The following is a 288,358-nucleotide window of genomic DNA, read 5'->3' as shown; positions in this document are numbered from 1 at the left end:
TCTAATTTTGCCTAAGTAGAACTTTGTAAGTATATTATTATTGATTATGGTGGAGGTTAGAAGTGGACTTAAGTCCCATGGGGTTTCTCACATTGTTAGATTTCTACGTAAATTACTTTTCTTTGATTGCGGCTCTTACTGCTTTTGATTACGGTAAATTCATTCTATTTTGCACAAAGGTAAGAAAAGTTGGTATATTAATTTAGACTCTTAATTCCCTAACAAGTGGTATTAGAGCAAAGTTTGAACCTATAAGGTGTTCAACAAAAGTCCTGCATGATTATAATATATGATTCAGCAAGCTTGATCAAATTAAATAACATCATAACATCACATTACGTTGTTTAGAAGTCTAGGATGGAGGAAATCATTTATTGCAAGGATTTGTATGAACCTATCCATAGTGATGAGGCTAGGCTTGAAAAGAAGACCAACGAAAAATGAAGATAATAAATTGAAAAAACAGTTGCTCAAATAAAACAATGGATTCATCAAACTTTCATCTTATTGTTAAATAAGTTAATACTTTCTCTTCGTGAATGAAATTAATGGTCATGTATAAGGGGAAGACTACACTGAACAAAGCTTTTTTATTTTATTAAGAGGCTTGTGAACTAAAAAAATATAAAGATGGAAGACGTGTCGATGAGCACTTGAGTGACTTCCAAGATTTTTTATTGTGCTAGATGAAGAGTTGCAAGCACTAGTAATGCTATATGAAGAGTTGGAGACACTAATACTTCTTGGTTCTTTGTTGGAAAACTTTCGTGGTATCCTTAAGCAATTCTGCTCCAAATGGCAAGGTCACCTTGGACAATATGAAGGACAACATACTGAATAATAAGATTAGGAGAAAGGAATATGGAATATCTTCTAAAACTGATGTTCTTAAGATAGACAAAAGAGGTAGAAGAAAAAAATATATATCCAAACAATAGAGTAAATCAAAGGGGCAAGTTAAGTCAACAAGAGGAATAAAATGTTATCACGGTGGCAAGCTAGGGCATATAAAAATATAGTGCTGAATACTGAAAATAGAGCAAAGCACTAAGATGAATGAAAGAAAGAAGATAAGGATGCCAATGATAAAGTTGTTGTTATCAACAATGAAGGTCGTGTCAATATGACATGTGAGAATAGTAGTTAGGTAATTGACTCTGGCGCGTCTTTCCATGTTACTCTGCGTAATGATTTTTTCACATCCTATATTTTAGTGATTTTGGTGTAGTTAGAATGTAGAATGATGTCTTTTCAAAATTAGTGCCACGAGAGATGTATGTTTAAAGACAAGGTGTTATAAATTTTTTGATGTAAGAAAATTATGGGATTAAATTTTTTGGGTAGTAGTCTGATGAGTTATAGATCTAGTGGCTTTCGTTTCTCATTAATTTAAGAGCAGAAGAAAAGATAAAAATAAAACAAAGATAAAAGATAAAAAAAATGACAATAAAATATCTGACATTGTAGCGGTCATCGGAGGGTAGCGGACAGTTAAGGGTTGTGGTAGACGGTCGTAAGGTAGAGTAGTTTGTGGAGAAAGATAATGACTCGGGTATGAAAATTGAAATGGTTCTACAGTTACGATCTACTCCTACAAAAATAAGGACAATCTAACAATTATGATAAAAAAAGTAAGACAAGATAATAAAAATAACTAAACTCAATATCATTTCACACATGATAATTATCCCATGATCACTCATATTTGTAAGTGTAGAATCATGTTGCAATCCATGATTATGATACAGATTGGACCTAACCATCCCACCTCGATCTAGATCTTTCTTGTATTTTGAAGAATAAGGATCTCTGGCTAGAGCGTTTGAACACTAAGAAGGGCTGTTCGAATGCCTGCATCATATTCGTGCATATAGAGGCACTGTTTTGACCGTTTGAACAGCTTCATGAGGCCGTTCGAATGCCTAACAGTTGGATTATTTCGTATTAATTTGTAGTTTTTGGACGTTGATTAGCCTCTAAATATATGGAATGCAGTCACTTTAGTATTATTAATTATGTGGGTATTTGTTTTGCATCTAAGCTTGAGTCAACTTTCTTCTTCATCCTCTCTCCCTCTTAGTACCCTCTCCGAGATCCAACCCACCACTAAGGTTACACCTTCATCGCTTCACCCATTTCACTCCAGCAACCAAATATTTGGAAGCCCCCTCCTCCCCCTCGGCTTGTTCAAGGTACTATTCCATCCACAAAAGCCACTTTCCACTTCCATAACCATATCACCAATTTCCATCATCAACGTTCATCCCACCACTCCTATTTATTAGTTAGTATTTTTACCATCTTCTAATCTACCAATTTGGTCAATGAGATTCCAGTGGTGTTGGATTCCTGACTTCGAAAGGAATAACATATCTGAATCTCAGATCATTTCAATGATTAGATCGTTTCCTATTGCCTTTAAAAGTTTCAGGTTAATTTTTGTTTAGAGCTACAATTTCGATCGCAATTATTTTCCTCGAGGGCGATTGTAACAAGTGGTATCAAGGCTAGCCTTCCTTGGCGCACCACTGCGATGACACCAACTACTAAATCCATGGCAGCAAGGAGAGAAAAAGGAGAGCCTTCCATGCACGGAGGAGAGATCATCCACCTCTCCACCTGTGGGCGCCGCTTTCAGGCAAGATGGCTGACCTTCTTCCATGCTATCAACTTCTACCCCTAGTGGGATCCAAATATTGAGGTGTTGTCAAGGTCCATTGATGCTTTGTATTGGACCTTCTCCACCGTCGTACTCCATACTATCGGATCTTTGAGCCAAACGATCACACAACAAAATGTTAGGTTGTTGTGGACGATTTGAGAAGGTCCAAACTGAGGACAAAAGCAATGCCATCGCCCCATATGACCACCACATAGGGGGGTTGAAGCACCACCAGAACAAAGGCCCTTGGTGATACCACAAGAAACCCATGGTTTGGAAGGAGAAGCCACACCCGAGCTGGAGATAGGTCGGGGGCTTCACCGATAGTTGCAATTTGAAGATGATGTTGATGCTGACCCTTGGGTTGATATGGTCGAGGAGAATGCTCGAGGAGTTGATAGGGGACATCGGAGAAACCATGCATGTCTAGAAAAGCATTCACTCCCCAATCAAGGCTGAGAGGAGATTCAACCCCAGTCGAGATAATTGCATCTGTGAGCACACTATTTGATTGGAGTTTCTAATGTTTCAAGGCGGAGACCCAATTGATTGGCTTTACCGTCTTGAACAATTCTTAAATCTTTCAAGGCACAATTGAGGACCAAAAAGTTCTCATACCCTTCCACCTCGAGAATGTGGCGTTACAATGGTTTCGATCGACTGCCAGACATAAGTCGATTGAAATGTGGACAGAGTTTCACCATTTCCTTTATAAATGGTTTGAGTTGGCAGGCTACAAAGATTCCATGCTATATTAGCAAAGTTGTTCAAAAGATGATAGTTAGAGCCTACCCAAAAGAATTTCAATGAGTGTTTAGTCGATGCACACCACCATGGTCAGATATTCTACTCAAATTCACCTTTATAGTTGGCTTGCGGGAGGACATTCAAGCTGATGTGCAAGCACTGTGACCTATAGATCTAGAGCAGGTTGTAAATGATGCTCTATGATAGGTTCTTGTACCAAATGATGAGATCTGGAACCAAAAGATTAGCTACGGAACAATTCCTTAAGATTTGAATTTATTGCAGAAAACAGTCTGCGCAACCGAGAGAAAAGTACGAAACCAATTGGGTTGGATCTGTAACTTCTTGATCTACAATTTTCATATTTGCGCCCTTTGTAGATATGAACTAAAAAAGGGACAAAAATACGGAATAACATAGGTGATGGTGGTGGTGACCGGTGAAGTGGATGTTAGGGTTATTGATGGGTATGGAGATGAAGGTGGATTACGGAAGTGATTAAGGGAAGTAGACGAAGGGAACGAAGTGGTCAAGATTCCAAAGAAGAGGAGTGGCTCGATAGTCGAGGGAGATTAGAAGTTAGGAGAAATCATTTGGTATCAGAGCAGACGAACCTCAAACCTCCATTAATGGTTGAAACAAGGAAGATGACATCAACAAGGAGGCCTATGGAGAGCACACCGACAAGGGAGTTGACAACATACAAAATGATCACAATGAATTCAAGGAATATATCCTGAATCGATTGGGTTCGTCATCTCCTCGACGATAAACAAAGTTTCAAGAAGGACCAACGGTGGGACCCCATAGAACTGATACCCCACAGATCTAGGTGCGTCATATGAGTGTCAATAATCCCCTCCTACCTATGCCTTCACATCATCCCCCACCTCCGTTACAAAATCGACGGTGGTAAAACCCGAGAGACGTCCGGCACCAGTGCGCTTCGTCAATGAGGAGGATTGACACTTTAAGGATGAGCTTAATCCCTATGGAGATGGTGATGGACATGCTCGAGGATTTAGAGAAGGTGATCAACATGCACAAAGGTTTAGACCTAAACTAAGGATCTTTCGCGAACTTGACAATGCTATTCGAGGAAGAACTGCACGTTTGGACTTTTCAAAATTCTAAGATGGTGATCCAACGGATTCGGTATTTCAAGTTGAATAATATTTTGATTTTCAAGGTACAACGGAAGATGCAAAAGTCTAGATGGCAAGCTTTCACCTCCAAGGAATGGCATTGCATTGGTATAGATCGATAATTCATGGTGGTGGATTTATCAGATGGGCTGATTTTTATAGGAGGATTACATGCAGATTTGAGACAGCGACATATAAAGATTTTGTTGCCACATTAAGCAAGATGGTCCAAAGGACTACCGTATTGGAGTACCAAGTTGAGTTTGAAAGAGTTAGTAGTCGTTGTGAGTCATCGTGGCCCGAATGTACATTGATGAGTACATTTATTTCAGGACTGCGAGAGGAGATACAAGCGGATGTTCGTGCTCTATGTCCTACTTCTCTTGAGGAGGCCTTTGAGAAGGCCGTGAGGATGGAACAAAAGCATATGGCTCTAAAGATGACAGGGAAAACTAATTGGGGCAACCGAGATGGGCGATTTGCACCTAGAACGTCGGTTGGAAATTCTGCAAGTTCAAAAATAGCGGCTGCGACTATTAGACCACGACCACCTTGGAGACTTTCTTCCGACATTAAAGGAGGCACTAGACCCCCCATTCAAAGTCTCACACCTGCCCAGGTGGAGGAGCGAAGATCGAAGGGCCTTTTCTTTTGATGTGATGAGCGTTTCAACCCTGGTCATTAGTGTTCTAAACCGATCGGGAGCGCGATGCTTATTGATGGTCCTGAGGATGATGATGAGGTAGTTGATGATGGAGAGTGTCCAGAGGAGATCTATGAGGAGACCGTTGATGAGGGCATTGAGGAAGATATCCAAGCTGAAATACTAATGCATGCATATTCGGGTACTTCCGCGCTGAGGACGTTACGGGTAGACGGACTCGTTAAAAAGCATTATGTGCACATCGTCATCGATTTGGGGAGTACACACAACTTTCTAGACGAGAGGCTAGTGAGGAGATTGGGTTTGGATGCCGAACCGACTACGGGGTTTGACGTTGCTATTGGAGACGGCAGGAAGCTTAGGGCAGAGAGCTTGCGTTGCTAGGTCGGTATACAGGTGCAAGGACACGACATCATTGTGGACTTGTATCCATTGGCGCTGTGAGGAGTGAACATTATCCTTGGTGCTCACTAGTTGTAGAGTTTGGGACCCGTCACATTTGATTTTCGGAGCATGTGGATGAAATATAAATAAGAAAACAAAGATGTTCGGCTTGATAGTGTTGGGTCTTCGCCGATTCCTACTATGGTGGGGCTGCCTTGTGCGTATGATTTGGTCTATCTTCTTCAGTTAGGTCCAGTAAGAGATGAGCCTCAAACGAGTTCAGGTATTACCATTAAATTGTCTAATTTATTAGATAATTTTTCTGAACTGTTTGAGAAGCTGTAGGAGTTACCACCAAGGACAGCAGTGGACCATCGCATAGAGATTGTAGCCGGAGTTGCACCGGCGAACGTGAGGCCATATTGGTATCCACATGTGCAAAACGAAGTTATCTCAAAGATGTTACAGACTAGATCTGGAACGATTCATCCATAGGATGATTATGAAAATTTAGGTGGAGGTAGCCTCGTGAGTTAGGGTTTTAATGGCTCTGTTTCACCTAAATCGAAGGTTGAGATAAAAAGATAAAAATAAAATAGTGGAGATACGTCAGGGAGGGTATCCGAAGTTGCGGCGATCGTCGGAGGTTTGTGGACGGCCGTGTAGTAGGGTGGCTGCTAGAGGTAGGAGGTGGCTAGGGTTTGGATGCTTGATGGGGATCTACGGTTATGATCTACTCCTATGAAGATAAAGATAATCCAACGGTTAATGCAAAAAGATAAGGATGAGAATAACTAGCTAAACTCAGATTTCTCTCAATTCAATTTCATTCATAAAATTATCAATACATGTCCACTCCTATTTATAGAAGTAAAATTCCATAGCGGATCGGATCCACATGCAGATTATCCGATTTATTTGAAATTTAAACAACAAGATAAAGCTAGCTAACTAATTAAATCAGCCTTTATTTTTCTTTCACGGATTAATCCTTCGTTTCTAAGTAGATAGATTCTGAATCTGGAGAAGTTATGAATACAAAATTTGTATATCTAGAGGTTGTCAATCTTATCCCACTAGTTTGATATTATTCGGACATCTGTAGAATATTCTGAGAATATTTTTCTGAAACTGAGCAGAGCTAGATTTATCTAATTAAATAAAATCCTAACCTTCTAATTAAATCAAATAAGCAAATAAGATAACTAGACTCAATCCATTGAGTCTAATCTCCTCTTGATGTGATCCGATCTGACCTGGTTCGCATCAGGATGGTGTAGCGGCAGATCCTCAAAAGGTTGCATGTATGACTGCTTGGCCTATTCCTACTACTACCACCAGATTGAGAGGATTTTTTGGTCTGACTAGTTATTATCATCGATTCATCGTTGGATATGTTAAGATTGATGCTCCTCTCACTTCTTTGTTGAATGACTCTTTTAGATGGACGGATGATGCCACTTTAGTCTTTGAAAAATTAAAAACAGCAATGACGACGGCACCCGTTCTAGCGCTATTAGACTTCGCCAAGGAATTTATTGTTGAATGTGATGCATCGGGTTTTGGCATAGGAGTTGTACTAATGCAATAAAGATGTCCCATTGCCTATCTTAGCAAAGCTTTATCGCAAAAATCTCAGCAATTATCAACTTATGAGAGAGAGATGTTGACAGTTCTACATACAGTGACAAAGTGGAGGCCTTATTTGATCGGTAGATGATTCATTATCCGAACCGATCAAAGGAGCCTTCTATACTTTATGGGACAGCGCATACACACTCTGGCATAGCAGTGATGGATCACAAAATTGCTGGGGTATGATTATGAAATTCAGTACAAGAAGGGAACGAAAAATAAAGCGGCGGATGCACTATTGCGCCAACCCGATATCGCCGAGCTTGCAGCCTATTCATCTTCTACATTTCCCTTCCTTGACAAGCTGAGGTATGCATGTACATCTGACCCATATATTTTGAGATTGTTGCAGGAGGTGATGGATGATTCAGAGCGCCATCTCGAGTTGGAGAATCGAGGTGTTTTGCTGTTAGATCGTGGATGCATTTGAGTGCCCGCAAATGACGGATTGCGGTAGAAATTATTGGAGCACTTTTACCAAACTCTAGAGGCTTGAGGACTTATAGGAGGATATCTTAGAGTTGCACGTGTCTAGGATTCAGATAGAATGTGAGGAGTTTTGTCCGTGCTTGCGAAGTCTGTCAAAGGGCTAAAGCAACCACATTGAAACCGGCCGGATAACAACAGCCTTTACCTATACTGAAACATATTTGGGAGGACATTTCTATGGATTTCATAGAGGGTCTTCCACTAGTGCGTGGTTATTCTGTTATCTTTGTGGTGGTTGACAGATTGAGCAAGTATGTGCACTTTTCGATATTGTCACATCCGTTTACAGCCAAGACGGTGGCTGAAATTTTTGTTAGAGATATGACTTGATTACATGGCATGCCATGCACGATTGTCTCGGATCATAATTGTGTATTTATGAGCGACTTTTGGGCTGAGTTTTTAAGATTGCAGGGGACTCTATTAAACTTCAGTTCGGCCTACCATCTGCAGACGGCCGGCCAAACCAAGGTGATTAATTGAGGGATTGAGCAGTATTTGAGGTATTTTGTTGGAGAGATATCGAGATGATGGTTGGAGTTCTTACTGTGGGCGGAGTGGTCTTATAACACTGCCTACCATAGTAGCATTGGCATGTGGTGTATGGATGCACGACTCCGACGTTACACGCTTATGATATAGTGGCATCTGTAGATCGAACAGAGGTGGACTTAGCATTGATGGATAGAGACGCCACAATGAGGAGGTTGCGTGCTCATCTTAAACTTGCTCAAAACCACATAAAGTAAGTTTATGATCATAGTCATAGGGAGCAGCAGTTCAACATCGACAGTTGGGTGTTTGTGAGCATTCAATCGTATCGACAGGTGACTTTACGTCTGATGCGAAATAAAAAGTTAGCACATCACTTTGGTCCATTTCGGGTGTTGGAGTGTATTAGTCTGGTTGCATATCATTTGGAGTTGCTGGAAGGGTCAAGAGTGCACCCTGTCTTTCATGTTTCATTGTTGAGAGAGCGCATTGGAGATCATGAGATTGTTGGATCGGTTCTACTAGAGCCATTGGAGGAGATAGAGATCGTAGAGCCAGTTTGAGTACCTGCTAGACGCCGACGCCGATATGGTACCAGATTGGAGATGGAGATTCTAGTTGAGTGGCTTGGCAAGCCATTTGATATCTTGAAGCATTTCCCTAACTTTTCACCTTGAGAGCAAGGTAGGGGAAGTGTGATGGGCTGATACACTTAGTTAAGATGTTTTATTATTGTGAACGCCCTTGTGAACGCCTTGTGAATGCCTTGTGAACGCAAATCTAGAGAAGGGGCTTTTTGAGTCCGTTCGAACGCGATCGGGCGCGTTCAAACGCGCTCGAGCGCGTTCGAACACGATCGACGGGAATCCTCGAGAATTTGGGTTTCATGTTATTTTAGGACTTGTTGGCTAGCCTCTATAAATATTTGGATGGCAACCAACTTTATTATACAATTGGATTATTGATTTCTTGCCTCTTATCTTCTCTCTAGACTTTTCTCTCCTCCCTGTTCCCTATCCTTCCATATCTACCGTTGGCAAGGTTTCTCCTAACTTATTATCTCTATCGACTGTCGAGCAACCCCCTCTTCTTTGGGATCTCGACCACTTTGTTCTCTTCGTCTATATCCCTAAATCACATTCGCAATCCAACTTCATCTCCATATCACTCCATAACCCTAACATCCACTCCACTCATCACCACCACAATCACCCACGCTATTCCGTGTTTTCGTCCCTTCTACAGTTCGAATATGTGAAAGACATAAATAAAAAAGTTGTTGATTAGGAAGTTAGGATCTAATTCAATTGGTTTCGTAATTTTATGAATACCGGATAATATCTGAAGAATATTTTCCCATTATTGCGCAGACTGCTTCCTATAATAAATTCAGATCTTAAGAAATTGTTCTGTAGCCGATCTTTTGGTTCCAGATCTCATCATTTGGTACAAGAACCTATCATTTGGTATTAGAGCTTATCACTCTACTCATGGAGGATAAACATCAAGCACTTAGAGGGCACTCGAGGCTACCATGGAGCAGTAGGCCACAACTGAAGTTGTCACACAATGACGATGGCTCAGATTACCTACAACGGGGTCTTGTACGTGTAGCTGGACAATGTCAACCTTTTCGCATTCACATTTCTACTAATGTGAAAATAACCCCTAGGACCTCTATGCAAACTCTAACATTTGCCCAAGTGAACGAGCGAAAGGCCAAAGGACATTGTCTTGCATGATCAACTGGTACAATGATGCTGATCGACGGTGAGGCCAAAGAGGACGTGCATGAGGATGCTATTGGCAATTAGCACAAGGATGAGCAGCAGCTAATGGCCAAGATGGAGATAGACTCGGAGGAGACACAAGCAGTCATCTCATTACATGCATACTTAGGAGCCACAACACCGTTGAGGACCTTATAGGTGGACGACAATATTAGGAAGCATACCGTGTGTATCCTTGTTGACATGGGGAGAACTAAAGATCGTGACATGGATGAGCCAATGCAAGTCCTAGCTAAGCGGCGGTGTCGACAAGACCAGCATGAAGATGGAGGTTCCAGTGGAGTGGCTAAGATGGTTCACCAATGAGGCAACATGGGAGATAAAAGATGACTTGATGGACCGTTTTCCCCACTTTGCACCTTGAAGACAAGGTGAGGAAAGCATGGTAGGTTATTGCAGTTCATGATTAAGATATGGATTTGACCTCACCATCCCATCTCAATTTAGATCATTTTTATTTTCCAAAAATAAGGATCTTTAGGTGGAGCATTTGAACGTCTGCATCACATTTACACATATAGAGAGTCATTGTTTTGGCCGTTCGAATGTCGAGGCCATTTGAACTCCCAACGACTGTATTAGTTTATATTAGGATTTATTTATTATTTTTTGTCGTATGGCTAGCCTCTAAATATCTGTAATGGCTTTCGCTTCGGTATTATTGATTATTTGTGCATTTGTTATGTATCTAGGCTTGAGCCAACCTTCTCACGCCTCCTCTCTCCCCTTCGATACTCACTTCGAGATTCAACCCAGGATCGTGGTTACATGTTCGTCGCTTCTCCCACCTCACTCTGGTGACCAAGTCCACTTGGAAGCCCTCTTCCCCCTCTCAACTTAAGTTACTATCTTATCCATCAAAGCCACTTCCCACTTTCATAACCCTAACCCTAACCATATCATCAATTTTCATCATCCACGTCCATCGCGTCGCTCATGATCATTGATCAGTTTTTTTACTATATATTTTGATTTGCTAATATGATCGATGAGATTTTGTTGGCATTGGATTCCTGACTTCTAAAGGAACAATCCAAATCTTAGACAATTTCAACGGTTAGATCCATATTGCCTTCGAAAGTTTCATATTAATTTTTGTCCCGAGCTACAACATGCATCACAATCATCTTCCTCGATGGCGATATAATAAACCATCGTAGATGGGGTCCAATTCACCATATTTGACTTACATCCACTTTAATTAAAATTTATAGTAATAAGCAATTTTTACTAACTAATTAGTTCGATTTTGACTTGACTCAACCAACTCTACTGACTTAATCCACGTGGTCGGATTGTATCAATCCACAACACTTCTAACACCTTGTCCTTAAGGTGACTAATAACAATCCACCCACTGGCCTAGGTTGCGTCGTGCTCGGGCTACATCCAAGTTTAGCTCAATTAGTTGATGGAGGCCTATCGAGTCATTCCACTAGTCATCTTCGGGCTCGTACTTGGACCCCAAGTTGCGCTCATGGATTCCCTACCGATTCACGCTAGGTGATTGAGTCAGATCACAAAAATTTAGCATGCCTCGAGATACGTCACTTTATCTCTCACATCCAATAGTTCGAACGCTATTAGCTTTTTTATGATTGACAAACTTGTGAGAAAGTAAAGTCTTTCGTAATGTAAATTTTTTTGATTTATTGTAAAGATCAATAGAACTACTTTCTATTTGGCAATCCAAATTATAGCTGTTTTAGTTTGAAGAATAGTATGTAAGAATTGTGTTAAAAATCCATTCAAATGAGATTTAAATCTATTCGAACAACGTTTTCTAAAGCCTCACTGTATCCAAAGTGGGAAAGGCGTTCGAACAAGATTTTTCGGAAAGCTCATTTTATCTAATGAGTAGAAGGCATTCAAACAAGATTTAACCCGTTCAAACAAAGTGCAAAAGTTTCACCTTTTTTAGCCTGAGCTGTCACCAAATTAGGGCTTTTTGAAAGCCTATATTTTAGGACTATTAAAGAAAGTCTTGAAGAAAATATCACAGAGATTCTAAAGGGTATTGAAAATATTTTGGTAGAGCAAAACGAGGAGTTGAAATAGTTGAACAGTGAGATTTTTCTTTCATATTTTGATGGAGCCCTAATAGATTCAAGATTGCATTTGCCATTGCTTCAAGAGTCAACAAGGTAGGTCTTCAACATTTAGGGTCACTAAGGTTAGGCATCAAGCACGGAAAGTAGTGTATTGAGAGGGAGTCAAGCAAATCACTTCACAGATGGTTGTGGATAACAACGAATAATTTGTAAGTATTTTATAACCATTGATAATTATGGTGCTTAGTTTGATCCTGAAGAAGAGGTTCATGGTTTTTTACCCTTGTTTGATATGGGGTTTTTCCATATTCATTACCCTCGTCCATCCTACCATCCCCTAACCTTTGGTTAGTATATCCACCATAAATTTTGATCTACCAATTGGATTGACAAGATTCCAATTGCATTGGATTCTTGACTTTTGAAAAGTATATTTGAATATCAAGTAATTCCAATGGTTAGATCTATCTCTATTGCCTTTGAAAATTCCATGTTCAGCACTGCGACTTAGATCACAATCGTTTTCATTGAGGGTAATTGCAACAAACTAGTACTAGAGTCAACCTTCCTTGGTGGCATGAAAGAGAAGAAGAAAGGTACACATCCATGCGGTGCAGGGAAGAGAAACTTTACACTTCCACTCGCGGATACCCAAGGGCAAGAGGACCGTGCGCACACAACGTTGCCGCCTTCACCCTCTATTATCGACCCAAATATGGAGAAACTATCAAGATCCATTGATACTTAGGGACATACCTTCCTACCATCCTTTCCCAAACCATTAGAATCTCGAGTTAAACGATCTCACAACAAAATGCCAGTTTATTATGGGCAATCTGAGAATGGCTAATTCGAGGACATGAGATATATAGATCTTTCACATCTAGGTCATATGTGGCGAGTTATCCTCATATAATTTATATCATCTAGTTGGGTACCCAGATCTGGATGATGACGATACCCTTAACAGTTGGTAGGGTATGATTACATGATTAAGATACTCTTAACGGTTGGCAGGGTATGCTTTGAGCCTTTGTACTAGATTATGAGACCTGATACTGAATGTTAACTTTGCAAAGTGGTCTAGTATGATGATATTATTTAGAGTCGATATTAATGACTGAGATGTTAAGAAATATATAATAATTTTTTTTATCATCTGATATACCTTATTATAGAGTGGTCATTATGAATTATATATAGTTGTATTTGATATCATAGCATGGTCATGGTCGGCATGCATCATTTCGTTCATACTTGAGAGAGTTATGATGATGGTATGACATGAAGATTTATTTATACATTGTCGATAATTATATATTTGATTAGTTATGGCATGATATCTATCATGCATTTATATATTATTAATGATACATCTGTATACTTATTCCTAACATGATGCTCATTTCTAATTCATATTATTCAATACATAGTTTACTCTCTCTTTGGCATCACTAATTTGGGATAAGTTCTATTCATTGAGCCTTTAGCTTATGACTCTCTTTATATTTTTTCTAACCCTTTTAGATATGTAATACGTGATAACGACTTGAGTTATCTTAAGAAGATATTTTAGAGCAAAAATGAGGTGAACTATAGATGTAAGATTGTTACGCCCACGCCCAGCACGGGCACATGCACGCCCTCGGGCCTACACGGTACGCGCGGCCCAAGGGCATGCACGTATAATTATGACATATAATTATGACATTATCAAATAATACCTACTAACATATTCATACTCACATAATCCAACACCAAATAAATCACATTATCAACCAAATAAATTTGTTAACATATGAATATCCAAGTCCACAATAATATACACTATACCACTACCTAATTTGGTAGGACCCGCACAGGCCATAACAAACCATCAAGATACAACTAAACAACTGATATCTGAGTGCACTATAATTTCACATGTACTATGCAAATCATCGTTTGATACAATAAAGTACAAATATAATAAACAATGATACAACTCAATTTCTATACAAACTATCATCTATACTGTCTCGCACCTATAGCTCACTTCATCAATCTAAAATATCTTCTCGAGATATCTCAAATTGCTATCACGTACACATATCTGAGAATGTGCTCCTATGTGCTTTTTTGTTTTGTTCTATTGCATGGTTTTGTAGGTCTATACATATCAGGTCTTCAATAGGTCTTGACGTAGCCACTGGACTCCGTTCTTGCGAGCTTGTATTCCTACCAAGTCTAACATTGTAGAGCTTTCAATATTCCAAAGCTCTTATTGTTCTTATCTGTAGTGTTGTCGCAATTGGCCAAAAGAGGTTTGCTTTCAGGATTGTGCATTACTCCCATCGTTTGTTGTTATGCATGAGTTTTTATTATACCTGACATTTTAGTTTATTATCGTGAGGTCTATTTTTAAACCAAATGTAGGAATTGTGTTTAGGGCCGACACCCTATCTCCCCTATCCTTCTTATAGGATTTGTTTATGGACTTTCATTTTTTTTAAACTGTAAATTCATAAATGCAAACTAGCAAATTCTAAAACATTATGAACTATTTTTGGGTGTGCATGTCAAGGAAGAAAAATGTAACGCCCCTGCCCAGTACGGGCACGTGCACGCCCACACGCCCACACGGCATGTGCGACGCATGTGATAGGTCGGACGGGGCCGGTCACGCACAGATATACTCCTGTGCAGAAATAATCATGACATCAAATAATAAAATTTTCTAACATATCCATGCTCACGTAATCCATCGCTAAATAACTCATACTATTAACCAAATAAACTTGTTAACACATGAATATCCAAGTTTACAACAATATACACTAGATCACTTTATTATCTGGCAGGGCCCACATAGGCCACGACAAAACATCAAGATACAACTAAAACGACTAATACATGAGTACACTACAATCTAACCTGTATTATACGAATTATCGTCTATATAATGGAATATAAATATCAAATAATAGTACAACTTAATATCTGGATAAATTATCTTTTATACCATCTCACGTCTATAGCTCACCTCATCTTTGCTCTAAAATATCTCCTCAGGATATCTCAAGTCGCTATCACATACCATAATATTTAAGGGGATTAGAAAAGAAATAAAGAGAGTCATAAGTAAAAGGCTTAGTGAATAGACTTTACCCCGAATCAGTGATGCCAAAGAAAGAGTAAATCATGTATTGAATAATATGAATCACATAGGAGCATCATGCTATGAATGAGTAGATGAATATATCCTCAATAATATATAAAATGAAAAGTAGATATCATGTCATAACTGATAAAAGTATATAATTCTCGACAATGTATAAAAAAATCTCTATGTCATACTATCATCTTGATTTTCTCTTAAATATAACACATATGATGCATGTCGACTATAACCATGCTATAATATCAAATGCAACCACATATTACATAAATTGACTACTTGATAATTAGGTACATTAGATGATAATGAAATCATATGCATTTCTCAACATCTCAATCATTAATGTCATCAACATACTAGACCAATGTGCACAGTCCAACATCCGGTACTGATTTCGTAATCCACCTAAAAGGCTTAGAGCATATCCTGCCAATCATTAAGGGTGCTTCAATCATATAATCATACCCTACCACCGTTAATGGTATCATCATTATCCAAACCTGGGTACCCAACTAACTAATAGAAACCATATGAGGATAACTCACCATATATGTCCTGGCGAACAACATGTGTCCGAATGTCTACTGCGCACATAGACTATTAATCTCAGATGTAAGGCCAACAGGATTGTAACTATATCGAGCGATCAATCATCTCCAAGCATGCCCTAACCCTCGCACCCAATCGATTATCCTTATGCTTTCTACCAACTATCCTATCAATTAGATTTCATGTTTCCTTCTAAATGATAGATCATATACATTTTATCCGATACTATAACAAGTCATGCATATTAAGAATTTAAGTGGTAAGAAAGTCAAGAGGAAAGTAATGCAATACAATCTCGAATCATACATAATTATATAATATATTCTAATTTGAGAAAGGCGTCTAGAGATAAGATTACTCACATTTGATTAGAAGACAACACCACATATCTCTCACATCCGTCAAACGAGAGTCAACTCATCGCTAACAGGGTCCACAAGGTCTCACATATGGGGTTCGGGATCTGAAAATGTTTAGGTAATATAAAGTTAATCGTTTATCCGATTGTAATTCGTTCGAGTAAAATATGAGAGTTTATTAGGTCTAAAATTAATTAGATTCATAGGATACATTTAATTATATTAATATATTATTACCATAATTTATATTATTTAATAAAAATTCTGGTTTGCTAATAAAAATCCTGTATATTAGACCACGTATATGCTGGGCCCGAAAATCCGAGATCAATCAAGCCGACACTATAAATCCATTAAGCAAAAGCCTGGTAACATGGCTAATTTGGTGGGGGCTTCCTTGATTTTTAGCTGAGCACGTCACTTCATTAAAGTCACCAATGCAAACCACTTGTAAGATAGAATTGGATGTCATCAGTTGAGAAATTTGAGACCAAATGTAATGAGTTTTTTGGTGGGTCGGATCACCACAAATACCAATCATAAGCTATGAGAAAGAAGTAGAAATATTAGTAATTTGAGCTGCAAAAATTGGGTGAAGAGCCAAGGATAATAACAAAAATCGAATCATCCCATAGCAGCCAAAGTCCACCTGCACTGTTAGTAGTCGGAACAATGTAGTTGTTCTTAATTTTGTTTCTAGAGATAAATTCTAGAAGCTTTTCGCATCCTACAATGTGTCTTAGATAAGAAAGCAATGGAAGATCTCGTACCATGGAGGATTTGTTTCAGGTTTTGTGAATTTTAGGAGCATCACCACATCCTCTACAATTCCAAGCTAAGGTTTTCATTGTGCCTCGTAGGGCAGGCTTTTCCTGACAACACACTTAGCTCGGTTGTGTTTTGCAATAGTCTTCACTGGTATGATGGATGATGAAGCAAGTGGAGGAGAGGGGTTGACCTGAACTGGAACCTGATTAGGTTGCTGGAGGCCATCCTTAGGAAGCGTCATTGCAGTAGATGAAGTAATAGGCAGCATCATAACCTCCTTAATAGGAGAAATAATGTCGTTCTAATGTTGTTGTACTATAAGAACCGATGCAGAAGTGATCGGTACAGCAACCAAAAGGTTGGAAGAAGAAGCCATTTGGCGTGGTAAAGATTTGAACCTTGGAATGCTGATTATTATGAGAAGATTGATCAGATCGGATGGTTGGAGCCGTCGAGGATGACACAGAGAATGTAGAGCTTGCTGACTTGCGCCTGCTAGGAGAAGAACCACCTAGTTCAGAGTTAGATAGTTTTGAGGTGTATCTAGTACTGCCAGCAGTCAGATCTGTATACCTTGGGTGCAAGAGGGATAGCAATTGATCATGTAAAGGTGGCGGATATTCCAGTCTTACTTTTGTAGTAAGAGAGCGCCACTGTCCACATTCCATGAACTCGTGCCTTAAGAGTCCACAGAAGGTACACAATCTTGGCAAGTGTTCATATCGGATGGAGATAGTTGCATTCGCCCCATTGAAGAGCTTGGTATTAATCTTGCCGATGAGAGGTTTTGTTTGGTTTACAGCAACTTTGACCTATATAAACTTGGCCCACGCAGTCATATCTTCTGAATTATCCATACATCAAGTTCCAATTTGTCTCGCAATGAGCTTTGCCGAGGCGATGGACATGAAATCCGGCAGCAATGCATGTATTTGGATCCAAAAATTACAAGAAGAGAAGTCCCAAGATGATATTGTCGTACCCAGAGTAAATGGAGCTAAAATAAATAAATCTCCCGAGAAGCACCATGGGTCTCCTGCCCATATTCTTCATTTGTCTTCCTTAGTTGGAAAGGTTATGAGGTAGTGCTCACCGCCGTTTCGATGGAAATTTTTCAGAGCTGATTATGGAGGATGCGAATATCGAGGAGTAGTAGATTTATTTTCCTATTTTAGTATTGTTTATTCTGTTATTTCTAGTTAGTTTTAGCCCCTGCGAGAGTATTTATGTTTAAAATTTGTATTTGGACTTGTATTCTTAGAGGCTTGTTGAGGCATGTGATATTGTAACTTTAAATTATTTGTTGAATTATTATGATATTTTTAGACTTATCCAGATACTTTGTGAGATTATTTCACTAACAGGTCACGTGAGAATCGCGTGGAAATTCTCCACGTGAGGAACACATGATTTTTGGAAGTGAGTGTTTCATCTAGTATGATGATGATATTCAAATATGGTATTGATGACTGAGATGTTGAGAAATGCATATGATTTTATTATTATTTGATTACCTAATTATCGAGTGGTCAATATACATCATATGCGGTTGCATTTGATATCATAGCATGGTCAAGGTCGGCATGCGTCATATGTGTCATATTTGATCATGATGATGATGGTATGATATGGAGATTTTTTTAAACATTATCAATAATTATATACTTTTATTAGTTTTAACATAATAGTTACCTTTCATTTATATATTATTAAAGATATATTCATATACTCATTCATGGCATGATGTTCTTATGTGATTCATATTATCTAGTACATAATTTACTCTCTGTTTGGTATCACTGATTTAGGGTCAGGTCTATTCACTGAGCCTTTTGCTTATGACTCTCTTTATTTCTTTTCTACCATTCTTAGATATGTAGCACGTGATAGTGGCTTGAGATATCTTGAAAAGATATTTTAGAATGATGAAGTGAGCTATACGTATGAGATGGTATAGATAATAATTTATATAGAAATTGAGTTGTATTATCATTTGTTATATTTATACTTTATTGTATCAGACGATGATTTGTATAATACATGTCAGATTATAGTGTACTTATGTATCAGTTGTTTTAGTTGTATCATAATGGTTTGTTGTGGCCTATGCGGGTCCTGGGTCCTGCCAGATTATGTAGTGGTCTAGTGTATATTGTTGTAGACTTAGATATTCATATGTTAAAAACTTTATTTGATTAATAGTATGATTTATTTGGTGATAGATTATGTGAGTATAGATATGTTAGCATGTTTTATTTGATGATGTCATGATCATATGTGCATAGGGTGTATCTATGCGTGACGGGCCCCGCCCGACCTGTCTTGTGCGTCGCGCGTGCCGTGTGGGCGCGTGGGCGTGCACGTGCTTGTGCCTGGCGGGGGCGTTACAATAGTTGTAGCCACCTTCCTTCAACTCTCAATCACCAAACCTAACACCAATTTTGCGTTAGTGTGCACAGGCTACCTTTGAGACCAACCCAAGCCGCGAGCCAGCCTTAGTGCACACCCATTGAACCTCGGTGTGCATTGCTTCTAGTCAAACCCAGCCCCCTATAGTGCACACCCGCCAAGTCTTGGTCCACACCATTTCTAATCCATATCTAAGGTATCTATGCTTTTAGCCTTTGGTTCATATTACACCGGAGCTACTGAATCGAGTTGTCTATATAGACATCAATAGTAACATGGTGAATTCAAGAGTGATCTATGTAGACTTAAGGATGATCAAATGAGGATTCAAACTACATTCACTAAGTAGTTCATCAATGTAAAATTCAAACAAAAGGACTTCAATCAGCAACCATTCGAAATATGATAAAATTTTCTGTTTAGAAACTTGTATCTATGTTTGATGGTGAAATAGATTGATCCAAAAGGTTGATTAGATTCGTGATTTTTTTTTTCTCTTCGATTGAAGTTTTTCATGTTAAAGAAATCTTATAATTGAATTTGTCATGTTTTTATTTTTCCTATTTGGTATCAAAATTTTCATCTCCTATTTTACTTGATTTTTATTTTCAACTTGAATTTAGTCTGTTTTCATAGTTTGAGTTAGTCCTATAAGGTGTCAAAATCTTTGATCCGTCTGGGATTTGAGTTTTCTTTTCTTACTTAGTTTTAGTTTTTCAAAATACGATTCAGAATTGGTTTTTTAAAGCTAATAGGATATGCTTCATAGTTTGATTCAAATTTGACTACTTGTAACTAGGATTTCACTTTTCATATCTCTAAACCTAATTAAGCTAGGATTCCTATATCTCCTCAAAAATCTCATGCTGAGACAAATCTATCGTCCATCCAGTCCCAATGGCATGAATTAAATACATCCACTTAGTGCCAAGAGAACTCGTCCTCTGCTTCGGCCAAACATTGTGAAAAAATCAAGCTTAGAATCTAATAAGGATCTTTGAGATCAGCCTGAAGAGTCATTGTCTGCCCTAGTATAAGGACTATTGAATCACTACATATAATTACTCAATTCAAGTCAAGTAGAATTAAGTTAGTTATATTTGATTATTTCTTTAAATTTCAAATAAATGGAAGCCGAATAGGGTGAATTAGAACTGATCCGCTAATATGATTCTACTCGTATAAATAGGAGCGATCATGGGACAATTATTATGAGTGAAATGATATTGAGTTTAGTTATTTTATTATTGTGCATTGATCATTTTACTATAACACCCTCGCTCGGCACAAGCACGTGCACGCCCATGCGCTCACATAGCACGCCTAACGCATGTGACATGACGGGAGAGGCCCATCCCGCATAGATATACTAGTACTCAACATAATTTATCTTAGAGATAAATTAAACTATCAACCAAATAAACCTGTTAATATATAAATATCTTAGTCCACATTAATATATACATTAGACCACTACATAATTTGGCAGGACTCACATAGGCCATAATAAACTATTAAGATACAACTAATACAACTAATACAAAATTGTCCAATCCGTATAATATTTTTGAATTATACAACTCACAATTTAACATAGTAGAATACAAATATATATAACACGATGCAACTCAATTTCGATACAAGCTATCTTTAATATCATCTCACATATATAGTTCACCTTATCTTTACTATAAAATAGTTTCTCAAGATATTTCAAGTCACTATCACATACCACATATCTTGGGGTGAGAAGGGTTAGGAAAGAAAAATAAAATAAGTCATAAGCTAAACGCTCAATGAATAGACCTTACCCTGAATTAGTGATGAAAAACAAAGAGTAAATCATGTGCTTGTTATTATAAATCAGAAAGGAGCATCATATCATGAATAATTATAAATACATATTCATAATAATATATTAACATATGGTAGATATTATGTCATGACTGATCAAGTATATAATTCATGCTTATGTAAGCTCTTAAGGAAAGTCTAGTTAAGTCATGTAAGTCACTAAGGCAAGTTTAATTAAGTCATGTAAGTCACTAAGACAAGTTTAATTAACTCATGTAAACCTCTAAGGCAAGTCCTAGTTCGAGTCGTATAAACATTTAGGGCTAAATCCAAATAGAACTTATTGTACTCGAATTCTCTATATATATAGGGGTTAGGCTTATTTGTTTAAAAATCTAAGTATATCTAAGCATTGAGAATTGACTAAGTTTAGTTATTTTCTTATTATCACATTTATCATTTTTATCGTAGCTATTAGATCGTCTTTATTTTCATAGAAGTATATCATAACCGCTGAACCCTTCCATGCACCCAAACTTAGCCACCACCTTCCTCCAGCAACCACCCTACTATACAGCTGTCCACAACCACTCTTGGCCGTCCGTCACCCTTCAACGTCTGCCGCAACTCGAATATATACTATTTTGCCCCGTTTTAACCTTACTCCACTATTTTAATTATATCATTTCATCCAAACATCAGATTAACGTAACCCATGAGAACCCTATCTCATGAGGGTACCACTACCAAAATTTTTATAATTTTTTTACATCTGGATCAGTCTAGATCTGGTTTGTAACAGTTCTACCTTCACAAACAATTTTGTGGTAACCCAAGTTAGGGAAAAAAGAGATGAAATAGTTGGGCATGATGTGACCAACCACGCTGTGGCTAGCCTCATGTCTAGCATGCATTGCATGCTATGGCCATGGTGGAGATGCCACACACCTCCATCGAGCCTCCCTATTTGCATAGCAACGAAGCATGGAGGTGGGACCAGCCCACCGACCACTCCACCGCAGCCACACAACCACTCCAGTCTCTCTCTCTCTCTCTCTCTCTCTCTTCCTCTCTCTCTAATTTCCTCTTCCTCTTTCTCTCATTCTCTCGGTCTTTTCCCCTCTCTAGCTCTCTCTCTCTCTCTCCTTCTAGCTCCATAGCAACCTTCGACCGTTGGGAAGAGCCGTCGTCGACCCTTCTACCCACCGATGAGCCTATCTCTCTGCTTCCTTCTCTCTTTAGCTCTCTTCCTCTCTCATGGTTGACTCTCAAGGCCACCGAAGGACTGAGTCGCCAACGAGAGGTTGGCCGCTAAGTGGCACCAATAATCATTCCCCTCCCCTATGGCCTGGCTCCCCCTCCCTCTTTCTTCTTCCTTCCTCTTCCTCTTCTTCTCATTCTTCCTTCCTCTCCCTCTTCTTCTCCTTCTTCCTTTCTCTCCTTCTTCTCCTTCTTCTTCTTCTCCTCCTTCTCTTCTCTCCTCGGGCAGACTATTCTTGGCTGTAGTGGTGCCAAGCTTGGCCCAGCATCCTAAAGCATTAAGATGCTAGGTTAAGCTCAACACTATATATAATAGATCTCTTTAAAAAATATTTAAATTTTGTCATTAGTTATTTAATTATTGTAGTTAATCTTAAAGTATTAATTTCTATGAATTAAATCTAATTATGCCATGATTAGCAAATAAATCTAATTATACTATGATTAGCAAAATACATGCAATATAATTATTATTTTAATCCTAGCTGGGTATAATAATTATTATAGTTAAGTACATAGACTCATATGTAGGTACTTGCATTAATTTATTTTTATTTTCTTAATTATCAAAGAGAATAATAGGTAGATGATTATGTCTTAAATAAATTATTATATAATATAATTATGGTTAATAAGTAACAAAATAAATATAAGAATTAATAGTATATGATTACAACGAGAAATTATCTTTTAGTCAGTTTAATTTTAATTAGAGGAAATATTTACATTATATGTTATAAATAATTTCAGACACTAACCCCTTGCTTAAGACCCTGTGAACCTTTCGAACAAGGACTGATCATTGTTGTAGCAAACGTGAAAGAGTGGTTGCTTAGTAATTGTAGTTCTGTGAGTAGTCTACTCCCTTAGACGCTTTTCTCAAATTAGGATATATTATATAATTATATATATGCATTTTTGGGCCTCTAGCATGATTATATGATCTTATTTAGAGATAATTTCAGTTGAGCATATTTTATCATTTATTTGATTAAATTGATCTGGGATATGAGTATGCTAGTGATATATGGAGATAATTGGAGATGACTATAATGTTATGACTTTATGTCGAGATGATCTCTAGCATGAGTATGTATATAATAGACTAGTTTGAATTTGCATGTGTTAGATACATAGTTGGAGACTGCATTGCATCATTTTTCACTTAGCCTCTTTATTACATAAATTCCTGATATGTATGACTTGTTGTAGTACTGGATATATGTATATGATCTATTATATATAAAAAAATTATGAAAATACATGTATATGTGATGTGACAAAGTATAGTGATGGTCCAAACTGGTACTAGACATACTCTTAGTGTATGGCAGAGTATAGTGATGGATGATGGTTGAACTCTTAGCGTATGAAAGAGTATAACTATTATTAATATACCCTTAACATATGGCAGGGTATGATTATTCAGTGGTACCCTTAGCATATGGCAATGTATGATTATATTAAAGATACCCTTAGTGTATGGCAGGGTACGCTTTGAGCTTGTGGCATGATGGTAGAATAATATCGAGTTTGGGGCCGAGTACCATGCTCGAGCCTGGTTGAATGATATTCGAGTTAAAACGGATGACTGTGATTGTGAGAGATATGTGGATTGTATATAACACGGGAATGATTAGCATGCATCATGCATCATTACTTATGTGACTATTATAACTGAATTATAATTGTTATACATCATCTATTGTTATATCAGGCGATGTTATATTATAATTTTAACATGAGATATATTTTTGGTTGAGGATATAATATGCTCATTCATGAGATAATATTGATTATATTTATATATATGTTATCGATGATACATATATATACATGCTCATACATGACATCATGCTTATTTCTGATTCATATTATTCAGTACATGATTTACTTTCTGTTTGGCGTCACTAATTCGGGGTAATGTCTATTTAGTGAGCTTTTAGCTCATAACTCTCATTATTTCTCCTCTCCAAAAACCTAGGTGAACAAGTAGAGTAGGATACTCCCTTAGAGGTCTAGCCAATGATGGAAGAGTATGATGTGATCTTGGTTTCAATAGGGAATATTTGGATGTAAGGGAGAGTTAAAGATGAGAAAGAAGAGGGCCTTCGCTAAGGGTCTAGGGGGATAAGCCAGTTGTGAAGGTTAGAGGCAGCGTAGCCATGGTAGGAGAGAACAAGAGTGAAGGAGAGAAAAAGATTTAGGAAAAAAACTCAATTCATTTAATAGTGATCATAATGTTACCTTCCACATATTTAGAGGCTAACCTAATAAGCAAAACAGTCAAAGACAGCCCTAGAAATAGTGCAGTTTTGTCAATCATATTTGAATGCTCTATATACGTTATCTGTCTTTGCAAACTTATGCAGGCATTCGAATGAGGCCATTCAAACGTGCTAAACACATTCTCTTTATTTATGAATGTGTGCAGGTGTTCGAACATGACTTCCCTGTGTTTGAACGTGACAGTTAGAAAAAAAAATTATTCCTTAAAAAAACAAAAGACATTTAGCTCGAGATATCTAAGTCTAATTCCAGTCATATTAGAGTAAAGTATGGTTAGTGTTGTACGTTAGATGAGTCATGTTATATGATGTATCAAATGACTTTCAGAGTGATATTTTTATCCTTGTTGTTAATATAAACATGTGACTATGTACTTGTTGTATTATGTATAAATTATTGTTGTGTATAATAGTGGGATCCTCTTGATGATATGTTGTAGCCTGTGTGGGGCCCTATTAGGATTATTAGTATGTTGTTGATATTCAAACATGAGTTATTCTTGGTTTAGATATTCTGGATAAATTATGGTATTAATACAAGTTTATTTGATTGTCGACAACTAACCAAGTTGCCAAGTGCCTTGCACGTGCCATGTGGGCTCATGCCATACACGTGTTTAGAGTTGGTTGTTATAAATATTTTCTACTTCTCCATAATTATCTATTTCCTCATCTACAAGGACATACACATTTGTAAAAAATAATTCAATATCTCTTGTTACCTCTAAACTTTATTTCCCATTTGCAAGAATAATTCAACATCTCTTGTTTTCTCTAAACTTTGTTTCAAGATATCATACCTGAAATAGAATAATATGCATCATTACTTACTTAAAACAGAATGTCTTAGCACTAATGACAAAATGTCAAAATTAAGATTAGACTTTTGAATCTAAATGCATTCAACTATTATATTAATACACACCTTTTTATGAGAAAATGTATACTGCTTATATAAAAGATGTGCACAAAGTTTCATAAATTGTGTGTATTTAATTATAGAAAATTTTACAAATCACACCCTACATAAATCACATGAAAATCAATGCAGGGGTAAAAATATAAGAACATGAAAATCTACATAAAATCCTCAAAGCAACCTAAGAGGAGGGTGAATTAGGTTTATAAACTAAATGTCAAGATAAAAATCAAATATATAAGTATAAACACAAACTGTAATAATAATTTGAAATACAAAGCTTCATGTAAATTAAGAGAATGCAAATAAATAACTTTATACTTATGTGTATGATTATGCTATTAAAATTTAAATAAAATAAATAAAGAAATGAGAGAGAATATGACACTAGAATATATAGTGGTTTTGCCAATGCTTACGTCCACTCCTCAAGGTTTATTCTATTAGAATTCGCTAAAAATTTAAAGACATACATCACTAGCTTATCATGGTGCTAGCAACCTTTACACAAGAGATTTATCCCCCAAAATCCCTTTTCTCAAAATAATATTTGCTTTGAGTCGAGAAATCCACCATCCAAGAGATCTACGTGATCTCTCATCCATAAAATACAGAAAGCTTTTCACCTTCTTCATAAAGTAAATCAAAAACACAAACTACCTAAGGTGTTTAACAACTCCCAAAAAGTTTAATTTATAAATAATCTCACTAAAAAAAGATAAAAAGAAAAATTTGTCAAGTGAGAAGTTCTCTTCTTCTCCAATATGGGCTGAACTAGATTCCACCCTTTTGTATCCTTTGATTTATTTTTCAAACTTTTGCTTCAACATAAGGTAGTGACCTTCTTTTATAGGCTTGAGAATGTTCTTCCGTATTTGAAATAATTTGAAACAATAAAGACCATGGCTGTTTGATTTCTTGTATTTAGAAATGCATATGTATTAAGAAATACATGTTTGTCTAGATGTTACATTTAGAGAAACAAATGGATTATTTGGTTGATCGTATTTTATAATACTGCATTTGTTAAACACATGTTTGGTTTATTGTATTTTATAATAATGTATTTGGTAAATAAGTGTTTGGTTGGTTGTATTTCATAATACTATTTTAATATTATAAAAATAAAATAGCTATGAATTCTTTTGGAGATTTAAAACTCTACTAGTGTAAGTCATTACAAACATAGCAAAACACTGAAATTCAAATAAAAATGTCATTACGAACATAGCAAAACATTGAAATTCAAATAAAACTATGTCATTACGAACATAGCAAAACGCTGAATTCAAATAAAACTATCTTAAAATAAGCAATGTCCTAATAAAAAAAAGAAGAAAATCTCGACATAGTTGAACAAAAAAAGATTCTTACAACTCATGCCTTGTGCTGAATAAAGTACATTACATACTAATATAGTATGATAAGTATTAAAATAAAATTGTATAGTCTGAAGAACAAAGTCTAACACTTGAAAATAACTCAAAAGTCTATTTTAGTTAAAGCGATCAGCTTTAGTACCCTTAATATGTAAAAGATACTTATCGAGCCATAACTTCTTATGTTTCACTGACTTGGCTATAAAACCTCTAGCTTGTGTATCCTTTTCAAGTAAATAGTCATAGACAGATGCCAAATCTTCATGGTTATATCATTTTTGTTCTAGCTTCATTACTTCAGTGTAGAGTTCATCAACAAAATGCTTTGATTTTGAGCTATCAAGAGCCATAGCAACTTTTGCAATTCTTGCCCTTTCCGAAGGAGTTGGATTGTATTGGTTCATTTTCCATGTTAGATGATCTTCATCATAATCTTCACTAGGCCTTGAACGACATCTAGTAGGTTCGTCATTAATTGGAATACTATTGCACCTTAATCCTCCACCATGTGGATCTGTTAGTTGCTTAACAAAATAGCCAGTGGCATAATTATTGTCACAAACAATAGCTAACAAATCATAATCTTCAATAGGCTTGTTGATAAAAGGCTCATCTTTACTATTTGCCTGCACATTAAGATATTACATAAACATAAGCATCACGAAGAAATAAGTAAATTTTAAAGCTGATAATTTATATAAATACCTGTATATATGTTTCATACTCCTCTTTTTCCATTACTATTTTTTTTTCTCCTTCTCATCCCATCCTACACTACTTAACTCCTTAAGTTTCTTGATACGTTTCCACATATTCTCCAAATGCCTTAAATGGTATCGAATGTTGCTTTCTGTCATAGGCTTATCAAATTTCTGGTGTATTTCTCTTGCTGTAGCTATAATTGCAGTAGTTTTAAATCCAATCTTATGTTTCAGGCGATCTTTAGCTTGACTAGCCATGAAGTCAAGAAAAAAATGATTCATACTAGAAGTCCAATGAAGATTGTGTGAGACTTTCTTAGAACCATCACTTGTCGGCATATCAAAATTCATGATAAATAAAAAATTAAAGGATTGCAAGATGCCAATCATTTACATTAGTGGATAAATCACATTTACACAAAGAAAGAAACAAATAAATAATCATTTACACAAAGAAAGAAACAAATAAATAATCATTTACACAAAGAAAGAAAGAAAGAAATAAATAATCACAATTGAATCTACATTAGTGGAGAAATGGGCTAGCTAAACTTAGAAGGATAACCGTAAGAGATTAATAAGAACAAAGTTTACTCACAGATAGATGTGATAAAAAAAAGACTAATAAACAACATAAACATGAGAATTGTAAATTAAAAATTCACATGAAAGAAAAAAAAAATATTACAATTGTTCCAAATCATAAAAACGCAAACAATCACATGATAGAAATAAAAAAGTACAAACAACTTAGTTCAAAATAAATCAAAGATGTTCAAAAATACAATCTATATATTTGTATCTCTTCTATTTGCTCTATTCACCACATCTCTTGAGCCATTTTATATAGGAACCCATTGTTCTTCATTAGAAATTAAATAGTCAACACCATCCATCATTATGAAATTATGAAGAATACAATATGCTAATACAGTATCAACTTGATCTCGAAATGGGTAAAATGGTCTAGATGTCAAAATCTTGAAACGATTCTTCAAAGACCTGAATGCACACTCAATTGATGTGCAGGCAGATGAATGCAAAAATTAAATAGTTCTCTAGGATTGGAAGGTGTTCGAGAACCCCAGTCTTTTAGATGATATCGTATACCAAGGTATGGAGCAAGGAATCCATATTTAGTTGGCGTAGCCAACATCACACAAGTAATATTTTCTTATATTAGAATAAAAATATAAATTAATTATATATAACATATAATATAAATGGTAAGTTGCTTTGCTCGAAAAGTACCTCAAGATACTTTCAAGCCATTTGGCCTGCCTAATGCATCATGAGCTGATCCTTCCCACTCGGCAAGAACATAAGTGAAATTTAAACTAAAGTCTACTGCCGCAAGAATATATTATGTTGGGAAACCCTTTCTTCCTCAAAATTGTTCAACCATGCTCGTAGGTGCAAATACATGTATATGTGTTTCATCTATTGCTCCTATGCAATCCTGGTACATACATGGCATCATGATTAAATGGTCCATTAGTATTATATCTATATAAATGTGTACTCAAATATTTGATATACATTAAACAATGACATATATTTTGGTCGATCGGCAATATATGACTGAACTGTGAGAAGTGGAGGTGTCACATAATCCTGACAAAGCTCACCAATGGCAACTAAAATTGCTTACAGTTTCACCAGATCAAATAAAATTGTATCTAATAACCCTATTATGAACATTATGCCCAATAATATGTAGGAACATAAACACCCGCTCCTCAATCAAGATATTGTTGGAATCTCTCAAGAGACATAGATCCTTCTTAAAATTGTGCACAAGTTAAAGAAGGTAGACCTCTTTAATCGAATCATATATATGCTTACCTCATATGTACTATCTAATAGTCTATTGATACAATTTTCTCTCTCTACTTATCAATATATAATAGGTTTCTTATTCAATCGAAGCCTTTTTTTAAACCACAAAAAAAAAACAAATTCAATAGTCATCACACTAAATGTTGTAGCTTGCATCTGCTCAATAGCATCTTATATTTCAATATCTATCTACTCCAAGAAATTCTTTTTAACTCTATGCAAAGAGTTATGCCAGAGACGATAAAAGTATGCATAATGTGAAGTTCACTATACAAGCTAATAAATCCATCAATCTATGAAACATGCATGATGTATTACAATAGTTTCAAAGGTATTACAAAAGTTGGCGCTAATCTATTTTCGATAGATAACTCAAATCAAGTAAATAAGAAGTCAGCACTGAGGAAGTATCTTCACCATTTATATCAACACTAGCTGATAGAAAAGTATGCCATGTCCTTAGATAAGCAAATTTTATATGGAGAAATAAAAATTGAGAAACTGGAAATGCTATAGATACACAAAAGAAGGAAGTTTTTTTATCTTCGTTGTTAATTTATTCTGAAACATATGAAACCTCAAGTAAAATTACTCTGCAAAACTTCTAATGCATATAAAATTGCAAATGTCTATAAGATTTATGTTTTGCTCATCTATGTTATCATCTAAAAGAATTTTAGATGAAATAGAAAATAAGTTATCGAAGACTATTGATCAACTAGTAATAATAAATTTAATATGTCTCCCTTCAATCAATAGGACCAGTTCTCCACTTCTATTCCTACATAATTTATTATATTATCCTACATAGCTATGTAATGTAACATCAATATCAAGTGTATTTTAATACTCTCTCTCTCTCTCTCTTGTTTCAATTTTAAATGGACTAGGTGTGAAGTGACTTGGTTGGACAAGTCCTTTCTACAGATCTAAACTATGGCTCTAGCTATGGCAGCCTTGTTCTTCCATTCTAACAAACATCTAGCTATAGCAAAGAGGAAAGTTATCATCTATCCTCTTCAAAGCCATCCTCGCCATTAACTCTCAGTCTTTTGTCCAATTTTCCTTCTGCGTAATAAGCAAACAAATAGTCTATTGAGGGTGTAATATACAGTCTTGGCAATGATCCTTCAATCTTCATCATTAATTTTTCCTTCTTGGTAAGGCAAAGATCCATTATGGGTTCAATATATGGTCTTAGCTATGATCCTTCTTAGCCAAAATTTTAAGCAGAATTTAAGGTCTTAATAAAGGCTGCGAAGTGGGGCAGGAAAGAAAAGCTACAATTTGTTTTGTTGCTCCTCTGTTGCTTTACGACAATGGGGGAGCTAAAATGCAAGGATTCTAAGCAAGGGGGAGAAAAACACTTCGACGATGTGGCGACAAAGAAACCTTTGGACGATGCACCGATAATAGAGGAGTCAAAGAGGAGAATAGAAAATGAGATGAGAAATGAGTTAGGGTTGGAGAAGAAAATAAGAAATGAAAAAAAGATGGGTTATGTTAGACCAGATGTCTTTCGGATGTCGAAAGACTGCATCTGAGTCTTAACTAGTTTTTCAAAATACATTTGTTTAGATTTAGTGCACCAAACCAAATAATGAGTTTAGAGTTAGACACTGAATCTATTAATGTAGCATCTAGAAAAACACCCAACCAAACAACCCCTTAATGTATGTAGATTTTAGGCAAATTTTTTCTATGTTTTGTAGCACTTTGTTGACAGCCAAAACGGTTGAATTAGAATTTGTGACTAGAAAAAAATTTGAAGATCTTTGAGTTGTCTTTCCAACCTGACAAGAATTATATCAAAAGGGCATTTTTCTTAAAAGTTAAGGCTAAAAGAGTAAATTATATCGAGAAAATGTCAATCTAAAAAATACTATGAATAATATCTTGTAGGCCTAGTTGCACATAGGTAACATCTAATTTCAAATATATTTGTATAGAAAATTTATCGAATATCAAGTTTACTTTCACACCTAAAATATCATATTTATTAGATCACTATAAAGAAAGTTATAAATAAAAAATTGGACAAGTGTCAAGAATATATTTGCGAGAAATAGATGCATTTAAGGAGCTAAATGCAGAAGCTTATACTTGGTTGATGAAAGAGAATCATGTTTGTTAGGCTAGGAGTAGACAAAATCCTATAACTAAGTGTGATAGGATTGTAAACAACATGAGTGAAGCATTTAATATATACTAAAAGGATTGTAGGGATAAATCAATCATTACAATAGTAGAGTAAATAAGAAGATAGTTGACAATTAGGTACAATGAAAGAATGCAACTTAGTGCTAGTTTCAAATATAAAGTTTGTCCTAAGATTCAAAGAAAGCTAGAAAAGAGAAAATAGAGGCTAGAGAGTGTGAGACTATATATGCAGCAAGTTCAATTTTTGAAGTCAAACCACATTCAGATCTTATATTGTTGACCTACAATTCAAAACATAATATTGTAATTTTCTCATATATTTGTCATGTAGCTATTGTGATATTTGTTGACCAAAAACAACCAAAAGATTTTGTTGCTGAATATTTTTATACTAACACTTTTGTCAACACTTACAACTATATGATTTATCTTATATGTGATAAGTCAGAATGGGTTCATACATCTTTTGATTCTATCATGCCTCCACATTGTAGAAAAGCTCCTAGTAGACCTAAGAAAAAAAGAAGAAAAGTTGAAGATGAACCTAGAAATCATTCTCTTGTAAGGAGACATATTTCCTCAAGGTGTAGATATTGTAAATAATATAGTAACAATGTTAAGTTTTGCAGAACAATAGGATCAGTTGGAAGTTTTAAAATAGCTGCAAGTTCCAGATTAGCATGATCAATAGAAACATCTAGAGACATGAGCAAATTCAAGGTGAAGGTATCCAAACTATATCCTAACGATCAATATTTTCATAACTAATTATTTTCTAACTATTAGCATTTGTCTTTCAACAGCAATCTTCTTTAAAGGGCAAAAAGTGTGCAAGGAAGTGGAAGAGGTGAAGAAACTAGAAAAGTTGAAGGAACTGGAAGACCTGAAGGAACTAGAAGACCTGAAGGAAGTGGAAGTAGAAGAGGAAGAGGAAGCGAAAGAGGAAGAGATCAAAGAAGAGACTGCAACATCTTAGGAACTCAAGAATCAATAGACAACTGATTTGTTCAAATCAGTACTCACTATGGACAATGTAAACTTAAAGTGTTGTTATAAATGTTGGTAGTTTGATGATATTAAACTTGTTGCTATTTTTGGTGATGTTAAACTATTGGTCTTTTGTTGATGTTAAATTTGTCGGTGTTTTGGTTGTGTTAATATTTATTGTAACATGTCGTAGACATATTTAATATTTAGATTGTGATGTGAAACAATTTTTGGATATGGTGCTCATGTTTGTTTCAAATGTATTAATTGTATGGTATGATACGGTGATATGAAACAATGTTTGTAATTGATGAAACGTTTAACTGTGTATCTTAATACAACATAATTTTAGAATTTTATGAAACAATATTTGTAACTAATGAAATGTTTAGTTGTGTATCTTAATGCACAATAATTTTATAATCATCCCTTCATTCATTGTCAGCTAGTAATAAGTTCAGAGTAAATACTTGTTCGATGGATTCCTGATTCATTGTCAATATAAACTAATACAACTACACTTGCTGCTTTCCCTTTTTTTAAAGGATGTAATATGCTTCTCCAACTCTTCACCTCTTTAGCAATTTTGTATTAACTTCTTTTAATTTTTCATTTGCTTTCGAAGAAGAACGGAGAGAAATGAAGCTTTCGAAGAAGAAGAGAAAAGGGGGAGTAGCTAAGCTTCTGATGAGAAGGAAAGAGGGGAGAGAGCTAGGAAGATGGTAGAGAGATAGGAAGAGGAAGAGAAGATAGGGATCAAAGCTTTTAGATGAGAGTTTATTAGAAGGAAAAAGAGGGCATTTTAGTCAATTATTTATTAAAATAAGGAATGAGAGCACTTGTGTCATGAAATACAATATAAATGGCCATGTGCTAAGAACATGACTGGTTTCTGTCAAAAAACCTCACGACGTACTAATAGAATGTCATTTTTTATTATTTTCATTTATTTATGACGTGTTAGTGTCAAGTTTTTTACATTAGTGTTTTATTAGGCTATTAATCAAGGGGTGTGAGTGTAATTTAAGCAAAACATAAATTTGATTAAAATAACTAATAAATTCCAAATTAATAATCTATAAGAGATTGAGCTTAAATACTTATATGATGGACAGTCTATAAATTGTAAGTACTTCTTTTATCTACAAACTATATGATATAGCTTGATCCGGTTTGATTGGATTTGCGGTTTTTTCTCTTGAGAGACCGAAAGGTTTTTAATGTTACAAAAAAATATCTTAGTTGTTTATTTGCCATGTATTTACTTTTTCTATTATTACTCAATATTTTTTCTCTTATATGGTTTTGGTTTTTAAAGTATGATTCATAATCTATTTTTCTATTCCAACTAAACTTCAACTTTTCTAGTTTTTAAACTAAAAATCCCATATGTATTGAAATTCTAATTAGTATCAAAGCGAAGTACTCTTATTTTAGAGCAATCATTTAGATATGGATAATTGTGGTGATCTACTATTAAGTGGACTCAATCATTCAGCCCACATGCGTTGTGCTTCGCTGAAGTGAACTGCTGTTTAACGAACTCAATTGCATGAAAGTAACCTCAAACTAAGAAATAAAAGTATATCTCAATTGCATGAGGTTACTTTCATGCAATCTTTTGACAGTGGACACGATCGACAACATCCCAATCAAGTAATTAGAAAATTGTATGATATTCATATTTGATCATATTAGATTGACTTTTATCGTTGTTGCAATTGCATATTAGATCAAATCTTCAAAATTACATTAAAAAAGGCTACTTTGAAGGATAAATGTGAAAACACCTTGACATGAATACTCAAGTAAAAATGAGTCATTGTGGTTTCACAAATTAAAAAAATTGGAAATCCTCTGAGTTAAATTTGTCAAAAAGATAATGGATGAAATTATTTTGAAAATTTTTAACAAAATGACTACCTTACATTCCTAAATAAAATCCTTCGTTGCAAATCTTGAGTATTTTATGCTTATAGTTGGTTTCACTTTTAAATTTATTATATGTTGACCTATGTTTACACATTAGTGTATGATTAGATTTTTCATTGAATTTATTACTTAAAATCATACATAATAGAAAAGTGCTTGATCTCTAGATGCTTTGTTCATGGAAAAACTATTATGTAGATTTTTGTATTTTGGATTGAAGTTGATTTTTTTTTATTAAATTCAATTATGAATTTAGCATCTGTGGCCCATGCAGAGGACACTTGATATTGCTTTTGTATCCGGACATTAACCACACCCTTTTGGATGTCATTATTGGGCTGAGGCTTATATGGCTTTATTTGGATTTAATTAAATATTTTTAGAAAAACACAATTTCATGTTTATAGATTGCTTCGAGATCATCTTCTCTACTAATATTAATGTTGTATATTAATATTTTACCCTTGTAAATTTATGATAATGGGGAGAATGGTTTTTATAGTTGTGTTTTAATGTTTCTCTCAAAGCTTGACATACTTAATATTGCTTATCATGGCTTGATATTTGGCATGTACATATATTTGCTCTTGTTTGCTTATGAAAATTATATTTGTTATAACTTGCTTGATCAAGTACGAAATTATTTGAATATTTTTCATAACTTGATTCTATGCTAGAAGAGTATTGGATATGTTTACTTAGCATCACTGAAATTATCATATTGAAATTGATTTGAAAATTATGTATCAAAAATTATGTATCAAATCATTTTCGTATTATACTCTGCTTTTCACGGGGCTTTTTGAGTGTTTTTAATCTTACAAGAATTAATTTCAAACATAAGTTTTTGTGTGCCTTGACATTATAAAATTTTGTAAATTCTAGGTTTGTTTAAGATTTGTGTTTTATCACGAAATTGCCAAGAAAAAAATCGTAAGCGTAATACTTTCATAATGGGAAATTCGTGAACAAATCCACATGCATTAGAGTTGTACAAGTTAGATTCAAGTATACAACCAAATCACATAGCTTATGAAAGAATAAGTCGTATGAAAAAAAATTAAGACAGGACAAGCAAAATTTAAATTCAGCATACAATTTTCAAGACCCGTATGGACGCTAGAATGCATTTACTTAAGAAAACTTAAGTGGCATCCAGACGAAATTTATGGTGTTCGAACAATTGCATGTAGGACAACAAGGAGAATTAAGATTCTGAAATAAACTTTGAGTTTTCTTTGGTGATTTGTCCTAGCACAAATAGTTGATACATCACCTCTATTTCAGGGAGCCAAAGGCAAATGGTGAGACATCTAAGAAAGAACTCAAGAAATTTTTTATATCAGCTTAGATTAGTTATCTAGTTCTCTCATAGAGTAAAATTCTAATTTAGTGTGAGGAGAGCTTTATCATATGTTAAGTCTTAATTAAAGATAATCTAAAAGCATTAGAGGAGCTGAATTGAGTCATCTATATCAACTACCACCACCAACCACTAAGGAGTTTGAGAAGAGCTATGTAAAGTTGTACAACAAATCATATTGGAGGCAATTAATTATGTAGTTAATCAAGACAGACTTTGAATAAGAGACGTGAATTTCAACACTTGGATGATGGATTGTCTAAAGGGGTTGTAAGTACTTATTTCTATGAACAATATAATTTTCGTGGTTTTTCTTTCTCGATTGGCCGTGAGGTTTCCACGTTAAAATATTATGATCATGCATTTGCCATATTTTTGTTTTTTACCCTTGGATTTTCTGTCACCGACTTAAGCTTGATTTTCATAATTAGAAATGGTATTCGAAATTTCATTTCTCGCTCAATTTTGGTTTTCAAACTTCATTTCTTAATTGATTTTCTAAACCTAGCTAATAGGACACAGATTCCTAAACTAATTCGAATTTGGTATATTTTAGACTTTCATTATTGTATGTCTAAAATCTAATCAAACTAGGAATTCCCCTCCCTCAAAAATTTTAGAATCTATTTTCTTGTAAATGTATCTCTATAATGAACTTTATCAATTTCTTTTAGTTTATTTTTGTATTTTGAGAAAAGTGGGCTTAAGGCAGCAATAGTTTTATTTGTTATTTACGAAGAAAATGAGATCACAAAAGTGATGTAAATTAATTACAACTTAAATACCCCAGAAAAAGGGCAAAAGCTCAAAATTAATGAGAAGATGTTGGGCTTAAGGCAGCTACTTTAAAATCTTTAATTTGCACGCATATCATGATATCACTACGTTTTTTTATTATTAAAAATTATTTTATTTATCTAAGACACTTAAAACTTAAATACGAGATTACGCGTTTTAAAGTCGCTAGTCCAATCAGCAATTTTAAAGATAAGTCACTGATTTAGGCGACTTATATCGAATTTTCAATCCGCCAAAAAATTTGCTAATTTTTAAAAAGAAATCATATGTAAGTTATTTGTCAGTTCGGCGACTTATAAGCTTGGTACAACAATTTCTATAGACATTTGTCTCTCAGATTTAATAATTGTTTTAAAGGATTTAAAGTTTCTACATAAATCGTTAATCTAATCAGTAACTTATAATTGAAAATCTTTGACTAAGTAAGCATAAAATTAAATCTAATCTTGTATTTAAATTTCAAACTGAATTAAACATGTAAAAAAATTAGGTGCATATTTAAAATAGTCAAAAACTATGCCTACCACTCCAAATTTGTTCTTTTCTTGTAATCCTCTCTCACCTTCGAAGATTTGGGGATACTCATGTAAACAAAAGAATAGATATCCATAGCAACAAGAATTAATAGGGGTGTAAATGAGCCGCGCCTGAGCGAGCTAACTCCAGCTCAGGCTCGGCTCAGCTCAACTCGAGCTGAGCTAGGTCAGATCGAGCTCGAGCTTGAAATGAGCCTATCATCAAGTCGAGTCGGATCAAGCCCAGGGGGAGGAGGAGGAGGAGGAGGAGGCGAGGCACTACGACTACTTGCCGCTGCCGAAGGAGGAGGAGGCGACACCGCGATGACTTGCCGCTGCTGAAGGGGGAGGTGGCACCGCAACTACAGTAGAAGAAGAAGAAGAGGAAGAGGAGGTGCGCCGCGAGAGAGGACGAGGCAACACCCTTTTATATCGAGTCTATCGAGCCTAGCCTAGGTGAGCCGGCTCCAACTCAAGCTTGCCTAGATATTAATTTCGAGCTAGTTTTCGCAACTCTAGCTCGGCTTAGCTCTAACAGAGCTGGACTCAAGCTTCAGCCGAGCCCTAGCCCGAGCTTGACAGCCCTAACAGGAAAGACTGTTTGTAAGAAAAGAAAAGCATTTTGAAAGGTAGATATAGGTATGCAAAAGAGGTGTTTTTAGTTGGATATACCTAACGAAAAAAAAGTAAGGGTTGAAACAAAATTAAAACATGCAAATCACACAGGAGTCATTAAATTATAGAGTAGATAATTGAGACAGACTTTGAGCAAGAGCTGAGGACTTCAACACTTAAATAACGTATTGTCTAAAAGGGGTAAGTACTTCTTGTTTCTTTAAACCGTGGTTTTTTCCTTTTTCGACTGACAGGAAAGTATTAATTAGATAGTTAAAATTTTTTGCCATTCGATGTTTAATTGCCAAATTTATAACAAGAAAAAAAAAGAAGAATGCAAAAAAGGAATACTTCACAATCATTAGGCAATAAATCACTAGCGATGGAATACAATATTACTGGACTCTGAAAAGAACATGATCTTTGCATACAACTAGCTGTTAAATGATCAATAATCCTGATTACTTTAATGAGTTTTTACAATGAAAAGACAATGCATGAGATAAACGGATGTAGATATCATAGACATTGCAACTTTGCAATCATAATGCTACCACCCTGTAACACTTCTCATGCAAATTCAAGCTCACTAAACTCAGTACAGAATAAACAAGCACAGCCAATGAAAAAGACAACATAAAATGCTCATCCATACAATTAATTTAGCTGTAGGACTATCCTTATCACAACCACATTTTACCCAATAGAAAATTACTTTGCAAGAATCAGGGTTTTCATCTTGCAATCAGCAGAATAAAATTTTGATTCAGTAACTGTGACGCAAGTGTTGTAGCTCCAATTACGGTAACATACACATCATCATCCAAATATTTTCATCTTCAAATCAACAAACTAAAGATATGATTCAGTAATTTGTGAAGCAAGCAAGGCAGCTCTAATTACACCCAGCAATATGATGTTCGCTAGGGCATGAGCCAAGTACAACAGCACGAGAAAAATGACAGGTTCTTACAACAGATTGTAATCCTGACATCAAGACATTTGCGCCAAGTTCCCAGCGAAAAACCTTCTTTTGCGACCATGTTGGCTATTTAGTGTGCATTGGGAGTGGTCATAAATCTATGTAGCAGCTAATCCATTGATGGATTTAGGAGATCCGCTGTCAGGTTCCACTCAAAAGTATGAAAAAAAGATGATAGAGAAGGTAGAGAAAAGAAATAAAGCTATTGGTGAAAAAAGAACAAGAAGATAAGAATAAAAAAATTCAAGTAGATTCAACCTTTATACCATTCAACAAAATCATAAATCATAAAGGGTGACCTTATTGGAAAATAGAGTGACCAATATGGTAGAAAGTACAAGATAAAACAGAGGAGATATTATGGTCAGGTCAATAGGTGGGATGTTACGAGCTTTAGTGATCATGGTAATATGGTTACTGTGAGAAGCACAATGTCCAAGATCAATCTAGGGCATAAAATAGTAGTACATGCAATGCATGCTTACAGTAAGTCAGTAGGATGATGATATCTTTAAATTCATGTCCAGATTAAAATAATTGAACTGCTAAAAAAAAAAACAATTTATCATCAATACGATAATAAATAAACCTACAACATATTAGAGAACAGCATGCACATCAAAAACATCTCAAAAATATCTAACAAAAAATTAATTACCTTCAGTACTCTTGATTGTAAATTAAATTAATTTCTTGAACTTAAAAGTAATAATCAGAGCATTCAAGCATAGGCCAGTAATAAGGTGTCTGAATTAGTGCAAGGATGAATCTATGGAATAGGAGGTGTCCCTCCGCACAAGCCTCCCACCTACACAAATGTCAGCAGCCTTACCCTCATTTTTGAAGAAATTATTTTCAATGCTCAACAGAGTAAGTTTGAAGCCCTCTAAAACAGCCATCGCAATGCTTGAGACTAGCTTATGCAGGGTCTACGGAGGGAAAATACATGCAGCTTTACTCTCATTACTGAAGAGGCTGGTTTGAGGCATGAAACCCATAACCTCTTTAGACAAGAGACAAGCCTTATCGTCACACCAAGTAATACATTCAATCTACATAAAAGAGGAACAACAATTATAGAATAAAAACATTTCACACATGTAAATGAACCTAAATTACAATATATTTACATTCCCAAAATGCTAATCACATTTCAGTTTGCTCAATCTAGAAGTCCAAAATGAGTACATTTGACAAGATAGATATCAAAGAGCATAAGAAAAGCAATTTTCCTTGCGAAACACTAATTCTGGAGCACATTGAAACCCTGTGGTCATAATCCTCCATTGTAGAGGATTTCAAGAATTTCCCATGATAATGAAGAAAAAAATACAGTGGAAGCAGAACTTACATTGCATGTGGATCTACGTCTATATGAATATGTGCTCCAGCACGATAAAGCTCGAGATGGTAGATGGCTCTCGGAAGCAGATCCTTCAGGGAAGGATGCTGCGCCACCACACTGCGGCTTACAGATTCTAGAGTCCCCAACGCCTTTGCTCGTTCTAGTGCTTCATTGCTTGGTACGTGCAGCGACAGGTAACAGAGAAGAACCAGCGCAGGCAATTGGGTCTTCTCTCCCGGCCTCAGCAATCTCATCAATGAGGGGATGCCACCAAACTCTATGATAGCCTTGCAATGCTCCACATGGAGGAAATTCTCTGGGTTTGCAAACTTTCCTAATGCTACAGTGGCCTCTGCAGCAACATCTGGGTTCCAATGCGATAGTTGAGCTACCAACGGCCTCAGGATGCGAGATTCCCGAGCCGGGAACGTCCTTGCCAAGAACCCGATTGACTTAATGGCCGGAATCTGGAGTGATGAGCTGGCCCCTTTCTGCACCAATCTTAGGAGCTGATCCACCACTGCCTTTGCTGCCGGAGAGTTCAATTTGAATGCCGAGCGGCGGAGGTCAGCATCAGCCTCTGCGACGGCTGTGATCTCCATGATGGTCATAAGGCAGTTGAGCTGGAGCTCACCTTTCTCCTTCTCAATCAACTTGGCAAGGCAAAGCAGACCTTTGGTCTCTGTTATTTTGCGGCTATTCGAGATGCAATCGCGAGATAGCATCCATAGGGCCTCGGCGCACGCCACCTTGAGCACTAGCTTCACCTCGTCGCTCTCGTCCTCCCTCTCCTTGCGGTGGTGCACGTGGTGGTAGTAATGGTGGTCGCGAGCTGATGACGAGCCCTCCCCCTTGCTATCTCGATTAATTCTCACCAAGGAATGGATGCTGGTGGGCTTCTTGCTGCCGGACGGAGCGGAGTCATCAAGGGAGACCTCAAACGAGAGCAAGGAGACGAGGGGCCGCACGGCGTTCTCCCTCGCGAACTCCTCTTGCGCGCCCGGGTCGTGGTCGGCCATCCGCGCGACGAGCTCGGCGACGCGCGTTTGCAGCGTCATAGGCGAGTCGGCGAGCACCTGGACGACGACAGAGACGGCGAATTCGGCGAGGAGGGACTCAACAAGGTCGTGGTCGGTGGCGAGGTTAGCGAGTGCCATGGCGGCGGCAATCTGGGCGTCGAGGGAGGAGGAGGAGGAGGATGAAGAATTGGAGTCGACGCCGCGGAGGAGGGTGAGGAGCGGCGGCACGCCGCCCTCTTCGACGATGATCTTTCGATTGCGGTGGCTGTCCAGGGCGTGGTTGGCGAGGGAGACGGCGGCCTCGGCACGGTCGGATGGGTTGGGGGACATCTGAGCGGCTGCGATGTAAGACCAGACCCAGGCGAGTATGGGGTCGGTGCTTGCGATTGGGGGAAGGCTAAGGGCGTCGAAGGAGGAGTAGATGGAGAGAAGCCATTTCAAGTCGGCGAGAGAAGCGTCGAGGACGGAAAAGGCTCTACGGAAGTCGGCAGAACCAGTGGCGATAGCGGCCACTCGGCGGAGGAGGGAAGACCGCCGACGGCATCGGCGGGCGAGGGACAGGGCGCGGTCGAGGGCCTTCGAGGCCTCAGCGGCGACGCGGCGGGCGGGTCGCTCGTAAACGGGGGAAGGGGAAGCGGAGAGGCAACGGACGAGAGCGCGGAGGGACTCGGCGATGGGGTCCGCGAGGCGGCCGAGCTCGCAGCACTCGGACTTGAAGTAGTCGGCATCGGCTACGGCCTTGCGGAGGCGCTCCGCGAGGATGATCGGCAAGGACAGCTCCTCCTCGAGGGCAGAGGAAGCAGCGGATGTTGACGAGACAGCGCCAATTCCAACGCCAGTTACGCGATCCGCCATCGTCATCGTCATCATCCGGGTTCCGATGAGTGTTCTGGAGCTGCGCTGGGGTGTTTGGTTCCGGGGTGGATGAGGCGTGACGACAAGAGAGCCGCCTGCTATGGCAGAGGAAAGGGAATGTTGGTCCCCACTTGTCACTCGCCTCTCTTACCTACCGGTGAGCGGACCGGGGATTATTACTCCTTTGCTCCACGACGTGTCTATTAAACTGCCTTAGCTTAATACAGGAGGCAGTGATTAGCACGGAGAAAAAAGGTGTTTGGATTCCGTCCGTCCAGGTGGCGGATGGATGCACATCGATGGCTCCTATACATTTATCACATTCCACAGGACCACAGCCCTTGGATTCATATTCGGGTGGAAAAATGTCGGATACGCGCGACTTATGCTTGAGGTCGGCTTGGACGAAAACCGACGTCAAGAAAAGAAGATCTATAGTGCAACCTCACCAGTATATATCAGAATCGAATCAGCCTTTGACCCGATTGGAGATCGAATCACTGATTCGACTAGTGGGTCACTCAGTCATATTAGTATTTTATTTAGAACTATTTTAGATATTAAGAAATTTGCATCAGAAACACATTTAGTTTTTATTTTTGTAAATTAGAACCGTCTTCAGTTTTCTTTGCACTTGAGACTTAAATCCTCTTTTTTTCCAACTTTGTCATTTTTGTACTCTGAGTATAGCTGGCCAGTTAAAAAAATAGCAATTAATGAGTTTGAATAAAAAAAATATTTGTTCCTTCAACGAAATAGGGTTTTGCTAAGGGATATCCGTCTTAGCTATCACTTTGTTGTACTATATAATTTTCGCTTTATCAATCATACGTTTTCCCAAAATCTCGTCAACAATTTTATCAAAAGCTATTCTAATCATCGGTAAGCAAGCTAGATATTTCGCTCTATTTTTTTGACTAGTTATTTTGTATTCTCACTATATGTATTGTTCAGTTACTTGAGCATTGATAATATATATACATATAAGGATGTTAATGTTAACATTTAGCAACATTGTTCAGTTATTTTGCAATATTTTGAGGTTCTTATTTTTTTTTCTCTTAAATTTTTGTCGGAGTTCATTATTTTTGTCTATATTCTGCGGTGAAGATTTACCCAATTTGTAAGAATTTATAGGATCATTTATTGAGAAAGTCATTTTCATTTTAGCGTAGTAATTATGATTGCCTCTCGAAGCTTATTCCCTATATTAAAAATATTTAATATATTTGTAAATATAATTGGGGATTGGCTTCATGAGTTCCTCTTCAACTCTTTCTAATAGACTGTTGAGATGGTCAACTCTATGAAGGCAACGGGGAGGATAACAATAAAGTATACATAAGTGGATATATTATTATATTGACGGTAATCATAATTATGTCGATAATTATAATTTTTTTACTTTAGATTATTTTAACTATTTTTACTTTTCTTATCATAGGTTTGGTTCCTAGAGCATTGTCAAATTTTACATGACTCCTATAATATTTCAATAGACTAGTGTTATGGAGTTCTAGAAAGGTACTCTCGCAACTCTTGCACGATATGCTTATATAAACTGTGTCTTTTCTAAATCATTCTTCACATTTAGCTTACTCAAGAGGAAAAATAAATGGTAAAAGAATTGGATTATGGTTCAGATGAAATTTTACTAAGAATAAAATATATATGTGTTGAGAAAAGAAAAAGACTCATCCAAGTATAGATTGAGTTGTACACTAAATTATTTGTATTAAATTATCCATAAGTTTATATAAATGCAAAATTTATTTTCTTCAAGAGGAATGCAACTTAGAAGTCTTTGGTGAGCAAGAATCATCCATCCACAATTTATTAAAAGTTGTGGATGATCTGAATAGACAAATGGGCCAAATGGAACAAGAAATCCTAGAATTAAAGGCCAAAAACATCCAATTGAGGAGACGTTTTGAGGAAACAAAAAATGAGAAAGCAATTGAGACGGCTCAATAGACTGATTCATCTAGTAGGATAGTTGGGTGGACCTAAAGTATGTTTTATGTTCAGACTTTGAAAAAGTCCATACATGCTTCGTAGTAGATCCACCATTATTGAGATGCTTGATGATCAATATATATTGGTAGAAGATGAAGGACAGGAGGAAGAGAATGATAGTGAACAGCACGAGAAAGAAAAAAAGGAAGAAAAAAAAGGAGAAATATAAGAAAAATAATGGAGGGGAAGAGGAGATCTAGCTGTCTGATCAATCTTTCGTGGAATTAGAATATGGTTTTATAGTGAGGAAAGTCAATATGTTTGCAAATTGAATCTATTACTTATTACCAAACTAACTGAATCGCTGGAGAACATTTTCTCCAACAAATAGAAAATTTCATTGGGAGACGAACATGGCAATAAAATAAAAGTTTATTCTAAAAGAAAAAAAAAGTGTCACATTTAATTATCCCAGAACATAATTTCTAATAAAATATGACAAATATTTAATTAAATGGATATTTGATAGGTTCTAGGGTACCAAATTGATAGGCTCTGATTCCATTGATAAATCATGGAACAATTCCTTCAAGATCTAACTTTATTGTAGGAAGCAGTCCGCGCAACTGAGGGAAAATATTCACTAAATATTTTTCCATAGTCATAAACTTACAAATCTATATGGAATCGATCTGTAACTCCCTAAGCTACGTTTTTTGTATTTACGCCCTTCGTAGATTTCAACTAAAACTAGGACGAAAATACAATAAAATGCGGATAAAGGTGATGGTGACGGGTGGAGTGGAAGTTAGGGTTATGGATGATAATGGAGATGAGGGTGGATGGGTGATATTGTTTAAGGGATAAAGATGAAAGAGAAAAGTGGTCGAGATCCCAAAGAAGAGGGAGGACTCGACAGATGAGGGAGATTAGAAGTTAGGAGAGACCTTGCCAACGGTAAAGGTGGTAGGTTAGTGAAGAGGGAGGAGGGAGATTATGGTAGATAGAAGATAGAGAGGCTATGATCATAAACTTGCTTCATTTGGTTTTGAGTAAGTTTAAGATGGGCACGCAACCTCCTCAATGTGGCATCTCTATCTATCAATGCTAAGTCCACCTTCGTCCGATCTGTAGATGCCACTAGATCATAAGTGCGTTAGTTTAACGTTCTCCGATCCTGGTTTGAAAGGTCGGAGCCGTGCGCCCATACACCACCTCAAATGGAGTCATGCCAATACTACTATGGTAGACGGTGTTGTCCCACGATAAGAACTCCAGTCATCGTCTCGGCATCTCTCCAACAAAGCACCTCAAGTATTGCTCAATGCTTCGATTGAACACCTCGGTTTAGCCGTCCGTCTATGGATGGTAGGCCGAACTGAAGTTCAATCGAGTCCTCTGCAATCTGAAAAACTCCGTACAAAAGTCGCTCATAAATACACGATCACGATTTAAGACAATCGTGCGTGGCATGCCATGTAACCGAGCAACATCTCTCACAAAAATTTTAGTCACTAACTTGGCTGAAAATGAATGCAACAATACCAAAAAGCGCGCATTTATCTCAACCTATCAACGACCAGAAAAATAACTGAATAATCACGTACCAACAGAAGACCCTCTATGAAGTCCATATAAATATCTTCCCAAACACGATCCGGTATAGGTAAAGGCTGTAGTAATCCGGCCGATTTTAATGTGGTTGTCTTAGCCCTTTGACAGACTTCACAAGCACAGACAAAACTTTTCACATCTCACTTCAATCCTGGCTACATGCAACTCTGTGATATCCTCTTATAAGTCCTCAAGACACCCTCATGACCAGCCTCTGGAGTTTGGTGGAAGTGCTCCAATAATTTATGCCGCAATCCATCATTTGAGGGCACCCGAATGCACCCGCGGTCCAGCAGCAAATTGCCTTGATTCTCCATCTTTGGATGGCGCTCCGGATCATCCAACACCTCCTATAACAGTCTCAAAACATCTTGGTTAGATGTACATGCATACCTCAACTCATCAAGAAAAGAAAAGGTGGGAGAAGAATAGGTTGCAAGCTCGACAGTATCGGGTTGGTATGATAGTGCATCCGCCGCTCTATTTTCCATTCCTTTCTTGTATTGAATTTCATAATCATATCCCAACAATTTTGTGACCCATCTCTGCTGTGCGGAGTGTGAATACACTATCCTATAAAGTCAGTAACTCCTTCAATCAGTTTGGATAATGAATTGCCTGTCGATCAAATAAGGCCTCCACTTTATCACTGCATATAGAATTGTTAACATCTCTATCTCGTAAGTCGATAATTACTGAGATTTTTGTGATAAAGCCTTACTAAGAAAGGCTATGGGACGTATTCCTTGCATTAGTACAGCTCCTATGCCAACTCCCGACGTATCACATTCCATAATGAACTCTTTGGTGAAGTCCGGTAGTGCTAGAGTGGGCGCCGTTGTCATTTCTGTTTTTAGTTTTTTAAAAGCTGAAGTGGGTTCATCCGTCCATCTAAAAGAGTCCTTCTTCAATAAAGAAGTGAGAGGAGCAGCGATCTTGCCATACCTAGTGATGAAGCGGCGATAATACTCGGTCAGCCCCAAGAATACTTCACTTATGGCCTAAATACTCCACTTATGGTAGGTATCGGCCAAGCGGTCATGCATGCTATCTTTTGAGGATGCGCCTCTACACCTTCCGCTGAGATGATGTGGCCTACATACTCCACTTATGGTACTCCCCATAAGCACTTGAACTTATTAATCTTCAACTGGTTTTGCTTCAACAAATTCAGCACATCCTCCAAATACCGCCAATGCTCCAATTCAGTCCTGCTATACACCAAAATATCGTCAAAGAATATCAAGACATATCTTCGCAGTAGAGATCAAAAAATATCATTCATGAGACCTTGAAAAGTAGCTAGAGCATTGGTAAGACCAAAGGGCATCACCCGGAACTCGTAGGGCCCGTTTGAAGTGCAAAATGCAGTTTTATGCACATCCGCCGGATAAACTCTAATTTGATGGTACCCAGCACTCAAGTCAAGCTTGCTAAATATGGTCGCGTCTACAAGCTCGTCCAACAGCTCCTCTATGACCGGAATGGGTACCAGTCCTTGACGGTGATAGCGTTTAGTGCCCGGTAGTTGACATAAAAATGTCATATCCCGTCCTTCTTTCGCACCAATAGCATGGGCGATAAGTAAGAGCTATGACATGGTTGTATGAGGCCTTACTCCAACATCTCGGCTACCACCTTGGAGATAACTTCCTTTTGCACATATGGATACCAATATGGCCTCACGTTCGTCGGTAGCCCTGGGCACAATCTCTATGTGATGGTCCGTCGTTCACCTTGATGGCAACTCCTTTGGTTTCTCAAATAATCCAGCAAATTTATTAATAAAACAACTCGATGATAGTATCTGGATTCATTTGAGGCTCATCTCCTGCTAGTCCTAACTGAAAAAGATAGGCCAAATCACTCGCACAAGGCAGCCCCACTATCGGCTGCATCGCAGGAATCGGCAAAGAACGAACACCATCAAGTCGCACATCTTTATTTCCTTGTTTAAATTTCATAGACATGCTCCAGAAATCAAATGTGACGAGTCTCAAACTCTGTAACCACTGAGTGCCTAGGATAATGTCTTCTCCTCGCAGCGCCAATGGATACAAGTCCACAATAATGTCATGTCCTTGCACCCGTATACTGACCCGGCGACACAACCTCTCTGCCCGAAGCTTCGTGCCGTCTCCAATTGCAACTTCAAACCCCGAAGTTGGTTCAACATCTAAGCCCAATCTCCTCACTAACTTTTCATCTAGAAAGTTGTGTGTACTCTTCGAATCGATGAGGATATGCACACAATGCTTTTTAACGAGTCCATCTACTCCCAATGTCCTCAGCGCGGAAGTACCCGAATATGCATAGATCAATCTTTTAGCTTGGATATCTTCTTCTGCGCCCTCCTCTATGGCCTCCTCATGGATCTCCTGTAATGCCCCCGCCTAGCACGAGCACGTGCACGTGCACGCCCACATGCCCACACAGCACGCAACAAGTCGGGCGGGGCCTGTCACGCATAGATACTCTCCTATGCACATATAATCATGACATCATCAAATAAAATCTGTTAACCTATCCATGATCACATAATCCATCACCAAATAAATCATACTATTAACCAAATAAACCTGTTAACATATGAATATCTCAATCCACAATAATATACATTAAACCACTACATAATCTGGCAAGACCCACACATTAAACCACTACAATAATATACATTAAACCACTACATAATTTGGCAAGACCCACACAGGCCACAACAAACTATTAAGATACAACTAAAATAACTAATACAAGAGCACGCCATGATTTGACCTATATCATACAAATCATCATCTAATAAAAAGAGTACAAATATCAAATATTGGTATAACTCAATTTCTATATAAACTATCATCTATACCGTATCGCATCTATAGCTTACCTCATCTTTACTCTAAAATATCTCATCAGGGTATCTCAAGGCGGTATCACGTATCATAATATCTAGTATGATAATAAGTCAATGCATAACAGTAATTTAAGTGGAATAGGAATCAAGAGAAAAATAATGCAATGTAGTCTTCAACCATATAGTCAACACATGCATACTCATGCTATAGATCAACTGGACATAACATTATAACAGTATAATCATCTCTCATCATCTCTATATATCACCAATGTGCTCATATCCCAGATCAACCTAATCAGATGCATGATAAAATATGCTCGACTGTCATCATCTCTAGATAAAGTCATATAATCATGCTGGAGGCCAAAACATACATGTACATAATATATAATATAAACTAATTTGAGAAAGGCATATAGGGAATAAGACTACTCACCCTGATCAGAAGATGCAAACCACGTATCCCAAACATTCGCCAATCAACCGAGTGACACTCATCGCTAGCAAGGTCCACGGGGTCTCAAATAAGAGGAGTTCGGGATCTAAAAATTATTTAAGTAGCAAGAAGTTAGTCGTTCATCTAATTAAAATCTGTTCATGTAAAATATGATGATTTATTAGATTTTAGAATTTCTACTTATCTTTATAACTAGCTAGATTTTTAATTATAAATAAAAATATAAGTATAGATAAGAACCTAATTATAATTAAATTATATCTTGATTAATTAGGGACTATGTAGTCATTATTAAAGTAAATAAATACTTAAGCCTATTATTTTATTTATTACAAAATAATAATGTATAATAAATTATTAGAATTATTTAAAATGTATCTCATAAGAATATTAGTATATAAATTTGATAATTATAATTTACAAATATATATATTAATCTAATAGAGATATAAATAAATAAATAAATATGAGTATTACTTATATTTATACCTAATTAATTATTGATTATACAAATTATAATTAATACTAATCTTATTGGAGAATATATATTATTATTAAAATAATTAATGTCTAAATAATCTATTTCCATTAATTAAGAAAAAAAATACTTAAATAAATAAATAAAAATAAGGATGATGGGCTTGGTCCAGCACTGGCTTGCTACAGTGCTGGGCCGAGCCTAGTACTGTTGTAGGAAAAAGAAGAGAAGAAGCAGCTGAGGAAGAAGAAGAAGAAAGGAAGAAGAAAGAAAAAGAAGAGAAGAGAAGATAAGAGAAGAGAAGAAGAGAAGGAAGAGGAGGGAGGGAAGTGAGGACCCGGGCCGGCAGGGAGGCCACTGGCCGCTGGTGGCCATCCAGTGGCCGGCCTCTCACCGGCGGCTCAGCTCTGGCGAGTCCAAGCCCAAGGGCAAGAGAAAGGGAACTAGAGAGAGAGTGTGGGAAAGAGAGAGGCTTACCCTAGTAGCGGTAGGTCAGCGGCGGCATGAGGGAAAAGAGAGAGAATATTAAATAGAGAGAGAGAGAGAAGAAGAGAGAGAAGGAGAAAGAGCTCACCAGCACTCGCGGAGTGGTGGCGGCGGTTTCCAAGAACGGTGGCGACGGCAATAGGCCGGCCTCGGCGAGAGAGAGAGAGAGAGAGAAAGAGAGAGCGAGAGAAAGAGAGATATAGAGGGAGAAAGAGAGGCGGTGGGAGGGGTTGGCAGTGGTTGCGGCGGCGTTGGAGCTAGTTGGCCGCAGCTAGTTGGCCGTAGCCGATTGGCTGCGGCGACATGAGGGGGTGCATGGCACCTCCCCCACGCTTCCCATTGCATGGGCACGAGGCCGGCCACACTGTGACCGGCCATGTCGTGCCCATGCAAAGATTAATAATAATTTTTTTAAATATTTTTTAAGGATAGGTTGTTACACCTCCTCTGAACAATCTCCATAACCAATAACCTCATCGTCCTCCTCGAGATCGTCGATGAGCATCACACTTCCGATCTATTTGGAACACTGATGACCGGAGGTGAAACATTCATCACATCGAAAGCAAAGGCCCTTCGCTCTTCGCTCCTCTACCTGGGTAGGTGTGAGAGTTCGAACATGGGGTCTTATGCCTTCTATAACATCGAAAGAAGGTCTCAAAGGTGGTCGTGATCTAATACTAGCAATCATTGCCTTTGAACTCGCAGAATTTCCAGCCTGCCATCTTGAGAGTCTTATATGCTTTTGCTCCATCTGCACGACCTTCTCAAAGGCCTCCTCAAGAGTGATAGGACATAGAGCATTAACATCTGCATGTATCTCCTCCCGCAGCCCTGAAATAAATATGCTCATCAATGTCGGTTCAGGCCAAGGTGGCTCACAATGACTACTAACTCTTTCAAACTTTGCTTGGTACTCCAAAACGGTCATTCTCTAAACCATCTTGCTTAATGTGGTAGCAAAATCTTCATATGCCGCTGTCACAAATCTGCGTGTAATCCTCCTACAAAAATCAGCCCAACCGATAAATCTTTTGTGTCCTCCACTGGATAACCGAACAATACCAATGCAATGCCGTTTCTTGGAGGTGAAAGCTTGTCATTTGGACCTTTGTGTCCTCCGCTGCCTCTTCACAATCAAAGTATTGCTCTACTTGAAACACCTAATCCGTTGAATCACCGCCTTAGAATTTTGGAAAGTCCAAGCGTGCGGTTCTCCCACGAATAGCATTGTTGGGTTCGCAAAAGATCCTTGGTTCAGGTCTGAAACTTTGTGCATGTCAATCTCCTTCTCTAAATCCTCGAGCTCGACAATCCTCCTCATCGACGAAGCGCACTAATGCCGCCCGCCTCTCGGGTTCCACCACCGCCAGTCTTGGGTTTTGTATCAGAGGTGGGGGATGATGTGAAGGCATAGGTAAAAGAGGATCATCGACACTAACATGTCACACCCAGGCCTGTAGGGTATCAGTTCAGGGTGGTCCCACTACTGGTCCTTCTTGGGGCACCGATCTTCGTCGAGGAGATGACGAAGCCGATCAATTTATGACATATTCCTTTAAAGCATTATAATCATTCTGCATTGCATCAACTCTATGCAGCAATACTTAGAACATGCCCTAAGTTTATCCGCCAAGCTCATGTTCACACCCATAGACGTTGGTTGACTCGGTCCTGCCATGGTCACTACAAAGGAATCGGTTTCATAGTTAGGGTTATCGTGGATTGAGTCTTCCCTTGTCGGTATTCCATTGGTCTTCTTGTTGATGTCATCTTCCTTGTTTTCACCATTAATGGAGGTCTGAGGTTCGCCTAGCTCTGATACCAATGATAGATTCTCCGGTACCAAATTGATAGACTCTAATACCACTGATAAGTCATGAAACAATTCCTTTAAGATCTAACTTTTTTGTAGGAAGCAGTCCGCGTAACTAAGGGAAAATATTCACCAAATATTCTCCCATAGTAATAAAATTACGAATCTATGTGAAATCGATCCATAACTCCCTGAGCTATGTTTTTTGTATTTACGCCCTTTGCAGATTCGAACTACAACTAGGACGAAAATATGATATAATGCGGATAAAGGTGATGAAAACGGGTGGAGTGGAACTTAGGGTTATGGATGATAATGGAGATGAGGGTGGATGAGTGACATTGCTTAAGGGATAAAGACGAAGGGGAAGAAGTGGTCGAGATTCCAAAGAATAGGAAAGACTCAACAAATGAGGGAGATTAGAAGTTAGGAGAGACCTTGCCAATGGTAGAGGTGGTAGGTTGGTAAAGAGGGATGAGGGAGATTAGGGTAGAGAGAAGATAGAGAGGCAAAAAATTAATATTCCAATAGCATAATAATTTTGGCTGCCATCGACACATTTATAGAGGCTAGCCAACAAGCCTTAATAACAATAATTAACCCTAATCCTAGTGGAATCCCGCCGATCCCGTTCGAACGCGCCCGATCGCGTTTGAACGCACAACAAATGTTCTCTGTTGATGCGAATGCGATACATGCGTTCAAACACACATTTCATATTTTTTGTTTTTACGAACCTGATGCAGGCGTTCGCAAGGGTGTTCGAACGCGACCCCTTCCGCGTTCGATCGCGTTCGAACGCGACCTACAGGAATTTTATTTTAATAAAAATAAACAACTAATGCAATAAGAAAAGAATCTAACAAAGTGTATTAATTTTTTTATTTTCTGATACCAAAGTCTGATAGGGCTATGGAACAATTCTTTTAAGATCTAAATTTATTGTAGAAAGCAGTCCGCATAATCGAGGAAAAATATTCACTAAATATTCTCCCATATTTAGAAAATTACAAAACTAAGTGGAATTGATTTGTATCTCCATTATCTACGTTTTTTGTATTTATGTCCTTCTCATATTAGAACTGTAATTGGGACGAAAACATAATATATTGCGTATGATGGTGATAGTGACGGGTTGAGTGAAAGTTAGGGTTATGAATGATAATGGAGATGATGGTGGATAGGTGATGTTGTTTAAGGGATAAACATGAAGGGGAAGAAGTGGTCGAGATCCTAAAGAAGAGGGAGGACTCGATAGACGAGGGAGATTAGAAGTTAGGAGAGACCTTGCTAATGGTAGAGGTGGTAGGTCGGTGAAAAGGGAGGAGGGAGATTAGGGTAGAGAGAAGATAGAGAGGCAAAAAATTAATATTCCAATAGCATAATGAATTTGGTTGCCATCCACATATTTATAGATGCTAGCCAACAAGTCCTAATAACAATAAGTAACCCTAATTCTAGAAGATTCTTGCCGAACGTATTCGAACGCGCCCGATCGCATTCGAACGCACAAAAGACATTCTCTATATGTGCGAACGTGATGCAGGCGTTCGAACGCAGCGTTTGAACGCGCCCGACTATGTTTGAATGCACTTTTCGCGTTCTCTATTTCTGGAAACCTAATGCAGGCGTTCGCAAGGGCGTTCGAATGCAACCCCAATCACGTTCTAACGCGACCTACAGAAAATTTATTTTAATAAAAATAAACAACTAATGCAATAAGAAAAGACTATAACAAGGTGTATCAGCCCACTACACTTCCCCCATCTTGCCCTCAAGGTATAAAGTCGGGGAAATGCTCTAAGATATCAGTCTCCAACTCCCATGTCGCCTCATCAGATGGCTTGTCAAGCCACTCGACTAGAATCTCCATCTCTAATCTGGTACCATGTTGTTGTCGGCACCTAGCAAGTATACAAACTGACTCTACGATCTCTGCCTCCTCCAATGGCTCCGGTAGAACTGATCCAACGACCTCATGATCTCTAATTCGCTCCCTCAGCAATGAAACATGAAAGACAAGATGCACTCTCAACCCTTTCGGTAGCTCCAAATGATATGCAGCCGGATCAATACCCTCTAACACCCAAAATGGATCGAAAAAGCGATGTGCTAACTTCTGGTTTCGCATCAGATGCAAGGTCACCCGTCGATACGGTTGCACCCTTACAAACACCCAACTGCCAATGTCAAACTCCTGCTCCCGATGGCTACGATCATAAACTTGCTTCACGCGGTTTTGAGCAAGTTTAAGATGGGCACGCAACCTCCTCAATGTTGTGTCTCTATCCATCAATGCTAAGTCCACCTCCGTACGATCTACAGATGCCACTAGATCATAAGCGCGTAATGTCAGAGCCGTGCATCCATATACCGCCTCAAATGGAGTCATGTTGATAGGCTCTGATACCAAATTGATAGGATCTGGAACCTAAAGATCAGCTATGGAATAATTCCTTAAGATTTGAATTTATTTGCTAGAAGCAGTCCGCGCAACTATAGAAAAATATTCGTCAGATATTTCTCCAATAGTCAGAAAATTACGAAACTAATTGAATTAGATCCGTAACTTCGTAATCTACAACTTTCATATTTATGCCCTTCATAGATTCGAACAGTAGAAGGGACGAAAACACAGAATAACGTGGGTGATGGTAGTGGTGATGGGTGGAGTGGATGTTAGGGTTAGTTATGGATGGGTATGGACATGAGGGTGGATTGTGGAAGTGATTAAAGGAAGTAGACAAAGGAAACGAAGTGGTCGAGATCCCAAAGAAGAGGGGTGACTCGATAGACGAGGGAAATTAGAAGTTAGGAGAAACCTTGCCAACGGTAGAGGTGGAAGGATGGTGAAGAGGGAGGAGAGAGGAGTCTAAAGTGAAGATAGGAGGCAAGAAATCAAGAATCTAATAGCATAATGAAGTTGACTGCCATCCACATATTTATAGAGGCTAGCCAACAAATTCTAAAATAATATGAAACCTTAACAAACCAACTAAACCAGTTTTCCTTTTTACGCACCAAAAGCACGAGGGATGAGTATGAGCTATGACTTGGTTGTATGAGACCTTTCTCCAACATCTCAGCTACCATCCTTGAGATAACTTCTTTTTGCACATGTGGATACCGATATAGCCTCACGTTCGCCGGTGCAACTCCGGGTACAATTTATATACGATGGTCCGCCGTTCTCCTCGGTGGCAACTCCTACGAATCCTCAAACAGACTAGAAAAATTATCTAATAAATTGGACAATTCAATTGTAGTACCTGAACTCGTTTGAGGCTCATCTCCTGCTGGTCCTAACTGAATAAGATAGGCCAAATCATACGCACCAAGCAGCCCCACCATAGGCTGCATCACAGGAATCGGCGAAGTCGGAACACCATCAAGCCACACATCTTTGTTTCTTTATTTATATTTCATCCACATGCTCTGGAAATCAAATGTGATGGAATAATTCCTTAAGTCCTAAAACAATATGAAACCCTAACAAACCAACTAAACCAGTATTCCTTATCTTCTTCGATTATCTCTCGGATTAAGATTTCATTTTTTCATAGATAGATTTCTAATCTTGAGAAGTCATGAATATCAAAGTTGTAGGTCTGAAGGTTGGCGACCTTATCCAACTAGTTTGATATTATTTGGATATGTGTAGAATATTCTATGAATATTTTTTCAAAATTGCACAGAGCTGGATTTAGCTAATTAAATAAAATTCTAACCTACTAAGACTCTAACTAAACCAAATAAACAGATAAGATAATTAGACTCAATCCGTTGAACCTAATCTCCCTTTGATATGATCCGATTTGTATCAATCCACAAATCTTCCCCCATCTTACCCTCAAGGTAAAAAGTCGGGGCAAACGCTCCAAGATATTAGTCTCTAACTCCCATGTCGCCTCATCGGATGGCTTACCAAGCCACTCAACTAGAATCTCTATCTCCAATCTGGTACCATATCGTCGTCGGCGTCTAGCAAGTACTCGAACTGGCTCTACGATCTCTATCTCCTCCAATGGCTCTGGTAGAATTGATCCAACGATCTCATGATCTCCAATGTACTCCCTCAGCAATGAAACATGAAAGACAGAATGCACTCTTGACCCCTCCGACAGCTCCAAACAATATGCATCCGGACCAATACGCTTCAACACCCGAATGCATTTGTAGTCCAGCAACAAACTGCCTCGATTCTCCAACTCTAGATGGCACTCCGAATCATCCAACACCTCCTGCAACAATCTCAAAATATTTGAGTCAGAAGTACATGCATACCTCAGCTCATCAAGAAAGGGAAAGGTAGGAGATGAATAAGCTACAAGTTTGGCGGTATTAGGTTGGCGCGATAGTGCATCCGCCACTCTATTTTCCGTCCCCTTCTTGTATTGGATTTCATAATCATATCCCAGCAATTTTCTGACCCATCTCTGCTGTGCCGGAGTGTGTATGCGTTGTCCCATAAAGTATGAAAGGCTCCTTTGATCAGTTCGGATAATAAATCGTCTACCGATCAAATAAGGCCTCCACTTTGTCACTGCATGCAAAATTGCCAACATCTCTCTCTCATAAGTCGATAATTGCTGAGATTTTTGCAATAAAGTCATACTAAGATAGGCAATGTGACGTCCTTCTTGCATTAGTATAGCTCCTATGCCAACACCCAACGCATCACATTCCACAATAAATTCTTTGGTGAAGTCTAGTAGCGCTAGAACGGGTGCCGTCATTATTGCTGTTTTTAATTTTTCAAAGGCTAAAGTGGCTTCATCTATCCATCTAAAAGAGTCCTTCTTCAACAAAGAAGTGAAAGGAGCAGCGATCTGGCCATATTTAGTGATGAGTAAGAGCTATTGTAAAAGGGACCTCGGTCCTATTGTTAGAGAGCCGCGGTGGAGGGAAGCACTAGCGAAGCAACCCAACGTAAGAGTAGCTTACCGTGGTGTTGGTTGTCTAGTTCGGCCACCCGACAGTTGCTGGCAGCTAAGGCGGCCACCACTAACTGGTAGTTAACCCGAGGAAGCTAACTATAGTTGTTACAGTTCAAATCTGGACTGATCTAGAGATAAGAAAATTATGAAAATTTATATGGAGGTAGCATTGGAAGTTATAGTTCTAATGGATATACTTTCATGAGAATATGACGTTTGGATGAAAAGACATTAATAAAAAATAATAGAGTAAGATAAAATAGGGCAAAGTGGTAAATATCTGATGTTGCAGCAGACGTCGAAGCTTGGTGGATAGCCAAGGGTGGTGGTGGAAGGCTGTTAGGTAGGGTGGTTGCTGGTGGAGGGGGCATCGGAGTAACTTCCACATAAACGGAGATGAGTTCCTGATCCTCCTTGGTCGGTCATTTGTCATTCGTCTTAGATCGCGTGATAACCGTTGTCTAAGGAATATCGGCTCTGATACTATTGTTACAGTTCAAATCTGGATTTATTTGGACGTAAGAACATTATAAAAATTGATATAGAATAGCCTTAGAAGTTAGGGTTCTAATGGAACTAGTTTCATGAGAATCCGATGTCTAGATGAAAAGAAATTAATAAAATAGTAGAGTAAGGTAAAATAGGGTAAAACGGTAAATATTCGACGTTGCAGTGGTCGTCAGAAGGTGGTGGACGGCCAATGGTGGTGGAAGGCCGTAAGGTAGGGTGGTTGCTAGTGGAGGAATGGCTAGGGTTTAAAAGGTTAAAATGTTTCTATGGTTATGATCTACTCTTAGAAAGATAAGGACGATCTAACGACTATGGTAAAAGATAAAGATGTGATAGTAAAATAACTTAACTTAATCTTCATGCCACGACTCCCTAATTAATACATGACTATTCCTATTTATAAGAGTAGAGTCCTAGCGGATTGGATCCACATACTGTGCTACGGACAAGATCTGGACCGATTCAAATGTAAGAAAATTATAAAAATTTAGATGATGATAGCCTCACGAAATAGGATTCTAATGGCTCTAATTTCACATTAATCAAATGCCTAGATTAAAAGATATAAATAAAATAATGGAGCAAGGTCAGAATGGGGCAGAACAGTAAATATTCGATATTGTGGCGGTCGTCGGAGAGTGGCGGACAGCCAAGGGTGGTGGTGGATGACTGTAGGGTAGAGTAGCTGCTGTAGGTGATGGTGGCTATGGGTTGGAGGTAGAATTTGGGTCTCTAATTGATAGGTTACAAAGCGATTCCTTCAATATCTGAATTTATTGCAGGAGCTGTCCGCACAACCGAGGAAAAATATTCACCAAATATTCTTCTATAGTTACAAAATTACAAAACTAAGTAGAATCAATCCATAACTCCCTATTTTTTGTATTTACGCCCTTCCAAGATTCATACCAGGACGAAAATATGATATAGTGCGAGATGATGGTGGCGGTGACGGGTGGAGTGGATGTTAGTGTTATGGATGATAATGGAGATGAGGGTGGATGGTTGATGTTGTTGTAGGGAAAAAGACGAAGGGAAAGAATTGGTTGAGATCCCAAGGAAGAGGGAAGAATCGACAAACTAGGGAGATTAGAAGTTAGGAGAGACCTTGCCAATGGTAGAGGTGGCTGATTAGTGAAGAGGGAGGAAGGAGATTAGGCTAGAGAGACTAGAGAGAGGATAGAGAGGCAAAAAACTAATATTCCATAAGCATAATAATTTTGGCTGCCATCCACACTTTTATAGAGGCTAGCCAACAAGCCAAAATAATAATTATTAACTCTAATTCTAGTTTGAATGTGCCTGACCACGTTCGAACGCACAAAAGACATTTTCTGTCGATGCGAACCTGATGCAGACGTTCGAACGCACATTTCACGTTCTGTATTTTTGCAAACCTGATGCAGGCGTTCGCAAAGGCATTCAAATGCGCCCTCTTCCACATTCAAACACAACCTACAGAAAATTTATTTTAATAAAAACAAATAACTAACGTAATAAGAAAAGATTTTAACTAGGTATATCAGTCCACCACGCTTTCCCCCACCTTGTCCTCAAGGTGTTAAATTGGGGAAATGCTCTAAGATGTCCGTCTCCAACTCCTATGTCACCTCATCGGATGGCTTACCAAGCTATTCGACTAGAACCTCCATCTCTAATCTAGTACCATGATGTCGTCGGCGCCTAGCAAATACACGAATTGACTCTATGATCTCTGTCTCCTCCAATGGCTCTAGTAGAACTCAACCAACGATCTCATGGTTGCTAATCCGCTCCCTCAGCAATAAAACATGGAAGATAAGATGTATTCTCGACCTCTCCGACAGCTCCAAACGATAAGCAACCGGACCGATACGCTCTAACACCCAAAACAGACCAAAGTAATGATGTGCTAACTTCTAGTTTCACATCGGATCATGAATGTCCAACTGCCGATGTCAAACTCCTGCTCCCGATGGCTGCGATCATAAACTTGCTTCATGCGATTTTGAGCAAGTTTAAGATGTGCGCACAACCTCCTCAATGTGGCGTCTCTATCTATCAAAGCTAAGTCCACCTCCGTCCGATCTGCAGATGCCACTAGGTCAAAAGCGCATAATGTCGGAGCTGTGCACCCATCCTCCTTCTCCTTCTTCTTCTTCTTCTTTTTCTTCTTCTGCTTTCTTTCTTTTTCTTCTTCCTCCTTGGCTTCTACTCCTTCCTTTTTTTTGCACAATGCTAGGCTCGGCCCAGCACTAATGACATTGTTTTATTATCTACTTTATTTTATATTAATTTATTAATTTATTTAATTACGTATTACTTCCTTAATTAATGTAGATAAATTATTTAGACATTAATTATTTTAATAATAATGTATATTCTTCAACATGGTGATTATTAATTGTAATTAGTATAATTAATGATTAACTAGGTTATAAACTATTATGCATAAATATAGGTAATACTTATTTTGATGTAACTACGTATTTATATTTCTATTAGATTAATAGATAGTGTTGTAAATTATAATTATTAGATTTATGTACTGATATTCACAATATATGCAATTTAAGTAATCTTAACAATTTATTATAAACTATCATGTGTAGAATAAGATACTAGTCTTATTAATTAATTAATTATTTTGCATAATTAAGTAAATATTATATAACTTCTAATTAATCAGATAGACTAAGAAATATAAATTTATTATAAATAGATCTTATCTAATACTTATATCCCATTTATAATTGTTTAGCTTTTAATTTATAATTATATATTTAGAATATTAAATAAAAAGAAACGAACCTTTCTCCGTATATTATAACTAGCATTTTATAATAATAGTATGTCATAATATTTGAATCTTACCTATAATGTGAATCTAGTTATGTACAAAGTAAAAGAAGTGATTTTAAACCAAATAAACCTTTATATTCTACTTGAACTAATTCTAATTGGATAAATGACAAACTAATATTACTTGAATATTTTCAGATCCCGAACCCCTTATCTTGAGACCCCGTGGACTTTGCTAGCGATGACTGTCACTCGGTTAACTAACGGACATGAGAGATGCGTGGTTTGTTTCTTTTGATCAGATGGTGAGTAGTCTTATCCCCTAGACGTCTTTCTCAAATTAGGTTATATTATATATTATGTACATGCATGTTTTGGCCTCCAGCATTATTATATGATTTTATCTAGAGATTATTACAGTCGAGCATATTTTATCATGCATTTGATTATGCTGATTTGGGATATGAGTACATTGGTGATATATATAGAGATGATTGGAGATGATTCTACTGTTATGATTGTATACCGAGTTGATGTGTAACGCCCCCACCCGGCACGGGCACGTGCACGCCCACGCGCCAACATGGCACGCGTGGCGCACGCGACAAGTCAGGTGGGGCCTGTCACGCACAGATACTCTCCTGTGCACATATAATCATGATATCATCAAATAAAACCTGCTAACATATCCATGATCACGTAATCCATCACCAGATAAATCATACTATTAACCAAAAAAACTTGTTAACATATGAATATCTCAGTCCATAATAATATACATTAAACCACTACATAATCTGGTAGGACCCACACAGGCCACAACAAACCATCAAGATACAACTAAAACGACTAATATAAGAGTACACTATGATTCGACTTGTATTATACAATTCATCATCTAATACAAAAGAGTACAAATATCAAATACTAGTACAACTCAATTCCTATATAAACTATCATCTATACCGTCTCGCATATATAGCTCACATCATCATTGCTCTAAAATATTTTCTCAAGATATCTCAAGTCGCTATCACGTACCACATATCTGAGAGGGTTAGAAAAGAAATAAAGAGAGTCATGAGCAAAAGGCACAGTGAATATACCTTACCTCGAATCAGTGATGCCAAATAGAGAGTAAATCATGTACTGGATAATATGAATCAGAAAGAGCATCATGACATGAATGAGTATATGAATGTTCCTCAATAATAAATAAATGAAAAATAGATAACATGTCATGTCATAACTGATAAAATATATAATCCTCGACAATGTATAAATAAATCTCCATGACATACAATCATCATAACTCTCTTTCAAATATGACACATGATGCATGCCGACCATGATCATGCTATGATATCAAATGCAATCATATATGATGCATATTGATCACTCGATAATCAGGTAACCAAATGATAATGAAATCATATGCATTTCTCAACATCACAATCATCACCGACATCTCGGTACAATATCATCATACTAGACCACTGTGCACAGTCAACACCAGGTACCTGGTCTCAACATTATGTCCGAAGGCTCAGAGCATACTCCGCCACCCACAAGAGTATCTCAAATATAATCATACCCCGCCACCCGCTAGGGTATCAACATTCAATCCAGACTGAGCACTCACATAGTTGATAGAAACCTCGTTAATCATCAATTATACTAATTATAATTAATAATCATCATGTTGAAGAATATATATTATTATTAAAATAAGTAATGTCTAAATAATTTATCTACATTAATTAAGGAAGTAATACCTAATTAAATAAATAAATAAATATAAAATAAAGTAGATAATAAAACAATGTCACTAGTGCTGGGCTCGGCCCAGCACTGCCTGCTACAGTGCTGGGCCGAGCCCAGCACTATGCAAAAAAAAAAGGAGTAGAAACAGAGGAGGAAGAAGAGAAACAAAGAAAGCAGAAGAAGAAGAAGAAGAAGAAGAAGAAGAAGAAGAAGAAGAAGAAGAAGAAGAAGAAGAAGAAGAAGAGAAGAGGAAGAGAAGAAAGAGAGGAGGTGAGGGAGGAGCTTGCGGACCCGGGCCGGCGGGGAGGGCACCGGCCGCTACTGGCCAGCTAGCGGCCGACCTCTCGCCGGTGGCTCGAGAGGGAGGAAGAGTTTCTCACCAGCGGCGGCGGCTTCGGGAAGGTGGCGGCGGGCCAACATTGGCAACGAGGAGTGCGAAAGAAAGTCGAGAGAGAGTGGAGTGAGAGAGAGACCGAGAGAGATAGATAGAGAGAGAGAGAGATTTAAAGAGAGAGAGAGAGAGGAGGCGGTGGAAGGGGGTTGCGGCGGCGCTGGGGCCAAAATATGTATGTACATAATATATAATATAACCTAATTTGAGAAAAATGTCTAGGGGATAAGACTACTCATTAACACTGCAAATACCAAATAACCACTCGTTCACATTGCTACAACAATGATCAAGCCTCGATAGCTAAGTCTACGGGATCCTGAACAGGAGGGTCGGAATCTGAAATTATTTAAGTAGTATGATGTTAGTCGTTTATCTGATTAAAATCCGTTCATGTAATATATGATGATTTAGAAGGTTTTAGAATTTCTACTTATCTTTATAACTAGCTAAATTTTTAATTACAGATAAAAATAAAAATAAAAATATAGATAAAACCTAACTATAATTATATCTTGATTAATTAAAGATTACTTTATAAAATAATAAATAAATACATAAGCCTAGTATTTTATTTGTTACAAAAATAACAATATATAATAAATTAATAGAATTACTTAAAATGTATATCATAAGAATATTAGAATATAAATCTAATAATTATAATTTACAAATCTATCTGTATCTAATATACATATAAGTAAATAAATAAATAAATAAATATAATTATTACCTATATTTATGTGTAATAGTTTATAACCTAATTAATCATCAATAAACTTTAATTAACAATAATCATAATGATGAATATGTATTATTTTTAAAATAAACAATGTCTAAATCTATTTGTATTAATTAAGACAGAAATACCTAAATAAATAAATAATAAAATTAAAAAGGATAATGGATCACTAGTACTAGTGCTGGGCTTGGCCAAGCACTGGCCTGCGGACCCGGGCCGACGGGGAGAGCATCGGCAGCTGGTGGCCAGCTAGCTGCCGGCCTCTCACCGACAGCTCGGCTCCGACGGGCCCGAGCCCAAAGTAAGAGAGAGAGAGAGAGAGAGAGAGAGAAAAGGAGAGAGAGTGTGTGTGAGAGAGAGAGAGTGAGAGAGAGAGGAGGCTCACCATGTTAGTGGAAGTGACGGCGGTGGCGATCGCAGGCTGACGTCGGCAGAGGGAGAGAGAGAGAGAGAGAGAGAGAGAGAGAGAGAGAGAGAAAGAGAAAGAGATATTTAGAGGGAGAGAGAGAGGTAGTAGGGAGGGTTGGCTGCGGCTGCGACAGTGCTGGGGCCCGCCGTGGCCATGCTAGGGGGTGCGTGGCACCCCCACGCCATGCCCAGCTGTGGCCGGCCACGTCGTGCCCATGCAAAAACTTTTTTTTGGCTAGGTTTTTACATGATCTGTAGCATGAGTATGCATGTATTGACGGTACAATTGGAGACTACATTGCATCATTTTCTCTTGATTTCTATTCCACCTAAATTCTTGTTATGCATTAACTTATTATCGTACTGGATATATGCATATGATTTGTCATTTAGAAGGAAAACATGAAATGTGATTGATAGGATAGTTGATAGAAAGCGTGAGGATACCCGAGTGGACACGAGGGTTAGGGCGTGCTTGGAGATGATTGATCGCTCGGCATATTCGCGATCCTGTTGGCCTTACGTCTGAGGTTGTTAGTTTGTGTGCGCAACAGACATTCTGACATATGCCGTTCACCAGGGCATATGTGGCGAGTTATCCTCACGAGGTTTCTATTAACTATGTGGGTGCCCGGTCTGAATGGATGTTGATACCCTCGCGGATGGCGGGGTATGGTTATATTTGAGATACTCTTGTGGGTGGCGGAGTATGCTCTCAGCCTTCGGACATGATGTTGAGACCGGATACCTGATGTTGACTGTGTATAGTGGTCTAGTATGATGATATTATACCGAGATGTCGGTGATGATTGTGATGTTGAGAAATGCATATGATTTCATTATCATTTGGTTACCTGATTATCGAGTGATTAATATGCATCATATATGGTTGTATTTGATATCATAGCATGGTCATGGTCGGCATGCATCATGTGTCATATTTGCGAGAGAGAGTTATGATGATGATATGGCATGGAGATTTATTTATACATTATCGAGGATTATATATTTTATCAGTTATGACATGACATGTTATCTATTTTTCATTTATTTATTATTGAGGAACATTCATATACTCATTCATGTCATGATGCTCTTTCTGATTCATATTATCCAGTACATGATTTACTCTCTATTTGGTATCACTAATTCGAGGTAAGGTATATTCACTGTGCCTTTTGCTCATGACTCTCTTTATTTCTTTTCTAACCCTCTCAGATATGTGGTACGTGATAGCGACTTGAGATATCTTGAGAGGATATTTTAGAACGATGATGAGCTGAGCTATAGATGCGAGACAGTATAGATGATAGTTTAACTAGATATTGAGTTGTACCAGTATTTGATATTTGTACTCTTTTGTATTAGACGATGATTTGGATATTACAGGTCAAATCATAGTGTACTCCTGTATTAGTTATTTTAGTTGTATCTTGATAGTTTGTTGTAGCCTGTGTAGGTCCTACCAGATTATGTAGTGGTCTAATGTATATTATTGTGGATTGGGATATTCATATGTTAACATGTTTATTTGGTTAATAGTATAATTTATTTGGGGATGGATTATGTGATCATGGTTAGGTTAACATGTTTTATTTAATGATGTCATGATTATATGTGCACAGGAGACCACCTATGCCTGACGGGCCCCGTCCGACCTGTCACATGCACCGCGTGTGCCGTGTGGGCGCGTCAAACTCTGTAGTCAATTCAGCATCCAAGCCCAACTTCCTTACTAACCTCTCATCTAAAAAATTGTGTGTACTCCAAGAATCGACGAGGATGTGCACACAATGCTTTCTAACGATCCGTAACTCCCTGATCTACATTTTTTATATTTATGTCCTTCGTAGATTCAAACTACAACTGGGACGAAAACATGATATATTACGGATGATGGTGGTGGTGACGGGTGGAGTGGATGATAGGGTTATGGATGATAATTGAGATGAGGGTGGATAGGTGAAGTTATTGAAGGATAAAGACGAAAGGGAAGAAGTGGTCAAGATCCCAAAGAAGAGGGAGGACTCGACAGATGAGGGAAATTAGAAGTAAGGAGAGACCTTGCCAACGGTAAAGGTGGTAGGTTGGTGAAGAGGGAGGAGGGAGATTAGGCACGAAACCAATATTCCAATAGCATTATAATTTTGGTTGCCATCCACATCTTTATACAGGCTAGCCAACAAGCCCTAATAGCAATAATTAACCCTAATTCTAGTGGACTCCCGCGATCACGTTTGAATGCGTTCTCTGTCGATACAAACGTTATGCAGGCATTCGAACGCAATTTTCGCGTTATCTATTTTTGCGAACCTGATATAGGCGTTCACAAGGGCATTTGAATGCGACCCCTTCCGTGTTCGAACGCGGCCTATATGAATTTTATTTTAATAAAAATAAAAAACTAATGTAATAAGAAAAAAGACTCTAACAAGGTATATCATCTATCCTCATGGCCTTCTCAAAGGTCTCCTCAAGAGTGGTAGGACAAAGAGCACGAACATCTGCCTGAAATGAATGTGCTCATCAATGTCGGTTCGAGACAAGGTGGCTCGCAATGACAACTAACTCTTTCAAATTCTACTCAGTACTCCAATACGGTTGTCCTCTAAACAATCTTACTTAATGTGGTAGCAAAATCTTCATACGCCGCTGTCTCAAATCTGTGTACAATCTTCCTACAAAAGTTTGCCCAATTGGTAAATCCTACACCACGAATAGCCGATCGATACTAATGCAATGTCATTCCTTAGAGGTGAAAACTTGCCATCTTGACCTTTGCATCCTCCATCATCCTCCATTATCCATTGACAATCAAAATATTATTCCACTTAAAACACCCAATCCGTCAGATCACTGCCTTGGAATTTTGAAAAGTCCAAACGTGCGGTTCTCGCCCGAATAGCATTGTCGGATTCACAAAAGATCCTTGGTGCTTGTTGATCTCCTTCTCTGAATCCTCAAGCACGTTCATCATCATCTCCGAAGGGATCAACATCATCCTTTAAGTGCCAATCCTCTTCATCGATAAAGCGCACCGATGCCGCAGGCCTATTGGGTTCCACTACCGCCGGTCTTGGATTGTGCAACGGAGGTGGGGGATGATGTGTAGGAATAGGTGAAAGAAGATCATTGACATTAACATGTTGCACCTAGACCTATGGGGTATCAATTCGGTGTGGTCCCACTGCTGGTCCTTCTTGAGGCAGTGATCTTCGTCGAGTAGATGACGAAGCCGATCGGTTCATGACATATTCTTTTAAAGCATTATGATCATTTTGCATTGTGTCAACCCTATGCAGCAATGTTTGGAACATGCATCTATGTTTATCCGCCAAGCCCATGTTCAAACCCATGTACATTGGTTGGCTCGGTCCTGCCGTGGCTGCCCCAAAGGAATCAGCCTCACAGTTAGGGTTATCGTGGATTGAGTCTTCCCTTGTCAGTGTGTTCTCCATTGATCTCCTTGTTGGTGTCATCTTCCTTGTTTCCACCATTAATGGAGGTTCGCAGTTAACTTGGCTTTGATACCAATGATAGGTTATGGAACGATTCCTTCAAGATCTGAATTTATTGCAGGAAATAATCCGCACCAACCGAGGGAAAATATTCACCAAATATTCTTCCCTAGTCAGAAAAATTACAAAACCAAGTGGAATCGATCTGTAACTCCCTGATCTACATTTTTGCATTTATGCCCTTCGTAGATTCGAACTACAACTAGGACGAAAATACGATATAGTGCGGATGATGGTGGCAATGACGAGTATAGTGGATGTTTGGGTTATGGATAATAATGGAGATGAGGGTGGATGGTTGATGTTGTTTAAGGGATAAAGACGAAGGGGAAGAAGTGGTCGAGATCCCAAAGAAGAGGGAGGACTTGAGAGACGAGGGAGTTTAGAAGTTAGGAGAGACATTGCCAATAGTAGAGGTGGCTGGTTAGTGAAGAAGGAGAGGGAGATTAGGGTACAGAGACTCGAGAGAGGATAGAGAGGCAAGAAACTAATATTACATAAGCATAATAATTTTGGCTGCTATCCACATCTTTATAGAGGCTAGCCAACAAGCCCAAATAATAATTATTAACCCTATTTCTAGTAGACTCCCGTTGACACAGAATGCGTTCTCTATCGATGAGAACCTGATGCAGACATTCGAACGTACATTTCGCATTCTCTATTTTTGCGAACCTGATGCAGGCATTCGCAAAGACGTTCGAATACTCCCTTCCATGTTTGAACGCTCCCCCTTTCGCGTTCGAATGCGACCTACAGAAAATTTATTTTAATGAAAATAAATAACTAATGTAATAAGAAAATACTCTAACTAGGTGTATCACTAACATATATCAACTCATAGGATAAAAACGATAAATACAAGAATAGAAAAATAAGTAAACTTAATTAATTCTCAATGCTTAGATACTCTGATGAATAAGCCTAGCCCCTCTATATATAGAGATCGGGTGCAACGAATCCCACTAGGACTTAGCCCTAAATGCTTATACGACTCGAAATAGGACTTGCCTTAGAGACTTACATGACTTAATTGAAGTTGCCTCAGAGGCTTACATGACTTAATTGAATTTGTCTTAGTGGTTTATATGACTTAATTAAACTTGCCTTAACAGCTTACATAAGAGATAAATATGACCTAGAGATAAACATGACTTAGCTAAATTTGAGTTCCTTATCTTTATCAGCATATTTCTTCATTCAGCCACAGATAAAGTCCTAATTTGAGGAAAATTTTAACATGAAAGTTGTAAATCAAGATGTCTTCGATCTTTTCCAAGTAGTTTCATAATATTCGATTGACTGATGAATATCTAAAAAATATCTTTCTGAAACTGCGCATAAGTTAACGAACTTAGCTAATTTAATAACTCTAGGCTACTTAGACCCTAACTAAACTACATAAGTAGAATAAATAAGATAACAAAACTTAATCCATCAAGCCCAATGTCATGGTTGGCTGTCGATGGTGGTCTTCTGGCCATCTCCTGCTGCTACCGCTGGCTTGGCTCGGGTGCGGGGGTCTCATGAAAGGGACCTGACATCAAGGTCGTGGTTGATGGAGGCTGGATTATTGCCAGTGGAAGCTAGGGATTTTGGCTCTAACTTCAACCATGAGTGGGGAAGACGACCTCCGCTGTCGCGATGGTAGCTGTTTTGATGTGACAGTGATTGTTGTGAGGCTTTACGGTGGTGGAGGGACCTCCACCGTGGCCAAATGAGTGGTCAAGGCCACAGTTTAGGGCGGCTCATCCCCTCCCTCATGTCTTGGGTTTTCTTATCATGGGAGGGCTCGTTCCCTCCCTCGCGTCATGCTCAATCTGTATCATAATCAAGGACCGTAACAACCCACCATGCTTTCCCCACCTTGTCCTCAAGGTGCATAGTAGAAAAACGATCCATCAAGTCATCCTCCATCTCCTATGTCACCTCATCGGTGATCCTTCCAAGCCACTCCACTAGAACCTCCTTTTTCATGCTCAAATGGTAATCCCTTCTACTTCTCAAAGAGGACCAAAAACTCCTATGAAAGACAAGCCAAATCAGCAGCTATACCTACCTAGCGTGTTTCCTTAGGCTTAGTAGGAGCCAAATGCATCAAATAGGCTGGTTAGTGATGCTCCATAAGCCTTGAAGTGGCTGCAAGGCTGCTCTCTAATGCGGTCAAATGCCATCAAGCTGCACTCTCCTACCGTTGCGCTTGAAGGTAAGGCACATCTCAGCAAAATCAAAAGTGACTAGCCCCAAGCTCTGTAGCCATTGCGTCGCCAAGACGACATCTGCTCCCTGCAGTGTTAAACTTCTTCTTGGTCAGTAGCAGCTGCTCATTGTCGTGCTGGTCACCAACAACTACCTCATCCTCGGGTACATCCTTCTCGGCCTCTCCATCGATCAACATCACTGTATTAGTAGCCATGCACAACGGTGTCCCTAGGTAAACTTCTTGAGGCACCAGAAGCATAACCCTTGGCCCTTCACTGATCCACCTATGTAGGTGTTAGAGTTGCATAGGGGTCCTAGAGGCTACTTTCACATCACTAGAAATGCAAAAATTTAGTCGCTGTCTAGCTGCATGTAGATAATTTGAGCTGCCGAGTGCATGCGTCAACTTTGATTGTGGCTTGTTTTTCTAGGTTGTCTCGAGTACCTTCTAAGTGCTCGATGTTTGTTCTCCATGAGCAGAGCATCCTCTATGGCTTGCCCTAGATCTGTAGGTCGTAGAGCTCATATGTAGGCTTGAGTATCCTCCGGTAAGCCAGCAATAAAGGTGGATTGAGCTGAATGTTCGACCATGGTGGTGTATATCGACTGGACACTTATTATGTTTTTGGATTAAGAGGGGATTAGATTGGGTATTTGGATAGAAAATAGCTCTTTGATGATGGTGGAAGGAGATGACGGTGCGGTGAACGTGGAGAAGGAGATGAGTGCTAGTTAGAGAGAGATAGGACAAGAAAGGAGTAGTCACTCCTAAAAGAAGTAGGGCGGCGACGGACGAGGGGGAGGAGTCTAGCCAGTGTTGGCTAGGGTCTACGGGAAGGCTAGGGCACGAGAGAGGAAGGAAGATAGGGAGAAAGAAGATTCATTCAAAAACTACCCAACTAGGGTGCACTCCATAGTACTTAGAGGCTACCCAGTTGACCTAAACAACTAAAGAAAAACGTGTTTTTTGTATGTGTGAATGTGTGCATGCATTCGAACATGCAAAACCTATTCTCAATATGTGTGAATGCGTGCAGGCCTTCGAACGATGCGTTCAAATGCAAGTCCCTGGTGTTCAAACGCAACCCAACAGCAAGTTTTATTCTTCAAACAAAAATTTTTCCTTCCAATACAACTTGGCCCAACCCTAGTTGTATCAATCCACCATGCTTACATCATCCTGACCTCAAAGTTAGAAGTCCAAGAAGCATAATGTCATCCTCTGTCTCCCACATTGCATCATTAGAATGTCGTTCGAGCCACTCCACTAATATCTCTGTCTCCATCCGTCCCTCTTAGCATTACCTCCACTTTGCTAGCACGTGTACTAGCTCAAATACCTGTATCGCCTCAATGGGATCGGGTATATCTGTACCCATCACTTGATACGCCCCTACCCTCTCCCCTAGTAGCGATACATGAAACATGGAATGAACCCAAAATCCCTCTGTTAACTCCAATTTGTACGCTACCGATCCCACTCGCTCCAATACACTAAATGGTCCAACATTCCATTGCACATACTTATTTCATGCGGTTCTAGGCCGCTGTCATGTGCTCCCGCAGCCTCCATATCATTACATCTCGATCTACCAGTTCTAATCTGTCTCCAATCTCACTGATGATGCCCCAAGGTCTTATGTCCACAGGGTAGGTGGTGGTCTACCATACACTGCCTCGAATGGTGTCATCTCGATGGTGCTACGAAATGCATTGTAGGACCACTCCGCCCACGATAGGTAGTCGAGCCATCTCCTCTGTCTCTCGCCCACAAAGCATCGTAGGTACTACTCTATGCCCTGGTGCACCACCTCAGTTTGGCTATTTGTTTGCGGATGATAGGCTAAACTAAGGTCTAACTGGGTACCATGGAGTGCAAAGTACTCCATCTAGAGGCAACTGATGAAGACTCGATCTCGATTGGATACTATCGAATGTAGCATATTGTGAAGCTTGGCAATATCACGCACGAACACCTCTACTACTATCCTTACCAAGTATGAGTGCGCTAGGGCTAAGAAGTGAGCATACTTACTCAGCATGTCTACCACCACAAATATGACTAAGTACCCCCTCAAAAAGGGAAGCCCTTAATGAAATCCATAGAAATGTTCTCAAATACTCTTCGGCATGGGCAAGGACTGGAATAATCCAGCTAGCCTCAGTGAGTTGGTCTTTGCCCGTTGACACACCTCGAAAGCACGAACAAATGCAAACAACTCCTACCGTACTCTAGGCCATGTACAACTCTGTAGTCCGTAGGAGTCCCTCATGTCCTACCTCAGGGGTGGAATGAAAATGCTCTATCACTCTTTGCTGCAAGCCCACGTCCGCGGGTATCTAGATGCGCCTATGGTCCAATAGCAATCCGCCTCTGCTCTCGAGCCTAGGGTGGCTCATTGGGTTGCTCTCTATTTCCAGCAAGATCCTCAAGATATTTGGGTCAGTGGTGCCTACTATTCGGATGTCATCCAAGAAGGGAAAGATAGGCACGAATAGGGTCGTCAACTTAGTCGGTTCAGGCTATCATGATAGAGCGTCCATTGTCCTATTCTTCGCTCCTTTCTTGTACCGCAGCTCGTAGTCATACCCCAATAGCTTGGTGACCATCTCGGGTGTGCGGGCATGTGAATCTACTGCCTCATAAATTAAGGTAAGCTATGTTGATATGCCTGATCACAAATCATCTCCTAATCAAATATGGTGTCCACCTCATCACTGCATGCAAAATAGCAAGCATCTCCCGTTTGTAGGTGGATAGGATGTGTCACACTCGATCACAAACTACTTTGTAAAGTCGGGTAGTGCTAGCACTAGTGTGGTCGCCATTGCCAACTTCAACTCCTTGAATGCCTTTGTCGCTACATCAATCCATTCAAAGGCATCCTTCTTTAGCAAGGCCATTAGTAGTGCTGCAATCTTCTCATAGCCTACCACAAATTTACAGTAATCGCTTGTCAAGCCAAAGTAACCATGCAATTCTTGTACCGTCCTCGATTTCGTCTAGCTGAGCATGCATGCCACCTCCCTCCTCTGAAATGATGTGTCCCAAGTACTCCACACATTGCTTGCCCTATAGGCATTTACTCCGCTTCACCTTGAGAGAGGGGTCCGCCAAAAGCGCTAGTACGAATCGTAGGTGAACCAAGTGCTCCCAACTCCTGATCTACACAAAAATGTCATCGAAGAACACTAACGCATATTGTCTTAGGAGTAGACGAAATATGTCGTTCATCAGCCCTTGGAATGTTGTCAGCAATGGCATCATTCGAAACTCATATTTGAGCTTGCTGAAATATGAAGATCCCGTCAGCTCGTCCAACTCCTTTATAACTGGTATCGAGTATTTGTCCTTGATAGTTATGGCATTCAGCACGCAGTATTCTACGCAAAAATGTCAACTACCGTCCTTCTTCCTCACCATCTGAACCAGTGAGGAATAGGAACTCCGACTCGGCTAGATAATGTCCTGCTCTAACATCTTTGCAACTAGCCTAGAAATCTCTTCCTTTTGGACATGTGGATATCGATAGGGCCAAACATTGACCGGTTAGGCCCTGATGGGCTCTAATACCAGATTGATGGGTTCTTGTACCAAAAGGTCAGCTACGAAATAATTCCTTCAAGATTTGGATTTATTGCAGAAAGCTTGCCAACGGTAGAGGTGGAAGGATGGTGAAGAAGGAGGAGAAAGATTAGGGTAGATAGATGATAGAGAGTTAAAAAATCAATATTCCAATAGCATAATAAATTTGGCTACCATCCATATATATATAGAGGCTAGCCAACAAGTCCTAAAATAATAAGTAACCCTAATTCTAGAGGATTCCCATCAATCGCGTTCAAATGCGCCTGATCACGTTCGAACGCGCTCAATCGCGTTTGAATACACAAAAGGCGTTCTCTGTATGTGCGAACGCGATGAAGGCTTTGAACGTGTCCGACCGCGTTCAAACGTGCATTACGCGTTCTCTGTATTTGCAAACCTGATGCAGGCGTTCGCAAGGGTGTTCAAACACGACCCCTCTTATGTTTTAACGCAATCTACATGTATTTTATTTTAATAAAAATAAATAACTAATGTATCAGCCCACTACGCTTTCCCTACTTTGCCCTCAAGATGAAAAGTCGGGGAAACACTCCAAGATATCAATCTCCAACTCCCATGTCGCCTCATCGAATGGCTTACCAAGCCACTCAACTAGAATCTCCATCTCTAATCTAGTACCATGTGGTCGTCGGCGCCTAGCAAGTACACGAACTAGCTCTACGATCTATGTCTCCTCTAATGGCTCCGGTAGAACTGATCCAACGACCTCATGCTCTCCAATCCGCTCCCTCAGCAATGAAATATGGAAGACAGGATGCACTCTCGACCCCTTCGGCAATTTCAAACGATATGCAACTGGACCCATACGCTCTAACACCCGAAACGGACCAAAGTAGCGATGAGCTAACTTTTGGTTACGCATCGGACGTAAGGTCACCTATCGATACGGTTGTACCCTTACAAACACTCAACTGCCGATGATCATAAACTTGCTTCATGCAGTTTTGAGCAAGTTTAAGATGGGCACGCAACCTCCACAATGTGGCATCTCTATCCATCAAGGCTAAGTTTACATTTGTCCGATCTGCAGATGCCACTAGATCATAAGCGCGTAACGTCAGAACCGTGCGTCCATACACCACCTCAAATGGAGTCATGTCAATGCTGCTATCGTAGGCGGTGTTATAAGACCACTCCGCCCACAGTAAGAACTCCAGCCATCGTCTCAGCATCTCTCCAACAAAGCACCTCAAGTACTGCTCAATGCCTTGATTGAGCACCTCGGTTTGGCCGTTCATCTGTGGATGATAGGCCGAACTAAAGTTCAATCGAGTCCCCTGCAATCTGAAAAACTCTATCCAAAAGTCGCTCATGAATACACGATTACGATTAGAGACAATCGTGTGTGGCATGCCATGTAACTAAGCAACATCTCTAATAAAAATTTCAGCCACCGACTTGGCTGAAAACAGATGTGACAATGTCGAAAAGTGCCCATACTTGCTCAATCTGTTAACCACTACCAAAATAACAGAATAACCACATACCAGTGGAAGACCCTCTATGAAATCAATAGAAATGTCTTCCCAAACACGGTCCGATATAGATAAAGGATGAAGTTATCCGGCCGGTTTTAATGTGGTTAACTTAGCCATTTGACAGACTTCGCAAGCATGGACAAAACTCCTCACATCCCGCCTCAATCATGACCACGTGCAACTCTAAGATATCCTCAAATAAGCCCTCAAGACACCTTCATGACCAGCCTCTGGAGTTTGGTGGAAGTGCTCAAACAATTTCTGCCGCAATCCATCATTTGCAAGCACCCGAATGTATCCGTGGTCCAGCAACAAACCACATCGATTCTCCAACTCGACATGGCTCTCCGAATCATCCAACACCTCCTGCAACAATCTCAAAATATCTAGGTTAGATGTACATGCATACTTTAGCTCATCAAGGAAGGGAAAGGTAGGAGAAGAATAGGCTGCAAGCTCGGCGGTATCGGGTTGGCGCGATAGTGCATCCGCCGCTCTATTTTCCGTTCCCTTCTTGTATTGTATTTTATAATCATACCCCCAACAATTTTGTGACCCATCTCTTCTGTGCTGGAGTGTATATACACTGTCCCATAAAGTATGGAAGACTCCTTTGATCGGTTCGTATAATGAATCGGCTACCGATCAAATAATGCCTCCACTTTATCACCGCATGCAGAATTGCCAACATTTCTCTCTTATAAGTTGATAATTGCTGAGATTTTTGTGATAAAGCCTTGATAAGATAGGCAACGGGATTTCCTCCTTGCATTACTATAGCTCCTATGCCAACTCCCGATGCATCACATTCCATAATGAACTCTTTGGTGAAGTCTGGTAGCGCTAAAATTGGTGGCATCATTATTACTATTTTTAGTTTTCCAAAGGCTGTAGTGGCTTCATTCGTCCATCTAAAAGAGTCATTCTTCAACAAACAAATGAGAGGAGCAGCGATCTTGCCATATACGGCGATGAAACGATGATAGTATCCAGTCAACCCCAAAAATCTTCTTAATCCAATGATAGTAGTAAGAATAGGCCAAGCGGTAATGCATGCAACCTTTTGAGGATCCTCCGCTACAACTTCTGTTGAGATGATGTAGCATAAATACTCCGCTTGTGGTACTCCCCATAGGCACTTGGACTTCTTGATCTTCAATTGATTTTGCTTCAACAAATTTAGCACATTCTCCATTTGTCGCCAATGGTCCAATTCAGTCCTGTTATACACCAAAATGTCGTCAAAAAATACCAAGATATGCCTTCGCAAGAGAGGCCGAAATATATCATTCATGAGGCCTTGAAAGGTAGCTGGAGCATTGGTGAGACAAAAAGGCATTACCCAGAACTCGTAATGTCTATCCGGAGTCTAAAATACAGTTTTGTGCACATCCGTCGGGTGAACTCTAATTTGGTGATACCCGACCCTCAAGTCAAGCTTGCTGAATAAAGTCTCCCCTGCAAACTTGTCCAGCAGCTCCTTTATAACCGGAATAGGATACTGCTCTTTGACGGTAATAGCATTTAGTGTCCGATAGTCGACACAAAAATGCCATGTATGAGCCCTTGACGGTAATAGCTCATTTTTTCGCACCAATAGCACAAGGGATGAGTATGAGCTATAAATTGGTTATATGAGACCTTGCTCTAACATCTCGACTATCATCTTGGAAATAACTTCTTTTTGCACATGTACTTATCAATATAGTCTCACGTTTGCCGGTGCAGCCTCGAGTACAATCTCTATGCAGTGGTCCCTCCTCAACGGCCTCCTCATGGACCTCATCTAGACATGCTCCATCATCAACTACCTCATCATCCTCCTCAAGACCATCGATGAGCATCACACTCCTGATCGGTTTGGTACACCGATGATCGAGGGTGAAACGTTCATCGCATCGAAAGCAAAGGCCATTTGCTCTTCGTTTCCCCACCTGGGAAAGTGTGAGAGTTCGAACGGGGGGGTCTTGTGCCTCCTCTAACATTGGAAGAATGTTTCAAAGGTGGTTGAGGTTTAGTACTCGCAGCAGCTGTCGTTGAACCTGCAAAATTTCCAACTAGCATTCTAGGTGCAAACCGCCCATCTCGATTGCCCCAATTGGTTTTCGCTGCCATCTTTAGAAACATATGCTTTTGCTCTATCCTCACGGCCTTTTCAAAAGCCTCCTCAAGAATAGTAGGACAAAAACTATGAAGATCTGCTTGTATCTCCTCTCGCAACCTTGAAATAAATGTGCTCAACAATGTCGGTTCGGGCCAAGGTGACTCATAACGACTACCAGCTCTTTCAAACTCAGCTTGGTACTCCAATACAGTCGTCTTCTGAACCATCTTGCATAATGTGGCAGCAAAATCTTAATATGTCATTGTCCCAAATCTGCGTATAATCCTCCTACAAAAATCAGCCCAACTGATAAATCCTCCTCCATGAATAACCGATCTATATCAATACAATGTCGTTCCTTGGAGGTGAAAGCTTGCCATCTGGACTTTTGTGTCCTTCGCTGTCCCTTGGCAATCAACTTGAAACACTCAATCCGTTAGATCACCGCCTTGGAATTTTGGAAAGTCCAAGCATGTGGTTCTCTCCCAAATAGCATTGTCGGATTCATGAAAGATCCTTGGTTCAAATCTGAACCTTTGTGCATGTTGATCACCTTCTCTAAATCCTCGAGCATGTCCATCACCATCTCCAAAGGGATCAAGCTCATCCTCAAAGTGCCAATCCTCCTCATCGACGAAGCGCACTAGTGCCGCACGCCTCTCGATTTCTACCACCGTCGGTCTTGGGTTTTGTAACGGATGTGGGGAATGATGTGTAGGCATAGGTAAGATGGGATCATTGACACTCACATGATGCACCTGGACGTGTGGGGTATCGGTTCGATGAGGTCTCACTACTGGTCCTTCTTGAAGCTCCGATCGTCGTCGAGGAGATGGCGAACCCAATCGATTCATGACATATTCCTTTAAATCATTATGATCCTTTTGAATTGCGTCAACTCTATACAGCAATATTTGGAACATGCCCCTAAGTTCATTCGCTAAGCCCATATTCACACCCATGGACGTTGGTTGACTCGGTCCTATCGTGGTCGCTCCAAAGAAATCAGCCTCACGGTTAGGGTCATCATGGATTGAGTCTTCCCTTGTGGGTGTGCTCTCCATAGGTCTCCGTGTTGATGTCATCTTCCTTGTTTCAACCATTAATGGAGGTCTAAGTTTTGCCTGCTTTGATACCAAATTGATGGGCTCTGATACCATATTAATGGGTTCTTGTACCAAAAGGTCGGCTACGAAACGATTCCTTCAAGATTTGAATTTATTGCATAAAACAGTTCGCACAACCATGGGAAAATATTCATCAAATATTCTTTTATAGTCAGAAAATTACTAAATCAAGTGACTTAGATTTGTAACTTTCTGATCTACAAATTCTATATTTACGCCCTTTACAGATTCAAACTACAACTAGAACGAAAATATGGAATAACGTGGGTGGTGGTGGTGGTGAAGGATGTTAGGGTTATGGATTGGTATGGAGATGAAGGTGGATAGTGGATGTGATTAAGGGATATAGACGAAGGGAACGAAGTAGTCAAGATCCCAAAGAAGAGGGGTGACTCAATAGTCGATGGAGATTAGACATTAGGAGAAACCTTGCCAACGTATATATAGAGGCTAGCCAACAAATCAATATTCTAATAGCATAATAAATTTGGCTGCCATCCACATATATATAGAGGCTAGCCAACAAGTTCTAAAACAATAAGTAACCCTAATTCTAGAGGATTCCCGCCGATTGTGTTCGAACGCGCCCGATCGTGTTCGAACGCACAAAAGGCGTTCTCTGTATGTACGTACGCGATGCAGGCATTCGAACGCACATTACGCATTCTCTGTATTTGCGAACCTAATGCAGGCATTCCCAAGGGCGTTCGAACGTGACCCCTCCTGCGTTACAATCTCAATCCTATTGTTGGCGTGCCTGATAGGTGGCGGCCCTCGTGGGGGCCTCAAAAAGTTTGGAAAAGTCAGCTATAATAAACCATCAAAATTGACACGAGTACCTAAGTCAAAGACGATCTCAGGCTCCATCGATGCTAGCTGAAAGAAGTAAGCAACCTCACCTATCCATGGAACTCCTACCAATGGCCACAAGGAAGGGCTTGTCTATGTGCGAACTCCCTCTAGTCGCCCCACACGTCCATCTCTCTAGAATGTGACTCTCATTTGTGAAAAATCAAATGTGATAGGACTAAAACTCTATCCACTAGGTGCCTAGCACAATGCCCGCTCCTTGAAGTGCTAGCGGCCATAGACGAAGGGGAGGAGTGTAGCTGGTGTTGGCTAGGGTTGACGGGAAGGCTAGGGCACGAGAGAGGAAGGAAGATAGGGAGAAAGAAGATTCATTTACAAACTACCCAACTATGGTGCACTCCATAGTACTTAGAGACTACCCAATTGACCCAAACAACTAAAGGAAATCCCTAATTACAAAGCATTCTCTCCGTTGCGCATTTGAATGGCCATTCGAACGCACAAAACATGTTCTCTGTATGTGTGAATGTGTGCAGGCATTCAAATAGCCATTTGAATGCACAAAAACCATTCTCTATACGTGTGAACACGTGTAGGCATTCAAACGGTGCGTTCGAACACGAGTCCCTAGCATTTGAATGAACCACGATAACAAGGTATATTCTTCAAACAAAATTTATTCCTTCTAATACAACTTGGCCCAGCCTTACTTGTATCAACACTCATTTTAGAGGAGGCCGACCAAGGATTTGGGCGGTGGAAGGAAGAAGGTGGGAGAAGGCGCCAATGGCTAGAGCAAGGAGGGGGATAAGGGCAATCATGTTGTTTCAATTACTAGATAAACTCCAATTATGATTTTCTCCACATATTTATAGAGGCTCACCCTTGGACCCAAACAACCAAATTAAAACTCTAACAAACCAACAATTAAAACCCTAACAAACCCGCAACCGATCGTGTTCAAACGCACAAAACCATTCTTTGTAGTTGCGAACGCATACAAGCATTCGAACTGCAAATTACGTTCTATGTTTTTGTGAACGTGTGCAGGCATTCGCATGTCCCATTCGAACGTGGTCCTTGGCGTTCGAACGTCCCCGACAATTTCTTCAAGCAAAAATTAAATTAGATAAATAGGGTCATCCCAATGAACTCAATGTCACGAGTGGATCCAATCTAATCAAGTCGTATCAATAAAACAACAATTATAATATCTTGGATTTAATTTTCTCATATTCCTATTAAGTTGTAAATCTTTTTGCTTACTTTGTTTATACTATTTTTGTTTGTAATTATATAAGTGTAATCAATTTAACTAAAAATATTATTTATCATTCTAGAAATAAGCATGTTGAAATTATTTATGTCATTTTATAAGATATTATATTCAAAAAAGTGATATTGAACTTGAATTTGTTAGCATCGATTATCAATTAATGGATATTTTTATAAAACATCTTAGTAATGATAGATTTTACTATATTAGAAGAGAATTTGCATGTCTAATCCTTTTGAAAATATATTTTTTTAAATGTTTACTTATAAATATGTTATCTATTGATTTTCTACAAATTAATAATGTGGATATTGTGCATTTGAATCTATGAATCTCTTTTTATATATTGATGAATTAAAATTCATACTCTTTCTTAAGCTTAAATGTTGATGAGACTTTAATTTTTTTGTTTGTATTTATTATATTTGGATTTGATTCAAAACTATTAGAAAAAAAAAACATAGTTTTTGTTTGATATGAGTTTCTATTTGGAATTTTTTTTCTTGGCTTGGCTTATGAATTTTCTAATATCATTCAAATAATCTTGCAGATTTTTTGTTTTCATATTGTTTTAGTCATTTTCTCCTTCCTTCATAGTGCTTCTTTGCTATTTTGTTGCCCTTATCAATTTATAACAATAAGGAGAGAATTTGTTTGAGTAGGGAAACGATTTTCGTTGATCTCATGAATATGAATATGATGTGCACATACCATATCCCATCCAAACACTAATACAGAACTAAATTTTTTTTAAGAATTTTTCAATATTGGTCCAAAATCTATTAGTCCACAAAAAAATTATTCATACAAATCGAAAATCAAAAATACACAAAAAAAAATGTAAATAATGAAATCTAGATATGTCAAGTGCAAATTGATATGCGATTTGAAACTTTCTATTTTTTGTTCAATTCAATCAAACATACTCTAATCTAACTAGAAATATATTAGAATCTGAGCAGAGATGCCAAAATTGATAAAAATTGTTGGTTCGACAAGTCAACCCAAGAGAGGGAGGGAATTGGGTTTACAACCTAAATATGAAAATAAAAACCAAGATTGCAAGTGTATGCAGAAATTATGATAATAAGATAAAACTTTAAAACTTCATGCAAATTAAAAGAATGTAAATAATTAACTTAATTCTAATAACCCATGGTTAAAAAAAAAATGTATTCCTGCACTGCATGGCACGACAGCTCGTGCCATGCAGTGGCAGCCGAGATGGGCGCCACGCGCCCCAAGCGCTGGCCCGGCCAACCTGGCCGAGCCGGTGCGCGGTGGGCCCCCGCCGCCCCGCCACCACCGCAGCCTCCCTCCCCACCGCCTCTCTCCCCTTTTCTTTCTTTCTCTCTCTCTCTCTCTCTCTCTCTCTCTCTCTCTCTCTCTCTCTCTCTCTTTCGAGCTCTCTCTGACCTTTCTCTCTTCCTCTCTCTCTCTCAAACACTCTCTCTTTTTACCCACTGCCGCCGCCACCTCCTCTAGCTCCGGTGAGTCTCCCTCCCTCTCTCTCTCTCCCTCTCTCTCTCTCCCTCTCTCTCTCCCTCTCTCTATCTCTCTCTCTCTCTATTTCTCTTTTTCTCCTTGTCGGCTTCCTCTCGGAACCGCCGGAGGATTGAGCCGTCGGCGAGAGGCTGGCCGCTGAGTGGCCACCAGCGGCCGCACCCCTCCCCCATGGCCCAACCCTCTTTTTTTTCTTTTTCTTTCTTCTTCTTCTTCTTCTTCTTCTCCTCTTCCTTCTTCCTCTCTTCCTCCTCCTTCTTCCCTTCTCTCCTCTATTTGCACCGTGCAAGTGGTGTTGGGCTCGCCCCAGCGCCCTTGCAGCGCTAGGCGCTGGGCTCGGTCCAGGGCCCTTGCAGCGCCAGGCGCTGGGCTCGGCCCAGCGCCAGGCGCTGGGCTCGGCCGGCGCGCCTTGCGTGCATGGTCTTTGGTGAGCCCAACACTAAATGCAATTCTATTTTTATTTTTATTTTTATTCATTTTCTCTCTCTTCTCTTTCTATATATATATATATATATATATATATATATATATATATATATATATATATATATATATATATATATATATGCACAATTAGGTTAGCTTAGTTAATTTAATGTAATTAAGTTATACAAATTAAATATAATTATATCATAGCTATTATATAGTTCTAATTATACCATGTTTAGCAAAATGCCTGCAATATAAATTACTATTTTAATCCTAAGGAATTTTAGGGTTATGTACGTATATTCTTACATAATTAATTGCAGTAACTTAATTCTTATTTTTTTAATTATCAAAGAGAATAATAGACAGATAAAATATATTCTAAATACACAAATAAATAATATAATTATGATTAATAAATAACAAAAACAAATATTTGAAGAGTACATAATTACAATAAGAAACTATTCTTTTGTCTGGTTAATTTTAAATTAATAGAAAAACTGACATATTTGCTATAAATAATTTCATATCCCGACCCCCCTATTCAAGATTCCATGGACTTAGCTATCGAGGCGTGATCGATATCGTAGTAGCGTGAACGAGTGGTGGTTTGGTATTTGTAGTGGTGTGAGTAGTCTTATCCCTTAGACGCCTTTCTCAAATTAGGTTATATTATATATTTGTGTATATGCATGTTTTGGCCTCCAGCATGATTATATAATTTTATCTAGAGATGATTATAGTCGAGCATATTTTATCATGCATTCGATTATGCTGATTTGGAATATGAGTACATTGGTGATATATATAGAGATGATCAGAGATGATTCTACTGTTATGATTGTTTACCGAGTTGATCTGTAGCATGAGTATGCATGTAATAGATTAGCACGAGTATGCATGTAATAGATTAGCATGAGTATGCATGTGTTGACGATACAGTTGGAGACTACATTGCATCATTTTCTCTTGATTCCTATTCCACCTAAATTCCTGTTATGCATTGACTTGTTATCGTATTGGATATATGCATATGATTTGTCATTTAGAAGGAAAGTATGAAATGTGATTGATAGGATAGTTGATAGAAAGCGTGAGGATACCCGAGTGGGCGTGAGGGTTAGGACGCGCTTGGTGGATGATTGATCGCTCGACATGGTCGCGATCATGTTGGCCTTACGTTTGAGGTCGTTAGTCTATGTGCGCAGCAGACATTCGGACACATGTCGTTCGCCAGGGCATATGTGGCGAGTTATTCTCACGAGGTTTCTATCAACTATGTGTGTGCCCGGTTTGGATGAATGTTGATACCCTAGCAGGTGGCGGGGTATCATCCTCGATTATGTTGAGACCGGGTACCGGGTGTTGACTGTGCACAGTGGTCTAGTATGACGATATTATACCGAGATGTCGGTAATGATCGTGATGTTAAGAAATGCATATGACTTCATTATTATCTGACATACTTGATTATTGAGTGGTCAATATACATCATATATAATTGTATCTGATATCATAGCATTGTCAAGGTCGGCATGCATCGTATGTCATATTTGAGAGAGAGTTATGATGATCATATGACGTGGTGATCTATTTATTCATTGTCGAGGATTATGTATTTTTATCATTTATGACATGACATGTTATCTATATTTCATTTATGTAGTATTGAGGACACATTTATTTACTCATTCATGACATGATACTCTTTCTGATTCATATTATTCAGTACTTGATTTACTCTCTGCTTAGCATCACTGATTCGAGGTAAGGTCTATTCACTGAGCCTTTAGCTCATGACTCTCTTGTTTTCTACTTTCCAAAAACTCAGGTGATTGAGAAGGGCAGGATACTCCCTTAGAGGTCTTGTTGGTGCGTGAGGAATAGGGTGTGGTTAGTGTTGTATGCCGGTTGAGTTATCTTATCTGATGTAATAGTAGACATCCTCCAAAATGTATCTGTATCCTTGTCTTATACCTTAGCATGTGACTTTGTACTTGTATAATTATATATATACCTCTGTTGTGTATATGTAGTTGTGAAAAGCTCTTGATGATGTGTTGTGGCCTGTGTGGGGCCCAAGTAAGGTTATCTGTATGCTGTTGACAGTTATACTTGAGTTATTCTTAGTTTAAATATTGTGGAGAAAATTATGATGTTACTACGTGTTTATTTGATTGTCAGTAACAAACCGATTGGTCAAGTGCTATGCACGTGCCGTGTGGGCTCGTGCTATGCACGTGTTTAGAGTGTGGGTGTCACATTAATACTTATGTGTATCATTATGTTATGAAAATATAAATGAGATAAGCATAAAAAAGATGGAGGGGATAGAAGAGCAAGATGAAGTTGTTCGGCCAATACCTACTTTTACTCCTTAAAGTTACGTTCTTAAGAATTTATTATATATTAAAAGACATATATCACTAGCTTACCAAGGTGTTAGCAATTTTTACGCAAGAAATTTGCATGAAGATTTAAGTTAATAACATTTGTTTTAAGTCATTATTGACTTCTTGACTTCTCGTGGAAAAGTGCACTAGCTTCCTAAAATAATATTAAAAGAACATTTGTTTAAATTATGCACATGAGCAAGAAGTCACTTCTTGACTTCATGTTCTTTTAATGAATTCACTTCTTTTGGAAAAGTGCACTAGCTTCCTAAAATAACATTAAAATAATTTAATTGTTATTGACTTCTTGACTTCATGTTGTGTAACTTAAGTCAATAAGTTGATTATTATACACATGTTCTGAAAAGTGAATTCATTATTGACATCTTGACTTCTTGCTGATGTGTATAATAATTAACTTATTGACTTAAGTCACAGAACATGAAGTTCACTTTTCATATATAAAAATTATATTTATTAGATCACTATATAGAAAATAATACACCTTCTTAGAGTCTTTTTTTATTATATTAGTTATTTATTTTTATTAAAATAAATTTTCTATAGGTCGCGTTCGAATGTCTACATCAGGTTCGCAAAATCTGAGAACGCGAAATGTGCGTTCGAATGCGGTCGAGCGCGTTTGAACGCCGCGTTCGAATACATGCATCAGTTCGCATCAACAGTGAACGCATTTTGTGCGTTCGAATACGGTCGGACGCATTTGAACGTAATTGGCGGAAGTCCACTAGAATTAATATTAATAATTATTATTTTGGCTTGTTGGCTAGCCTCTATAAATATGTGGATGGTAGCTAAAATCATTATGCTTAATAAATATTAGTTTCTTACCTCCACTATCCTCTCTCTAGTCTCTCTACCTTAATCTCCCTCCTCTCTCTTCACCAACTAGTAATATATATCGTTGGCAAGGTCTCCTAACTTCTAATCTCCCTCATCTGTCAAGTCCTCCCTCTTTCTTGGGATCTCGACCACTTCTTTCCCTTCATCTTTATCCCTTAAATAACATCAACCATCCACCCTCATCTCCATTATCATCCATAACCCTATCATCCACTACACCCGTTACCACCACCTTCACTCCCATTATATCATGATTTTGTTTCAGTTACAGTTCGAATTTGCGAAGGTCATAAATACAAAAAAACATAGATTAGGAGTTACGGATCGATCCCACTTAGTTTCATAATTTTCTGACTACGAGAGAATATTTGATAAATATTTTTTCTCGGTTGCGCGGATTGGTTTCTGCAATCAATCCACATAAGTTTAAAAAATAAAATCTGAGAATTAAAAATTATATATTATAATAAAGATGTAGATAAATGAGTCTTCTTTTTAAATCCAAATAAATCACATTGATATATGCCATATACCAATTAGAAATTATGCTAGAAATACAAATACATAGTGGGAATTAATTTAGCTTCTACATTGAGAGAAAATGTTTCTCAATGGATAGTTATTATTATTATAACTTGTTTGGTATCATCAAAATAATGTAACAAACTCATTTATTTGTTATCATCAAGATTAAATAGTAAACCATTAAAACAATAGAGGTAACAATCTCCTTTTTTTTTATGATGGCAAACAATAAATGTAAAATTACATGTTATTTTAAATTGCATCCCTTTGCATGAACCATATATCTCTCCCTATTTTGGAATAAAAAAAGTAAGAAAAAGTTTTAAATTTTTTTTTTGATATAATACCAAAGTAAACTTATTCCTATCATGCTATGTTTGATCAAGTTTGGAGCTTACTTGTTTACTTTTGCAAAACCTGATGGTCTACGATCTTATTGCATATGATTCACTTAGCCATATGTTACTTATGATAAAAATTGGCTTATCCAAATTGACTTGTAATTATGTTTCAAAAAATTTTATCAAATCACTTTTTATGTTTGTATTCTTCGCTGGGATTTATTGCAAATGTCTAAAGTAAGTTCTTGTGTCTTGATTTTACAATAGTTTGTAAACTATAGAGAATTATTTAGAAATTGTGTTTTATCATGAATTTGCAAATTGAAATATTGTAATAGCGATATTTTTATAATGGCCAATTCGTGAATAAAATTATATTTATTTGAGATGTACAATTTAGAATCACATGTATAGTTAAGTCACATAACTTATGAAAGTTAAGTTGTATGAATAAAATCAAGTCAAAAGAATATTTTTAAAACTTTAGATTTCATAATCGCATCCCTAGAGTCAAAGGCGTCTAGACGGCCAAAACGATTCGCTCAAGGAAATTTAAATAGTGTCCAAATAACATGCTATTATGAACCGGCTTGATTTGATTTATAACGATTCTGAACTAGATTAAGGATGTGACTTTCAAAGGAATCTGAGAATAATCTAACTATTAGATCTTCCTAAATTTTGGATATGTTGTCGCCCAAATCTAAGATCGTAGAGTTTGGATGGCTAGATCCTAAGATATCGATCAAACAGTGGTCAAATATCAGTTAAACCCTAGCTTGTTAGCCCTTCAATGACTAGATTGGTGCTCGGTTAATTTCTTGCTGTGAAAGGAGGGAAATTGTTGTAGAAAAGGGGGACTAAAAGTTAGAGAAAGCCGACCAAAGACATGGGCAGTGAAAGAAAAGAGGTGGGAGAGGGCACCAAGGATTAGAGCAAGAAAGAAAGAGATAAAGGCACAATGCCGATTCAATTATCAGATAAAATTCAATTATGATTTCCTCCACATATTTCTAAAGGCTCACCCTAGGGACCCATTAACTAAATTAAAAACCCTAATAGACCAATAATTTTTGCTGCGATGCGTTCAAGCACGTCGGATCGCATTCGAACGCGAAATTACAGTTCTCGATTGTTGCGAACATGTGTAGGCATTCGAATGATCGCGTTCGAATGGCCCAAGCTCGTTCGAATGCGCAAGTTGCATTCTCTATTTTTGCGAATGCGTGCAGGCGTTTTCATGGTCTGGTTCAAACGCTCCCCCACAAAATCTTTTTTATTTCTTAGAACAAAAATCAACTAGATAAATAGGCTCATCCCAATAAACATAATGTCACGAATGGAGCCAATATGGACCTTCCTCCTCATGTTGCTCCTCAAGATCTTTAATAGGATCATCCTCGATTATCTCCTCCATGAGCATATTTGTGGCCTGGTATGAAGCGCTCGTCTAATAGGTTACGGAATGGTTCCTTCAAGATCTAGATTTCTTGTAGGAAGTAGTCCGCGCAACCGAGGAAAAATCTTCACCAAATATTCTCCCTTAGTCATAAAATTACGAAACTAAGTGGGATCGATCCATAACTTCTTGATCTACGTTTTCTGTATTTAACCGTTCGTAGATTCGAACTATAACTGGGACGAAAATATGATATAGTGCGGATGATGATAGTGGTGATGGGTGGAGTGGATGTTAGGGTTTTGGATGATAATATAGATGAGGGTGGATGGTTGTTATTATTTAAAGGATAAAGACGAAGGGGAAGATGTAGTCGAGATCCCAAGGAAGAGGGAGGACTCGACAGACGAGTCCTATTAGAAGTTAGAAGAGACCTTGCCAACAGTAGAGGTGGTAGATTGGTGAAGAGGGAGAAGGGAGATTAGGGTAAAGAGACTAGAAAGAAGATAGAGAGGCAAGAAACTAATATTCTAATGGCATAATAATTTTGGCTACCATCCATACCTTTATAGATGCTAGCCAACAAGCTAAAATAACAATTATTAACCCTAATTCTAGTGGACTCTGGCCAATCGCGTTCGAACGCGCCCGACCGCGTTCGAACGCACAAAAGGCTTTCTCTATTTTTGTGAACCTAATGCAGGCATTCGAGTGCAGCACTCGAACGCGCCCGACCGTATTCAAACGCGCATTTCACGTTCTCTATTTTTGCAAACCTAATGCAGGCGTTCGCAAAGGCACTCGAACGCGACCTACAGAAAATTTATTTTAATGAAAACAAATAACTAATGCAATAAGAAAAGACTAACTAGATGTCTCATCATCACAATAATAGGCCCTTCGAGCGCTAATCTTCAATCTCCACTATTGTGAGGCATCGTCCCATCATCCGTCGCTATCCCTAGGGTCAAGGGCTATCCAGGGTGGGTTGGCCGATTGGGGTTTGGCCGAACCCACCCCGAACGTGCCATACCCGAGATTAGTGGTCTAGGGTTAGAGTGCGGGTCACTAGTGCTCCATGCTAAACGGTGTGTCTCCTTCAACTCCCTTATCTTCTCTTCCATCATTTGAGCCACTAAAAAGATTTCCAACAAAGTAGTAGGACGAGTCGCCTCGACTTCCGCTTAGATATCACAACAAAGCCTAGAGATGAAAGTGCTTTTGAGAGCTGAGTCCGACCACCCGTGGAATCGATTGCTAATTTTTTTGAACTCCTCTTGGTAGGCTCTTACAGTGGCCTTTTGGGTTAGCTTCGTCAAGGTGGCTTGGAAGGCTTCATAGTCGGAGGGTCGAAACGCACATAAAGCGCATCGGCGAACTCCTCCCAAGTGATGAAGGCACGCGCATGATGTGCTGCTTGATACCATCTCCCCGCTACATCTTCAAGGTGGAATGAGGCCAGAAGCACCTTTTGGTGGTCAGGTATCCCTTGATAGGTGAAGAATTGCTCCGCCCTATAGATCCAATCCAACGGGTCACCCCCGCTGAATTTAGGAAAATTGACTCGAACGGTTCAGGGTTGTAGCATTCGATCGCGTCCGTTCTCGCGTCCTTGGTGAAGCGGCTCATGTTGATGGACCCTTAATTGATATGGGGCTCCTCCCACTCTCCCAAGGTTCCTCTTCTGAGTATGGGGCCTTGGGAGCCCTCGGGTGCTAGGGTGGTAAAATCAATATGGCGGGCCTCCAGGATTGGTACTTGTCGGGCCCAATCTTGTGGTAAGGGACAATCCTCTTATCTTCGATGATGATCACGAGGTGGAGGTCGACAATCTAGTTGTGCAGCAATCAATCGGTGGTAGAGCCATAGAAGACACAGCCTGGCTGGATCTTCCTCGTAGTTTCTAGGCGGAATGTCGCCTTGATTAACTTCCCCACGGTCGATATGCTCAAGTGTACGCCTTGGAAGCTTTTGGTTCATGTCCACCATGGTTGCCTTGATCTCTAATATCGTTTGTGCCATGAGCACCAGGGTTTGCAATCTTGCTGGAGCCATGTGGTTCGTCTCCATGTCTTGGTCACTCATTTATTTTATTGCCTTTGATCTGGTGGTAGCCATGACGGTCCAAGGAACGTTGGCTCTGATACTAGTTGTTAAGAACCGACTTGATCCGATGTGTAACGTGTTAGGTTTTTAATTGTTGGCAATTGTGTACAAAATATTATAAGTGTATTTTTACATGTATATGAGCTTTACTCAAGTCTAGAATATCTCTGGTGTGAACAATTACAAGATCATTGGAGAAAAGCCGTCGCGTTCACACCGCGTTCACAAATGCGTTCGAACGCGGGCACTGCGTTCACATAGACCGAGAGCTGCGTTCACAAATGCGTTCGAACGCGGGCACTGCGTTCACATAGACTGAGAGCCACATTCACAAACGCGTTCGAACGCAGGCACTGCGTTCACACAGACCGAGAGCCGCGTTCACAAACGCGTTCGAACGCGGGTACTACATTCACACAGACCGAGAGCAGCGTTCAAAAACGCGTTCGAACGCAACCTAAAGAATTCAAGCTGTTGCGTTCGAACGCACTTAGGCCCGTTCGAACGCACCTGAGATCAAGTCAGGTCGTTCGAACGCACACGGGCCGCGTTCGAACGCACACGGGCCGCGTTCGAACGCACCTATGAAGTTTGCAATTTATTGGATTTTCGTGAGTACGAATATAACTTGGATTTGGCTCTATCTTGGAGATGATATATAAGGATAGTGTTGCCCTAACTTGAGGGGGTTGAAGAAGATTATTCAAGGAGACTTTTTGGAGGCTACATCGGTTCTTCAACTAACAAGGCTCTTCTCATTTACAAATCTTAATCTTTCGTCTTAAGGGCTATCAAGACGAAAGATCAATCTCGAGGGTTACTGAGATTGGACTTCAATCACGAGAAGCAGTGAATCGTGAGTTCTAGCGAGCAAGACTGAGAGGAACAAAGTCGTTTGGATCGACGGGTTATTTTGTGAGTCAGTCTTGTAACTGCTACTATTCTAGTGATTGGTTTTGATCCGAGTTTGGATCTGTGGTTTTTTCCCGTTTGGGTTTTTCCACGTTAAAATCTTGGCGTACATCTCTGCTTTCGTTTTTAATATTTCGTCCAATGTTTACTTATGCAAACAAAAAATATCATTGCCTAGTGTTTAGATACATACGTGTGTCTAGGGGTTATTTCAATTGGTATTAGAGCGGGTTCTCTCACTCTTTGAGAGAGATCAGATAGGCATAGATTTTCATAGAGATGGACCCTCATCTATTAGACCTCCTATTCTAGATGGATCAAATTATGGATATTGGAAAGCTAGGATGAGAGCTTATTTGAAGTCTATAGATGAGCGTGTATGGATGGCCATTGTGAACAGTTGGAGTCCACCAATGTACATGGTGAATGATAAGTTTGTTGAGAAATCGATTGAGTCATGGGATAAGACAGATTATGAAAAGTTGGCTGGAATAGCAAAGCAATAAATGCAATTTTTAGTTGTGTTTCCTCGGAAGAATTTAGAAGAATTTCTACTTGTGAAATAGCAAAAGAAGCACGGACGATCTTAGAAACAACTCATGAAGGAACTATGGCTGTAAAACTTTCGAAACTTCAGAGGTTGATTACTAGTTTTGAAACCCTACGTATGAAGGAGAATGAGACATTTAATGAGTTCTATGCAAAGCTGAGTGATATAGTCAACTCCAGTTTCAACCTAGGAGAGAAAATTCCTGAAAACAGAATTGTCCGTAAGATTCTTAGGTCTCTTCCAGAAAGGTTTCAGGCGAAAGTTACAGCTATTGAGGAAAGTAAAGACATCGACTCTATGAAAGTTGAACAATTGGTAGGAAATCTTCAAACATTTGAGTCCAGTCATTCAAAACCGAGGAAGTCCAAAGGGATGGCTCTATCCACTGTTGAACAAAATTTAGAGAAATCTGATGATGAAGGTGATTTAGATGTTGAGATGTTGGCTATGTTTGTCAAAAAGTTCAATAAATTTTTTCGGAAGCCAAACAAGTTGAATGCTGAAAAATTTGAAAAAAATAAAGCTTTTGTGAAAAAGAAGAATACTGTGAGTTCGAATACAGGTGCTAGCAACAACAATGTCAAACAAAAAAATAAAAATTCTGAGAATAAAGTTCAATGTTTTGAATGTTCTGGTTTTGGACACATGTCACAAGAATGCCCTAATCGTCTTAAGAGAAAGGGTAAAGCTATGAAAGTTACTTGGGATGATTCAGATGAATCTAATGATGATTCTAAAAAAGACGAAAAAAACTTTGTAGCCTTTGCCTCTTCTCTGCTTAATACTGACTCTATTGTTGATTCTGATAGTACAGATGATTTTGATATACTACTAGCTAAGGAAGATGAATCTGAAATTCAAAAGGCATATAATGACTTGTACCTGGAGTCATTTAAACTCAAGAAAAGCAATCTTAGACTACTTCAACAACTCAAGGTAATTGAACCAAAAAGAATTCAATTTGAGGAGAAGTACAAATTGGAGCTTGAACGTGTCAAAAACCTTTCTGAACAACTTGACAACGCGAAAAATAAAATGAAGGCTGATGAAATTGAACTAGAGCGATTGCATAAAGAAGTTACATTTCTAAAAGGGAAGAACAAACTGGATGAGATACCAAAAGCTCAGATCTCTGGAAAAGACAGGTATGGTGTTGGATACACTGGTAATTCAAATAATAATAAAACTGTTTTTGTTTCTGCAGGTATACAAAAGGAAGAATACCTGAAGCCATCAACTGCATTTACAAAGAAATCCTGGATGAATGCTTCTAAACTAAAGTTGAATCTACAAACTAGTGAAACTTCGACGGTACCAAAGGTAAACTCTAGTCACACTCCTCGACAAAAGGTGAGTAGAAAAAGGTTTGCTCGACATGCTATCATTGCGGCATTCTAGGGCATATTCGACCTCATTGCAAATTTTTGCAAAAACCTAGAAATGCTTTCATTTATTGGATGAAAACAAAAGTCATATGGGTCAAGAAAAGTGATTTAAGATGTTATGTTGTGCATACAACCTTGAAAGCTTTAAATTCTGATTTGTGGTATTTAGACAGTGGCTGTTCAAGACATATGTCGGGTGACAAGTTGTTATTTTCTAATCTTGAAAAATATGAAGGGGGAGTTGTGACATTCGGAGATGGTAATTCATCAAAGGTAATAGGTAAAGGAAAGGTAAGTATTCCAGGGATTCCTAGTCTCGAAAATGTTCTGTATGTTAAGAGCTTGAAAGCAAATCTACTGAGCATCAGTCAATTTTGTGATGAAGATTATGAGTTAAAATTCTCCAAAAATGATTGTACTATTCTAGATCATGATGGTAATATTGTATGTTATGGATCTAGAACATCTGATAATTGCTATATTGTTGGAACTTCACATAAACTAAAATGTAACAGTGCCTCTTTCGACATTGCAGATCTTTGGCATCAACATCTTGGACATGTTAATCACAAGGAATTATTTACTCTTTCCAAATATGAAGTGGTAAGAGGAATACCTAAGATGAAAGAAATATCAAAAATAGTGTGCGGTTCGTGTCAAATTGGAAAACAAATTCGAATCTCACGAAGGTAAATTCAGCTACCACCAACCGTGTGCTTCAATTAGTTCACATGGACTTGATGGGTCCAACAAAAACTGAAAGTCTTGGAGGTAAACGCTATATATTCTTAATGGTCGATGATTACTCTAGATATACATGGGTTGCCTTTCTACGTGAGAAGTCTGAAACCTTTGAAGTTTTTAAATCACTATGCTTAAAATTGCAGAATGAAAAATCTACAACCCTAGTTAGGATTCGTTCTGATCATGGTAGAGAATTTGAAAATGAAAATTTTTCTATATTTTGTGATTCTCTTGGTATTCAACATGAGTTTTCAGCTCCTATAACTCCACAACAGAACGGGATTGTTGAAAGAAAAAACCGAGTTGTGCAGGAAATGGCTAGGGTTATGCTTCACGCTAAAAAGGTTACTCAAAGGTTTTGGGCAGAGGCGGTCAATACAGCGGTACACGTGGTAAATTGTGTTTATCTCAGACCAGGTACAAAAATGACTGCTTATGAAATCTGGAAAGATACAAATTACGAAGAAATAGGAAAGAAGCTTGATCTGGAAATTGAGAATCAGAACGAGGACAAAGTTGAAATGAACAAAAATGACTGCAACATACCAGAACCATCTGCTAGAGTGAAATCAAATCATCCACTGTCACAAGTGATCGGAGACGTGAATGAACCAATTAAGACAAGACGACAAATCCAAAGTGAGGTATCATTTACTTGTTATACATCTTCTTTTGAACCTAAAAATATGAAGGAAGCATTGTTAGACGATTCTTGGGTTAATGCTATGCATGAGGAATTAGAGCAATTTTCTATGAATGATGTTTGGTATTTAGTCCCTAGACCTAAGAATGTGAATGTCATTGGAACAAAATGGATTTACAAGAATAAAAGTGATGAACATAGCAATATAGTTCGGAATAAGCCAGACTAGTAGCACAGGGATACACTCAGGTTGAGGGTATAGATTTTGATGAGACTTTTGCTCTTGTTGCTAGATTAGAATCTATTCGTATACTGCTTGCCATTGCTTGTTATTTAAAATTTAAATTGTTTCAAATGGATGTTAAAAGTGCCTTCTTGAATGGTATCCTGAATGAAGAAGTTTATGTGGAACAACCTAAGGGTTTCGAAGATCAAAAATTTCCTTCTCATGTTTTTAAATTGAAAAAGGCCCTCTACGGGCTAAAACAAGCTCCAAGAGCTTGGTATGAGAAGTTGACCACTTTTTTACTGGATGCGGGGTTCACTCGAGGGGGAGTGGACAAGACATTGTTCATTAGAAGGTCGAACAGAAGTTTAGTTGTGGCACAAATATATGTGGATGACATTGTCTTCGGGGCAACGAGTCAATCGTTAGCTAAGGAGTTTGCTGATCTCATGCATAGTCATTTTGAGATGAGCATGATGGGTGAGTTGAAGTTCTTTTTAGGACTTCAAATTACTCAATTGGAAAGAGGGATATTTATCACTCAAACCAAATATGCTAAGGATCTAGTGACTAAATTTGGTTTAGAAAATGCAAAACATGCTAGAACTCCTATGAGTACAACTACCAAACAAGGTAAGGATATTTCAGTATAAAGTGTTGATCAGACACTGTATAGGAGCATGATTGGTAGTCTTTTGTACTTAACTCCTAGTAGACCTGACATTGCATTTAGTGTTGGTGTGTGTGCTAGGTTTTAGTCTGAACCTAAGGAGTCACATTTGTTTGCTGTGAAACGTATCATAAAATATGTCAGTGGCACAGTTGATTTAGGTATCTGGTTTACGTATGACTCGGGTGCTATCATATCGGGATACACGGATTCTGATTGGGCAGGTTCATGTGATGATAGAAAAAGTACTTCAGGTGGATGTTTTTATGTTGGAAACAATCTGGTTGCTTGGCACAGTAAGAAACAAAACTCGATATATTTATCTACCGCAGGGCCGAGTACATTGCGGCGGGGAGTTGTTGTTCTCGGTTACTATGGATGATACGGATGGTCAAGGATTATGGCATTGAACAAGATACTATGGTGCTTTATTGTGACAACATGAGTGCTATTAATATATCAAAAAATCCTGTTCAGCACTCGCGTACAAAACATATTGATATCCGACATCATTTTATACGCGAGTTAGTTGAAGACAAAACAATAGCACTTGAACATGTTGAGAAGGAGAAACAGTTGGGTGATTTGTTTACAAAACCTTTGTATTTACAGAGATTTGAGTATCTTCGTACTTCTTTAGGGATTTGTGCTTTGGACTGATTTTATTGGGATTTGAGTTCTTTTTAGTTTGCGAGTTTCTTATCGTTTCGTTTTTTTTTTTTGGTTTTCTATTACTCTGAAATTTTCTTTGGTTTTAGTTTCAGATTCGTCGAGAGTTTTTGTCATATAAAAAAAAATTGATGCACTCCTAGATTCAATACTATACTCTTGACATAAAAATATGATTTTTCTTTTGATTATGAGTTATTATAGTCAATTTTGTCATCTTTTAGTATATTGTTTCAATTTTAATTTTGTCACTCCCTCGACTTCAATAATTATAAATGTTTAATGCACTCATAACGTATGTGTATTCTTGTGTGAGCATGATATCATGAATATTTTTTTAAATAGCTCTCTATTAACTTTGATTTGCACAGTTTGACCTCATGCTTAGTTATCAAATATATTTTTATAAAAGATCAATGAAAAGGGCTACAATGAGTTAGTGTGAAAGCCATCTTGTTTCGAGTCCAGTTTGACTCAGTACATTATTTGCAAATTAAAAAAAATGATATATGTGAATTTCTTCTTGCACATCGGTTGATTTGTACTACAAGAAAAGGGCTACCTACTCATGTGTGAAAGCCGTCATTGCACATATATGTTTCAGTAAAAAAAATACAGAAAAAATTCCTGTTGTGTTATGGAGAATAAGTCGAAAAGTACAACATTTCCATACTAAGTCGGTTTGACTACTGTGTTGCATCATTGTTTATATAGTAAAGTTTGTTTAAGAAGATTGGTTCATGTTATTAATGCACATCTTGCATATGCATATCGTTATGATCAATCAAGATTAATATAATTTTGAGTGATGCATTCGAATTGATTATAATATGCTTTTGATGATTTGATTGATCTTGTATGACTTATTTCATTTGATTGTCATATTCTATGATTTGAATATAGTTTGGAATTCTAGAAGTGCATCTCCAAAATGATTTTGAACTTGTTTTTAGCTTATAAAAAAAACAAAAAAACAAAAAAAGGGCGTTCGAACGAGGATTCTTGAGTTCGAACGCACTCGTGGGTTCTTTAAATACTGCGTCCGAACCCAAGGGTTTCATCTTCCATTTTCCAAACCCTAAAAACCTTTCATTTTCCCCTTCTCAAATCTTCAAGATCTTGGTGTTTTTCATCGAATTTTTCCCTTCAAATCCTTTTTGGGGGTAGATCTCCTCCGGATCTAGTGTCTTTCCACAAAATTTTTGAGTTTCTCCCCGCATTTGCAAGGTATGATCATCCATTATTTTCCTAATTTTTTTATTCCATAAACATGCTTGATCTTGAGTGATTTTGTGCGTTCTCAACTTTTGATCATGTTAATGTTAAACTCTTGATGGTTCTTGTGAGATTGAACGTGATATCTTAGCGTTTTTCAAGTGAAAGATGTTTTTCCTTTTTGGGCTTCATGGTTTCTACCAGTTTTTTTTGAATTCTTGCTATTTTTTGGTTCCTTTGGGCATGTATTGAATATTGCAACGTGTTTTCTTTTCAAGAATGCCTAAAAAAGCGACAGTGATCAAGAAACCAAGGTCGCCTTCATCGCCATCCTCGGCTCCCAAGTTTTCTTCAACAGCAGCTGCGGGTCGCTACAAACATAATTTTGGCACCCGTCCTGTTATCTGTGAAAGACCCGTGGTTATATCTGATTTTTCTGAATTGGGGATTGAACAGATCTTTACTGAACGAAGATGGTTATCAGTGTGTCGGATGAGCGGGACTGCTTATGTGGAAATTGTTCGGGAATTCTTTAGTAATGCCACGATTTTCAATCACTGTATAAGTTCTACTGTTCGTGGTGTATCTATCTACCTGGATTCTGATGTTATTCGTGCTGAACTTCGTCTTCCTGATGGTGAGTACCAGTATCCAACGTCTGCTCCACTTCCTGATGTCAATGAATATGCCTGACTGTCCCGATCAAAGGGGAACGTTGGAAAGGTAACATGATGTCGCATGCAAAGCTGACATCTGTGGCTCGCATGCTTCACCTCTTTTGTCTGTACAATGTTACACCCAAGACTCGACATTCCAGCATTAGTCTCGATCGTGCGCTCCTTCTTCATGCCATGTTATCGGGTGTCTCTATTGACTTAGGCTGCCGTGATCTATGATTCGATTCTCTCACCGCACGAAAAGAAGCACCTCGTGAGGGATTACCATTTGGCATTTTCTTACAAATCTGTGCACTCAAAGTGGGGTGCGAGTCGATGCTTCGGAACCTTCTCTTACTTCGCGAAACCATTGGATCGGATAACTCTTAAGCGGAGTCAAGCTCACGACCGATCGTCTCCTCTCAAACCATCCTCTTCCGCCGCCGGGTCGGTCATCGCACCTCGACGGTTCGATGATAGCTCGCCGATGACTCATCTCCCACCGAGGGGAGTTACCTCAAAACTAGGACCGTTTCGATCAGCTTTGTACTCAAGTCCAGGGATCTCCATTCGGCGGTAAATGAATTACGAGCCGAGCAAGCTCGTCGGGGGACTGTTCTTGACTCGTGTTGACGATTCTTCATCGTCGGTTTCCTCCGAGTTCCTAGTCTTCGGCATTTGTGCCAAAAAGGGGGAGAGTGTCTTAGATAGTGTCTTAGTGTTTAGGTGTCTAGGTGTGTAGGGGGAGTATGGGCATAGGGGGAGTTTAGTGGAGTTTTCTTAATGTTGAAACCTTGCTTTGTCTTAGTGTCGTTGGCATTTGAACTTAACTTGAAGTAATTGTGATAACGTGTGTTTAATCTTTGTCTGTTTAAATTTTTTGCTCTTGTGATAACTTGTGTTTTGATTTTTTTTTATTTCAAGTTATTTTCACTTGATCTTGGATTGGTATATGTTTCTTTGCAGGGATTGATATGCAAAATACTCTAGACTTGTTGGTTGCTCAGTTTGAAGTCTTTGTAATATCTTGTAACCTAGGTGTTTTGTCACAAATTGCCAAAGGGGGAGATTGTTAGGTTTTTAATTGTTGGCAATTGTGTACAAAATATTATAAGTGTATTTTTACATGTATATGAGCTTTACTCAAGTCTAGAATATCTCTGGTGTGAAGAATTGCAAGATCATTGGAGAAAAGCCGTCGCGTTCACACCACATTCACAAACGCGTTCAAACGCAGGCACTGCGTTCACACAGACCGAGAGCCGGGTTCACAAACGCGTTCGAACACGGGCACTGCATTCACACAGACCGAAAGCCGCGTTCACAAACGCGTTCGAACGCGGGTACTGCGTTCACACAGACCGAGAGCAGCGTTCACAAACGCGTTCGAACGCAACCTGAAGAATTCAAGCTGTTGCGTTCGAACGCACTTGGGCCCGTTCGAACGCACCTGAGATCAAGTCAGGTCGTTCGAACGCACACAGGCCGCGTTCGAACGCACCTATGAAGTTTGCAATTTATTGGATTTTCGTGAGTACGAATATAACTTGGATTTGGCTCTATCTTGGAGATGATATATAAGGATAGTGTTGCCCTAACTTGAGGGGGTTGAAGAAGATTATTTAAGGAGACTTTTTGGAGGCTACATCGGTTCTTCAACTAACAAGGCTCTTCTCATCTACAAATCTTAATCTTTCGTCTTAAGGGCTATCAAGACGAAAGATCAATCTCGAGGGTTACTGAGATTGGACTTCAATCACGAGAAGCAGTGAATCGTGGGTTCTAGCGAGCAAGACTGAGAGGAACAAAGTTGTTTGGATCGACGGGTTGTTTTGTGAGTCAGTCTTGTAACTGCTACTATTCTAATGATTGGTTTTGATCCGAGTTTGGATCTGTGGTTTTTTCCCGTTTGGGTTTTTCCACGTTAAAATCTTGGCGTACATCTCTGCTTTCGTTTTTAATATTTCGTCCAATGTTTACTTAAGCAAACGAAAAATATCATTGCCTAGTGTTTAGATACATACGTGTGTCTAGGGTTATTTCATAATGGTTCTGGACCAGTTTGAGGACGTGACTTTTGAAGAAAATTGTGGAAATCTAGCCATTGGATCTTGCTGAAGTTTGAATATGTTGTTGCCTTTGAAGAGAGATTTCCAACGAATCTAAAATCGCAAGGTTTGCATGGCTAGATCTTGAGATATTGGTCGAATAGTGGCTGAAGGTCAGATAAACCCTAGCTTAATTCTTTGGTGTGACGGGGAAAAGTTACTATAGAAAAGGGGGATTAAGAGTTAGAAGAAGTCGACCAAATACTTGGGCGGTGGAAGGAAGGAGGTGGGAGAGGGCGCCAAGGGCAAGAGCAAGAAGGAAGGAGATAAAGACACAATGCTGATTCAATTATCATATAAACTTTAATTAGGGTTTCCTTCACATATTATAGAGGATCACCTTGGGGACCCATAAACTAAATTAAAAACCCTAACATACTAACAATTTTCGCTGTGATACATTCAAACACGAAATTACAGTTCTCTGTCGTTGAGAACATGTGCAGGCATTCGAACGATCGCGTTCGAACAGCCAGAGCTTGTTCGTACGCACAAATCGCGTTCTCTATTTTTGTGAAGTCGTGCAGGCATTCGTATGACCCGTTCGAACGTGGTCTTTGCGTTCAAACGCCCCCCCGACAAAATCTCTTTTATTTCTTCAAACAAAAATCAACTAGATAAATAGGCTCATCCCAATGAATTCAATGTCGCAAGTGGAGCCAATATGGATCGAGTCGTATCACATGCATAGGATAGAAAAAGAAAGTTTTGAGTCAAAAAAAAAAATGAATGTGAGTATTTTTTTGATGATTTGTCTTAACACAATCGAGAATATTTCTAACCTGACTATTTAAGGAGCTGAAAGCTAAAGGTTTGATCATCTATCGAAAATAAAACTCTACGATTTTTACTCTTATCTCAGAGGAGTTCTCAAGTTTTCTTCATGGAGTTTATGTTTCACATTTGAGTAAGGAGACTTCCATTTGTCTGATTGCTTGAGTTATAATTGAGGATGATCTAGTAGCATCAAAAGGAGCTTAAACATTTGTCGATAGCGATACTTGTACTTTAGAGGATTGATGTGTCAATCGAATGCTTACTAAATGATGACGATTTTTTTTTACTTCATAAGAGTAATTAATCTAGTGGTTCCTATTCAAGTAGTTACTTGAACACCATTAGAATGTCTGAAGGGATTGTAAATATATATTATTCATCTTGCTTGGTGAAATAAGATTATTCCACTCAACCTGAGTGCAATCTTGGTCAACTAATTAAACTTCTTTTTTCTAACAATGGTGCCAAATTTATTTGTTTTGTTTTTGAAGATCTATTTAGTACCTATCACATTAGTTTCATGAGGTCTAGGAATAAGGGTTCATACATCATTCCTTTCAAACTATTCTAATTCCTCATGCATTGCATCATTTCACGAATCATCTTCTAATGCTTTTTTATTTCCTTTTAAAGATGTCATATGTTGGATACTTTATTGCTGATTTGATATCTATTTTTTTACTATAACAATTTGATTTTTATTGATTGGCATGCTTTCGCTTGTAGTAACTTCTCCGGTATTTGATTCATCCTCTCCGACCATTAGTGGTCGTCTATCGTAATCTGTAAAAATATCATTAACATAATAAGTTAGGCTAGAAGATACATTATCAATAATAATATTAGCAAATTTCATAATAGTAAAAGTATGATAATTAAAAATATGATATATGAAACGCACTAAAATTAATTTGCTACATCTGTCTTACAGTCTTGCATGAAGTTGCTCTCACATGAGACTCACATGTCGGTTAGAAGAGCTAATAATATAAAGTCATCAAATATAAGAGTACATGTTGAATTTAAGTTATAATAATATATCTTTAATAATGCTAAAGGTAAAGAGGAAAGGGGCGTTGCTTGAGGCTAGCCACCCTATATGTGCACTTGCTCGCCATCAGTTGTGTGTGCAGGATGGCATGAAGCTGGTTGCGTGAGTAGAATAAGAGATAGGGATAGGACTATGGCTGTGTCGACCAAGTAGGGAGGGGGCGGGGATTGGGGAAGAAGGTGCACGTGCCACCTTTGTTTTTTAGTATTATAATATGTCATGCTAGTTGTTCAGTATTAAAGAAAACTCTCTTTGTGGCTCTTTCAATCAAACATTTTCAAATTCTTATGATCTCTCAAAATGTAATATTTGCTGCCAAATACTCTCAAGTACTTTAACTTTAGTTTTCTTCCCCTTCAAATTTTATATGATGTTTAATTTGTCTTGAGCTTGAGGTATATATGATTGATTTCATGAACAATAATGGTAACTACTTTAGCTCAAAACTATTGAGGAATCTTTTGGGCATGTAATTTAACTCATGCCATGTCTTGAACATGCCGATTCTTTCTTTCGTGCAAAAAATTCATATTTGATTCATAGTGAATTGCAAAAGTTTATGTAGTTGGCATTCTCAAACTCTCATTGTAACGCCCCCGCCCGGCACGGGCACATGCATGCACACGCGCCCGCACGGCACGCGCGGCGCACGCGACAGATCGGGTGGGGCCCATCATGCACAGATACACTCTTGTGCACATATAATCATGACATCATCAAATAACACCTGCTAACATATCCATGATCACATAATCCATCACCAAATAAATCATACTATTAACCAAATAAATCTGTGAACATATGAATATCCACGTCCATAATAATATACACTAGACGACTATGTAATCTGGCAGGGCTCACACAGGCCATAACAAACCATCAAGATACAACTAAACAGCCGATACACGAGTGCTATAAAATATGACATATACTACACAAATAATCATCTGATACAATAAGGTACAAATATAACAAACAACGATACAACTCAATGTCTGGTTAAACTATCTTCTATACCGTCTCGCATCAATAGCTCACATCATCATCACTCTAAAATATTTTCTCAAGATATCTCAGGTCGCTATCACGTACCACAAATCTGAGGGGTTAGAAAAGAAATAAAGAGAGTCATGAGCAAAAGGCTCAGTGAATAGACCTTACCCCGAATCAGTGATGTCAAACAGAGAGTAAATCAAGTACTGGATAATATAAATCAAAAAGAGTATCATGTCATAAATGAGTAAATGAATGTGTCATCAATAATACATAAATGAAATATAGATAACATGTCATAATTGATAAGAATACATAATCTTCGACAATGAATAAACAGGTCACCACGTCATATGATCATCATAACTCTCTCTCAAATATGATATATGATACATGCCGACCATGATAATGCTATGATATCAAATGCAATCATATGTGATGTATATTGACCACTCAATAATCAGGTATGTCAGATAATAATGAAATCATATGCATTTCTCAACATCACGATCATCACCGACATCTCGATATAATATCATCATACTAGACCGCTGTGCACAGTCAATACCCGGTACCCGGTCTCAACATCATGTCCAAAAGCTCAGAGCATACTCCGTCACCCGCAAGAGTATCTCTAATATAACCATACCCCGTCACCCGCTAGGGTATCAACATCTATCCGGACCGAGCACCCACATAGTTGATAGAAACTTCGTGAGGATAACTCGCCACATATGCCCTGGCGAACGGCATGTGTCTGAATGTCTGCTGCGCACACAAACTAACGACCTCAGACGTAAGGCCAATAGGATCGCGACTATGTCGAGCAATCAATCATCTCCAGGCACGCCCTGACCCTCGCGCCCACTCGGGTATCCTCACGCTTTCTATCAACTATCATATTAATCACATTGCATGCTTTCCTTCTAAATGACAAAGCAAATGCATATATCTAGTGCGATAACAAGTCAATGCATAACAGGAATTTAGGTGGAATAGGAATCAAGAGAAAATGATGCAATGTAGTCTCCAACTGTATCGTTAACACATGCATACTCATGCTAATCTATTACATGCATACTCATGCTACAGATCAACTCGGTAAATAATCATAATAGTAGAATCATCTCTAATCATCTCTATATATATCACCAATGTACTCATATCCCAAATCAGCATAATCGAATGCATGATAAAATATACTCGACTATAATCATCTCTAGATAAAATCATATAATCATGCCGGAGGCCAAAACATGTATGTACATAAATATATAATATTACCTAATTTGAGAAAGACGTATAAGGGATAAGACTACTCACACTTGATCAGAAGACGCAAACCACGTATCCCTCGTATCCGCCAATCAACCGAATGACAACTCATCGCTAGTAAGATCCATGGGGTCTCAAATAAGGGGGTTCGAGGTCTGAAAATATTTAAGTAGCATAAAGTTAGCCGTTCATCTAATTAAAATCCGTTCATGTAATATAAGATGATTTATTAGGTTTTAGAATTTCTACTTATAATTATATCTTGATTAATTAGAACTATATAATCACTACTTTATAAAATAATAAATAAATACATATGCCTAGTATTTTATTTGTTACAAAATAATAATGTATAATAGATTATTAGAATTACTTAAAATGTATCTCATAAGAATAATAGTATATAAATTTGATAATTATAATTTACAAATCTATATATTACTCTAATAGGGATATAAGTAATAAATATAAGTATTACCTATATTTATACCTAATTAATCATTAGCTATACAAATTATAATTAATAATAATTATATTGAAGAATATATAATATTATTAAAATAGTTAATGTCTAAATAATCTATTTGCATTAATTAAGAAGAAAAATACCTAAATAAATAACATAAATAAAATAATTAATTAAATCTGACATCAGTGCTGGGCTCGACCCAGCACTGTGCAGAAAGAAAGAGAAGGAGCTAAGGAAGAAGGAGAAAAAGAAAGAAAGAAAGAAAGAAAGAAAGAAAGAAAGAAGAAGGAGAAGAAGAGGAGGAGAGGAAGAGAAGAAAGAGGGGAGGTGAGGGAGGGGGTTGCGAACCCGGGCCGGCGGGGAGGGCACCGGCCGCTGGTGGCAGGTCAGCGGCAGCACGAGGAAAAAGAGAGAGAAAGTTTGTGTGTGAGAGAGAGAGAGAGTTTGAGGGGAGGAGGAGAGAGAGAACGGCTGGGGGTGGTCTTGGCGGTGGGGGTGGTCTTGGCGGTGGCTGCGGCGGCGCTGGGGCCCGCCGCGGCGACGCGAGGGGGGCATGGCACGCTCCCCTCCTGCCACTGCATGGCACGAGGTCGGCTACACTATGGCTAGCCACGTCGTGCCATGTAGGGCGGGGGATTGGGTTGTTACACTCATCCCCATGATTGGATTTGATTTTGACAATCTTGGCACTATGTTCATTTTTGTATATGTAAACAAATAGTCTTAAATTGTTATTTGACCCTATGTAAATTATAATAGTATGTGAATTTTGTCGTCGATATTTCTAAAAGTTGTTAATATAGTTTCAAAAAGTGTTATTATATTTGCAACTTGTAAAGTATGTGAACTCTTGCACCGGATATTTCTAAAATTGTTAATATAGCTCTAATATTTGTTATTATATTTGCAAAGATGGTCGTTTTATAGTTAATTGTAATATAAGTAGTTGTAATACAAGGAAGATATTTTAATTACAAAAGTTTTTATATAACTAGTCGTATTATAGAGAAGTTATTATATTTGTAAATGTTGCTATATAACTACAAAATTGATAAACATGAGGACATGATCATGTTTAAGGCTGAGACGCGTATTACAATTGTTAGGGACTGGATTTCCATGTTGTTGTCGGTGCAAAATGATTTTCACCCTATATGATTCTATATTATTATTATTATTTTATTTCTATGTAAATTATAATGGTGAAGTATGTAAATTCTGCAACGTATAATTGATGCGATTTGGACCAGATCGGATCACCTCAAAAGACATTGGGCTCAATGGATTAAGTCTAGTTACCTTATTTGCTTATTTTGTTTAGTTAGAGCCTTAATAGGTTAAGATTTTATTTAATTAGCTAAATTCAGCATTGTGCAGTTTTGAAAAAATATTTGCAGAATATTCTACGGACATCCGAAAATATCAAACTAGTTGGATAACATTTCTAACATCCAGATCTACAATTTTAGTATTCCCAATTTTTCCAGATTAATAATCTATCTATGGTGAAACGAAGGGTTAATCCGAGAAGATAAGTGATAGGTTACGGTACCAAAAGATAGGCTCTGATACCAATGATAGGCTACGGAATGATTCCTTCAAGATCTGAATTTATTGTAGAAAGCAGTCCGTGCAACCAAGGAAAAATCTTCACCAAATATTCTCCTATAGTTAGAAAATTATGAAACCAAATGGAATCGATCAATAACTCCTTGATCTACATTTTTTTGTATTTATGCCTTTCATAGATTTGAACTACAACTGGGACGAAAATACGATAAAATTCGGATGATGGTGGTGGTGATGGGTGGAGTGGATGTTAGGGTTATGGATGATAATGGAGATGAGGGTGAATGGTTGATGTAGTTTAAGGGATAAAGACAAAGGGGAAGAAGTGGTCGAGATCCCAAGGAAGAGGGAGAACTTGACAGATGAGGGAGATTAGAAGTTAGGAGAGACCTTGCCAACAGTAGAGGTGGTATGTTTGGTGAAGAGGGAGGAGGGAGATTAAGATAGAGAGAAGATAGAGAGGCAAGAAACTAATATTCCAATAGCATAATAATTTTGGTTGTCATCTTCATCTTTATAGAGGCTAGCCAACAGGCCAAAATAACAATTATTAACCCTAATTCTAGTGGACTCCTGCTGATCGCATTCGAACGCGTCTGATCACATTTGAATGCACAAAAGTCATTCTCTGTCGATGCGAACATAATGCAGACGTTCGAACGCACCCAACTGCGTTCGAATGTGCATTTTGAGTTCTCTGTTTTTGTGAACATAATGCAGGCGTTCGCAAAGCCGTTCGAACGCGCCCCCAACTGTGTTCGAATGCGACCTACAAAAAATTTATTTTAATAAAAACAAATAACTAATGCAATAAGAAAAGACTCTAAGTGTATCAATAAGAAAGACTAGTTTAGTTAAATTTATTCAGGACTTTTTTATTTAATCTCTATAAATAGAGCCTTCTGGCTTGTATCTTAGACATGCTTGTAATGAAAACTTTATTGGCTTTTGCCCTTGCATCTCTCTCAACTAGGCCGCTGGCCTCTACATCTCCCTCCTCCTCCTTTACCAACTAGCGCCACCTCTTCCGTTAGCAAGGTCTCATCTAGCTTCTAATCTCCCTCGTCCGTCGATCCTCCTTATAATAACCCAAATAAAAATAAATAAATAAATAATAAAATAATAAAATTAATAATAATAATATATAAATTAAATTACAAAAAAGAGAGACAAAAAAAAATTCTCTCCTTCTCTTACCGACGCCGGCTTACTGCAGTCGTCATTGCCGTCGCCACCAGACCCCTCTTACCATCTCTCCCTCTAGGACTCTCATTCTCTCTCTCTCTCTCACTCACTCTCTCTTACCATCCTCTCTCTCTCAATTACCTCTCTCTCTCTCAGTCTTACTCACTCTCTCACTCACTCTCTCTCTCTCTTGTCGACACGCCGACTTACCGTCGCCGTCGCCACCGCAACCCCCCCTCACTGTCTCTCTCTATAGCTCTCTGTCTCTCTCCAAGACTCGTTCTCTTTCTCTTACCCTCCTCTCTCTCCCAATCACCTCTCTCTCTCGAGCTCTCTTTCTCTCCTTCTCTCTTCGACGTCGGCCTGCCATTGTCACGGTCGCCGCCGCCATCAAGGTGAGCCTCCCTCCCTTCCCTTCTCTTCTTTTTCTTCTTCTTCTTCTTCATTTTCTTTTCCTCTACTTCTTCTTCCTCCCGTAAATTTACCTCTTCTCTCACAACACCTTTTAAAATTTTCAAGAATATATATATAGTAACATGGTTATTAGATAAGTGTAATTAGTGTAATTTCAATTAATTATAATTATAGATATTTGTACATAAATATACTTTTAACTTCATATATTTTTATTTTTAGTATTATTATTATATATACAACTTATTATACATTATTATGCATGTAATAAAATAGTAGGCTTACTTATTGTTTATATTACATGATTAAGTAAAGATTATTTTATATGCAACTATTAATTTGTTTAGTAAGGGTAGTAGTGACAAAATAATTAAAGTATAATTATATAATATTTTATAATATAGGTGCTTGTATTTTAAATTATATTATTGTACATGTAGCTCTTTTACATTTAATCAAAAGAGATTGACTATTATATACTTAATATATAATTAGCAAACTATAGTTTTATAAATAAATCTATAATTAGAATAATAACATATTAATATTATTACAATTAAATATATGATATAGATCAAATCATTTAATAAAAATAAAAAAAGAAATTCTAAACCTAAGAAATCATCATATGTTACACAAACGAATCCCAATTGGATAAAAAACTAACTTTATATTACTTAAACATTTTCAGATCCTAACCCCCTTATTTGAGACCTCGTAGACCTTGCTAGTGATTTGTGATGATTAATCGATGGACGGGAGGGGTACATGTATTGGGTCTTCTGATCAGACTATGAGTAGTTTTATCCCTTAGACGTCTTTCTCAAATTAGAATATATTATATATTATGTACATGCATATTTTGGCCTCCAACATGATTATATGACTTTATCTAGAGATGATTTCAGTCAAGCATATTTTATCATACATTTGATTAGACTGATATGGGATATGAGTACATTGGTGATATATAGAGATGATTAGAGATGATTATATTATTATGATTTTATACCGAGATGATCTCTAGCATGAGTGTGCATGTGATAGACTAGCAAAAGTATGCATGTGTTACATACATCGTTGGAGTCTATATTACATCATTTTTCTCTTGGCTTCTTTACCACTTAAATTCCTGAGTTGCATGATCTGTTGCAATACTGGATATATGCATATGATATATCATGTATAAGAAATCATGATAATACTTGTGTATGTGATGTGATGGCTGGAATGGTATCTGGTCCGAACTGATACTAGACATACTCTTAGCGTATGACAGAGTATGGTGATGGCTAATAGTTGTACTCTTAGTATATGATAGGGTACAACTATCATTGATATACCCTTAGCATATGGCAAGGTATGATTATTTTCTTCTGAGATACCCTAAGTGTATGGCAGGATAGGATTTATCTCAAGAGATATTCTTAGCGTATGACAGAGTATGCTCTGAGCTTATGGCATGATGTGTATCGAGTTCGGGGCTGGGTACCGTAGTTTGGCATGATGGATGATATTTAGAGTTGAGACGAATGATTGTGATTATGAGAGATATGTGGATTATATCTAGCTCTGACATATACGACTATCTAGTGGTTAGCATGCATCATGCATCATCATTGATGTGACTAATATTATTAGATCATGATTGTTATAAATTATATGTTGTTATATTCGGTGATATTATATTGTAATTTCATCATCAGATATATTTTTGGTTGAAGATATAATATGCTCATTTATGAGAATTGATTTCATTTATATATATGTCCTTGAGGATACATATATATATGCTCATATATGGCATCATGCTTTTTTCTGATTCATATTATCTAGTACATGATTTACTCTCTATTTGACATCACTAATTCGGGGTAAGGTCTATTTACCGAGCCTTTTGCTCATGACTCTCTTTATTTATTTTCTAATCCCTTCAGATATGTAGTACGTGATAGCAACTTGAGATATCTTGAGAAGATATTTTAGAGCGATGATGAGGTGAGCTATAGATGCGAGATAGTATAAATGATAACTTATATAGAAATTGAGTTGTACTAGTATTTGATATTTGTACTCTTTTGTATTAGACGATGATTTGTAAAATACAAGTTGAATCATAGTGCACTCTTGTATTAGTTGTTTTAGTTGTATCTTGATGATTTGCCATGGCATATGTGGGTCCTGCCAGATTATGTATTGGTCTAGTGTATATTATTATGGACTTGGATATTCATGTGTTAACAGGTTTATTTGGTTGATAGTATAATTTATTTGGTGTTAGATTATGCGAGCATTAATATGTTAGCAGGTAGTATTTGATGATGTCATAATTATATGTGCACAGGAGTGTATCTGTGCGTGACAGGCCCTACCCGTCCTTTCGCGCGAGCCGCACATGCCATGTGGGCACGTGGACATGCACATGCCCGTGCTGGGCGGGGGCATTACACCCCTAGGCTTACTTCTCCCCCCTTCATCTATCTATCTTAACCGTCTCTACCTCCCGTACAGTTTTCATCTTTACCACTACCACAGTTATAGGCCAATCATAACCTTCAACCATTTATAGCATCCGCATCTGCAAGCCACCACCACCATCATCTATTGCTGAGCCACTTCTATCAACTACTCACCCTCCACTCCATCATCACCTCCATCCTATACCTAGGATTCCGTGCCTCTATCCACAGATCCTAAATTCCGTGAAGACTTGAATCTCATAGAATTGCTACGAATCGGATCAAGTCGCACGAATGTTATTAATGATAGGTGAAACAACAGAATTTGTTACTATATTTTTAAAAGTTGTTATTATATTTGCAAATATCATTTTATATTAGTTCTAATATAACTAGCTATAATATAGGGAAATTATTATTATATTTGCTAACTAGTCATTTTATAGAATAAATATATTTATGAAAGTTATTATATAACTAAGAAATTAATTTAAGAATTTGCCAAGTTCACCATTTATATTGGCTAATTAAATAATAAGATATTCTATGTATATGTTTTTTTTATTAACAATATAAGTATATAATTTACAAAGCGATTACATAGAGAAGAGGAATCACATTAAATATGTGGTCCATTAAAAATACCTAGAATATTAATGCAAGGTAGTACTTTAGAATAGATTTGAATTGGAGTAACATCTAAAGTATGGTCGCTGGAGAGAGGGGCAACACCTTTCATAATTGAAGACACCAAAATAAAAAACGACTCAAAAGTTGTCTTTTAAAATCAGATTGTGCCTTGCTGAAAGAGATTCCTGCTCTCTACATAGTTGCTGCACTCTTTCATTGTGGGCAACTCGATTCCATGTAGAAGCTCTATGAACTCCTGCAATTATTAGATTAGAAAATGTAGCTAGTGAAGGCGGTAGGATCTAGTCCCACGACACCTTAGGGGATGCATAAATATACCCTAGTTTGCTTCAATCTTCTTTTGGACAATCGAGAAGGCATTATCCCTAGGAGGATAAAAACTTTTGTAATTTTCATAGGGCTTTTTTTCTCCAAAATGATCAATAAGTACTAACATCATCGGACCAAGAAGTTTAGGCTTTATAAAGCCCTTAAACCATTCTTGAATGGTTACATCAATAAAAAAAATATAAATCCACCAAAGGATGCTAATACCTTCTCAGAAACATTATGAATAGCTAAACAAGATATAATTGCATTAATAAATGGTATACGTTTTTTTAGTAACATGTTCATTTTTGTATATGTAAACATATAGTCTTAAAATTACTTGTAATGGCAAGTTTATGGACACAACACTTTTAAATATTTGACTTGTGGAAGAATGCTCATGTGAAAAAGATTGAATAACGAATATGACTAAGTCAAATCAGTTTTGAATATACTTCAAACTTGGTATTTTCTTTTGGGTACGAATTGTAGATGTTCCTTTACATTTATTTAAAAGATCTAGAGGTAGAGCAAAGCATCCATCCATCCAAGGATCCCTCACCTAAATGAGCTTCAATATTCTATTATTATGAGGAATAATTTGAGTTTAAGGGCTAACCAAATATCGTCTATAACTTGTTGCACTTTAGATAAGCTAAACTATAATAACCTAAGCCCTAAAAAAATTTGTATTGTTGGGGGCTGGCTTCATGTCCAAAAAATTAATGCATGGCTGGGCCAACATGGGAACGCCATAACCCCAACCGCCGGGCTTAGTCAGCAACCTATCGCCACCTAGAGATTAGGTTGCAGCCATCGTTGAAATAGATTGTACTCAACTCGATGCGGATCAACTCTCATTCCTCGTGATAGTGTATATATTCATTATTCTTTAAGCAATTCTGCTACTTCAAAATATAGCAGACAAACTCTAAGCAAAAGTTCTCCTTAACTTTTATAAAAAAAAAATAAGCTCTTTAAGGAAAATAGAACTCTAGATTAATTACTTTTTGATCTTTCATAAGTTATTTGACTTCATTTGACCTCTAGTGTCCTTTTATTAGTGTATTAGAATGTCTTGAATCATTTGAGAAGAATTTCAAAAGAAAAAATTAAGTTTGATAGATTTGTAGAACTTTCTATTTCTGCCAGCTTGGTAGGGGTGCACACCGAGTCCCTATATACTGATATGATTCGGACTTCACCGATGTCGTCTCAAGCATGGATACACTTTAGAGATATTTTTGTCTCTTATTTTAGTGTTTAATTCTTAAAAAATAAGTTTTCTGTATGTCGCGTTCGAACGTAGGTAGAGTGCGTTCGAACACGCTTGTGAACACCTACATCAGGTTCGCACATCCAGATAGTGTGAAATATGCGTTCGAACGCCACGTTCAAATGCGCATGCATCATGTTCGCACATCCAGAGAAGTGTGAAATATGTGTGTTCGAACGCGTTCGAACGCGTCGGCAAAAATGTACTGTTTAGGGTTAATAATTGCTATTTTTGAATTGTTTGGTTAACCTCTAAAGGTGTGGATGGCAATCATAGAATCATTATTGAATGAATTAAGTTTTACGTTGTCTCCTTCGTCTTCTTCTCTCCCGTTCTCTCGATCCCCAGCATCATCACTTTTAGCCTCCCTCAACCGGCCTATCACCCTAGTCCCTTAGGGGGGGGCCCACTCATCCCCCTTCTTCCAATCTATCAATCACTTTGCCCTAACCCTTCCATCACCCATAACCCTTCCACCACCACTTATTAACCGGTGCCATCTTGGAGATCTAGATCCGTGAATGGGACAATACGAACCGGAACGACGGCGAGTTAATCAAAATTGAAGGAGGGATCATCAACCATTCATGATGCATCCTCCTCCAGTTAGACAAGGACTTGGACATGATCTGAATCGAGACAACGACATCCGTGGGCAAATCATGCGTCTCAAATTCCCCAAGTTTAAAGGTGGCGATCCGATCGATTGGTTGTATAGGGTAGAGCAATTCTTTGCATACCAGGGTACGGCGGAAGAATATAAGGTGACGCTTGCGAGCTTCCACCTTGAAGATGTGACGCTTCATTGGTTTCGAGCAGCCAATGCCAATGAGGCTATCGAATATTGGGCTGACTTTTGCACCAATATCACGCGGCGATTTGGAGCGTCGGGGTATAAAGACTTCGATGCTCTCCTCTTAAAGACAGTGGAAAAGACCACGGTTGGGGCATACCAAGAAGAATTTGAGAGGATAAGTAGCCAATGCCAACCCCCATGGACAGATTAGCAACTTTGCAGCACCTTTATCTCTGGGCTACGGGAAGACATACAAGTCGACGTGACAGCTTTAAGGCCTAGAACCTTAAAGGATGCCTTCGAAGATGCGGTGCTCATGGAAGACAAACTTCAAACCATGAAGTTACATCTAAAATAGAACTGGACGAGCCAAGGAAGCCGCCATCAAGCTCAACCAACCAGAGCTACAGGAAATGTTACCGGATTACCAAGAACCGTTGTTGCAATAGTGCCTCCTCGAGCACCCCTGAAGCCATCCTAAGATGTGAAGTACGCATCTAGAGGTTTAGGACGAGCACTCACACCTGTTCAAGTGGAAGAATGAAGAGCCAAAGGCCTATACTTTCGTTATGATGAGAAATTTGTACCCGGACATCGCTGCACTAAACCGATGGGATCGGTAATGCTAATAGATGGATTGGAGGATGTGGAGGAAGAGTTTGCAACTGAAGATGAAGGTGTAGTTGGACATCAAGGAGGAGTAGCTGAGGAGCAACCCGTGGAGCACATGATAGCCGAAATCTCTCACCATGAATATTTAGAGACAACCGCACCAAGGACTTTGCGGGTGAATGGTGTAATCAAGACAACTACAATGAGAATTTTTATCGACACCAGGTCTACCCACAACTTCATTGACAAGAGGCTTCTTAAGAAGATTGGGCTTGAGTCGAAACCCATGGAAGGGTTCGACGTGACGATTGGAGACAGCACCACATTACGGGCAGATTTCATTTATGGAGGTGTGGAGTTGAAGGTGTAAGGACAATTTTTCACATTGGATCTTTATCCGTTGGCCTTGTAAGGTGCCGACATTGCTTTAGGGACTCAATGACTTCGAAGCTTGGGGCCCGTGACATTTGATTTTACAAGCCTCACATTGACATTTTGGAGGAATGATGAGAGAGTGCTGCTGGATGGAAGTCAACCATTGTTTGAACTTCCAAACGTAGGGGATGCAAAGGAGCTCGCTTCTTTCTCGGCACTCATCTTTCCTTTCTTCTCAGATCTGCGGAGAGCCAGTGCTGAGGATAATAATCTAGTCCGACTCATGGAGGAGCTGAGAGAGAACCCATCAGGCCACCCCGAGCACGAGGAGCGCGATGGGTTAGTACTCGAGTGCAGGCAAATCAAAGTACCCAGGAACGAAGAGCTACAGAGACTATTGATAGCACACTTCCATGATACTCTCATAGCAGGTCATGAAGGGGTATTACGTACCAATAGATAGCTAGCCCAAAATTGTACATGGACAGCGATGAAGACAGACGTGAAGAAGTATGTGCATGAGTGCCAAATCTACCAATGAGTCAAATCGGAGACACTCAAACTCAGCAGGCTGTTGCAACCACTGCCTATACTGGAGCATATTTGGGAGGACATCTCCATGGACTTCATCGAGGGGCTGCCAGAGGTTCGAGGACAATCGGTGATGTTCATTGCGGTGGATAGACTAAGCAAAAAATATGCTCATTTTATAGCATTGACGCACCCATTTTCAGTGAAAAAGGTTGCTAAAATTTTTGTTCGGGAAGTGGCGCACTTGCATGGGATGCCTAGGACGATCGTGTCAGACCGGGATCGCATCTTCATCAGCGAGTTTTGGTCCGAGTTCTTAAGATTGCAAGGGACTCAAGTCAACCTTAGTTCATCTTATCACCCCGAGACGGATGGCCAAACCGAGGTGGTGAATCGCGGACTAGAGCAATATTGCGATGCTTTGTGGCGGACCGACCAAAGGATTGGATCAAATTCCTTTCATGGGCTGAGTGGTCATACAATACCGCTCATCACTCTAGTATCGATATGATTCCATTTGAGGCAGTTTATGGACACACTCCTCCTATCTTGCGTGCCCACGATAGACTCACGGCGGTGGATAGGACCAAGCTCGACTTGGAACTTGCTAATCAAGATGAGACCTTGAGACGGCTCAAGATTCACCTAGCAATAGTCCAAAATCACATGAAACAGACTCATGACAAAGGCCAGCATGAGTGAGAGTTTGAGGTGGATCAACTGGTGTTCGTTCGAGCTCAACCGTACCAGCAATCCACATTGAGGCCAATTTTGAACCAAAAGCTTGGTCATAAGTACTATGGTCCATACCGAGTGCTATAACAAATCGGTCTAGTAGCTTACCGGTTGGACCTACCTGAGGGAATCAGGATCCATCCGGTTTTCCATGTATTAGCATTGAAGGCCCAGATCGGGCCTAACCATGTGGTGGGTTTGGCCTTGGGAGCTAGAGTTAGATATCATGGATCGCTTCTCCAATTTCAAACCTTGAAGACAAGGTTGCGGAAGCGTGGTGGATTGATACGATTCAGATTTCACCGATGTCGTCTCGACCATGGATACACTTTAGGAATATCTTTGTCTCTTGTTTTAGTATTTAATTCTTAAAAAATAAGTTTTATGTATGTTGTGTTCGAATGCGAATGGAGTGCGTTCGAACACGCTTATGAACGCCTGCATCAGGTTCACACATCCAGAGAGTATGAAATGTGCATTCGAACGCACCTGCGAACGCCTGCATCGCGTTCGCACATCCAGAGAAGTGTGAAATATGTGCGTTCAAACGCGATCGGGCGCGTTCAAACGCGATCGGGCGCGTTCAAACGCGATCGGGCGCGTTCGAACGCGGTCAACGGAAATGTACTATTTAGGGTTAATAATTGTCATTTTTGAATTATTTTGTTAGCCTCTAAAGGTGTGGATGGCAATCATGGAATCATTATTGAATAAATTGAGTTTTGTCTTGTCTCCTTCGTCTTCTTCTCTCCTGTTCTCTCGATCCCCGGCATCGCCGCTTCTAGCCTCCCTCGACCGACCAATCACCCTAATCCCTTAGCGGCCCACTCCTCCCCCTTCTTCCAATCTATCCATCACTTTGCCCTAACCCTTCCATCACCCATAACCCTTCCACCACCACTTATTCACTAGTGCCACCCCTCTAACGCCGGTCCACCAACCTCCACCATCACCAAGGATTTCGTCCCTCCATCCACGGATCCTAAGATATACTCCTCGATGTTCGTCCACTAATCAGACGATATGTCGAGATCTCAATATACGATTCTCCTGAAACTTGATTTGTTGGAAAGCTCTTTTCCGATGCTACAACATATCAAAATTTCACTTCAATCCGATGGCGACATCTTTTGGGATCTATTTCCAAAGTTCTGTGTTAAGTCATGTCAAAATCTAAAAATTGGGATAGATCGAACTTTCGCTAAAATGGGAGATTGTATCATATACATACTTGTATCTAATTTTTATGTTGAGGCGTGCACCTAGGCTACAAAAATTAAAACTTGTTATTTTGAGTTGATTTCATTTTCTCTTTCCAATCTTCTTCATATGAGCATTCTTTCACAAACACATGTTTTGACCTAATATTAAAACTAAATTGGACATTATTTTTTGAGTGTTTTGTATCAACCAACTTACCATTACAATAATTTTCACTTGCACAATATTTTTCTCTAGTTTATCTAATTGTAATATGTTTATTTAGTATTAAGTTTGGGTGGGTTGGATAGGTAAATAAATTTCTACAGAGGGTCAATTTGGTCAAAAACACAAAATGGGGCAACATAGGTTTGGGGTGGGTTGGGGAAGGATCTCTTAGCATTAAATGCACGGAGGGGTCTCATACCATTTATAAAGTATGAAAAATATAATTTTATACTTCTCTTGCTGGGCTGGTAGAAAAGAGAACGTCGAATAAATATAGAGAAAGAATATACATATTATTTATCCATTGCTCTCTTGCAGCAACATAATCATATTTTATTTATTTTTTCCCACTAGCAACAAAGAGTGCTTCACCAACTCTCTCTCTCTCTCTCTCTCTCTCTTTCACCTCTCCAATAAAAGCATTAGCTAGAAAATTTTACCTTTATATCATCATGCTACATGCTACAGTAGGGGTGTAAACGAGCCTAGCTTAATCGAGCCTGGCTCTAATTAAACTTAGATTAAAATTAATTTCGAGCCTCTTTATAATCAAGCTTGAATTAAAATAATTTTAATCCGAGCTAATTTCGAACTCGAGCCAATTTTGAACTTAAATAAGCTATTCAATTAGCAATTTCAAGCCTTATTAATTTCAAACCATTTTTTAGCCTGAGTAAGCTTGAAATAATTAGGCTTGAATCAAGCTTGAAATAAAACATAATTCAACTATAAAGATATAAATATTATCAAAATGTAAATTATAAGTAATAAAGATAAATGGATTAGAAAACTACAAGAGTACTATAAGAGTGGATGAGTATAAAATATTTTGTTGTTAGGTGAAAATACTCGGACATTAAAAATAATTCCATCACGCTAAAACTGAAGATCAAATTTTATAAATTAATAAAAGAGGATGAATATGATACTGCCATTAAGTACCCTTTTTCATCAAATAAAGTTATTTTTTTATCGACATTATTGAGCATGAAAATCTCTTTGTTAATGTTTGTAATATATGTTTATTTGATAGTAAAATATATAACCATAAAAAAGATGGACTAAGATAATATTTATAAATTCCATAAATATTCATCTTTAGATTATGTGAAAAATTCATCTTTCGATTCTATAAATATATTTATTTGCAGACTCTATAAATATATATGTGAATTTCATAGATATTTTTAGGAATCCATAATTAGTAATTAGGAATCCATAGATAGTAATTACAAAATATATAATTAGTAACTACAAAAATCAAAGTTACGAATATAATAAACTATGAAATTTGGTGTTAGTATCTATGAAATAGGTTATTAGTCACTATATATAGAATTAAATTAAATAAATGAGTTATTTTATTTATAACATAATGTATTTAGAGTTATTATTTATAACATAATGTATTTTATCTAAAATTTATAGTTAGTATCTTAAGAACCAATAGTTATAATAATGGAATCTTGTAACTATGGAATTTAGAGTTGGTATCTACATAATACAGGTAAGTATATATGGAATCAGAAGTTACTAACTAAAAAAACATAATTCAAGTACACTTAATTGAAATAAAAGTAAGGAATATCTTTCTTCTATTGGGAGAATCCATGAAAAGAAACTCCACCTCTGAAAATATTGTATATATTTTTATTGTTCTGCGGCTCAGGTACGCACTTGAAAATATATAATATATATTTCCTCTCTTTATACTTACCTAGCCTCGGTCTCCTCTAAAGTCTAATCTACACATTAAGCCATTTAATGTTGCATGTGATTATGACTTTCTCCACTAAAAAAAGTTCAAGGGTGTTACAACCAATTTACCAAAAAAATGGTGAAACTGTAAATTTAAATTAAAATGAGTAGATTGGTAAAAACATAAGTTTTATTGATTTATAGAACAAATCACCCTTATTAAATTTGATTATATTTCACAGGGGTAATTAAGACTTTTTATAGTACACTAATGGTAGTGGCTAAGTTTGAAGTATACAATGATGAGCTGAAATTGGGCTAAATATGGAGGGTGTAAAACTATAAAATATACCCTAATATATATTGTTAAATGAAATTATATTGCAAATTAACTGTTTTCCCAATTTCTTTTTCCTAAATTAAAATGTCGTGCTCCTCGCTCACCTCTTTTTATTATCATGGCTTTCCACTAAGGCTAGCAAAAATTGACCTGACCCGATAATCCGACTGTGAATCAGGTTTGAGTTTAATCTAATCGAGTTTGGGTCATAAATAGGTCAACCCGCCTAACCCGATTATTACTCAGGTCGTGTTCGGATTTATACCACTGACCCGCTTGACCCGTTTAAGTAAACGAGTTTGGTTGGGTCGAGTCAACCCGTCAACTCTCCAACCCGCTATATATATATTTCTAAATTTTTCTAACCCTAACCCTAAATCCAACACAGCTCAATTACTTGAGTGAGTCCCCAAATCTCAATCCCGCAGCCGCCCCTTGGTCTTTACCCATGCTTGCAGTCGTCGCCCTTTGGCCTTTATCCATACCTGCAGCCGTCATCCCTTGGCCCTTACCCATGCTCGCAGTCGTCTCCTTGCTGTCATCTTCCATTAGATTGGCTTAATGGTGCAACGATCGAGAGGACAATGATGGCCTTAGCAGTGGTGGAGACGGCGATAAGCTCCCACTTCCATTAGATCGGCTTAATGGTCTTCTTTCATTAGATCCCACCTTTTTCGAAATCCCATCATCTCTTCCCTTCCTCTCTCTCTCCTCCACTACCACCCGTGGTAAGCTCTCGTCGCCACTATAGCCTTCTCTCCTCATATCTTCTACGGGCCTTTCACCCTCTTGCGGCCTCGCCTCTACTATCGCTTTTCTCTCCTCAAATTTCTGACAGATCACCATCATTCTTGCACACCAGTGCCATTGCCGTCGCCTTCGGTCGATCGATCTACTGCACCATCGCCGTCGGTCTCCGATCTCCGTTGTCGAAGAGTTGGATTTGTTATTGACTTACTAGTGTAATTAAGAATTTGTGTTAGGATTTGTGGGTCAATGACTTGTATAACTAAGAGTTTATTATATAATAGATCCTATTTGTGTTAGGATTAATTGCAGGGTTAAGCCAGGATCGAATGCAAGGTTAATGGCTTAATGCTTAGAATTATTATTTTTATGTTGTATAAATTTTGAGCTAAAAAGAGATTATTGTATAATGTATTATTTATATAGGGTAAATTAGTAAATATTAATTTTTATTTGGGGTAAAATAGTAAATAATATTTCGATCGTGTTAATACGATCTGTTTATTAAATGGGTTATATAGGTCGTGCCGTGTTAACCCGACCCATTTAATAAATAGATTATACGGATCGTGTCGTGTTACTAGTTTAATAAACGGATCATGTTTATGTCTACCAAATATAATCCGTTTAATAATCGGATCGTGTTCATATTGGGGTGACGTTGACCCGACTCGAACCGCTTAATCCGATGGATTGCCGCCCCTACTTTACACTTCTGTCTGCTCACCTCCAGCCCTAACCGTTATCACATGGCCATCACTTCGCTTCATCACACTAGGCTTCTCCACTCTAAACCCCTCTCCCTTTAGGGCTTATCTCGCGGGTCACCACCTCTCCGAACAAAACTAGAGAGAGAAAGAGAGAGGAAGAGAGGAAAGATGGTCCGGCGTCCGGTGGCGGCGGCGGCGGCGGCGGGGCTGGTGGTACTGGTGGTGGCGGGGATGGCGGCGTCGGCATTGTCATCGTTATCTCTGTCGGGGCCCCATATAGGGGATCTGAACGTCCTCTTGCCTCCTCGTATGACCAACCCAGTGGAGTACCGGCTTCAGGGTAGCGATGGCTGCTTCTCCTGGTACTCCCTTTTCGTCTCTTTCGCTTTAGCTACACATATATATAGATCTTGGTAGTTTTGTTGCTATCACTATTTACTACCAGTTTCTTTCTTCTTTTCTTTTTTGACTGAAAATTGCAGATAGCGAACTGAATAGAGGTCACTTTATTGTGAAGATGAGAGTGTTATTTGATCCTGACATGTATTCTTCATTTCTTCTTCGTTGGCCTCTCTATAGCTACTGTGAGAAGAATATAACTAGAATTTTATGCAGCTTAGATAATTAGAGAAAGTAAGATAGGTTCGTAACTGTTGAACACCTATTTGAACACCTATTCCAATGAATTCGTTTAATTAACGGTGATATAGTACTAAACTGGAATCCAAGTTACTGTGATAGGTGAGGGTGAAGAGCATGAAAGCAAATATGAGAAGGAAAATGTGCACTATTTGATTTTCAGAGATACATGCCTAGTTGTCAAATGAGGCTTTGCCTTGAACTGCATTTAGTATAGGTTGAAGTGGATTAATAATTTGAGAGAATTTTCGATGCAATTATAGAAGTACTTGCCAAGTCCTGCCACTTGAATTTTAGTGAAATTTCAGTTTGTGTGCTCACAAAAATCAAATCTTCCTGTGAAATAGCTAGCTAAATGCTATCCAATGTTCTGCAAACTGTAAGAGTTAGAAGGATGTTTGGAAAAAAAATAGGCTCAAAAGAGATAAATAAAAAATTTAAATAAAATAAAAGACTAAATTTGTACAGGTAACCCACCATATATAAGAACAATATTTTTCCTAAGAATATGTTAACTTGGTAAGCAATATGAAACCAATTCGGCATGCCTATCTAATTGAAAATTTGTCATTGTCATCCTCCATATTTGATCCTTTTGCATAATGCTAAGACAACTTTCTATATGGGTTTGTAGTATGTTCCACATATGGTGGGCACATAGGTGAGCAATATGCAGTTCTTTTGGAAACATAATGATGTTAATCTTGGATCAATGTTCCAAAAATTGTTGTAGCAACCTAGAAAGGCATTTTGGGCTGAGGCATCTTCCTTAGCAGATAGCAGCTCGTGATAGCAGGCTAAATAGCAACCCGTTCTAGCGCTTTGAGCCCAACCAATAATAACTAACTTTTTCCATTTTCTTAAATTTCTAAGTTTGGATGGACAAAATAGGAGAGGAGAGAAGACAAAGTTGCAAGAGAAAATTTCTCTTGTTTGAATAGAACCTTTAGGAGAGAACGGAGGGGAAAAAGAGAAAAAGGGAGAGCATGAAGGCCTCTAACAGTCACTAATTATCAAATTTCATCCTTTTTATTTGATTATACATTAGATAGATAAATAATATATTTGTAAGATTTTTATTTTAAAACCCATCTAGGTGTCGTATCACCCACCATGTCACTGCCATCAGCCACATGCCATAAATCTCTTGGCATCTATATATCTTCCACTCTTATTTAAAACATTGTCTTGGACTGCATTCTTCTATCTATACTTCAACTTGGATAAGTTACCATTTTAATCATTTGATGTATCAGAATTAGCATTTGGCATCTCAATCTTGTGAACTCTTTCATTATTTCTTTTCCCTTGTATCTGTCATGGTTCACTCGATGAGTATGTGTCCTTGTTACATTAGCTGCTATTTTGCTATAGTAAGATGTTTTGCATTTTTCTTTTATAAGTGGTGTTAAATACCATCGCTGTCCTATGACAGGTCATGGGATCATCACGATATTCTCTATGTTCAGCCGGAGTATAACGTCAGTAGTCAGTGTTCTACTAGTGCTAGATTAATATCGATTGCCCCTTATATTGGTCGGAAAGAGACATCTGTTTATGCTACTGATCTTCACAGTGGAACCACAATACGCTGCAAAGTTTTTATTGATAAAATCTCACGGATCCAAATATTCCATCATTCTGTTAAGATTGATCTGGATGAACTTGCCACGCTGCGTATTCGTGCCTTTGATGAAGAAGGTACTGTATATAATATCTGCTAATGATATACGAGTTAATGTGCAAAAGGTTGAGCATTTTTCACCATATTGATATATTAGTAAAGATCTCCTTTTAAGCAAGGAAATTTAAACTTACTTTGTCATGCTATGCTCCCTCTCTGGGTCATACTGTTGAGAGGTATGCATTTCTGTTTGTCTATCCCATCCAATTCCATCTAAACTATCTGCAGATTTTAGAATTCACTGGACTTTGTCGAGTTAATTTATATCATAGTGATACTCCGCAACTTTATATCCAATCTTGAGTTGGAAATACTTGGAATGCTTCTTTTACACAACTCCTTGGGGCTGTTAGTGAAGAAATCAATTGAGAATGCTGAGGTTATCAGTCCTCCAAATACTGGAGAAAGCTCAATAATATTAGAATTACAGTTTGGATCTTGTAGATATAGTTTAGTTGCTCTCGAGACTAAGGAATGGCCAAACAACAAAAACTCCTAGACATGCTGACAGGCTGATAACAGATTTTATAAACAATCTAAGTTAAGAATATAGCTTACTACTAAATTACTAATGGCTGAATGAATCGAAATCAGACAAAAGAAGGAAGTCCTTGCTGGTTTTTTCCCCACTTGTTTTATTGCATTAGAAAACAGTGTGGTAGGATTTGTTAGTTCTTGAGATAGATTTAAGTGTAAAGTTTCTGGATCTTCAACAGTGGAAATTGTACATAACAGTGTGCTGGGAGCAAGGGAGATGCCTTCTATGTGGTCATTTGGGAATAAGCAAGGGGTCTTCAATCGGGGTCATGTTATTAGCTGATTAGGTCTTTACTATTGCAGGTATGATCAAGTATCTGTGTGTGTTTCTTTTCCTTTCTTTGTGGTCTGTAGGAAAAGGAAGAACAAGTAGGAAAACAATTTTAAGAGTGCGAAGAGTCTAGGAGTTGGATGATTTGATGCAATACCTTTCAGCCTATAAAATAGCCATCATAGGGATTTACCAAACCAGTACATTCACCATACTGTTCTTTTCCCTCATCAATACAAATTGATCCATGAGAGTTTGATAGTGTAAATTGTGGGAGACAATTAGATCTGCAAAGCATGTTATTTGCAACTCTTCTCCTGTACCAGGCTGAAGCAACATAAAGGTTGAATCAGTGCATGATAGGGAAACCGTGAAACTTAAAATTCACAAAAGAAAGAAAAAATAATTTAATTAGACTACAATTTATGAAATATAGGAGCAAACACTCCAAAAAGTCTTCAAGACATTAAGATGGTATAGACGAGGGAAATTGTTAAAGAACCAAATTACTGCTAGTTATCTAACCGATGAATTAAAACGTATCAGTATGTTGAAAATTTTCATGAGTTTATTTGGCTGTTTCTTTCTCAAGTAATAATGATAACTTTCTTTTTCAGACCTCACCTGTCTTATAGTTAATCTGCTGAGTATTATGTTCCATGCTATTGGATATTGACTTTCTTTTTGTTCTTTCAGAGAATGTGTTTTCATCTTTAGTGGGCCTACAGTTCTTGTGGCAGCTTGTGCCTAAATCTTCTGAAACTGATAATATCTATCATCTCATTCATGTGCCATTGAAGGAAACACCTCTAAGTGACTGTGGTGGTTTCTGTGGTGATCTAGATACACAAATAAAGCTTGAAGAAGAAGTATGTATGACACTTTTGCACATTAAAAACAGTTATTTATTTTTCCACATTAGATTCATTATTTCTTCTTCCTTTTAATTAATTTGGATACCTATATTTTTTGTTTAAATATTTTTTCTTTGAACTTTTTTGTTTGGTATTGCAGGGTATTGGTTCAGATTTATTTGTTGTAAAGGGAGTCAAAATTGGCCATGAGGTTGTTAGTGCCCAATTGCTTGAGCCAGAACTTCATCATGTGGTAGACATGATCATCTTGACTGTTGCTGAAGCTATGTCATTGGATCCACCATCACCAATCTTTGTCACTGTTGGTGCTTTGATAAACTACAAACTTAGGGTTATTCGTCTTAACACTGTTCAAGGTTTTCTCCTTTTATCTTTAATATTAGCCTTTTAAGAAAATATGTTGGCATACTTATCACTACTTTCTAGCTAATTGTTCAACTTGTGCTGGTTGTACATTGAAATATATGATACTAGAAATCTGTGCAACTCTGCCTATTCATGATCACTATATTTCTCTCAATAGTTGGTCTACACCTGGATAAAGGAGGAGAAGTTTATTAGGTTGACAGCTAGGATAAAACTTTTGTCAAGAAACTATGTTAAATAGATCTTAAAGGAATGAGCATTACTGGAGTGAGAAGGATCCATATAGCTGGTCTTAAATAGCTGAGGCTAAACGCTTTATATATATATAAATATTTAATATGTTACGACCTTTTTTATAATTAATATTATTTTAATAAAAACTTATATTTCCAGTAGCAAGTTCATTTACAAAACATTTCTCTCTCCCCATGTAGGAGAGAGAACAACCAATGTGGCCCTGTCGTGGCGGTTTTAATTAAAATTACTTTATTGTATAGATATAGATGCTGAAAGTCTGGAACTTTCAGCGTTTTCTTTCGAGTAAGTATCCCACATGAAAATTCTGGAATTTTGTAATTATTATGGAGAAAATGTATCAAAAAGAAAAAATGAGTGGCAGCACTTTTCTAATGCCTTGTACATCACCGAGCAATGAGTGACAGCACTAAAATCCTCTATCTAGGTATATAGACACTGAAAGTCTGAAAGTTTCAGCATTTTCACTGGAACTTTATAGTTATTTTGGAGAAAATGTATTAAAAGGAAACAATGAGTGGCAACATCACTTTCCTACTGCCCTGCAAATTTCGGAGCAATGAGTGGCAGCAATAAAATCCTTCTCTGTAGGTATAGGGCCATGGGGATGGTTCTCATTTAATTCTTTGTACTTTATTTGGATTATTCAGTGCTATATCTTTCAATAACCAACACTATAAAGTAGCAGGACTTCATTTGCCAGTTTGATAGCAAACATCTTACTGTTTTGGTGCTACATAAAAATCTAATTTTGAGAGTAACGAAGAGAGGTAGGAAAAATGGTAAATTGATTTCGGTAAATTGACATATAAATAAATAAAATCTTTATACACACACACATACATAGAAGGATTTCTGTGCCGGTGGGCTGTGCTGCAAGAACAGAGGCTCTACTGTCGATCCTATGCAAGAGAGGGAGAGAAAAAGAGAAAGAGAGGGAGTGTACTGTGTACTTACTGCCCTATGGAGCCTCCATCATCGATGACATGATCTCCTTGTCAAGCCCTTGCCATCACCTACTCTCCTCATCGATCACTACCGTGCCCTAACTATAGAGAAGATGACGATGAATGGGTTGTGAGAATATAAAGGATCTGCTTAGGGTGGATCTAACTTAAGAGATGATCCAATTGAATGGATTGTCTTCCTTGTCACACATCGACTCCTTCACCCTTCACCGTCATCACAACCTTATTGATCCCTTTTGCCATCATCCCCTGCGAGAAACACCTCTTCCAGCTGCCCTCCACTGTTAAATTGCCTCTAGGAGCTGCTTCATAGTGGTGGGTCACTGTTACTTGTTAGGAGGCAAGAGGAGGGGTGCCAAGTGTCACCTCTAATGCCACATGCTAGTATTGTGTCGGCTTGACAATCCATATATATATATATATATATATATATATATATATATATATATATATATAACATGGTCATGGTAATGAGATTTTTTGGGTTTTGGTGCTTTGGGTGGTGGATATTGTTTTAGGTGTTCCACATAGGTGAGAGAGAGAGAGATAGAGAGAGAGAGAGGGAGGAGGGCACAACAAAGAAAAAAAGAGATGCTTGTGCAGGAGGGAGACATAAATGGAGGGGAAATTTGGTGCATCCTTGCAATTCCAAATTTCAAGTGACAAAGGAGAGGATTTTTCTTATTTATGTGCTCTTTTCTCTCCTACTTTGTTATTGCATGGCAGTATTGTTACTAACTTATTGTTAGCTGTCCACTATAAAATTGTAGGTAGGCCTGTAATTGTGCTATCCATGTCTCCATGCTATAATTGATTCTCTCAAAAATGAAAAGGGTTTGATTCCGTATCTCTAGGAAAATTTTCTTTCTAGGGTTCTAATTTTTTTATACTGCTTTTTCTTTCTTGTAGCGATTGATTTGCCATCCCAACATCATCGGTGGCAAGTGACAAACTCGTCGGTGGCATGGGTAGATAGTACATTAGGAACTGCTCATACCTTGGAAGTTGGAGTTACTAATGTTGTTGTAGAGGACACCAGAGTTTCTGGTCACATACAGACATCATCTTTGCATGTTGTTATCCCCAAAATACTTTGTTTATCTCTGGTACCTTTGGCGAATGCTTCCATTCATCTTGAAGGGATAACACCTATTCCTCCATCAGTGATGTGGTATGTTTTTCCAGGACAAGAGTACCTAATTCATGTAAAAGCTTTTGCAGATGAGCTTGAAGAAAATGAGATACAGATCACAGAGGTACGATTTAGCTATGGATCCATTTCCATCTCTTCAATTTTATGTCTCTAGTGGATTAGTTGATTCAATAACCTGCAAGTGACTCTAATTGCCATCCACACTTAATGCTATTGTGTGCAATTTAATGCAATATCACTAGTGTGATTTTGTGAAGATATTCTTCTATAGTTTATTAATGAGTGCTGACATAAAGTAAATTTGTATCTAATGTAGGATTAGACAAGCGATATGTAAACTGTGAAACTAAATCCTTTATGAAGATATCAGACTTTAACCTATGTGACAAAGTAGTTGGAGCATACAAAATGTTAATTAGTGCTGACATAAAGCAAATTAATGTAGGATTAAACATGCAATGCATAAATTGTGAAACTAAATCCTCTATGAAGATGTAAGGCAGAGCTGATGTCAGACTAAAACAATTTAACAAAGTAATTGGAGCATAATTATTATTAGTTATAAGAAATTTTAAGTTGGTTATCTAGCATAAGTGGTTTCTTTCTTTGAAGTTTCTTTCAAGCCCTGACAGAAATCCTACCTCTACTTATTGTCCGAAAAATTTGTATCAATAGTTCGAAATGCTGACTTGGGCTTTTTTTATCTTCGTATATCAGTAAACTTTGATTATGACATCTGGTGTAGTATTAATGCTTAGTTTCATGGAGTCCTAGGACGATACTGTGCAAAAAATTCCTAGAAATTTTGTGCCAACATAATAACCTGTGTTTGGTGCACGAGGACTAGCTTAAGGCATGGTTATAGGGCTTCAGTGCAAGGGTTAGAAAAACGATGGAGCTAGACAAGTTAAAAAAATGTAATACCTCACTCTCTTTATACAAACTAAACCATATGAAAAATTTGATAGCATCTGGAGATACATGCACAACTAAATAGCAGTGTTCGTAACTAGTTCCCATCTCCTTTTGGAAAATTGTAGAATAGCTTTGTACTTTTAGCTTCATAAATTTTGGAATATCAGATGACAAACCACATGCTTCTGTTAGTGGAATAGGCTTGCATAACACATGGAAGTTATCCTAATTAAAAACAACTAGGCACATGCAGATAAATTTGGTGTGGCCGTGCCAGTGGCACGAGGCGTGTTAGTGGCACACATTTATAATATTTTTAATAAATTTTTTAGGATATTTAGAGATATTTTTTGGTCTTTGTTATGTCAATATTTGATTTTTTTTCTAAATATATGTATTAAAATTTAAAATCTACATTACAATATTTTATCTTTAGATTATTTTTGTAAATAAACTATTTTATTAAAGATAAAACAATAGTTGAATATAAATATTATTCAACACATAATATGATTGAATACATTCATTAAAATTAATATTAATGATTAAACACTCCGTAATATGATTGAATACTCCATAATATAATTGAGCACATAATAACATTCAATACATAGTTGATCATTCAATATATAATTGATAATAGTTCAATAATTAAAACTAATATCTAGTTGAACATAGAATGACGAGGAGGATCAAAGACTTCATTTGCTGGCACAAAAATAACATCGGAATGTTGGGGTTAAATACTGTCGATATTCTTCAAAACTTATCCACTAATAATATTGCTCGTTATAACATCTCACATAGTCTTCATATAAATAAGAATTTTATAATTCTTCGATGATATAATATGAATATTGAATATGCACGGGAATGACCGGCACCGGCACAGGCACAAACACACTATAAGCATATACAGATTGTGGTTATGGAGTATAATAAGGGTGTTGCGGCTCTGGTAGGTGTGATTGATATGATGGTAATGATGATGAACTCATATCATCCTGTGGGCGCACCTCTCCTAATGTTCTACTACCTATAGACTCAAGTCCTTCCCTCATCTGACTGTAATCATATTGAGCTTGAGATAATCCCTTTTTTTTCTGTCTCTAATAAATGAGATAGACTCATTTTCTGGCAAATGAGTTGTCATTCCAATTTAAAAAAAATGACAAATAAGTTGTCATTTCAAAAATGACAAATGACAAAAGTTAATTGATGAAAATAAGAAAAAGTTAAAAAAATAGGTTTCACATGTCATATCATGGTTGTTAAGAAAATAAATAAAGTTGATTTGATAAAAATTGATGGAAATAGAAATTTTAAAAAAAAAGTCTCTACATTGGCACATGACCGGCACGAGGCTGTGCCGGACGGCACGTGGTAGTGCCGGTCGGCACGGATCGACACGGCTCGGCACGGGGGTGTGCCACTGGCACACCTCGTGCCAAGTGCCGTGCCTCTACTGGCACGAGGCGTGCCGACCGGCATGGCCATCCTTGCTATAGACAACAATCACAACAACAAAAAGCATCATTAGGATAACTTAAATGTGCTCCATCTTTTGTTACGCAATTGAGTCTAACCATCCTTTTCTTGTGGACTAGATTCTTTGCCTGGACTTATACAAAATAGTGTGGCTACACCTTTTCAACAAGAAACACCTAGAATTGTGTGTCTGACATTACACTTTAGGTCTCTGCAACTATCAACCATGAGAACAATCTGCCATCACCAAGTAACTTCCAATACCTCATGTGTTAATGCTAGATAGTGAAATGCCGAAAGAATGATGTAGAAACACATGAATGTCTATTACTAAATCGATAACCATGACACAAGACAATCTGAGCTCCTTAAATAGTTAAATGCCACATTAAAGAAAGAAGTAAGCATGTCAGTAAAAGATAGACTAGTTGGGATGCCCACCCCTGACATACTTAAAATGACCACCTATGCATGTGATATGTTTAAAGCTAAAACCAGCAACCTACCAAGTCAATTACCCAAAGTTGAAGAATTATTAATTATAAAAGGTACAGTTTGATTAACACTGCCCACTTGATATTTCATACTCTATCTCATCTTTTTGTCTATTTAAATATCTCAATGCCTGATATCCCTGCTTAACCAACTAGAAATATTGCTTGTATATGAAGGCTGGGAACATGCATTTTCTTCCTTTTTATTAAGTATAAAGGGCTGGGAACAATGTAAGTAGCTTCTTACTGTAGCTTAAGTTCTTTCTTCAAGGTGGTTCGGATTTGCACTAATTTATGCTGAGTTGATTCTCTAGCTTAATGAACAATTTGTAAGCCTTAGTCTCTTGATTCTCATGCAACATCAAGGAATCTCTATGCCACCCTCCCAATATACATGAATGCCTTTGCTGTGGGAGAATAAATTTTATTTTTGCTGCTGAAACATTTTTTGATGGGTACTGTGAATGAAACACTGAAAATGAAACTTAAATCCGACCTTTCTTTGGGATAAATATATTATTAGCATAGGATCATAAGATGATAGTTAAAAGGTTCTGTTGATTCACTATCCAAATGATTTATATGCATACCTTTTTATCTCTGTTTAATAATTGCTTAGTAGCATCCTTCTTCTAATGGCTTTGTACTTTAACAGAACAATGATCTTAAACTGGAAAGCAGCACAAGTAAGTACTGGGTTTTATCTCCAGTATCAGATCATGTTGCTGCCACACAAAATTGGCGAAATTCCAGATTGTTCAAACCTGTCTCTGAGGGAGAAGGCATTCTTACTTCCTCTCTAACATATTGGGAAGGGAATTCAGAAGTGGCTGATGTATGCTTCTCTGCTTGCTTATTGTTTTCTCTGTAAAAGAAAAGTGTGTAATTCTTTCTGAGGATATACTACTAGTCTACTACTTGTTTTTGTAGGCTGTGAAGGATGTAAGTAAATTTTCTCTAACTTTATCCAGTATTGGGGGCCTTATGATCTGCATTCTTTTTACAGGTTCTCAAGCACGTGCAGGAAATTAATGTGTGCAGTAAAGTGAAATTAATCGTTGATGAAGAAAATGAATACTCAAAAATTGTTCATTTACCTTGGGTTCCTGGGGTTTGTCAGGAACTTGAACTAAAGGCAATTGGAGGTTGTTGCTTATCTTATTGCATGCTATTTCTATTTTTCCTATAGCAAGAATGCTCTTCTATATTGACTTTCTTGATCTGCTAAAGGTTGTGGTGGAACCTTAGAAGATTATAAATGGTTTTCTTCTGATGAGACAATTGTATCAATATCTGCTCTGGGATTTGTGTGTGCAAGAAGGCCTGGAAAAGCAACTATAACAGTGTTTTCAACTTTTGATATCATCAATTCTGATGAGGTTTGTAGTAATATTCAACCACTGTTTTGGGTTAAGTGTATAGTCATTTTAATTCCATTTTGCTCATTCTTACAGTCTACTATTTCCTGTCCCATTAGAAATTCATGAGCTATAATAAGAATTAGATATTTATGCTTACATGACAATGAATTATAGTTGATTCTTGTACTCATTAATTAGATGAATATGTGCTAAATGAACTATTGGTATCTGTAGTTAAGCACAAAGTCTCTCTGCATCTTTTGATCCAAGTGTCATACCATTCTTTTTTATGTTTCTCTTCTGTAATTTTCCCTTACAATTACTATATTAAGTAATATATGTTGCAGCATTAGCTACTATTGCTTCTGATTGAGTCAGACATGTAGCGTCTGATTTCTATGTTGACTTTTTTCGGGTCTATATTGGATTTATTTTATAGTTTCTTGCCTGATGAGATGGCACATCCTGGCATCGTTCTAAGATCTAAATGTCTTTGTGACATGTTGTTAATTGCTCAAGACTAATTAATTGGTTGGACCCCGGGAATGCTTTGTAGTTCAATGGAAGTTAGCATATTGTCCAATATGGATTTGATATTAAAAAAAATCTATACAGTAGAATTTAGTTATTTTTAAAGCTTGATGCCATTGTTAAGTCAAAATATAAGTTCATGAAGCCAATAGAGGAAAAATGCCAAAAATTGGCCTTCGTGATTAACAGTACTATATATGTATGTAAATTCTCATGATTGTTAAAATATGCAAGATACAAACGACCATTGTCTAGCAACTTAGTTGATGAGTTAACATGATATTATTGCAAGAGGTCCTGAGTTCGAATCAAGCTAGGCCTACTTTATCAATTGAATAAATCAACTCCAACTAGGGTGGAACCAGCTTCTAATTTAAGAAGGGCCACTTAGTATGTTAACATATTAAGCTTTTAGAAAAGAAGGGCCCAAGATGAAAATTAGCATTAAAGTAAGATTTAGAAATGGCCATGTCCTCCCTTAGGAGAATTGTGGCTTCGTCACTGACTCCAACTATTTAGGTAAAGTCTACTTTTTGTGCCTATTAAAAATGACAACACTAGAAGTTAAGGGGAGTGTTCAAATATGTAACATAAAAACCACCTTTCTTTAAATAAATAATTTCATCCAAATTTTGCTGAAATGGTTGGAAACGTATTTTCTGGATTTTAATATTGTTTAAAAACGTTTCTTGACAATTAGGTGGTTATTGACATTTCCATTCCTTCCTCTATGGTTATCCTGCCTATCTTTCCTGTGGAGGCGGTGGTAGGAACACAACTTCAAGCTGCTGTCGCATTGAAAACATCCAATGGTGCTTAACATACCATGAACTAAGATTTTATGCTGTTCATTTGAGTTATTTATCCTCTTTTAATATCTTACCTAATTTCTTTCTTCAGGTACCTACTTCAGGAGATGTGATGCTTTTAATTCTTTTGTCAGGTGGAAAGTATTATCTGAAAACAAATCTTTCAAAATTGTTGACACATCAGAGAAGGTCTGGCCCTCTGATGTCTTCAAACTTAGTGAAGGATTTCAAGAACTATTTAGTTATCCTTGTGCATGGACACGTCTAAATGCTACTAATGCTGGTCGAGCAACACTAGCTGCAACTTTGTCTTATGAAACACAATCTTATTTTGAGTCTTTTGAGGGACCTACCATTCTAAAAGCTGCTTCAACAATATCGGCATATTACCCACTCATGGTCTATCAGGCAGGAAAGGGAGACCAGTTCGGTGGCTACTGGGTGGATTTGTCTAGAATACATACTAGGATCCCAAATTTTGGTGGGCCCCGCCTGTATGAACTATATCTTGTTCCTGGATCAGCTATGGATGTTTTATTATTTGGGGGGCCTGAGCAATGGGACCAAAGGGTTGAATATGTTGAAACAGTTGATGTTATAGGTGAATCTGAAAAACCAGTAACAGATAATGTTATTGTGCAACAGGCATCCTCAGGTGATGTGCAAATCTACCAAGTTTCTTGCCGTACAAGAGGAAAATTTGTAAGTAATGAGGAAAAAGCATAACTAATTCACTGTGATACTGTCCATCTTATTCCATTTTGAGGTATAATCTTTTACTAGATCCTACTATTACTATTACTACTTTTTCTACTCAGAGACTGCTCTTTTCACGAGGAAATCTGGTTGGCCCAGATCATCCTATTCCAGCTATAGCAAATGTACAACTGCCTGTTGTATGTAACTTTCCTTCATCAATCACACTGATTGCTAATGAACCTGGTATGGTTGTTTTTTAAAAGTACTGAGATCAATCTTGTGCTTCATGATCAAGATTTTTGAATGATGATGTCAAAGGAAAAGCTTTCCATTCTAGAAAAAAGCATTATCCACAACTTTCTCTTTGATTTGTTTCATTCTGTTTATCTTTTGCATCATTTAAGTTGTAATACTCTTTGTTGGTATCCATATCGACAGCAAACACTCTTGAAGTTATAAAAGCTGCAACTTTTGCTGATCGTGGACGTGGGGGACTTCGAACTTCTCCTATCATTGTTTCCAATGGGCATACCATACGTGTAGCTTCTGTTGGTATTCATGCAACTGGAAGAGCTTTTGCTAACTCATCCTCCCTTTGCTTGAGGTGGGAACTAATTGGTTGTGAAGGACTGGCTTACTGGAATGAGACTGGCAGTACTGATAGATTTGAAGTTGGAACCTGGGAGAGGTTTCTGGTTTTGCAGAATTTATCAGGACTAGTAAGTTATAGTTGATATTGTCAGTTGTTGAGCTTTCAGACTGGATATCATAGCTGTTCTTTACTTTGCTATTATCTTCCATATCAATACCTAGTTTAATGTTTGATAAAGGATTGCCATGCCTATGGCACTGGTCGGCATGGCAAGGCACGACACATGCCGGACGAATAGAGCTCCATTGCTGGCCCATGCAAGAGAGGAGAGAAAAAGGAGAACGGGAGAGATCACTGTCACCGTCCCATTGACAATCGTCTTGCCATCGCCATCACAACCCTCCTCTCTCTTTCTCTCTCGCCATCTTGCGTGCCCTAACTGAGGTTGCAAATGGCAGCTTTTAAAAGCTTAACCGGTCGATAATAAATGGATCCTCTTTGCTGATCTCACTTAAACTAACAGATATGATCCATTTGCGGATCCTTTAATTCTCTCTCAACCTGCTCTCCCTTGATCCATTTGCCTATCATCTTATCCGATCATCTTAGCATCTAGGGCACGGAGAGGAGAAAGAGTGAGATGATGACACGGTGATGGCGCGACGAAAGGGAGAGTGTCGCCGGCGGTGGAGGCTCCATGCATGGTAATTTGTCTTGCAGATCGTCTTTCTCGTCTCACATCGGTGCTTTTGTGTGGCCCCCTTCGTGCAGCCCTCTTTGTTCGACATGTCAGTATTGCGGCAAAACGGGGCGTGCAGGTTGACACGGCAATCATTCGGTGTGCCGAGCATGAATTATAAAAAGACAAAATATGCGTATTATAAATTAAAGTATAAGTACATACAAATGTGACAAATATGAATGAAGGATATATATCACGTTCACTTGTATCTTCTCATTTGCTAGAGCATATCTAATGCATCAAGTATATTCCCACTACACGTAGTGCATAAGATTGTCGCTGTTGTACTACTGTGCTTCATAAGCCAAGTAGAAATGACTTACAATTGTCTTATCTATTACATCAAGTATGCTTATTTTTTGTTGAGATATGTTCAGGTGTTGCCATGCTAAAGGCATAGGGTATGCCGAGCTTGGTTCAACACGGTATGTACCCTTGATAAGTGCCATGTTGAGCCGTTGGGATACTAGATGACCTTGATGTCATGACCTGAAGTCGGAATTATGATCGACGGCTGTGTACCCCACAAACTTGAGATACACGAAGCCTTAACATGGCTCACCTTAGTGCCGATCGAGTAACGATGTGGCACGTGCCTTTCGGCACAACAATCCTTACATTAACCTATCTTAATGTACCTTAAGAATGTCATACATACAACTACTATGAGTTAATATTTTTTCGAAGCATGTGAATGTTCTTGTGTTCATACATGCAACTACTATGAGTTAATATTTTCTCGAAGCATGTGAATGTTCTCGTGTCCTTTAGTATTTAGGCAGCATGGTTTGCATCATGATTTCCAAATACATTGAAATAAAGAAGAAGCATAAATTGCCATTTCTTAGAAGTTACTTTTTCTCTTTTTCTTAGTTGTTTGTTGTTACTGAGTTGATACTTTATTAAGGTCTTGTTTCATATGATTTTTATTTGAGTTTAAGGTTTAGTAAACCCCTTTAATAACTGCAGTGCACTGTTCGAGCTACAGTATATGGCTTTCCGGGAAAACTTGCCAATGAATATTTTGGGAAAGAATCTTCACTGTTTGAAGGTGTAGAAAATATCGTCACAGATGCCCTTCAGTTACAGGTACACCATACTCCACAAATCAATCTAGTAAATATATATATATGATTCAAAATGAAACTTCTATTTGATCTTCTTTGAGAATATACTGGTCTGTTTGTAATCGGTTGTTGTATTGAATACAGATGGTTTCTTCTCTAAGAGTTATACCAGAATCTACCTTGTTAGTTCTTAACCCTGAAGCAAAGGTAAGCAAGCATGCTTTAACTTTTAGCTTCTGAATACCTTTACCTTTTTTGTACTTGTCATCTAGCAGCAAGGAAAATTTCTATTGCAAGCCAATATCTCTATGCATTTAGATGTTTAAAGAAGTTGTGGAAAATGTGAGGGAAATAATTGTATTACTTCTGTGTTTTACAAGAGCCTCTATCGGGCTATAAGTAATAATTTGCAGAGAAGGAGAAAATAGTAGCTAACAGGAAAACGAAACCCTATATTTGGAAATCCATAATTTTATGTAATCAGTTTCCTAAACTTAAGGGAAAAGATATTTACACAGTCCCTTATTTTTAAACGACCACCAATTAAGGGATTCAATCTCTATTTTCCACTCTCCCCTTCAATCTGGTGAATAAATATCCTTCATTCCCAGCTTGGAAATTAAATCTTGGAATGTAACATTGTTGAGTCCATTTGTAAGGACATCTGCCAATTGACCTCCCATGGGAATATAAGGTGTGCAAATTAATCTGCTTTCTAACTTTTCCTTGATGAAATGCCTATCTATCTCAATGTGCTTAATCTGATCATGCTGCACTCGATTGTGTGCACTGCTGATTGCAGATTTATTGTCACAGTAAAGTCTCATTGGTCCACTCCATTTAATCTTTAGGTCTTCCAGTATGATCTTCATCCGCAGGAGAATACATACACCTTGCGCCATTGTTCTAAAATCCGCTTTTGCACTAGATTGTGCTACAATATTTTTCTTTTTGCTTCGCCATGTTACTAGATTTCCTCCAAGGAATGTACAATAACCCAAAGTCAACCATCTATCTACTAGAGATCCAGCATAATCAATATCTGTATAGGCTTCAAGGACTAGTTCAGAATTTCTCTTGAATATTGTCCCCTTCCCAGGATTAGCTTTCAAGGAGTGAAGTACACGGTAGATAGCCTGAAAGTAAATCTCTTTAGGATTGTGCATAAATTGACTAATGACACTCACAAAATATATTATATCCGGTGGAGTGTGAAAAAGATAGATGAGCTTCCCAACTAGTCTTTGATACATCTCCTTATCTACTGCTCGTTCTTTGTCTGATTCTCCTAGTCTATGGTATGGCTCTGTAGGTGTTGCAACCGGCTTGCTTGCGAGCATACCTGTTTTCTTGAGAAGATCAGTAACGTTTTTGCTGCAAAATGAAAATGCCCTATTTTGAGTGAGCAACTTCAATCCCCAAAAAATATTTCAACTTTCCAAAGCTTTAAACTCGAACTCCTCGATCAAACATTGCTTCAATGTTTGCTTCTCTTCATCATCTCAGGTCACAATTATGATATCCACATAAATTATCAAGGCCATGACGCCCCTGTGGCCGAGTGTTTAATTAAAAGAGTGTGATCTTCTTGACTCTGCTTATATCTAGTAGCTGTCATCACTTTGGTAAATCTGCTAAACCAAGCACGAGGTGACTGTCTTAGTCCATATAAGATCTTCTGTTTTTTTCAAAGGAATTATTTTTCTGTAAAGGTCAAGGACTATAGTCCTCTAAGAGATAGATTCACTGATATTAAGAGCTCCGGCGACCATTTCATAAGCAGCAGTTATTCTGGTCCACAACCCTGAGGGCTCCATGTGTTTTTGGTTTTGCACCCCACCCCAACCCTTAATTTCTAGTGTGGAGGGAAAAGGATGATGTTGAACCTTTCCAAAGGAACAATTCCTAATAGAATTTGTATATTTGACCACTAAGTTAGAAAACATAAAGACGGGAAGCAACTAGAAAGGGCTGGATGAAGAAATAGAATTGCAAGGTGCTGGATGTCCTGAATAATTTCTGCAAATTTTTAGTTCTTGTTCCGAATTGAAGTCTTTTTCAGAAAATTTGTGAAGAAATTATATATGGAGATGCTTCTTCAGTAGTTTCTGTGCTTAAGCTCAGTAATCCAATTACAAGTTTCCCTTTTTCTCCTATTCGAACAAAAAGCATAGCAGGAACGACATATAGTGAGAAGAGTACTAAATGAAGGCATGTGTAGCACTCTAGTCAAGTTTGTTCTGTTGTAGCTCTAGGAGGCACGGAAGGGGAAGGGTAAGTTAAAGAAGCTTAGTTGCCATTGTCATCTTCTACTGAGTACTGACAATCAACGAAGAATATCTCTAAAAATGTTATTCTGATCTAAGTTTTCCTATTCCCTCTCTTGTTCAATGTCCAACATACTGGCTAGATAATGCAGGACAAACTTCTTAATTGCAGATTTGAACATAATAAATAGAAAAGAGTCCACCAACCGGGGGTGTTGGTATCCATCGACATTAGAATTCACCAACAAACACTCAATATGTGAAAACTCTCAAAATATTCATTAACCAATAAAAAGAGGATTACAAACTTTATCTAGGCAAAACAAGCAAAAGACAAAATAGCTTAATAAACAAAAATATGAAAATAGCCCTGTAAGGCTAGTCAAAATCCTTGTTAAGTCAGTGAAAACGGGTCGATTAACTCCGACCCAACCCTGCTATCCGACCCGATTCGGATAAAAAATTTCTATCCGATTCGGATATGGATTCAGATACGGATAGAATTTTTGAAAAAAATTCGAATACGGGTTGGATATATTTTTCGGATTCAGATACGGATATCGAATATCCGTTTACCAGCATATTTTTTTTAAATGATTTACAGTTTTTAGTTTGCTTATTTAAATAATAAATATTAATATTGTTACTAATAATACGTTATATATTATTTATAGAGATTAATTTCTCTAATTTTATAAATTTGACATACAAAAAAAATTATTTGTTGTAAAACTCTTAATAATTTTGTGTTAATTATATCTAAATAAAATATTATAATTATTTTAAATTCAATTAATATCTGTTTAAGATCCGATCCTCTATCTGAAAATTATCCGTATCCGTTTAGTTAGGATATGGTTTTAAATTTTGCTATTCGTTCAATATCCGTATCCGGACTAAAAATATGGATCCGGATATGGGTTGAGCACTATCCGATCCGTATCCGATCCGTTTTCATCCCTAAGTGCAGCCCTTTTGTGCCTACAAGAGTAATCGTGACGAATAGTGGTGTCCGCACCAAATCTTCTAGGTAGAAGAAACTCGACCCAGTCGAGTGGGGGTGTGAACGACTCTGATAGTACTTGAAGATGTCAGGGTTAAGCTGCTGTAACTCTTTGCGAGTTATCCACGTATAATTAGACTCTGGTCAACCTTGCCAATGAACTAAAAAATGGTAAACCCCTCCTGCTGTAGTATATGTTATTTGATCATCTAAAATAACTTCTATCTTTTCTTATAGTATGGGTGGAAAAAGAGAACTGGTGCGTCATATATCAGGTATATCTAGAATAGTAGCAGATATAGTATATGGTTCAGTGGAGATGTTCATAGGTGATTGTAAGCCACTAAATCCTCAATATTAAAGTACAACTAATGCCATTATTAGAGAAAATATCAATGACATAAGCATTAGTCCTTAGACATTTCAGAACTTGGAAAGGTCCTACACTATGAGCATGCAACTTCAAAACAGCTTCTAAAGAGAACCATTCGGGTTTGACACGAATCATAACATGATTTCCAATATTAAACTCTTGGCATGCTTATGCAAGTCGGCATGTATTTTATACTGAAAATTATTCGCCTCAATTCGCTTAGTGATCTCGTAATGCAATGATTGAATATGATGTGCAAATATTTTGGCAGAATCAGACTCTAGCATGAGATGACATAGGTAATAGATCTAAAAGTTCGCGTGCTCTAAAACTGTGAATAACTTCAAATAGACTTATGCCTATAGACTTATTGATGGAATTATTATATGCAAATTGGGCTACATGAAGAATGACATCTCAGTTTTTGTTATGATCACCCAGGAGATATCGCAAAAAATTTTCAAGACTACGATTGGCCACCTCAGTTTGACCGTTGGTTTGAAGATGATAGGCTATAAAAACTTTCAACTTTTTGCCAACCATGTGTCATAAGGTTTTCCAAAAATAACTCATAAAGCGAACATCTCGGTTGGATACAATAGTTTCTAGAAGACCGTATAACTTGACTATATGGGCAAAATACAATTTTGCCACGTGTGAAATATTAAAGGTCTTGACACAAGGAATGAAATGAGCCATGTTAAAAGCAATCCACGACCACAAAGATCGAATTATGTTTTCTAAAGGTGCGTGGTAATCTAAGGACAAAATCCATACTCACGTCCTGCTGTGCGTGATTATGCATAGGTAATTGGGCGTAAAGTCTAGTGTTTTGCTTTCGGTATTTTGCTAGATGACAGATCTTATATTGGTCAACTAATTTTGCTACGTCACGCTTGAGACTTGGCCAGTATTATGGGGCTCAACTTTTTCGATAGTCTTCTCACGTCCAAAACGACCCGACAAACCACCGACATGGATTTTCTAAATTAGGAAGTCATTACGGATGTATGGGGAACATAGAGTTTGTTATTATTAAACAGATAACCGTCCTGGAGGGATTAACTGTTCAAAGCTACGTTTGGATCACTCAACAAAGCGAGAACAATTTCTCCAAAGTTCAGACAAGATGTAGTCTTCCTTCATTTTGTCAAATCTAGTGACTTTAATGCTAATAGCAGATAGAAGGCTAACCCATATGCTAAGCACGTTAGCTGCCTTATTCTCAACCCTAGTTCTATGTTTGAGTACAAAAGTGCCTTGAATTTAGTTTTTTCTAAGGATTTAAGAATCGAAGAGTTTCGTGGTCAGAATAAAAGACAAATTCATGCATGAGTAAGTAATGGCGCAAATAGTGCAAAAGCTTAAAATAGTCGCATAAAATTTCTTATCCTAAGTATACTTTTTTGGCCTCATTTAGTTTCTCACTAAAATAGGCAACATGATGGCATTCCTGATTAAGACTAATGACAATTTCAATGCTTAAGGCATCATATTCCACTTCAAAGGCTTTAGAAAAGTTAGGAAGACACATTATATGCATCGCTATCAATTTTCTTTTAATTTCTTCAAAACCTTATTTGTCGACTTACTCCAATGAAAATCCCTTTTCTTCAGGTAAGCAATGATTGGGGACATGATAGTGCTAAACCCTTGAATGAAGCATCGATAAAAATAGCAAGGCCATGAAAACCACGCACATCATGAATGTTTCACGATTTCGGCCAATTAATAATTGCTTTGATCTTTTCAGGGCTGGTGTGGACTCCTTTAGATGTAATCACAAACCCTAAAAAGATGGCTTGATCCATAATAAAAGATCACTTCTTCCTATTGCCATAAAGTTGAGCAACACGAAGCGCAAAACAGACTTGACGTGTGGTCCAAGTGAAGCTCACTCGACTGATTATAAATCAAAATGTTATCAAAGTAGACCACCACAAGAAATTTTCCCATGAATGGTTGAAACACTTGTGTCATAACATGTATGAAAGTGTTTGGTGCATTAGATAGACCGAAATGCATCACCAACGATTTATATAACCCGTCTTTCGTCTTCAAAACAGTCTTCCACTGATCGCCAGGGCGAATTCGGATTTGATGATAATCACTTTTGAAATCGATCTTAGAGAAAATTGAAATTTCCACTATCATATCTAGTATGTCATCAAGCTGTAGAATAGGAAAATGATATTTGACCGTTATTCTATTAATGACTCGACTATCGATACACATACGTCAAGACCCATCTTTCTTTGGCGTCAGTAAGACAGGAACGACATAAGGACTTAAGCTCTCACGAATGGAATCTTTTGTAAAAATTTTATTCACTTGATGTTGCAGTTTAACATGTTTCTTGGGGCTCATTTGATAGTGTGGCAAGTTTGGAGGAGAGGCCCTAAGGACTATGTCAATTGCATATTGGATATCATACAAAAGAGGCAATTGATCTGGAAGATCATTCAGGAACACATCTTGAAATTCATTTAGCATAGGAGTAGCTTCTTCAACTGACAATGTGAGGATTGGGCTTCTAACTTCACGAGCTACTAATGCAAACACAACAGAGCCTTGGCTTGCTTCCTTTTCAAATTTTATAGAATTTATTCTGTGCAAACCCTTTTTACTAGGAGTATTTGTCTTGTTATCTTTGTGAATTCTTTTTGGGCGCATAAAATTTATCTTAATCTTGCTTTCAAAAGTGAAGGAGCACGAGTTAGAACTCCCAAAGATGGTCACATCACGATCAAATAACCAGGGGTGGCCCAAAATAATGTGCCCTACATCCATTGGCACAATATCACACCACATGACTATAAGAAAGAAAAATGATTGAAACTAGGCATATCTCATTTATAGCGGTTGAGGAATCATTGATTCAAGATACCTTATAAAGGTTCAAGTGAGGTGTGAATTTTAATGCCAACCAAGATACAATGCTAGAAGAGACGTCATTAATGTAGATCGAGCTCCTCATCAGGGTTAGACTCATAAACTTGCTCATCGAGTTCGTCTTCTCCTATAGTATCATTTTGTTCCCCAAGATAAAGGGCATTTCGAGGGTAGTTTAAACCTGCATGACAAACTTGTCTACATTTGTAACATCGACGGGGTTTATTGTCAGATGTAGTTTCATGGCGGAGCCCTTTTTTTTTGTTAGGTTGGACACTCGTGGCAGTTTGGGTAGTTTTGAAAGGTATTGCTATCATTTGAGTTTTTGCACTAGCAGTCGTGTAATTGGGAGGTGTGCACCCAATTGGTCGCTTAGGCAATTGTTGCCTACTAACCATCTCGTAGTTTAATGTGAGAGCGTAAGTCTAATCCAAGGAGGTAACCTCTAGGAAAATCAACTCTCTCCAAATATCATCGTTAATTTGGGCAAATCTAACTCTTCGATTTTTCGGCAGATCATACCACTCAAAGAAGTGGTCCATCTCACGGAGCCTGTCAGTAAACACAGTATGATCTAAACGACCGTCAAAAGTCGGGGTATCAATTTTAATGTTCTTTATAAGTTGATCTTCGTGGTTTGAAATTCTCTAAAGGCAGTATTGCCTCTAAACCCTTTGTTATTGTGAAGATAAAATGCATCTTCACAATAATTTTACATGTGGAGATCTCTTTCATGACTTCTCTCATGGTGAGGATAGTATGAGGCTTGTCGATGGGTGTCGATATTAGGAGCGGCACGCCTGACACTCGTGCTGGATGCAACGATGTCACTCTTGTTCTCATGTTGTTCATGACCCATCTTAATCCATCTCAATAGCCTCAAGGCGGGCATTGAAGTCGTTCAATCTAGTTGTAATATTTTCAATAGACTATTGTAAAATTCTACGAAAATCTTCCATAATATTGGAACAAATGCAGAAAATGAATAATGAAATGCAAACTAGGAGATCATAGCGAACAATTAGAGAATAATAGAGATAATAATCTACAATTACTTATGAAGCTTTCAATAAAAGCTAATAAGATTTAGTAGACAGTTGCAAAGTAGTACTATACGCTCCCGAGATTGAGACGGTAACCTTAGATATGTCAAGATTTTTGCTCTGACCTAGTTAGTTCTACTATTAACATTAATTGTTTTGATTTGAGTAAGCAATAAAAACAGGTAGGTAGTAGCAGGCTCAAGCATTTGCTTTAATGAAACAGATATAGGGTTATGATCCATATTAAAAGAAAGACAGGAACGATATTACCAAATTTTGCAAATCCACTCAAAGATGACAACGGTGATAGTGGAGGTAGCAGTCGGACAGTGGCAGCGGTGGCGGTGGTTGTAGGCTGCAGTGGCTTTGGCAACGGCAGGCGGTAGTGGCTGCGGTAGCGGTAGAAGCAGTGGAGGAAGCTGTAGCGATGGCAGCACTGGTGGCTGTGATATCACAGGTGCAACTGTACTGATGAAGAATGTGGTTTGGTGCAGGCAGTAGAGGGCGCAAAAAGCAAATGGCAATGGGGGCGCAAGTGGTGGAGGTTGGTAGAGGCCATACGGAGCGACGATGAGGTGCTGGATAGGCACGAGAAGGTGCTGAAGTCGGTGGTAGAAGGTCGTTGGATGCAACGGGGCCAACAAAGACAATCAATTGCAATATACTCCGCGTTGGAGGTGGGGATGGTGTGGCAGAGCAGTGGACATGACGACTGCAGTAATACCGGTGTTGGAGGCAATGGTGGTGATGGAAAAGGCGGCGACGGAAAAGGTTGCAGTAGTGGAGGTCAACGAACGATAGCTGTCGAGGCAGTGGTGCTATCAATTTAATGAGAATCCTGGCGAGTCGACACCGACGAAGAGCTTGACTAGCAGCGTTGAGGTGGGCTAGGGCATGGGAACGGAGAAGGAAAGAGATGAGGTGAGGCAATGAGCTTGGTTGCTGGTGAAGGAGAAATGAAGGGGATAGGTCACGTGAGAGTTTGGGTTAAGTGGGTTGATGGGTAAGTGAGTTTGGGTTATTGGGTTTGGTTTAGGTTTTGGCTTAAGTGGAGGGGTTTGGGCTAGTGGGTTTAGTTGGACCGGAACTTTGGATTAATGGGTTTGGTTTAGGTTAATGGATTTGGGTTTGAAAGGGTCTGTGGTTGATTTGATGATTTAATGGATTAATGGATTTAGACTTTGGGCTTAATTTGGAGGGACAAGATGTGTTTCCAAATTAAAAAAGGTAATTTAAAATTTTCGGAGGTTTAGGAAGTTAGGATAAGAAAGATACTAACCTCACAATTAAGGAAACTAATTGAATTAAATAAGGAAAACAAATATCTCCTAAATCTGAATTTCATAATTTAAAAATTTTGAAAATTTGAAATCAAAACTCAAAGACAAAAAGGGAACAATAATGCAAAATTTTGAAAATTTGATTTTGATTTTTTTTTTTTAATAAAGACATTCTCTGTTCTTCCTTTTTTTTATTTATAATAGGGAGAGAAGATTTGTTGAATAAAACTTACTTTTGATAAGTTTCTAATTTCACGTAGAGATTTAGTAATGGTAATGATTTATTTTGCCCCTTGCTAATGGTGATCTCCTCGTGCAACTCAAATCTGGAACTCGACTTCGACGTGCGTTGGACTTCGTAGCAATATGGTGTTCGTGGAGCGATTGATATGGCGAAGAATAGATGTGGTGTGGCGTAAAATTTAGGAGGTGGAGCATTCATAAATCGGAAATCGATTGGCTCTGATACTAAAGTTGGTGCAGGACAAACTCTTTAATCATGGATTTGAGAAGAACAAGTAGGAAAAGTAACAAAATCCGAGGAATCTACCAACCGGGGTGTTAGAATTTATTGATGTCGAAATCCACCAACAAACACTCAATATTTAAAAACTCTCAAAATATTCATTAGCCGATAAAAAGAGGGTTACAAGTCTTATATAGGCAAAGCAAAGCAAAAGACAAAATAGCTTAATAAACAAAAAGACAAAAATAGCCTTGTAAGGCTAGTCAAAACCTTCGTTAAGCCAGAGAGTCACGGGTGCAACCCTCTTGTGCATACGAGAGTAAACATGACGAATAATGGTGTCCACACTACTAGATTGTTGAGTGATGATTTGCCGAGGGGAGATCCATCACGTAAGTTAGCTGGTGAAAGACACGTAGACGCCAGTTAAAAAAGTCTCGTTGGCTATTTTTACCCCTTTGGATCATTGCTAGATGAAGAGAAGCAGTGCAAAGAGCAATGATATGATATGCTCGTAGTGTTCATATATATTTTCCGACAAATAGAAGACCGCAAGACCTACAGAGACCCAGATGCTTTCATGGAAGGTGTCTCCCATACCTTAGAAAATGTACCATTAAAAGAGTACCATCCTTGTTATACTAAACTCTGCTTTTTTCTTGAGAAGTGTGTTGTACTAGAATGCTTAGGAGGCTAGGATTACACGTTACAATAGAAGTGTCATTTTAGGCTTCTTGCTCGTTTCCTTCTTTTCTGTAATGTATGAAGATACATCGATTCACCAGTATGCTGAAGTAAACTACTATTTGTTCACCAGATTTTTGTTATCCTCTTCATCCAGCTAAGTCTTTACAATATTGCTTTCCTCTCACCTAAAAAGGCACCATGCATCAATGAGTTATGAATCATTGCTCTTTCATCAACATAATTTGATATGAGTTTGCAAATTTGTATGGGGCCAATTGCACACACATTTTCATTGTGACAGTTCATCTGTGAGGATTTTGTAGTTTTATTGATGTATTTGTTTTGCAGGTAAATTTGTCTGTAACAGGTGGGACTTGTTTCCTAGATGCTGCTTCAAATGACCTACAAGTGGCAGAAATTATCCTACATCCAGAAAATATGCTATGTTCGCACTTAATTGTTGGTGCGAGAGGCTTGGGCGTTGCTCTTGTGACTGTTTATGACATTGGACTTTCTCCTCCCACTTCTGCTTCCTCATTGGTAACTTATCCTTTGAATTATAATCTCTTGGCAAATTTTCTTTACTTGAATTGGTTCTGTTGCACCTTTTCTTGATTTCATTATTATTTGAGAATATTTCCTCATAATTTTGATTTTTCCCATTGTTGTCACTTTATATTTATCTTGTTGGCTTTTAATATATGAATGTTCAGAGATACTTGTTGATGCAATTTAAGTACTTCCTCTATTCAATTCACATTTCACCAATATGTCAACTCATGTGATGTTTAATTTTGGCAATTTATTGTTGGTCATGCTTGTTTGACTTGATTGCTTGACTAATAGTACCACACTGGAATTACAAATGCTTGTAATTTGAAATTTATCGACCTTGCCAGATGCAAATATTAATGATTCCTGATTTTCAGATTTTCTGATGTTCTCCAGTAGGAAATGAAGGCTTAATTTCCCTAACAAATATGTATCTCATATGTTCGTTTACTTGGATGAAATGTTGACTAGTCACTTCACTTGATCATACGGTGAGTTTTTTAGGTAGCTTAAACTAGTCTAATAAAATTATGTGTTTGGTGGTGAATTAGGTAAGGAGTGTAATTATTTCCAATGATGTGAGATGAGTGAAAATAATTTTGGTTTGGAGGGAAATAAATAATATGTTATATGTTATATTAATGGACTAAAATGTTCTTTTACCCTTTGAATTTGAAGCATTTTAATACTGAAATATTAATTATAAAATTTGGGTTTATGATGATGATTTTTTTTTTTCTAATTTTTTGACAGAATTCCAAATGGTTGCTGTCTTACAAGTCTTAAGTCTATGGTTGCAGGCTTAAGGCTTGTATGCCTGCAACTATTAAAAGATTATGTTGTTTTGTTTTTGTTTTTTCTCCCCCTTAAGTCTTTAGGCGTCTAGGTTGACAAGCATTAAGCCTGCAAGCCGGCATGGTTAGGGGCTTAAGGCTTACAACGGCAGAACCAATAAGAGTATCATTTTTTTTTTCCTAAAAGGCTTGCAGGCCTACAAGTCCATTGTGGACTACAAAGCTTGCTTGCAACCATTAAGGTTACCATTTAAAAAAAAATGTTGTGGGCTTAGTATAAGCAAACATGTAAGGTAACCTTTTTTCAAGAAGTCCTCAATATTGCGGACTTAATTCAAGGAAATGATAAAATCTTGGTAAGCTATTGTGGGCTTACACACAACCATCTTATAAGCTATTGAGGGCTTCATAAGTTTTATTTTTTTAGAGGAAAATTGTGGATATGTGAGAGGATTCGAAATAAAGGGGTCATTAATATATTTGATGTGACATGAAAAAGTGAAAAATATTAATTTTAGAGAGAAATTAATGATATTAGTACCAAGATATTATTATTAAATTTATAGAAGATAAGTGATGAGCATTTTATGGGTAAATTTATAATTTGAGAATAATTCAAATTTGACCCATTTATTTTTCATCTTTTCTCACACCTTGAACTTATTTAGGAATAGACTACGATTTGATTACTAAACATGGTTAGTGGTCTCTAACCAAATACAAGGGAAATCCTTAGCCATGAACCAAATGCCACCTTAAAGTTTGGGCTTAATTATAATTTGGTCTCATGTAAAATCCATAGACATCGTTAACAACTACTATAAAGTTACCTTTCTACTATAATTGGATGGGAAATATTAGTATTTTACATTGAGTAGTTGATAAATTAAAATTATCTCTCTATCCTTACAAGTATTGATTGGACAATACTGCCTCACTCTATAACCTAATATAGGTCAAGGTTTTAAAAGACTTTAGGCGGTAGATGGGCGGACAAGGGACCATGTAGCACTAAGCACCACTCGGGTGCCTAGGCAGGTGTCCAGAATTCTAGATTTTAAAAAAAGAAATAAAAAAAAGAAATAATAGTTAGAGAAGAAGTTAAAATTAATATACTAATACATTCTTGTTAAGAACTACAGTAAGTTATTAGAATCCACTAGTTCATCAGCATGTGCAATAATTTTGACTTTCAAGGTAAATCTACATACTAAAATATGATATGAGATGCTAAGGCGGCGACCTAGGTGAAACCCAAGTAGAGCCTAGCTATATTCTATCTAAGGCGGGAGCCTAGGCATTAAGGCGGAAGTTTATTAAAACAATGGTGGGTTATCATGTTTGCTGCCAGAATTGTGAATGAGAGATCTCTACCTTCTTCCTCTTTTCGTCACCCCCAAAATACTACGCAACATAACTCCCTTCTCAACTTTGAATTATGTTGATATTGAACTCACAGTCTCACACATTGGGGAAGAAGTCACTAGAAGCTAGGCATTGGAGGAGATTGTCTAAAGCAGAAGAAAAATTGCAAATCTATTTACTCTTAGGAAATGTTTTGATAGGTTGCTTACTGAGGATATTGCATAATGCATTGATGGTGTTGTTGATGACATTAATTAGATGTTTTGATTAGATAATTTTTTTGATAGGTTGCTTGTTGAGGGTATTGCTGATGACATTCATTAGATGATAGATTCTGACACTGCATAATGCATTTATGGCATTCAATAGATATTTTCGCTACAATTAGAAACAATTACAAGCTTTCATCAGTGATAAGTTGCTTGCTTATCCGGATAGACTAGAAGACATATTGTCATCACTATAAAGAAATAAAAAGTCAGCATCTTCTCCTTTACCTAGCTGCAACAAGGTGGATGAGCAACTCCTCGTTCCTTTTATTTGTCTCTTCCATGATGGAGAATGTTTTAGTTTTTATAATATCTAATTCTAGCCCGTCAATCCTCTTTATGTTCTGGCCAGAATCCTTAACTCTAGGAGACATGAGAAAATCAATCCAAGAAAAGAAATCGAAAGTATTTTCTTTTTGCACATTACAAATTTACTACAAATCTGGCAGTGATTAGGAAAATGTATTAGTATATGCCCATTAATGATCTACCTTGAAGCGCATGCAACCCATAAATATCCTCTTTGAGTTGATCTCAATGTAGGAGGTCCTATCAGTAGTTCTTATTCACAATGACAAATGTCACAACTTAAAATTGAAATTATGATTAGCCATCTATCTCAATATGCTTGAGATATACGAAGCTTAATTTTCTAAGTCCACAATAACAAGAAATTCAATATAAATTACAACTCCAAATAAATATACTAAAAAATTGATGAATTTTGTCACTAATGTATCTCCTGCAAACGAAATTAATATATAGTTTAGAACATAATGATACAATTGAAAGAGGAAAAGGGTAAATCTTATGCGGAGGTAGGGTCCTAGTGCATCTCACTTAGTTGCCACGCTGGCTAGTACTTGAAATATTAGTGGGGATTCCATGAGTTAATAAATATAGCTCCATGAGTGGAATCCACTGAAAAGCCAAATAAATCCGAAATTTATAAACATAGCTTTAAAATAAATCTCCAAATTTGACGATATATAAATTATAAAATAAATAGTTAACATGCTTATAATAGCAATAGTAATAACTGTATAAGGAATAATAATGTAAGTCATATCACATAACATGCTTATCATCAATATGCTATTTTTTTTAATATTACTAATATCATGTCTCAATTAGGTTTATATCTTGTGGATCTACATTAACTAGAAATTATCTCGAGAAGGCGTTTGGGTCTTTTTCTCATAACCAATCCATTTAGGGTCACCAAAAGGTCCTGTTATGTGATAAGCAAACCCTTTCTCTTTTCCTAAGGATCATTATAAGGTGTTGCTTTGTGATAAACTTATCCAGTCCATTTGACTAACTATTGAGAGAAATGAGAGTCACCATAAGAAGTCTTTCGGTCTAACCTGAGATTGTTTTCTAATCTCGCCAAAGTCATCTAAGAAAGTCATCGTATTGATTTAAAATCGGACTGTCCCCTTAGACTTTTAAGTAGACTTGAGTCATTATAGAATGTCATAATGCGATCTATACATGGGTTGTTATCGAAGTTACATCAATCATCAATTATATTTTTTCACTAATACTCATGATAAACTAAATTGCTATTGCACGAAGCATAGCAGTATTAAGTCATATATTTTGCACACATAAATATAGTATTTGATTTGTGCATAGAAAGATACGTGATAATATAAAAGAACAAAGTATGAGATAGATAAACAAATATAAGTAAACCCACTAACCTAAGTTTAGATAAACCGACTAAAATATATAGTGCATATGTTAAGAAAAATAACTATATTTAATAATAAATAAATAATATATTTTAATTTAACCAATATCATTGTCTTTTGAAATAAAAATCTGTCCTAAGGACTTAGGCTGTGTCCACCAGTCCAATATCATTGGTTTAATGATGACCCACCCCAACCTGCCCCAAAATCCAAAACCCATAAAGGATTTGGCTCGGGTTAGCTTGAGCTCAACCTTCATCTTTTTCAATAGAGTTCACCATAAGAGGGGAAAAAAAGAGGTCGCCGACGATCTTTGTCGTCGATGGTTCGTCAACCGCATTTAACCTCTTCCTCGCAGTCTTAGTGACTTGCACGAGGAGAAGGGTGGTTGGCTAAGCCGACCGACGGTGGAAAGTACTCGTCCATGGCCAACGACCACGATGGCGCACGATCTCACCAGTGGATCACAAAGTAGTAGAAAAAGGGTGTAAGAAAGCTCCCTGCGATGAGGTAAACTCGACCGAGAGGTTGGAGGCGATTGGCATTAATGACGGTGATTGGGCGCAACCCTACAATCATTACGAGTCTAAATCTATAGACGGAACTGGATCTCGACTCACATAGAGAAAAGGTTATCGTGGATCTCCAAAAGGAAGTGAGCATAAAGCTCAACAAGCCACATAGTATATATATATATGCCAATATGGTCATGTCTATTGTTCACATAATGTATCCATACAACATGTTCATATCTATCGTTCACTTGTATTAATAAAAGAACACATGATATATATCATTCAAACTACTAAATCTTTTATCTCAAGCTCACACAGCCATAACAATGAATTATCATATATGCTCAAAGAGTTATCGATCGCATAATAACATAGGCTCACAGAGCTATTAATCACATAATAAATATATGCTGACATATTATCTCACACATCGAGGAGGGATAGTGAAACACCCATACCTCCGAATACATGTGTAAATCGCGTGGGTAAATCCCCCCATGCGGTGCATCATATGATTTGTCAGTGATAGGATTTCACAAAGCACACAACAGCACAAGTTCATATCATAAATAAACTCAACCATAAGAGTCCGGATACAAGTTCCACAGGCCACAACAAGCCTTCAAGATACACATCCAAAATACAACACTAAAGTCTCAAAATACATTGTCAATCATAATGCCCTCGCAGGGGCTCAATACAACTAATAGACATAACTGAAATAAAAAAGGTAACTACTCCTCGCTTTCCGCACCTGCGTCCTTTAGCTCTGAAATAATGCCACCAAGAGGTGGTGAGCTCACAGCCCAGCGAGTAAGATCCATACAATCTATAACAATAAAATCACGGGTGCATATCCAATGCATGCCTATAGTTAGAAATAACAATACGTTTGTTTAAATGACTTACCATGAGTTACTAAATCAATGCAATCAATAAGGACTACACGTCACTATCCTAGAACATACCAATTCCTAAACGTATTAGGATAAGTCCACACAGATATAAAGCTTACTACAATCTTTTATTCATACAAATCTCATAGTGTTTACATGTTATGCACAGCAATAAAAGAGTAGTTTAGTCATTTCATGCCCATCGATGCATTAATTATATTTATCATAGCTCACCGAGCTATTTACCACACAGGGTAAAATACTCTAAAAAAATCATCCATCATATAACCATCCATCATCTCATACATCGAGGAGAGATATATACACATCTAGTGGTAATGCTACCTACACATGCATAGCGACACTATATGTGACCGGTTGTCTGTAGCCATCAGACTAAGGATTCCGGTCGTAAGCCCATATCTCACTCTCTAAATCATCACCGCTCTCAGCGGGAGAATCGGGAGCCCTCGACTCATCAATAGACGCCTAACCTTGCATCGTCGGGTACCGCTAGAGATATATCCCTGCCTCACAATTATGTTCTTCTATCATCATAATCTAGTCCAGACTATGCAGTATAATTACCTAAATGCCACACAGGCTCCCGACCTCAGGTGTAGGCCGTTAATAGTATAGTCATATAAGATACACTCTACCCTTAACCCTAGGCTGAGTGAGTAAGAGCACTGCCTAGTCAGAACCCGACTATTAATGATAGGTGAAAGTGGTGCAGTGTCTATGAGTGTATAAGGCATGCCATAGTCATCATGATCGTTACATTCTATATTCACAACATATATTTATGCAAGGGTATATCATACAAGATACATATAGAGCATTGTTACACTAATGCCTATGCTAACATTAGCATTCTCATAATATCATGATGAGTAAATTATCAATAACTGCACATGTCAAGATATATCATGGTACACTAGATGCATGGATTAATACCAACATTTCCTACAGTGTCATGATAGGTATAATAACTGTAACTACATTATTCTAGACTTGTATCAACTTTACTCGCTTGGGGGGGTCTCCACAATACACTAAATCTCCTCAACTAGCCGGCTCATTCGGAATCCCAAAATCCTCCTCACACGGTGTCAATACTATTAATTCACGCAAGTAAAGCCATACGTAAGATTAGCGAACTAATAGAATTAATTATCTTATTAGAGAATTTATGTTTAGGCATATACATGAGTCAAGGGTCCCCTAGGGTGAGTTCTATGTCATCCTAAAATTCACACTAATTAAGTGCTAATAATTTATCCTTAGAGGAGTGGTTAGGCTAATAAATCAGGTCGAAATAGATAAACAGGGTTATAGGGTCCAAATGGCCCCAAATGGGCTAGGTTGGGGGCTATTGGGTTAGGCTCAAGCCTAACCCAATAGGCAAGAGGGGCCTTGGTGGGCTAAGGTGGGTTGGGGGCCCAACCACAGCCCACCAAGGTTGGATTAGTGGGCTGCAGTCTGCAGCCCACCCAACATTTGGGTTAGTGGACTGCGGTCTGACCGCAGCCCCCACCAACACCTATCTCCCCCCATTTCCTTCGAGGGAGGGAGACAAACGGGGAGAGGGAAAGCCCACGCGGCCGCGGTGCCGGTGGCATAGCCTCGAGGCTGGCGTGCGCAGCACGAGGCCGACAGGCAAGAAAAAGGGCAGGAAAAGAAAGAGGGGAGGAGGGAGGTTATCTTTGAAATTAATGGCGGAGGGGGGAGGGGGGGTAGGAGGGCTTATCGAGGGGGTTGTAAGGTAGGCTTGTTGGCTCCGGCGTCGGCAACCCGCGAGAGAGGAGAGGGAGAAAGGTAGTGAGGTGGAGAGGGAAATGGGGGTTGGGATGGCTGCGGTGAGGGGAAGAAGAGGATTAATGGAGCTAGGGAGGGTGGCGTGCACGGCAAGGGAAGAGGAAGAAGAAGAAAGGAGAAGAGAGGACAGGGGGAAAGATGGCAGGGTCTGACGCACATGCTCGGCGCATGCGTCAGGTTTTTTTTTATTTATTTTTTAAATTGGGTTTTACAACTATCCCCAACAACAATAAATTTTGTCTGCAAAATTACGCACCTGAGTCGGTAAATAAATGAGGGTAAGTAGACTGAATTTCCTCCTCAGGCTCTCATGTAGCTTCCTCTACTCCATGGTGCCGCGAAAGAACCTTGACCAAAGGTACGATTCTTCTTCGGAGCGTTTTCACACATCTGTCAATGATCTGCACTGGTTGCTCCTCATAGGACAAAACATGTGACGGGCCATACAAATACCTTCTCAACACCGACACATGGAACACATTATGAATTGAGACAGCTCCGATGGCAAATCCACCCGGTAAGCAACCGGTCCTATCCGTGCCAAGATCTCATAAGGGCCAATATATTGAGGGCTTAACTTGCCCTTCTTCCCAAACCAAACTACCCGTTTCCACGGTGAGACCTTGAGGAAGACTTTGTCCCCGACCTGAAACTCCAGATCTCAACGTCGACGGTCGGCATAGCTCTTCTGTCGACTTTGGGCAACCTACAAATGTTCCTGTAGCTTCCGCACCTTATCCACGGTCTCCTGGATCAGCTCTGAGCTCTCTATCTTCCGTTCCCCCACTTCGTCCCAACTGACAGGTGTTCGACATTTCTCTGCAAGTGAAGCACATAACATGTTCTCTAAAGTCTGGATCGTCCGCTCTGACTAACCGTCAGTCCGAGGATGATAGGCAGTGCTGAATTGCAATTTGGTACCCAGTGACTTAGCAAAATGATGCCACAGCCTAAAGGTGAACCTGGGGTCACGGTCAGAAGTTATAGAAACTGGTGCCTCATGGCAGGCAAAGATCTCATCCCGGAATAAAGTGGCTCGATGATCCATAGAGTCAGTGGTACTGACTGGAAGGAAGTGAGCTGACTTGGTCAATCGATCCACAATCATCTAGATAGAGTCCTTTTTCTTCAAGGTCTTCGGCAGACCCACTACAAAGTCCATAGTGATATGCTCCCATTTCCACTCCGGAATGGGTAAGGGCCTGAGGGTCCCAGCAGGCCTCTGATGTTCAATCTTGACCTACCGACAAATCAAGCATTGAGCTACAAATTCAGCAATGCTTTTCTTCAGTCCCGGCCACCAGAAGTATTTACGAACATCATGGTATATCTTCGTCTCCCACACACTGTAAGAGGTCTGGTGAGCTTCCTCCAAAATCTCCCAACGGAGTTCGCCCACGTCAGGTACACAGAATCTATCTCCAAACTTCAGGGTTCCCAATCCATCAAGGCAAAAACCCTTTTTACTTGAGTCTCGAACTTGCCGGAGAACTTGCAGTAAATGTGGGTCTTCTGCCTGTGCAACTCTGATCCTCTCCGCTAGAGTCGGCCTCACAGTTAACTGGGCCAGCAGTCCAGCACCCACATCTTTGGCTATGATGTGCATGTCCATCTTTTGCAGATCTCGCAAGATGTCCTACTGCTGAGTAATCAAACTAGCCAAATTTCCCATCGACTTCCTACTCAAGGCATCAGCCACCACATTTGCCTTCCTAGGGTGGTAGTTAATAGTGCAGTCATAATCATTCACTAGCTCAAGCCACATGCGCTGTCTCATGTTCAACTCCCTCTAGGTGAATAGGTACTTCAAACTCTTGTGGTCAGTGAAAATCTCGCACTTCTCCCCGTAGAGATAATGCCTCTAAATCTTCAAAGCGAACACTACTGCTGCAAGCTCCAAGTCGTGGGTAGGGTAGTTTCGTTCATGGTTCTTGAGCTGCCTGGATGCATAAGCGACAACTCCGCCCTCCTGCATTAGAACACAGCCCAAGCCCGAGTATGAAGCATCACAGTAGACCTGGTAGCCCCCTCCACTATGAGGAACTATAAGGATGGGTGCAGATGTAAGTCTCCTATTGAGCTCTTGGAAGCTTTCCTCACAATTAGCTGTCTATACAAAACACTGATCCTTTCGGGTCAGCCTAGTAAGGGGATTGGCAATTTTTGAAAATCCTTTCACAAAATGTCGGTAGTACCATGGTTCCTAGTTTCGGCCGATCCCACTCGGGATCGGCCGAAACGGATCGGGGTCGGCCTGGCTGAAACCAATCTATTGATTGGTTTCGGTCGAGTATCGGCCGGATCGGCCGATACCCGATTCGTTTTGGGTCGGGATTGGCCGTATCGGCCGATCCCGCCCGAGACGAGCATGGGTAAGAGAGAGAGAAAGAGACGGAGGAAGAAAGAGAGGGAAAGAGAGAGATGGAGCAAGAGAGAGTGAAAGAGAGAGAATGAGGGAGAGAAAAAGATGGAGTAAGAGAGTGAAAGAGAGGGAGAAAGAGATAGAGTTTGTGGGTTGCAGCAGTAAGAGGGAGAGGGAAGAGGAGAGAGAGAGACATGGAGAGAAAACAAAAACTATGTTAAAGAGGTGGTAGTCGGTAAGGGAGAGGAAGAGTTTTTAAGGGAGAGAGTTAGTAGGAGAGAGAGTTAATTAGAGAGAGTTTGATAAGAGAGAGTTAGTGGGAGAGAGTTTGATAAAAAAGAGAATTAGTGGAGAGGAGGTAAGAATTTTTTTTAATTTGTGTGGGAGAGAGAGAGTGAGTGGTAGAAAATGGGAGAAATAGAAATTGAGAAAATTATATTTATTTTTTAGTTTTTAGACTTTATATATGAATAATTTATATTTATATCTTATTATTATTTTTCTAAAAAATTAAAAAAAAAATTGTATTTTAAAAATTATTTTAAAATACAGTTCGATCCGAACGGCCGATACTGTCGATACCGCCGATACGTATCGTTTTTTCAAATGGCCGATCCCGATCCCGATTCCGATACTTGGAACCTTGGGTAGTACATGGCCAATCCCAGGAAACTACGGACCTCTAAAACTGTACTCAGTTGCCTCCAATTGAGTACAGCGGTGATCTTGGATTGATCAACCCGTATGCCCTCTTCCGAGACCACATGCCCAAGGAACACCACTTCCTCCAGCCAAAATTCACACTTAGAGAATTTAGCAAAAAATTTTCTCTCCTTAGCACCTATAGTACCAGCCGAAGATGCTCTTCATGCTCCTGTTCTGAGGCCGAGTAAATCAAGATATCATCAATGAAGACCACTACGAACCGATCCAAGAAAGGGCTGGGTGCCCAACCACAACCCACCAAGGTTGGATTAGTGGGCGCAGCCCCGAGGCCGGCGGTACAGGCACGAGGCCAGCGGCGCAGCTACGAGGCCGGCGGTGCAGCACGAGGCCGACGGGCAAGATAAAGGGAAGGAAAAGAAAGAGGGGAGGAGGGAGGTTATCTACTGAAATTAATGGCGGGGGAGGGGTAGAAGGGGTAGGAGGGCTTACCGAGAGGGTTGTAAGGTAGGCTCGTTTGCTCTGGCGTCGGCAACCCGCGAGAGAGGAGAGGGAGAGAGGTAGCGAGGTGGAGGGGAAAATGGGGGTTGGGATGGCTGCAGTGAGGGGAAGAAGAGGATTAATGGAGGTGGGGAGGGTGGCGTGCACGGCAAGGGAAGAGGAAGAAGAAAGGAGAAGAGAGGACGGGGGGAAGGATGGTGCGTGCATTAGGTTTTTTTTTCTTTTTTAAATTGGGGTGTTACAGATAGACATCTAGTAGTAATATAGCTCATATATGTCTAACGATGCTGTATATAATCGGTTGTTTGTGGCCATCAGACTAAGGACCTAAGTCAAGCTCATATCTCATCTCCATCCTCATTATTGCTCTAGTAAATCATCGCACAGTTACTTGTAGTAGAATCATCGCACACAGCTGAATCAAATAAACACAGCTCATAGATGCTCTAACACTCCGTCATCGGGTACTGCTAGGTTTACGACCTCTACCTTCCAATCATAATTTCAGACACCTAATGTTTAGTCTCTGCAGTCAGCAGTGTTACACCTACTCAAACCCGGTGCACGCGGTGTTGAAGAGTCCTCTCTTGACCTCACAACCTTAGGCATTGGTAAATATAAATATAAGTAATATATATATACTTTGCTCCCTGACTCTAGGTCAGCGAGTAATAAGCACTGTCGAGATGAGACTTAACTATATGGTGATATGTGAAAATATGTGAAAATAGGTCAGCCATGTGTCATCCGGCACAGCCTCATGCCGGTCATTTGCCAATGTAGAGAATTTTTTCAAAAAAATTTCTATTTCCATCAATCTTTACTTATTTTTTTAACAAACATAATATGACATGTAGAACCAAGTTTTTTAACTTCTTATTTCCATCAATTAACTTGTCATTTGTCATTTTTGAAATGACAATTTATTTGTCATTTTTTTAAATTGGAATGACAACTCATTTGCCAAACCTAGACAACCACAAAGCCGAATTTAACAGAGACAGAAGAAAGGAAAGGAACTATCTCAAGCTCAATATAATTACAGTTAGATGGGGGAAGGACTTGAGTCTATAGGTAGTAGGACATCAGGAGAGGTGCACCCACAGGATGATATGAGTTCATCATCATTACTATTATATCAATCACACCCTCCAGAGCCACAACACCCTTATTATACTCCATATCCCCAACACCTTATTATCAATTATTGAATGATCAATTATATTATGGAGTATTCAATCATATTATAGAGTGTTTAATCATTAATATTAATTTTAATGAATGTATTCAATCATATTATGTGTTAAATAATATTTATATTCAACTGTTATTTTATCTTTAATAAAATAGGTTATTTACAAAAATAATCTAAAGATAAAACATTGTAATGTAGATTTCAAATTTTTAATACATATATTTAGACAAAAAAATCAAAGATTGACATACACCCAAAAACATCTTTAAATATCCTAAAAAAATTATTAAAAATATTATAAATGTGTGCCACTAGCACGAGGGGTGTGTCACTAGCACGAGGGGGGCGTGTTGAAGTGTGCCGATGGTGGCACGGCCATCACTGGTACAGTGGTCATTATTATAAATCATACGACATGTGCATCAAAGTTATCATACCTATGAATGCATCTAATGATTCATACATAATTATGAAGCAGTAAAATAACGTAATCATAATAGCTGGTAAATAAATATATGTATGTACATGATATGAATACGATGAGATCATAAAGTAAACTACCATTTCAACATTACACTACTCCTAGACTACAGAGGTTTTACTTGCCTAACATCGCTTCTAAGTTAATTAACTCCAATTGCGCCACGGTCATAGGCTGGGTTATAGCCCAACCCACCACATATATAGGCTGGGTTACAGTTCAAACCACCACTTGGGTTGAGCTGCATTCAACCCAATCTCGAGTTGGGCGGGTTGCACCGCCAATTGAATTAATTCCCCCTTCCTTCCTCTCCCAAAGTATGCTGAGGTGAAGAGGTGTGGCTGCGATAAACATGACCGTTGGTACCCAACCAACACACACCCGTCCTATCTCTCTCCTACTCGAGGAAAAAGATAAAAGGCGACCGGAGGTGAAGCACAAGTTCCTCTCAGTGGGAAGAAGCACAACGGTAACGAGGGGAGCGGACTAGCAAGCCACCAGGGAGACCGGCGGGAAAACTATGCTAAAAGGATGCGGAGGTCGAGGGAAGTGTGCATGATGCATGGGTGAATGCCTAGGGTGGCTGGCGACGACGGGGAAGGCCTATGTGAGAAAGTGGCACACATGTGGGTTATGAGAGAGAAAATGGAGAAAAGAGAAGAAGAGAGGGAGGGCAAGAATGTGGGTAAGTGGCACACATGTGGGCATTCAGTGCACGTGTCTATCACGTGTGTACGCCAATTTTTTTTTAGTACGAGATGTTACACACCCCAAGAGAACATATTAGAGCAAATGAAGCCTTTGACTAGTAGATCCTCAATTTACTTCCTAAGCTCTGCCATCATTGTCGGTGCCAAGTAGTAAAGCAGCTCAGGTTCCACATTTGCCAGGAGACCAGTATAATCTCCTTGCACTAAATGTTGGTTTTGAAATGTTTAAAAGATCTAAGACCTGGCCCGAACGAGTCTTGCAAATCCGGAATTCCACTTCTTCACTAAACTACAATACCACCTCTTTTTGGAAACAGTCAATTCTAGCATGATTGGATGCTAGCCAGTCCATTTCTATGATAACATCAAAATCCTGCGCATCTTAGTAGGACGCCCACTATAGAATTCTATCCACCAAAGTCAATAATGCAAGAATGAAAGACGGTTTATTTTAGTCATCTTCTATAGGTGTAGATATCAAGAGGGGCTTATCAAGAAACTCAACTGAACAACTAGCATGAGACATGAAGGAATAAGAAAAAAGGAGTGCATAACCCCTAGACCAAATAAAATTTTAGCAAGTCGAGAGAACAAGGTCGTAATACCTATTGTTACCTTATGGGATGCCATGGCATTCTAGTGAGTTGGCTCTCGATGATTCCCAACTATGGCTGGCTATAACTTCTCCCACCACCTTTTTCACCAACCGAGCCACATTCTTTCGTTGGCAAGGTTTTCGACCAGCTTCTAACCTCCTCTCCTTAATCTCCTCTTCCTCTCGAGTAGCGTAGAAAATATCCTACCTTTGGCTACTGTTTGGTTGATATTTCAAGATCTAACCGGCCAAATTTTGAGATCTTGGATCCGTTGGAAAGCTTTCCTCCAGAGCAACAAATATCCAAACTTTAGGTCGATCGAACAGTTAGATTTGACGTAATCTGTCTCAAAAATTCCATCCTTAAATCTGTCTATAACTGCTACGAATTGGATAAGTCGATTCGTGATAGTATGGGTGATAAGGTGGCCTCAATAGAAAGGAGGGGCGCTCGAGCTCGATCTCAATTCCGAACGGTTGGCGTTCCTCCCTCAACCTTGTCAATGACTCGATCTTTCCCACTCCTAGTTTCGCGCCCTCTGCTCCAAAAGGTACGCCTTAGCATGTAAAGCTCTATCAATGGTCATCGCATAGGAAAGCGGGCCTAAAATAGTTAGCTCCTTCATAATCGAAAGTCCTAATCCCTAGTGAAAGAGCTCCATCCTAGTAGCGTCATTAGGAACCATGTACTAGGCAAAATAGAAAGGGCGCTGAAGGTTACTAAGCCACGGTCATGTCTCATTGCTCTAACCAAGAGAAATCAGTTTAGAGCTTGTTTCTCATTACCTTGGTCAAATACTTCTGGTCAAAAACAAAGTCCAAGTGATGGTCTCGGACCCTCGTGTCATCCGTATCAATCTCCTTGTAGCTTGCCACCATTGTTCGGCCTCACTCGGTATAGGAAGATGGTGAAAGTAACATGCTAGCACTTAGGACAATCTAGGGTCTCCAAGATCTTCTTGACATTGACTATCCATTTGCTAGCTTCCATAGGGTCGATGGTGCCATTGAAGGGGGCCGGGGGGTTACATACAGGAGCACTAGGTGCTTTCTTACTCCTTAGGGCATGCTGAAGCTGCAGGAACACAGAGAACCTTTTCAATGAGTCGTTCCTACTGCTACACTAGTTGCACAAATGCCTCTATGCCACTCATAAGGATGTTGACAATGGGACCTTTTCCGCAGGGGCCGACACTCCCTCCGAGGCAGTAGCATGACAACACGACGAGGCTACATCTTCACTAGCGGAAGACAAAATCCTAAGTTATCCACCTAGGAGTTAGTGCTTAAGTAATGACAATGCAAGAATTTTAGTAATTGAGCTATAAGACTATGTTGAATCATCCCAAACCTACGATGTGCTTCTTGTATGAGGTTGCCCTCATGTGAAATTCACGTGGAGGTCGGAAGGACTAGCGACATACAATCATCATCGAATAAGACCAAAATAGTAGAAATTAAAAAAGAATCCATAGGCCGCAACAAATCTGTAAATAGTATTGAAAGCGGGTAGAGTCTCGCAATGCCAGAGTACATGTTGAAAAAATAAGAGATAATAATGGGGAAAGAACATGCCATTTACCATACTAATACACTATAAGAATTAAAAGAGAGCGCTTTACTAATATACTACAAAAATTCTCATCCCGGCGATAATCAATTTGCAACATATATCAAATATGAATGATCCTAACACTCAACAAGTGACACTATCACTAGCAAAATAAAATGTATATGAGTACACCTAATATGATAAGTGCATGAATATATAAATAACTAATCACTATTATAATTATAAGATGTGCAAATAAATGTAAACTATTTTCACCCCGACCATGACATATCACACCAGACACTAGGCCCATCGACTATCACAATTCACAACTCGTCGATATAAACACCCAGAAGAGTGTTGACTCTGGCGGTAGAATCACATGCCTATCACCTAGTAAACAACAAACTGATCGTTCACCACCGTAGAATAAGGACTTCAGTTGTCAGCCTATATCCCCATCTCTGTCATCACCACCACTGTAGGATCATTGCATAAAGCGGAAATCATGAGCTACCCCGCTCAAGGATACCCTCACCAATGGGTTATCACTATACATCATTCGACCATTTGATTTCCAACTTAAATATTCCAAAGGGTGACTCTCGTCAACTGATAGTAGAATCACTCATTTTAGCTCGACGAATGATGTGCTTGATTGTCTGAGATCCACAGACTTGGACCTCAAGTGTAGAGCCTACTAATAATATAATACCCTCGCCCCTTACCCTAGTTGGGGAGGTGTCAAATAATGTCAAGACGTAGAGGTCACACCACTCATAGTAGTGCATGTATGCTAGTAAGATGTTATAATATAATAACAATATTGATATACCAATCAATAAGTATAATAGAAAATATCATTATCATGGAATAACATGTATTATTGTACATGAACATACTAATAGAAATATAAATAAATCATGGTAAACACAATCACGTCAACTATCATGCTGAATCAATATGTGCAGCTATATAATCTCATTCGACCATGTCATATGTGAAGTGTTCTAGCACAATCTAGCACATCATATAAATTAATAGAGCAATGGAAGATAGTCCACTTGTTTGGAATCCCTAATTTCGCTATTATGAAGAAGCTCCTAACTGATGACGGTCTGAAATGGGTCCTTGATGATTGGAGGAAAATCGATGATCAAGATGATGGGAGGGGGAGTTGCCAGAATCCGGCCACAACCGGCAATGGAACAGAGGAGAGAGCTCAAAAGTGTTAGAATGGTCGAAGAGGAGGATATGGGAGAAGAAGGGAAATAGAGGAGGTGGTAGCATGCGATGCCCGGGCCAAAAAGCTAGTGCATGCTTCATGCCATGCCGGCATAGTTCTGACACTATGCCGGTGGCATGATGCAGAGGGGCTATGCGAGGGGAGGGTGGCAGGGATAGAAGGAAATCGGTCTCTTTTTGAGGTGTTACAGAAATACTACAAGCTTTCAAAACTTAAAAAGTAATCTTTAAAGAAAACCATCTAAAAATGGGAAATAGTATGCCTGTGTGAGAAGTGAGAACCTTCAAAGAGTGCTCTCTGGAAACTTGTACGTTCCATTAGGAAATATTACATCTGGTTCTATTCATGTGTTGCAATTTATGTTCCTTATTAGATACGTAATATTGCATGCATGTGACAATGAGACTACACGATGCATTCTGCTTTTGAAAAATGGATAAAATAAAATTTACGCCATTAAATGCCTATTTCATAGGTTTAGGAAACTTGTTCATAATTTCTATTTAAGTATTTTGTTCTAAGCTTCTGATAATCTGTATACTTTTTATTTTGTTTTCAGTAATATTTGGCACTATGTTCTTTGCATTTTGCATTCTGATGGAATCTGATAAAATTTGCAGGTTCGAGTAGCTAATGTCGACTGGATTAAGATAGTCTCTGAAGAAGAGATAAGCCTTATGGTATAATACCTTTTCTCAGGGTAAACTTTTTGAAACTTATTTCGTGTAAAATTGAGGAGTTTCTTGTACTATTGATAGCAAGGGACGACAAAAGATTTTGAAATTTTAGCAGGAACAGAGGATGGATGCGTCTTTGAGTACTCTCAGGTGCCTGCTGGTTTTACTTTATACCTATAAATCCATAATAGTTGGAATATTTTCTCTAGTACTTGTATATTTTCTCTAGTTCTTGTATATTTTCTCTTGTCTTTGTTTCTTTGGCGCTTCTACATGCACAATGCTAGTATTGTTTTCTTTAGTGTACTTTTATGTTGTTAGGCAATCAATAAATTCACTGAGGTTGTCTGTGGCGTGTTCTTTTGATGGTCAACGCACGTGATAATGATTTTTAGTCTCTTATATGTTGAGGTGATTTCTTGAGCACTTTTAGAATCTGGTTGGGAATTATACAAGAAGTTATTTCTATTAATAGTGCCTAAAATGATTTATATTTTATACTTTTTACTCCCATAAATTCCTCGTTAATTGGGCTTTTTTGGTTACTATGGCATCATAGTAATTCCTGTACATATATGTATTTGTTTGGATACTTTTTTTGGATTTTTGGATTTAACGTTATTTTAACACCGGGTACAAACTATTTAGGAGAGAGTGGCTAGTTGGCATGCTAGGTAAGAGAATATTGCTGGCAGGTTAATATGTAAAGATGCCGAAATGTTCAGTGCCTTTAGAGAGGCTGAATGTTTCATCGCCTTTAGAACCATTATTAATTTTTTACATTCTTGGTTATGTGGGGGTGATATCATGATTTTTTACTATTGGATCACAAGATATGAACCCTTGAGAATAGATTTGTCACTATTGGATCACAACATTTTTATTTATAGAGCTCACATATTTTTAACACACCACCAGCATGACATTCTCTCTCTCATGTGGGACGAGAGAAACCTAAAATTGTAACTTGGAACTGCTATTAAGAAATAATATTTTTATTATAATAATATTAAATAAAAAAGTCTTCTTTTTTCGTTTCTACTTGCTAGCTGGACTTTGTGGTGCTATGTGAATCTTCTTGTTTTTCGGCACTTACAATTTGTTTTTTATTTTTCCATTTTGAAGTATATGTACATGAATATTAAAGTACATCTGGAGGATGAGATAGTCATGCTTAACAATGGGAATGACTCTTCTAAAAGTGGCGATTACTCAATACTGAAAGAGCCAAGCTTCTCCATTATGGCTGCTAATCTTGGCATTACATCTCTTTATGTAAGTTAATTTTCTCTAGTGCATTCTTTTGATGGGTTAACCATTTGAGTTAGCTAATTTGATTCTTATAGTTTCCTGCTATAATGTGAAACTGCCAGGTCAGTGCCAGGCAACAATCTGGACGTAAAATTTTAAGTCAACTTATTAAGGTGGAAGTTTATGAACCATTACAAGTGCATCCTGCTTATATATACCTCGTGCCTGGTTCTTCTTATGTGGTAATTTCTTTTTTCTTGAATTAGCTGGTGCATCAGTGCATCATTCTTCTCTGCATTCATTTCCTGCTATAATTGCTTACTTTCTTTGCTCTAATATTGGAATTGATTTATTGATGAAAATCTTTTAAGAAGGTTACTCACTTTCCTCCTACAATTGTTAACACCAAATAGGTCCTTAAGTTTTTATTACTTGTTTAGCTTACTGTGAAAGGTGGTCCAAAAACTGGAGCTTCCATTGAGTATATAAGCATGGGTGAAGATATTGCAGTGGTTCACATGGCAACAGGAAAGCTTCTGGCAAATTCCATAGGAAACACTGTGAGTATTAATCCTGATATGAACATTCTTGGATTATTTTGTTGCTCAATTGCATTCCTTTTACATGTCAATTGCAATGTACTAATTGTGGGTGAGTTAATCTTTCTTTCTGCTTTATACTATTCAAAATATTTTGCTTTTGCAAATTGATACTGTGCCAATTTCTGTAAATTTTTAGTTGGAATTGGCTTAATATAATTGGATGATTTACTTGCTTTGTTAGACGGTCCGTGCAGTTGTTCATGCAAATGGAGGTACCCTTATATGTGATGCATATGGACAAATTGAAGTAGGGATTCCATCAGCAATGTCAATAAATATGCAGAGTGATCAGCTTTGTGTTGGTTGCAGTATGCCGATCTTTCCTTCATTTTCTGAGGTAAGCATCTAATAAATTGAAATATTTCCTAGTTTATTAAGGCAACTTCATCTGGTGACTGTGTACATTGATCAGGGAGACATATTTTCCTTCTTTGAGACCTGTCAAGTTTACATGTGGCTGATAGAAAATGAGAAGGTGTAAAATAAACTCTTCCTTAATCTTTTCTGGTTGCCTAATAGATGGCTTTTGTTAGCTATCTATGTTTTGTGTGATAGTAGACTGAAGCCTTGTTTTTCCCACTAGGTATTGAATTTCCAATTGCCGAGATCTTTGCAATCTGATGTAAACAAAGCATTATCTTGTGAAGGCAAACAGTACCCATGCTATTCTGATATCAGTGATAATGGATACGTCAATGTACTTCTTGGAAGGTAGTCAATTTCTTGACATGATATGAAGTAACATATATTTGTTAGAATTTGTGGAGGCAAAATATGCAAGTAAGTAATATGGTAGATAGGTTCATTAAGTTTATCCTTCTTTAGTTCTTACTGATGTGGTACAAATATGCAAATGACTAACCTAAGAGAAATAAGCAAATAAACAATTTAAATAAAGGCAAGCTAGTCAAATAGAAGTCCTCTAAATAAATATATGAAACTATGTTATAGTAGATGGTCACAAGCAAGATACCTCGCTTTCAAGAGAATGACCTAGATCATTGGAAGCATGAAAACTTCGATTGTCTAGGGTCCTTCAATCAAAATTGAAATGACGTCACTAATAAAAAATAGATAAAGATTAACAAATAGACAATTTTATAGGTTCTGATACCGAAAATTGACGGGGTTTACAAAAGCTATTATAAGAAAATGTTAATGTGAGAATGGATATTTTGATGTAAGGGATAAGTCTAGGGATTGACATGCTAGCCAGCACTGACCATGCTGACATAGTGTCGGCATATGACACAGGGTGTGCTGTCAACACACCCATGAAGAGATAAAAAAACCTTTGTACGAGTAAGAAAGGCTTCATATAAGGTAATCTTAGTCTTGTTGAGGGGTGGGAGAAGTTTTGTCGCCGCGTGGAGGGGAAGGAGAGGCTCAACCGCCATTGCTAGTTTTTTTTTCTTCAAATCATGTGGAGAAGAAGATGGGAAAGTTAAAAAGTAGTTGATAGTGGATCTAATCCATTATTATAAGTTACTATCCATTAATATATCACTTAAGTTAGATTAATTATCAGTTAAGTTGGGATCCATTATCACTTAAGTTAAGATCCGTTATGGAAGATATTAACCTATATTCTTCTCCTCCTTTCCTTTTCTGGGAAACCTTAGCAGTAGCAATAGACAGCGGCAATGGTTGAGAGGGATAACCAGTGGCGAGGACTTCCACAAGGTGCCCTTTTCTCTCTCAACTTCTTTCTCTTTCGTCGTCTCTCTCCTTTCCTTTTCTTCACCTCTTTCTTCTTAGTAGTGTCGGCCGTATCGTGTGTTAGCACGCACCATGCCATGCCGAATGATGGTCGACACGGCATGTGCCAACAGTATGGCAATCCTTGGATAAGTCTACCATCAACAATCGATTTAAGGGTGACAAATCAGATATGAGATCCAAAAAGATGTTACCATGCCATCACTCGATCTAAAAATCATGACCGACCATGTATCTCAATAAGCTTGAGATATATGAAACCTTAACTAATTATCCATAATATAATAAAACTCAAAATTGATATAATAACTCTAATTCAAAAACCTTTAAAGACAAATATCTAAATTTTATAATCAATGTCTTCTAAATATCACTAAGGCAACATTCAGTTTTCTAATTTGAAACTAAAAACCATAATTATGATTGAAGGTGAAAAGGCTAAAACCCCAAGTAGAGATAGAGTTCCGGTGCCCATGTTCATTCACCACGCCGACCAATATCTAAAATATAAAAAGAGCTTAAGAGCTAACAATTTTAGCTCAGTGAATTCATTGAAAAGCTAAACATCATTCATCATCTAATATGAGATATTAATCAAAGCACAATAATTAAAAACAATAGCCAGCATACTCATAACACGAATAATAAGCACAAGTAATAATAGTATGATTAACAAGCTAATAACATGCAAGCGAGCAGCCGAGTGTAGCCATTCCCTTCACCGAGCGGCAAGCACAGCCTTCCCCTTCACAGCTCCGAGTGGCAACCGGCAAGGCGGCAACTGATGTATCCCTTTAGATGATCCTTCACCGTCGAGATTTTTTTTCTTCTTCTTATTCCCTTTCTCCTTCTCTTTCTCCCTTTCACCGCCCTGGCTTTGCTTTCTATTTTCTTCATTGCTACAGTAAATCAGTAATTAACACTTTAATGCTTAGTTACTGATATACTGTAGCAACGAAAGGGTTTGATTAATTGACACTTAATTACTGCTTAACTGCTTTAATTTTCTTTAGTTTTTAATTTTTTTCATAATTTCACTAATTAACTGCTTCACTGTAATTATTAAATAATAAATATTATTTACAGTGATTAGTTTTCTAAATTCTGATTAGTAACTAGAAAACTAATTACTGTAATTAGTAATTTAAATGTAGATTTCTTTGACTATCACTGTTAGTTTTGGTTTTCTAATTACTTAATTAGTAATTATTGTTAATTTGTTAATTGATATGCTAGAAGAATCAATTGCTAATTAGAAATACTTCTGTCGTTAGTAATTTTTTTTTGACTATTAACAATCTGATATGCTAGTTGAGTAGTTAATTTGTAACTTTGTTAATCTAATATGCTAGACTGCTGGTTATTTTGTTAATCGTATATGCTAATTAATTTGTGAATTACCCAATGACCTCAATTTTATATACAGAGTAAAACTAATCAGATATGGCAACTAATTCCTCTCAAACAGTGTCTGTGGCCGAGTCTATATTATCTGAATATTTTGTGCCTATTGGCTCTAATGATTTAGGATGGAAATATGATTCTTGTGATGATTGTGAACTTATTATGAATGTGATTCTTATGATAATTATGAACTTGTTAGATACTTAGATCTTTGGATGTGATGATTGTGAATTTTTTATGAATTTGATAATTTTGAATCTTTGATCATGTTATTTGTTTTAGATATTTGGTTGTGAACTTGTGATTCTTGAGAACTTGTTATGAATTTGATAAAATTTTAATCTTTGATCATGTCATTTGTTTTGGATATTTAGTTATGATATTTGTGAACTTGTTATAGTTGTGAATTATGAATTATGATTATGTTATTTGATATTGTGGCATAGTGCATCATTACAAATTATATATATATTAAATTAGTATTAAAAATTATAGATATATTATATATAAATTTTTTAATATAAAAATGCTAGACCGCCTTATCACCCACCTTCCACCTTGGCACTAGGCGGTGGGGTGATCGCTTGCCATCCACGACCGCCTTTCAAAACATTGGTCGTGCCAACTATGCTACTTGGTCTGCTGCATTCAAATGTTGCTTGTGAATGATTGTTGAGACTCAAACAGATCAGTTGTTCTTACTTCTTCAGTAGGTTTACCAATGTATTGCTGAATGACTAGTCCTATTCACAACATGATTGACAAATTTTACTTAAATGTGGATATTGAAATTCAAATTTATGCCCAATATCTTAATGGAAATTTATTGCTTTCTATTATGTGTTAGTTTTTAAATGGTTAAAGAAGTGAATGGCTTACAAAAAATTTCTACATCCTAAAAGTATTTTGTCCTTCTTTCACTCATTCGTAATAGAGGAACTTATTTCCTCAATACTCGACACGAAGTCAATGAACTTCCTAATGTGAGCTTTTAAGTGTTGTCGGCACATCCATGTAAGTGTCTAGTCTGCTTTGACCATGGACCATGGACCGTGTTGATATTGTGATGACACAAGAAATATGGCAAATATGGAAATATGGCATAACATGCTTAGACCATGCTTGTGAAAAGCGAACAAGGTATATAGGCGGTCATGTGATAGCATAGCACCCAAAGATGGCCGTGCCAGTGGCACGCCCCTACGTGCCACTAGCATACATTTATAATATTTTTAATAAATTTTTTAGAATATTTCAAGATATTTTTTGGTCTTCAATATGTATTAAAAGTTTAAATCCTACATACAATGCTTTATGTTTAGATTATTTTTGTAAATGACTTATTTTATTAAAGATAAAGCAACGTAAAAATATAAATATTATTTAACACATACTATGATTGAAGATATTTATTAAAACTAATATTAATGATGGAACACTCCATAATATAATTAAATACTCTATAATATAATTGAATACTTCATAATATAATTGAACATATAATATTAATTCATAATAGTTTAATAATAAAATTAATATCTAGTTGAACGTAAAATGACGAGAAGGATCAAAGACTTTATTTGTCGGTACAAAAATAACACAAGATTATTACATTAAATACTATCAATATTCTTAAAAAGGCATTCATTGATAGTATTGCTCGTTGTAATGTCTCACATAGTCTTCATATAAATATGAATTTTATAATTCTTCTATGATATTATATGGATATTAAACATGCACGGGAATGAATAACACACTGACATAGGCATAGATACACTATAAACATATGTAGATTGTCGATATAGAGTATAATAAGGGTATTTTGGTTCTAGTGGGTGTGATTAATATGATGGTAATTATAATAAACTTATATCATCCTGTGGGTGCACCTCTTTTGATATTATGCTTGCTACTTACAGACTCAAGTCCTCTGTAAAAATAATACCTCTTTGAGAAAATTATGTAATAGAAACACATATCTCATCTTCATCATCACTGCCACCATACTGATTCTTATTATTATTACTATCATCATCATCATCATCATTTTTATCTCTAGTCTCATTATCATTAATTTTATCTAAGCTTTCTAAATGATCAATTGATCAGTTAATTTGATAATAAAGATAGGAAAATTAAAAAAAAAAACTCTGCATGGCACAATGACTGACACGACATGGCAAGGTAGGCGTGCCGGTCGGCACGGCTACGCACGGGGGTGTGCCACTGGCATACTCCGTGCCAAGTGTCGTGCTATTACTTTCACATCAAGTGTCGGTCAGCATGGGGCGTGCCGACCGGCACAACCATCTATGATAGCGCCTAATCGATATGCAGGTGCATATGTAGACTAGCAATAAAAATATCAAAAATAAAATTTATAAAATAATTTATCCATCTAGTTTATTGAATATTTTAGCCTAACAAGCTAATAAATTGGTAAAAGTTGCAAATTCATATATGAAGAATCATTTTCATAATATTTTATCTACTAAGGATGCTACTTTCTAATCATATCATTACTCGATAAATATTTTCAAGTACGATAAATTGCACCAAAAAAATTAATTAATAATATGATTATTATGAAGAGCTATAAATATCTCACTTTTATTACATAGCGCTTTCTTATGAATATGAGGTTGCATTGCATATGCAGTCAATAGGCGATCGTTGGCAATCTTCATATGTGGGTGCATATGCATATGCAGTCTTCATATGAGGGTGCATATGCGTATGCGGTCCGCATGTGCGGCATACATGTGGTCAGATCACAGAGGAGGACTGGAGCGGTTGACGAACTGCTGTCACACCTATATGCTGAGCTGTTAGAAAAAGTAGATCTTATCCATTGTGAAGGATAAATAATAGGCAACCTTTTATTATTGTGCTACTCTTAATTCGTGTTGGCAAAGATTTCTGGTTAGCAAGGGAATTTTTAAATTCTCTACATTTCAGTAGTATTTAAGTTTTGATATGAACTAGAACTTGCTTAATATGTCCACGCATTTATCCACATGCAATATGCGCATAGAGAGGCACATGTGAATGAGCATATTCATACTAGTTGACTTCTTTATCATCTTTCCCCTTATCAGATCTGCAGGGAAAACAAGGGTTACAGTTTCAGTATCTTGTGATTTTGTTTTAGCTGGTAACCCTCAACCTGTATATTACAATGCATCCAAATCAGTGACAGTAGTGCCAGATCCTCCATTGGCCCTTGGGTTACCTATAACTTGGGTGTTACCACCCTTCTATACCACTTCAGAGATTTTGCCTAAATCATTTGCATCACATCAGCATCTGGACTCTCGTAAAGTTGCAACAACTACTTATTCCCTGCTGACAACTTTTTGTGGTAATAACGATATCCAAAAACGAGAAGCTATCACTATCGATGGAGCCAAAATTAGAACACAAGAAAGTGGCAATATTGCATGTATCCAAGCAAAAGAACAAGCTACTGGAAGAAAAGAAATAGCATCATGTGTAAGGGTCACTGAGGTTAGTTTTTCACTCATTTTTATGAATTGTTACATAGATATCTACCATTGACCTGATTATGTAATAGTGTTTTGTTGCTTTATTTTTTGGTTAATCTTGTGGCTTCTCTTTTGTTTTTTCTTTCATTTTGAATTTCCTCTTTGATGTAAACTAGTCTTATGTGCATATATTTATCATCTAGAGAAATTAAACATTATAAAATTGTCGCTATAACATGTCATCCTTGTTATTCCCAATGGTAGGTGGTTGATTTATATTTTGACAGTTGTTTATAACTTTATATTATTACTAAATTGCGTGACAGCCACCTTTAGGGCAATCTGCACTAAAAAGCCTACAGGTTCTTGAATTGGTATAGTAGCGCCAAGTCACCATGGAACTTGCCACATACTCTCCAATCATGGGATCGTGTAATGCCTCGATTTCAAGAACATGGCGGTCGCAAATTTCTAGGGTAAAACTTGTAGAAATGTGAAGCTCAAATAAAGAATCAGATCTTGTGTGCACGTTGCCATAGCTCTCTGGAGTCCTTTCTAATATGCCTTTTGATTTTCTGAAAAATAATAAATATTTCATGAACTAGAAAGGAAGTAAACTCACTCTACTATTAGTATGTTTATTGACAAAAAGTTAACAAATGGTTTATATATAATAGCAGAACATGAATTACAATGGTATATATAAGCTATTTTAGAAAACTAAATAGATTTTTGAGGTTCTTCCTCTTATTCAAAATCTAATGCATATTAGATTGAAATATAAGTCGGGCATATCTCATATTGAATAAATTGATATAATTGGAGAATTGATGTTTGTCAAAATTAATATCATGAAAACCTGCTAGACTAATAAGTATGGCATATTTTTTAGTGGGCAGTCTAACCCGTGTCGACTAGTGACTATCAGATTGATGCCCTAGATTATTTTGAGCCGACTAGGGTCACAAGAGCAGCCACTGGTGTAGGGAAGTATCAAAGAAAGATAAGTAAGTTCAGTACAAGTTAAATTGGAGCTTTATTAGTCTAGGTCAAACCTCTCCATAAATGTAAAATACGTCTCTTTGTCAGATTAGTGTTTTGAATCTTCTATCACCCTATAGACAGTCATCTAGGCCTGTGGCTAAAGGGGAGAGTTCAGTTCAGTGTATTTTTTTAAAGAAAATCTAAGATTTGTCTCAATCTTCTGATTTTGTGTTTATTCAAAAGTTGATGCCTTTGATCTAGCATTCATAAGAATTGGCAGATTAAGAGCTTCCTTTCAATAATCATGCATGAACTGGAACAAGAAGAATCGAATTTCGAGTTCTACATCCAAAGATATAATTAAAGCAAAAACAAAACATTCCTGAAATAGAAAATCTGCCAATTTAGAGGCCTAAACAGTGGAATCTGGTTGAAATCCATCTTGGATCATAAGTTGTGAGTTTTGAATTGAAACACTTCCCTTGGAATACCAGAACCTCAACTTGCTTTTCCAAATTAGAATTCTTTTCTTTTTTGAATAAGAATTGTCTCCAAAAGATTTGATTTTCTTTTCATTTTTGCCTTAATCACGTAATCCCAATTAATCTCATGATTTACGGATCCAAAACTTGGTCTGTACAAAGACGATCTAATATTTTACTTTTCTCTCTTTTTGTCATTTGCTTCTTCTTTCTTCCCTTTCTTTTGTCTTTTCATCTTCTCTTTCTATTTCTTTATTCCCCTCTTCTCTTTCTTCTCTTTTTTTTTCTTTATTTCTTTTCTTATCTCATTCTCCTTGCCCTTTCTTTCTTTCTTCTATAACCATGTTTTCACTAGGATGTGCACACATTACAATCTGATTTGCAGATATCACACTATCAATTTGTATCACGACGACTCTTTTGAACAAGACATGTACAACAAGGAGACAACATATACACATATAAGTTAAAGCGAAAAGTATACTATCAATGCACGCTACAACTATTCTGGAATCCAAAAAATGAATTTCTTTTCTCAATTCTGCATATGCAGTTCGAACGCAACTTATATATCATAACTCATACTTGCAAAAATTGTGCCGAGGTTTGGACTAGCCTATGCAGCTCAAACTGAGTCTGATAGCTGCCGCTGAATTGTCTTTTGATCAATTGAAACTTTAACTTCTTTGCACAAAATGATATTCCATAAGATGTATGTCTTTAATTTGTACAACTCACGTAAAATTTTTGTCCATGAATTTGCTGAAGTAATTGCACTAACAATCTCTCACTTGGCAAATTTGTGACAAACACTAACCTAAACAATTCTCTATTCTATACAATCACCCTAGAGTCAAGAAAACACATATATCTTTGAAAAATTAAAGTTCCTATGAAGCCACAAACATTAGATACTTGTGAAATGCAAGTGTATAAAAGAAAATTCAATTTGATGAGGTAGGGTCATTTTCGGTTTCCCTTACACTTGAGGTTTTTTTTTTTTATTTTATCCTTTTGGTTATTTAGTGCCTCATTAAATATTAACAGGACATTATAAGAGAGAATTAACCCTATACTTATTGTTTTCATCTTCTATTTCATATGCTGCTGCTAATTTTTCTTATTTTTTCTTTTTCTTCATTATCTTCTTCTATTGCTCTTTTTTCTATTTCTTAATCCTTCTTTTTTTATACAAGTCTCTCTAATCATTTTTTAATTAATAAAATAAAAATTAATAGGAGATAATTGTGATATAATTATGATTAGTTAAATAATTAAAAATATAACTCGGCATGATTATTATTTATTTCTATGTAAATTCCAATGGTTAAATATATAAGAGATTAGTTTTCCAAAACTACGTAGAATTAGAATTTCATAGTTTAAATATGAAATTCGTAGTTTAAGTACAAATTTCGTACTTAAAATACGAAATTTTAGTTATGCGCGGTTTCGAAAAAATATTCAAAAGATATTTTTTGGACGTCAGATGCATATCTTCTGAATATTTTGCTAAAGTTACGCAGAATTAGACTTTCATAGTTTAAATGTGAATCATAGTTTAAGTACAAATTTCGCACTTAAACTATGAAATCTTAGTTCTGCATAGTTTTAGAAAAATATTCAAAAGATAATTATTCAATATCTAAAAATTATGAAATCAATTGGATAAAATCTATAACATCATGATCTAGAACTTTTGTATTCAAAATTTCTTTAGATTCGAAATCTATTTTCAGCTGAACGAGGAATTCATAATTTAAGTAAATATTATAATTTATTTGCAATATAGATTAAATTCTCTTTGAAACATTGATTAAAGAGTTTTTATTTAGTTAAACTATCTCTAAATAGTCTCTAACTATATTAATTAAAGAGCGATAAGAAAGACTTGTATAGAAAAAATATCTCTAATTAGTCTCTTTCATAACTACAATAACAATTTTTATTGATTTTTAACAACTTTCATTATTTTTTTACATTGTAGAATTTATATACTTTACCATTACAATTTATGTATAGACAAATTGGAGATAGTTTAAATAAATAAAAACTTCTTAATCAATGTTTCAAAAATAGAACTTAATCTATATTACAAATAAATTACAATATATACTTAAAAAATTGTGAATTACTGTTAGACTTTCATACTTAAATTACAAATTTTGTAATTAAACTATGAATTCTTCATTTCGCCACAGATATATTTCGAACTTGAAGAAACTTCGATAAAAAAGTTTTAGATTATGATGTCAGAGATTTTGTCCAATTAGTTTCATAATTTTTAGACTTGAGATGATTATATTGTGAATATTTTTCTAAAACTACGTACAACTAAAATTTCATAGTTTAAATATGAAATTTGTACTTAAACTATGAATTTCGTACTTAAATTACGAAATTCAAATTTTACGTAATTTAAGCAAAATATTCATAAGATATGCATCTGATGTCCAAAAAATATGAAATATATAATTATTGATACATCTAAAGCAAAAGTTTGCAATCTAATAGTATAAAATTCACATACATAAAGCTATCACATTTATCAATTTATTAGTTTATCTAACAATTTTGTAAAGTTTGCAATCTAACAATTTAACTTCCAACTATTTTGCCTATCGATCTATTACATTATCAGCTTATCACCATAATTAGAATTAAAATAACTAATAGAAATTTCAATTTAAGCTCTATTCATATAAAAAGTTTAAAGGAAACATAAAAGATTGAAAGTATTTGAAGGAGAGTAGAGAGGCAGAGAGGCAGAGAGAGAATAAGAGAGAGGGAGGAAGAGAGGTCAGCCAATTAGAAGAAATGAAAGTGGCTTGTCGGGGGAGGGAAGAGAGAGAGAGAGAGAGAGAGCCTCATCGTGCTCAGCAATCTGTCGCCCTTGCCGTGCTCAGCAATCTGTCGCCCTTGCCGTGCTCAATAGCCATTGCCCTCGTCGTGCTCGACCGCTTGTCTCACTCATCGTACTCATCATTCTCAGCCGATCGTCATCTTGGACTTGCTTAACTAATTGTTGTTGTCGTCGTCGCATTGCATTCTTTCGCTCAAGGGTTTTAGGTGAGGTGGGGATTTGGGGATTTTTGAGGGCTGAAAAGTGTTGATCGGGGCTGAGAGGTGAGGGTTTGATTATTTAGTTTTGGTTTTGGATCCAGGTTAATGAAAAGGATTCAGACTCGACCCATTTTGCCCAATAATAGCACGTCGTGTCCACGTGGTGTCTTATTTTGTTTTATATTTTCTTTAAATCAGGATACTTCTAATCCGTGTCGGACACGTGTCCCACACGTGCCCGTGTTCGACACGAACACCTCCCCCAGATAGAGGTGTTTGTGCTTCATAGGCTACAAGGATTAGGCCAGTCCAATTCAACTTTGGCTTGATGCGGTTGGACTTAAAGCTCGAGGGAAGATCGGTTTGATTAGAGACGATGCAGCCGGACATTAGGGCTTGCTGACAAGCCCTAACCGGCTTACCTCAAGCTAGTTGCCACGACTTGTTGATGCGGCTAGTCTCAACCATGGAGAACCAAACCAAAATCAACCTACAACCATTGACATAGACTCACTTCTACAATAGTTTTGTTTAGTCTTCAAGGAACAACCCGAGTTTCCACCGATTCGAAACCATGACCATTGGATCCAGATGGTACAAAGGATGAAATGGGCCAACATGAGACCATATCGTACCTGCACGCAAAGATGGGACTCACACGGCTAGTCCAAGAGATGCTTTGATCAGGGCCTTCATCCATTGAGTCATACCGCCTACCATAACGCTTGCTCATCGGTATTGTTGGTGCAGAAGGATAACTCATGGCGATTCTATGTGAACTATTGAGCGCTGAACGCTATCACCATCAATGACCGGTATCCAAAACTGATTTTAGAGGAGTTGTTGGACGAGCTAGCCTGTGCCACCATCTTCACCAAGTTCGATTGCGCGTGCACCTAGTGTTCTATGTTTCAGCCTTGCGAGCTCGAATTGCAGGTGAGACAGCTATTGCGGCCAACATACCCGATCCAGCTATACATAAGCAAGAGCTTGTACCACTTGGATTCTAGCCAAGAGAAGGATTTGTGTAGACAGAAGATTGATCACGTAAGTACAAGTGGAGTGGTCCAATGGACGAATGCCATATCCAACTTGGGTGTTCGAGTTCGAGTTAATGTAGCACTTCCTAGATTTCACTTTGAGGTCAAGGTGAGCAAAAGCATAGTGAAGTGATGCTGTCCAAGCCAAACCGGATCTGAGCTAGGCATCACGGGCTAAGGAACCGCATTAGGGTAGTAGACTTGGTCTGCTAAACGGGCTATTTATCTTGTATTTAGTTCATGTTTATCTCTTATTTAGTTTATGTTTATCTCTTATATAAGGACTAATCTTAGTCTGAGTTGTGTAAACCTTTAGGACTAGTCCTAGTCCTAATATGATTTATTGTAACCGACCTCTACAAATATAATTGTTAGTTTATTTGTTGAGGAATCCAAGCATTGAGAGTTATACTTTAGCCTTAGACTATCTCAGGAGTAAGAGTAAGAGTAATCTAGGAGAAAAAGTAAATTAATCTCCCATTATCATCACTATCGCTGCCCATCTTTTCTCTCTCCACTGTGCTTCACCACCAGCCTCCTCTATCCAATACCTAGACCCCCTTGTTGTTGATCAACTTTAATCATTCTGTAACACTAACATGCAAGTGCAATAAGACTATAGGTCAATCTAGTATGATGATCAATGTGATTCATGCACCGTATTAAAATTTCTTTCTCAATTCTGCATGTGCCAATAGAATCTCATAAGTGTCTTTCGAATGCCACTTAAATTTTATTTTTATGCATTGTTTCTTTCTTGTGTTGGCATTCGAATGCAACCCGGTGTGCCATTAGAGTGCTGTCTGATACAACTACTGAATTTGCTTTATTTTCACTTTGAACTTCGATTCTTTACACATTTGATCTTCCTTAAGTAGTGTGTCGACCATATAATTGGTTTCTGCTGAATCTAGTTTGTACAATTTGAATACTAATGTTATGGGATTTAGGAGCTCCTAGATCAATTTCTTTTTCATGTCCAAATGTTTGGAAAGTCAGGCACTAATCTCAAGGACATGCCCAGGCCAACCAATGATCGCTCACGTTAAATAAAGACAAAAACCTTGGCCTTGGATGTACTTACTTATGGACCATAGTCTTAGATGGAGTGGATTCCATGGATTTGCTATTATAAAGTAATTGCATTAACAATAAAATCTATTAAATTGGAATAAAGAAATGAATGGATTCATCTTCCTTCCCAATGCTGGATATTTCAGGTAGGATCTGAAATGGGTTTCTTTATGCTACTAATATTCATCTCTGATTCTTCTTTGACTTCTTTTTTTTCTGTAAATTATACTGAATCAGTGGTTGATCACTTGGTGATAGATATATTAAAACAAAGTTGTTATGTTACTGTCGTAATTTCTCAGGTGGTACAAGTAAGGGTTGCTACCGCAGAATCTTCCATTCATGAAGTTTATGTTGCCGTTAATGATAAAGTGGAATTGATTATCAAGTACTGTGATCATTTAGGTACTTACTCACACATTTGTCAGTCTAGTAGTTGTCTGTTTGGCCAAATTATAATATCTATTCTATTTCATCTCTTTCTATCAGGTTATATGTTCACTGAAGCAAAGGGAGTGGTTCCAATGGATGTTGAAACAAATTATCCTGATATTGTATCTGTTTCTTTCCCAAAAAATGAAAACAATACACATATTACAGATGAATTTGTCATTCTGCAGGTCTGCTTCGCAGCCCTTTGCCTTTTTAACATGCTAACCCATTTTAATGTCCACACTTGCACAAGCATGGACCAAAATATTGATTTACCATATGCAGCTTGGGAAAAATTTTTCCTTCTCTATTTTTCTGTTTCAGCATTTGTTGACCTAAGTCTCTTGACTCTCTTTTGTGTGGCATGAAGGCAAGAAGCCCTGGTAGAGCTCTTGTAAGGATTTCCATCGGTCATAATCCAAGAAAAGCAGACTTCATTTTGGTACTAGTTCTTTCCTCAATGGCAATTTGTAATTTGTTGAGCTATTTCTAATATCCTTGACAGCCGACTGATATTGCTTCCAGTCATATTTGATGTGATGTACTTCATATAAATTTGATCTATTGAAATTATTTGATTGAAGTGATTCATTTTTATGGTGCTTTTTAAGTGAAATATATATTAATTCTTTTGGCTAATTCGTGAGGTATGTAGGTAGCTAGGGACTTTCTGTCTATGCATTAGTGCATTACCTAATTAGCTAATTGTATCAGCTTCTATGCTGCAAAACTTATCTGGATTATTTAGCTCTCACTATTTCACCCATTGGCAGGTAACAGTTGGTGCACAATTGTATCCTAGGAATCCAGTCGTACATCTTGGCCAATCTCTTAACTTTACTGTTGCCGGAGATGGTATGTCATTCTGATTGAGGGACATATGATAATTCTTGTCATGCATGAAAACATTGTGCCATCTCATCAAGCAGCTTGGACTAAACTTCCTAGTTCTTGTAATTAATATTTGCAGCTTTTCTAAACTGCATTTTAGCGGATGTATGTTTTCTTTTAACCTTTCCTTTTCATATACATGCTAGTCTCCTTATAATTGTTTCTTTTTTTTTTGTGCTTTAATTGTGTTTTTAACTGAAAAATCTCTAGTCTTGTATTTTTTTTCCTATATAGTTCCTGATAGGTTACATGTTCAGGAATGTACTGTATGCCCTTTTCTCTTCTTCAGTTCTTTGTAATTGATAGCTTTCTCATGGCTTAAAAGCATATGACTGGCAAGGCAGAAGAAGAAAAGGACAAAATAATAAGTATGGTCAATGTGAACGGATAACTTATCTAAGAACCTTAGGCATGACATTTTAATTCTGTGTGAGGAACTGTTTTGACTTCTTGTTCGGTTGGATTTATTTTTAATTAACTAAAGGCTTTTTCTTAACTTTACTTGAAAGGAGAGTTATTTGATGCTGGAGTTAGAAATTATTTAATTTGTTCCACTGATCTATTATTGGATTCCATCATCATGCTTTTGCTTGCTTCTTAGCTTTTCCTTTTATCTTGGTACAAGGATTTAGAAATCTTTGTCTGTTCTCTGATAACTGTAATAATGTTTTGTAGGTATGTCTGGGCTTCAATCTGGTCACTGGTTAAGTGGTAACGAAAGCATTCTCTCTGTAGACAGGCTTTCTGGGGAATCTCGTGCTCATGGTGAAGGTGTGACTGAAGGTAATTCATGAATCGAACAATTGTTTCTATACGCTGATATTTTCGTGATTCTTTTTCATACTATTAAGAGTAATTACTTTCCCTGAAGCAGTGATCTTCAAAAGCTTGGACTTAAAGCTTCAAACAACAGTAACCGTGCTCAACGTAGACCAGATAATTGTTGATGCCCCATTAGAGACGTTGACTAATGTTCCATTTCCATCTGAAGGTTACAAGTTTTCTGTAAGATCTAGGTCTGTTTCTACTGCCTTCTATGATTACGGAAGTCTTTGGTTAAATTGTACTTAGTGAGTTTCCCATGCATATTGTTTTGTTAGATAATTCTATTAATGGTAATTTATATGCTAATGTGAATGCAGATGACTTTCCATGCTATTTTGCCAGTTCAAAACTTGCGTCAATGCAACCTTTTCTTCATCCGAGCAATTTAAAACATTCAAGATCTTTTCAATTCGAAGTAACCATGCTTCCGCCTCAATTAGATCAGTTGTCCCCTTGAAGGAAGGTGGAGAAACCTTCAAGAATTTCTCGAACATTGTGCCTCTATCTAAGCTAAGAGGACTAGCCTCTGTTGTAGAGTGGGGTTGTGATGTCTGTCCTCCAATGACCTGGATCAAAGTCTAAATTGCAGTGAGAACTGCATCTGCAGCAGAAGCGGGAGCAATCGTTGGCTCATATGCAAAAGCTAGAGTAGGTGTAGGGGTCGACTCTTGATTCCTATTTCCTCTAGGAGACATACTCTGGGCACTAGCTCCATGGCGGCGATGCATATACACAGTGTCCTTGCAAAATCTGAATAATGTTAAAACTAAAATCTATTTCATAAATTAACTCGCTACGAATTTGAACTTGTGCAACTAGACCTCCACTTTTCTCTAAAGGGTGACTCAAACTTAAGCTCCAATACCAACATTGTTATTACCTGAAATTAGAACTATGACCGGCCTATCTAAAGATACACAAAGCCTTAATAAATAATTTTCTAAGTCCACTATAAGAAGAATTTAATATTGATATCTGACTCTAGCAATAATAATGAAAATGACCAATGTCTCCAATCAAATTGAATTAACTAAATTTTAAAACATAAAGACTAATTGAACTGAAAGGGAAAAAGGGGTAGATCTTATGTGGAGGTGAGGTCTTTGTGCATCTCGCTAAATCGCCACGTTGATTAGTACTTAAAATATTAGAAGAGGGATCCTATGAGCCAAATAACTATAGCTCAGTGAGTGAATCCACTCAAAAACTAGAAAATCATTCTTTATCTAGTATGAGATATTAACTAAAACTCAATTAAAATAATAGCCAGTAACCTCATAATATAAATAATAAGTCTAAGCCACAAAGATGCAATTAACAAGCTAATATCATACTTTAACGTCATTAACCCTTCTCAATTTCAATAGTGCTAACTATCTCAATTTAGGGTTGTGCTTAGGAATTCATATCAACTAGAAGTCACCTCAAGATGTGCTCTAGTCTTTTCCTTATAGTTAATCCAGCTATAGCTAATCTAGTTATGGTCACTAGAAAGTGTGACTATATGATAAACGCAACTTATCTTTTCTACTAGCTGTAAAGAGAAATTAAGGTCACCTTAGGGAGACTCTTGGTCTAGCCTGAGACTGTTCCTTAATTACGCCAGAGTTATCTAAACAAATTATATGCTGATAAGGTATAGGTCTGTTTGCTGGACTTCAAAAGTTTCATAATCATGTCAGTCTCACCTAAACGAATTCTATGCTGATTAGGTATAAGTATGTTTCCTAGACTTCAAGGTAGGCTTGAGTTACTGTATGGAGATGTACGAAAAATATCTAGTCTGAGTTTGTTCTTAAGTCTCACCTACTATAACTCATGCCACTTATGACCAATATATTGGCTATTTGCATAAAAATAATATATTTTATAAATTAATGTATGGCACGAAGTATAATACATCATAAAAACAATAATGATACATGAAGTGTGAAGACAATATAATAAAATTATAATACAAAACATGAGGATAAACACGTGAATAAATTCTCTCATCTGCTATTAGCAATCTAGATATTTGTACAAATATTCACCTTTATCCATAAGTAAACTCTTATTTTAATTTAACAATAACCAAACTTTTTGAATTTAAAACTAATTAAATTGTTAAAATAGGCTATTAGTTGGGGCTGGACGTTTAGACTTGAACCCAAACTCGAAACTAAAAAGGGTTTCATTAGGCCAAATCGAGCTCTGGTTGGGATTAATTGGTCCTTACTCGAGCTCTCTTCTCACAGACGGAAAAGAAGACGAAGATGAATACGGGGAAGAAGAGATGGAGACGTCTCACCGACGGTGACACTACCAGCAGATCCTGCTGATCACACGAGGGCTCCAAAGAAAGACATCCACAGTACAAGGCCAATGGCACAAAGCTCTTGGAACAGGAGTGGCGGCAACTTGAAGCCGTTGCTCGACGAGCTTCGTTGAAACTACAAATGCCCAAACAATAAGGTATTTATATTCTAATTATAAATCTTATATTAATTTACATGGGGCAGGATAGCACTCAACGGCGAGTTGAGTTGCGTTCTCCGATTGCTCTAACAGTCCTCCGACGTACCGATTCAAGGACACGACCCCGACGAGAAAGAAGAAAGGAGATTTCGATGCATAAATCCCCTAATTTTAGGGTTAGGTTTTGTTTTATAGGGGCGGAATCTGATTTCAATTAGGATTTGATCGTGAAATTCGCTGCTATCTCCTTATTGCAAAATGGGCGATAGAAGGTGAAAGGGTCATAGCAAAAAAAAAATTTCAGTTCTTACAAAAATTATGATAATTTTTGTTAGATGCTAGTTCTTAGGGCTAGTTTTGGTGTAATATCTCAATTTCGAACAAAACTTCGAACCATGTACTAGATATGAGATATGTTCAACACTTTAGCATGTAAAAGGAGTTTTGAATGTCTAATGATATGATCCGAGTTTGATCAGATCGAATCACGAAGATATTAGGCTCGATGGATTGAGCCTATTTATCTTTTAATTGGTTCATGTTTATGTAAGCCCTTAAGGTAAGTCTAGTTAAGTTATGTAAGTCATTAAGGCAAGTTCAATTAAGTCATGTAAGCCTCTAAGATAAGTTCTAGTTCGAATTATATAAACCTCTATAGCTAGTCTGAGGACTTATTATACCGGACCTCGATATATAGAAGTGTTGGGCTTCTTTGTTAAGTATCTAAGTATCCAAGCATTGAGAGAATTAATTTATTTTAATTATTTTCTTATATCGCATTTATTGTTTTATCGTAGCCGTTAGATCCTCTTTATCTTCATAAGAGTATATTGTAATCATGGAACCCTTCCAAGCACCCAAACCTTAGCCATCATCCTCCATAAGCCATCCTACTATACGATCGTCCACCACCACCCTTAGCCGTTCACCACTCTCCGTTCGCCACTCTCTAACGACCGCCGCAATGTTTGATATTTACCACTTTGTCTCGTTCTGACCATCCTCCACTCTTATTTATATTTTTTCATACCGACCTCTAATTTAATCAAAACCATTAGAATTCTAACTCTCGAGGCTACCACTATACAATTTTTCATAATTTTATGTCCAGATCAGTCTAGATCTGGTTCATAACATCTAACATATTTTCAAATATCTCATTTGCCAAACATAAGGGTAGAAACGAATTAGGCTTGGATACATCATATATTTATGCTATTATACCCATGATTCGCCGAATCAGCTAATCCAAGCCTAATCCAAACTCTCTCTGTCTCTCTCTTTTTGACTCTTTGACTCTCCCTTCTCACTCTCTCTTTTTCCCTTTCTCTTTCACTCTTTCTTTTTCTTTTTTTCTCCTTAGAATCTAACCATCGTTTCTCTTATAAAAAGATCTAGCTCTGGCGAACTCCGACGATGCAGTTCTAACTCTGGCGAACTCTGACAAACCCTGAGTATATAATTCATTAATTTATTTCTTTATTTCTCTCTCAGTTTTTTTTATTTCTTCCACTCTCCCTTTTTCTTCTCTTCTTCTTCTTCTTCATCATCACTGCACCATTATTTTTGTTTCTTTTGTTTGATTTTCTTCCACTCACTCTCTTTCTAATATCTTCTTCTTTTCAATTTTTATTGCACCATAATCTTTATTTTCTTATTTTTGGTAAAAGAATTTCTAAATTTTTAATGGTTTTTCGGTATTTTTAAATAATATTTAGAATTTTACGTAATTAAAAGGTCCAATCCAATCCAGACGACTAATACGTATCCAGTCCGATCCAATCCGGCCAATACGTATCATTTTTTTCATAAGGTCAATTCTAATCCCGATCCTAATTTTTCGAACCTTGATTATACCTTTTGGATACTCTGGCAAGAGAGTGTGTTGTTCATAGTAAGACACATCCTATGAAGATTTAGTCTACCTACCCTTGGTTCAGTTTTCACAGTTTCTTTTGCAGGGATACACTATGTTTTGATTGATGCTGATCAAAATTCATAGTTCATATTATAGAGTCAAGTGACAACTTTTATTCTTCTAGACGCAATGTTCGTTTTCCATATTTGTTTATCATATTCATATAAGGGTCTTGAACACTTTTATTTGAGTTAATTTTATCTTTGAGATCAAACATTAAATGCTTGCTGGATCAGTATTGCTGAAAGGTGATAATCTATGCCTGTCTTTGTTGCAGGCATGTCATATAAAAATAATCCAAAATTCATCATATTGAAGTTTCAATGTCTAGCATACCCATATTGCATTCCTATTCACATGCTTCATACTGTCATTTTCTCAGCACTTACCTGTTTTATGTATTTGCCTATGAGGATTTATCTAAACTGCTTTAATTGATTCTTTAGATCTTTTACCCAACTGGATATAACTCTCCTCTACTGACTGCAGACGTGATCCCGTGGAGGCAGAGCTTAAGCTTGGAATAACTGCAAGTCATATTAGAGTCCCATATGATTGTAGGGTTGACCCCTCTTTTCTTGGGTATGTTTTTTCTGTGTTACTTTTACTTTTCTAGATCATTGTTGGACTTCCAAACTTGTGATCTCTCCTTTTGTTACTTACTGTAGCTATGCAAAGCCATGGAGTGATCATGTTACAATGAAATCATATTGCCTCTTCTTTCCATACTCACCCAGACAATTGCAGAATCTAATGTCTACTTCAAATTTGAAGTTGAAAAATAGTATTGGGAAGGAAGGATTTATGTATGTTTCTGTGACTGCATCTCTGAGGGAAGCCCCAGAAGTTATGGAATCTGCACATGCGCTATTTATTGGAGGATTTTCTATTTCAATACGGAAGGTAATAACAGTTTTCCCACTAGGTCAAAACTTCAAAAATAGAAATTATCTTGCAGAAAATTACACTAATCTAATTGATGCAGTTAAATTTGACACCTAACACCAATAGAAGCCTGATAACAGTAATCGGAAACACAGGTATTCAAGGATTTTAAATTGCTTTTAGTTGTGAAGTTATTCATGTCTTGATTTAGTGTTAATTTCTTTTTACTTCCCATGGCAGAAATTGAGTTATTTTGGAGTGCCAAAGATCTGTTACTAGTTCAGCCTCTTAGAAGAAGTGGTTCTGGTCTCACTGGTTATGTTGAGTACCAGGTGAGGAAGTACCAATTTAATACGAGTGGCTGACATACTGCATAGGGAGGCTAATTACCTACTGATTGATTTCTCCACTTACAGGTTGAAGTCCTTAAAAGACAACCTTTCACAGATAAAGTTTGTATAGTACTTCCATCCACAGGTATAATCTTTCAAACCTTCTGTTTTCCTTTGTGTGACTTTCTGGAATAGAGTACCAAAATTCACATGAATGCATTCCATAATTGATCCTCCACAGCTTGGTTATCTTTTAACCCTACTTTTTAAGAGGTTTTTGGGTATAACTATATTGAAACTTTTATCTACATATCTTGTTGTAATGCCTGACTAGTGAGATAACATTAGTGACACAGTTTTTTCATTTTTCATGGTTTCACTCTTATATGCAATGCATGCGACGTTTAGTTTCTCAAATATAGTTGGCCTAGTACACAACACAACTTCTACAGCTTGGATTGAAGACAACAATTTTTATCTATTTCACCCTGTTTGTTGTGCAGGTCAAACAGCAGAAGTTGATGTCAGTTATGTAGTTGGAGAAAATGCAACGCCAACCAGGATGAGTGGTATCACATGGCCTGCAATCTTAGTTTGTGCTATCGTATTGATATCAACAGTTCTTGTCTTCTTGAGGTTGCTCGATAAACCAACCAGAACTACAACTTCTAGGCAGGGGACGCCTGCTGTTGCTGTTCCTATGACACCAGAACGAACCTCTTCTGGAAATTCTCAGTCCACCCCACATACACCACCGCCTTTGATGGAGTACGTTAGGAGGACACTTGATGAAACTCCGTACTATAAGCGTGATAGGAGGAGATACAATTCCCAATATACCTACTAGATGATTGTTTATATCAGGGATTGTATGGGTCGTCTAGAATTTTAATTCCGTTAACTCTAGTTCGGGATGTAGCTTTCAAGTACGCAAGCTTACTCACCTGATAACCTTATATGAGAATATTTTGTAAATAGAAGATTTAAGTATTTGGGACCTGTAAACGTTCAAAAAATTTGCTTTAAAGATGCATTCAGAATGAGATCCCTATCGAGATGAATAATAATATAGCCATTGCTCGTATGTACTGCAAAAATGTGGTAGTTCTGCCTCATTGTCAGGTTTTGACCAAGTGTCTGCCTTGCTTGAGTGAATATTTGGGATATCTTGTCCCAGGATTCTGCTTTGGCTTATGACTCAAGTGTGTCATCTGACCTGGTCTTATTACAGAACGAGCTTATTATTCCGAGCCTTGATAAGGACTTTTTAAGCGAAGTTTGGGGTTGTCTATATTGACCAGTTTATTATATGGTAGTGTTCTTAATTTGTTGGTTGAGAAAAGCTTACTCATTGTATTGACAGTTTTGGGCACGGTTTTGAAATTACACTTTCCGCCCTCTCACTTTCATTATACCATAATTATCCTTTCTCCAACCCAACAATTTAATCAAATAGCCCGCAAAACCCTTTCTTCATCTTCTTCCTCTTCTCCCTAGAAAATCAAAATCATGACTGGCTGTATACTTCAATGTGCTTGAGATACACAAAATCTTATAAATACTTTTTAAGTACATAATGATAAGAATTAATGAGAAAACTTGACTTTGATAATTTAATCTAATAATAATGAAAATAATTAATGTCATCATTAATGTGTTTTTAAACAAATTGAATTAATAGATAGTCTAAAACATAAAGACCAAACAAATTGAAAGGTGATAATAATAACAATAATAATAATAATAATAATAATAATAATAATAATAATAATAATAATAATAATAATAATAATAATAAAAAGTCATATCTCATAACATGTCTAGTTCTAACATATTGAATTTTTCTCAATAATAATAACGTCATTCTTAGTTGGGTCTGTACCTTATAGATGTATATCAATTAGAAGTCATATCGAGATGACACCTGGGGCTTTTCTTAATAACTGATTCGGTTATAGTCATTAGGAGATGTCACTATATGGTAAATGCATTTTGTCTCATTTATTAACCATTAAGAGAGATTAGAATCATTTCAGAAAATCTTTTGATCTAACTTGAACTTCACTAGAGTCACCTAAGAAAGTCACCATAGTGATCTAAAATAGGACTTTCCCCTAAACTTGTAGTTAGACTTGAGTTACCATGAAAAATTGTAAGCGATCTATACTAAGACCGTTCTTTAAGTCATACTAAATATTAGCTATGTTTTTCCCCACTAAAATTTGCTAGTTGCATAGAGTATAGCGCACTGAATCGTATATTTTGCACACAAAATTAGAATTATTAAACATACAAAAAAATATAATAAATAAATTTACACATAGAAAAATATGTGATTAGATAAAAAAAATTTTGAAATACAATATAAATAAATATGTAACTAAACCCACTCACTTGAGTTTAGGTAAAACAACTAAAATCTTTAATCTCTAGTCCACGTGTAAAAAATCACCACCTTTAATAATAACAATAAAATTTTAAATTAAATAATATCATGATTTCTAAAATTTAAAACTAAATAAATTTCTCAATTAGGCCAAATCAAACCCAATTGGTTGGGCTGGGCTACAATTGGGCCATGACACACCCAACAATCACTTGAATGGATTAGGTTTAAGGCCCAATCTAATTAAGTTAAATGAGTTGAGTCTGAGTCCTTTGGATTCGAAATCCAAACCCAACTCAAATCTCTTAAGGGATGAAAATGAGACTCGGGTTGCCCGAGTCTGCCTTCATCATATCGAAGGGACCGACGAGAGAGAGAAACATCGGCAATCATTATCGCTGGCAGTCCGCCGACCATGCTAACACCTTCCTTGCAACCTCGACGACTTGAAAGATGAGAGGGAAGATCCGCCATAGTGACCGGTTGTGGGATCTATGACCGATGGCAACTCGAACCACGAGGGCTCCAATAGGAAATACCTACAGCACAAGGGCAATGACGTGAAGCTTCTAGTGACGGAGCGACAGTGTCCCGAAGCTATTGGCCGGCGTGATTCGTTGACAAAGATGCAACCCCACAAAATAGGTATTTCGAATCTACCATATTAAACTTAAATTAAATTTAGGGGGGAGGGAGAAGGCTTATCGATGAGTCGCGTGGTGGTCTCCGAATGCTACAGCGGTGCTCCGACGGTTCGCTTCCATAGCGATAACTTCAATGGTGAAGAAAAGAGGAAGAACGAGAGGAAAAAATGGGTTGGGGTAAAAGAGAGGGGCGAATTTAGGGTTATATTTATAGAGAGTCAAAATTTGATTTTGATGGATTCGGCCAAAACTCTTGCAACTTCCTCGCCGCGTGCCAGAGAAGGAGAGGGTGAAGCATGCGCATGTGTAGTGTATGTGCTCCCCAAGAGATTTTTTTCAGTTCTTATATTTATCCTGATGCATCAATCTGACTTCCTTTCACACATCATACCCTCAAAAAGCTCCCTCCCTTCTTCCTCTCCTCACATATCGATCCCGACATTGAGCCCTAAAATTATCTATATCCAAATCTTCCTTTTTCAGTCCTCCACTTTCCTATCCCTTTTTTCAGTCTTCATAATTCTTCACCATTTGTGTATCATCTTGTAGAACCTTGAGAAAGGTGGAAAACAAAATCTCCACTCGTTTAGGGTAAATTAGTATTAGAAGTTTAATTTTTTTATGTTCATACTTATTGGGTTTTTGCATTCAATAATGATTATTTTCTCTTTTGGTCTTTAGTCTCGAATTTCATTACCAAACCTTTGTTTCTTTTGAAAGAAATCTTATAGGTTACAAATTTTTTGAATTTCACTTAAACTTTACCACTGTTACAATCTATGGGTGTAAATTTTATTTCATTAGTAATAAGTGGGATATTTAAGAAAATAATATGCAGTTAGTCCAAATTTCTTAAAATGGTTAGTCATCTTGTACCGTCTTTTTTAAGAAAATAATATGCAGTTCCTATTGTCACATAGAAGTTCCTCCTTGTCAACTTATTTATTATTATACCTGAATACTGAATGATGACTTGTTTTTCTGATTGTTATAATCTACAATGAACATGACCACAATAATTATTCATTTATGTAGTTTGGTTATGTCCCCTCATGCTTGTAAACTAGTTGTGCCAAGAAGTTGTCTCTCATATTCTTTCACCACTTTCTAATCATTTTTAGCTTCTATTGGCATTTTTATTTTGCTCTACCATCTTTTCGTTTGGGCCCGTTGTATATTTCTAAATACCAAACCATATTGTATTTTGTTTTCCACATTGCAATGATAGAAGAATTGCTTTTTATCATATTTTGAGATAGCTTTGGCCTTCTTAGTGGTTAAAAGGAAAATAGGTTACCTTTGATCATGCAATCATCTAACTATTGGCTGGTCATATGCAGTGGTATGTCTTACAACTTCTTTTATATTAGTTATAAATGCTTTAACTTTTGGATGCACGGATATGTCATGTGGTTTGATAGGGGTATGTATACTCTCATTTCTGTATGCTTTATGACATGTTTCCGCATCTAATTTCTGGTGTTTGGTATTTGCAGTGGTGATGAGTAGTCTTATCCCATAGACGCATTTCTCAAATTAGGTTATATTATACATTATGTACATGCATGTTTGGGCCTCCAGTATTATTATATAATTTTATCTAGAGATGATTACAGTCGAGTATATTTTATCATGCATTTAATTATATTGATCTGGGATATGAGTACATTGGTGATATATATATAGATGATTGGAGATGATTCTACTATTATGATTGTATACTAGCATGAGTATGCATGTAATAGATTAGCATGAGTATGCATGTGTTAACGATACAGTTTGAGACTACATTGCATCATTTTCTCTTGATTCCTATTCCATATAAATTTCTATTATGCATTGACTTATTATCATACTGAATATATGCATATGATCTATCATTTAGAAGGAAAACATGAAATGTGATTAATAGGATAGTTAATAGAAAGCGTGAGGATACCCGAGTGGGCGCGAGGGTTAGGGCGTGCCTGGAGATGATTGATCGCTCGACATAGTCGCGATCATATTGATCTTACGTCTAAGGTCGTTAGTCTATATGTGCAGTAGACATTTGGACACATGTCGTTCGCTAGGGCATATGTGGCAAGTTATCCTCACAAGGTTTCTATCAACTATATGGGTACCCGATCTGAATGGATGTTGATACCCTAGCGGTTGGCGATGTATGGTTATATTTGAGATACTCTTGCGGGTAGCGGAGTATGCTCTTAGCCTTCAGACATGATATTGAGACCGGGTATCGGGTGTGGACTGTGCACAGTGGTCTAGTATGATGCTGACATATAAAGCTGACATTGATGACTGAGATGTTAAGAAATGCATATGATTTTATTATCATCTGATTTTCTAATTATCGAGTGGTCATTATACATCATATATGATTGCATTTGATATTATAGCATGGTCATGATTGGCATGCATCATGTGTCATATTTGAGAGAGAGTTATGATAATAATATCACATAGAGATTTGTTTATTCATTGTCGAGGATTATACACTTTTATCAGTTATGACATATTATTTATATTTTATTTATGTATTGAGGATATATTTATTTACTTATTCATGACATGATACTTTTTCTGATTCATATTATCAAGTATTTGATTTATCCTCTATTTGGCTTCACTGATTCGGGGTAAAGTCTATTCACTGAGCCTTTAGCTCATAACTCTTTTGTTTTCTCCTTTCCAAAAACCCAAGTATACGAGTGGAGCAGGATACTCCGTTGGAGGTCTTGCTAGTGGGTGAAGAGTAGAGTGTGGTTAGTGTTATATGTTAGATGAGTTATCTTTTCTGATGTATGAGTGGACATCCCCCAAAGTATGTCTTTATCTCTATTTTATATGCTAGCAGGTGACTTTGTACTTGAATAATTATGTATATACCACCGTTGTGTATATGTAGTTGTAAAAAGCTCTTGATGATGTGTTGTGGCGTATGTGGGGCCCAAGTATGGTTATCTGTATGCTATTGACAGCTAGACTTGAGTTATTCTTAGTTTAGATATTGTGGATAAAATTATGATGTTACTACAAATTTATTTGATTATTAGTCACTAACCAAATGGTCAGGTGCTACGCACGTGCTGTGTGGTCTCGTGCCATACACGTGTTTAGGGTTTGGGTGTCACATAATGAGTCCTATTCGGACTTAGCCCTAAATGCTTATACAACTCGAACTAGGACTTGCCTTAGTGACTTACATGATTTAACTAGACTTGTCTTAAGGGTTTACATTAAAAATAAATATGACCTAGATATAAACATGACTTAGCTAAATTAGCATTCCTTATCCTTCTTAGAATATTTCTTTATTATGCCACATATGGAGTCCTAGTATGGAGAAACCTTGAATACGAAAGTTGTAGATTAGGACGTCTTCGATCTTCTCCAAGTGAGTCTCATAATATTCAATAACTAATAAATATCTACATAATATTTTCCTAAAATTGCGCATAAAAAATGTGGCTGACTGGGCTTTCTCCTAGATCAAAGCAAATCAGCTCGCCAAATTCGTCGATCGAATCGGGCGCCCCTCCACGTAGAATGAAAATAGGTGGCCGGGTTCTCTTTCTCTACAACTACATCCCCAAGTGGCAGCCAAACAGAGGCGTGAATGCAAGGTGCCAGCAGAATGATCGACCGACAGAAGTTAACAAATTTAGCTAATTAAATAAACTCTAATATACTTAGATTTTAACTAAACTATATAAACAGAATAAATAAGATAACTAGACTCGATTCATCGAATTCAATGTCTTCATAATGCGATCCGATCTGACCTGATTTGCATTAGAGAATCCTTAAATTCGATATTGTAAGGGACTAACTATATGTTTGAAGATGACTACTTAGAAAAGAAATGTATATATGGTTAGTGTTTTGATCATTCTTTATAATGTGTATTTTAATATGTATTACCTTCAATGCATTGGAAATATTATCAAGTATTCTATAATTTTATTTCTCATGATATAAGCTTGTACATGGTTTATGAAGATGATAATAACAAAATAAATTTAGACAAAATGCTTCTAAGAGGAAGATAAAGAGGATGAGTATTTAATTCCTTGGGTTAAAAAATGTACTAATTTTTTGTGAAAAAAAATTTATTTTGTTTTTGAGAAGTACAATTGGAATACATTTGTCTCCCACCAAAAAATAAAGGAAAATCACCATGGTCTAATTCGAGATAAAAAGTGACAAAATAGTATAATTATATATTGCCGCCTTATAGTTTAGATAAAAATTAAACATGATATATAACTGTGAATTATAGAAATAATAACTTTGGAATGTATTACACAGTCTGTACATTTCTCCGATGGTAGAGGAAAAAAAAAAAACACTTCAAGGAAACCTAAAATGAGTCGACATAAAAAAAAAAGACAATGGAAATGTGTCGTCATCAAATCACCGCTTATTGAACAAACTTCCTCCTTTTAATATACCCGGCGGTCCGCGCGAAAACCCTAGTTGCTCTTTTCACATCACGAGACCAGAGGCCGGAGATAGCCTCGCAAATCCAAGGAACAAGAAAGATGAATCCTTTCGATCTCAGATATGCTGATCCCACCTCATACAGAGAGAGACGGAGGTAATCCTTGTCCAAAGATCTCATCTTTCCTTCCACTTCTTCTTCTTCTTCTGATGCTTCCTCTTCCTTCTCTTGCTTCGCAGCGATCTTATGCGGCCTCCGCCGCCTCTTCCTACCCTTTCTGTCCCCATGGGAGGCGTCGGTCTTGGAGGCGCTGCTCCCGCTCCCTTCTTCCCCCATCCGGATAAATTTACTGCAGGTTCCGACCTACCCCGCTTACCTTATGGCGGTGGCGGCGGGAGGGGCAGCGACCATGGATCCCGTGGTGGCCGTGGAGGAAGGGTTTTTGACGCTGGAAGAGGAGGAGGTAGGTTCTCCAACGGAGCTCGTGGTGCCCGAGGGTTTAGTTCTGGGAGGGGAGCTGTGGGAAGGCAAGAATTTGGAGGGCGTGAGGGTGGCGGAAGGGGCTTTGGTGGGAGGCCCGGGGCCGGCAGGTTTGGTGTTGGTGGCGCCGCAAGAGATTTTGGGAAGCCAAGAGATGATCTTGATAGTATCTCGCTCCCAAAACAGAATTTCCATGACCTGATCCCGTTTGAGAAGAACTTCTATGTGGAGAGCCCGGAAATGCAGGCCATGTCAGAGCACGAAGTGCTGCTTTATCGTAGGCACCGGGAGATCACAGTTGAAGGACTTGACGTGCCGAAGCCCATCAGGTTCTTTCATGATGCTGGCTTTCCAGGTATGTTAATGTTGGATAGTTTTTTTTTTTTTTTTTTTTTTTTTTGTGCTTTCTGCTTGTGTTGTCATTTTCTTCTGCATGAATTGCTCTCATATATTTTTGATGGAGATAAATGATGAAACTAATGTGTACGTAGGAATATTATACTTAAGCAGTACAAATATAATTTATTGTGTAAAGAACATAATTTAGTTTCAAACTGCTTAATTTGCTTTGCCCGTATACATATCTAGATGCATCAGTTAGCCTATATATGTTCTATATATATATATATATATATTGAACATAATTTTAAAAGTTTATAAGGAAAATTATGGATGATGTTTGTGAATTTTGGTAAGCGCGATCTAACAAAACTAGATACTGAATTCAAGTGAAAATTGATATGGATGTTGTAATTCACTATAGTAAGTGGGCTCAAGTAAGAATGTAGGTAGAAACTTTGGTGGAAGGCAAGACTAAATGTCACGATTGCATTGACCATTTTGTAATATAATAAGCTAGTATTATTTTGTTGGGAATAGCTTATTTTAGTTAACATTGATCAATGATAATACAGATGGATATAAGTTACCTAGCCAACAGATTTCTATTTAGTTAACCTGAAGATAACAATGATTATTATTAGTCTTATGCTTAACTATGAATTGCTTGTGAGGCGTACATGTTTAACCTACCATAGGACATATAAAATAGATTATCCTAATAATTTAATTTGCAATTTTTTTGTTTTAATTCGAAATGCGATAAAAATGTTGAGGTTTTTCATGTTCAGTCATAATTTCTTTCAAAAAAAGTCTCTATCTAAAAAGTGACAAGTTTTATGTGATTGCAAGGATTGTTGTGCCAAAGCACATCATATGCCTGACTCGGCATGCCCTTCTCACACCTCTAATATATTTTTTAGGATATTTAGATATGTTTTTACTCTAAATATATTTTTTAAAGCTTACATTAGAGTCCTTTGTCCTTAGATATTGTTGTAAATGGTTTATTTTATTAAATATATAGTAATAGTCAAGTAGAAAAATAATTTAATAGATAATATTATTGAATACATTCATTAATTGATAATAGTTTAATAATTAAAACCAAAACTTAGTTGAACATAGATTCACAGGGAGGGCCAAAAACTTTATATATTGGCACAAAAATAATATGAGAATTTTGTATCAAATATTATCAATAAACATATTAATTTCAGATCTCTTTCAAATTTGGGGAATGGGTAGCTCGATTAGCGAACGGTGAGTGACGATCGGCGATGGGTAGCTTGACGATGAGGTCAACGGTGAGCGGCGAAGCTATTAGGAGGGGTGCTGTGCGGGACCCCTCGTGCCACGTGCCGGTAAATCGCCAGCACGGCAAGTACGACCAGCACGCCCCGTGACGATCGGCATGGCCATCCATGAAATCAACTCATATAGAGTTAATCTAACATATTTCTTTACCAATTGATCCAGTTTGAATGAATTTGACATACTAAATTTGGATTATTTTGAAATTTGGGAAATGTTTATTTTTTTTGTGGGTGGGGGGCGAATCAAATTGTCCCATCATACATGTAAATTATTTTTAATAGGTATATATAGAAAGACCATATTCGACTCATGTTGATACCTCATTGGAATGGGGAGTGTTGACCGGCCCATCTTTGTGTGATTGAATTAATTTTCTTTGTTGTATATCCTATTTCTCTCTCATTTTCTTTCTTTCCACTTCCTTTATCCTTCTCTTTCCTAGTTCTCCAAACTCCAAAGAGGTATATCTCTTAAGAAATTAGTGGCTAGTATCGTGTCCCCCTTAGTATTCATCCCTCTTGGATCTCATCTGTCATGAATATTGAATTTTGTTTCTAGATATTGATCCAACTTAACTGCCATCACATGTCTATTTTTGTGAGATATTTTGTTGTTATATATTTACCATAATTCTCCTTCGTCAAAATTTCCTTATTATGTATGGATTTAAGTTTTGGTTGATCCCAATCCAACATGCGGCAGTTTTGGCCAAAACACCCAATATGACTTGGTTTAATTTTTGAGTTGGATCTAGTCCAAGACCGGATCCGTCCGACAATTGTTATCCCCTGTGATTGCCACTTCCTTTTCTCCTTTTCTCTCCCTGTTACTCCCATGTTTCTTCCCACACTTGCTCCCTTGAAATTGATGCTATGAAGTGGAGACTGAATTAAACTCCAAATTGTTCCAATGGTTATTAGGAATTTTGGATTCCTAGTTGGATGCTTTCCTATTGCTGTTAGTTTCCTTTGATAATTTTCTTTTGGCGGATTGTCCTTGTGCCATTAGGAAAGAAGAAAATAATTTTCTTTTGGTCTAATTTGCTAATGCATATCCTGTTTTCTTCGAACCCAGTTCTTTTCCAGAGATACCTGTTTGTGGTTGGGTCAATTTTTTTCTTTACCCATGTTGGCATGAGGAAAATAATCGGTGGTACAAAAGAATAGTACTACATAATAACCACTGAATTTCAGTGGTGTTATTTGTCCCCTAATTACAACATTCTTCCCTTGCAACCAGTTTGTTTCCTTGCCACTTTATTCACTAGTGAACGCAAAACCAACTTCCCTTTTCAATTTTGCACTACTCAAAGGGGACGATAAAGATTTAATAGACAATATCTGTGCGACACAATTAAAGATTTCAGAGAAAACCTTTTTGCTTAGCCTTGCGCAGCTCTTGCCAAAATCCTATTCAAATCATCAGCTGCCAGCAGAAATAGCGGAGACAATGGATCCCTTTGTCTTAACTCTTTTTTACATTTGAAATATTAAACAACCTGCCCATTTACCAAAACTGCAGTTTGCCCAATTGTTATCACTTGCTTCATCCACATCCCTCCACTTATCTCCTAGCTTTGAGTATCCCCTCCATGTAGTCCCATCTAATAATATCACATGCTTGTTTAAAATTTAATTTAATAACACTCTTTCCTCCCTCCAAATGTTAGCATAAAAAATACTAAATGTAACACCGCCCATCCATCAATTTTGAAATTACAAATTAGCAAACTTATAGATCAAAACTCTTCAATTCTTTCTCCTCCTCTCTTTGGGATTAAACAGATTACTGCATAATTAAGTCTGCAACACTCAATTTTCCTTCATAAATCTGCAAATAACCTCATCAAATACTCTTTTGGTAATTGTTATGTGTAGGAAAGAACTTAATTTTGGGGAGTATGCCCATGTGCAGGAAGTTGACTTTATTTTTCATTACAGTTAGATTTCCAACCTGATATTCTTTTGGCATATTAACCCACATTGTTTGAACAGATTACTGCTTGCAAGTGATAGCTAAATATGGATTTGTTGAGCCAACACCTATCCAAGCTCAAGGGTGGCCCATGGCTCTAAAGGGAAGAGATGTAGTTGGTATTGCGGAGACTGGTTCAGGGAAGACATTGGCCTATTTGCTCCCAGCTCTAGTGCATGTAAATGCACAACCTCGGCTAGGTTAGTCACAATTTGTAAAGGGTAGATACTCATAGTTATGTATTGCCGTTCACTTTTGATTTGACCACCTTTGGTTGATATTCTTGTGACCCTGGTGATTGCACTTTGCAGTGCATGGTGATGGTCCAATTGTTCTGATCCTAGCACCTACAAGAGAACTGGCTGTTCAAATCCAAGAAGAAGCCATAAAATTTGGATCACAATCAAATATCAGAAGCACTTGCATTTATGGTGGCGCACCAAAAGGACCACAAATACGTGATCTTAAAAGAGGTTGGAATTGATTCACACTTCTAATATTGAATCTGCTTCATTCTTGAACATTCCTCACATATGTATCGGCTTTTTAAAAGATTTTGTTTTCTTTTGCTTGTTGTAGGAGTTGAAATTGTCATTGCGACACCTGGTCGACTCATTGATATGTTGGAAGCTTGTCATACAAACCTGCGTAGAATAACATACCTTGTATTGGATGAGGCAGATCGCATGCTGGACATGGGTTTTGAGCCTCAGATACGAAAAATTCTATCACAAGTATGATTATCATTTAAATTTGGTTATATTTAATGACCTAAATCTTTGTCCTGATAATTAATACTGGTTAATCAGCGTAGGGTCCTACTCATCTATTGATGATTGGAACTATAGGCTAACCATAAACTGATATTCAATCTCCAGATAAGCTTGTTTATTTAGTATTTTACATGGTTCCACTGTTCATTGTTGGTGTTGGGAGGCCTAAAAAAATTTCTTCATGATAGTTCTGATTCAAGCTTTCTTTAAAATATTGAAAACAACAAAATTTAGAGCAACATGGATCAGCAAATTCAGGATTGTAATTGATTGTCTTCCATGGGCTAAAGGCATTGATTGTTGTAGTTGTTTATATCGGTGGTGAATAAGGTTTTGTTGTCAATAGATGATATAGATCTATTCACAACTCACATGTAGTAATTAATCAATTTTCAGAATTGCAGGTAGGGTTTGTTTGACAAAGCAAGGAGTGCAATATTCTGGTTTTTATGTTCTTAAAAAAAATATTCTGGTTTTTATTACTAGGGAGGATGATGGGTCTTGGGAGAATATTTTTTGTTTCTGACAGCCTGACATTCAACTTGTCATTTGATCTGTTTTATTTCACAAAGCTGTGCATTTTTTCTTTTATGATTCTCATAAGACCAAACTAAAGGAACAATTTACAATGTAATCTTTTTTTCATTTTCTTAGTGTATATTTTACTACCTTTTTTAAAGAAGGAGCACTGAATCTAATAGGTTTTTGTTGTGTTTTTCATATGATGATACCAAATCCTTCATATTTTTCTCTTTTATTGTTGAAACAATGTGAGCAAACAATTTATAAGAAAAGGAGTCATGCCAAAGATTATGGACATAAGAGAAAACATGTAAATCTCTGCCTCTGATCTGTGTCTCCACAAATGCCAAGTTCTCTTTTCTTTCTTTCTTTCTTTCTTTTCTTTTTTCTTTTTGCTTCATTATTGCTTTTTGCTTACATGAAGTACTACTACTTGTGAAATTGCCTAGCTCACCATTTTTTCTTTTTGCTTCATTATTTCTTTCTTTCTTTCTCTCTACCCACCATTTTCTCACTGATTTCCTCTCTGGACATTTTATAATTTAATATGGCTAACAACTATTGTTCTTTCATCCCACGTATCACCCTACAAATGACATTAATTTACTTTTAACCAATGATGATACATCTTAATAAACATCTAAACTAAGTATTGTAGATGTTAATTATGTATGGACTCTGTCTTTATGAAGAAGCTGCTGATTTGCATGTGCCTGTATATATGGTAAGCTCCTGGACTTTATTTATTTGTATTCAGAAACTTGCTTTAGATTAGCTGTTGAGATTATGTAGAAGGTCACAGAAAGGTCCTTGCTTCTTCGGAGTAGACTACTACTTTTAATTAATTAGGCATCAAACAATTTAATACTTTGTAACGGTCACCTTCCTAACCCCACGAACATTGCGAGTCCAAATTTGAAGATGGAATTAAATTCTGACTCACTAGTAGAAAGTTAGGGTTATTGTAGATTTCTAAAGTTAAGATGTAATTCTAGATCAAACGGTTAGATGGTAGAGTATAGATTCGAGATGTAGAACAAATTTATTGGGATGGATCGTGGAAAGGGGAGGCCGAAGAGGCGTCGTGGTGAACTGCTAAGGGTTATGGCAAGGTGGTGGAGATGGCAATTGTGGAAGTCGAGGTAGTCGGTAGGAAAGGGATAGGAAAAAAGTAGGGCTGTTCCTTAGGGTCAACGGGTGCGGCCATACAAAGTGGAAGACAACAATGAAGATCGTAGATGGTGGATAGGGTTCTATAGCTTGGAGGTAGTCCAACAAGGAGGAATGAGATGATCTTGCAAATTAACTTCAATAGTTTAAGATGATTATCTAGGTGCACATCATATCTATTTATAAGTGGCTATCTGACTTGACTAGACTTGGTAATAAGATCAAATATGCTCGAATCTTATTGACTAACTTAAGAAAAAATATTTAATTAAAACACCTAAACTAAAGTTTCTTGCCATCGGGTGTTTGAACGCCTAAATAATTTTCTGGCTGTCGGGTAAATGCGCTTGAACGCCTATTTAATCTTCTGCTCTCAGGAATTTGTGTTCGAACGTCTGAAGGGCTGTTTGAACACCCAATCTCGAAATTGGTTCTTTCGACTGCTGGAACCTTTATTTCTTCTGTAAATAAACTGTTATCTATCTATTATATACTTCAATCAGTATTTTGCGTGTCATAGTTGTTCCTTAGTTGCATACCCTCTGCAGGATATCATATTGTTGGTAGTGTTTATCATGGAAACAACAGTCTTAATTCTTAAACCCTTACTGTACTTTTATTTTTTAATTACTGTACGTTTGATTGGATAAGATTATAATTTGTTTGTTTTTTAACTGGATTGTTATATCTCTGATCGGTAATCTATTTAACTGGTTACATCTATGAAGGAATCCTCTGTTTTATCAGAATATCTTTTCTTTTTGGAATTCTGAAGATTTTCTTTTTATGCCATTTTAATATTTGATCATATTCTGTCAAAAGAATAAACCTAAGATCATAGTTATAGAATATCTCTTCTACATATTCTTAAAAATATTTCCAAAACAGCATAACTATTTTTTTTTCACTTTTATCTGAGTTCCCTTATCCTGTTCTTTGTTTATTTTCAACATAGTTGACCGAGTTCTCTTAATGGCAGATCCGGCCTGACAGGCAGACATTATATTGGAGCGCGACATGGCCTAGAGAAGTGGAGGCATTGGCAAGACAGTTTTTGCACAACCCATATAAGGTTTATAGTACTTTAATCATTGTTATATGGATAATCATAATTAATTGATGTACTGATACATAAATTTTAATTGAATTTATAGATAATAATAGGATCCCCTGATCTTAAAGCCAATCAATCAATAAATCAGGTTGTGGAAGTTATTGCAGAGCATGAAAAGTATCCCAGGTATGGTAAACGACTTTACATTGGTCATGCATTGATATGATATTATTGAGTAATTTTATTTATCCCTTGTAGGCTGGTAAAACTCTTGGGTGAGTTAATGGATGGGAGCCGAATCCTAATATTTCTTGAGACTAAGAAAGGATGTGACCAGGTCACTCGGCAACTCAGGATGGATGGTTGGCCTGCATTATCAATCCATGGTGATAAAGCCCAAGCTGAAAGAGATTGGGTTCTGGCAGAGTTCAAAAGTGGCAAAAGTCCTGTAATGACTGCAACTGATGTAGCTGCACGTGGTCTTGGTAGGACCACTTTGTTTAAGGCATCTTAAAAATATCCTTTCTTTAGTTCAAGTACTCAAGGACGGCGAGTAGGCGGGGGCTGCTGGCCAGTTACAGAATAAGTGAACTGAACTTGTGGGTTGGTGTGTGACAAAGTTGCCATCATGTCAAGGTAGCAAGTTTCTTCTCTGTTTACCTCCTTTGAGTGTAAGCACCGGCAGTGTTACCAGCACACTTCTTTCTCTTTTCTGATGATGTCAAGACAGCACTTGCGTCATGCTTCTTTGCTATCACATCCCAAGGAATGTATCTTGCATTTTTTGCTGACTTGCCCTCCTTATAGGCTTAAACATTCCCATGATAGTCACCTTATAGGAATGAAAGGTAGAACTAGAAACTTCTTCATCATAACATTTAATAGTGCATCAAGTGGAATATGTCAGTGGATACTGAAGGATAGGTTGCTTGTTGCATATAGTGTTCTTTAGCTTGCATTACTAGTATAATTACAAACTCAAAAGTCAAAATATGTATTGAAGATGATTTATTTCTTGTCTTGTTTCCATTGGTTTATAATTGATTATTATCTGAACTCTCGAGTAGACACTTCAGTTTTTGCATTGTCTGCCTTCTCCCCATGATTGAGCTTCCTCTATTTGCAAGACTGCTCTATTGGTACCCTCTTACAAGTCCTGTCAATTGTGCCTACTTTGCTGGTATCACTGCCAACAGGTCTATACATTGTTGAAAAGTTTTCCTGTCCTTTTCAACAGATAGGTCTGTCTCTCACCTCTGATTTGGCACCTTATTGTTGCAGCCTATGTTTGATGGACATTAAGTATGAAATTGTTTTGATTTAGTTTAATTATTCTGCAAATAATCTTATAATATTTATTTTTGATATAATAGGAAATCAGAGTAGGGTTTACATATTGAAATGATAGAAGTTCACTGAGATGCTTTTAATTGCATCTTTCCTACCATCTGACATGTTTCAGATACAAGGCTGATGAAGTGTTATCACCACCCATACTGAAGCTGGTTCAGTTTTGCAGCCCTGTCGACTCCATATAGTAGCAACATGATCTTCATTCTGTTTCATTTTAATACCGTTTATGGAGGCAGTGGGGAAATAGTTACATTTGAATGTGTTTCTTGGATTGATGTTGAGATTTTTACAAAACTAAGGGCAGTTTCCATATATTGTTTCCTTCAGGAAAGTCCTCTTGGAGGGAATCCATCCTAGATATTTGAATTAATGTTAATTGATTCACTAGTCTTTTGCATGTTACAGATGTGAAGGACATAAAATGTGTGATCAATTATGATTTCCCAACAAGCCTCGAGGACTATGTCCACAGAATTGGTCGCACTGGGCGTGCTGGCGCGAAGGGCACTGCCGTCACCTTTTTCACCCAATCAAATGCAAGGTTTGCTAGGGATCTTGTCAAAATCCTAAGAGGAGCTGGCCAGATTGTGAGTCCAGCATTGACATCCATGGTTAGGTCATCAAATGGTAATGCCGGAGGTATATGTGCTATAACTTTTTTTGTCTCTTATATGGATTATATATGGTCTTCTAGACAGATTTGTTCTAATATTTTCATTTGTTTGTTTCTAGGTTCTGGTGGGAATTTCCGATCGATGGGCCGAGGATATGGTAATAGGTCTTTGATTTCTGGGTCCAACTCCATCCCACTTGGAGGGAGGAGGGCATGGTAATCACTCTTGATGGGCGGCAATAACAGCCAATTGTTTTGTTTCAGTGGTTATGTTACTAATTAATAGCCTACTCAGCTTTTCGCAACTGTCAGTTTGCCAGTCCAAGTTCTGAAGGCCAAATGCTTTATTTTGGTAAAATTCAGTCTTTCCTTGTACCACCCAGTTGAGATGTGGTTAGCTTCTTGCACTATATACGACTTTCTCACACTGGGATTGCAGTTGATGGCTTTTAACATACAACTGGTACAGTAGAAAAATGGTTAGTTTCTTGAACCATATGTATGATTTATGTACGCTGTATTGCAGTGGAGGTATATTTACTAATGTTGATGCTATCCCAGTTTCTTATAGTGAGGTATATTTACTAATGTTGATGCTGTGATATTTTTTAATTTTTTCTTGGAATAAGGGCTCCGTTTTGATATAGTATAAGCATAATTTTTTTCTATTATAGTAAGGTCTATACTAGTTTAATATCCAAATAATAATTTATTTTAAAACTAGTTTAGTAGTACGTACTTCCTAAAGTTATTTTATACCACCGAGGTATTTTAGCTTAATAAGACAATATTGAGTATTAATAAGACAACACTCAACCAACTGTCAATTTAGTACTCTGCTTTTAACTCATTGTTGCAATAGACAAGAGGCGATGTGCATTCATCTCCCACCTCTTCAAGCAAGCAAGAACAAGAAGAGGCCGCCGAGTGCTCTCTCTTTTTACACTTACATTTTCTTGGAGAAGAAATCGTTGGGTGTTTAAAGTTTGAAAGATAAAAAGATATCAAGAGATAACGGAAATTTGTCTTCTCTTATTACACTTTCATTTTCTTGGAGAAGAAATCATTGGGTATTTAAAGTTCGAAAGATAAAAAGATATCAAGAGATTAGGGGAAATTTACACAGTACGTTATTATTTTTGTCATTCAAGCCTTTTTTTGTTTTTGTTTCCTTTGCATATAAAACTTTTTTTTTTGATGTCCTTCTGCCATTTAGTGCTCATTAGATGTTGATAGTACAATATAAGAATAGAGAGAAGTTTTGTCCAATTATTTCAATACTGAAGTTTTGTTAGGAAAACTTACATTTATTTATGGACGTTTGCATATATAAGATGTAGCTGTATATTTAATTCGAATTGGTTAGTTTTCTTTGAAAAAAACTTAATGTGTTGCAAATAAGGTGTGCTATCTTTTAGTTATGGGCACTTTTATTTATTTAACATAATTTATTAACTATACATTAGATTGTTTCCTAATTGAAAGAGCTGCTTTTATCATCCTTCTTACTTTTCTAATTATAATTCACAGTTTTTTTTATGAAATTTATAGTTAATTTACAAAATTTGTAAATTAACAGCGAAATATGGTCAGAAAAAGAAAGAGGATAAGAAAGAGTGAAAGAGTCTAAAATGAATTTAATATGCATTGCAAATAAGGTGCAATATCTAGTTATGAGCACTTTCATTTTCTAACACAATTTCTTAACTATACATTAGATTGTTTTCCAAATGAAAGAGCTAAAGGAATCATCCTTACTTATGTTCCCTACCGAAAATAATTGTCACTACTTTCTCTTTTCTTCTTCTCCTTTTTTTCATCCGGTTATTCCAATGGTGGACGGGATAGGAATTGAAGCTTTGCTAGAAAAACATTCATTTATTTATGATGTTCGCATATCTATGATATAGTTGGTATATTTAATTTGAATTGCTTGGTTTTCTCTAAATAAAAACTTAACGTGTTGCAAATAAGGTGCGATATCTAGTTATGAGCACTTTTCTTAATTATACCTTAGATTGTTCTCTTATTGAAAGAGCTAAAAGAATCATCTTTACTTATTTTTCTAACTATAATTCATAGTTTTTCTACAAAATTCATAGTTAATTTATAAAATTTGTATATTAACTAAAAACTACGATCAAATTAAGAAAGAGGATAAAAAAAGTGAAAGAGATACTGCCTAAAATGAACTTAATATGTGTAACAAAAAAGGTGCGATATTTAGTTATGAGCACTTTATTTATCTAACACAATAACTATACATTAGATTGTTTCCAAATTGAAAGAGTTAAAAAATCATCCATACTTATAGTCCTCACTAGAAATATTCTATACAAGCTTTTTATATAAGAGAAATAAGGTGGTAGAGATATAGAAGAATAAGTAGAGTAAAATAATTTGTAAAGTTATCTACGAATTTTGTAAATAAACTATTAATTATAATTATAAAAAGAAGGTGGATGAGGAGAAGTAAAAGATATACTATACTATTTAAACTTTTGGAGACTTTTCATAATCACTAATATCCTTTTAATGTACCTGAGCACTTTTATTTACCTAACACAATTTTTTAAGTGTACATGAGATTTTTTTTTCCAATTGAAAGAGCTAAAAGAACCAAATGCTATAATCAATCTTTCAAATAAGTGAACATCGATACAGTTAATTTACAAATTTTGCATTTATATTATTAACATTCTTTGTCTTTTTCTTTTTTTTATTGAAAATAATTCTACACAAGCCTCTCATACAATGAAAATAAGGTAGTGAAGTAGTGTAATATAGAAAAATAAGTAGAAGGGTAGAGTAAAAAAATTTCCATGTTAACTGCGAATTTTATAAATAAACAACGTAAGAGAGATACGACCATATTTGGAGATATTTCATGATCATCAATACCTTTCTAATTCTATATAAGCCTCTCGTACAAACTTGCCCCGTATAATTTGATTCACAATTATCACAATTGCTTATATTTTACAAGCTAAAAGAAGTATGTATATCCCTATGTAGATTACTAATGGTAAAGAAAGTTGATACACTTTGTTATAGTCTTTTCTTATTGTACTAGTTATTTATTTTTATTAAAATAAAATTTCTGTAGGTTGCGTTCGAACGCCCTTGCGAACACCGGTATCAGGTTCGCAAAAACAGAGAACGCGAAATGCGCGTCCGAACGCGGTCAGGCACGTTCGAATGCCTGCATCACATTCACATCGACAGAGAACGCTTTTTGTGCGTTCGAACGCGATCGGGCGTGCTCGAACACGATCAGCGAGATTCCACTAGGATTAGGGTTAGTTATTGTTATTAGGGCTTGTTGGCTAGCTTCTATAAAGGTGTGGATGACAGCCAAAATCATTATGCTATTGGAATATTGGTTTCTTGCCTCTCTATCTTCTCTCTACCCTAATCTTCCTCCTCCTTCTTCACCAACCTACTGCCTCTACCATTAACAAGGTCTCTCCTAATTTCTAATCTCTCTCGTCTGTCGAGTCCTCCCCCTTCTTTGGGATCTCAACTACTTTTCCCCTTTGTCTTTATCCCTTAAACAACATCACCCATCCACCCTCATCTCCATTATCATTCATAACCCTAACTTTCACTCCACCCGTCACCACCATCTTCATCCGCATTAAATCATACTTTCGTCCCAGTTGTAGTTCAAATCTACGAAGGGAGTAAATACGAAAAACGTAGATCAGGGAGTTATGGATCGATTTCACTTGGTTTCGTAATTTGCTGACTATGGGAGAATATTAGGTGAATATTTTACCTCGGTTGCGCGGACTGCTTCTCGCAATAAATTCAGATCTGAAAGGAATTGTTCCGTAGCCCCGTCAAAAGCTCATGTCAATTAATGTAAAGGAGAAAATTTGCAATTTTTTCAAGCTATATATATGTGAAATTTATAAATTAATTGTGAAATTTGTAAATTAACCATGAAATTTTGGCGGTAATTCACAATCTTTTTACAAAATTCGTAGTTAGTTAACTATGAAATATGATAAGAAAAAAGGAGAATCAGAAGAGAGAGAGAGAGAGAGATACTACCTTATTAAAACATTTTAGATACATTTATACTCACTAATTGTAACACCCACAACCATAAACACGTGCATGGCATGAGCCCATATGGCACGTGCATGGCACCTGACTATTTGGAGTTACTAACAATCAAATAAATCTGTATCAACATCATAAATTTATCCACAAAATGTAAACTAAGAATAACACAAGTCTAATTGTCAACAGTATATGGATAACTTTACTTGGGCCCCACACAGGCCACAACACATCATCAAGAGCTTTTCACCACCACATATACACAACGGTAGTATATACATAATTATACAACTACAAAGTCACTTACTAGAATATAAGACAAGGATAAAGACACACTTTGGAGGATGTCTACTAATACATCAAATAAGATAACACATCTAGCGCATAATACTAACCACACACTACTCTTCACCCATTGGTAAGATCTCTAAGGGAGTATCCTGCTCTACTCGTTCACCTGAGTTTTTGGAAAGGAGAAAATAAAGAGAGTCATGAGCTAAAGGCTTAGTGAATAGACCTTACACTGAATTAGTGAAGCCAAACAAAGAGTAAATTATGTACTTAATAATATGAATCAGAAAGAGCATCATGTTATGAATGAGAGTATAAATGTAACTTCAATAATATTGAATTGTAGATAACATGTCATAACTGATAAAAGCATATAATCCTCGACAATAAGTAAACAAATCTCCATGCCATAGTATCATCATAACTCTCTCTCAAATATGACACATGATACATGCCGTCTATGACCATGCTATTATATCAAATGCAACCATATATGATGTAAATTGATTATTTAATAATCAGGTATTCAGATGAGAATAAAATTATATGTAGTTCTCAATATATCAGTCATCAATATCATCTCTATATGTCATCATCATACTAGACCACTGTGCATAGTCAACACTCGGTACTCGGTCTCAACATCATGCCCGTAAGGCCAACAGGATCGCGACTTTGTCAAGCGATCAATTATCCACCAAGCGCATCCTAACCCTCGTGCCCACTCGGGTATCCTCACGCTTTCTATCAACTATCCTATCAATCACATTTCATGTTTTCTTTCTAAATAACAAATCATATGCATATATCCAATACAATAACAAGTTAATGCATAATAGGAATTTAGGTGGAATAGAAATCAAGAGAAAAATAATGCAATATAGTCTCCGATCATGTAGTCAACAAATGCATACTCATGCTAATCTATTACATGCATACTTATGCTACAGATCAACTGGACATAACATTATAACAGTATAATCATCTTTCATCATCTCTATTTATCATCATCATACTCATATCCAAGATCAGCCTAATTAGATGCATGATAAAAATATGCTCGACTGTAATCATCTCTAGATAAAGTCATATAATCATACTGGAGGCCAAAACATGCAAGTACATAATATATAATATATCCTAATTTGAGAAAGGCATCTAGGGGATAAGATTACTCACCACCACTGCAAATACCAAACAACCACTCATTCACGTTGCTACGACAATGATCATGCCTTGATAGCTAAGTCCACAAGGTCTTGAACATAGGGGTTGGGATATGAAATTATTTATAACAAATAATGTCAATCTTTCTATTCATTAAAATTAACCCGGCTAAAATTTCTTCTTGTAATCATGTACTCTTCATTTCTATATTTGTTTTGTTATTTATTAACCATAATTATATTATTTAATAATGTATTTAAAACATAATTATCTGTCTATTATTCTCTTTAATAATTAAGAAAGTAAGAATTAAATTACTGCAAATAATTATGCAAGAATATATGTACATAACCCTAATAATTACTATTACCTACCTAGGATTAAAATAGTATTTTATGTTGTAGTTATTTTGCTAAACATGATATAATTAGATTTAATTCATATAAATTAAATACATTAAATTAACTAAACTAATTGAATAATTAATAACATAAACAAATATAATTAGTAATAAATAATATGCATATATATATATAAAAATATACACAATGCTGGGCTCAGCCTAGCACCTCTTACAGGGTGCAATCCGAGAGGAGGAAAGAAGGAAAGGAGGAGGAGGAGGAGGAGAAGAAGAAGAAGAAGAAGAAAAAGAAAAATGAAGGAGAAAGAAAGGAAAGGGGGTTGGGCCGTAGGGGAGGGGTACGGCCGCTGGTGGCCACTCAGCGGCCGGCCTCTCGCTGGCAGCTCAAACCTTCGGCGTCCCGAGAGCAAACCGATAAAGAGAGAGAGAGAGAGAGGAGAGAGAGAGAGAGAAGGAGATAGAGAGGCTCGCCGGCGGACAAAAGGGCCAACGAGGACTTTTTCCAGCAGCTGGTGACTGCTGGTGCACTAGATGGAGAGAGAGATAGAGAGAGAAAGAGGTTGGGAGAATGCGAGAAAGAGAGAGAGAAAAAGAATATTAGAGAGAGAGAGAGCTGGTCACGTGGCGGCGGCGGAGTGGCTGATGGGCCGGGTCCCACCTCCACGCGTCGTCACGGCATGTAGTAGCGTGGCTCGGTGGAGGTGCGTGGCACCCCCACTGCTGCCATAGCATGCTGTGCATGAGGTCGGACATAGCGAGGCCGGTCGCGTCATGCCCAACAGATTTTTTTACCCTATTTGGGTTATTATACTAATACTTTGCTAATTTGCAGTATCCACAACAAGATACTTGTTAACTTATTTGCAGCATAGATTAGGTTCTTTCAAGCTGTATATTCCTTTTCTGTCTACCATTAGAATAACTAAATGGATTCACATACTTATCGGTAAGTCAAACGAATAGCTGAATAACTAATCCTAAAAATCTCACCACTATCTCTAATTAGTCTCTTACTTTATTAATTAAAGAACGACTAGAAAGACTTGTATAAAAAAAAAAGATTAAAAGATAGTGAAGAATGTAACAACCTGATAGGGCTCCGATACCAATTGATAGGGCTCTGGTACCAATTGATAGGATCTAGAACCAAAAAATCGGCTACGGAACAATTCCTTAAGATCTGAATTTATTGTAGGAAGCAGTCCGTGCAACCATGAGAAAATATTCGTCAGATATTCTGCAGAAGTTATAAAATTACGAAACCAATTGAGTTGGTTCCATATTTTCCTAATATAGAGCTTTCTTATTTATGCCCTTCGCAAATTCGAACTGTAGCAGGGACGAAAATACGGAATAACGTGGGTGATGGTGGTGGTGACGGGTGGAGTAGATGTTAGGGTTATGGATAGGTATGGAGATGAGGGTGGATTATGGAAGTGATTAACGGAAATAGACGAAGGGAACGAAGTGGTTGAGATCCCAAATAAGAGGGGTGGCTCGACAGTCAAGGAAGATTAGAAGCGAGAAGAAACCTTGCCAACGGTAGAGGTGGAAGGATGGTGAAGAGGGAGGAGGGAGGAGTCTAGAGAAAAGATAGGAGGCAAGAAATCAAGAATCCAATAGCAATATAAATTTGGGTGCCATCCACATATTTATAGAGGCTAGCCAACAAGTCCTAAAACAATATGAAACCCTAACAAACCAACTAAACTACTATTCCTTATCTTCTCCGAATACCTTTTGGATTAAGCTTTCATTTTGTCATAGATATATTCCAAATTTGGAGAAGTCATGAATATAAAAGTTGTAGATCTAGAGGTTATAGACCTTATTCAATTGGCTTGATATTATTTGGATAAGTGTAGAATATTTTAAAAATATTTTTTGAAAACTGCGCAGAGTTGGATTTAACTAATTAGATAAAATCCTAACTAAGTGTATCACAACCCAGTCACAAATAAAGAGAAAAACATATTTTTGGGCACGACGTGGCCAACCAAAGTGTGGTCGACCTCATGTCCATGCAAGCCCCTCGCATGGGGGAGGGAGTGCCATGCATCCCACCGCTGCTATCGCAGCGAGCCCCGCCGCCGCAGCTAACTCTCCTACTGCTTCTCTCTACTTTCCCTTCTTTTGGTCTCCCTCTCTCAAACTCTCTATATTTCTCTCTCACTCTTGTCGACGTCGGCCTACTGCCGTTGCCGAGGTGAGCTCTTTCCTCTCTTTCTCTCTCACTTTTGTCGACGTCGGCCTGCCGCCGTCGCCGAGGTGAGCTCTTTCCTCTCTTTCTCTCTCTCGAGTTTGCCAACCCTTCCTCCTTTCTTCTCTACTCTCTCTCTCTCTCTCTCTCTCTCTCTCTCTCTCTCTTTCTCGGGTTAGCCGGACCTAAGCAGCTAGTGAGAGGTCAACAGTTGGCTAGCCAGCAACAGCCAAGCCACTCCCTGTCGGCCCAGATCTGCTCGTTTCCCTTCTCTTCTCCTTATTCTCCTTCTCTTCTCTTCTCTTCTCTTCTCTTCTCTTCTTTCTTTCTTTCTTTCTTCCTTTGATATCATAGCATGGTCATAGACGGCATATGTCATGTGTCATATTTGAGAGAGTTATAATGATATTATGACATGAGATTTGTTTATTTATTGTCGAGGATTATATATTTTTATCAGTTATGACATGTTATCTACATTTCAATTATATATTATTGAGGTTACATTCATACTCTCATTCATAATATGATGCTCTTTCTGATTCATATTATCCAGTACATGATTTACTCTTTGTTTGGCTTCACTGATTCGGAGTAAGGTCTATTCACTAAGCCTTTAGCTTATGACTTTCTTTGTTTTCTCCTTTCTAAAAAACCAAGTGAACAAGTGGAGCAGGATATTTCCTTAAAGATCTTGTCAGTGGGTGAAGAGTAGTGTGTGGTTAGTATTATGAGCTAGGTGTGTTATCTTATTTGATGTATTAGTAAACATTCTCCAAAATGTATCTTTATTCTTATCTTATATTCTAACAGGTGACTTTGTAGTTGTATAATTATATATATACCACCATTGTGTATATGTTGTGATGAAAAGCTCTTGATGATGTGTTGTGGCCTGTGTGGGGCCCAAGTAGGGTTATTCGTGTACTGTTGACAGTTAGACTTATATTATTCTTAGTTTAGATGTTGTGGATAAATTTATGATATTAATACAAGTTTATTTGATTGTTAGTACCTAGCCAAATGGTCAGGTGCCACGCACGTGCCATATGGGCTCGTGCCATGCACGTGTTTAGGGTTGTGGGTGTTACAAGCTCATGCAAGTAAATGACTTAAACAACTAGGACCGTAACTAAATCATATAAGCAAATAAAATAAAGAAAAATAGAGCTCCGATTGGACAAGAGCCAGGACGCTGGCTTTGGCGGCGGCGCCGTGGCGGAGGGGGCGAGATCTCGTAGCCGAAAGGCGGGGCAGTGGCAGAGCTCCAGATCTCCTACCTCCAACTCCGGAGCCGTAATGTCCTGATGAAGCCGCAGACGTCTAGAACATAGTAGAATTCCGACAATTGGTGACGCTCCACTGTAGATCTCGGGCGGATCTCACGCTGCTCGAGCAATGCCTCCTGCGATGTGCTGCCGGAAGAGCCGCCATTGTGGTATATCGACCGGAAGAGACGACGTCGGCGAGTGCTCTAAGGCACAAACAAGCCAATCTGGAATCGACCGCCGGGATGGCACCGCCTAAGGCTGAGATCGAGGAGTTCTTCGCTGCGGCTGAGGTTGCTGAGCGGCGGCAGTTCACTGACGACAAGAATGGATTTGAGTGTGACAAACACAAGGGTCCAAGGTACTTAGGTAGGTAGGCTACCGTAGCTTTCGGCCGTGAGATCTCGCCCCCTCCGTAGCTTGGGGCCTTGGGCAAGTGCGCAAATGGAGAGACAGAGAGTTGTGGTCTTGTGGAATGTGGACTTGTGGTCTTGTCATCTTATGGAGTTGTGCCATTGTGGGTGGTGGCTAGCTATTGCCAGTTGGCCACTACCCATTTGGCCAATTTTTTTTTACTCGGGTCATCAGCCACTTGGCGGGATTTTTTAAGAGTTTTATATAAAATACTTCATATTATTATTCACCCAAATTTACACAGTACTGTGTTCACACCGCGTTCGCATTGCGTTCACACCGCGTTCGCACCACGTTCGAACGCGCTCTCAGCAGTTCACACATACAGAGAATACATTTAGGCCATTCAAACGCGAAAAACAGGCGTTCGCACATACAGAGAACGCATTGCAAATAAAGTAAATAAAAAATTAGAATTAAAATAAATAAAAATAAATGAGAAGATGTAAAAAAATAAATAGTTAAACAAATGAGTAAATAGAAATATTTTTATAATTAAATAAATAGTTACACCAAAATTAGGAGGATTTTTTTTTTGCATCACTGAAGAATGAGCACATCCCAACTAGGTTGGCACCTACTCACCTATCTATCATTTGCATAATCCATCCATTAATTTTAAAAAGTAAAATAAAATTACATTAGTCATTGAGATTTAAAAACTCAAATTCTATATTTTTTATTGCAAAATGGTCGTCCATTTGCGATCTAGATTCGGTAGTATACCAATCTTGTAGGCACATCAGCGCTTCAATTGTTTCTTTTCCCAAACATGATTTATGTTGATCAATCAATCACCCACTTGTATTGAAAGCAGATTCTGAAGGTATAGTAGACATAGGAATGATCAATATATCACGGGCCATAGCAGCAACAATCGGAAATCTCATCTCATTTACCTTCCACCATATTAAAGTATCTATTTCATCCTCACTTACAAAATGATTATAATATGCTTGAAGCTCAGTGATTCCCCCAGACGTTGATGAAGTTCTCCTCATTTTAAGTCGAGCAAGCAATGACTTCTTAGTACTACCACTTTCAGAAGGAATAACAGAAGATGAAGGCGTAGAGGAAGAAGAACCATATATAATAGAATAATCATTAAAAAGCCTTTCAAAATAACTTTTAATAGTTCCTGCATGAGAAACATAGTCATCTTGTTTATCTTCATATAAACCATTAAAAATATCGAAAAGGCCGGTCTCTTTAAGTTGAGGTTCTAATAAAATGCCAAAACCAATAAGTAAAGGAAAATGTTCAAAATATTTAGCATATTTAGTTTCCATTTTTTGTAAAATATTATGTAAAGTTCGATCATTTTTAAAAGCAATAAAAAGTTGAACAATATTAACAAGTTGCATACCAGCAATTGTAATTGTAGGAGAATAAGAGCTTGATAACATATTAGTAGCATCAAAAAATATTTCTAAATTTTTTTTTATTTTTTCTGCATTTTCCCATTCTAAATCAGTAGGACATTCTAGTTCATTATTAATATCTAAAGAAACATAAGAAATTATAGCTTTTTGATATTCAAGTACTAATTAAAGTTTTTTTAGCTTTTAATCCACACCTTTTACACATATTTGCAAATGTTCTAGCTCTTTTATCATTAAAAATAATATGATGTATAATTTCTCTAATTTTATGAATTAGTTCAGTAATTTCTTTTAGACCACTTTGTATAATTAAATTTATAATATGACACATGCATCTATTATGTAATAATTCACCATTACAAAGTAAAGAAAGAAAACATCAAAGATTAGAAATTGTGGAATCATTATTAGATGCATTATCAAGAGTGAGAGAAAAAAACTTTATTTTGGATATTATAACTTGTTAACTCTTGAATAATAGTATGAGAAAGATATTCACTAGTATGACTCTCATCAAGCTTTCGAAAAGAAATTATTCAATTTTGCATTTTCTAATTATCATCAATAAAATGTGCGGTAATACACATAAAAGACCAACGTTGGCATGAAGTCCAAATATCACTAGTAAAAGAAATTCTAGATTTTAATTTTTCAAAATCTAAAATTAATTTTTCTTTTTCTTCAGCAAAATATTTTAAAACATCTCTTCTAATTGTATGATGAGAAATTTTTTTAAAAGCCGGATTAAAATCTCTTTGTAAACAACCTTCAAGTTCCGGATCATCACCCATAGCAAAATGTTTATTTCTACGAATAATATATTTAACTATTTCTTTACGAGCATTTTTATAATTTCATTGAAAATTAGAAATATTTTCAGAAGCACCTTGATTAAGCAACATTTGACCAATATGAAGTTGACATTTTTTATGCTTGTCTTTAATATGCCTCATTAGGTGAGTAGTGTCATTTTTAGTTAATGCAGAAAAATCATGATTACATTAAAGACATTTAGCTCTACAATACTAATTTGAAGACTAAAAATCTTGAAACCTTTAATTTGGAAAGAACTTGAGAGATTAGAGAATTTGAGAATGTGTGATGAATTTAGAAAATTTATCGTCTATTTATAAGCATGAGAAAAGTTAAAATTACCAAAATACCCCTATAAACTAGTTGTTTCTTTCTATTAAAAGGGTAAAATGGTAATAAAAGTAGAGGTCCTATTTTACTAATTTTCAGAATTTTTTTAGCAATTTTTAGAATATTTTTTACCGTTACATATTTTTTTTAAATATTTTTATTCTTCTCTGTTTAAAAAAAAAGTATATTAAAAAAATTAAATAGTACATGGGCTGATATGTGATGGGAGGTGGGCTAAAAAATTTAAACAATACATGTACTTGGGCTGAATTGTGATGGGAGAGATGGGCTAAAAAAATTATAAAATGGTACAGTGTACAAAATTTCCCGTTATTTTTCACTGTAGCAGCTGGCCAAACGGACGGGCCAAACGGGTGGGCGGGCTTTCGGGCCGGGAGGGCAAAGGGTTAGCCCATGCCGCCCATTGGTAGTTCTGGCCCGGGCTGAGCCGGGCTTAGCTCGGTCCAAACCAGACTGGGTCGGGTCGGGCACGGCCGGGCTGGGCCCAATGATCAGGTCTACTTGACTTGAGTCTTCGAATAACTTCGAGCTAGTATTAGGGTGCATTTGAACAGCCAAATATGCTCCTTTCTATTTCAAGCGGCTTCGGATGCATGGTTGCCAAGATGCATTTGATAGATCTAAAGTGTGCCCCTATATTTTCGAACAATTGTTAGGATGACTTCGTATGCTCTACAAACTACATGACTTATTTGATTTGAAATTCAAAAATATTCAAACTAGATCTTAACAATATTTATATATATGCTTATTCACATTAATAAAATCAGTGAGAATAGATTGTACATCTTTGTCAATACTAAAAACCTAACATGGACTATCCCCAAGCCTCAGATAGCTTCATTGATGGCTTTCCTATTCAAGACATACTCCTAACCCAAACAAGATTTTAGATTTGATTCAATGCAAGCTTGGTACGATTCCTACTTTAACTAACCTTAGGTCTTGAGAGGATGATCTCAATATATTTTGGTAAACCAAGCTCAAGAATCAAGTTGGAGCCAATCATGTGGCCAGGAAGACAGAGCCCACCTCAAAATAGCCAATTAGATACTAACTCAAAATCTTGAACTGCCAACAATGACATGAACTGAAGAAATTGGGAAATTAAGACCAAATTAAGCTCTTCAACCATAGTTCTCCCAATAATTGTGGGTTTCTGAAGTCAATACCTCCTACAGCTAAGCTTGGCCAAAAACATCCTTGACTGAACCAAATCTAAGTAATTGGTGTCCAAGAAGTTATCGTTTTTCCAAAGTAAAGAACACTCAGATTTATCATTCCTTAGATATAAGCATTTCTGAACTAAACTGCAGAATATAAAAATATATTACAGTAATAATTACACGAACTCTCTAGATCAAGTATATTTTACAGGGTTCCCTATGTCCAAATGTACATCTACGCACATCCCACTGTAAGAGTTCCTGATGGCATTAACTTTTTCCTCTCATCCTCACAGCTATTTCAGACTGTCATCTTTGCAGGAAAAGAGCTGTTCCAATCAAACTGAACCACAGAGTAACGATGACCCAGAAAGCACGGTCCTTTTCCCACCCACTTGGTGGATGCCAAGCCAGGAAATCACCCAAGAAGTCCCTCGACGATGGAAGTTGGTTAGTAGTTGTCGTCTTTGTTCTCATATCCCGATCCTTGTATTTGTCACTCCATGTTCCGGCGTATCTAGCATTGTACCCAAAGAAGCAAGTCAGCACATCATATATAAATGAAAAAAAAAACTAATGTTTGGTAAGATGGGTTGCAGATTCAGCAGACAATATATAACCAGATTTGCAGAAAAGATCATGAATTTTGAAATTTATTATCAGGAAAGTTGCACTAGGAACCTGATAATTTATGTTTGCTGTTCTTTAAAAATAATTTTATTGACTGGCAGCTTATTGGATTGCAGTAGACATGCCGGTAAACAAGGACTTTGTATTTATTTGAGTGGAAACAAGTTTAATCTTGACTTAGTCAAGTTGACTAGAGACTACATCATGCAATCTCAGAGGACGGTGCTTCCTTCTTGCCTCAAGTGGCCAAGTGTTCTCAACATTCTTTGGTAACGGAAATGTGCATGATCTTGTTTTAATGCATTATTGCAGGTGCATACATCTCCTTCAAAGAGTAAATTGCATTATGGAGAACTCAATTGCATGTATGGTCATTTTATCTGAGGATAAATTTTGGAACAATCTTGTTATCAAGGGATTATTCTTCTTTGTTTCTTTGAGTACACTACATTTTTTTGTTCTTGGTGTGGAAAATGTGTTCAATCTTGGTCACAGGTCTGAAAATACATTGTTGACTAATGTTGTCCAAGACTACCATTCTTCAGAAGAAGAGGAGAATAGTGCATATTTAATTGCTTCTGGTCGACAAGGGTTCTGCAGATACTGGCAAAGTTGCAAGTGTTGGTGTCTCTTTTTGTAGGTCAGTGCTGGCCATACATAGAACTTTTTTATTCTAATCCATTGGTATGATAGTTAATTTTATGGTATGATTCACTTAGATCAGTGGTCTTGGATCAAGAGTAATGTTTCTGCCCTCACTGAAATCTTGATGGTCTTTGTTGATTTACGTTTAAACCCTCAATAGTATCCTAGAAATATCTGGGAGCATCCCTCTTTAGCTTTTACATCTTAAAACACTGCATACATGTATATATCCAACACATAGACATGAGGTAATAGACTGATATCAATATGGAATCTGATATGATACAACTAGAGTTTAAAAGTATTCATGGTTCCTTAGATATACTGTTACTGTTTCACATGTACTCTTCGTCTCCAAAATGGGACATATTTACTGAATATTATCTTAATTAATGATTGACAAAAATTGTTTAAATGAATTAGTGATATAGGTGTCCATATAGTTCTCATGGACTACAGGATGCACAAGTAGGATGAATTGGTTGAGTTGCCGATCTAAAGAGAGTGTTTGCTTCTCTAGACATGCTTAAACTTCCAGTTCCACTCTTATCCTCCTCTCATCAATTGCCCACCTTTTGCTTTGGCCACCTCCACCTCCTCTTATGACCTCTCACGTGGATCGAGACCAAGCTCCACTCTGATTAAGATACCCACATGACAAGTAGGCATCTGTATCAACATAGAAGGTGCTGACATTTGATGATCCCCTTATAGGGATCTAGTTTTGATTTAGAGTTCACGTCATTTTGTTTATTATGCAATATTTAAAGTTTTTTTTTGCATTTTTTATTTGTTTATGGTGTCTTTTGCTTATTCTCATTGTAATGTCTATATATAGATGTATTGTGCTTTCTTTTGAGGTTAATGAAGATTTTTGATATTTCCTTTCTTTTGTGAAATTGGTGTGAGATCATTATTTAAGGGTGGAGGTGTGAAATCCTATCCCTTCTCTTTCTTATTGCATTCTCTTCCACCTCTCTCTCCACCATGTTGTTTCGCATCACACTCCCATGACAACACTTCCTCACGTGCTCACTAAGGCACGAGCATTGGCTACTCTTTTGGTGCCTGCATTGGACTTGCATCCATATTGACTACTCTAACACGAGCTGCACACCTTCCTTGCTGCTAGTTAGAAGGATGGACATTGCAACCAACTAGGCCAAGATAAGGTCTTTAATATATACAGAGTCAGGTTAGATTGACCCATGGTGACATTGGGCTCGATGGATTGAGTTTATTTCTCTTTTAATTGATTAAAGCTTACCTCTTATGTATGCCTCTAAGATAAGTCTAGTTATATTATGTAAGCCCTTAAGACAAACCTAGTTATATCATATAAGCCCTTAAGGCAAGTTTAATTAACTCAAATAAACTCTTAAGGCATGTCTAATTAACTCAAATAAGCCCTTAAGACAAATTTAATTAAATCAAATAAGCCCTTAAAGCAAGTCTAGTTAACTCAAATAAGCTCTTAAGGCAAGTCTAATTAAGTCAAGTAAGCCTTCAAGACAAGTCCAATTAAGTTATGTAAGCCTATAAAACAAGTTTAATTAAGTTATATAAGTCTTTAAAACAAATCCTAATTTAAATTATGTAGGCTTTTAAGATTAGTTCTAGTAGGACCCATTGTACCCGAGCTTATTTGTTAATCATCCAAACATCCAATGAAGTATTAAGAATTATATTTTAGCTTTAGACTATCTTTTCTACTCCTAAATTATCTTACTTTATTATTTTAATTTTCCTAGGAGTAGATCTAATTTAGAACCTTAATTCTATCTCCAAACCTTAGCCACTATCACCTCCAAGAGCCACCTTACTTTACGACCATCCACCATAACCTTGGCTGCCCGCCACTCTCCAATGATGGCCGCAACATTAGATAATTACCAATTTGTTCAATTCTGACCTTCCTCTATTATCTTAATTTTATCTTTTCACTCCGACCATAGAATCATGTGAAACTAAAACCATTAGATTCGTGACTTCTGAGGCTTCCTCCCATAAAAATATCATAATTTTCTTACGTCCAAATTATTCCAAATCTGATTTGGAACAGTCTTACTCACCCTCTGAGTATCCCTGTGCACTCAAATTTGTCAATTTCCTCGTGCTTTAAAATATCTTCTACAAAGTAAAGTGGAAGGCCTTGGCAAAGTGGCCAAAGCAAGATGACGAAGGAGGTAGATATAGGCAAAGATAAGAGTTTGGATTGGAATGGCAGAGGGTGGGGATAGAGAAAATAGAGAAGGGTTGGTGGGGACACCACTTTTCGTCACGTTTATTCTCGTAAGCACAAAAAAGCTGCACCCGTGGCCCTTTGGCTAAACGAGGGTTGTGACTAGTCACCTTCTAGGGTTATTTTTGTCTTTTGTCTTTTACTTTATTTTGCCTATATAAAGGCTTGTAATCATCTTTTATGGGTTAATGAATATTTTGAGAGCTTTTGCCTATTGAGTGTTTGTTGGTGAATTCCAACATCGGTGGATTCCGACACCCCAATTGGTGGATTCTACGGATTTGATTATTTCTCCCTACTTTTTCTTCCCAACTCTACAATTAAGACGTTGTCCTGCATCAGCTTTGATATCAGAGCAGATCGTTTCCTAGTTCATGGACGCTCCACCACCTGGATTCTACGCAGCGCCTAATCTTTTCTTCGTCAGATCAATCGCTCCATGAACACCAAATCGCTACGAGATCCGTCCGGATCCGAGTTACGCGAGGAGATCACCTTCAAGGAGGAAAATAATAAACCATTACCATCACCAAATCTCCACATAAGGAGATAATCACAAGTAAGCTTTATTCAATAGATTTTCTTTTCCTGTTTTAGATTAAAAAAAAAAAAAACTCTCTGAAAAAGAGAGAAAAAAAAAAAGAGAAAAAAAATAATTCCGAAATTCAGTTTATTTGTTTCATCTTTATCTTTAATTTTGAATTTCAAAAATTTTGAAATTAATTTTAGAAGATATTTTTTTCTTATTTACCTTTCCTTAATTTTAAGAAATTAGTTTCTATAATTTTGGGATTAATTTCCATAATTTTGAGGATTAGTTTCCATAATTTTGAAAATTGATTTCCACAATTTTAGGAATTAATTTTCATAATTTTAGGGTTAGTTTCCATAATTTTTAAAAATTAGTTCCCCTAATTTTAAGATAAATACTTATTTTATCTACTTTCCTAACTTAATCCCAACCAACCCAAAACTTAAACCCATTAACCCACTAGCCTACACCTCTCTTCATTCCAAAACCCAAAGACCACTAACCAACTAAGCCCACCGGCCTAACCTAGCCCATCTTTTAGCCTTAGTGAATTAGTAGAAACCTACCCAAAACTGCCCCATTTACCTACAACCCAATCAATACCAATCGTCATCTTCCTCCTCTTTAGCCCCAGCCATCACTCACATCCATCATCCCATCTTCCTCTGTTCGCCGACACTGCTGCCAACCTCCACGGACGACGCCACCACCGATTTCCACGGCCCTTGCTCTGCCGTGCCACCATCTTCACCACCACCACTACCTACCGCTGCCCCTACAGCCCTTGCCGCGGCCGCCGCCCGCTACTGCAATTTCCAGCCGCAGCCGCCCATCCGCAACCATCTTTGCTGCTACGACCACTGCTGCCACTTTCACCGCTCCTGCCGCAGCCCATCTCTACCGCCGTCGCTGCTCTACTATTGCCGTCACTGCAGCCCCTGCGCGGTTTTGCCACTACATCGTATCAGCCATCGCTGCCATTCTTGCAGCTCCCTGCCACCACAGCCGCCGTCGCTGTTGTCGGATTCCGGCCACCGTTATCACGACCACCCTCTACAGTGGACGTGCGACGTTCGGTAACATCCGTCCTTTCTTTACTGTTATTTGTTAGTCTTAAAATAGCAACTGTCTTTCTATTGGTGTGAATTATAACCATATTGAGCATGTTATTGCCTGCTATTGCCTACCTATTTACATTGCTTAATTCATTTGTTTTATTTCAACAAGCGCTTGAGCCTGATATTGCCTACCTACTTCTTTTTGTTTGTTACAAAAAAAAAAAATTAATATTAATGGTAGAACTAGCTAGGTTAGAGGGAAAGTCCTGACATATCTGTAGTCCCCATCTCAATCTCGAGAGCTTGTACTACTGGTTTGCAATTTTTTTGCCGAGTCTGAATGGCTCTTACTGAAAACTTTATAAATGGATGTAGGTTATTCTGGTTATTACTCCCTTATTGTTCGCTGTGATCTCTTAACTTGCATATCATCATTCATTTATTGCATTTATTTTTTTAGTGGTAGAGACACTTTATATGAATCTTCAGTGGTAGGAGAGTCTCTCACCCTTCATCCCAATCTGTTATGGAACCCAATACCATGGAAGATTTTCGTCGATTTTTACAAGAGTCCATTGAGGAGATTAAGAACCCAATATCAGTGCGTCCAACACGGGTGCCACGCGTGCTGCTCCTAATGTCGAGACCAATCGACAGGCTCCATACTATCTTCACCATGAGAGAGGTCTTGAGAGAGAACCCATAGGCAAAATTATCGTGAAGATACATTTAATTTTCATAATAACAGGGGATTTAGAGGCAATGTCGCTTTTAGAGAATCTCAAAATCATGACAATCAAATTAGAAAAAATATTAAGGTGGATGCCCCAACTTTTGACGGTCGCTTAGATCCTGTTGCATTTACTAATTGACTTCGTGAGATGGACCACTTGTTTGAGTGGTATGATCTACTAGAAAATCGACGCGTTAGATTTGCCCAAATGAAACTAGTCGGCCGAGCCAAACTGTTTTGGCAAAGTATAGAACTTTTAGTGTGACGAAACCAACCTCCCATAATTCATTGGCATGAAATAAAAGAAAAATTAAAAGAAAAATATTTGCCACATTCTTATCTTGGTAACCTTTTGGATCAATGGAATAATTTTAAACAAGGAAATAAGCCTATGAGTGATTATGTCTCCCAATTTGAGGAATATATGCTAAGGTGTAATGCTGTGGAGTATTAGAGGATGACACTGAGTCGTTTTAGGCGTGGCCTTAACGACAACATTCGAAGAGAGTTAGTTTTCCGGGAGGTTACCTCCTTGGACCAAGCTTACACTCTTGCGTTGAACTACAAAATGGTTAATAGGCAACAATTGCCTAGGGGACCAATTGGGCGCACCCTTCTTAGTTACGTATCTGCTGACGTAAAAGCTCCACCACCATCGGTACCTACCAGAACTACCCAAACTGTCGCACCTACCCAATCTGACAAAGGAAAGGGGCCCCTCCATGAAACTGCACCTGTTAATGACCCCCGTCGATGTTACAAATGCAGACAAGTTGGTCATGTAGCCTCAAACTGTCATTGAAAGGCCCTTTATCTTGGGGAACAGGATGACACTATCGAGGAAAATGAGCTCGATGAACAAGTTTATGAACCTGACCCTGATGATGTCCAAGATAGTGGCGAAGATCGTGATTACGGAGACCATACTGTTGGTGTCGTTCGTTGCGCTTTGACGCAACCCCGGGAGATCAATGATTGGCGAAGGAATGCAATATTCCACACTTATATTAAATGTGGGACTAAAGATTGCAAAATCATCATCGATAGTGGGAGTTGTATTAACGCCGTCTCTTCTAACGTTATATCTCGCCTGGCGTTAAAATCTACACCTCATCCGAATCTTTATAAGATATCTTGGGTAAATGATTCTTCCATTGCTATAAATGAGAGATGTCTTGTTCCTATCACTTTCCTTTCTTATAAGAAAGATGTGTGGTGTGACATTGTGCCGATGGATGTAGGGCATATCATTTTAGGCCGCCCTTGGTTATTTGATCATGATATAACTATTTTTGGGCGTTCCAACTCGTGCTCTTTCAATTTTGAAGGCAAAAGGATTAAGATAAATCATATGCGCCCTAAAATAATTAATAAAGATAACAAAAAAAATGCTCCAAGTAAAAAAAGGTTTGCACATAATAAATTCTAAAGAATTTGAAAAGGAAGCAAACCAAGGCTCTATTGTGTTTGCCTTGGTGGCTCGTGAAGTTGGGAGCACTACCCTCACTCCATCATCCAATGAATCTGCTCTTATACTAAATGAGTTTCAAGATGTGTTCCCGGATGATCTGCCGAACCAATTGTCTCTTTTACGCGATATCCAATATGCAATTGACTTTGTCCCTGGAGCGTCTCTCTCAAACTTGCCACATGATCAAATGAGCCCCAAAGAATATGTTGAACTGCAACATCAGGTAAATGAACTTCTTATGAAAGGTTTCATCCGCGAGAGCCTTAGCCCTTGTGCTGTGCCTACCTTGCTCACGCCAAAGAAGGATGGGTCCTGACGTATGTGTGTCGATAGTCGAGCCATCAATAGAATAACAGTCAAATATCGTTTTCTTATTCCACGACTTGATGACACGCTTGATATGATGGTGGGAGTTTCAATTTTCTCTAAGATCGATCTTAAAAGTGGTTATCACCAAATCCGAATTCGCCCAGGCGATGAATGAAAAATTGCTTTTAAGACGAAAGACGGGTTGTATGAATGGTTGGTAATGCCTTTCGGTTTATCAAATGCCCCAAGCACTTTCATATGTGTTATGACACAAGTGCTTCGTCCATTCATGAAAAAATTTCTTGTGGCATATTTTGATGACATTTTGATTTATAGTCGATCAAAAGAGCTTCATTTGGACAATTTGCGTCAAGTCTATCTAGCACTTCGTGCTGCTCAACTCTATAGCAATAGGAAGAAGTGTTCTTTTCTTGTCGATCAAGTCATCTTCTTAGGATTTGTGGTTACTTCAGAAGGAGTCCGCACTGACCCTGAGAAGATCAAGGCAATTGTTGATTGGCCAGAACCACGAATTATTCATGATGTGCGTAGCTTTCATGGCCTTGCTACTTTTTATCGCCGCTTCATTCGAGGGTTTAGTACTATCATGTCGCCGATCATTGCTTGCTTGAAGAAAGGAGATTTTCATTAGAGTAAAGCAGCAAATAAGGCTTTTGAGGAGATTAAGAAGAAAATGACAATAGCGCCTGTAATGCGTCTTCCTGACTTTTCTAAAGCTTTCGAGGTGGAATGTGATGCCTAAGGCATCGGGATCGGCGGTGTCCTTAGCCAGGAAGGCCATCTTGTTGCCTATTTTAGCGAAAAACTAAATGAGGCTAAGCAAAAGTACTCCACTTACAATAAGGAATTTTATGCGATTATTCAAGCTTTACGCTATTGGCGTCATTATTTACTTCCGCATAAATTCGTGCTTTATTCCGACCACGAAGCTCTTCGATTCCTAAATTCTCAGAAAAAACTAAATTCGAGACATGCTCATTGGATCGAGTTCTTACAGGAGTACACTTTTGTACTCAAATATAGAGCTGGGGTTGAGAATAAGGCGGTTGATACGCTTAGCCGAAGGGTTAACCTTCTGTCTACCATTAGCATTAAAGTCACTGGGTTTGACAAAATGAAGGAAGATTATACAACTTGTCCGGACTTTGGCGAAATCGTTCTCACTTTGCTGACTGATCCGAATTTACCTTTGGACAGTTATTCCCTCTAAGACGGTTACCTGTTTAAGGCTAACAAGCTTTGTGTTCCTCGTACGTCCGTACGTGACTTCCTTGTTTAGGAGATCCATGCCTGTGGCCTATCGGGTCATTTTAGACGTGATAAAACCATTGAGGAAATGGAGCGCCAATTCTACTGGCCAAGTCTCAAACGTGACGTCGCAAAATTAGTTGGTCAGTGTAGGACTCAATGTTTTAAAAAGCGGCCACGGGTGGCAGGCGGTCACCGCACCGCCTAGCGCGAGGCGGAAGGCGGGCAACAAGGCAGGTGACAAAGCGGTCTAGCATTTTTAATATAAATAAATAAATAAGTATAGTATATACAAAAATTTTAATAGTGCACTAAACCAAAATACTAAATAACATAATCACATTGGCTAATTGCTTATTAGTGATAACTGAATAACTGAGATATCTATTTACTAACTCTAGTTTATTCACATGAATCACATTTCAAAATCCTCTAATCAGAAATTATATACTTAAATAGCAGGCAATTAGTAATTCCCCCAATTAATAATGCATGACAGTAAAAAAAAAATTCCTTCTCTATAATCTTAATTCAATAATTCATAAAGCAATTAGCAATTAACTCCTCTAAATTGGTTAGTTTTATTAAACCCCGTCCGCTATAAAACCCGACCCACTCACTAATAACCGCATCTCGACTTGGCGGGCCGAAGCACTAGCCCGCCAAGTCGGGCCAGGCATCCCACCTAGCACTATTTAGTGCCTAGGCAGCCCGCCAAGGCGCTTGGCCGCCTTTTGCCAACGCCTTTCAACATGGTGAGGCGGCCGGTGCACCGCCCCGCCATGGCGGCCGCCTTTTCCGCTTTTCAAAAGAGTGGTAGGACGTTAGTTAGCAAAGCACAAAAAATAAAACACTGGACTTTACACTCCGTTACCTGTGCCTGAATCACCCGTGGCGGACGTTAGTATCCTAGGATTGCCTCGCACATTTAGAAAACATGATTCAATTCTCGTGGTTGTGGATCGCTTATCTAAGATAACCCATTTTATTCCTTGTGCTAATACCTCTGATGCGTCACAAGTGGCCAAATTGTACTTTGCCCATATCGTTAAGTTATATGGTCTTCCAAAAACTATTGTTTCCGACTGGAATGTTTGCTTTATGAGCTATTTTTGGAAAACCTTATGGCACATAGTTGGCACAAAATTAAAATTTTCTACTGCCTATCATCCTCAAATCGATGGTCAAACCGAGGTCGTTAATCATAGTTCTGAAAATCTTTTGCGCTGTCTCGTGGGTAATCATAACAAAAAATGGAATGTCATTCTTCCTATAGCCCAATTTGCATATAATAACTCCATTAATAGGTCTATTAGCATGAGCCCATTTGAACTTGTTCATGGTTTCAAAGCACACAAACTTCTAGATCTGTTGCCTATATCATCTCACTCTAGAGTCTCTGAGTCTGCCGAAGCATTTGCACATCATGTTCATTCTTTGCATCAAGAGATCACTAAGCGAATTGAGGCGAGTAATCACCAGTATAAAATACATGCCGACTTGCACAAACATGCCAAGGAGTTCGATGTTGGAGATCATGTTATGATTCATCTCAGACCCGAACGATTCCCTTCGGGAGCTATTCGGAAGTTGCATGCCCGTAGTGCAGGACATTTCCAAGTTCTGAAACGTATCGGTGCTAACGCTTATGTCATTGATATTCCTTCTAATTATGGCATTAGTTGTACTTTTAATATTGAGGATCTAGCAGCCTACTATCCACCTATACATATCCCTACCAAACCCTATGCTACATCTACTACCCTTCCGACACCCCGATTGGTGGATTCTACAGGTTTGATTATTTCTCCCTACTTTTTCTTCTCAACTCTATAATCAAGATGTTGTCCTGCATCAGCTTTGTTACCTACCACTTCTCCTTTCCCATCCATATCACAAGAAAAGATAGATGCTATTTTAGATGATCAAATAACATCTACTGCAGAATGAGGGGTTCACCATTTTCTCGTTTGATGGCACGGGTGATCAGAGTCTGATTGTACGTGGATCACTCGCGAGGAGTTACAGCAACTTGACCCTGACATTTTGGAGTACTATCAGAGCCACTCGACTGAGTCGAGTTTCTTCCACCCCGGGAGAGTTGGTGGGGACACCACTTTTCATCACATTTATTTTCGTAAGTACAAAAAGGCTGCACCCGTGGCTCTTTGGCTTAACGAGGGTTGTGACTAGTCACCTTCTAGGGTTATTTTCGTCTTTTATCTTTTACTTTATTTTGCCTATATAAAGGCTTGTAATCATTTTTTATGGATTAATGAATATTTTGAAAGTTTTTGCCTACTGAGTGTTTGTTGGTGGATTCCGACACTCTGATTGGTGGATTCTACGGATTTGATTATTTGTCCCTACTTTTTCTTCTCAACTCTACAATCAAGACGTTGTCCTACATCAAGGGTGGGCAATGGAGGAGATAGGTGGGGATTATGAAGCTAGATGAGGGTTAGGAGTGTAAATAGATGAGACAGGATATGGTTGCGTTGATAGTTTGCAGATATAGTAGACATGCTGGTTAGGAAGATTAGGAAGAGGGGAAGAATAGGATAGTGAAGATATATAAGCGTGTTTAGAGAGGATAAGAGCTTTTCAAAATCTGCCAACTCATTCCAACAATCATACAAATCATTTACTGTTCCATGTCAACAATGTACACACCTATTTAAGTAAATAATCACTATGACTTTAGTAGCATTTATTAAATAATATTAAATAAAATAAGTCCAGCAATGTGTTGTCAACATAGTAAAACAAATCTAAGGTCTATATATAAATCAATGTGGGCAGGCACCCGAAAGAATAACATCTAGGTAGTATGTGGTGTCTATATCGTCTAGCATATTTAATAATGAAAAATAAAAAAATAATTATAGATGATATATAATGTATAATATATACTTAGTATATACATAAAATTTTATCAGTAATAAACTAGTTTATGTATAATTGTAGAAAACAAATAGTAGCATCATTACAACCATCAAAGAACTAAAGAGTACAGTTCCAAACATTTAAGTTCACTACATCAAAATACAAAATTATAAGATAGTCTATTCCACTATCACAATTTCACGGTTCACACACTACCAGATTAATATGAAAGTAAACTACACTTCTACAATGATGAACATTAACGAGTTAATAACTAATCAATTACTATTCTGCTAATTAGTCATTACTAATCACTTAGCTAGTAATTAGTATACAATCTTACATGCATTGTATTACAATATTATGTATTGTGGAGTCATTCTAGTGTGTATTAATCACTATATAGAGAGAGGAGATGGTCGGTGGCAAAGAAGGGAGAAAAAGGTGGGCCATAGGTGGTCATGGGTGAGGTGACAGTGTGAAAAGAAGGAAATGGAGTCGATAGCTTGTGGCTGGTGGAGCTAGCACCATGGTGAGAGAGAGAGAGAGAGAGAGAGCACCATCCGTAGAGTCTCACTGTCAGTCATCGCTTGCCACCACCATCACGCTAGATATGGTTGAAGATGAAGAATGCTCAAGAAGGTCGAACAAATTTTAGGGTTTTCAAGCAGGTTTTTAATTTTAACTTTGTATAAGCTTGACTTGACTCATGCTCAACCAGCCAAGCCTGACTGACCGTAAAAGGAGCTGCCCCCATCTATGTGGTCCAACCACAGGCCACAATCTATCCATGTAGGACAGCCCTGCCAAGGCGACCACACAAACTGATTTTCACTACACTAAGAATAACATCATCAAGCAGAAAAAAGATTCAGGTCTCTAAAGTTTCTTTAGAACTTATATAAATGTTGGTGGAGAACATGGGAGGAGTGAGCCCAAGAGACAGTCTCTGACAACTTTGGGTAAGTCTTCGTTGTTTCTTTTCAGCTTTTTTGTTTTGGTTTATAGCTCTCTCGCTCTCTCTGCACCTCTCTCTATCTATTGTAGCAATAGAGAGTCAACGCACATGAGAGAGAGAAATTACATATAATTGGGCTAAACCACATGAGGTAAAGTGTAATTTTCATTTTTTAAGATTTTATATGAAAATAATTTAATATTTATCTACTTACCTATTATTATGTTTTAAATTTTAGAATTTTTTGTATTTTATAAAAACTTTTATAAACTTTATGTAATTAAAAAATTCCAATACTAACGGCCGAAACAGTCAATATGATTATACAGAGGACATGTATCGTTATTTCAGACGGCCGATCCGTATCTAAATCCCATTCTCAATGTTTTGAATCTTGGTGATAATCATAACAGGTTTCCAATAAATTATATGTCCTTATGCAACATCTCCAACAGAGGAATATCGAACTCATTATCTTAGTCAAGTAGAGGAGAAAAAACCAATTTATAGTAAGAAATGATTACTTTGAAGACAAAAATTAAGTTGCAAGTTAAAGTTGTTATGACCTTTGTTACCTAAAAATCCAGTCAGTGAAGCAGATTACTATTTCTATGCCCAACTACAAAGTCACTATCAGCAGACAATAAGAAGATCTTGATATCATTCAAGAAACCAAAACTGCTTTGGCTATTAACTGAATGACTTGGAATGAGCAGGAAAAAATTGAACGCAAAAAAAATAAAAAATAAAAAATAAAAAAGCTAAGAGAATCAACTAACCTGTCGTAACTAGATCCAATCAATGGGATTGTCACCATCTCATCCTTGGATATTTTCAGCTTGGGTGCCTGTAAGATGTAGCGGAGCTCAGCAGCCTGTCGCCTAATGCTAACACTAGGATGCTTCTTTTCCAGCTGCTGGTACAGAGCAATGCAATCCCTATGACGATTATTGGCTTCATATGCCATGGCAAGCCAAATCTGTATCTGCAACAATACAAGAAGTTCTAACATTTACATCCTTAACCCATGAGAATTACTTGCTTCATTACAGATAAGATCAACACCCAGACCAATTTATCCTATGGCATACTTTTCTCTCTAAAATCTAGCACTATCAGTTAATAGAAACATCCACGGCGTCAATGATTTAATTCCCAATACCTCGCCGCCCAACAGTGTGGGTCTCGGTATAATAGTTAGAGATGCCTCCAGAAACTCGATGGACCGTGCGTACATGCCCTTCCCGTAAGCCTTCTGTCCCAATTCAAACATCAGCTTCGCCGTCGCCCTCCGCTCAGCCTGTTCCTTCGCCACCTACTCACACCGGGCAAAAAACAGAGAGAGAGAGAGAGAGAGAGAGAGAGAGAGAGAGAGAGGAGAAGAAGCAATCATCAAAACCAATTTTCAAGGTTTACAAAAGAAGGAATTCACCAATTAATCATCGCCGACCTTCTCGAGTTCTCGCCGAACTCGTTCCCTCTTCTCCTCCTCGGTCTCTTCACCGTTACCCTCCTCAGCGACGCGGCTCTGCAGCTCCTCGGCTCGCTTCTCCAGCTCCTTCATCTCCTCCATCTCCTTGAGCCTACTGCGGAGCTCCTCCTCCCAGTCGTCCTCTTCACCGCCTCCTCCACCGCCGCCGCTGACGGCGCCTACTTTAGAGTTCGTGCTACGCCTCCGCCGGGCCGACTCGCCCATGCCATCGGCAGCTGGCGGCTCGTGGAAGCCCTTGGCGGCGGAGAGGAGGAAGGGATGGTGGTCCCGCCGGGGGCGCCCCACCGGAGCAGCCGCCGCCTCCGTCGACCAGGGTTTTGGGCGGTCGCTGGAAGGAACTCTGGGGGACGACGCATCAGCGAGGAGGGCAAGGTTGCCGAGGAGGAGGGCGGCGGCCATCGTGGCGCCTAAAGTAGCAGGCGTGGATATTTTAGGGAGGGAGGAGGGTAGATGCAATAAAAGAGGAAGGAAGGTGGAGGACCGCGAGTGAGTGCAAAAGGACAAGAGCCGTCGACGTGGGATGCCGTGTGGCCGTTGCTCTCTTTGAGATATAGCAAGCGGCAAGTTGACAAAGATTTGTTAATACTTGTGATGGTATGGCTTTGGCGACGGCTAAATAAATTGACACCCTCTCAAGTCTCAAATTATAAGTGTGATGGTGTTTTTGGTTTGAGCCTTTACTTTGTTAGTGATCCTAGCCGCTTTCAGTAATTTAATATTATTTTATTTATTATTAACTTTACTCCCCGAGAGAGAGAACAAAAAAGGGAGTGCATGGCAGCGGAATGAGGATCAGGTGAAGAAAAGCGAGAGAATAGCAAACCACTATACAAAGAAATCTTGCTAGGGTTTAAGAGAAATTCTGCAAAAGAAGATAAGGAGAGTTAGAGTTCCACAAAGATCAAGAGAGAGATCAAAGTGCCAACAAAGTGTTTTCTCTGTGATAGTTGTGATCATTGGGTGGCATCATGTAGAAATAACATTATGTGTTACAAGTGTGAAATATTTGATCATCGAGCGAGATTGTGCAGTATGGGGAAGAAGACACATAAATTTACTAGAGATGGATCGTCGAAGGTGATGCTGTGGGCATCGAAAGAAATGTGCCAGAATGTGTTTAATCTAAAGCTTTGCCTGGTGGTAACTTTAACAAAGGGTGGATCTCAGCAAATAACTTGGAGTTGGTCATAGATGCGATGTGGTCATGGGGACATGTCTGGAGGGCTCGTGCCATATCAGGCAAAGAATACTTAGTTGATTTCCCATCTATGTAGCGGATGGAGGAGGTGGCTAGATTTGGAGAAATTGATCTTGGGATAGCTCACCTGAAATTCTCAGTCTGGCCGAAGGATTCAAGGATAATAGGTTGGAGGGAATCAGTTTGGATACATAATATTAAGTGCAACACCCAAACCCTAAACATGTGCATGGCACGAGCCCACACGGCACGTGCGTGACATCTGACCATTTGGTTAGTTACCGACAATCAAATAAACTTGTATCAACACCATAATTTTATCCACAATATCCAAACTAAGAATAACTCAAGTTTGACCGTCAATAGCATACAAATAACCCTATTAGGACCTCACATAGGCTACAACACATCATCAAGAGCTTTACACTACTACATATACACAACGGTAATGTATATATAATTATACAAGTACAAAATCACTTGCTAGAATATAAGACAATAATAAAGACACACTTTGAAAGATGTCAACTAATACATCATATAACATAACTTATCTAGCGTATAATACTAACCACACTCTACTCTTCACCCATTGGCAAAACCTCTAAGGGAGTATCCTGGTCCACTCGTTCACCTGAGTTTTTGAAAAGGAGAAAATAAAGAGAGTCATGAGCTAAAGACTCAGTGAATAGACCTTACTCTGAATCAGTGAAGCCAAGCAAAGAGTAACTCAAGTACTAAATAATATGAATCATAAAGAATCATCATGCTATGAATGAACATATAAGCAAGTCCTCGATAATCCTAGATTTATAGTAAATGTTATGTTATAACTGATCAAGAATACAAACTCTTGACAATGTATGAATAAACCTCTATGTCATACTATCATCGTATCACTCTCAAATATAACACATATGAGGCATGCCGACTATGTCATAATGTCAAGTGCAATGGTATACAAATTATAATAATTACTCAATTATCATATGAAACTCTCAGTATCACAATCATCACCGACATCTCGGTATGACACCATCATACTAGACCACTATGCATAGTCAATACTCGATACTTAGTCTCAACATCATGCCCAAAGGCTTAAAGCATACTCTACCACCCGCAAGGAGTATCTCAAATATAATCATATCCTATCATTCGCTACGATATTTCAAATATAACCATACCCTACCATCCGCTAGGATATCTCAAATATAACCATACTCTACCACTTGTTAAGGTATCCCAAATATAACCATACCCTACCATTTGTTAGGGTATCTCAAATATAACCATACCCTGCCACCCGCTAGGGTATCAACAACCATCCAGACCGGGCACCTTTTTAGCTGCTAGAAACCTCGTGAGGATAACTCACCACATATGCCCTAGCGAACGTCATGTGTCCGAATGTCTGCTGTGCACACAAAACTAACGTCCTCGGATGTAAGGCCAATAGGATTGCGACTATGTTGAGTGATCAATCATCTCCAAGCGTGTCCTAACTCTCATGCCCACTCGGGTATCCTCACACTTTCTATCAACTATCCTAGCAATCACATTTTATACTTTTTTTCTAAAAGACAAATCGTATGTATATATCCAGTATGATAACAAGTCAATGCGTAACAGAAATTTAGGTAGAACAGGAATCAAGAGAAAAATAATACAATATAGTCTCCAACCATGTAGTCAACACATGCATACCCATGCTAATCTACCACATGCATACTCATGCTACAAATCAACTAGACATAAAATTATAATAGTATAGTCATCTCTAATCATCTCTATTTATCATCATCATACTCATATTCAAAATCAACCTATTTACATGCATGATAAAAATATGCTCGATTGTAATTATCTTTAGATAAAGTCATATAATCATACTAGAGGCCAAAACATGCATGCACATAATATATAATACAATCTAATTTAAGAAAGACGTTTAGGAAATAAGATTATTCACCACAACTGTAATTACTAAACAACCACTTGTACACGTTGCTACAACAACGATCAGTCCTCGACAGCTAGGTCCACGGGGTCTTGAATAGGGGGATCGAAATATGAAATTATTTATAACCTATAATGTCAATCTTTCCATTAATTAAAATTAAGCCGGCTAAAAGATAATTTCTTGTTGTAGTCATATACTCTTCATTCTTATATTTGTTTTGTTATTTCTTAACCATAATTATATTATCTAATAGTATATTTAAAACATAATTATCTACCTATTATTCTCTTTGATAATTACGAAAATAAGAATTAAGTTACTACAAATAATTACATAAGGATATACGTACGTAACCCTAATAATTACTATACCTAGCTAGGATTTATATAGAAATTTATGTTGTAGGTATTTTGCTAAACATGATATAATTAGATTTAATTCATATAAATTAAATATATTAGATTAACTAAACTAATTAAATAACTAATAACATAATCAAATATAATTTAAATAGTAATCAATAATATGTGTGTGTATATATATATGTATATTTTAAAAAAAATATACATAGTGTTAGGCTCAGCCTAGCACCTCAACATAGCAAGTGCTGGGCCGAGCCCAGCACCTGCCCGATAGGAGAAGAAAGGGAAGGAGAAGGAGGAGGAGGAGAAGAAGAAGAAGAGGAAGAAGAAAAGAGGAAGGGGGCTAGGCCATAGGGGAGGGGTACGACCGTTAGTGGCCACTCAGCGGCCGGCCTCTCACCGGTGACTCAAAGCTCCGACGGCCCTGAGAGGAAACCGAGAGAACCAAAGAGAGAGAGATATATAGAGAGAGAGAGAAGGAAGGAGAGAGGAAAGCTCACCAGTGGGTAGAAGGGTCGACGGTGGCTCTTCCCGTGGTCGGTGACTTACTGGGGAACTAGAGAGAGAAAGAGACAAAGAAGGAAAGAGCTAGAGAGAGAGAGAGAGAGAGAAGTTGAGAGAATGAGGGGAAGAGAGAGAGGGAGGGAGAGAGAGATGGTCACGCGGCGGCGACGGAGTGCCGGTGGGCTGGGTCCCACCTCCACGCATCGCCACAACGCCATGGGAAGTGGCTCGGTAGAGGTGCCACGCCACAAGCATGCAAAGCATGCTAGGCATGAGGCCGGCCACAGCATGGCCGGTCGCATTGTGCCCAACAAAATATTTTCTTTTAACTACTTAGGTTATTACATTTTCCTTCCCCCCTTATAAAAATTTCGACCATGAAATTTACATACCTATAAACAATTCTGGATATTTGGATTGTATCTCATCTTCACGCTCCCAAGATGTCTATTCTACTACATGGTTTCTCCACATAATTTTACTAATGGTATAACTTTGGTTCGCAGTACCTTATCCCTCATAGTAAGGTGATACACTTAGTTATGATTTTATCTAATTAGCTAAATCCAGTTCTGCGCAGTTTTGGAAATTTTTTTGTAGAATATTCGACACTTACCCAAATAATATCAAACAAGTTGGATAAGGTCAACAACCTCTAGATCTACAACTTTGATATTCATGATATCTATGACAAAATGAAAGCTTAATCCAAAAGGTATTCGGAGAAGATAAGGAATACTGGTTTAGTTGGTTTGTTAGGGTTTCATATTGTTTTAGGACTTGTTGACTAGCCTTTATAAATATGTGGATGGCACCCAACTTTATATTGCTATTGGATTCTTGATTTCTTGCCTCCTATCTTCTCTCTAGACTCCTCCCTCCTCCCTCTTTACCATCCTTTCACCTCTACCGTTGGCAAAGTTTCTCCTCGCTTCTAATCTCCCTCAACTGTCGAGCCACCCCTCTTCTTTGGAATCTCGAACACTTCATTCTCTTCGTCTACTTCCCTTAATCACTTCCATAATCCACCCACATCTCCATACCCATCCATAACCTTAACATCCACTCCACCCGTCACCACCACCATCACCCACAAAGGGCGTTGTAAATGAGGAAGATACGGATCCAACCCAATTGATTTCATAATTTTCTAACTACCAAAGAATATCTAAAATATTTTCCCACGGTTGTGCGGACTGCTTCCTACAATAAATTCAGATCTTAAGGAATTATTCCGTAGCCGATCTTTTGGTTCTAGATCCTATCAATTGGTATCAGAGCCCTATCAATTGGTATCAGAGCAGGCGAACCTCAGACCTCCATTAATGGTTGAAACAAGGAAGATGACATTAATAAGGAGACCTATGGAGAGCACACCGACAAGGGAGGACTTAATGCACGATGATCCTAACAGTGAGGCCGATTCCCTTGGAGCGACCATGGCAGGACCAAGTCAACCAACGTCTATGGGTTCGAATATGGATGAACTAAGGGGCATGTTCCAAACATTGTTGCATAGAGTTGACAACATACAAAAGGATCACAATGAATTTAAGTTGAACCGATACCCCCACAAGTCCAGGTGCGTCATATGAGTGTCAACGATCCCCTCATACCTATGCCTTCACATCATCCCCCACCTCCGTTACAAAACCCAAGATCGACGGTGGTGGAACCCGAGAGGCGTAAGGCACCGGTGCACTTCGTCGATGAGGAGGATTGGCACTATGAGGATGAGCTTGATTCCTGTGGAGATGGTGATGGACGTGCTCGAGGATTTAGAGAAGGTGATCAACATGCACAAAGGTTTAGACATGAACTAAGGATCTTTCGTGAACCTGACAATGCTATTTGGGGGAGAACCACACGTTTGGACTTTCCAAAATTCCAAGATGGCGATCCAACGGATTCGGTATTTCAAGTTGAATAATATTTTGATTGTCAAGGTACAGCGGAAGATATAAAAGTCCAGATGGCAAGCTTTCACCTCTAAGGAACTGCATTGCATTGGTATAAATCGATTATTCGTGGTGATGAATTTACTAGATGGGCTGATTTTTGTAGGAGGATTACACGCAGATTTGGGACAGCGGCATATGAAGATTTTGCTGCCACATTAAGCAAGATGGTTCAAAGGACAACCGTATTGGAGTACCAAGCTGAGTTTGAAAGAGTTAGTAGTCATTGTGAGCCACCGTGGCCTGAACGTACATTGATGAGTACATTTATTTCAGGGCTGCGAGAGGAGATACAAGCGGATGTTCGTGCTCTATGCCCTACTACTCTTGAGGAGGCCATTGAGAAGGTCGTGAGGATGGAACAAAAACATAGGGCTCTAAAGATGGCAGCGAAAACCAATTGGGACAATCGAGAAGGGCGATTTGCACCTAGAACGCCAGCTACAAATTCTGCGATTTCAAAAATAGCGGCTGCGACTACTAGACCACGACCACCTTTGAGACCTTCTTCCGATGTTAGAGGAGGCACTAGACCCCCCGTTCGAACTCTCACATCTGCCCAGGTGGAGGAGCGAAGAGCGAAGTGCCTTTGTTTTCGATGTGATGAACGTTTTACCCCCGGTCATCGGTGTTCTAAACCGATCGGGAGTGTGATGCTTATCGATGGTCCTGAGTAGGATGATGAGATTGATGATGATGGAGAGTGTCCAGAGGAGGCCCATGAGGAGACCGTTGAGGAGGGCGTTGAGAAAGATATCCAAGCTGAAATATCAATACATGCATATTCGGGTACTTTTGCGCCGAGGACGTTACGAGTAGATGGCTTCGCTAGAAAGCATTGTGTGCACATCCTCATTGATTCGGGGAGTATACACAACTTTCTAGACGAGAGGTTAGTGAGGAGATTGGATTTGGATGTCGAACCGACTACGGGGTTTGATGTTGCTATTGGAGACGGCACGAAGCTGAGGGCGGAGAGCTTGCGTCACCGAGTCGGTATACAGGTGCAAGGACAAGACATCATCGTGGACTTGTATCCGTTGGCATTACGAGGAGCGGACGTTGTCCTTGGTGCTTAGTGGTTACAAAGTTTGGGACCCGTCACATTTGATTTTCGAAGCATGTGGATGAAATATAAACAAGGAAACAAAGATGTGCGTCTTGATGGTGTACGGACTTCGCCGATTCCTGCGATGCAACCTATGGTGGGGCTGCTTCGTGCGTATGATTTGGTCTATCTTCTTCAGTTAGGACCAGTAGGAGATGAGCCTCAAACGAGTTTAGGTACTATAATTGAATTGTCTAATTTATTAGATAACTTTTCTGGACTGTTTGAGGAGCCGCAAGAGTTGCCACCGAGGAGAGCGGCGAACCATCGTATAGAGATTGTACCTGGGGCTGCACTAGCTAACGTGAGGCCATATCGGTATCCACATGTGCAAAAAGAAGTTATCTCAAAGATGGTAACCGAGATGTTGGAGCAATGCCTCATACAACCAAGTCATAGTTCATACTCATCACCCGTCTATTGGTGCGAAAAAATGACGGGATATGACATTTTTGTGTCGACTATTGAGCACTAAACACTATTACTATCAAGGACCGGTATCCTATTCCGATTATCGAGGAGTTGCTGGATGAGCTTATAGGGGCAACTATATTTAGTAAGCTTGACTTGAGGGCCGGGTATCATCAAATTAGAGTTCACCCGGCGGATGTGCATAAAACTGCATTTCGGACTCCGGATGGGCATTACAAGTTCCAAGTGATGCTGTTAGGTTTTTATTTGTTGGCAATTGTGTACGAAATATTCTAAGTATATTTTTTTATGTATATGAGCTTTACACAAGTCTAAAATATCTCTGGTTTGAAGAATTGCAAGATTATTAGAGAAAAGCCGTTGAGTTCACACTGCGTTCACAAACGCGTTCGAACACGAAATCTGCGTTCACACAGACAAAGAGCTGCGCTCACAAACGCATTTAAACACAGGTATTGCGTTCACACAGACAGAGAGCCGCGTTCACAAACACGTTCGAACGCGGGTACTGCGTTCACATAGAAAGAGAGCCGCGTTCACAAACGCGTTCGAACGCGGGTACTGCGTTCACACAAATAGAGAGCCGCATTCACAAACTCGTTCGAACGCGGGTACTGCGTTCACATAGACAGATAGCTGCGTTCACAAACGCGTTTGAACGCGGGTACTGCGTTCACACAGATCGAGAGCTGCGTTCACAAACGTGTTCGAACGCAACTTGAAGAATTCAAGTTGTCGCGTTCGAATGCACTCGGGCCCGTTCAAACGCACTTGAGATCAAGTCATGCCGTTCGAACGCACTCGGGCCGCGTTCGAACGCACTAGTGAAGTTTGATAAAATTGGACTTTCATGAGTACGGATAAGACTTGGATTTGGCTCTATCTTGGAGATCATATATAAGAATTGTGATGCCCTATCTCTAGGGTGGTTGAAGAAGCATTATTGAAGGAGACTTCTTGAGGCTACATCGGTTCTTCAACTAACAAGGTTCCGCTCATCATTAAAAAGTTAATCTTTCATCTTAAAGGCTATCTAAACGAAATATTAATCTCGAGGGTTACTAAGGTTGGACTTCAATCACGAGAAGCAGTGAATCGTGGGTTCTAGCGAGCAAGACTGAGAAGAACAAAGTTGTTTGGATCGACGGGTTGTTTTGTGAGTCAGTTTTGTAACTGCTACTATTCTAGTGATTGGTTTTGATCCGAGTTTGGATCCGTGATTTTTTCCCGTTTTGGTTTTTCCACGTTAAAATCTTGGCATTCATCTTTGCTTTCGTTCCTAATATTTCTACGGACTTTTACTTAAGCGAACGAGTGATATCATTGCCTAGTATTTAGATACATACTTGTGTCTAGGGGTTTTTCAATTGGTATTAGAGTAGGTTTTCCCACTCTTTGAGAGAGATCAGATAGGCATGGATTTTCATAGAGATGGACCATCATTTATTAGACCTCCTATCCTAGATGGATCAAATTATTGATATTGGAAAGCTAGGATGAGAGCTTACTTGAAGTCTATAGATGAACGAGTATGGTTTGCAGTTGTGAACGGTTGGAGTCCACCAATGTACATGGTGGATGATAAACTTGTTGATAAACCAATAGAGTCATGGGATAGGTCAGACTATGAAAAAGTTGGATGGAATAGCAAGGCAATAAATGCAATTTTTAGTTGTGTTTCCTCGGAAGAATTTAGAAGAATTTCGACTTGTGAGATAGCAAAAGAAGCTTTGACGATTTTAGAAACTACTCATGAAGGAACTATGGCCGTAAAACTTTCTAAACTTCAGAGGTTGACTACTAGTTTTGAAACTCTACGTATGGAGGAGAATGAGACATTTGATTAGTTCTATGCAAAACTGAGTGATATAGTCAACTCCAGTTTCAACCTAGGAGAGAAAATTCCTGAAAACATAATTGTTCGTAAGATCCTTAGGTCTCTTCTAGAAAGGTTTTAGGCGAAAGTTACAGCTATTAAGGAAAGTAAGGACATCGATTCTATGAAAGTTGAACAATTGGTAGGAAATCTACAAAAATTTGAGTCCAGTCTTTCAAAACCGAGGAAGTCCAAAGGGATTGCTCTATCCATAGTTGAAGAAATTATAGAGGAGTCTGATGATGACGGTGATTTAGATGTTGAGATGTTGGCCGTGTTCGTCAAAAAGTTTAATAAATTCTTTCGGAAGCCAAACAAGTTGAATGCTGAAAAACTTGAGAAAAGCAAAGCTTTTGTGAAAAAGAAGAATACTACGAGTTCGAATATAGGTGTGAGCAACAACAGTGTCAAATAGAAAAATAAGAATTCTGAGAATAAAGTTCGATGTTTTGAATGTTCTGGTTTTGGACACATAGCATAAGAATGCCCTAATCGCCTTAAGAAGAAGGGTAAAGCTATGAAAGTTACTTGGGATGACTCAGATGAATCTGATGATGATTCTGGAAAAGACGAAGAAAACTTTGTTGCTTTTTCCTCTTCTCTACTTAATATCGATTCTGTTGTTGATACTGATAGTACAGATGGTCAGGATATGTTACCAGCTGAGGAAGATGAATCTGAAATTCAAAAGAGATATAATGACCTGTACCTGGAGTCATTTAAACTCAAGAAAAGCAATCTTAGACTACTTCAATGACTCAAGGTAATCGAACTAGAAAGAATTCAATTTGAGGAGAAGTACAAATTGGAACTTGAATGTGTTAAAGACCTTTCTGAACAACTTGACAATGCAAAAATTAAAATGAAGGCTAATGAAATTGAACTAGAGCGACTGAATAAGGAAGTGACATTTCTAAAAGGGAAGAACAAACTTGACGAGATCCTAAAGGCTCAGATCTCTGGAAAAGACAGGTATGGTGTTGGATACACTAGTAATTCAAATAATAATAAAATTGTCTTCGTTTTTGCAGGTATACAAAAGGAAGAATATCTGAAGTCATCAACCGCATTTACAAAGCAATCCTGGATGAATGCTTCTAAACTGAAGGTGAATCTACAAACTGGTGAATCGTCAACGGCACCAAAGGTAAACTTTAGTCACACTCCTCGACAAAAGGTGGGTAGAAAAGGGTTTGTTCCGACATGCTATCATTGCGGCATTCTAGGGCATATTTGACCTCATTGAAAATTTTTGCAAAAACCTAGAACTGCTCTCATTTATGGGATAAAAACAAATGCCATATGGGTCAAGAAAAGTGATTTGAAATATTATGTTGTTCATACAGCCTTGAAAGCTTTAAATTCTGATTTGTGGTATTTAGACAGTGGCTGTTCAAGACATATGTCGGGTGACAAGTCATTATTTTCTAATCTTGAAAAACATGAAGGGGGAGTTGTGACATTCGGAGATGGTAATTCATCCAAAGTAATAGGTAAAGGAAAGGTAAGTTCTCCGGGGGTTCCTATTCTTGAAAATGTTCTTTATGTTAAGGGCTTGAAAGCAAATCTACTCATCAGTCAATTTTGTGATGAAGATTATGAGGTAAAATTCTCCAAAAATGATTGTTCTATTCTAGATCATGGTGGTAATGTTATATGTTATGGATCTAGAACATCTAATAATTGCTATGTTGTTGGAACGTTACATAAACTGAAATGTAACAGTGCTTCTTTCGACATTGCAGATCTTTAGCATCAACGTCTTGGACATGTGAATCACAAGGAATTATTTACTCTGTCCAAATAACTTTTTCATAATCTGTCTTATCCCATGACTCAATCGGTTTCTCAACAAACTTATCATTCACCATGTACATTGGTGGACTCCAACCGTTCACAATGGCCATCCATACACTCTCATCTATAGACTTCAAATAAGCTCTCATCCTAGCTTTCCAATATCCATAATTTGATCCATCTAGAATAAGAGGTCTAATAGATGAGGGTCCATCTCTATGAAAATCCATGCCTATCTGATCTCTCTCCAAGAATGAGAGAACCCGCTCTGATACCAATTGAAATAACCCCTAGACACACGTATGTATCTAAACACTAGGCAAAGATATTTTTGGTTTGCTTAAGTAAATATTAGACGAAATATTAAAAACGAAAGCAGAGATGTACGCCAAGATTTTAACGTGGAAAAATCCAAACGGGAAAAAACCACTGATCCAAACTCGGATCAAAACCAATCACTAGAATAGTAGCAGTTACAAGACTGACTCACAAAATAACCCGTCGATCCAAACGACTTTGTTCCTCTCAGTCTTGCTCGCTAGAACCCACGATTCACTGCTTCTCGTGATTGAAGTCCAATCTCAGTAACCCTCGAGATTGATCTTTCGTCTCGATATCCCTTAAGACGAAAGATTAAGATTTGTAGATGAGAAGAGCCTTGTGAGTTGAAGAACCAATGTAGCCTCCAAAAAGTCTCCTTGAATGATCTTCTTCAACACCCTCAAGTTAGGGCAACACTATCCTTATATATCATCTCCAAGATATAGCCAAATCCAAGTTATATTCGTACTCACAAAAATCCAATAAATTGCAAACTTCATAGGTGCGTTCGAACGGCCTGACTTGATCTCAGGTGCGTTCGAACGGGCCCAAGTGCGTTCGAACGCAACAGCTTGAATTCTTCAGGTTGCGTTCGAACGCGTTTGTGAACGCTGCTCTCGGTCTATGTGAACGCAGTGCTCGCGTTCGAACGCGTTTGTGAACGCGGCTCTCGGTCTGTGTGAACGCAGTGCTCGCGTTCGAACGCGTTTGTGAACGCGGCTCTCGGTCTGTGTGAACGCAGTGCTCGCGTTCGAATGCATTTGTGAACGCGGCTCTCGGTCTGTGTGAACGCAGTGCTCGCGTTCGAATGCGTTTGTGAACGCGGCTCTCTGTCTGTGTGAACGCAGATTTCGCGTTCGATTGCGTTTGTGAACGCGGTGTGAACGCGACGGCTTTTCTCCAATGATCTTGCAATTCTTCACACCAGAGATATTCTAGACTTGAGTAAAGCTCATATATATGTAAAAATACACTTAGAATATTTTGAACACAATTGCCAACAATTAAAAACCTAACACAAGAGTTTAGTTGTGGCACAAATATATGTGGATGATATTGTCTTCGGGGCAACGAGTCGATCATTAGCTAAGGAGTTTGCAGATCTTATGCATAGTCATTTTGAGATGAGTATGATGGGTGAGTTGAAGTTCTTTTTGGGACTTCAAATTACTCAGTTGGAAAGAGGGATATTTATCGCTCAAACCAAGTATGCTAAGGATCTTGTGACTAAATTCGGTTTAGAAAATGCAAAACATGCTAAAACTCCTATGAGTACAACTACCAAACTAGGTAAGGATATTTCAGGAACAAGTATCGATCAGACACTATATAGGAGCATGATTGGTAGTCTTTTGTACTTAACTGCTTGTAGACCAGACATTGCATTTAGTGTCGGTGTGTGTGCTAGGTTTCAGTCTAAACCTAAGGAGACATATTTGTTTGCTGTGAAACGTATCATAAAATATGTCGGTGGCACAGTTGACTTAGATATCTAGTTTACATATGACTCGGGAGCTATCATATCTGGATACACGGATTTTGATTGGGCAAGTTCATGTGATGATAGAAAAAGTACCTCAGTTGAATGTTTTTATATTGGAAACAATTTGGTTGCTTGGCATAGTAAGAAACAAAACTCGATATCTTTATCTACTGCGGAGGTCGAGTACATTGCAGCGGGAAGTTGTTGTTCTCAGTTACCATGGATGAAACAGATAGTCAAAGATTACGGCATTGAACAAGATACTATGGTGCTTTATTGTGACAACATGAGTGCTATTAATATTTCGAAAAATCCTGTTCAACACTCGCGTACAAAGCATATTGATATCCAACATCATTTTATACGCGAGTTAGTTGAAGACAAAACAATAGCACTAGAACATGTTGAGACCGAGAAACAGTTGGGTGATCTATTTACGAAACCTTTGGATTTACAGATATTCGAGTATCTTCGTACTTCTTTAGGGATTTGTGTTTTGGATTGATTTTTTTTTTTGGTTTGTTTTGCGTGTTTCTTTTTTATTATTTCTTTTCGTTTCTTTTTAGGTTTTCTTTACTCTGAACTTTTCTTTAGTTTTAGTTTCAAATTTGTCAAGAGTTTTTGTCATAAAAAAAAATTTGATGCACTCCTAGATTTAATAATATACTCTTGACATATAAATATGATTTTTCTCTTGATTATGAGTTATGATAGTTAATTTTGTCATCTTGCAGTATATTATATCATTTCTGATTTGTTCACTCTCTCGACTTCTATGATAATTAAACTAAATTTAATGCACTCATAATGTGTGTATATTCTTGCGTGAGAATGGCATCATGAAATTTTTTTTAAATAACTCACTATTGACGTTGATTTGCATAGTTTGACCTCATGCTTAGTCATCACAAATGTGTTCATAAAAGATCAATGAAAAGGGCTACAATGAGTGTGTGTGAAAGCCATTTTGTTTAGAGTCAAGTTTGACTCAGTACATTGCTTGCAAATTAAATAAATTTTTTGATGTTTGTGAATATCTTCTTGCACATTGTTTGATATGTACTACAAGAAAAGGGCTACCTACTCATGTGTGAAAGCCATCCTTGCACCTATATGGTTTATGTATAAAAAATATTACAGGAAAAATTCCTGTTCGGTTATGGAGAATAAGTCGAAAAGTGCAAATTTAAATACTAAGTCGGTTTGACTACTGTGTTGTATCATTGTTTAAATAGGAAAGTTTATTTAAGAAGAATATTTCATGTTATCTATGCTCACATTGCATATGTATATTGTTATGATCAATCAAGATTAATTTAATTTTGAGTGATGCATTAAAATTAATTATAATATGCTTTTGATGAATTGATTGATCTGTGTATGACTTATTTCATTTAATTGTCATATTCTATGTCTTGAATCTATTTTAAATTTTTAGAGGTGCATCTCCAAAAAGATTTTTTTTTATTTTTCTTAGATTTTTTACTTAAAAAAAAGGGCGTTCGAACGCAAATTTTTGAGTTCAAACGCGCAGACGGGTGCATTCGAACGCACTCGAGGATTCTTTATATATTGCGTTCGAACCCAAGGGTTTTCATCTTCCATCTTCCATCTTCCAAACCCTAGAAACCCTTCATTTTCTCCCTCTCAAATCTTCAAGATCTTGGCATTTTTCATCAAATTGTTCACTACAAACCATTTTAAAGGGTCGTTCTCCTCCGGATCTAGCATCTTTCGGCCGAATTTTTTTAGTTTTTCTTCACTTTTGCGAGGTATGATCATCCACCAATTTTCCTATTTTTTATTCAATTAAGTCTCTTGATCTTGATTGATTTCGTGCGTTTTCGAGTTTTGATCACGTTAAAGTTACTATCTTGATGTTTCTTGTGTGATTGAACGTGATATCTTATCGTTTTCAAGTGGATGATGGATTTCATTTAGGGCCTTCATGATTTCTTAGATTTTTTTTATTTCTTGCTATCTTTTTGTTTGCTTTGGGCATGTATTGAATCTTGCATCTTGTTTTTTTCTCAAGAATGCCTAGAAAAGCTGCAGTTTCCAAGAAACCTAGGCCGCCTTCCTCACCTACTTCGGCTCCCAAGTTTTCAACATCTACGACTGTGGGGCGTTACAAACATAATTTTGGCACCCGTCCTGTTATCTGTGAACAACCCGTGGTCATTTCCGATTTTTCTTCTTTGGGGATAGAACAGATATTTACTGAGCGAGGATGGTTATCGGTGTGTGGGATGAGCGGGACTGCTTATGTGGAAGTTGTTTGGGAATTTTTTACTAATGCCATGGTTTTAGACTGCTGTATACGTTCTACTGTTCGTGGGGTGTCTGTATACCTAGACTCAGATGTTATTCGCGCTGAGCTTCGTCTTCCTGATGGTGAGTTCCAGTATCCAACGTCTGCTCCACTTCCAGATGTCGATGAATATGCTGGCACTGTACTGATCAAAGGGGAACGTTGGAAGGGAAACATGATGCCGCATGCAAAGCTGACGTCCGTGGCACACATGCTTCACCTGTTTTGTCTGTACAATGTCACCCCCAAGACTAGACATTCAAGTATTAGTCTGGATCGTGCATTCCTTCTTTATGCAATGTTATCTGGAGTCTTGGTTGATTTGGCTGCGGTGATCTATGATTTAATACTCACAGCTGCACAGAAAGAAGCACCTCGTGAGGGGTTACCGTTTGGCATCTTTATTACAAATTTGTGCACTCAGAGTGGGGTGCGTGTGGATGCTTCGGAACCTTCTCTTACTTTGCACAAACTGTTGGATTGGATTACGCTTAAGCGAAGTCAAGCTCACGACTAGTCGTCTCCTCTCAAGCCGTCCTCTTCCGTCGCTGGTCGCTCCTCGCACCTCGACAGCTCTGATGATAGCTCTGACGGTGACACATCTCACTCTGAGGGGGAGTTACCACAGTACTCTGACCATTTCGATCAACTTAGTACTCAAGTGCAGGATCTCCATTCGGTAGTGCATGATTTACGAGCTGAGCAAGCTCGTTAGGGGACTGTACTTGACTCTGTGTTGACGATTCTTCAACGTCAATTTCCTCTGGGTTCCTAGTCTTTGGCATTTGTGTCAAAAAGGGGGAGAGTGTCTAGGTGTCTAGGTGTCTAGGGGGTGCATGGTAATAGGGAGAGTTTATTATAGTCTTTCTGTCTTTCTAATCTTGCTTATAACCTTACTTGGAGGAATTGTGAACTTTGTCTGTTTAAGTACTTTTGAACTTATGCTCCAATTGATAACTTGTGTTTGGATTATTTATTCATTTCAAGTTATTTTCACTTGATCTTGGATTGGTATATGTTTATTTGTAGGGATTGATGTGCAAAATATTCTAGTCTTGTTGATTGCTCAATTTGAAGTCTTTGTAATATCTTGTAACCTAGGTGTTTTGTTACAAATTGCCAAAGGGGGAGATTGTTAGGTTTTTATTTGTTGGCAATTGTGTACAAAATATTCTAAGTGTATTTTTTCATGTATATAAGCTTTACACAAGTCTAGAATATCTCTGGTTTGAAGAATTGCAAGATTATTGGAGAAAAGCCGTTGAGTTCACACCGCGTTCACAAACGCGCTCGAATGTGGAATCTGCGTTCACACAGATAGAGACCTGCGTTCACAAACGCGTTCGAACGTGGGTATTGCATTCACACAGACAGAGAGTCGCGTTCATAAACGCGTTCGAACGCGGGTACTGCGTTCACATAGACAGAGAGCCGCGTTCACAAACGCGTTCGAACGCGGGTATTGCGTTTACACAGACCTAAAGCTACGTTCACAAACGTGTTCAAACGCAACCTGAAGAATTCAAGTTGTCGCGTTCGAATGCACTCGGGCCCGTTCGAACGCACCTGAGATCAAGTCATGCCGTTCGAATGCACCCGAGCCGCGTTCGAACGCACCAATGAAGTTTGATAAAATTGGACTTTCGTGAGTACTGATAAGACTTGAATTTGGCTCTATCTTGGAGATCATATATAAGGATTGTGATGCCCTATCTCTAGGGTGGTTGAAGAAGCATTATTCAAGGAGACTTCTTGAGGCTACATCGGTTCTTCAACTAACAAGGTTCTACTCATCATTAAAAAGTTAATCTTTCGTCTTAAACGCTATCTAGACGAAAGATCAATCTCGAGGGTTACTAAGGTTGGACTTCAATCACGAGAAGCAGTGAATCGTGAGTTCTAGCGAGCAAGACTGAGAAGAACAAAGTCGTTTAGATCGACGGGTTGTTTTGTGAGTCAGTTTTGTAACTGCTACTATTCTAGTGATTGGTTTTGATCCGAGTTTGGATCCGTGATTTTTTCCCATTTGGGTTTTTCCACGTTAAAATCTTGGCATTCATCTCTGATTTCGTTCCTAATATTTCTACGGACTTTTACTTAAGCGAACGAGTGATATCATTGCCTAGTATTTAGATACATACTTGTGTCTAAGGGTTTTTCAGATGCCTTTTGGTCTCACCAATGCTCCAGCTACCTTCCAAGGCCTCATGAATGAAATATTTCGGCCTCTCTTGTGAAGGTATGTCTTGGTATTTTTTGACGATATTTTGGTGTATAGTAGGACTGAATTAGAGCATTAGCGACATTTGGAGGATGTGCTGAATTTGTTAGAGCAAAACTAATTGAAGATCAAGAAGTCCAAGTGCCTATGGGGAGTACCAAAGGTGGAGTATTTAGGCCACATCATTTCAGCGGATGGTGTAGCGGCGGATCCTCAAAATGTTGCATGTATGATCGCTTGGCCTATTCCTACTACTACCACCGGATTAAGAGGATTTTTGGGGCTGACTGGTTATTATTGTCGATTCATCTCCAGATATAGCAAGATCGCTACTCCTCTCACTTCTTTGTTGAAGAAGGACTCTTTTAGATGGACAGATGAAGCCACTTTAGCCTTTGAAAAATTGAAAATAGCAATGATGACGACACCCGTTCTAGCACTACCGGACTTCACCAAAGAATTCATTGTTGAATGTGATGCTTCGTGTGTTGGCATAGGAGCTGTACTAATGCAAGAAGGACGTCCCATTGCCTATCTTAGTAAGGTTTTATCGCAAAAATCTCAATAATTATCGACTTATAAGAGAGAGATGCTAGCAATTCTACATGCCGTGATAAGGTGGAGGCCTTATTTGATCGGTAGACGATTCATTATCCGAACCGATTAGAGGAGTCTTCCATACTTTATGGGACAGCGTATACACACTCCGGCACAGCACCAATGGGTCACAAAATTGCTGGGGTATGATTATGAAATTCAATACAAGAAGGGAACAGAAAATAGAGCGGCTAATGCACTATCGCGCCAACCCGATATCGCCGAGCTTGCAGCCTATTCATCTCCTACCTTTCCCTTCCTTGACGAGTTGAGGTATGCATGTACATCTAACCCAGATATTTTGAGATTATTGTAGAAGGTGATGGATGATCTAGAGCGCCGTCTAGAGTTAGAGAATCAAGACAGTTTGCTGCGGGACTGCGGATGCATTTGGGTATTGGAGCATGTTGGTCCGGTTGCATATCGTTTGGAGCTGCTAGAGTGGTCGAGAGTGCATTCTGTTCTTTCATGTTTCATTTCGAGGGAGCGCATTGGAGATCATGAGATTGTTGGACCAGTTCTACCAGAGCCATTGGAAGAGATAGAGATTGTAGAGCCAGTTCGAGTACATACTAGACGCCGATGACGACATGGTACCAGATTGGAGATGGAGATTCTAGCTGAGTGGCTTGACAAGCCATCTGATGAGGCGACATGGGAGTTGGAGACTGATATCTTGAAGCGTTTTCCTGACTTTTCACCTTGAGGGCAAGGTGGGGGAAGTGTGGTGGGCTGATAAACTTAGTTAGGATTTTATCTAATTAGCTAAATCCAACTCTGCGCAATTTCAGAAAAATATTTATAGAATATTCGACACTTATCCAAATAATATCAAACTAGTTGGATAAGGTTGACAACCTCTAGATCTACAACTTTGATATTCATGACTTCTCCATATTCAGAATATATCTATGATTTTCGTATTTACACCCTTCGTAGATTTGTATTTTAATTAGGACAAAAATATGATATATTACGGATGATGGTGGTGGTGACGATTGGAGTGGGAGTTAGGGTTATGGATGATAATGGAGATTAGGGTGGATGGGTGATGTTGTTTAAGTGATAAAGACGAGGAAGAAGTGGTTGAGATCCCAAGGAAGAGGGAGGACTCGATAGACGAGAGAGATTAGAAGTTAGGAGAGACCTTGCCAACGGTAGAAGTGGTAGATTGGTGAAAATGGAGGAGGGAGATTAGGGTAGAGAGAGAAGATAGAGAGGCAAGAAACTAATTGGTTGAGATAGATGTTTATGTTATGATGTTGAGGTTCTAAAATTTTGATACTTGGTGATATCAATAGAAATTATAATTTAGGATCTTTGTAGATTGAGAATTCATCAGAGCTACCAATGAACAGGAAATAATAATAATATTATTATTATTATATCATGCATTGATGTACTATAAAGGACATATATTGATATTGATGTGTTATAATCTATGGAGCGTAATATTGGAGATGTATACATGTTCATATGATGTCGTAAAGTGTAGAAATTTATAAACATGTGAAGATATATAATTTGCGCAGAAAGATTATTATTAGTAGATTTGAGGTTATTCTGAATAAATATAGCATATTTTGGATTTTGATCTTTTCATGAATATGCTTGAGATTAGGAAATGATATAAAGGACACAAGTGGAGAGAGACTATTTTGATTCTTTATGTGAATTATAATTATTAATTGTGGATGGTTGAATAACACATATGATGATTTTGTATGGTAGAAAAGAAATTATGTGTTGTGATATAGATGATTGTAGATTGTATATAGAAACGAATTTTTGGGATAACTGGTATGATAAATTATGTTTGCAAGATACTTGTATTAGTATGTATAAAATTTTGATTGTATCGACAAGATGGGTGATTTAGTAGGGATATGTTTGTCTAACAATATTGTTAGAGGATTAACATCTCTTTTAAAATTTTAAGTTGATAATTATCAAGTAGGGTAATGAGCATAGGAAATATGACATGGATATAGTTATTAGATTATGAATGATTTCAGTAGCTGAGTCTTAATACATGTATTTCTGGATGACATGAAAGTAGGTTTAGTTTAGAAATTTCTAATTATGTGAATATGATTTGATAGACGGAATGAGAATGAGATGAACTATATAGGGTGATAGGAATTTGATAAGATGGTAGCATTATTGATATACCTTGTATGATAGTAAAAAATGCTTTACCGATTTATTTTTGACATCAATTTAGAGGATAAGAATGTTATAGCAAGTTGATTGTGTGTTTTTGATGATATTGGATTTGAGTCGAAAATATGTAGATTTATATTTCATTTACGATTATTATGCGATACTGATGATGTTGTAGAATAATTTTGATCAATGCTATAAGATTAAATTATTTAGTATATGTGGTGAACTTTGTTCGGAGGATGTAATACAATATTAAAACTTTTGAGGGACTATCAGGTTTAGGTGATTTATTTACTAGAAATGTGATGATAATTTTTTTTTGACATGGATATTAAATTGGATTTACGATATTGTCTTGATGATACAACTAGAGAGGTATTTAGATGGAATTGTATATGGAGTATATGATAGATATGTCTATGCATTATGATCGATTTGGAAGTTGAACTAATTGCTTCATACGACAGATCATATTTAGTGTATTGATAAATGTTTATTATACTGCTAGATGATAAACAGATAATAATGTATAGAAAGTGGCTATATTGACATTTATATAACCTTTGGCTTACGTGTTAAATTATTATCATAAGTTATTGAGCGAGCTTTTTGAATGATGAGATTGATCTTAATAATTGTGATGACTTATGGGTTTGTATTTGAGTTTTAAGATAAAGATATCTGATTAGGAGATGATGATTATAAGATTGATTAATTCTATTATGATTTGTGAATTTTTGATTTGTAATGAATTACAGAATTTAGGATATGAGTTGATTTAAAATAAAATAAAAGATATGTTACTGAGATTGATATTTATTATTCTTGGGCTTCAAGTTATCTATATGAATAAATTGATTTCAGATGTTTTATTAGCAAATCAGATTATCATAGTATGAATAACTTAGGAGATTGATCTTAGTAGCTTATTAGTTCATTGATAGTACCTTTGTGGATTTATCTAAATTGTGTGTATGTATGTAGTCTTAAAGATCGAGTATGATTGATTAGTAAATACTTGGAACTGTATTAGTTACTTAATGTCACGTTGATGTCATTGAGTATATGTTAATAGCCCTTGGATATGGATTGATATCATGGATGGAGTGCTATATTGTCAAGTGATTAAAAAGATTGTTTGATTATTTGGCAGAATTTACTAGAAAGGCATTGCATTTGAATATCATTAAATAAAGATTTTAGTGGATATTCTAGTAGCAATAGTAATTGAGTTGATCATGATTGAATTGGAACTATATGAATCAATGGATAGATAGTTTGGATACGAAAAACAATTGATAAAAAAGAGCACTATAAATTTTTATCATGTATGTTTCTTGAGGTAGTTTGAATTTAATCATTCAAATATTGCAGGTTAAAGACGAAGATAATATAGGGAATCAGAAGGTCATTTAAAATTCTATTTGATGTTGTAATATGATTAATATTGATAGGTTGGATCTGATGAGTTGTGTGTTATTCTGAAAAATGTATTATGAACATAAACTGTGATTTAGTAGTTTTATACGGATAGGTGTGATCTCTATTGATTTGTTTAGTAATTTGCATAATAGTTTAAGTATATGAGCATTGTATCTTTGGATAAGTGAATTTCTACTAATGTCTAGGAACATAATAATATCTAAGTATTTGATGATAGCATAGTGGTTATGAGTGAAAATTGGGATCAACGAGAAATGCAGTTTGGAAAAGAAGTTAGAATTTATTGTTTTGATCTTTCCATGGTATAGTATATATTTACCGTTCTACCAACTATTAGTGATAATATTGATGGATGATCGTGAGCATGTTTAGGTATTAGAGTATACATTCAGTAGGTTGGAGATAATTTAATTAAATAGGTTGTATTATATTGTCATAGGTGTTTATGGCGTTACATTGTTATATGGTTACAGTTAGTAGAATAAGTGATAGTTTTGGACAAGTTGAGATATTTTGGAGTAGAACATGACACTTTTTATATTATAGAATTAGTGTACATTCTTTCTTGCAGATCAGTAGTATTATCGATGTCTATGGATATATGCCTAGATTTAGGAATTTTTTTATATATGGGAGTTACTTGGGGTTGTGTAATGTTAGGAGTTAGTAAGTTAGTAAACGAAGTATGAGTTATGGATCTAAAAAAGTGATATTAGACAATTGTCAATTTGATTAGAAGATAGTGAAACTAGATATGTTGATTTTCTTATAATACTAGTGATTTAAATTTTGGGGTCAAAATTTTTATAAGGGGGGAAGGAACATGTAACAACCTATCCTTAAAAAACAAATCAAAATCAAAATCAAAATCTATTATGGGCACGACATTGCCGACCACAATGTGGCCGGCCTCGTGCCCATGCAAATGGGTGCAGCATGGGTGCTGCAGCCAAGCAGCTACGGCCAGTTGACCGCGGCGGGCCCCAGCATCACCGCAACCGCCGCTAACCCCCCACCGTCTCTCTCTCTCTCTCTTTCCCCTACCAACGTCAGCCTGCAGTCGCCACCGCCGCCTCCACTGACGTGGTGAGCCTCCTCCCTTCTCTCCTCTCCTCTCCTCTCTCTCTCTCTCTCTCTCTCTCTCTCTCTCGCTTGCACTCTTGGGCTCGAGCTCGCCGGAGCTAAGCCACCGGCCGGTGCCCTCCCCACCGGCGTCAAGTCCTCCTCCTCCCTTCCTTTGTTTTCTTCTTCTCTTCTCTTCTTTTCCTTTCTTCTACATTCTTGGTTACTCCTCCTCCTCTTGCTATAATAGTGCTGGGCCGAGTCTAGCACTGTAGCAAAGAGGATTATTATTATTTTTTCTTTTATGTTAATTATATAATTATTTTCTAATGTTAGGTACATTAGTTTATTTATATAATTAATTATTTTGATAATTTACACTCACTAATATAACTTTACTAAGTATTTTTAGTATAAAAAATTATTAATTATAATTATAAATATTGCCTACAAATTTATTTATAGTTTAGTTATTATTTATTAGATTAATATATGTAGTCTTATTGATAATAATCTTATATTTATATTTATTTTTTATATAACTATTTTTAGTATATTATTATTGTCAAATAGTTTGTATAAAATGGAATACTAGACTTGCATATTATTTTTGTATAATAGGATAATGACTATTTTGCGTATAATTTATGATTGATTAAATAAGAGTAGGTATTACAAAATAAGTATTAATAATATTATTTTTTTATAATTATATTTTTTTTATTAAATCATATATATAGTCATCTTTGGTTATTTACAAAAATGAGATAAATTACTATATACTTATTACTTATTTTATAATTAGCAAACTATGATTTTTATTAAATAAATCTAAATTATGGTAATAGCATATTAATATTATCACAATTAAATTTATCCTATAAATCTAATCAATTTTAAACCTAATAAAATATTATTTTTTACTCAAATAGATTATAATCGGATAAACAACTAACTTTATGTTACTTAAATATTTTCAGACTCCGAATCCCCTTATTTGAGACCCCGGGGATCTTACTAGCAATGAAAGGCAGTTGATTGATGGACGTGAGGGATACGTGTGTTGGGTCTTTTAATAAGAGATGAGTAGTCTTATCTCCTATACGCCTTTTTCAAATTAGAATATATTATAAATTTATGTATATGCATGTTTTGGCCTCTAGCATGATAAAATGACTTTATCTAGAGATGATTACAGTTGAGCATATTTTTATCATGCATGTAATTAGGCTGATCTTGGATATGAGTATGATGATGATAAATAGAGATGGATTAAAAATGACTATACTATTATAATTTTATGTCAAGTCGATCTGTAGCATGAGTATACATGTGAAAGATTAGTATGAGTATGTATGTGTTGACTACATAGTTAGATACTACATTGCATTATTTTTCTCTTGATTCCTGTTCCACCTAAATTTTTATTATACATTGATATGCTATCGTACTTGATATATGCATATGATTTGTCATTTAGAAGGAAAGCATAAAATGTGATAGATAAGATAGTTGATAGAAAGCGTGAGGATACTTGAGTGGGCGCGAGATTTAGGAAATGCTTGGTGGATGATTGATTGCTCGACATAGTCGTGATCCTGTAGCCTTACATCCAAGGTCGCTAGTCTGTGTGCACAGCAGACATTCAGACACATGATGTTCTCAAGGGCATATGTGGCGAGTTATTCTCACGAGGTTTCTATCAATTAGAAGGGTGCCCAGTCTGGATGGATGTTGATACCCTAGCGGGTGGCAGGGTATGGTTATATTTGAGATACTCCTTGTGGGTAGCAAAGTATGCTCTGAGCCTTCGGGCATAATGTTGAGACCGGATACCGGGTGTTGATTATGCATAGTGGTCTAGTATAATGATGACATATAGAGATGACATTAACGACTGAGATGTTGAGAAATATATATAATTTCATTATTATCTAATTACCTGATTATTGAGTAATCAATATACATTATATATTGTTGCATATTGATATCACAACATGGCAATGGTCGGCATGCATCATGTGTCATATTCGAGAGAGAATTATGATGATAGTATGACATGGTAATTTATTTATTCATTGTCGAGGATCATATACTTTTATTAGTTATAACATGTTATATACTTTTTATTTATGTATTATTGAGGACACATTCACATACTCATTCATGACATGATGCTCTTTTGATTCATATGATCCAAGTACATGATTTACTTTTTATTTAGCATCACTGATTCAGGGTAAGGTCTATTCACTAAGCCTTTTGCTCATGACTCTCTTTATTTCTTTTCTAACCCCTTAGATATTATGGTACGTGACAGCGACTTAAGATATCCTAAGGAAGTAATTTTAGAACAAATATGAGGTGAGCTATAGACATGAGATGGTATATAAGATAGTTTATCTAGCCTTGAGTTGTACCATCATTTGATATTTGTACTCCATTGTATAGACGAGGATTTATATAATATGGGTCGGATTATAGTGTATTCATGTATTAGTTGTTTTAGTTATATCTTGATAGTTTATCTTGGCCTGTGTGGGTCCTGCCAGATTATATAGTGGTCTAGTGTATATTATTGTGGACTTGGATATTCATATGTTAACAAGTTTATTTGGTTGTTAGTATGATTTATTTGGTGTTAGATTATGTGACCACGGATATGTTAGTAGGTATTATTTAATGATGTCATGATTATATATACACAGAAGTGTATTTGTGCATGACGGGCATCACCCAAACTGTCGCATGCGTTGCGCGTGTTGTGTGGGCGTGCATGTGCCTATGCCGGGCGGGGGAATTATATTTTGGCTGCCATCTACACCTTTATAGAGGCTAGCCAACAAGCCCTAATAATAATAATTAATCTTAATCCTAGTGGAATCCAGTCGATCGCGTTCGAACGCACAAAAATCATTCTCTGTCGATGCGAACATGATGTAGGCGTTCGAACGTGCCCGACCGCGTTCAGACATGGCATTCGAATGCGCTCGACTGCGTTCAAATGCGTATTTCACGTTCTTTGATTTTGTGAACCTAATGCAGGCGTTCGCAAGAGCATTCGAACGCGACCCCTTTCACGTTCGAACGCGACCCCTTTCGCATTCGAACGCGACCTACATGAATTTTATTTTAATAAAAATAAACAACTAATACAATATGAAAAGACTTTAACAAGTTGTATTGGCCCACCATGCTTTCCCCACCTTGCCCTTAAGGTGTAAAGTTGGGGAAACGCTCCAAGATGTTCGTCTCTAACTCCCATGTAGCCTTATTAAATGGCTTGCCAAGCCACTCATCTAGAATCTCCATCTCTAATTTGGTACCATGACGTCGTCGGTGCCTAGCACGTACATGAACTAGCTCTACGATCTCTGTCTCCTCCAATGGCTCCAGTAGAGCTGATTTAATGATCTCATGATCTCCAATGCGCTCCCTTAGCAATTAAATATGGAAGACATGATGCACTCTCGACCACTCCGACAGCTCCAAACGATATGCGACCGAACTAATACGCTCCAACACCCGAAACAGACCAAAGTAGCGATGTGCTAACTTTTGATTTCACATCAGACGTAAGATCACCTGTTGATACAGTTGTACCCTCACAAACACTCAACTATTGATGTCAAACTCCTGCTCCCGAAAGCTACAATCATAAACTTGCTTCATACAGTTTTGAGCAAGTTTAAGATGAGCACGCAACCTCCTCAATGTGGCGTCTCTATCCATCAAAGCTAAGTCCACATCCGTCCGATCTCTAGATGCCACTTGATCATAAGCGCATAATGTCGGAGCCGTGCGCCCATACACCGTCTCAAAGAGAGTCATGTCAATGCTACTATGGTAGGCGGTGTTGTAAGACCATTTTGATCATGGTAAGAACTCTAACCATCGTCTCGGCGTCTCTCCAATAAAGCACCTCAAGTATTGCTCAATGCCTCGATTGACCACCTCGATTTGGCCGTCTGTCTGTGGATGGTAGGCCGAACTGAAGTTCAATCGAGTCCCTTGTAATCTGAAAAACTCCATCCAAAAGTCGCTCATAAATATATGATCACGATCCGAGACAATCGTGCATGACATGCCATGTAACCAAGCAACATCTCTAACAAAAATTTTAGCCACTGACTTGGCCGAAAATGGATGTAACAATGCAGAAAAATGTGCATACTAGCTCAATTTGTCAATCACCATAAAAATAACAGAATAACCACGTACCAATGGAAGACCTTCTGTGAAATACATAGAAATATCTACCCAAACATGGTCCGGTATCAGTAGAAGTTGTAGTAATCCGGCCAGTTTTAATGTGGTTGTCTTAGCCTTTTGAAAAACTTCACAAGCACGGACAAAACTACTCATATCCTGCCTCAATCCTAGCCACATGCAACTTTGAGATATCCTCCTATACATCCTCAGGACACCCTCATGACTATCCTCTGGAGTTTGGTGGAAGTGCTCCAATAATTTCTATCGCAATCCATCATTTGCGGGCACTCGAATGCATCCGCGGTCCAGCAGCAAACTGCCTTAATTCTCCAACTCTGGATGGCGCTTCGGATCATCCAACACCTCCTGTAACAATCTCAAAACATCTGGGTTAGATGTACATGCATACCTCAGCTTGTCAAGGAATGGAAAGGTAGGAGAAGAATATGTTGCGAGCTTGGCGGTATCGGGTTGGCGCGATAGTGCATTCGCCGCTCTATTTTCCGTTCCCTTCTTGTATTGGATTTCATAATCATATCCTAGCAATTTTGTGACCCATCTCTGTTGTGCCAAAGTGTGTGCATACGCTGTCCCAAAAAGTATGGAAGGCTCCTTTGATTAGTTCGGATAATGAATCACCTACCGATCAAATAAGGCCTCCACTTTGTCACCGCATGCACAATTGTCAACATCTCTCTCTTATAGATCGATAATTGCTGGGATTTTTGTGATAAAGCCTTACTAAGAAAGGCTATGAGATGTCCTTCTTGCATTAGTACAGCTCCTATGACAACTCCCGATGCATCACATTCTACAATAAACTCTTTGGTGAAGTATGGTAGAGCTAGAACGGGCGCCGTTGTCATTGCTATTTTCAGTTTTTTAAAGGCTGTAGTAGTGGCTTCATCCGTCTATCTAAAAGAGTCTTACTTCAACAAAGAAGTGAGAGGAGCAGCAATCTTGCCATAGTCGGCGATGAAGCGGTGAATACCCGGTCAGCCCCAAAAATCCTCGCAATCCTGTGGTAGTTGTAGGTATTTGCCAAGCGGTCATGCATGCTACCTTTTGAGGATCCGCCACTACACAGGCTATTTGCTTGAAGAGCCGTGCCATCTCCAACCATCACGTCGAAGCCTAAGATTGGCTCCGGTGTCAAGCCCATCCTCTGGACGAGCCTCTCATCCACAAAGTTATGGGTGCTTCTAGTGTCAATGAGTATCTGCATGACATAGCTTTTAACGATGCCATCAACTTAGAGAGTAGACGTTGCGGCATATCCGACATAAGCATGGAATAAAATTTCAGCTTAGACTTCATCACCGCCTTTTAGATTCTTTGAACAGCAATTTCTTCATCTAAAACCTCCTTCTCTCGCGTGGCTTCGATTCATCTCTGGAGTTGAATACCTCATTCAAGAATTTTTTTTGGCAAGAAGAACGAAGATGAAATTCCCCCCTCTTCCAGGAAGATAAGGCAAAACACGTATGGAATCCGAAGGGGTACTTGACCCATGAAAAATAAGCTGGTAGTTCTTGTATTGGGCGAACCAAAGCGTTAAATAGCGCCGTTTAGTGGCGTGCAGGGAGTAGTCGTCTTGTTGCTGGTAGGTGCGACTATGTGAGTTGACAACTGTTCTCACGCCGACAACAAAGAGAGACATACTTGTCAACGGATGCTCCTATTACACTCGTAGTCTCTGAAGGATGAGAACCAACTTAGTTACAAGCTCAGCAATATCATCAACATCCACGTCATCTAGCACCATCATCACCATTGGCATCGGTCGAGCACATTTGTGTCCCGGTGTGTATCTTTCATCACAATAGAAATGAAGCCCCTTTGCTCTTCTATCATCTAGTTGAGCTTGTGTGAGTTACTAAATAAGGGCTCTAGGAGGTCACCTCACCTCTAGAATCATGGAAGGGGGGCAAATACCCGTTGTACAAGATAGGCCAATTGACATGACAAGGGCAGCTATGGGCTACTAGTGTGCACCCTTCGCCTCCTATTCTGTCCAGCTGCTCCTTGATGTGTTTAGAAGCTCTCTTAGCTTCTCCTCCATCACCTAGGCAGTAAAGAAAGCTTCGAGAAGGGTAGCTGGTCTGACCACTTTTACCTTGGCTTGGATGTCTCGCCGAAGGCTGCTAGTGAATGTGCTCTTGAGTTGGGAATTTGTCCAACCCTATACTCTATTGCTCACACGTTCGAATTCCTCTTGGTATGCCCTCACCATAGTCTTTTGGGTTAGCTTAGTGAGGGCGGCTTAAAAGTCTTCGTATTTGGAAGGTCCAAACCGAATGCAAATGGCGTTGGCGAATTAGGTGTGTCAACGGATGGTAGTCTCTTCGAGGTGGAATAATGCCAAAAACACCAAACTCCACATTTTTCTTCTTCTTGTCGGTTGAGCCTTCTTTCTCTTCGGTTTACTCCAACATCCCTGGGATGATATCGAGGAGTTGCTGGTTCTTCATATTTTGCCCATTCATCATCGCTGTCATGGTGAGGCAGATCCGGTGCTCAGTTGCGGTGAAAAGCCTAGCTTGGCTACCAATGATGTTCTCATGGTCTTTCTTTGGTCTAGCACAAAATGGTAGAAACGGTGTTCCTTGACGAAGAGGTGGTTCCATTGGTGGTGCAATCTAGGTGCGAGAGGGAAGTTCAGTTGTCGCTGTGCTTAGAGGACTTGACTCATCGCTTTCATCTACTCTTGCATGGCTCTCTTTGTCTCTAATATGTCCGCAAACATCTTGATTAGATCAGAGTTGATGGAAGAAGTCATTAGAGAAGTCCCAATCGGTGAGTTTGGGTTCGTCTCAGATCTGACCATATTCGTGGCCTTTCCTTTGACAGAGGTGCCTTCATTATCTCGACGCCATGGATCTAGTTGTTGGCATGGTGTCCGAGGAACGGTGGCTCTGATACCACTTGTTATGGACTAAGCCTCAGCTACCTAATCAAGTTCAGATGTAGGGAAGGAGTCCGTGCAGTCAGAGTAAAATATTTGCTAAATATTCTCCCATAGTTAGAAAATTATAAAACTAGATGGGTTTGTTTTATATCTTCTTGATCTATGTTTTTGAAACTTACGCCCTTCATAGATTTTGATTGTAGATAGAGAAAAAAGGCAAAGTTATGATGGAGGTGGAGATGACGGGTGATGGTGATGATGGTGGAGATAGTGGTGATGGATAGGTTGCACGAGGTGTTGTTGGATGAACAAAGAGGAGGGGTATGATTATACTGAGATACCTTAGCATATGGCAGGATATGATTATCTTTAGAGATACCCTTAGCATATGGAAATGTATGACTATCTTCAGAGATACCCTTAGCGTATGGCGAGGTATACTTTGAACTTATGGTATGATGGGTATTGAGTTTGGGGATGGAACTGTGGTTCAACATGGTGGATGATATTCAAAGTTGAGATGAATAACTATGATAATGAGATATATGTGGATTATATCTGCCTCTGACATATATGATATCGAGTGGTTGGCATGCATTAAGCATCATTACAAATGTGACTATTATAATTGGATCATGATTATTATATATCATATATTATTATATTGGGTGATGTTATATTATAATTTTACTATTATAAATATTTTTGATTGATGATGTAATATGCTCACTAATGAAATAATACTAAATTATATTTATATGTATGTTATCGAGGATACATTACATGCTCATACATGACATCATATTTCTTTCTAATTCATATTATTCAGTACATGATCTACTTTTTGTTTGGCATCACTAATTCAGGGTACGGTCTATTCACTAAGTCTTTAGTCATAACTCTCTTTATTTTTTTCTAACTATCCTGTGGTACGTGATAACGATTTGAGATATCTTGAGAAGATATTTTAGAGTAAAGATAAGGTGAGATATAGATGTGAGATGGTATAGAAGATAGTTTTTATAGAAATTGAGTTGTATTGTTATTGGTTATATTTGTACTCTATTGTGTTGGACGATGATTTGTATAATACAAGTCGAATTATAGTGTACTCATATATTAGTTATTCTAGTTATATCTTGATGGTTTATTGTGACCTATGTGGGCCCTGCCAAATTATGACTTGCGAGATGTTATAACTATATAGTATGGTTCTTGTGGATTTGAATATGGATATATTAACATGTTAAACTTGATAATGACATTATTTATTTTGCGATGGATTATTAAAGATAGGGTGTATCTATGCATGATGGCCCCGCTAGTCTTGTCGCATGCACAGCGTAGGTTGTGTGGGCGCATAGACGTGCACGTGCCCGTACCGGATGGGGGTTTGAGATATTTCTATCAACATCATCGAGTATCAAAACTTAAGAATCTCAGCATTACAACCTAAAATATTGACTAGTAACATCATTCTACATAAACTGACAATTAGTATCATTGATGATTTGTCAGGTCATCCTAAAACTTGGCTCTAATACCACATGAATTGTAATGCTCCCACGCGGTATGGGCACGTGCATGCTCGCGTGCCCACACGACACGCTTGGCGCATGCGACAGAACTGGCGAGGCTATCACGCACAAATACACTTATACTCAACATAATCTATCTTAGAGATAAATCATATTATCAACTAAATAAATCTATAAATATATGAATATTCAAGTCCACATTAATATACACTAGACCACTACATAATCTAGTAGAGCCCACATAGGCTACAACAAACCATCAATATATAACTACTATAATACCATCCAACCTGCACAACATTTACTCTTATACAAGACAGTCTAATATGGTGAAATACAAAATATACAACATTGGTACAAGTCAATATCTATATAAATTATCTTTTATATCATCTTATATCTATAGTTCACCTTACAAAAAATTATCTTCTTTTTAGGATAACTTAAGTCGCTACCATTTGCCACATATCTAATGGTGTTAGGAAAGAGATAAAGAAAGTCACGAGCTAAAAGCTTAGTGAATAGACCTTACCTCGAATCAGTGATGCCAAATCAAAAGTAAATTATGTATAGTATAATACAAATAAAAAATAAACATCATGTCATGAATGAGTATATGAATCTATCCTCAATAATATATAAATGTATGGTAGATATCATGTCATAACTTATGAAGTATATAATTCTCGACAGTGTATAAATAAATCTCCATGTCATACCATCATCATAACTCTCTCAAATATGACACGTATGATGCATGCCGATCATGACTATGCTATGATATCAAATGCAATCACATATGATATATAACGACCACTCAATAATCACATATATTAGATGATAATAAAATCATATGCATTTCTAAATATCTTAATCATCAATATTGATTCTAAATAACATCATCCTATTAGATCACTATGCATGGTCAACACCCGATCTCATTATCCTACTCGTAGGCTCAAAGCATACCCTCTCATATGCTAATAATATCTCAATCATAATCATATCCTATCATACGCTAAAAGTATACAATATCCATCCAAATCGAGTGTAACGCCCCCGCCCGGGATAAGCACGTGCACGCCCACGCGCCCATACGGCACGCACGGCGCACGCGACAGGTTCGGGCGGAGCTGTCACACATAGATACTCCTATGCACATATAATCATGATATCATCAAATAAAATCTGCTAACATATCAATGATCACATAATTTATCACCAAATAAATCATACTATTAACCAAATAAACATGTTAACATAAAAATATCTAAGTCCACAATAATATACACTAGACCACTACATAATCTGGTAGGACCCACATAGGCCACAACAAACCATCAAGATACAATTAAAACAACTAATACAAGAGTACACTATGATTCGACCTATATTATACAAATTATCGTCTAATACAAAAGAGTACAAATATCAAATACTGGTACAACTTAATTTCTATAGAAACTATCATCTATACCATCTCGCATCTAGAGCTCACCTCATCATCGCTCTAAAATATCTTCTCAAGATATCTCAAGTCACTATCATGTACCACATATTTGAGGGGGTTAGAAAAAAAATAAAGAGAGAGTCATGAGCAAAAGGCTCAGTAAATAGGCTTTACCTCGAATCAGTGATGTCAAACAGAGAGTAAATCATATATTGAATAATATGAATCAGAAAGGGAATCATGTCATGAATGAATATATGAATGTATCATCAATAATACATAAATGAAAAGTAGATAATATGTCATAACTGATAGATTGTATAATCATCGACAATGAATAAACAAATCTCCATGTCATACTATCATCATAACTCTCTCTCAAATATGACACATGATGCATGTCGACCATGATGATGCTATGATATCAAATGCAACCATATATGATGTATATTGACTACTCGATAATTAGGTAATCAAATGATAATAAAATTATATGCATTTCTCAACATCTCAGTCATCAATGTCCGCTCTATATGTCATCATCATACTAGACCATTGTGCATAGTCAACACCCGGTACCCGATCTCAACATCATGCCCAAAGGCTCAGAGCATACTCTGCCATCCATAAAGAGGATCTCAAATATAATCATACCTTGCCACCCGTTAAGGGTATCAACATCCATTTAGACTAGGCACCCTTCTAGCTGATAGAAATCTCGTGAGGATAACTCACCACATATGCCCTAGTGAACGGCATGTGTCCGAATGTTTGTTGCGCACACAAACTAACAACCTCAGACGTAAGGCCAACAGGATTGCGATTATGTCGAGCGATTAATCATCCACTAAGTGCGTCCTAACCCTCGCGCCCACTCGGGTATCCTCACGATTTCTATCAACTATCCTATCAATCATATTTTATGCTTTCCTTCTAAATGACCGATCATATGCATATTTCTAGTACGATAATAAGTCAATGCATAATAGGAATTTAGGTGGAATAGAAATCAAGAGAAAAATGATCTAATGTAGTCTCCAACCATGTAGTCAACACATGCATACTTATGCTAATCTATCACAAGCATACTCATGCTATAGATCAACTAGACATAATATTATAACAGTATAATCATCTCTCATCATCTCTATATATCACCAATGTACTCATATCCCTGATCAACCTAATTAAATACATGATAAAATATGTTCGACTGTAATTATCTCTAGATAAAATCATATAATTATGCTGGAGGCCAAAACATGCATGTACATACTAATTTGAGAAAGACGTCTAAGGGATAAGACTACTCACTGATTAGAAGACGCAAACTATGTATCCTTTACATCCGCCAACCAATCGAGTGACACTCATCGCTAGCAAGGTCCATGGGATCTCAAATAAGAGGGTTCGGGATCTAAAAATATTTAAGTAGTATGAAGTTAGTCGTTTTATCTAATTCGAATTAATTCAAGTAAAATATAAATGTTTATTAGATTTAGAATCACTTCCTTTTATTTTTGATTACATAACTAGATCTATCTCATAGATACGATTCAAATACTATAATTATACTATTATCATAAAATGCTAATTATAGTATAAGGAGAACATGTCTATTTCTTTTTATATAAGAATATTTCTAAATATATAATTACAAAATAAAATGAAAGGCTAAATAACTATAAGTATAGACAAGGTCTAATTATAATTAATTTTATAATTCATACTCTATCTTGATTAATTAGGACTATGTAGTCTTTACTCTATAAGATAATAAATAAATAACTAAATAAGCATAGTATTTTATTTGTTGCAAAATAATAATATATAATAAATTAATAGAATTACTTAAAATGTATATCATAATAATATTAGAATATAAATCTAATAATTATAATTTACAAATCTATCTATTAATCTAATATATATATATATAAGTAAATAAATAAATAAATATAAGTATTACCTATATTTATGTGTAATAGTTTATAGCCTAATTAATCATTAATTAATTATAATTAACAATAATCATATTAATGAATATATATTATTATTAAAATAAATAATGTCTAAATCTATTTGTATTAATTAAGATAGAAATACCTAAATAAATAAATAATAAAATAAAAATAAGAATTACTAGTACTAGTGCTGGGCTTGGTCCAGCACTGGCCTGCAATAGTGAAGAAGTAACTAAGGAAGAAGAAGAAGAAAGGAAGAAGAAAGAAGAAAGAAGAAGAAGAGAAGAGAAGAAGAGAAGAAGAGAAGAAAGAGAGGAGGTAGAAGAAAGAGAGGAGGTGAGCGAGGGGCTTGCGGACCCAGGCCGGCGCGGAGGGCTCCGGCCACTAGTGGCCATCCTGCGGCCAGCCTCTCGCCGGCGGCTTGGCTCCGGCAAGCCCGAGCTCAAGGGCAAGAGAAAGAGAGCTAGATAAAATAAAATAAAAAGCTAAATAACTATAAGTATAGACAAGGTCTAATTATAATTAATTTTATAATTCATACACTATCTTAATTAATTAAGAACAATGCAGTCTTTACTCGATAAAATAATAAATAAATAACTAAATAAGCTTAGTATTTTATTTGTTGCAGAACAATCATATATAAAAAAAATTAATAGAAATACTTAAAATATATATAATGAGGGCATTAGAATATAAATCTAATAATTATAATTTACAAATCTATCTATTAATCTAATAGACATATAAATAAATAAATAAATATAAGTATTACCTATATTTATACCTAATTAATCATTAATTATAAAAATTATCATTAATAAAATTATATTGAAGAACATATAATATTATTAAAATAGTTAATGTCTAAAAAATCTATTTGCATTAATTAAGAAAAAAAAAACCTAAGTAAATAACATAAATTAATTAATTAATTAATTAATTAATTCTTCCATCAGTGCTGGGCTCGGCCCAGCCCAGCACTATGCAGAAAGAATGAGAAGAAGCCGAGGAAGAAGGAAAAAAGAAAGAAAGAAAGAAAGAAAGAAGAAGAAGGAGAAGAAGAAGAAGAGGAGGAGAAGAGGAAGAGAAGAAAGAGAGAAGGTGAGGGAGGGGGTCGCGGACCCGGGCCGGAAGGGAGGGCACCTGTAACAATCCAATCCCCCAAAAAAAAAGAAAAAATAATTTCTTTACATGGGCACGACTATGGCCGGCCTCGTGCCCATGCATTGGGGCAGCGTGGGGGAGGAGCCACGCACCCCCCCTCGCGTCGCCGCAGCCACCGCCAACCCCCACCCATCGCCTTCTCTCTCTCTCTCTCTCTCTCTCTCTCTCATTCAGACTCTCTCTCTTCTTCTTCCCTCGGACTCTCTTTCTCTCTCTCTCCCCCACTGCCGAACCGCCGCCGCTATCGTTGTGCTGCCGCAGGTGAGCCTCCTCCTCCTTCCTCCTCCTCCTCATCTCTCTCTATCACTATCTCTCTCTCTCTCTCTTTTTCCTTCTTTGGGCTCGAGTTCATCGGAGCCGAGCCGCCGGCGAGAGGCCGGCAGCTGGCTGGCCACCAGCTGCCGGTGCCCTCCCCGCACCTCCCTCCCCTCCTCCCTTCTTCTTCTTCTTCTTCTTCTTCTTCTTCTTCTTCTTCTTCCTTTCTTCCTTTCTTTTTCTCTTCCCTCCTCAGCTTCCATTTCTTCTTTTTCTACACAGTGCTGGGCTCGGCCCACCACTATAGCAGGCAGTGCTGGGCCGAGCCCAGCACGGTAGCAGTGTTTTAATTATTTATTTATTTATTTGATGTTATTTATTTAGGTTTTTCCTTCTTAATTAATGCAAATAGATTATTTAGACATTAATTATTTTAATAATAATATATTCTTCAATATGATTAGTATTAATTGTAATTTGTATAATCAATGATTAATTAGGTATAAATATAAGTAATACTCATTTTTATTTATTTATATCTCTATTAGATTAATATATAGATTTGTAAATTATAATTATCAAATTTATATACCAATATTTTTATGAGATACATTTTAAATAATTCTAATAATTTATTATACACCACATTAAGAGGAAGAAGGAGATTTTGAGATCCATTGCGGATCATCTTGCGCATCTCCCCCCTATGTGGGTTAGGGCGTGCCTGGAGATGATTGATCGCTCGACATAGTCGCGATCCTGTTGGCCTTACGTCTGAGGTCGTTAGTCTGTGTGCGCAGCAGACATTCGGACACATGCCGTTCGCCAGGGCATATGTGGCGAGTTATCCTCACGAGGTTTCTATCAACTATGTGGGTGCCCGATCCGGATGGATGTTGATACCCTAGCGGGTGGCGGGGTATGGTTATATTAGAGATACTCTTGCAGGTGGCGGAGTATGCTCTAAGCCTTTGGACATGATGTTGAGACCGGGTACCGGGTATTGACTATGCACAGCGGTCTAGTATGATGATATTATACCGAGATGTCGGTGATGATCGTGATGTTAAGAAATGCATATGATTTCATTATTATCTGACATACCTAATTATTGAGTGGTCAATATACATCATATATAATTGTATCTGATATCATAGCATTGTCATGGTCGGCATGCATCATGTGTCATATTTGATAGAGAGTTATGATGATTATATGACATGGAGATCTGTTTATTTAGGGTCGAGGATTTTATACTTTTATCAGTATGACATATTATCTACTTTTCATTTATGTATTATTGAGGATACATTCATATACTCATTCATGACATGATACTCTTTCTGATTCATATTATCCAGTACTTGATTTACTCTCCATTTGGCATCACTGATTCGGGGTAATATTCACTGAGCCTTTTGCTCATGACTCTCTTTATTTCTTTTCTAACCCCTCAGATTTGTGGTACGTGATAGCGACCTGATATATTTTGAGAAGATATTTTAGAGTGATGATGAGGTGAGCTATTAATGCGAGACGGTATAGAAGATAGTTTAACCAGACATTGAGTTGTATCGTTGTTTGTTCTATTTGTACCTTATTGTATCAGATGATGATTTGTACAGTATATGTTAGATTTTATAGCACTCGTGTATCAGCTATTTAGTTGTATCTTGATGGTTTGTTGTGACCTGTGTGGGTCCTGCCAGATTTTGTAGCGGTCTAGTGTTTATTATTGTGGACTTGGATATTCATATGTTAACAGATTTATTTGGTTAAGAGTATGATTTATTTGGTGATGGATTATCATATATTGATAGGTTAGCAAGTTTTATTTAATGATGTCATGATTGTATGTGCATAGGAGTGTATCTGTGCGTGACGGGCCCCGCCCGTCCTGTCGTGTGAGCCGTGCGTGCCGTGTGGACGTGTGGGCGTGCACGTGCCTGTGTCGGGTGGGGGCGTTACAGCACCGGCCGCTGCTGGCCAGCCAGCGGCTCGGCTCCGATGAGCCCGAGCTCGGGCGAGAGAGAGAGAGAGAGAGAGAGAGAGAGAGAGAGAGAGAGAGAGAGAGAGAGAAGGAAAGAGAGGGGGAGTGAGGGATCTCATCGGCGGCGGCAGCTTTGGGGGAGGTGGCGGCGGGCCAACGTTGGCAACGAGGAGAGGAAAGAGTGCAAGAGAGAGTAGAGAGTGACTGATAGAGAGATAGAGATAGAGAGAGAGAGATTTAAAGAGAGAGAAAAGGCAGCTCCAAACGATATGCAACCGAACCGATATGCTCCAACACCTGAAACAGGCCAAAGTAGCGATGTGCTAACTTTTGGTTACTCATCGGATGTGAGGTCACCTGTCGATACGGTTCTACTCTCACAAATACCCAACTGCCAATGTCGAACTCCTACTCCCGATGACTGCGATCATAAACTTGCCTCATGCGGTTTTGAACAAGTTTAAGATGGGAATGCACATGTGGATAACTTCGTTTTGCACATGTGGATACCGATTAGGCCTCATGTTCGCCGGTGCAGCCCGAGGTATAATTTCTATGCGATGGTCTACCGCTATCTTCGGTGGCAACTCCTATGGCTTCTCAAACAGTCCAGAAACGTTATCTAATAAATTAGACAATTCAATGGTAATATCTAAACTCGTTTGAGGCTCATCTCCTGCTAGTCCTTGCTGAAGAAGATAGGCCAAATTATACACACAAGACAACCCCATCATAGGCTGCATCGCAAGAATCGGCGAAAACCGAACACCATCCAGCCGCACATCTTTGTTTCCTTGTTTAAATTTCATCCACATGCTCTGAAAATCAAATGTGATGCATCCCAAACTCTGTAACCACTGCAAGGACAATGTCCGCTCCTCGCTGCACCAACGGATACAAGTCCACAATGATGTCGTGTCTTTGCACCCGTAAACCAACTCGACGACACAAGCTCTCCACCTTAAGCTTCGTGACATCTTCAATAGCAACATCAAATTCCATGGTCGGTTAAGCATCCAAACCCAATATCCTCACTAACCTCTCGTCTAGAAAATTGTGTGTACTCCCCGAATCAATGAGGATGTGCACACAATGCTTTCTAACGAGTACGTCTACTCATAACGTCCTCGGTGCGGAAGTATCCGAATATGCATGCATCGATATTTCAGCTTAGATATCTTCCTCCACGCCCTCCTCAACGGTCTCCTCATGGACCTCCTCTGGACACTCTCCATCAACCACAACCTCATCATCCTCCTCAATATCGTCGATAAGCATCACACTCCCGATCGGTTTAGAACACCGATGATCGGGGCTGAAATGCTCATCACATCGAAAGCAAAGTCCCTTCGCTCTTCGCTCCTCTACCTGGGCAGGTGTGAGAGTTTGAACAGGGGGTCTTGTGCCTCTTCTAACATCGGAAGAAGGTCTCAAAGGTGGTCATGGTCTAGTACTCGCAGCCACTATTTTTAACACTATAGAATTTCCAGCCGGTGTTTTAGGTGCAAACCGCCCGTCTCGATTGCCCCAATTTGTTTTCGCTACCATCTTTAGAGCCCTATGCTTTTATTCCATCCTCACGGCCTTCTCAAAGGCCTCCTTAATAATAGTACGACATAGAGCACGAACATCCGCTTGTATCTCATCCCATAGCCCTGAAATAAATGTACTCATCAATGTCCGTTCGGGCCACAGTGGCTCACGATGACTATTAACCCTTTTAAACTCAGCTTAATACTCCAGTACGGTTGTCCTCTGAACCATCTTGCTTAATGTGGCAGCAAAATCTTCATATGCCACTGTCCCAAATCTGTGCGTAATCCTCCTACAAAAATCAGCCCATCCGGTAAATCCACCACTTCGAATAACCGATCTATACCAATGCAATGTCATTCCTTTGAGGTGAAAGCTTACCATCTGTAATTTTGCATCTTTCGTTGTACTTTGATAATCAAAATATTGTTCAACTTGAAACACCCAATCCATTGGATCACAACCTTGGAATTTTGGAAAGTCCAAGCGTGCGGTACTCCCCCGAATAGCATTGTCGGGTTTACAAAAGATTCTTCGTTCAGGTCTAAACCTTTATGCAGGTTGATCACCCTCTCTAAATACTCGAGCATGTCCATCACCATCTCCATAGGGATCAACCTCATCCTCATAGTGCCAATCCTCCTCATCGACGAAGCGCACTGGTGCCACATACCTCTCAAGTTCCACCACCGTCGGTCTTGGCTTTGCAACGGAGGTGGGGAATGATGTGTGGGCATAGATAAGAGGGGATCATTAACACTCGCATGATGCACCTAGACCTATGGGGTATTAGTTCAATGAGATCCTACCGCTGGTCCTTCTTGAAACTCCGATCGTCGTCGAGGAGATAACGAATCAAATCTGTTAATGACATATTCCTTGAAATCATTATGATCCTTTTGAATTGAGTCAACTTTATGCATCAATGTATGGAACATGCCCCTAAGTTCATCCATATTCACACTCATGGACGTTGGTTGACTCGGTCCTATCGTGGTCGCTCTAAAGGAATCGACCTCAAGGTTATGGTTATCATGGATTGAGTCTTCCCTTGTCGGTGTGCTCTCCATAGGTCTACTTGTTGATATCATCTTCCTTGTTTTAACCATTATTGGAGGTCTGAGGTTTGCCTGCTCTGATACCAAATTGTTAAGCTCTAATACCAAATTGTTAAGATCTGGAACCAAAGATAGGCTACGCAACTATTCCTTCAAGATCTGGATGTATTATAGAAATTAGTCCGTGCAACCATGAGAAAATATTCGTCAAATATTCTTCGGTAGCCAGAAAATTACAACGCTAGTTGGCTTAGATCCGTAACTTCCCTACCTACAAATTTTGTATTTACACCCTTCACAGATTCGAACTATAATAGGGACGAAAACACGGAATAACGCGGGTGAGGGAGGTGATGACGGGTGGAGTGGATGTTAGGATACTGATCCTAACTAAGTGTAATAAGAAAAGATGCTAACTAAGAGTATCATAACTGAAATAGGATACCGATCCTTGATACTAATAGCATTTAGTGCCCGATAGTCAACATAAAAATGTCATGTCTCATCCTTTTTTCGCACCAATAGCACAGGGGATGAGTATGAGCTATGACTTGGTTGTATGAGGCCTTGCTCCAACATCTCGGCTACAATCTTGGAGATAACTTTTTTTTGCACACGTGGATACCGATATGGCCTCACGTTTGCCGGTGTAGCCCCGGGTACAATCTCTATGCAATGGTCCGCCGCTCTCCTCGGTGGCAACTCTTGTGGCTCTTCAAACAGTCCAAAAAAGTTATCTAATAAAATAGATAATTCAATGGTAGTACCTAAACTCGTTTGAGGCTCATCTCCTGCTGGTTCTAACTGAAGAAGATAGGATAAATTATACGCACAAGACAGCCCCACCAAAGGCTGCATCGCAAGAATCGGCGAAGATCGAACGCCATCAAGCCGCACATTTTTGCTTCCTTATTTAAATTTCATCCACATGCTCCGAAAATCAAATGTGATGGGTCCTAAACTCTATAACCACTGAGTGCCAAGGATAATGTTTGCTCCTCGCAGCGCCAAAGGATACAAGTCCATAATGATATCGTGTCCTTGCACCCGAATATCGACCCGGCGACACAAGCTCTCCGCTTTAAGCTTCGTGCCGTCTCCAATAGCAACATCAAATCCCATGGTTGGTTTGGCATCCAAACTCAATCTCCTCACTAACCTCTCGTCTAGAAAGTTGTGTACTCCCCGAATCAATGAGGATGTACACACAATGCTTTCTAACGAGTCCGTCTACCCATAATGTCCTCAGCACGGAAGTATCCGAATATGCATGCATCGATATTTCAGCTTGGATATCTTCCTCCACGCCCTCCTCAACGGCCTCCTTATAGACCTCCTCTAGACACTCTCCATCATCAACAACCTCATCATCCTCCTCGAGACCGTCGATGAGCATCACACTCCCGATCAGTTTAGAACACCGATGACTAGGGGTGAAACATTCATCACATCGAAAGCAAATGTCCTTCGCTCTTTGCTCCTCCACCTAGGTAGGTGTGAGAGTTCGAACGGGAGGTCTTGTGCCTCTTCTAACATCGGAAGAAGGTCTCAAAAGTGGCTGTGGTCTAGTACTCGTAGCCGTTATCTTTGAACCAGTAGAATTTTTAGCTGACATTCTAGGTGCAAACCGCCCATTTCGGTTTCCCTAATTGGTTTTCGCTACTATCTTTAGAGCCTTATGCTTTTGCTCCATCCTCACGGCATTCTCAAAAGCCTCCTCAAGAGTAGTAGGACAAAGAGCATGAACATCCGCCTGTATCTCATCCTACAGCCCTAAAATAAATGTGTTCATCAATGTCGGTTCGGGCCAAGGTGGCTCACAACGACTATTAACTCTTTCAAACTCAGCTTGGTACTCTAATACGGTCATCCTCTGAACCATCTTGCTTAATGTGGTAGCAAAATCTTCATATGTCGCTATTCCAAAACTATGTGTAATCCTCCTACAAAAATTAGCCCAACCGATAAATCCTCCTCTACGAATAATCAATCTATACCAATGCAATGCCGTTTCTTGGAGGTGAAAGCTTGCCATCTGGACTTTTGTGTCCTCCGCTGTCCCTTAACAATCAAAGTATTGTTCAACTTGAAACACCCAATCCGTTGGATCACTGCTTGGGAATTTTGGAAAATCCAAGCATGCAGTTTTTCCCTGAATAGCATTGTCAAATTCGCGAAAGATCCTTGTTTCAAGTCTAAACCTTTGTGCATGTTGATCAGCATCTCTAAATCCTCGGGCACATCCATCACTATCTACAAAGGGATCAACCTCATCCTCAAAATGCCAATCCTCCTCATCGACGAAGCGCACCAATGCACACGACTCTCGGGTTCCACCACCACCAGCTTGTAACCAGAGGTGGGGGATGATGTGTAGGCATAGGTAAGAGGGGATCATTGACACTCACATAGCGCACCTGGACCTTTGGGGTATTAGTTCGATGAGGTTCCATCGCTAGTCTTTCTTGAAGCTTTGATCGTCGTCGAGGAGATGACAAACCCAATCGGTTCATGACATATTCCTTGAAATCATTGTGATCCTTTTGAATTGTGTCAACTCTATGCAGCAATGTTTGGAGCATGCCCCTAAGTTCATCTGCCAAGCCCATATCACACCCATGGACGTTGGTTGACTCGGTTCTATCGTGGTCGCTCCAAAGGAATCGGCCTGACGGTTAGGGTCATCGTGGATTAAGTCTTCCCTTGTCGGTGTGCTCTCCATAGGTCTCCTTGTTAATGTCATCTTCCTTGTTTCAACCATTAATGGTGGTCTGAGGTACGCCTACTCTAATACCAATGATAAGCTCTGATACCAGATTGATGGATTCTTGTACCAAAAGGTCGGCTACGAAACAATTCCTTAAGATTTAAATTTATTGTAGGAAGCAGTATGTGCAACTGTAGGAAAATCTTTTTCAAATATTCTTTTATAGTTAGAAAATTATGAAACTAAGTGACTTAGATTCACAACTTTCCAATCTACAAATTTTATATTTACGCCTTTCACAGATTCGAACTAAAACGGGAACAAAAGTATGAAATAACGTGGGTGATGGTGGTGGCGACGGGTGGAGTGGATGTTAGGGTTATGGATGGGTATGGAGATGAAGATGGATGGTGGATGTGATTAAGGGATATAGACGAAGGGAACGAAGTGGTCGAGATCTCAAAGAAGATGGGTGGCTCGACAGTCGAGGGAGATTAGAAGTTAGGAGAAACCTTGCCAACGGGAGAGGTGGAAGGATGGTGAAGAGGGAGGAGGGAGATTAGGGTAGATAGATGATAGAGAGACAAGAAATTAATATTCCAATAGCATAATAAATTTGGCTGCCATCCACATATATATAGAGGCTAGCCAACAAGTCCTAAAATAATAAGTAACCCTAATTCTAGAGGATTCCCGCCTATCGCGTTCAAACGCACAAAAGATGTTCTCTATATGTGCGAACACGATGCAGGCGTTCGAACTCACCCGACCGCGTTCGAACGAACAATATGTGTTCTCTATATTTGCAAACCCGATGCAGGCGACCCCTCCTGCGTTTGAATGCGACCTACAAGAATTTTATTTTAATAAAAATAAATAACTAATGCAATAAGAAAAGATCCTAACTAAGTGTATCATCCACATGCGAATATCCAATTTATTTGAAATTCAAAAAAAATTATAAAGCTAACTAACTAACTCAAGTTGAATCCACTCGACTCAAGTGACTCGACTAGCCAAACCCACGTGATTGGATCATAACAATCCACCACCCTTTCGACACCTTGTCCTCAATGTGACTAGTCTCTTACGTCCTTGTGCTTGTACAACTTGTTATGTCAATCAATGGATTCGGGCTCATCCTCCTCTAGTCCGCCTATCTATTTATGACCCGGGGTAAATTGGTCATCATAGTAAAAACACAAGCATTTTCTTTGGCGCTCCTCTAAGTTATTGGGTACAAAACGGCACAAGATCATCTATTAGTTAGGCTGAGTCGTCGACACAGGTTGTCCGGGCAGATGTAGTCTCTAGTGGGCCATCTTTCTTCTCTCCTCCTAGCGAATCTGGTTCAACCGATCCAACTTGGACTCCATCAGAAAAGCTAAGGAGAATGCCTCGTCAGAAGTAATGGGCCTAAAAGCCTTGATTTTAGCTTGAATGTTAGGCTTAAGCCCACTAATAAAGGTACACTTTAGGGCTGAGTCAGATCGAACTGAGCATAAATTGCATTCATAAAGTCCTACTAAGACTCGAATGGTCGAGTCCACTTAGCCAACCGGTACCATCTAATCGCAATGCCCTTAAAGTGGAACGAAGCTAGTTGGACCTTCTAGTGGTCTGGCATGCCATGGTATGTGAAAAACTGTTTCGCTTGATAGGTTCAGTCTAATGAATCTCCTCTAGATAATTTTAGGAAATTAAGGTTGATGGTCCGAGCTTGGGTCCCAAAATGTAACCTGCCATCATGGGCCAAGTGACCATATAATCAAGGCTAGCCATGTAGGACATAGGCCCACAGGTAGTTCATGTCACACCTGTGCTACACATGGGTTTGGCTCAGTCTAATGGACGGGTCCACTAGGTCATTCCACCACTCATCCTCAAGCTCGTACTCATGCTTAGGGTTATGTTCATAGGTTCCAAACTAGTTCGTAAGAGGTGGTCGAATAGGTTTGCAAAAATTTTGCTTGCCTTGAAAATCATGTACTTCATCAACTTTATGAACTTGCTCTAGCTCTAAACCTAGGGCTAAAATTAGATTTCAACCTAGGGGTGCCACCACAGACCACTGTAGCCATAGTGGTGGCTGGGCAGGGTAGGTGGCCGATGGTAGTCGCCATCCAGCAGGTCCACATAGCAGCGGAACGGCAGTGAGCAGCGGTGGAAGGTTGAACTCAAGCTTAGGCTCGAGTTGGTGCAGAAGCAGCCATGGCGCATCGTCGATGGGTCCACCAACCCCCAACGGCTATGAAAGAGAACCATGGCCCCACTATAGGTGAGCGGCGGTGGTGAGAAGCCACGGTGGAGCCACCCCAACGTAAGGGTAGCTTCCTACGGTGGTGGCTATCAAGTTCGACAATCAAACGGTTGCCAGCGACTGCGATGACCACCACTAGCTCGCAGTCGACCTAAGGAAGCCAGCCGTGGCCGCCGATAGTTGTGGGAGCATCGAACCTGCAACCACCAGTCGGGGGTTTGCTGCAGCGATAACTACTACCGTCAGCGGTCTTTCGACTGTCATTGGTGCAAACAAAGGCCATGTCTCAGGTGCATATGGTCCAAGGAATGTGTTGGATATGGAGTTCGACACCGGTGAGGGCTAGATCGCTTGTGGGAAGCTACGGTTTTTGGCCCTAGCTCCTACTATGGGTGGGGAAGATGGCGTCAAGACCATCGCAACTAGCTACTCTAGTGTCTCATCGATGATGTTCAAGGTCTATAGTGGACAAGGGTCCACCATGGCCGGAGGAGTCTTGGTTGCCACAGTTTAGGGCTCCCCTCCACCTTACTCACGGGTGGAGCTTTTTAGTTGCGACTGGCCGGCGGCGCTGGTGGCATGAGGTAGTCATGCTGGGCTAGGAGAACGACCATCATGGCTTGGATCGCCTTCTCAATCCTTTCTAAGCTCTCCTTCGACTCGGCCAAAAATTCTTTAAAAAATACTTTTGCCTAAGCTCCGCTCATCAGCGATAGTTGATGGTGATGGAAAGGGCGTCGGAGATACTCCCACAAGAACGAAGATGAGTTCTTGATCCTCTATGGTCGCTCTTTCCTTATTCATGTTAATCATCGTTCGAGAAATGTTAGCTCTAATACCAATGTTACAAATCAGATTTGGACCGATCTAGATGTAAGAAAATTGTAATATTTTATATGTGGTAGCATCGTGAGTTAGGGTTCCAATGGTTTTAGTTTCATGAGAATTTGACGTCTAGATAAAAAGATGTTGATAAAATAGTGGAGCAAGGTCAAATAGGGCAGAGCGATAAATAATCAATATTGTGACGGTCGTCAGAGGGTGGCGGACGGCTAAGGGTGGTGGATGAGCATAAAGTAGGATGGCTATGGCGGAAGAAGGTGGCTAGGGTTTGGAATATCGGGATGCTTCTACAGCTATGATCTACTCCTAAAAAGATAAAGGTGATCTAATAGCTACGATTAAAGATAAAGATGAAAATAATGATTTGGCTAAACTCAGATTCATTCATGGATAATTATCAACACATGTCCACTCCTATTTATAGGAGTAAAAATCTCTAGCGGATTAGATCCAAATATTAATTATCTGATTTATTTGAATTTTAAAACAGAAAGATAAAGCTAACTGACTAACTCAAGTTAACTGACTAACTCAAGTTAGATGAGATCTCGACAATAGTGGAAGAGGATTGGAAGATAATATATATATATATATATATATATAGAAAGAGAGAGAGAGAGGGGGGCGAGGGAGGTCAACTCTAGGGGAGGAAGTAGCCGACAAGGCTCAGAAGAGGGCTGGCAGCTAGGGTTAGGTTTAAGGAGGAGAAAAGAGGAGAGTGATGGGGAGAGAGTGAAGATTAGACTAACTCAAATTCCAACAACATATCAGACCTCATTGCATATATATATATATAGCTAACTCAACATGACTTGACTTAGCAAGGACCTAACCAATGCAAATAAAAATTAGGTTTGGATTGGAGTTGACATAGTCCTAAACAAATATAATAAACTAAATAACTAATCTAAAATGAAATAAGCAGGACTCGACTCAATCAAAGCAACCAATTAGCTGACTAGGCTAATCCGAACTAAAATTCAAATTCAGCTTGGACTATTAAAAAACATATATAGTAGAGAATAGGAGATTGTAATTGTTCAAGGATCAAGATTTTTTTCCTTGTTAACATAGTAACTATATCCGTTTTAGGAAACCCCATTATTAAATGGAAATTAAGAATGGTCTCCCACTATGTACGCTTCAAATTTTCAATAAGTCATGGAATGTGTAATGAAAGGAAAGTCCATTCCCCCCAATGTGGTATATTAAATTAGTAAAACAAAAGATATACATATATATATATATATAAACAAAATGTAAAGAATCATTATTTAATTCTTAAAACATAATAATCATATCTAACATCAGTCTAACGAGCTGCTCGATGCTCAGGTTATTAATAGCTCTAGTGCTGAGTGCATTAAAATAGGAACATGTTATAGTCTGATTTAAGTATTGTATTTTGTAACCATAAATTTGAAAGCCAATTATGATGCATGGACTAATTTAAGCATTCTTTATTGGCTGCCAAATCAGGATTAGGTTTCAGTGTAGGTTAATCGGAGAGACTGTCGGAACAAATTAATTATTTATATCCAATAGCTAGTTTAAATCCTTCGATCTCATGTATTTCTTTTTAGGATATGTGCATGATGAATGAATTAATATTTAATACGCGTCCTAATTGATGGAATTAGGCCACACCGAAATAGCGCTCGCCAGATCCGGCAAATAAAGTTCAAAAGTTGGCCGACTGAAAAGTTCGCCAGGCAAGGCGTCCTTGATTTCAGCCAAACTAAGAAAGATAAATATAATTAATTCTCCGAAAATAAAATAAAGTTTTTGGAAAATTAAAAGACAACTAATGGCGTCCTACTAATTACGATCGGCTACTTTCAGAACAGAACTCATAATTCATAGCGAAACATCTACTACTGTTCAGCACTGCTTCGAAAGCAGCGCCCCACCCGGCGGCGGCCCAACGGTGATATCGCAGTGGCGGGACAACCAATACGTGAATCGCAGCCACCGACCGAGGTACGACCGGGTCCGGAACTTCCCATCCACCTGAAGCAACACCTTTCCCCCGGCTGTGCCATTCCTCCACGCAGCCACCGCGTCCTGCGGCAGCGCCACCTCGCTAGACACCAAGTGCACGCTCCGGAGTGCCGCCAGACCGCGTCGCTCCGCGAAGGGCTCCACCACCTGCGTCGCGATCATGGTGCCATAGAAGTAGAGGTCCAGCTGGATGTAAGAGAAGGAGACGTCGACCTTTTGGTTTGGGTTGGAGAAGCTGGCGAGGATAGTAAGGTCGGCGTTGAGGAAGGTGCCCGTGTCGAGGTACGCGGCGTTGAGCGTTGCGCTGGAGATGTCAAGGCGAGGAGTCCGCGGGCGGAAGACGAGGTAAATGATGAGGACGATAAGCCCGCCAAGGATGACGACGAGCCAGAAAACAATGCAAGCAGCCGCGAGGCACCACGCGACGGGGTGCGTCCGGGACTGCGGAGTGAACAGGGGCTTCCTGGGACGGTGAGGCTGATCAGGCTGTTGTCGTGGGTGGTGGTGTTCTTCCAAATGATGGTGTAATTTGACTCGTGGTAGATTTTCTGTGCTCATGGTTTGTGATGCGTAATACGTGAAGCAAACGGAAATCGAAGGAAGTAGAAGAGAAGGAAGAAGGGGAGGGTGATGCGAAAGTTTGGAGGGAACGGGAGGCAAAGAATAAAATCCATCAAAACTTTGTTGCTAGTACGTTCTATAATTCGGGTGCAAGCAATCTATGGATGCTGTTAGGTTACTTTACAACATGTTGATGGAGAGAATATGAGCTTTCCCCCCTTAAGTACTGGTATAAGAAAAAATATATTTTAAATACAGCACTATTTAAACAATTTTTAAACTACTATAATTTTTGCCATCTCAGCGTTACGTTGAAAATCACTGTTTGAGACACTAATTTTAAATTTTTTAGAAAACTATTATCTTGTGTATAAAATGCTCCAGAGAGAAAGTGACTTATAAATGGCTCTCTAGAAAGGAAGAGTTTACTCACTAAGATATCAATAGTCTACAAAATAATTATTTTGTATATATAATTTTTATTTTTATTTTCTATAGATAATTATGATTTGGAGCCAACCATATCTAGAGAGCAACATATTTTATGACCAACGACACGTCAACTTTTTCTTTATATTTTTACCTATATATTTTTTCCTATGAGGTTTGATTAAACTCAGAATAGAATTATTATGCTTAATTCTTTTTCGTTTTCATAACGACATATTAAATATCCAAAATAGACTTTGTTTATAAAGTTATGCTCTTCAAAAATAATTTTCTAGTATATTTTTATTTGTATAAATAAATCGCGTTCCCAAATTGGGATTTATAAATCGGTTTTCTGGATGAGAGTTTTATATAGAAATAACAGCTGGATAAATCTAATAAGATTAACGGTTTGAGATGGTGATTTTCCACGTGGTGCTTGTTGTGAACTGGGTTAAGGTGTCTATTTGTAGAAATGGAGGAAGCCACTTGGTAGTGGATTTAATGGATATAGTGAAATTTATAGGATGGGAAAGAAAGAGATAATAATGATGATGATTGCGTAAATTTGTAATTTAGAAAGAAAGAAAGGGAAAGAAAATGGTCGGCCTTAAAGAAAAAAAGGGATCAATCAATATATAAGAAGGGAGAGCTAGCCAGCGGCTAGAAGTTGAGGGAGGAAAAAAATGGTCGGTCCTACTGGACTAGAGGGGATCGGCAGTCGAGAAGGAAGGAAATGGGATCAACTTGACGCTAATGGCCTTGGATCGAAGCAAAATGTTAAGAGAGATGAGATAAGAGATTATAAAATTGTCAGTTTTTTCATAATTTTAAAATGATTGTCTTCTACATATTTAGAGGCTAACCAAAATTTAAAATAATTCAAATTACCTCTAACACGACGAATTCAACATTGGGCTGGATGGACTGCACTCTCATGTTCGGGCTTTCAAACAATAAGCGATAGTCGTTTGAACGCCAAAACTCTACGCCGAGGTGAGCCTCCCTCCCTTCCCTTCTCTTCTTCATCTTCTTCCTTTCCTCTACTTCTTTTTCCTCTGTTTGTTTTACCTTCTTTGGTAATAAAACACGTAAATTACTTATGTTATTTAGTTAATCTAAATTAGATTTTTAGTTTAATTTTTCAAGAATAGATATATTTAGTAACATGGTAAGTGTAATTAGTGTAATTTCAGTTAATTATAATTATAAATATTTGTACATAAATATATTTTTATTAGATTAATACATGTCTTTATAAAACGTGCACGCCCACGCGCCCACACGGCACACGCGGCGCACGTGACAGGACTAGCGGGGCCCGTCACGCATAGATACACTCCTATGCACATACAATCATGACATTATCAAATACTACCTACTAACATATCCATACTCACACAATCCAACACCAAATAAATTATACTATTAACGAAATAAACTTATTAATGACAAATCATATACATATATCTAATACGATAACAAGTCACTACATAATAGAAATTTAGATGGAATATGAATCAAGAGAAAAATAATACAATGTAGGCTCCACTATGTAGTCAACACATGCATACTCATGCTAATCTATTATATGCATACTCATGCTACAGATCAACTCGGTATACAATCATAATAGTAGAATCATCTCCAATTATCTCTATATATATCACCAATGTACTCATATCCTAGATCAGCATAATCAAATGCATGATAAAATATGCTCGACTGTAATCATCTCTAGATAAAATCATATAATTATGCTGGAGGCTAAAACATGCATGTACATAATATATAATATAACCTAATTTGAGAAAGACGTCCAGGGGATAAGACCCAATACACGTATCCCTCACGTCCATCAATCAATCATCACAAATCACTAGCAAGGTCCACAGGGTCTCAAATAAGGGGGGTTGTGATTTGAAATTGTTTAAGTAATATAAAGTTAGTTATTTATCCGATTATGATTAGTTTGCGTAACATATGATGATTTATTAGGTTTAAAATTTCTTCTTTTTTTTATTAAATAATTTGATCTATATCATATATTTAATTATAATAATATTAGTATGTTATTATTCTAATTGTAGATTTATTTATAAAACCATAGTTTGCTAATTATATATTAAGTATATAATAGTCAATGTCTTTTGATAAAAAATATGTAAAAGAGCTTCATGTACAATAATATAATTTAAAATGCAAGCACCTATATTATATAATTATACTTTAATTATTTTGTCACTACTACCCTTACTAAACAAATTAAGAGTTGCATATAAAATAATCTTTACTTAATCATGTAATATAAATATTAAGTAAGCCTACTATTATATTACATGCATAATAATGTATAATAAGTTGTACATATATATATGGGTGGGGGCGTTAGACGAGCGGTAGTCATTCGAATGCCAAAACCCCAGAGCACTTATTCTTCGATAGGTTTGTGGCATTTGAATGTCAAGTTGCGACCATTTGAATTCCATAGCGTGAAACTACTACTATTCAAAAAAAATCCCGATGATAATCCGGTTTGACCCAACAAATCCAATGTCCCCTGTGAGGTGATCTGATCGGGCCCATATCATATCAGTGCTAAGTTGATAAATATTGTAGTACATTAGGAAATAATTTAAACAGTATTGTACTTTGAGATATATATTTTCCAAGAGCAGTATTTTGGTCAAAAACTCTAAGAAGTATTTCTTGCCATCGTTTCTTAGCTTGGATGGTTGATTCTTTGGATTTGTATAACGGAATTTTCTACTCCCATGGGATACCTGACTGTCTAAGTATAATTATTGGTCATCAACCTCTTTATCTTTTGTCAATTTAGACAAACCAAGTTGTATGTTCAGGTTTGCAGACGGTCCGAACCTAGGTTATGTGCTTCATGTCCCATGCCTAGTGTGTCAATCAATTCGACTTTTAGGTTCGCAATTTGGTTCGAGCCTCAGCTCAAAATTTTGGTTTGCCCAAGAATTAGCTCAATGAATATTTAGAATTTAAGTTTATATATAAAAGTAATTCAGGGTTTGAGCTCCTAATTGCAGTTTTACAGACGGTTAGACCTCATTCTTCATTAAGTCTATATATCTTTGATCTGTTTGTTTCATGTAAAGTAGAACATTTTTGTTGCACATCTAAAGATTGATGGCTTGAGAGGCTTGGGAGGCAATTTATCTCCTCATTACCAGAATTATATACTATATACGCATTAGGCAATTGCTACTAAATATGGTACAAATTTTATTGTAGATTTATATTGGCAAAAAGGCAGGCCACCATATGAATCCTTGTCACGTAGGTAAACGTTAGTGCTTGCGTAATATTATGCGACATTTTTCATCATCTTATTAATTGGAGACGATTAGCTAAATGTAAAAAATCTATAAAGCCTTGTTTGATTTAAAATTAAGCTTTAAACTCGATTAGTTAGTCTTATTTATAAATTTTATTTTAAAAAAAAATAAAATTAATTAAATATGAAAAAATATAAAAAGATGCCAATGAGCTAATGGTGGCATTTTCTTAAATGTTGTTATTGTCTTTAGTGGCATTCATAAAAGCATCACTAAAAAAAACATTGTTTAGGTCAAGTTTATGTTTCATATAAATGCCGTTGTGAGCTTCTACTGTTTTTGTGCGTTTGCATCTTAGGCCTTTAATTTAATTTTTATTTTTTTCTTGGCACTATATTTGAGTTGATTTAAAATTTGTGTTATACACCACAAGCAAACAAAATACTCTTTTTTTTTTATTAACAAAATTTTACACATAAGTTTTATATCTATATAATAAAGATAACTAATACAAAAAATAGAGTTCTATTTTGCAAATGCAGTATCTTATACAGACTTTCGAAAAAAAAGATACAAGCATCTACTGTTTCATAATCATGCACTTGCACATGAGAGAATTTATATAATCATACAAAAGTGATTATCTACTAAAATAAAGATGATATTCCCAAACACATCCAAAAAAGTAAGGTATTTGCTACTTTCCTGATTTGGCACGTAGAAGGAGAATTAAATTAATAGATTAAATATTGGAAATCGTTCTATAAAGCTACGCCCAATGAATGTAGGTCACAATTAAGAAGGCAAGCTATTGTAACGACATCTCCACTAACCTTAAATTGCTATAAGAAGTTCGGGGACAATATAGAAACCTTGATCTACTAGGATAAAGAGATATGAAAAGTTAAAATCAAGTCAAACTAAAAAGTTAAAAAATTGAAGACCTGAATTGATTTAGGAAATCAAATGTAATTAGGTTTTAAAAAAACGAATAAGAATCAAACTTTAAAAATCAAAGCCAAGTAAAATATGGAAGTCCAAATACTTATTCTAACTCTTGAAAACAAAAATCAAGCAAAAATATGAAAACCAAGTAATAGTAGAAAATAAAAAAAGAAAATGACGAACACACTACCATAATTTTCTTAGCATAAAAAACCTCTCTTGCATACGGAGAAAAAATCATGGAAGATCTAATCAACCTCTCAAACAATCTATTTTATATTTAAAATATAGATACAACATTCACAAACAATCACTCTCATCATGCTTCAGATAGTCTTATGAATTGAAGTCATTCTTTGAACTTTACACATTGCTGAATTATTTGGTGAAATAGATTGCTCCTCGTTAATTGTACTAAACTCGACATGGACATATGAAAATACTCCTTAACTTAGGTAGAAAGTAAGCTCCTTGAAGAAACTATAACTATAAATCACTTAAATTTTGATCTCCTATGAATTCTCTCTATCTTAATCTAGCCTTTGATCTCCTTGTATAATTGTATTACAATGTCCTTGATTCTTTCTAAAAGAATCTCAAAACGAAACACAAAGTTTGAACCAATTTTAAATTTTGTATTTCTAATTTACTGGTAGAGATGTGCACCCAACTTACTCGATGTGAAACTAGCTTCGAATTACATAGGAATTACTATGTTAATTTTGTGCCACATTGCACATTGCACTGTTTTAGTAGGGCTGTCAAAATAAATGAGCGGCTCGAGCTTAGTTCGACTGAAGCTCGAGTTCAGCTCGGCTTGATTAGAGATGAGCCGAGCTCGAGCCATCAAAACCGGCTCAAAATAAATACCAAGTCGAGCCTAAACCGAGCCCGAGCTATCAAAACCGGCTCAAAATAAATACCAAGCCGAGTCTAAACCGAACCCGAGCCATCAAAACTGGCTCAAAATTAATACCAAGCTGAGCCTGAGCCTGAGCCGGCTTGCTCAAGCTCGACTCGCTAGACTCGCTAGGCTCAATAGGCATTGCTACTTGGCTGGAGTCCTAATTGGTCACGACCACAAGGAGATTCGAGGGCGAGCAAGGATGACAACGTAGTTTCCACAATGACTGGGGCCTAGGTGTAAAGTGTCGGGGAGGAGAGGGCGGGCAGTGGGTCACGTGCAATTCCCCCTCGGGGCAATTGCCAGGAGGGTGTGGGGCCCAAAATTTGCCAGCTAGTACTTTGCTGGCACTACTTTGCCCGTCCAATCTCTAGTTCTCTACTGTTCAAGGGTAAACTAGTAAAAACACGTGGCAGATAGTAAGGTCTGTGATCCGAATAAACATAACACCACCATCTCAGAATCGCACTCGATTAGGCCTCGAGTTGCGGGTCACACTAGTTGTCGAGGAACTGAAACCCAAATTCTACTATGGAACGAAGTGAAGGAGAGGTGCTGTATTAATCCAGATCTAATAATAATAATAATAATAATAAATTTAATTAAAAAAAACAAGATAAAAAGAAAGAAAAATAAATTATATTGGTTGCATGGCATGAGCGTGCCATGCAAACAAGGCTGGCGCTGTGGGCGCCATGCGCCCCGCCGCCACACCTCCTCACCGTCTCTCTCTCTCTCTCTCTCTCTAACTCTCTCACTCTCACTCTCTTTCTTATCCTCCTCTCTCTCTCGACCTCTCTCTCTCGACCTCTTTCTTTCTCTCCTTCTCTTATCATCGTCACTGTCGTCGCCGCCGCACCCCTCTCATCTTCTTCTTCTTCTTCTTCTTCTTCTTCTTCTTTTCCTCTACTTCTTCCTCTCATCCTTCTTTCTTCTTCTCTCATAATAAAACACCTATCTAAATCACTTATTTTATTTAGTTAATTTAAATTAGATTTTTAGATATTTAATTTTTCAAGAATATATATATATATATAGTAACATGGTTATTAGATAAGTATAATTAGTGTAATTTTAGTTAATTATAAGTATAAATATCTGGACATAAATATACTTATAACTTCATATATTTTTATTAGATCAATACATATCTTTATAATTAGGTGTACATATATATATATCAACTTTTTATACATTATTATGCATATAATAAAATAGTAGGCTTACTTAATGTTTATATGCATGTAATAAATATATGATTGGAGATTATATTCTATCATACTTTCATTGACTTCTTTACCATTAAAATTTTTAATATGCATGATTTGTTACAATACTAGATAAATGCACATGATCTATCATTTAGAAGAAATTCACGAAATCATATAAATAGATAATTGATAGTAGCATGAGAATACCCGAGTAGGCACAAGGGTAAGGGATGCTAGATGAGATAATTATAATTGTCAATATGTGATATCTTGTGGCACATCTTAGGTCAGTTGAGTCTAATGTACACAGACAATCAGACACATGTCACTTGCTAGAGCATCTGTGGTGAGTTATCCTCATGTAATTTCTATCAACTGGTGGGTCGATCTAGATATAATATGGTATAATTATTATTAAGATGCCGTTAGCATATGATAGAATATGCTTTGAGCTTTTGGGTAAGATTATGATATTAGGTGGTAATAGGTGTAGGACATGCATGATGATTTAGTATGATTATGTCATTAAGAGTTAATATTAATAATTGAGATATTGAGAAATATATTGATAGATCACATTCCACCTTTTTCACAAATAAAATCAAAACCAAGAACACACACCCAAGGTATATAACCACTCATGACGAGTTTGATTTACAATAAAACTCACTTAGAAAAACAAAGAAAAGAGAAAGAACTAGATTGCTCTCTTTTGTATTCCTTGATTTACTTTTTTTTTAATCATTCATGAGCCCGAAAGGCTAGATATAGGTTGGACAAAAGGCCAATTTTCTCTACAGAGACACTTATATCTCACGAAGCTTTTAGTCAATATGGTAAACTACCTAGTCTAGGCTTCAAGCCATATGCATCATTGAACAATTACTCCGAATCAAACGCTGCCGAGACCTTCTCCAAGCCATAATGTTGTCGAGCTGCTCCTCTAAGTTAACCGCACTATCAAGTCATTGACTACATTGTCGAGCAGTTAAGCCAAGCCACCAAACCACTAAATAATTTTTCCTACAATATTATTTAGATTGGAGTAAAAACCCATGACCTCCTTGGTTGTGGAATGTAACAACCCAAAAAAAATATATTTAAGGGGCACGACGCGACCGGCCACACTATGAGCAGCTTGCATGGTGGGGCGCCACGCGCCCACGGCCGTTGCCGCAGCCAATCGGCTACGGCCAATTGCCCCGGCGAGCCCCGGCGCCGATGCTACCCCTCCTCCACCGCCTTCTCTCTCTCTCTCTCTCTCTCTTCCTCTCGGCCACCCTCTCACTCTACTCTTTCTCTATACTTACACCTTCCCTGGAGCCACCGCCGCCGGTGAGACCTCTCTCTCTCTCTCTCTCTCTCTCTCTATCTCTCTCTTTCTCTTTCTTGCCCGAGGTCGGGCTCGTCGGAGCCGAGTTGCCGGCGAGAGGCCGGCCACTAGCTGGGCAGCAACGGCCGGTGCTCTCCTCGCCAGCCCGAATCCGCACCTCCCCCCTTCTTCTCTTCTCTTTTTCTTCTTCCTTCTTCTTCATTCTCCCTTTCTTCTTCTTCTTCCTCAACTGCTTCTTCTCTCCTTATTTTCTGCAATAGTGCTGGGCTCAGCCCAGCACTGTAGCAGGCCAGTGCTGGGCCAAGCCCAACACTAGTACTAGTGATCCCTTAATGTTTTTGTTAATTTTTATTATTCATTATTTTACTTAGGTATTTCTGTATTAATTAATACAAATAGATTTAGACATTATTTATGTTAATACATATTCATCATTATGATTATTGCTAATTATAATTAATTAATGATTGATTAGATTATAAACTATTACACATAAATATAGGTCATACGTATATTTATTTAGTTATTTATTTACTTATATGTATATTAGATTAATAGATAGATTTGTAAATTATAATTATTAGATTTATATTCTAATATTCTTATGATATACATTTTAAGTAATTCTATTAATTTATTATATATTGTTATTTTTGTAACAAATAAAATACTAGGCTTATGTATTTATTTATTATTTTATAAAGTAATTTCTAATTAATCAAGATATAATTATAGTTAGGTTTTCATCTATATTTATATTTATATCTTTTATCTGTAATTAAAATTCTAACTAGTTATAAAGATAAGCAGGAATTCTAAAACCTTTTAAATTATCATATGTTACATGAACGGATTTTAATTAGATAAACGACTTACATCATACTACTTAAATAATTTCAGATTTTG

The 288,358-nt window shown here is 37.8% G+C and overlaps 5 protein-coding genes across 7 annotated transcripts; 2 read left to right on the top strand and 3 right to left on the bottom strand.

Annotated features, from left to right (window-relative positions):
* Window positions 1–39,934: 39,934 nt before the first annotated feature.
* LOC140793038 (uncharacterized) lies at window positions 39,935–42,230 on the bottom strand. Its single transcript, XM_073144371.1, has one exon. It carries the CDS (start codon window positions 42,065–42,067, stop codon window positions 40,181–40,183), a length of 1,887 nt encoding a protein of 628 aa, XP_073000472.1. The 5' UTR covers window positions 42,068–42,230; the 3' UTR covers window positions 39,935–40,180.
* Window positions 42,231–119,139: 76,909 nt separating this feature from the next.
* Window positions 119,140–186,385, top strand: LOC140792260 (nuclear pore complex protein GP210). Its single transcript, XM_073143136.1, has 36 exons — window positions 119,140–119,471; window positions 121,184–121,449; window positions 122,937–123,109; window positions 123,255–123,471; window positions 125,614–125,960; window positions 129,410–129,589; window positions 129,761–129,899; window positions 129,985–130,133; window positions 131,347–131,458; window positions 131,547–132,157; window positions 132,274–132,397; window positions 132,593–132,873; window positions 134,458–134,577; window positions 134,700–134,762; window positions 144,915–145,106; window positions 162,398–162,457; window positions 162,536–162,604; window positions 163,580–163,729; window positions 163,828–163,947; window positions 164,146–164,265; window positions 164,489–164,644; window positions 164,720–164,782; window positions 164,891–165,018; window positions 170,532–170,940; window positions 177,864–177,966; window positions 178,051–178,181; window positions 178,364–178,435; window positions 178,767–178,848; window positions 179,560–179,667; window positions 179,759–179,900; window positions 184,574–184,666; window positions 184,753–184,987; window positions 185,070–185,124; window positions 185,210–185,301; window positions 185,386–185,446; window positions 185,805–186,385. Exons 1-36 carry the CDS (start codon window positions 119,278–119,280, stop codon window positions 186,146–186,148), a joined length of 5,961 nt encoding a protein of 1,986 aa, XP_072999237.1. The 5' UTR covers window positions 119,140–119,277; the 3' UTR covers window positions 186,149–186,385.
* A 6,339-nt stretch (window positions 186,386–192,724) lies between these two features.
* On the top strand, window positions 192,725–202,938 carry LOC140792434 (DEAD-box ATP-dependent RNA helicase 20-like). Of its 3 annotated transcripts, none has more exons than XM_073143434.1 (10): window positions 192,725–192,931; window positions 193,015–193,610; window positions 196,906–197,085; window positions 197,197–197,358; window positions 197,465–197,619; window positions 200,330–200,422; window positions 200,505–200,590; window positions 200,663–200,889; window positions 202,163–202,384; window positions 202,490–202,938. In XM_073143434.1, exons 1-10 carry the CDS (start codon window positions 192,876–192,878, stop codon window positions 202,588–202,590), a joined length of 1,878 nt encoding a protein of 625 aa, XP_072999535.1. In that variant the 5' UTR covers window positions 192,725–192,875; the 3' UTR covers window positions 202,591–202,938. The 3 variants fall into 3 exon arrangements, 2 of the variants coding, with proteins under 2 accessions (XP_072999535.1, XP_072999534.1); XM_073143433.1 differs by having other exon boundaries at window positions 202,163–202,396; XR_012109755.1 differs by having other exon boundaries at window positions 192,773–192,931; window positions 200,663–201,040; window positions 202,163–202,396.
* Window positions 202,939–215,932: 12,994 nt separating this feature from the next.
* LOC140792214 (uncharacterized) lies at window positions 215,933–230,694 on the bottom strand. The gene is made up of 4 exons (XM_073143068.1): window positions 230,035–230,694; window positions 229,747–229,899; window positions 229,364–229,569; window positions 215,933–216,368 (listed from the first exon to the last, which is right to left on the bottom strand). Exons 1-4 carry the CDS (start codon window positions 230,473–230,475, stop codon window positions 216,161–216,163), a joined length of 1,008 nt encoding a protein of 335 aa, XP_072999169.1. The 5' UTR covers window positions 230,476–230,694; the 3' UTR covers window positions 215,933–216,160.
* A 47,744-nt stretch (window positions 230,695–278,438) lies between these two features.
* On the bottom strand, window positions 278,439–279,346 carry LOC140792647 (uncharacterized). Its single transcript, XM_073143757.1, has one exon. The coding sequence runs from the start codon at window positions 279,320–279,322 to the stop codon at window positions 278,645–278,647; it is 678 nt and encodes a 225-aa protein (XP_072999858.1). The 5' UTR covers window positions 279,323–279,346; the 3' UTR covers window positions 278,439–278,644.
* Window positions 279,347–288,358: the final 9,012 nt, after the last annotated feature.

The sequence above is a fragment of the Typha latifolia genome, chromosome 7, assembly GCF_019914945.1.
Source record: "Typha latifolia isolate L0001 chromosome 7, TyphaL0001v2, whole genome shotgun sequence".
NCBI lineage: Eukaryota > Viridiplantae > Streptophyta > Magnoliopsida > Poales > Typhaceae > Typha > Typha latifolia.
Note: the sequence above shows the minus strand (reverse complement) of the source record. Positions and strands in the feature narration are given on the sequence as shown.

Bases quoted from the DNA above. Each gene is read 5' to 3' on its own strand.
- LOC140792647 (XM_073143757.1), bottom strand. From the start codon at position 279,322: ATGAGCACAGAAAATCTACCACGAGTCAAATTACACCATCATTTGGAA.
- LOC140792260 (XM_073143136.1), top strand. From the start codon at position 119,278: ATGGTCCGGCGTCCGGTGGCGGCGGCGGCGGCGGCGGGGCTGGTGGTA. The intron at 131,459-131,546 runs GTGCTTAACATA...TTCTTTCTTCAG, and splicing joins CGCATTGAAAACATCCAATG to GTACCTACTTCAGGAGATGT. The intron at 162,605-163,579 runs GTGCCTGCTGGT...TCCATTTTGAAG, and splicing joins GCGTCTTTGAGTACTCTCAG to TATATGTACATGAATATTAA.
- LOC140792434 (XM_073143433.1), top strand. From the start codon at position 192,876: ATGAATCCTTTCGATCTCAGATATGCTGATCCCACCTCATACAGAGAG. The intron at 197,086-197,196 runs GTTAGTCACAAT...TGCACTTTGCAG, and splicing joins AAATGCACAACCTCGGCTAG to TGCATGGTGATGGTCCAATT. The intron at 197,620-200,329 runs GTATGATTATCA...TCTTAATGGCAG, and splicing joins TACGAAAAATTCTATCACAA to ATCCGGCCTGACAGGCAGAC.
- LOC140792214 (XM_073143068.1), bottom strand. From the start codon at position 230,475: ATGGCCGCCGCCCTCCTCCTCGGCAACCTTGCCCTCCTCGCTGATGCG. The intron at 229,570-229,746 runs GTATTGGGAATT...GTATTGTTGCAG, and splicing joins CCACACTGTTGGGCGGCGAG to ATACAGATTTGGCTTGCCAT. The intron at 216,369-229,363 runs GTTAGTTGATTC...GTACAATGCTAG, and splicing joins ATTGGATCTAGTTACGACAG to ATACGCCGGAACATGGAGTG.
- LOC140793038 (XM_073144371.1), bottom strand. From the start codon at position 42,067: ATGATGACGATGACGATGGCGGATCGCGTAACTGGCGTTGGAATTGGC.